Genomic DNA, 243,793 nt, shown 5'->3' with positions numbered 1-243,793 from the left:
TATATTGCTTAGAGGTGAGATGGTCTGGGTGGTAGAGGTGGGCCCCAATTTGTTTTTGTCCAGAAAAAGATATAAGGCCTGGCATTGCTGTGACCGGGGACCTGAGGCCATGGTTGCTTGTACAGTCAGCAGCCCATGTTTTTGAATGGCTCCACAACTTTGTGAGGGGAGAGGAGAAGAGGGCCCACACTATTTGCCATGCCAGAAAAATCCCTTCATGGAAAAGAGAGAAAATGACAAAAGTCTTCTCAGGAAGCCTTGGCAAAGTGGGTGCTTTTATTTTTACTGACATGTCTATATGCAAATACACTCAGTCACAAGAGGGAGTTCCTTAGGCCTGACTATAATTTAAACTCTGAAAGGTGACCGAGGCTGTTAGAGACCCCTGGTAACCTACATCCCATGATACGGGAAGGGTATCTTAGTTCTCCTCCAGCTCCTCGCTTAGGATTAAATGAGAGACTTCAGCTTTGGTGTAAAGCTGTCAGCTGCCCTAAGGAAGGATAATACACAAAAATGAGACTTTAGGAGTAAGGGACAAAATGGAGCAGGATCCAGAAGCAGGTGGGGATATAAGGGCAGGACTGAGCCTGCATCTGCAGAAAATGTCCAAGGGCAGGCCCTAGTTAAGATTACTGCAGGAAGACGTCTTAGGGTGTAGGTAGAGAAACTGGACAAGGAAGGACGGCCTCAGCCTTGGAGAAGTCAGGGGAGGGGATGTCTGCATGCAGTAGACAGCTGAATTAGAAAGAGCAGAAATGTAAACCAGCAGTAACTCCCTATCTTGGGCCTGGCTAGCTTTGAGTGGCTCTCCTGTCACTGGGCAAAAAACTTCCCTAAGGAGACCCAATCATTAATGCAACAAACTCTAATGAGTTCTGAGTTGGAGGTGGTTCGATTTTGAACAGATTACTGGAGAGGAGGAATGAAGGAGTGGAAACCGAGCATCGTAATCAGTCATCTAGCAGCTCTGATCACTTTGGATATTGCTGGGGTATACATAACAGCTCACTATAATGCAACACATAACTTACATCTGTTTGTTCCCCAAGACTAACATGACAATGGGTTTCTGCCATCTTAGCTTACAGAGGCATTATTTAGTCCAGGTTACAACTGGACTTTACAAAAGAGACTTTGACCACATGGATATTTATAAAATTAATGTGGTTAAGAAAAAAGTGCAGGGGCTGGAAGTCAGAAGAGCTACGTTCCCATCCTGGCTCTGCTGCTGTTCAGCTTTGTGAACCTGGAGAAGCCGTTTAACATCTCTGGGTCTCAATTTGCTCATCTGTAGAGCGTGGGTGATCAACTCCTACCCACTCCCTCAGGGTTCATGAATGGATCTCAAGATGGAAACTCACTGTAGGAATTGAAAAGCAAACTGTGGCATTGAAACTGGACAACTGCTTGAAAACTCTGATATAATCATCTGTTGTCATAAAGGGATTAGCTGGCTACTAGTCTAATAAGTATTATCAAAGGACATTTATTTGTAACTTTTGAGAAAAGTAATTTTCAGATGCCAGTTTTGGAATAAACTCAGGGAGTCTCAGATCATTTCCAGTTTGAATGAACAATTATTATTGTTGGATTGGTTGGAGGTGGGGCTGGATGAAAGGTGAGCTGCACCTCCTTCAAGAGTCACAATGAAAAGTCAGCCTTTATGCTAGCAGCGTTTGGTCTGGAACACCTGTTACACAGGTGGCAGCCCTATGCCCTGTCTCACACTTTAAACAATATCACTAATATCTTTACCCAAAACACACTGGAATTATATATATATACTTATTAAATGAGAGAGAAAAAACATTTGCCAACTGTCCTGTATGGGGTAAGCACTTCCTAGGTGTTTTCCATATCATCTGCCATTTAATCCTAAAGGCAACCTTAACAGGTAGGTATTACTGTTCTCATTTTACTGAGACCCAGAATGGTTATATGACTCGCTCAAGGTCACATCATTAGGACATGAAGATCTGAAATAAAGGGTCAGGTCTTCTGACTTCAGTCCATGCTTTTTCTTCTATACCATCATGCTACCTAGAAGAAAAAGAAATGAGGGTGAACGGTCAGCCAGCAAAGTTAGGGAAAAGGATATGCTACTAGTAAAGAGCTCACCCTTCTATGTAATTCTGAAATGTCCAACTTTCAAAGAATCAGAATACAATAGAAATATTCAATATTAAATCACTACTAAACAAAAGCAATCTAATTTTGATGATCCAGAAGGCTCTTCCAGATGCTGCTGTCTTCAAGTTCTCACTAACAGTATCAATTATCAGTGCACTACAGATATACAGAAAAAAAAATGCCAGGTAATAGAAAAGCCAGGTTACCTGCCTCTAAGATGCCAGGCACTGCACGGCTTTTATCAGTTTTTATTACACCAGGTCAAAGAAACAAATGGAATCTATCCACATGATCCTGCCTTACTGGGCATATATTCTAAATGCACATCTATTCTCACATCCAAAGAGAAACAAATCAATTCAAAAGGATCTCACCTGTCACCAAATTCTACCCTTAAAATCCTAAAACAGTCTTATCAGTGTGCACAAATTTTTGGCAGTCACAAGCTCTATCACAAAGCAGAGCTCCAAAACAACTGGAAATGATAACTGGTGCACCCTCGATGGGTGGGTCGGACTGCATGAGGCAGTGTGGCTGTGTGGAGGGAGAGAGGTCCGGATCTGTGGCAAACTACTGCTCCTGTCAGAGAGTTACCAAAGCCAAGGCTCTTGATTCACGGATGTTCCTCAGCTGTCCCAGTGCCTATATCCCTAGCAACAGTAAACAATGAAGTATCTGCAAGCAACCACGTCTGATAAAGAGCTCGATATTTGAATCTCCAAGAAGTGGCCAATTTCAGAAAAGCTTTTCTTGGCACCCTAAAGTAGACTGGGATGAAAGTTGTACCGGAGGCTGGAGAAGAGCCCAATGTGTTTCACGAGGTTGGGCTCTACCACATAGGCCCGCTCTCCCTTGGCCCTCAGCAGTGAGTACAGCGCCATGTCCTTGCCAAAGCCTTTGTGGCAGTACACCTGGGACAGGTAGGTGAGGGTCCGGCGGGCCGCAGGGGCAGGGAAGAGCATGGCCGGGGTGCAACACTCAGAGGCAGGGACTACACTGTACAGGGAAGGACTCAGCCGGCGCAGTTCCAGGAAATAGTGCCGACCCACCAGCTCCACCAGACCCATGCTGTACAGGGCGAAGAAGAGCATGACAGGCCAGCTAAACCCCGGGCGGCTTGCAAACCTCATATATATCCAGGTTAGTAAGGGCCCCAGCAACATGCCCACACCAACCCACTCCAGGATCCGCATGGGCTCTGGGTTGATGTAGTGCTGGAGCCTCTCGGGGTGATAGAGCTTCAGATAAAGGGCATCTCTGAGGTGTGGCTCAGAGAAGCGAGCCCGCAGAAGGTGCTCCAAGACTGGGAAGATCTGCTCTTCTGGAATAGCGTCATCTTCCACCATCAGGACATAGTCTGGGTTGTAGGTCTGCAGGGATGACTCCAGGCAATAGACATAGTCCTGCTTCTCTTTCTCAAACGAGTTGGTCGAAGGGTCATCACCATAATCATCCTCAGTGCCCTCGTAGCGGTTGGCCACGGGGACATACTTGGAGAGCAGCTTGGCATCTAAATGGCTCACACTCCGCTCCACGTTGCACAGGAAGAGTTGGTACCCCTCGCACTGGGGGCCACACTGCTGAAGAAGCCGGTGGAACTGGGACACCACCTGCAAGACATAGTGGAAGCCAGGCTGCCTGTCCACAGTGATGATGGTGATCACCAGCCAGGGCCGGGGTGTGGCCTGCCAGACAATGGGCACTGAGCCGTTGGCAGAGGGCAGCTCCTCAAAGTAGTGGAGTGCAGCCTCACCCTCTTTCAAGCTTTGCTGCAGAAAGTCTTGGCTCATTTGGTTCAGATGCCAATGGCGCAGATAGAAGTAAGAGTGCAGAAGCCGGTGACAGGCCAAGGGGGCCAGTAGACCAAACGTCACCACCGTTAGGATGAAGAGCTGGACGGCAGTGCTGCCCCAGGAGAGTCGTCTCAGCCTCCGGAGGAGCATGGCGGCTGGAGAGGTTGAAGTGATCATGAGGTCAACTTTTGGTCACGTCTGGTCCCAAGAACAAATCATCCTGGAACTCAGGCCAGAATCATTGCAAGTCAAACCTGAAGTGAGAGAGGAAGTAGGGAAAGGTAAAGATAACTTAAAAAAAAAATCCAAGGACTGAACTCAGCACATATCAAACCAGAAATTTTAATTCAAGGTTGTATAGCTACTGGAGACTTTTTCTTGTTTTCTTTTCCTTTTCTTTTTTTTTTTTTTAAGAGGCAGAGTCTAGTTCTGTCATAAGGCTGGAGTACAGTGGCGCAATCATAGCTCACTGCAGCCTCAAACTCCTGGGCTCAACTGATCCCCCTGCCTCAGCCTTCTGAGCAGCTGGGACTACAGATATGTGCCACCATGCCCAGCTAATTTTTAAAAAAAATTTTTTGTAGAACCAGGGTCTCTCTATGTTGACCAGACTGGTCTTGAACTCCTGGCCTCAAGTGATCCTCCTGCCTTGGCCTCCAAAAGATCTGGGATTACAGATGTGAGCCACCATGCCTGGCTGATACTAGAGACATTAAAGTATTTTCTTCAGTAAATTGTTCTTTGGTTGTATCTCTGGGATGCTTTTATTATTTCTATGAGTAACAAGATCTCAGTGAAGCCAACCAAGTCTCCACACCCAAAGATGCTTAGTTAGGTTAACAATGTGCCAGAAAATCACCAGGTAGGCTGTTAAGATCATTATTTCTATTAACCAACCACAAAGATACGGGTTCTTAAAATAGACACAAAAAAGCAAGGCTTGCCACAGAGCAAATACACACATTTAAAGCAAGTTCCAGCATAAGTGCACAGTAAACACTTGATTAACTGTGCACAGTAATTTCTAAAACCTCTGTCTTCTGCACATCCCAAACAAGAAAAAGAAAACTTAAGATTCCCTAAAATGTCTGTTATTTAATGTCATCTTCCATTCATATTTCTCTAATCTCATGCAACCATACTTAAAAAAAATCACTTATTAATTCAATCTTGATTGTTCTGTTTTGTTTTCATAGAACTATCATGGGAACCAAGGAAAGAAAGTATCTCCCATATGCAAGCAAATTCTAGAGCCCCAGACTTTGGGAGGGGAGGAAATAACTGGAGGAAGATCCACAAGTAGCCTTTCAACAAGGGAGAGAAGGGGTAGCCCGAAGTGGAGATAGAAGAGACAGTTGCCCCGAGTCTGGTCCAGAGAGGAATGCTGTATGACGTGGTGACTCAGAGCACAGGCCTGAGGTCAGGCACGTGTTGGTGTGAATCCCAGCCCTGCCTCTCACTTGGTGGGGAGTCACTTCACCTCTCTACATCTTGGATTCCTCAACTCTAAAAAGGAAATAGTAATAATACCTGTTTATAGAGTTACTGTGAATATTAAACATGTTAGGGAGTAAAATAATGCAGTGTAAAAATTCCATTAAAATATATCCATATGTTCAAACTCAAAAATATATTTTAGGAGTAAATAGGTCTAATGTTCTATCAGAAAACAGACTTGTGTCAAAAAACAGAATTAAAACGATAAAGCCAGTATAAAGCTAGTAAGGTCAATGTAAAACTAAATGGTGTCTATAGTACAGAAAGTAAACCTCTTGCCTCAGAAGCATAAGTTTGCACACATTTGGAAGAAAGCTATCTAGCTTGTGAGTTATGATGAAGGAAGGATTGCCCAGGCACCACACAAGGTTGTGGTGGTGCAGAGTCAGCCAGTGCTCTCATACCCATGTTTTCCTCTTGGGTACACAGAAAGATCTCCTTTCCTCGCCTGCCTCCTTCCAGGTGGGGTCATGTGACAGGCTTGTAAGCAAAGTGACAGGTGTAATAGCTGGGCCAAGATGGCTGAGAAGAGAAGTACAGTCTCAACTTTCTCTTTCCCCATCTGCACCACCACCAGATGGCAAGAGCCTGGGTGCCTGAATGACTGCATGGAACGACAGAGGCCCCTCCCACTGCCCACCTCACAGTGCCCTCCCAACCTAGGGTACACTGTGTTGTGAGCAATACTTAAACCACTGTGTCTAGCCACTAAGGACTTTTGGACTTGTGTATTATAGCAATTAGCCTACCCAGCCCTCTACAGCTTTGTAGAATACCAAACATTTATACAATTAATATAACGACCCGGTAATTCGAGGAAGTAGAGAAGTAAGTTTCATTTCAGCAACAGAAGCAGACTGCATTGTGGGACCCCAGAGGTGAGACAGACTGTGCCAGTACTAATAAGAGATCTGGCTGGTACCCAAAGAAGGAACGGGGCAAGCAGAGGTTTGAATAGCATACAACCCTATGCTTGCTGGTTTGTGAACTTCCAGGGTAGGACGGACTGTTTACATCTCCCTCTGATCTGCTAAGTCAATGGAGTTAATAAATCATGTGGTTGCACATCCACATGGCCTTGCCAGCTCCACATCACTAATACTGGAAGCCAAGTACTGGAATTGGGCTGAGCTCACACTCCTGGTGTATTGGTCTTGGGAGAGGAGGCATTCAAGTGGCTTCCTGCTCACATTATTCTCTGTGCCCTTCCTATTCCCCAAGGAAGGGAGATGGACCCACCTACAGAAGAGAACTAAATAGAGTCAACAAGATAAGGCAGGCAGCTTGGAAAATGGCAGGCATATAGTAAGTGCCATCGCTTAGTATGCTACGGCAGGTGGGAAAGAAATGGAAGTACCTGGTATTGACATTAAAAGGGCCTTTACTCCCAGGTCATTTTCCTTCCTGGGGGCAATAAAATCATTCATATCTCACAAAGTCTCTTACTTTAAAAATACGGCTGTGAGATTGCCGTTCTACCAATGATCAGTTCAGAGGACACAAGGCCCTGCCTACATGGATCAGCTCTTGCTGGGGTGATGAAGAGCCCCAAATCTTTATAACTTAGAATAATAACATGCATTTCTTGCATGCAGATCTGTGGATAGCTGTGGCATGGCTGGGTTAAGCTCCAGAATGTAGGCTGAAAGTAGGTCATTCCAGATGCCTCTCCTTGCAGATCAAGGTGCAAAACAAACAGGCACCTGGGTGTGCTCTTATGTTGGATATAAATTGCATAAGAGGCCATGTCAAAACACACAGGCATTTTTACATTCTTCTTTAGGCATGCCACAAATTAAGCGCACTCACCAGTCATTGGCCAAAGCCATAGGGCAGGGAAATTCATTCCTCCCACAGAGCAAGGGAGAAGGAAAGTAAAATTTCAATAGAAAGGATTCAATTGGCAATGGGCCAATTTCTAAATGCTCAAGACAATAGAAAGCATCCAGCAATCTGTTCAGAGAGTATGGAAAATTTCTAGAATGCTTGCAGGGCATTAGACTCAGCCCCACATCCCCATCATTATACACTGTATGAGTCAGGACATGCTTCTAAAATCTCAGTGGTTTATAAGAACTAAGGTTTAGATTCTTGCTTATGTTACTTGTCCACTACAGGTAAATTGTGCCTTTGTTCCACGTTGTCTGTACTCTAGGACCCATGCAGATGGAACTGCGTTTTTTCTTGAACATTGCTTGTTTTGTGGCAGAGAGAAAAAAGAAAGATAGTGAACCACAAGCTAGCTCTCAAAGCTACTGCTCAAAAGTGACACATCATTTCTACCCACATTTCATGGACCAGAGCAAGTCACATAGTAACTCTTGAGTTCAACAGAGCAGAATTATGTAATTTTCCTGCAAGAAGAGAGTAACAAGAGATACATGGTCAAGTCTGAAGTTAATGATTGGGGAAATATCCATCTCTGCAGGGAGGGGCAGAAAATATTTCAAATAATAATGCAATCTACCATACCTACCTTGGGCTACAGGAGTTGGGATCAGATCCTTCATTCAATGATTAGATGACTGGTTTGCCAAATATCTGGCTACACTGAGTTATGTAAACATTCAAAAGTATGTTCTTGTTTGCTTTTTAAAATAATGCCACCTATAATTTATTCCATTTTCCTGATCTGGTTTTAAGACAACTGGCCATAGGGGAACACATGTGAAAACATAGGATTTTCACTGGCCGTTTGGGGGAAGTTTTTTACTCCCAGCTCAGTCATGGGAGTGAGACAGAAGGAGGGCTATGCTTTGGATTTGGCATCTGCTAAAAAAAAAAAAAAAAGGAAAGAAAGAAAAGAAAAGAGAGGAGGAGGAGGAGGAGGAGGAGGAGGAGGACTATGTCTACATTATCCCTCTGGTTGCCTTCTTCCAGAATTCCACAGTCACCTGTGAGGTCACAGGCTCAGGCCCATGCTCCAGCGACATTGTGGACTGACTAGCATGTGAGCTGGCCTAGTGACAACCAAACCTTACAGCCCCAATTCTATGCAACAATGTTTACTGCGTTCTTAGCTATGCCGTGCACACGGACTTGGAAACACAATCATTCTCTAAACTGAATTCTGCCTGTTATCAAGTCTCAGGTGAAGGGCTCAGGGAACACAGTCAAGGGCAAAGACACTGAGAAATGAACATGAATGAGGGCTTGGATGAATACATGGAGTGACAATGACAGTTATATTTTTGTGCGGCTTCTGAAAATTAAACTAAAGGAATTATGGGGTGTGGGAGGCACAGACCAGGCTGAGTGTCAGGAGATAAGAACAGTCAGTCCATGCTTCTCAAGTCGGCCCTCCTATGTGAATGGCACCACCACTTTTCCAGGCACCTGGGTCGAAAAGACAAGTAAGTTCGGACTTCTTATTCCATCCAGGCACTTCCCAATACCACTATTATGCCTCTCTTTTCCCCTCCCCATCCCAATGCCATGCCTCCTTCACTGCCATGCCCTAGTTCCTTCTCCTCACCTCCACCAGGGCAGCTGATTGCCACCGGCCCCTACCTCAGCTTCTAACCTCCAGAATAAGCAACAGAAGCCAAAAGATCTGCGTCCAGTTCTGGTCCCAACACTCACTAATTAATCAATTTGTATAAAGAAATCATTTCTTTCTCTGAGCCAATTTTGTCTCTGCAAAATAGGAAAATAAAATGTATCTCATTTATAGAGACTTTGTGAAGATGAAAAGAGACGGTGGCTATGACAGCCCTTTGTCAGGCATAAAACACTGTGCACATGATGGTCATGTTTTACACGATCAGCATCCACCTGAAACTTGGAAGCATGGGTCACAACACGCGCTCTTTCCTTTAAAACTATTCAACGATTTCTCAATGACTGTAGAATAAAGTCCAAATTCTTTGCCAAGATTCCTCGCAACCCAGTTCCAACTATCTTTCTAACCACATTTCTTCTCCTCAAACAGGCCAACTCAACCGTCAAGTATCAGCTCAAAAGGCACCTCTTCCAAAAGCCAACCCTGATCTCTCTAACCAGAAATAATCTCTTTTTCCCCCCTTCGAGTACTGGGACCCTTTACATGAACTCTTCCTCCAGGACATTCATTTTTCACTTTCTACTTTAGACTGCATCTATTTATAGCTACCACTTATTAAGGCAGTACCCAACATATCCCAGTGTTGTGCTAGACTCTTGAGTCTATTTCTTCTGACCAAAATAGCAACTTTCAAATAGCAATGGAATTAATCCCATTTAGATGAAAAAACAGATGCTACCAAGATGAAAACAGGAAATTCAAACACAGGAAAAATTTCAAAGCCTATATTGTTTCCATGATGCCTGCTGCCTTCCATGCCTTTATTTGTGGCCCTTGACTTGGACCCCAATTGGACTTTTAAATATGCATAGAGGAGTCTCAATGCATAGAAGAGCAAGTGCCCCTTTAAGTCATTTGACCGCTATGGGCCTCAATTCCTCAACTATAAAATTGGGAGTATCAAAGAGCCTGATCACATAATGTGTGGAGACCAATTTATTTGTAGATGCTTGCAGAGCATTTATGTGCCAGGCACTGTTCTAAGCATCTCATTGATCTATCCTCACAAAACGCCTATGAGAAATCCTGCTATTAAGCTCATTTTATCCTTGAAAAAACTATGGCACAATTAAATTGTACCCAAGGTTAACAAAGCTTTTAAGTGGGGTGGCAAAACTTGAACCCAGACAGACTGGTTCCAGACCCATGTCCCCAACCAATACATACTTCTGCCTCTGCACAGATTTGGAGCCCAAGAAAATCAACTGAAAAGCCATTAGAAATGGGAACAGACTTATGGAAAGAACATGGTTGGTAACAGAATATGTAAAAATAATGTACAATATATATAACAAGTAATATATACATATACACATATGCCATATATACATACTATATATATAAAATAAATGCTTTCGTATTATCAATCACCAATTAATTATGGGATAAAAAATCCCAGTCAAAATGGAAAACAATAAACAACCAAAATACCTAGGAATAAATTTAAGAAATATGCAGAATATACACACATACTATAAAATTCTTACTGAAGGACATTTAAAAAGTCATCAATAGGCAGAGAAAAATAACATTTTCCCAGCTGGAAAGACTTAAAATTAATCTCTATATTTAACATAATATCAATTCAATTTATTGCAAGAGGGAGTAGCACAGTTCAACAAATGGGCACTTTCATATAAATTGATGTAATCTTTGGAGGAAAAGTTAGGGCAGTATCTATAAAAATTTTATATGTGCATCCCCTTTAACATAAAAATCCTAGTTCTAAGAATCTACCCTGCAGAAATGCCAACATATGCTACCAAAGATGGATGAGAAATTTGCACTGCAATTTTGTCTGTAATAGAAAGAGAGAGAAAGAGTGAGAAGAATGGAGTGAGGGAGGAAGGGAGGAAGGAGGGACAAACTTCCAGCAAACAAAATGCCTAGCAACGGAGATTTTGAGATAATCAATTGTACAAGGATATACTACGGAGGCATTAAAGAGAGGAAGGTTTAATATACTAACATAAAAAAAGTCTTAGCTAGGTTTTTGCTATGGACTGAATGTTTGTATCCCCCCCAAAATTCATGTCAAAATCCTAATACCCAATGTGCTGGTATTCGGAAGTAATTAGGTGATGAGGGTGTAGCTTCCATGATGGGATTAACATCTTTATAAGAGACAGGAGAGAACCCACTTCCTCTCTCTACTGTCTCCCATGTAAACCAGGAAGAGGATCCTCACCAGAACCCAATCATACTGGCATTCTGATCTTGAACTTCCAGCTTCCAGAACTGAGAAAAATAAATGCTTCTGCTGTTTAAACCACCTAGTCTGTGCTAATCTGTTGTAACTGCTCAAGTAGACTAAAATAGTCTCTAAAAGAAACACGCAAACTATTTTCAATGCAAGTTGTAGAAAAATGAACAGAGCTATGACCATTTTATTTTTAATATGGAATATAATTTGGTGAAGGAGAGATGAAGGATATAGAACATGGAGATTTCCTGTTTTGCTTTCTACACTTCTGCAAAGAGCATGCATCACTTTTATGATCATTATTAAACATTCAATTCAACAAATACTGAGTCTTGTGCCAGGCACTGGGATGGTAAACATGACAGAGCACCTGTTAAGTTCATTTTTTATTCCTGACTTAAACTATTACAGTTATGACATATTAGATTACATATTTGCACCCATTTGTAGATTTTGGCATCTATTTATCTGTGCATTGTGGTGCCAGCGCCATGTTGTTTTAATTATGAAAGCTTTCAATAGGTTTTAATATCCAGTTAGGCAGATTCTCATTACCCAGCATCATAATTTTCTTGGCTTTTTAAAAAATCAACTTTATTGAGGTATAGTTTGCATACAATAAAATGCACCATTTAAATGTATATTTTGCTGAGTTTTATCAAATTTATACGCTCACATAACCACCACCACAATAAAAAATTGACCAAAGTATTCTAAAGATCATTTAGAATTAGAACTAGTAAAAATTGCCAAGAAGTGCTCATTTTGGTGAGACATATGACAAAGAATTACTACTTTAATGTATAATACATAAAAAGTGCTTAAAAAGCAGGAAGAGAAAGATACTGCAATTGAAATATAGGCAAAAGAATTAACAGTCAATTAACCCACATAAATGCAAAAGGCAAATACACAAAGGAAAAGGTGTTAATTCCTACAGGTAATCAAAGACATGCAAATTAAGACAAGATACCATTTTCTGTCCATGTTATTGATTTAAAACTTCAAATGTGTGTATGTAGAGAAAATTTTAAGACATGTAGACAACCTCAACCATGTAGAAGTTGAAGTTCTAAGTCATCTTTATTTTCTCCTTTACATTTTTCTGTTTCCTGAATGTTTTGTAAGAAGCTCATCCTTAAAAAATTCTAATAACTCTACTAATGCTAGGTGTTGGACACACAGTTTTTTCTCTTCTCGCCTTATAAAGTACCTGGTGCAGTGCATTCTAGAAATGCACTCATAAAAAAAGCTATTTCCCCTTAGGAGGACTAGCTTTCTCCGGGAAATACACACACGTGCACACGCGCCCACACACCCGCAGGCTTTTGCTAATGGTCTGCATGGTGAGCTCATCACTGGAGCCGCCCCGTCCCCCGGAGAGAACGTGGGCTGATCAGGAGATGCCGGTCACCACGACCCTGCCAGAGCTCACACCTCAAGACACCGCGGGCGCAGTGCGGCACTGGCGACGCCTGAGCCCCAGGGCCAGAAAGAGGGCGAGACACGCCCAGGTGGACCTAATCCTTCCCTCCTGAAAAGAGAAAGGTGGCGGAAAGAGCAGAGCCCTGGATCTAGTGTCTGCTGCTGACCTTGGGCAGTCCCTGCCGCGCTCGAGCCTCAGTTTCCCCACCTGTACTCTGAGGCCGACCGTCTCCATTGCTGCGCTACTTCCCTTCGGCTGGTCTTTCCAGATGCCGAGAGGGTCGCCTTCCTCTGCCCGGTCGCCCTCCCCTGGCCACCGGGCTGCGAGGTCGCCAGCAGAAACCCAAGGCTGCAGCCGCGTCCTCGGCGCGCCGTTTTGCCCAAGGTGTGGGCGGGCGGCGAGGGTCCGCGGCTTGCGTGCGGCCTAGGCGATGGGCCCTTCGGCGCTTCGGCCCCCGCTCGGCTCGGCGGGGGTCTTACCCCGGCTCTCACACGGCCCCTCGCGTCCTTCCGTCGGCCTCGCGGCGCGGCTGGCGCGGGGAAGACGTGGGGAGGCGGCCCTGCCACGACACTCATTCATCCCCGCGCGGACGCCCCTCGGGGGTCTTCGCAATCCGGCAGGAAGCGGCCGGCCCCAGCGAAGCCCGCCAGCCCAGGGGGACAGGCCCTCTGCCCCGTGCCTCCGCCCCCGCAGCTGCTCTCCCCGTGCCAGCTGCGGCCACCCCTAAACCTCGTCCCCTTGCTCTGGTGTCTCTCCAGGGCTCGGACCACCGCGGCAGAAGGGCTGGGCGGATCGTGCGCAGCGGAAACCTACCCGGTGGGAGAGGTCAGCTCTGTCCCTGGCGCCGCCTCTGGTGTCGCCCAGGCTGGCAGGCCGGCAGATCCCGGTGGAGACGCCATCGCCGGAGCCGGGAGGAGCGGGCGCAGCGCGGTTTGGGCGCGCGCCGAAGCCTCACCTCCTCCCGCCGCGCCGCGCGGGCGCGGGGCTCCCCTCGCTCGGGCAGGCCACGTGACCCGCGGGCTGCCGAGCGACCGCGGCCCCCAAAGCCGGCTTGGGAAAAAGGACGGCAAAAGGCGCCGACTGATGGGCAGCGGGGGAAAAGCAGTGGTCGCCCCCAAGTCGTGCAAACAGGAAGCCTGTTTCTTTTGTGACCGAGAAGCTGGGGTTATATTTCATCAGGTGGGCACAGAGAGATTTAGTCACACCGATGAAACAAACGTTCCCTCTCAGTGCGTGTAAGTGCTTCGTGAGAAAGCTGTTACTTTGGGTCCTGAATGTTTCAGTCTTCCAGAAACCTTCTATTTAAAGTCACATGGTCTTGAGAGAGAGAAAACACTGGAGGTATGAAAAAATAGGCACCTTTATTGAGAACAATCCCTGAAGAGCAAAACGAGAAAAAGATATGGAACGATCCAGGGGAGGAAAACGTGGGCGTCAAAAGAAAAGTAAAATAACAGCTACCACCATTCCACCCTGGCCGTTCCCTTCTTCCCAAGGTTTTCACCACACTGTTTTATCGCTTTTTTATTGCTTCCGATTCCAGGTCAGATTGCTTGTCTAGGCCACAGGTTAGCAACTACAGCTTGCTGCCTAGTTTTGTACAGCCTGCAAGCTAAGAATGGTTTTTACAATATTAAATGGTTAAAAAAATTAAAGAAGAGTATTTCGAGGCATGTGAAAATTGTATGAAATTCAAATTTTGATAATCATAAAGTTTTATTTTAACAGCCATCATTTACATATTGTTTGTCTATGGATGCTATCATGCAAGCACAGTTGATTTGGATAGGTGTGACAGACCTTATGACCCACAAAGCCTAAAATATTTACTGTCTGGTTTCCCAACACCTTCTCTAAAAGGTCTATTCAGGATCAAAAGATAAAGCATTAAAGCCAGCAAATGCTCATATGATTTCTTCTTGTGTATGTTAGTATAGTTGATGCTAGATACTAAGTTCCTTTAGAACTTTACATCCATCCACCTGAGCATCCATTCATCCTCTGTTCTTTCAACCAACATTTATTGAAGAATTGTTCTGACATAGTGCCAACACTATAGATGAGAATAAGCTATGGATCCTACACTCAAGTAATTTGTCATTAGGAATGTTGGAATATATATATATGTATATATGTGTGTGTGTGTATATATATATATACACATATATATATATGTATATGGCTAGATAGCATGAGAGCTGGATTAGCACAGAAAGGGAGCTTGGGAAGGTATTCCCATGTCCTGGAAGAAGGAGTAGCAGTCTGATAACTCTGAAAGCAAAGAATTGTAACAAACCTGAGTCCAGTTCAGGTCGCTGTCACTGGCCAAGTGCTGGATTCTAATCTGTTTACTGGCTATGACAAATTAAACCCTTTGTGCCTACATGTTCTCATCTAAATATTGGGAATAGTGATATTTCCCTCATAGTTTGATTTAGAGGTTTACATGACATAGCTATAAAATGCTTAGCACCCTGCCTGGCAAAATGTCTAGCATTCAATAATGGTGGATAGTTATTCATTTGTTTAACAAAAATTTATTGAGTACCTATTATGATGTGCTGCAATGTCTGTACTTTCCAGTCTAGTGGCCACTAGCCACATGTAGCTATTTAAATTTAAATTAATTAAAATTAAGTAAAATTTAAAAATCAGTCCCTTGGTAACACCAGCCACATTTCAAGTGCTCAATGCCTGCATGTGGTTAGTGACTACTGTATTAGATGGTACAGATATAGAACATTTCCATCATCACAGAAAGTTCTATTGGACAGTACTTTTCTAGACACTAGGGTTTCAGCTGTGAACAAAAGCAATTCTCTGCTTTTAGGGGGGTTACATTTGAATGGACAATAGATAATAAACAAACAAATAAATGCATAAAATGTCAGGTATTGATAAGTATTTTGAATAATAAAATCAAATACTTACCTGGCACTTTCTATGGATAATATTGTTCTAAGGAGTGGGGCTGGGGGATAAATAACTGATATAAAACATAACTTAGAATCCCTGCTTCTGTGGTTGGTAATTACATTTAAGTTGAGAGTCACAGCTTCCTTCTTCCACTATCCATTGCATGTTCCTCTTTCTCTGTCAGCACTTCACTGTGTGAGACTCTTTACAGTGTGATCCCAACCTTTGATTCTACAAGATTTGAGTTCTCAGTGTCCCTCTCTTAGTTTTCCACTGATCAGGACTGTTGGACATGTGAGTACTCATATGGACTTGTCAGTGAATTCCTAGGTTCCAGATATATGGTAATTGACATTTTTAATGGTCTGCTTACCTTATTCTTCTATAAACTCAAAGATTTCCCCAAAATATATGATTTACTTTTGATTTTCCAAATTCACAATATGAGAGTTTTCAAAAAATTAGAATTTTCATTTAGTAAAAGTGGACATATCAAACTTTCACAGCATCACATTGAAAATTTTAGTCTATCAATGAATTTAATGACAAGCAGTATGAACATACTGAAACTTGCATAGCTGTCAATGACTAGGAAGCAAAAGTTACCAAGAATGATAACTAAAACAGGGCAGAGTTTCTGTTAACAAAATTTCAGGTAGACCATGTGGCAAGTAAATAAACCAGTAGTTCTTCACTTAGATTATAATCTCCTGTGGCTCCTAATCTTATATTTCTAGTATTTCTTTCTAGATATAAAATAATAGCTACTCAATACTCATCCAATAAAAAAAAAGCGTATGGTTGAAACCCTCCTCCTTTTTTTTTTTTTTTTTGAAGATTGTCCCAGTGGCCCATAAAATACAATGAAGGAGCAATCTCTAGGGTGCTAGACTCTACAAGGGTAGCAAGTATTGCTGATACTTTTTGTTGAAAATAGGAGAGACTTAAATAATGATAACAATGTTCAGTTGCTCTGAGCCTTCCTTTATAAATTCTCAAAGAGGAATATTATGTTCTCAACTGTGTTCATCTGCTGGGTTCACTTTACTTGCAGAGGCAGGTAAGAAACAATTTACCTTTACAGGCTGACCAGGGTGGGTCTGAAGGAAAAGAGGAGAGGTATACCATCTTGCCAAGCTAGTGGGTGCAGAGCAGATGGAGAGAGGAGCATTACATGAAATTTCAACAGCAGAATGCAAGTATTGGCCAATGTCCTTCTTGTGGGCCTACAAGTCCTTAGTAAAGGCTTGCCAAAACCACAAAAATATTTGTTCTTATCATATTTCTGGTGAAATCATTAGATGATCTGGTTCTATTTGATGTAGACTCAAAACAGCATTGCTCTTGAGAATATCTAAATTACAGCACATATATACCTTTTTATTTTTAATTAACTGCAGACTTCAAGAAAAATTATAAACAAAAAAAGTGTAAAAATTTCCCAAATTCTCCAAATGGTAACACTTTACCCTGTTTTATCTTTACATGTACATATTATTTTTACATGTCAACCTAAATAACAAAGAGAGAGGCTCTCTAAAAGTCTATTTGTGAATAGAACATGGGCATATGCATGCCATGGTAAACCATGTGCTTATGCAGGGAGATACTGGAAGGCAAAGGTTTTTAAAAGAAAAGATGAGGAGGATTACATCATTATTTTGAAATAATTATCCATGGCTACTAAGATCGATAACAAGGATGATGTCAGTCTGAAGTTGGACAGGAAGTTGCTGGGCAGATGTCCTGCAGAAGTATTTTTTCCATATAAGGTGGTGATGGTCTTTGTGCAAGGTTGTGGTTTTTGTAGGGTCTTTTCTTGTTATTACACATACAAGCATGAGAACTCTCTCTTTATTGCCCTCCATGGCTCTATTTGTCAGGGTTTTCTTAACATTAGTGATTCCATTTTGATTCTGACAGCTTTTTACAATTAATATTTAGAGGTGGGGTGGGGGGTGACTACTTGAGAATAAGTTGCAGACGTAACGTCCCTTTATCCCTAACTACTTCCATGTCTGTTTTCTAAACACAAAGATTCTATACAACCCCGATTCAATTCTCAAAATTAGGAAATTAACATTACTACAATACTATTATGTAATTTACAGCCCTTATTTAAACCTCATCAATTGTCTCACTAATGTCCTTTTTAGCAAAAGAAAAAAAAGTCTAGTTCAAGATCAAATTCAGAATCATATTTTGCATTTATTTGTTTTGGCCTCTTTAATCTGGAACTGTTTCTCAGCCTTTCTTTGCATTAGTTTCCTACTTCAGATGTAACAAATTATCACAACTTTAGTGTCTTAAAAACACACAAATTTATTATGTTATCTTATAGTTCTGGAGGTTAGAAATCTCAAATCAGTCTCAATAAGCCAAAGTCAAGGAGCAACAGGGCTAGTTCCCTCTAGAGGCTCTGAGTAGAGAGTCCATTTTTCTGGTCTTTTTTTAGATTCTGGAGCTCAAACACATTCCTTGGATTTTTGACTCTCTTCCTTGAATTACCTTAACCTCTTACTTCTATCTTCACATGTTACTACTAACTCTGACTCTCCTACCTCCCTTTTACAAGGACCTTTGTAATTATTAACATATTAGTCCCACCTGGATGATCCAGGATCATCTCCCATCTCAAGATCCTTAATTTAATCATATTTGCAAATACTCTGTTGATAAGTAGGTAGCATATTAACAGGTTTCTGGGGATTAGGAAATGAACATCTTTGAAGTGGGGAGGGCGTTAGTCAGCCCACCACAGTGTTCATGATGCAGCATGTTTTTGAAAGTCATTCTAAGTCCTTTTGAGAAGAAGGTGGAAGGCAGTGAAGAAAGATACAAAGAAGATAATGAGTGGGAACTTAAAGCTCAGGAGAAGGAGAAGACAGGGAGATACATATATTAGTCTGAATTTCTGGTTTGGCATGATGTAGATCCCCTTCTTGATGGGAGTAAGAAAAATGGAAAGTTTCTTTTTTATGGAGCTACTTTGTAATTGCTTAAATTTAGGGAAAAAGTTTGATGTCTCTAGTAGGGGACCGTCATGAGTAAAAGTGACTTCTGAATCATTAAGTTCTATTCCAATGTATAGATTGTTAATTTCTCTCAAAGAATATACATAGCTATATCCCTGTGGAGTATTTTTTTTCCTGCAAGTAGATAAACCTCACCACTTCCTTCACAACTTGTAAAAAAGGTAGTTGATTTGCCTTATGTGAAGTAAAACTTGGAGCTTTAAAAGAAAAGCAACCCTTTCTCTCTCCTGCATATCCAGCATGAAGCATTATGACCAATTTCCCTGCTTCATATACACACATCTAATGTTCTCCTGGGACCACCAAATGCGATTTGAGTCTTCCTAGGGTTTTCCAATCTGTGCCGTAACTGTTACCATAGTGCTGATGTCGCAGCAATAGAAAAACTTACCCTTACAATTAGCAAAGGTTCAGAACATGAGCTGAGTGGAACATGATGGCTGAACAATGGCAGTACCATGGGAACTGAAATCCATCAACAAGCAGGAATAAAAGCTATATGAAAAGAGGAAGGTGATTTCCCAGATTTCCAGACTCCAGGTTATTGAGCATCAAGATGGATAATAACTTTTAGGGTCACACAGCAAGGCAACCACACAGATAAAATAAGGTTCTCCTTTCTCCATCCTCCCTTATCCTTATCTGTCTAGCTTGGAATTGCCCTCTTAAAATTTATATATATATATATATATATATATATACACACATATATATATATATATATATATGTCTCTCAAATATATCTCAGGGTAAGCCACTTCTTGTGGTCCCTGATCTGGGTAAAAACCCTTGGCTCTTCAGATAAATTCCAAATGGGTTGGTTTTGGAGGCATTCTCCTCTCTAAATCATAGATATTCTGTTCCTACTCTTAATCTAGAATTTTTTTTTGAGGGAGGGAGTGGGATCTGAAATGTCATCCTAGCTTCAACTTTGAATTCTTCTTGTTAAGAAAATACCTTTGTCCTCAGTGAAGTATTCTTTCTGGTTCGACTGTGGTATCCCAGAACCTCCAAATGATGAAAACTGTAAATGGATGAGTTCTAGTGGAAATAATTTCAAAATACTGAAGCAGCTAAAACTGAAGCTATGCCTCTGTGAGTCCCGTATAATACTTGTACCCCCCTCCCCCAGCCAAACACCTCCAATAGCTTGCAAATTAGAGAATGAGATGGCACATTGAGAGTTAAATTACAAAACCAAATGTCACCCCAACAAAGAATCTGATCTTACAGTAGAGCATTAGGAAACCATGAGGAGTTCAAAAGAGTACACTATGTCTCTTTATATTTCCTGTTAGGGTACCCGTCCATCCCCAGAGAGTTAGCTTTCTCTGCCCTCTCTCTGCTATCTTCCAGGGTCCTGGCCACACCTGCAGAGTCCTGCAGATCAGAGACTGGAAGAACATCAACCCTAGCTCTGTCAGGGTCTTCAGAAGAGAACGTCTATAAGAAAGACATTTTTTTTCTTGCTACTATTGATCACCTTTCATTATGATAAGTTTTATCCACTTTGGGCTAATAGTAACTTTCCCTCATGAAGGATAGAGGTGTGTGAGGTAAAAATGAAAATATGGGCTGATAATTTTTTTTTTCAATGTTGTATAGTATTTGTGCATCAAGTATATGCCATAAGACTGCTAGGTGCCAACCCACTAATGAACACTCCTTTCCATCCTTGATAATAGATCCCTGGGCACTGTGCCCAGCTGAAAATCTGCAGTTCTTAGTCACTTTTCCAGGGATGGTGAATGGAATATAAGCTGAACTAGTTGGGTGAGTTTTCCAGGAAAGCTTGTCCTGTTCCCTGGAATGCAGAAGTGAAAGCTGGAACTCCTACAGCCATCTTGGGCCAAAAAGGAATCTTGCAAATGAAAGGCTCAGGTTAAAGATGGCAAAGCAAATGATGGTAGGATCCTGGGTCCTTGATCACCCTGGAGCCACCTTACCAATCCTGGACCTTCTACTTCCAGACTTCTTTTATATGAGAGGGTTAAAAAAATTGTTTATTGTTACTTTGTTTTATTATATGCTATTAAATTTAATCCACTATGGGTTAATTTAATTTTTAATGTTAGGTGGTAATTTCAAGGGTGTTTATTATTATAATTTTATATAATTATTGTTATATGTAAATAATAATATCCACATTCCCTTCCACCATACCCCAAGCTCCCTTTTTTATTCTACACTAGCCTTCCCCTTTCCCCAAAGCATCCCCTAAACACCACTTGTGATAGGGAGGGTCTTTTTTTCCTCATTCCCTTACTTCCTTTTTTAAAAAATTAGACTTTGGAGCTGTTAAATCAAATTTATAGAATTGTTTCAGACTGAGCTCCTGCAATAGTTTCCAACAGACCAAACCAAAATGTAGTCACTCGTGCCAAGTACCACATAATCAAACTAAAACTTTAAAGAAATAAGAATCCCCAAAGAGGCCAGTTTTTCCTAAAAACAGTAGATTCACAGTAACCAACCAGAAAAGGTCCAGTCACGCATGAGCCAGCCTGGTAAGAAAGTCCTTTATGCTTTAACTCTTACAAGGAAAATAACTTGATGTTAACCAATTTACTTTTTTTTTTTTTGTTGTATTATTTGTTTTCTTGTTCCTGCTCAAGCTACCTTACAAAAACCAACTGTTCTATACCCAGTGGAGCTTCTCTGTTTCTAGCCAGGATGCTGCCTGATTCATGAATCTCTAATAAAAATCACTTAGATATTTAAATTAAATTTGTTGACATTTTGCTTTTTAACAATGCTGGCAATGAAAAGGGACCATGAAAAGGGACCCAAAGGAACGACTGCTGGTAACAAGATGCCTTTAGAGACCACTGTCCTCCTGTCTTCCTTACAGGGTCCAGAGGGGGTGAGTAACTCTCGCTGCCTCTCTTTCTCTCTCGGGTCCAAGCTCCACTGTCTTTTACATTTAAGCACCCTAATCTCTTTGGCTCTTTGGTACCAAGGGTTCATTTGTGTCATGGCAGGACATATGACTTTGGGTGTTCACAGTGATTGACAGGTCACTGGCAAGGTCCTTGGTTTTAAAGATAACTGACAGCAGTTGCGATAAATGGCAGTCACTGCAAGAAGGTGACTCCATCTTCTAGAAATTTGCAGGAATTTGGGTTTTCCCTCTTTATTGCTTTTCTTCTGATGGGCTAAGGTTAGGAAAAATCATTGGCTAAATTGGTTAAGGGAATTCAGAGCCAAGCCACAACCTGACTGGTGGGCATAGGTTTGGCACCTAAAAACTATTAGCAGACCCTGCCACCTACAAGTAAGACTCTTGTGTTAGGATAAATTGGTTATGGATGGATTAGATAATACTAGGTTAACTGCCAACCTCAAGAAAATTTTTATGCAATGAGGAACATTGTGAAAGTATCAACCAACCTCACGACATTTCCCCCTTAAGCTTTTATCTCAGTTCCAAGAGACACAAGATTCAATGTAAGCATGGGATCATTAGTATCTAAAGAATTCAGTACTCCACCTTTCAGTGTGCCTACCTTTTGCATGTATAAAAATTATAGCCCCAGAAGCTGCAGATACTTATAAAAGTGGCAGATTTTTACCAAAGATAATTTAGAATTACAATGGCCATATGTGGATCATTCCAGATGGACAAGATTATCCATCTAAGGGGCGCACTAGGAAGCCAAGGCTCCTGAATTAGGTAGACAGAATGGAATGCCGATGTTAATTGAAATGCAGAAGCTTCTGAGACACCACAAGATTCTAAAATAGATTTTTAGAAGATTTATTGCAAAAGGCTAATGAAAAATTGAAAATGCAAGATATCTCCCACACCAAGGATGGTATAATTAATGAGACTCCTACTTCCCCTCTCTGTCCTCCTTTTCCTGAGTATTCACAACCTATTAACCCCCTTCTGTCTGAATTACTCTCCTTCTCTCAAAAAATGGATAAAATCCATAAGTTAAAAACCACCAGAGAATTCAGGAGACCATCCTCAAGTGTCTTATGCTCCTTGGACAAAAACAGAGTTTAGGGCTATAGTTAAAGAATTTCCTCAACCTAGGGAAAACCCCTCAAAAGTTTTCTGAAGAATTCAGGGTCTTAACTGAAACCTATGACCCCAGGCTGATCCCTACCAATTAATATACACATTGGTGGGACCTGGGGAAGCCCCAAAACAGATGCAAAAGGCAAAATAGTGTCGTCCTGAGGAACAATATCCTTGACTCACAAGCCCTTGTTTGGTCCATGTATGAGTAAGAAAAAGCCCAACGCCCCCCCCCCCCCACACAAAAACTTTCTAAAGGCATTCCTAAAATGTTTCCCACCCGCACTGATTGGTCTATCATCATCCTGACCTGAATACAAAAGAAAGATAACTCTTTATTGATTTCAAAGCTCACTTGGAAGCTCTCTTTTTATAGCATTCTAGCTTCCACACAGTTGATGATACAACCCAGCCAATCCTAGCCACACTCTTTGTAAATGGACTCTCCCTTAATATTATCCAGTTCATAAAAAGACGAAAGAAAGGGTGGGAGCCTACCAGTTTAGCTGAGTTAGCGATTGTAGCTGAACATTTTGAAAGGAACTTTGAACAAATAAGAAACAAAAGGCTTCCAAATTAATATCTTTGGAATTATAGCATCTTCATGGCACCAAAAACTTAGATGAATTTTGGACCTACCAGGGTGCTTTCCTAATAAGCTACCCCCAAATAAGCAGTTTCCAAAACATTGTTGCCATTGTGCAAACAACCGGGACATTGGAAAAGGAACTGCCCCCACAAGATTTCAAGATTTCAACTGCCGCCTAAAAGCAGATTGTTTACCCTCCAATAATAATCTCTGTTACCCACCAGGACTGATGGACCACTGTGGAAAACTACAGTAAGCTCCTACCAGTTATTCACTTAAATAGTCTAGAGAAGACAAAGATAAAAATCAATTGGAGGTCTCACCTAATTGTGGTAGACACTTGGGGCACTCCTTCTACTTTCAACCTCCCTCTTGTAGGACAATCTCTCTCTGGAGTTAAAAACAGATTTTAGTTGTGGGGATATCAAATCAAGTTCAAAAAGAATTCATTTCCCAACTTATACAAATGAATCGAGGCCCTTTTGCTGAAAATCATTCCTTTTTGCTGCGTGACACTACCCTGGTCAAGTTACTGGGCAGAGACCTTTTGTCAAAGCTAAAAATCTGGCCTGGTGCAGTGGCTCATGCCTATAGTCCTGGCACTCTGAGAGGCCAAGGTGGGAGGATCGCTTGAGGTCAGGAGTTTGAAACCAGCCTGAGCAAGATCGAAACCCCGTCTCTACCAAAAATAGAAAAATTAGCCAGGCATGGTTTATGTGCCTGTAGTCCCAGATACTTGGGAGGCTGAGGCAGGAGGATCACTTGAGCCTGGGACTTTAAGACTGTAGTGAGCTACCCACTGCACTCTACCTGGGGCAAGAGAGCAAGACCCTGTCTCAGAAACAAAAACAAAAACAAACAAACAAAAACCCAAAAAACAAACAACAACAACAAAAAACAAACTAAAAGCCTGATAAGATTTGCAGAATGGAAGCTTGACTCTGGAGTTTCCTGACCCACCTGAGCCAGATCTCCTGTATACTTTATGATCTGTCTTACATACAGAGGAAGGGGACAGTCCACAAAACACTCTTGACTTAACTGAGGTACTTAATGGCTTATGGGCCATGTGCAGTACTGATATTGGAAGAATAAAAAGTGCAGAGCCTATTAACATTTTTAAAAACTTCACTAACTCTCTTCCCAAATTATCTCAATACCCATGAAAGCTGGAGGCCATACAAGGTCTTGAGCCAATAATAGAAGACCTAATTGCTCACAGATTAATTATCTCATGTACCAATCCTTGTAATTCTGCAAGCTTACCTGTACAAAAACCTAATGGGTGAGGATGGTGATTGGTTCAGGATCTACAAGCCATTAACAGGATAGTTATTCCCTGTTTCCCAGTGATTCCAAACCCTAGTAGTCTTTTGTCACACGTTTCCCTAGATTCTAAGTGGTTTACAGTGTTAGACCTATGGTCAGCCTTCATTAGCATTCCAGGTGACCCCAACAGTTAATACCTATTTGCTCCCACCTGGAATACCTGGAAAGTCATGCCTCAGGGGTTCACTGAAGCCTCCTCCTATTTCTCTCAAATGCTCTAGACTTGAGTTTCCTCCAGTTTCCTAGAAGCTTGACTCTCCTGTGATATGTGGATGACCTCTTACTTTGTTTGCCCATGAAGAGGCATCCCAACAGAATTCCATCTATCTAACAGTAGCAGAGAAAGGACATAAAGTCTCCCAAAACAGATTATAGTTATCATCAGATACTATTCACAATTTCGTATATAATCTAACTAGGTGTGGCAGGTATCCAACTGTCTCCTAATAGAGTTAGGCTTATCCTAGATTTCCCTAGGCCCATAAATAGGAGACAACTTGGCAGGTTTTTAGGTTTAGTTGGATTTTGCCATCCATGAGTCCCTGATTTTTCCCTCTTAGCAACCCCACTTTATGAACTCACTAAAACTCAGTTCCTAAACTCCTTCCTTGGGAAGAAAAACATGAGGCAGCCTTTGTAAATTTAAAAAGGGCATTACAAAACTCCCTTGTTTTAGGATTGCCTAATTATTCAAAACCTTCCAGCCTGTTTGTACATGAAAGGAATAACCAGGCCTTGGAAATGCTCAGCAAGAACATGGTGGTAAGCCTGGGACATTGCTTATTACAGTGCTTAATTAGACTCAGTCATCTGGCTGTACCCAAATTGCCTTAAAGATATAGCTGTGGTGACAAAACTGGTTGTAGCTTTTGCAGGTCTGATTTTACTTAGATAATGCTGTTTATCCCCACTTACCACATACAATACAAAGTCTTCTCAGTTCTGAGCTTATGCAACATCCTTCTGTAAGCAGACTAATCTCTTATGAAATCCTTTTACTCACACTTTCTAATCTCCGTCTGAAACGCTGTAACACTCCCAATCCTACTTTGTCACCCTTATCTGATGAAGGTGAACCACATGATTGTAAAACAGTAACCTCTCAATTAGTCATTGCCCATCTTGATTTGCAGGACATTCCTTTACAAACTCCTGTTTTGATCCTTTTGGTGGATGGATCTTAATGCTAAAGATCTGGCAGAAAATTTTTGTGCTGGATACAGGGTCACCACTCAATATAAGCTCTTTGAAAGTGGCAAACTGCACCACTTCAAGTCTGCTCAACAGGCAGAGCTTTATGCATTTGCCCATGCCTGGATTTTATCTAAAAACCAGTCTGACTGACAGTTACTATTCCTTTGGGGTGGTCCATGACTTTGGAATACTTTGGAAATAAAAAAATTTCCTTACTTATGCAGGTACACCAATAAAAAATGAGCTCCTTATTACTCTACTGCCGCCTAAAGAGACTGCTGTCATTAAAATAGAGGCTCATACAAAGAGAACTAAGCCTGATAATCAGGGAAATACTTTAGTTGACTTTCCTGCCAAAAATGTTACTGAACACTGTGAGTTCTGTTATCTAAATCCTTAGGCTAGAAACAAACACAATAAAGCATGTTCCTGGCTACTTGACTCCGCCTCTTCCACCCAGACACTATTGGCTAATGGATAACAAAATGCCCCTAAGGATGAAAAAAAATATTAGGAATGAGAAGGATGCTATTTTAATTCCCTTTCCAAATTTTGGGAAAACCAAGATGGGTGCTTGGTGCTCCTAGAGTCCCGTAAGGAAGCTTTGTTATGCTCTTTATGTTCCCTTACTCATGATGGTACTGGTAAAATCATAAAGAACAATCAATAAGTATTGGTGGGAAAACTGTTAGAAAGTTGTAAAACTATTTATAATCAATACTGCCAACCTCTTAATCCAGGCAAGTCCCTTTTGGTTGTCCCTGAAATGACCCTATCAAGCCCACTTGAACATCTACAATTAGACTTCATCCAACTGTCACCCAACATGGGTTATCTATCGATAAGTACTTGTTATAGTCTGTATGTTCTCTTGGTAGGTCAGACTCAGAATGGGATAGTCATAACAGTAGTCTCTCTGGTGCACTGTATTCTCTCAAAAATCTTAAATTCCTGCATGCAGCCATCCACCCAATACAAAATGGTCTCTCTCTGGCTGAAATGACAAAAACAAAAAAAACTCCATGATAATGAGGATACTGTAACCTATGAATGATGTGTTGAGACTGGAAACCCAGAATGGTGGTGACTAAAGTGCTGATGCCCTAAGTTTTAGTCACACTCTTAGCCAGGTGAGAACCTGACCAAAAGGGAGTAATTATGAAATAAAATTTTTAGAAGGTCATTGTTTTGGGCTGAGCTCTTGCACTAGGCCCCAGTAGACTTAACCAAAATGGAATCACTCGTGCTAAGTACCACATGATCAGACTGAAACTTTAAGAAGCACAATAACCCCCCAAAGGCCAGTTTTTCCTAAAAACAGAAGATTTCACAGTAACCAAGCAGAAAGGGCCCAGTCAACCTGGGCCAGCATGATAAGAAAGTCTCCTCTGCTTTAACCCTACAAGGAAAGTAACCTGAGGTAATCTGAAGGTAAACAGTTTGCTTTTTTTTTTTTTTTTTGGTATTATTCTGTTTCCTTGTTCCTGCCCAAGCTACCTTACGAGAACCAACTGTTCTGCCATACCCAGCAGAGCTTCCCTCTGTTTCCAGACAAGATGTTCCCTGATTCATGAGTCACTAATAAAAGTCAATGAGATCTTAAAACTAAACTTATTGAAATTTTTTTTAACAGGGTACATAAAGAGATTTTAATCATAATATTTGAGTCATGATATGCACTTATTAAGTGTCTATGTAAGGACTTCTATCTATTAATAATAACAACAACAATATAATAAACACTGTTAAAACCACTACCCAACATGAAACTAGAACACTGACAATAGCTTCCATCTATCTATGTGATTTTTACTCACCCCTTCTCCTTGCATGTGAGGGGGAAATATTTCCATTCTATTCTTTTAGTGGAGCAAAGAAAAGAAAGTAGAAACAGCCCAGTGGATTTTCCATGTTCAAAGAGATTGAGTGTTTTCCAGTTGACTCATCTCCTTGGGAAGCTGACTCTTTGACACTTTGGGAACTGAAATATGTGGTGGCATTAACCACACAAATTCCCTACAAACTTCAGTCTCATTGAACAAATAAATCCTGTTGCTGCATTTGTCATTAGTTATAGGCAGAAACATTTTCTTTTCATAAGTGTAGGACATTTTTAAGCCTAACTGCACGAAAAGTTACTTTACCCAAATATCATAAACATTTCATCAAAGATGTGTACAGACTGTCTACTAAGAAGTGGCTATAACTTGCCTGAACGCCCTTGGTTTTCTTTATTGTCCACAGTAAGAAGTATCTCCAATTGCTCACAAACTTAAAGGTGAGAGGACACTGGAAATATTGTTATGGTCTTCTCTGACCTCTAACCATCACTCAATCTTGTGATTCTTCCAACTTCACAAAAAAAAACAAAAAAAACAAAAAAAACAAAAAAAAACCAAAAACAAACAAAAAGCAGTGATCATTCCGGGTAAGTCTAAAAGTAGACATTCTAATCTATTTTTATTATAGAACAACTTTGATTAGCTGGAACATTCTGAATCTAGAAATAGTCAGCCCCCTCACTCCACTCACCTGAATTTTTGCCAGAACATAAAGAGACAAGGACTCATCTCTCACAGACATGCTAAATGCCCTGTCATGGTCACAATGTCACTATGTTTACTGGGGACTGCTTATGCTTCTTAGCAACAATTTTAGTTGCCTAATTTGAGTTGGTAGCTGTATTAGTCAGGATTCTCCAGAGGGACAGAATCAAAAGGATAGATAGGTAGGTAGATATATAGGTAGGAGATTTACTAGAGGAATTGGCTCATACAATTAAGAAGGCTGAGATGTCCCACAACAAGCCATCTGCAAGCTGGAGATCTTGGAATGTGGGCAGTGTGGTCAGTCCAAGTCCAAAAGCCTTACGACCAGGGAAGCAGATGGTGTCATTTACAGTCAGAAGGTGAAAGCCTGAGAACCTGGGAGGGGGGTAGAACACTGGTGTAAGCCCTGGAGTTGCAAGGCCAGAGAGCCTGGAGCTCTGATGTTCAAGGGTAGGAAGAGGAGAGAGGGGAAATCCTTTTCTCTTCTTTTTGTTCTATCTGAGCCCTCAGCTGATTGGATGGTGCTCCCCCCAACATTTAGTCCACGGACTCACACTCCAGTTACCTCTGGAAGCACCCTCGCAAACATGCCCAAAAGCAATGCTTTGCCAGTTCCCTAGGTATTTCTTAATCCATTCAAGTTGACACCTAACATTAACCATGACAGTAGCTAACTTCCATCACCCTGATTTCATTCAGCCTTTTTCCTGCAGTGATTGCAACCTACATTCCTCTCATGTTTTTGTCCAGCGCTTGGCAAAAACTCCATAGTCATTCTAAAAATAGGTCATAACTGATTAAAATATTTTGTTTAAAGTTTTATTTACTTGTTTTACAAATATTGTGGAATGTCAATGCAGTGTCAGAATTTGCTCCTTGATTTGGACATATTCAAGTGAAAGTATCTTTCTCTCTATATTTTTGAAATCCCTATTACCCTGGCATCCAATTACTTTTAAAGCCCTATTCAATTTCATGCTACAAATGAGTCCATCTTCCAGGCTGGTACATAAATTGTAATTTGATGTTTTATTGATTGTTCAATAAATGAGGCATAGTGACTTATTCCATTATCCCAGGTAAATGTTACCAACCAGAACTATGCTTGGGAGAAAGAATAGGAAAGGGATGTCAGGAAACCCCTGCATTCCCGCTGACCTGTTTCAAATAAGATCATGTGCCTCCTGCTTTATAAATGCCTTCAAGAGGAGATACTACCATTATTCCCTAACAAAGATGAAGCTTCCAATACAAGTGAGCTACCTTGGAGAGGTAACACATCAATTGAATTCACAATATATCAGTATGTGTATATTTCAGTTTTTAAGTTAAGAGTGTTTTCTGAGGTTATGACAGTGAGAAGAGAAAGTTAGCTGAGTTCCAGAAGTTATCACAGGGTTGATGGAGGTGGCAGTCCGGCTGGGAGGGCTTTACAAGAGCTGGGATAATGGAAGTAGTCTTTGCTGATTTCACAGCTCTATGGGTAACTGCACTAGTCATTGAAGTGATCAGCCTTATACCTTCCTCTGAGCAGGGTAAAGGGTGCTGGGGAGGCAAGATTTCAAACACTCATGGGTTCCTGGCCATATGCTACTGTGGTAAGACCTACTTTTTAATTAATTAATTTATTTTTTTATTTCAGCTCTGACTTGGGTGGGGCAAAGGCAATCAATGTAAGACCTACTTTTAACTAGATTTGGCCACATGTCTTCAGGAACCAGAAATTCATATCTGAAGGTATTGGAATGATGTGGATAACTTCTTAAAACATGTAGTTTGCTAGAGTCAATACATGTTTAAATTGATATACTGTGCCAGTTATATTAATATCAAATCTCATTTACTGATCTAAGAATAATTTAAAAGATAGGAAATAAAGAGAGTAGACATAGAAATAATCGTGAACCACACAAGACAGTAGATATACAATTAAGTAATAAATGTTTTAAAACTTAATTAATTTACATATCCCTTTTTAAAGAAAAACAAATTTCTCATGGGTCACCTAGTGTTTAAATTATTATTAATATGTTAAAAATGTGTAAACATAAAATTGGTATAAATGTCTTATCCTTATACAGCTATACAAACCAAAACATATTTATAAATTAAACATAAACAAAGCTACAAAGCCAAATAAGCTTAAAATTAACAATATTTATTTAATGTGACACTTGATGTTGTTTTGCTGAAATTAAGAGCCTATTGCTATGTAGATGCAGCATGGTATAGATTGTCTGGTGTTCAGTGATGCATCTTAATCTCATCACTCTTGACTGCCCACTGGGAAAGATGCGTGATTGCTATCCATGTGGATTCTCTTTGGACTCCTGTAAACTCCAAGGGTAGGTGAGGGTGTGCCTGGAAACCTAATTAGGTGCTGTTGCTGCAAATCTGTATGCAGAGGAGTTTAACTAAACAAGCACAATTACCCAGGGTTGGGATAAGGATTATTGCATTTTTTAATTTTTAAAAATCAAAACGAGAAACTCATCTACCACCTGCAAAAACACAACAGTCCCTTTGCTGTTGCCGCCAGCTGTGGGTCCGTGTCATTCGAAATAAAGACAAACAGACACAAGAATTCTTCAGTTTGTTTTATCACATCATTTTGGAAGACGATCTGGAAGTGAAGAATGGCAGGCAAACCTTGACATATTCCAAGAGGTTCTCTCACCCTCATCCCGTGGAGAGGTGCCTTGTCTTTGAAGATGCTTCCGACCAAGTGTAGAGGAGGCCCTGGCAGCAGGATGCAAGTGGTTATGGTTCCAGAAGGAAACCTGAGCAGGGGCCTGACAGGAAAGGACAAGCTGGTGCTGAATTCCATGCAGGACTTTCCCCTTCCTACAAGTGAGGGGAGGGCCGTGTCATGGCACTGCCCACCCACACGTGATCCACATTGCTGGGGGAAAAGGGGAGGAAACCGATAACGCCAAAATGCAACCTGCAGTCATTCTGGCCTTCTCAGATTTGCCTTTTCACCCTGTGCTGGCTTGGCCCACTCTCTCCAGTGTTGTTAAAACATGACTTGGCAGTTGAGAGAACACTAAGCAGAGACAGCCAGAACAAAGATCAAACTTGAATTACCATCTGAAAAATCAACCTGATGTAGTATATGATAAAGTGAATTGACATGGCATGCATGTATAGACCAGCATGTTAATATGCATGTAGGCATTATATGTAAATATGCATACATATATGTAAAATGTATACTTCTCCAAGACAAAATAAAATTATTTTTGTGTTTGTTTCATTTTTATTTTAGTTTTTCTGAACACTTGACTGGGAAATGTAAACTATGTATACATATATGTATGTATTAATACACACACACACACACACACACACACACACACACACTGCTTCACTCTCCTTGGTGTTACTGTCAACATGCAGTAGCAACTGGCAAAGTGAGATGTAATTCTATCTGGTATGTAACCTGAGCGGGGAAAACCATGTTTTTGATAAGCACTAAGGAATAATTCTCCTTATTAGCTTGCATTAAAATTCTTTTTGTGACCTCAAAATGAGATCATGCATGCTGCCCACAGCCTCTGTAGACCCTTCTATCTCTGCACATTCCTAGAAGCCTTTTCTAAGTGCCTTCTAGAATTCCATATCAGTCAGCAAAAATATTTATACCAAAATTTGAAACAGACAATTTTCTTCCAGTCCCCTTGATGCTGGAAGTATATTTCTACTTAATTTATATGGAGCGGGGTCTCCAGTATGCACCCAACCTTGACAGTCCCTGGGCTTTGTCTCCTGTCCCCCTTGTCCTTCAAGGCCATGAAAATGCTCATAAGCTGAATCTTAGTTTAAGCCCTCAGCTTGTTTTCTGAAAGATGGTCATGCCATGCTGTTGGAAATGAAAATTCCAAATTTCACCTCTGTAATTATGCACCATACCTCCACCCGTTGCCTGATGTAAGTAAGCATTTCAGTGATGCTGTTCTTTCTTTTCCAAGGCCAGATGGATTGCCAATTGCCCAGTAGCAGAAATACGGAAGAGTGGATATGTCCAGTGAGAATTCAAAAAGACAACCTGGCTTCTGCTTTCCAAATTCTCATCTGCTAATGAGGGAGTCATAGCCAGCACAAATGCATAATGAAAATCAAAATGATAAAAGTATTAGAAACACATGAACAAAAAACATAAAAGGCCAATTCTGACTGTAACATAGACACCTCTCAAATTTTTAGGAGAGCATTAAATTAAGCAGGGCCTCTCTGATAATTTGTGACTAACAGTGAGCTTTCATGCTTCCAGAAACCCTGGGAGGACTCCCTGTCTTCACTCTCTGAGGATAGGAGGCCTGGCTTTGGCTCCCTGGGCTAAGACAGATTTCTAGTCTCTAGAAATCACAGAGTAAGAGGGCTCAGCATGGTGTAGCATAGCGGATCAGATACTCTGGGGAGAAAGAGGCAGGAGTATGGAGTTGGAGAAAGGTGTAGCAGTGGTGAATGGCTATATGGCAGGGAGGGCTGAGGACAAGGGGAGGGGCTGGTTTCTGTGGAACACGTTCAGGCAGAGCTGGACATTACCACCGAAACAGTGTTCGTTAAACGTGCCCAGACAGGAAGCATCATTACAAAAGTAAGAACTTGCATTTTCAGAGGGCCTTCCCCTGGAAAATCTGATTCAACAAGTCTAGGGCAGGGGATATGGAATCTGTATGTGTCTATTTAAACAAGTGATGTTATGATAGATAAAATACAACTTGTCTAAAAATATGGATAAATAAGGGACTTCCAGAATTATGTTTAGCACCCAGCCCAATCCAGAGTTACTGGAATATTGGAATACACGGAGATATAACAACAACCTTACAGCAGAACATTTGCAGGGAGCTCTGTCGCCCTGGCTAGAGTGCAGTGGCATCATGTTGGCTCACAGCAACCTCAAACTCCTGGGCTCAAGTGATCCTCCTGCCTCAGCCTCCCAATTAGCTGGGACTACAGGCATGTGCCACTACGCCTGGCTAAATTTTTTTCTCTATTTTTGTTTACCCGGCTAATTTCTATTTTTAGTAGGGATGGGGTCTCGCTCTTGCTCAGGCTGGTCTCGAACTCCTGACCTCAAGTGATCCACCCACCTCGGCCTCCCAGAGTGCTAGGATTACAGGCGTGAGCCACCGTGCCAGGGAAAAATTCAGTATTTTTAAGATACCTGTTGTAGAAGATTAAACAAACAAACAAAAACCCTCTCCAGTGTTAGTGCCTGTCCTAGAAGTAAAGCAAACAAACCCCAATATCTTAATTTTGTTCTTAACAAGAGCATTACGCCCTCCCTGAGTTAAAGACAAGACATGAAGTGAGTAAGCACAGGGCTCTGCAACCAGAGCTTTAGAAGGGGACCTGGGGAAGGAGGCGTGTCGCCTGCTGCCACCTTATGGCAGAATTGTGTGGTTAATGAGGACCGGCTGGAAGACAAATGACTTGGGTCCTTTAACAAATATTAAGTAACTTAAAAAATAACATTTGAAATGTTTCTGACCCTGTTTTCTCCTTTATAAAAAAAGATCATTACTATTCTACTAGATTGTCATGTTGAGACGAGAAATGAAATTTTTAAAAGAAAAGTGAAATCATATATTAAGTATTCTTTTCAGCATTGCTAATGCTGCTCTCCCACTTATGAGTAACAGGAAAACTTATTTTTCTGGGAATATTCCTTTTTCTCTTAAGATGGCGAACGGGATTCCAGAGCCCCCTGTTTGCGGGAAGCGGAGGCGACAGCGCGCAGGGCCGGTGCGCGCACAGGCGGGGGGCGCTGCGACTGCGTCGGGTCTGCCCTGGGGATGGCGCGCTCCCTGCAGCATTTCCTGTACTCGTCCCGCGTGGCTGCACTTGGGCCTTTGGCCTGACCCAGCCAGCACGACCATGGCTTCAGCTTTGGAAGAGCTACGGAAAGATTTAGAAGAGGTAAAGGTGTCGCTGGAAAAAGCCACTAGGAAAAGAGGACATGATACTGAAAAATACAAGATTGGAACAGAAATCAAGAACAAGATGCAACAGAAATCACAGAGAAAAGAACTTCTTGACAACGAAAAGCCAGCCGCTCTGGCTGCTTCCATTGCAATGGGATATATATACAGTGCAATTCACCAATTACAGAGGGATCACAGTCAGGTAAGCTTGTGAAAATCTATATTACCTTAACTGGAGTTTATCAAGTTCCCACCAAAAATGTGGAGGTGCATTTCACAGAGAGGTCATTGGATCTGCTGGTAAAGGATCTGAATGGGAAGAGTTACTTCACGATTGTGAACAATCTCCTGAAACCCATCTCTGTGGAAGGCAGTTCAAAACAAGTAAAGACTGTTGTAGTTCTTTCCTTATGTAGAAAGCAAGCAGAAAACACATGGTGAGAGGACCTGACTGAGGTTGAAAAAGAGAGCAAAGAAAAAAGAAAAGCTCTCCTATGCCCTCTATGAAACAGATCCTAGTGAGGGACTGATAAATGGTTCTAAAGAAAATTTATGAAGATGGAGATGATGATATGAAGCAAATCATTAATAAAGCCTGGGTGGAATCAAAGAGAAAAGCAAGCCAGAGGGGACACAGAATTTTGAGACTTTAAAGTCCTTTTGGGAACTGTGATGTGGAAATACTGATGTTTCCAATAAGGGAATGTTGGTGAGTTGCACATAAATTTGACAGATAACTATTTACACAGCCTTCTTCTAAGTATGGGCAACGAATTCCCCACTTCCTACTGGAGGGTTTATTTAAATAAAATATGCTTATTAAACATCTCCTGTAAAGATGGTTTTATTAGTACCCTGATCATTTTGTTCAAGAAAGTGTTATATTCTCATGTGAAATGTAAAAAGTCTTGCCTAATGAAAATGCTACCTTGTGTGTATTTTGTTCAACTAAGAGGTAGAAAACAAAAGTATTTGTTTGCCTTTTAGTTACTGACATCAGCTCCTACCAATGTAAGGATAAGTAAGAGTAAAACCTGAATTTTTGCATAAAATGCAAGTCTCTACCTGTACTTGAAGGTTGCTATAGAGTGGCTAATCCCTTATTACCAGCTTAAGCAATGCATATGCACTAATAACATAATCACAAATATTTCTATTTAGATTTAAATATATTTGTTTATGAATACAGAATAGAAACTAAATCTAAACAAGCATAGATAAACATCTTTGTATAGTACCAATTAGTAAGTTTTGCCATGGAGCATATGGCTTACAAAAGTAATGACCATAAAGCAAAAAATAATTAATTTGAAAGTCCATCTTATTCCTATGTTCAATAAAGTTAAATTTTTTTGTTAAAAAAGTTGGTGAACAGGTAGTGGCTGGTCAGAAATGGGAAATGTGGTCAATGAGAGAGGTCTCTGCCATCCTCCCCTTCATCTATTCCATTTTCCCAATTCTCTAGGGTGAGGCTACCTTTTGGGTCAGGACAGGCTACTATGAAGATGTCAGATGGCTGATGGGGTTTTCAGAAAATACAGATCTCACCAGTAGGTGGAGAATATAGTTATCTACTCTGATGGTTAATTTTATGTCAACTTGGCTTGACCACAGTCCCCAAATATTTGGTCAAACATTATTCTGGATGATTCTGTGAAGATGTTTTTTGGATGAGGTTAACATTTAAATTGGTAGACTGAAGCAGACTACCCTCTATAATTTGGGTGGGCCTCATCCACTCAGCTGGAAGGCCTTAATAGAACAAAGACCGACCTCCCCTTGAACAAGAAGTAATTCTGCCAGCAGACCAACTGCAAATCTTCCCGGGGTTTCCAGACTGCTAGCCTACCTTGCAGATTTTGGATTCATCAAGCCACCACAATCTGTAAGCCAATTCCTTAAAATAAATCTCTCTCTATCTCTACACACATACACACACACACACACACACACACACACACACACACACACACACACGCATATCCTGTTGGTTTTGCTCTCTAGAGCAGTGGTCCCCAACCTTTTTAGCACCAGGGACCGGTTTCATGGAAGACAATTTTTCCACAGACAGGGGTGGGGGAGGGGGATGGTTTTGGGATGATACAAGCGCATTACATTTATTGTGCAGTCAAACCTCTCTGGTAATGATAATCTGTATTTGCAGCCACTTCCCAGCACTAGCATCACTGCCTCAGCTCCACCTCAGATCATCAGGCATTAGATTCTCATAAGGGCGCACAACCTAGATCGCATGTGCAGTTTACAGTGGTGTTTGTGCTGCTAGGAGAATCTAATGTCCCTGCTGATCTGACAGGAAGCGGAGCTTATGTGGTGATGGGAGTGATAGGGAGCAGCTGCAAATACAGATGAAGCTTCCTCCCCACCGCTCACCTCTTGTTGTGCAGCCCCTTTTCCTAACAGGCCATGGACTAATAGTGGTTCTCTGCCCTGGGTTGGGGTCCACAGCTCTAGAGAGCCCTGACACCTGTGAAGATGTCAGATGACTGACTGGAACTTTCTCACCACTATTTGAAGAATATGGTTATCTACATGATGAGAATTGAATGTTCTAGAAGCATCTGCTGTCTTAATCTCTTGTCTAGCACTCTGAAGCATGGGTTGAAGTTAGGGGTAACCTAACTCAGTCGATCTGGCTTCATTTCCCTGAGATATTATCTTGGTTCTGCCCCCCTGTGTGTTGGCTCCATTCTCAAGAATGGTAGCAAAATACCATTTTTAATTTCAGGCCTCACACAAAAAAACTGGAAGAAAAAACTGCTTCAGTCCTAGTACTCTAAGAAATTCACCCTGATTAAATTGTCCATTGCTGAGAGTAGGACTTTGGCTTGGGAAATGGAACTTCCTATTTATATTAAGATAATCTCTGAGATGGGGGTGAAATCAGCTTCCCCTAACAAATGGAATTAAGGGGGCTAAATGGATACATGAATAAAATCCCAGTTCTGTTCTGTTAAGACAGTGAAGGAGGGGGAATGGATGCTGGGTAGGCAACCAGTAACGTCCACCAGACACTTACCTAGTATCAGCAATTGATTTATCACAACACAACACTCAAGTGATGATACTCAAATGAAAACTAGTGCCAAGGAACTGATAAGGAATAGTGGGATTATGGAAAACAGGAATAACATGACCCATTAATAAAAGAGGAAGCTGCTACTCTGCTCTAGGTAATGTGACCATTCAAGAATATAGAATTGCTAGATCTTCAACATTTTCAAGAGAAGTTGATAATCTGGATTTTTACATAAAATATCTGCATTTTAAATGTTGGCAACTAAGTCAATTTTTGTTCTTGTTTTTAAGCACACAGGACAGCCAATACTGTCCAAAATAAAAGCATATTTCTTGGCCAAATACAGCCTGAACCTCTAGTTTACTTTGGTCTAGAACCATTGCTTGCCATTCAGTGGTTCCATGGCTGCAAAGCTTGTTAAGAGTAGAGCAGCCAAAGGAGAGAGATCAAAGAATAAGTGTCATTGTTTCATACATGCTTTTCAGCAGGTGGATCCCCAAACACGGGTTCACAGGCTTCTGCATCACCAAATGAAATGTGAAGTCCATTTGGAGCCAGTTAATTATTTCCAGGTTAGGAAAGGTGTTCTAGCACCAGGCACCATGAACTCTTGTTTTCCCAGTGTTCACTGTCTTACTTCATTTACAGGTAAGACCCAGCAGGTACAGGGACCAAAGTCATCACACTACTAGAAATCCAATGTGGATTGTTTTTTTTCCCCAAACGTGCATAAATTCCATTTTTAAAAAAGATATAGCAATCATTCTTTTATTTCTGGACCTTTCTGTTACCTGATGCCATTAGGTAGTTTATCACAGCTCTACAAGGCATACAGCTTTTTATTGATAGGTTAGATTGATTACCTTCCTATCGTTAAAACACATTTAGTTTAACTGAACGGAAAATAGCAGTTTGTGATTAAACAAAAACAATGTTTAATTAGCTTAAAATAGACTAGTATTGAAATCAGAGACTAATTGATTTGCATTTCTTATCATTTCCCTGGTCAATTTCTTGTTCCCTAAAAGCACAAAGCACAAGAACGGTGGTTGTTAATCCTGTTTACACATTAGAATCTAGAGGGTGGAGATGGGATGGGATGAGAGGAACATTTTTTTTTTTTAAGCGCCTTTATCCAGGCCCTACTCTAGAGGGACCAAAACTCCCCAAGTGATTATAACGTGTAGACAGAGCTGAATACAGTTCCTAGTAAGAAAATTCTACAAGACCTGAAATCCATCAAATCCTTTAGATTCTCTCCAGAGCTCTTCATCTTAGCACGAAAGGGCTCTAAATAACATCCTCATGAGCTATCTGGGGCTAGTTCTTTCCTGCTGAAAGACTGACGGGACCATCCGCCACACTGCAGTCTGAACGAGTCTCGGCAGATCCAACGACAGGCAGCAGAACAAGGCATTTTGTCTTTGTAGAAAAACCAGATCGCAGTAGCAACGGCCACCAAGTCAACAAAAGTCATTTGCTCTCCAACCGGGAAAAAACAAAGCCCGGAAACTCCCACAGGTTTTAGCCGCGGGAGGTTCCCGCCCCTCCCAAGAGCAGCTAACGAGGCGGTGCTTCCTCCGGCCGCTCGCGCCCTCGCCTTACGTCACTTCCGCCCGGCGGGGTCTCACAGTCCATCCGACAAGGTTGAAGCGACTTCCTCTTTTCTTTCCCTTCTTCCTCTCCCTGGTCCCGCCTCCCGGAAGCTTTGTCCTGTCTTCCCCGCGGGTCAGGGGTGAGAAGTAACACGATTGCGCTGGCCTTGGTGAGCAACTGCCGCGCATTCTGCTTCGCGGCGGCTCGAGTTAAAGGAACCCAGGTTAGATCACTACCTAGGGCGTGACGTGACTGTACGGGCCCTCGGGAATCTCTACCGTCTCCAGTTCTGGTGCCCCCAACCCTCGGGCCTGCAACTAGCCTCGCTGAGGTTGGGGTCCTTGGCTCTTGGCGAGTGGGGTTGCGGCCTTTTCCCCGCTTGTCTCCTCTCTTTCCAAGCGAGGCCCTACTCAGGTTGTTGAGGCCGATACGTCTTTCTGGGAGTTTGAATTGGAAGCAGAGCCGTCTTGTAGTCTCCTTGGTGGCAGGGTCGTGGTCTCGGTAGTGGCAGGGTTGCTTCCTAAAGTTGCCAGAGTGCTTTAGCGTCCGTTCCGCCTCCTTTGAGCTCCGAAACCCTGGGAGGCAGGTAGGGCAGATGAAAAATATATTCGCCTCCATTGTACAGATGAGGACACTGAAGCTTTTGGAGGACTCGTACTCTTTCAAGGCAACAGGCTAGCTAAGAGGTAGAACTGGGGATTCACACCCACATGTAATTTACCTAGGCTTGCACAAAATAGTTGGGAGAGCATTTAGAAATAGGGGAGACACTGCAAATGTTAAAAGGAGAGCTGGTGTTTTGGAATGCTTTATGTCCGGCGTTGTGCTAAGTTTTTTCTATAATTATATCATCCAATCCTGCAATAAGTGTACGAAGTACATACTGTAGTTACTCCTGGTCTAGGTAACTGAGGCTCAGAAATGATAACTGACATGTCCTGTATTAATGGCTTAGTAGACATTTCCCAGATCTCTTTCAGTTTTATGATTCTTCCAACACTGTTGGATGAATATCTCATAATCAAACTCTCCTTTTCTGATTTCAGCATTTTAGGAAGAGAGATTCATGAAAGTTATTCTTGGTTTCTTCACCCTTTGCCCATTGTCTTATTGCTTATCAGCATCCTATTTAGAAATCTATAGTCGTGTGAATTCTGCCTTGATGCTTACTCCACAATTTAGTTTTTTTCTCTCCAAGAAAAATTTGGGGACGGTGGTATTGGTGTAGAATTAATGGATCCAGGTTAAAGGGTTGGCCAGAAAAAAATTGCTAGATTTTACATCATAAATGGTCTCTCTTTATAGTTGTTTTCTTTGCATGTCTTACCTCAGTAAGACATTTTTTTTTTTTTTTGCCTTATTTTCCCTCCAGGAAAACAGCTATCATCTTATGCCAAGATGTCAGGAATTGGAAATAAAAGAGCAGCAGGAGAGCCAGGCACGTCCATGCCTCCGGAGAAGAAGACAGCTGTTGAAGATTCAGGGACCACAGTGGAAACAATTAAGCTAGGGGGTGTCTCTTCAATGGTATGAGGAAACAATGACATGCAAGTGTGCTTTTCTCCTGTCAGTGGCAACTTGAAACTAAAAATTTATCGAAGCCTTCTGGAATGAGGGGAAGCCATTTGAAAAGAAGAGGGAAATAAAACAGGCCAAAAGTAGGTGAAATGTGGCCAGTTCTGGAGGAGAGGTAGATTGATATTTGATCTTTGTTTTCAAGGTGTGCTTATATTCTTTTGAAAGTCTGGTGCCAGATCCAGCATTAACTATAAATATTTAATAGTGGGAGGATGGACATTCATTTTTCATTGATTGAAAAATTCCACTGTCAGATTCTAAGAGGCAGTGTAGCAAAATCATTGAGAGTGTGTGCTGAAGGGTGAGAGTCTGAGACCAGACTGCCTTGGGTTGACTTTCAGCTATACCACTTCCTAGCTGCAAGGCCTTGTGTCTTCCTGTGTCTCTGTTTTCTTATCTGTAAAATATAGTTAAAGTACCCCCCACATTAGGTTTTGTGAGGATGACATGAAACTCCCTGTCAAGGGCTAAAACTTTGCCTTTAACATAGTAATTATTCAAAAAATATGAGCTAGTAATAGTTATTGGGCTAGATAATATAATGGTGAATAAAATAGGTATTATCCTTGTTCTTATGAAGCTGACAGTTTCATTAGGGTATTATACACCAAAAGCTTACAGTAATGTTATATATCCATTAGACGTCAGAAGCTTACAGGTTTTGATCTAGATTAAGATTCTGCTTTTTGGAACTCTGGTTTGGGAATATGATGTTAAAGTTTACATTGATGTAAAACTTTACATTTTAATAGCTTACAAAACCACATCTATTACTTATTTGATTTTGAGGCTAAGGTTTAGGGAGGTTGATTTTTTTTCAGAGTTAGAATAATAGGAAAATTCATAATAAATTGTTGATGAAGTGTCATTTTTGAGGTTGTCTGGGGTTCTAGTACTCTATACTGCTGCCAGGAGGTGGTTTTGACTTAGCACTGTCTCCAATCATGCACTCCAAAGGCATTTATTCACTTAGTAAATACAAACATTTGTTGAACGTATGTTATTTGCTGGCCCCTAGACTTCAGTTTGTAGTGTGGCACTGACAGAGGAATAGACTGTTATAGTAGAGTGGGGTATGTGATGTTCATAGGGATAAGCACATACTCTATGGGAAGCACATAGTACACATCTCAGTTTGGTCTTTATCCAGGTCAGTGAGGAGCCATTGGACTGACTTAAGTAGAGGAGTAACACGTTCTGATTTATGTTTGAAGAATAGGCTATAGAGGAGCAAGGGTTATAAGCAGGAGTCCAGTTAGCAGAATTATTCCTAACTCTTTGTCACCCCCTTTTTCCTCTCAACCTGAACTCTCCAAAGGTAGGGATCTGAGACATGTATCCGCTGATCCCTGCCCCGGTTGTTTGAAGGTTGCCTTTCAAGGCGATAATTCCTGTGCATTTCGAGGTTGCTGTAATGAGTCAACTGAGATTGTGGGACAGAACAACTAAGAGACTCATAAAGTGTGTTTGAAGTTGGAACACTGGCAGTCTGAATGGAGCTGTCCACCACAACTGTGCTGAAATCTGGAAGGCCGACAAGACGTGGCACAAAAGTGTTTGAACAGGAGGCTTTTGTAGTAATCCTAATGAGGGATCATGGTGGCTTGGACCACTGTGGAGGTAACATTGACAAGATTTGCTGATGGACTGAATGAAACGTTTGAGAGATAGCAGAGAGGATTACCCTGGGATTTGGAGTTTTTACTTCCTTAGCTAGGGAGGTATAGTATATGAGAGGAGCAGATTTTTGGGAGCCATGGAGGGTTGATTGTGAGTTTGGTTTGGTTTTGAACATGTAAGTTTGAGATATTAATTAATAATGAGATATCAGTGCTAAAGCTGTCTATATGGGAATCATCATTTCATAAGTGGTATTTAAATCCATAAGACTAGAGACTCTCCCTTAAGGAATAAGTGTAGATAAAGAAGAGGTCTGAGGACAGAAACTTGGTACACTGCAACCTTTTCATGTCGAGATGAGAAGGGCCTAATCAAAGATACAAAAAAAGAGGGATCGATCAGGTAGGACAACAGCAAGAAAGAGTGGGGTCCCAGAAGCCAGATGAAGAAAATGTTTCAAGGAGTTTATCAGGGGCTGCCGATAGGTTGAGTAAAGGGAGGATGAGATGTTATACTTAATGGAGAATTCACTGGAGACTCCAGAAGACCTATGTAGTAGGGATGGAAGCCTGATTGCAGTGAGCTGAAGAGAATATGAGAGGAAAGAAATTAGGGAAAAGAGGGTAGAAACAATGCTTTAGAGGAGTACTGTAAAACAGAACAAAGAAGATGGGGCAGTAGCTAGGGGGAAATGTCGGTTAAGGGAAGGTTTTTGTTTGTTTGCTTTTTAAGGTAGGAGATAAGCAGCATGTCTATCTGTTGATTGAAATGATTTGGTAGATGATAAAATTGATGATATAGCAAAGAGGAGATAGTTACTGTGATGTCTTTGAATAGATGAGAGGGACTGTAAGGTAAATCACAAGTTGCAAAATTGGCCTTAACTAGGAGCAGGGACGGTTTATCTATAACAATAAGAAGGCAGGCAGGGGATATGGGTTCTGATGTAGGTAGGTCAGTAGCTGTGGTTGTGGGAGGTAGGTGTGGGCATTCTCTTATGATTGCTTCTATTTTTTTTCCCAGTGAAATCAGAAGCAAGGCTCACCTGAAAGTGAGGATGGGTGAGGAAGGTTTGGAGGTTTGAAGAGGTTAGAAGAAGGTATGAAGTAGTCATCTAGAAGAGAGAATGGGCTAGAGAGATGTAGGGTTGCTGGGCAGCACTTAGGCCCTACTTGAATTTGTGATCATGAGTTTAAAGTGAAACCAATTAGCATGATGCTGTATTTTTTCTAGTTGCATTTAGCTGCATGGGTCTAGGCTTGGAGTAGGTGGAGAGTTGGATGTTACCAGGATTGGGATTTTTACCAGATAATTATGATGAAGGACCAAGGAAGGAGAAGAAAGCATGTAAAAGGAAGTGATTTTAATGACTGATCATGGCATTTAAGTTCGGTAAAGAAGGAAGTGAGGAGTGAAGGACAGGGAGAGGTATAGGACCAATGGTTTGTAGATCCTGATTTGTAGGTTGAAGAATTCTTGGAGAGAATAAGCTGGAAAAATAGTGGTAGTTGTGGAGAATGAGTTGTTTGAAATTGACCTTATAGAGGACATGTAGGTGTATCTAAAACTAATTATAGGAGTTGGTGACTGAGGGAGGTAGAGGACAAGATCATTGGTGGAGAGGGGATCAATGCCTTGATGATCCAAGATACAGGAAAGATCATCTATGTGTGAATTGATACCATTAAGAATTATGACAGGGGTAAATACTACATTGGAGACAGTGGTAATAAGCTAGGTGCTAAATCTTTGAGAAGTGTGGGGAAAAGACTTGCGCATTTATAGATGAGTTCTGCAAAGCAAGGTGACAGGTGGTGTAGACTAAATGCATGGGCTTCAAAGCTAGGAGGTTTTAGAGAGGAAGAGGGGATGATAGCCTGGAAGTGCAGTGGAAAATAAGGAGGGCACTCATCCACCAGGGGCTTCAAGGGGAATGAGAGGGAAGTAGTGGAGAAGCCTGCAGGGAAACAATGTTCTCATGGAGATTTCAGTTAAAGCAAAAAGGGCAAGACCTGTTCAGAGAAGATTTTGAGGATAATTAATAGTATTAATAAACTGGTACAGTGGGGAAACTATTGACTACCCTGGCATTATCAGGAATGTTTTACCCAAAATGGAAGACAGAAAATAAAAGTGAAACACACAATTGGTGCTCTAATAAACAGTTCTTACTTTAAAATATTTATTTTATTTTATCAATTTCATTAATTCCAGGTAAAGTGAGAACATAAGCCTTTCTACATACTGGTTCATTGTCTGTGATATTCTCCCCTTACCTGGCCCCTCCCCAGCTTGTCCTGGGGAAGGAGCTGTTGAGAGGGGTGTGAAATTACTGATGAAGTGAAGGGTTTGCAGAAACAGAAGAGGACGGGATCCTGAGCACAAGTTGAGGTTTTAAGAACGTGAGCATAGGTTGATGAGTTGTGCGAATGTGTCAAAGAGATGGAGAATTAAGGAGCTTCCTGTCTGATGGCTTCATTTGCTCATTGAAATAGGAAACAAAGCCATCTGCTTAGTGTGATGTAAAAGGGCTCAGGGCTTGGTAGAATTTGATATTGCCTTGATAGAGATTGGGAGATAGCTCACTTGTTCAGGAAACATTTTTGGGCAAATTATAAGATCTGTTCAGGTTAGAAATTCATTTTGTAAAGGCACCAGTTTCCCTGGTTTAATGAACTTATCTAGAAGTCTCAGCATACTGGGGATACAAATGGAATAGTTAGATAATCGGAATTAATTCAGATTGGGGTTTGTTCACAGGGGTGGAAGGAAAGGATTAAGGGCAGAGAAATGAGGAGGCTGATAGGCAGGTGTTTGAAGGAATGTAGTATAGTGTATAGTCAAGATACAGAAGATAGTAGAGACAGAAGGGGACTGCAAGGGACAAAGGAGAGAATTTAAAATTCTAGAAATCAAAATAGGTGAAGGGACTGGTATATTGGGGTAAAGGCATGAGATACCTGGAAAGATGTCGTTTTATTCAGGGAGTGGGAAGTTGGAATTTAAGATTTCATGTGGGGCACAGTTTCAGATAATGACAGGAGTCGAGGATGTGGCTTTTGAAATGCATGGCTGAAGCACAGTGGAGGAGGTAATCATTGGAGTTAAGTAATTCAAAATACCGACAGCCTAGATGCTTGAGGATTAGATGGTTTGTGTACAACAAGTATATTGAAGTGACTGGATATATTGGCAGGAACTGGGATAGAGAAGGACCAAGGTGCCCAAGTCTTGAATGAATAAAGTGCATAGGAGATAGGTGACAGTATTGATTGGAGTACAGGGTGGTCTGACTGCATGGTGGAGCCTCAAAGTAGCATTACTTTGTGGATGTGCATGTGAATAGAGCAACGAGATGGGTGTGGTTGAGGTTCTAGTGTATTTGTTTGGGTCATTCTTTCTTCACATCATCATGCACCCATTCCTTTATCTCTTCTGCTTCTACTTCTTATTTGCTTATTTCTTGTAAGTTTCTTTTTTTGGATGAATAGCTTTATTCATTGAAAATAACTCATGAACTGATGTAACTTTGTTGAATTTAACAGTTCATTTGTCTGATTTCTTTGTGGAGACTAATAAGATTGGTTTCCTGGGGCAGGAGGAGTTAGACATTCGAACACTGCAAACCAAAAATCGCAAGCTGGCAGAAATGCTGGATCAACGGCAGGCCATTGAAGATGAACTCCGTGAGCACATTGAAAAACTGGAACGACGACAGGCCACTGATGATGCCTCACTATTGATTGTCAACCGGTACTGGAGTCAGGTAGCTAACTTGTTTATTTGCTTGGGTTTTTATTTAAGCATTTTAGTTCTCCCTTACTACTCTCTTCATTTCCAAAGTTATATCCTTTTGTTTTTTTCATAATTGCACCTGCCCTTCTCCAGTTTGATGAAAACATCCGTATCATCCTTAAACGTTATGATCTGGAGCAGAGTTTGGGAGACCTACTAACAGAAAGAAAAGCCCTGGTTGTGCCCGAACCAGAACCAGACTCTGATAGCAATCAGGAACGCAAAGATGACCGAGAGAGAGGTGAGTGTTTGTGATGCATTCTATTACTGCATGCTATCTGGGTTTTTGAAGGAGAGCTTTGCTTTGAGGCTCTCCATTTGGGGAGAAATTGGGTTTTTGTTATTTCCAGTTTTGTAATTTTGGAGGGCTTCTTTTTTCCCCCTGTGTCCTCAGGGGAAGGGCAAGAGCCAGCTTTCTCTTTCCTTGCTACTTTGGCCAGCAGTTCCAGTGAAGAGATGGAATCTCAGCTACAGGAGCGTGTGGAGTCCTCCCGCCGAGGCGTATCCCAGATTGTGACTGTCTATGATAAATTGCAAGAAAAAGTGGAGCTGTTATCCCGGAAGTTAAATAGTGGAGGTGAGGCAAGAACCCGAGGGAGTAGTGGGGGAGGAATAAGAATGCACCTTTGCATGCTGATTTATAGTTTGGAAATTTACATATTTATTTTTAGTTAAATTCCTTGGAATCCTAATTTTCAACATTACTGGTAATGTCTTTACTGTGCCATATTAGTAATTTATTAATGCTTCACATTTCAAGCCACATGACACTCCTTTAAGAGGCTAAGGAAAGATTTTATCAGCTCCATTCTGATACACTCTTAATTAGACACTTTTGTAAACAGCAGAATTAATTTTATGATTTAAGACACAGCTCTGATTTCTGGATATTCATATAGTATATATAGGCTATTGATTTGTTAATGATAAATACTTTATTTTAAATGTTAGTAATTATTTTATTTAAAACTTTTTTTGTTAGATACCGAATTTTAACTTCAAAGAATCAATTTTTAATTATGTTCTTTTTCATTTTTCTGTTATTGCTAATGTTTTTAAAAAGAGTTGGTTTAGGTCTTAGAGTTGTTAGATCTCTATGTTTAAAAGGATAAAATAGAAAATAGTCTATGTATGTCAGAATGTCTATTTGAAACAAAATTATTTGGAGTAATTGTGCTATTATTCAGTGTTATTGCAGAAATTTATTATACTAAAATATTTATGTAGCTAGGTTATATCTTTAGTCATTTGTGCCATAAATCTCATGCTCAAATGCAAATAAATGCCTTGATTCATGTTTTCAGTAATATTCATGGTCTAGTTGGAGTATCTTAATTTCCCAGATTATCATTAAGATGTTTATTCATTTCTGAAAAATATAAGTTAGATGTATTAGAGGCTAAACCATTGGGTGAGCTAGAAAGAATTGTTACTATTTTGTAATTTTGTTTTTAAGGGTAATTGGGCTAAACTATCAACAAAATTAAGCAGCAGGCATGCAGAAGGCTTGTGAAAATTTGGTGGACAAGGGTTTCTTTTGCTTTTCCATTAGTGTGTGTGTGTATTTCTGTATTTTATTATTAGGAAAACAGATACTTGTTTTAAAATGTACAAATCAGAAATTCGTAAAAGTAGACTACTACCCCTATCTCACTTCTTAAAGATAGCCATTATAAACAATGTGTTTTGTTTCCTCCCAGACTTTTGTATTCATATATTACATCTACTGGAGTGTTCGCAGCTAAACTGTGCCTCTTGGTGCAGTGCTTTGGCTCACTCTTTGTTTCTTCAGTTTCTGGCATTGCCTCTGGTATCTAATGGATGCTTAGTCAATGGGAAAATGAATGAACAAGCTGTGTTTTATATATACATGTATACTTCTTTCTCTTTTGGGTTTAGTTGAATTGTGAGAGATGTTACATTTTAGTAATGTGGATAATATGCCATTTGCAGGGGCTATGTTAATGTTAAACTTGATTTTATAAATGAATATCAAGTTAAATAATTGCTATATTTAAAAAGGAACTAAAATGAGTAGTATATCAGATAGTACTTTAAAATTATTCTTTTTGATGGCGTGCATTTTAGGGTCGGGTTTAAGTTAAGAAATAAAAACATTTATTACAAATTACAAAGAGCTAAGCTATTATTTGTATCATAAAAGGCAATTGCTGTTGATAAGCTGAGCTTTCTAAGATGTAGATAGGTGAAGTATGAATTGTAGCATCAACTGTAACTTGTTTGGAAGTTCATTTTTTTCCCCCATGTTTGGTCCTTGATTCAAAAGAATTGCACTTACCGGCTTGTTTATTAATTTACTGAGCATTTATTGAGTGTTTATTGTAGTCTAGTCTTTAGTGCTTAGGATATTTTTTTTTATTCTATCACATTATCAAATGTTTAGGTTACATATATTGCCCTTGCTCCACTCGAGTCAGAGCTTCAAGCGTGTCCATCCCCCAGATGGTGCACACCTCACCCATTATGTGTGTACCTACCCATCCCCTTCTCCCCCCTCCCATCTGCCTGACACCCGATGAAATTTATTACTATATATGCACTTAAGTGTTGATCAGTTAATACCAGTTTGATGATGAGTACATGTGGTGCTTGTTTTTCCGTTCTCGGGATACTTCACTTAGTAGAATGGGTTCCAGCTCTATCCAGGATAATACAAGTGGTGCTATATCACCATTGTTTTTGTGGCTGAGTAGAACTCCATGGTATACATATACCACATTTTATTAATCCACTCATGTATTGATGGACACTTGGGTTGTTTCCACATCTTTGCAATTGTGAATTGTGCTGCTATAAACATTAGAGTGCAGATGTCTTTTTTTTATAGAATGTCTTTTGTTCTTTTGGGTAGATGCCCAGTAATGGGATTACTGGATCAAATGGTAGTTCTGCTTATATCTCTTTGAGATATCTCCATATTGCTTTCCACAGTGCTTGGGATATTGAGAGTACTAAAATTCAGAGCCTAGCTTTTAACTCAGGTTATGAATCAGAATCACCTTAGGAGTTTTCTGAGCATACTGTTTGTAGCTCTGCTCATGGAGATTTTTATTCAGTAGGTGTGGGATAGGTCTACTTTAAAAGTTTCTTAAGTGATTCTAATGGACAGTCCTAGATTGAAAACCACAAAAACCATCACATGACCAACTTATTCTTTATTGTTTTTAAAAGTGATCCCAAGAAGTGTCATGAAAGAGCACGCTTTTTCTTCCTGATAACTCTGTGAAGAGTGATATATATCGTGAGAGTATATAGTTTCACTTAATAACATTTGGATTTGAACTATAGTATTTATGACTCTAATTTTAAACATATTTACTTGGTGTAATAAGTTCTTTAGTCTTACCTACCTGCTCTATAAATAGTAGCTTACATTTTGGTTTTTGAGCTTCAGGAGTGCTCCTAGCATAGTGTTTCAAAATACGATAAGAGAGTCTATGCTGTGTATTGTTCATGATTTTATAGATGCTTATTTAAAGATGAAATTCTGCTCCCTGCCCGCCTTCTCTCTCCCAACAGAGAGATGTTTTGTGTTGGTGTTAGTTAGTAGCAGGAATTTGTGATAGCCTTGTGAAATAGAATTATATTGCTATTAGGTCTGACACTGATTAGAGGTACCTCTGTCTTCAATTCTGAAATGGGGGATTGTGTTTGTCTTATATGAGTAAAGTTATAGAACCCCAGTTTCTTTTCTCGTGGCATTTTGGCCACGTAGAAAGGGATGGGAGTTAGGTGTCCTAGGCTTCAGGTTGACTCATTTCCTTAAGCAAGTCACCTGACCTCTGGGTACTGTATCTGTCATGTGAGATGATTAAAACCAGCCTACTACTACTACTTTTTTTTTTAATACAAGTATCCGGTGTATAAAAAACCAGCCTACTTCTTGAAGTTCTGAAGAAAATGAAGTGAGATAGTATGTTAATGATCTGGTGGGACACACTGTTTTAAAATTTAATACTATAGATACTAAATTAAAGTACAGTTCTTCTTCCCCAGATAATCTGATAGTGGAGGAAGCAGTGCAGGAGCTGAATTCCTTCCTCGCGCAAGAGAATATGCGGCTTCAGGAATTGACAGACCTCCTTCAGGAGAAGCATCGCACCATGTCTCAGGAGGTACTTGACCAGAAAGGAGAGATAGCTGTTTCCAGTGGCCTCTGGCAGACATTGACTCAGTATTCTGAGCGCTGTAAAGGTTCCCTTATTCTAGAAGACCTATTTTTATATTGAAGGACATGCAGACCAGGCTAAAGCAGTCAATGCTGAGAAATCAAAATCGAGGAAAGGTTAAGGAAAGAAGAGATTAATTCACTATTTCTCCTTGGCTATACTTCTGTTTAAACAGAATTTTAGAATCTTAGCCTTTAGGAAGAAATGCCATCATGTGGGATTTTGCAAAATGCAACACAATTCCAAACCTCCAAATAATGAGTTACCCAAGGATAAAAGACCATGTATTAATACAATGTTACTGAAGAATGGCTTGGTAAAAATTCAACAGAGAGTGACTCAGTAGGAACTACTGCATTGATGATGGCTTGGGAACCTGAGGAACGTGAATTTTCAGTGTAAACTTGGGCACAAATATTGCCATGATGAAACCATGCCAAGATTTGGACATTTATTTATACAAAATAATCAAGCTAAAGTGATGATAGGTCTTAATAAGACTCTTCTAATACTCCTGATTATCATTTTGGTTTATTTCAAAGGATATTCTACCAAAATTGGACCTCCTATAATTTGGCCATTGACTTTTCATGATTATTAGTAATTTAATAGTTAACCATTTACTTAGTGCTTTACATTTAACACTTTATGAATATTATCTCTATTGGTAAAATAATCCCACTGAACTGCGAAGGAAACAAATTCAAAGAGGTTAGTGATTGGTCTGAGGGCACATTGCTAGAAAGTGATTGAACTGTGTGTGTATGTGTGTGTGTGTGTGTGTGTGTGTGTGTGTGTGTGTGTGTAAGAACCATGAAGAGAGAAATGAACAACTGTGTTTTGAACGTAGATCTATTTAACTTCAAAGCCCATGTTCCTCATATGCCCTTGTTTCCTGAACTCTAGTGTTAAGGTTCATGCTGGGCTGGTTGCATGAGAATTATCTGGGGAGTTTATTAATTCATGTGGATTCTCATGGACCTTCAGAGGACTTGGAATATAGCAGCACTTATGAATAAATTGGATTGCAGTAGAAGGAATAACCTTCTGTCATGTTTTAAAATATAAACTAGGTGCTACCAAGATGGAAAGGTCTTTCTTTTCTAGCCAAATCTCAGATAGCATTGCTAACCTTTGCTCAACTGGGTTGATGTCCAAGGTGATTTTTATGGCTGGCTGTTGGTGCTGCCTGTCTGCTGGGAGCTCACCTTAGTTGTCCTCTGGAATGCCTGCAGTTTGTCTCTCTAGCATGGCAGTCTCAGGGAGTTGGACTTTTTACATGGTGGCTAACTTCTTCCATTGAGAATCCCAAGAACACGAGGCAGAACTTGTATGGCCTTTTTTGACATAGCTTTGAAGTTATGTAGTGCTATTTCTACTGGATCACTAAAGTTGACCCAGTTTCAGGAGGAATGGACAGAGTCTCCACCTCTTGATGTGAGTCCTATCGAAAAATTTTGGGGCCATATTTTAAAACCAATGCAAAGGGTATATGTAGGTTAATGTGAACATGTAACTGTTTTGTAATTAAAATACTAAATAGTGTTAGCTAGTATATAGCTCCTAAATAAACAGCGAACAAAAGTTTTTGTCTTTATATTGTAGTATCTAATTCTAGATTGCTCTCAGGCCAGCTTAAAAAAGAGAATGGATGTTTTCCTTTTGTTCTATCTCAATCATCATTTATGAGAATGTGGGGAGAGAAAGTTGGAGTGTAAAGATAACTTTTTTGAATTTTTATGTTATAAAATATTTGTCTGACAGAATGAAGGATATTATCTTTTCTCTTAAAAAAATACACATTTTTGATGGGTTTGTGGTCTATCTAGGAAATGGTGCTTTTCAGAGGTAGACAACTTATTGGCTATTAAGTGGTCTTTTCCTTGTGTGAAGACTTCTTATAGACTTCAGACTTACAGTTTTCATGACTGTAACTGCCCCAGAACTAAGTCATTCCTGTTCTAACTTGGTCTTTTTTTGCTGTATTTTTCTGAACGCCCTTTTTTTGGGATGTAGTTCTCCAAGTTGCAGAGTAAAGTGGAGACAGCTGAGTCACGAGTATCTGTCCTGGAGTCCATGATTGATGACCTGCAGTGGGATATTGACAAAATTCGAAAGAGGGAACAGCGACTTAACCGACACTTAGCAGAAGTCCTAGAACGGGTCAGTGCTGTTTTATAGTTGGGGGATTGGAATCATTTTAAGGAGTCTTCTCAGAAAGAAGCAACTTGGGGAGTGGTGCTTGGGGAAAAAACTGATCCTTTGAAAGTATGTTGATAATAAAGTCTTAGGGTCTCTCCCTGAAAAATCTTTGTCTTCTCTGTAGGTGAATTCGAAAGGTTATAAGGTGTATGGAGCAGGGAGCAGTCTCTATGGCGGCACAATCACTATCAATGCCCGGAAGGTAAAATCAGTGACTCAGGACACATTTTTTGACTTGGTGTCAGGCTTTCTCCCTAGGTACTTAGGATTGTGTTCACACTTGGCAAAGGGGCTTTGCCGTAAGAGTGGATCAGTAAAGATAGGAAGCTTAGATATGTGGATGATTTAAGAACTCTTTTTCTTAACTCTCATTTTGCTATTTTCCTGCTTCTTTCCAGTTTGAGGAAATGAATGCAGAGCTTGAGGAGAACAAAGAGTTGGCTCAGAATCGTCTCTGTGAGCTAGAGAAACTTCGGCAGGACTTTGAGGAAGTCACTACACAAAATGAAAAGCTGAAGGTAAAAGACACATTTCTGAAGGGCAGTAAAATCAGACCTTTTGCTGATCGACTCACATGCAAATTAGGTGTAGGAAAAATGTGCCTCAGCATAATTAAGGCCATATATGACAAGCCCACACACAGCTAACATTTATTTGGTGGCGGAAAGTTTCCTCTAAGATCTGGAAAAAGACAAGGATATCCACTTTCACTGCTTTAATTCGACATAGTAAGTACTGGAAGTCCCAGCCAGCCAATTAGTCAAGGATAAGAAAAGGCCTCTAAATTGGAATGAAAGAAGTAATGTTGTCTCTGTTTGCAGATGACATGATCTTACATATAGAAAACCTCAAAAACTCCACCAAAAAACTGTTATAACTATAAACAAATTCAGTAAAGTTGTACGATACAAAACCACCATAGAAAAATCAGTTGTATTTCTATACAATAAACTACACAAAAAAAGAATTAAGAAAACTACAACTTACAATAGCATCAAAAAAATAAAATACTTAGGAATAAATTTAACCAAGGGGGTGAAAGAGCTGTATAGTGAATGGATAAATAAAAAGAGAGAGAGTGTGTGTGTGTGTGTGTGTGTGTGTGTGTGTGTGTATGTGTATGTATGTAGTTATGTATATATCTGTGTATCAGTGGAATACCATTCAATCTTAAAAAGTAGGAAGTCCTGTCATTTGCAACAACATGGATGTACCTGGAGGACACACTAAGTAAAATAAGCCAAGCACAGAAAGACAACCACACGATCTCACATGTGCAATCAAAAAAAGTCCAACTCACAGATGCAGAGAGTAGAATAAATAGTAGTTGCCAGGGGACAGGGAAATGGGAGATGTTAGTCAAAGGGCACAAAATTTCAGTTATGAAGAGTGAAGAAATTTTGGAGATGTAATGTACAGTGACTATAGTGAATAATAATGTATCGTGTACTTGAAATATGCTAAGGGAGAAGATCTTAAATGTGCTGGCCACACAAAAAAGGTTACTGAAGTGATAGAAAAATTGATTAGCTGGATTGTGGTAATCATTTCACAGTATATATGTATATTAAAACATCATGTTGTATACCTTAAATATGTACAATTTTTAATTTGTCAATTATACCTTAATAAAGCTGGGGGGCAGAGAAATGTAAGTTTTGTTGATATAGCTACTTATTTACTTATATATTTACTTACTGTCTGTACCCTGGCTTGTTCTAAAAAGAATTTAAAGCAACCTACAAAGAGTAAATCATGGTGCTGTGACTTAGGAGTTGTTGAGAAAAATGAAGAGTAGGGTAAACTTGAGTGAGGATCCAAAATGGATTGAAAAGTGGGGCTTGTATACAAGATGATGCAAGGGGCATTCATATGCTGTGGTAAGGTGGAGCACTCACGTGTCAGTGATTGCCAAAGGGGTCCGCAGATTTGGCTCTGCAGTTTCTTGCTGCCAAAACAGAAAGAGACAGGATGAGTGATCCTGTTTTCAAACCTGTCCAGAAGAATTTTCTCCTCACATCCTTAGGGGAAGCAAGGGGATTCTGGAAGTCTTCCTCACTCCTCTTTCAATCACAGCCATCTGTATTTTATAATTTGATTTGTTACTAGGTAAATAGATAAGAATTAAGATGTTTGAACAGAAAAATTAAAAAGAGAAAAACAAAAGATCCCCTAAGTTGAATCAGTTAAAGTGTTTTGAGTGATTAAAGCAAACAGTTGCTTAGGAGAAGCATAATTAATTTTGATACCCTGCCAAAAAATTTTTTCTCTGTGACTGTTAATGAAGAGAACAAGTTAGTTACTAGGGTTCTCAACTGTATTTTTAAAATTAGCATCTGACAAATTTCATAAGGCTCTTTTAGTGGTGCAGGCTGACATGTAATGTAAAACACATCAAAACAATTCTGGGGAAGAATATAGCATATCCAGGTGCCACCCCTTAGGTGGGCTAATTTAATTTGGGGTAGATTTTATGTAACTAGAGGAATGGGTAGATAGACTTCATAATCTTTATAAAAATAGTTTGAATTGTGTAGGACATCAATTAGTTCAAAATTTTATTTCTTGCCTAGCATCTGGGGCACAGATACTAAATTCTGCTTCTGACTTCCTTAACTGTGGGCCCTCCTAAGGTGGAATTGCGGAGTGCAGTGGAGGAAGTGGTTAAGGAAACTCCAGAATATCGCTGCATGCAATCACAGTTCTCCGTCCTGTACAATGAGAGCCTACAGTTGAAAGCACACTTGGACGAGGCTCGGACTCTGCTTCATGGCACCAGGGGAACCCATCAGCGCCAGGTTGAACTCATTGAGGTAACAGCCTTGTCTTCTGTATATGAGCTTTTCTGCCTCAAATTTTACAGTTTTATTCTCTCAAGTGCAGTTAATCTCATTCATTCAGCAAACATTTATAGAGTGGCTGTGGGTCTTTACTCTGCTAGATGGTGGGTGTGCACAGATGAGACAACAGAATTCCTGCTCTCATGGATCTGGTAGTCTACAGTAGTGGGAGAATAGCATCCATTAGAATGCAGTGTGGTACAGTAGCCGCATATCCAAAAGATGCAGTGATAGAGGAGACAGACCATCTAATTTGTGGAATCTTCCTGACTCCACATGAGAAAGTGAAGTATGAATCTTAAGGGTAAATACAGGTTTACTGGTGGGTAAAAGTAGGAGAAGGGCATTTCCAACAGTGAGAACAGCAAGTGTAAAAATGTAAGAGAGCATGACAAATAGCTTAGCATGGCTGGAGCTTATGTGTATGAGGGAAAATAGTGCATAGAAGCAGCATCCTTACTTACATGCTATTGTAACATATAATGGTACCTGTAGATAGTTTTGTTTAAAGATAGAAACTTTTATTCATATATTTACTTCTGTATCATCCATAGTTCTTAAGGTAATGTTTATAGTAGTTGATGTTTTAATATATGCCTGAGCAATGAATTGGATACTCCTTTACATATATTTATATGCTGTTCTATGGTTTAGTTTTCCAACTAAATTGCAGTGTTTTCGGAGTTGGGACCATTTCCTTTATTTCTTTTGTATCCTGTCAGTTCCCAAATCAGTATATTGTAGGTACCTGGTATTACGTATTGATTGAACTGGAAATTTTCAGAGGAATACATTCTTTTCTTAGGATTTTCTTTTTCTATTTTTAGATCCTTATAGATAAAATTTAGGAGACAGAATAATAAAATGTGATATTTCCACATTAGATAAGAGGTTTTGATTGATTCCTTTTTCTATGTAGCGAGATGAGGTTAGTCTTCATAAGAAGCTGAGGACTGAAGTGATCCAGCTAGAAGATACACTGGCCCAGGTCCGCAAGGAGTATGAGATGCTGAGGATAGAATTTGAGCAGACCCTTGCTGCCAACGAACAAGCAGGTATAATTATTCTCATTCCACACTGCAGTTTATGCCTTCCTTGAAAGACATAACACAGTCCTGTCAGGTTCGTGTTTCCTGGTTCTTGTCTCAGTATTGAAGAATGATTACTGAGACCTAGTTCATGGACTAAATGAGCAGGCCAAACAGATGTAAGCAAGCCAGACAGATTTGTTAACCACAGTGCGTTCCAGAGAGGGGACGGGTCTATCTCCACCAGTGGAGGCAACCCTGAGTTTTTAGTACACATATGCTTTTAGAAAGGAGGCTGCCCCTCCTTTCTTTTAAGTGGAGTTTTCACTTCCTGCTCTTGGGTGATTGACAGGTTCTCTTACATAACTTTTAATCAGTGAGCATGCATCCTCCCAGAATCCTTCATGAAAGCCCATCAGGGGGGTCAAAACTGCTATGCTAATTAGATGGTAATGAACCCCAGGTCAGTTGAAGACACTTGAAACCCCTTAGTGCGTATGCTCTAGTTTACCCTATTTGTGTCCTTGACTGTATCTCCAGTTTGTGGTTTCTCTACCTTTTTCTGGTTGCTCAGTTCTTATATCTTCCTATCGTAGAGAAAACATCTGTTCCTCTCCCTTCCTCCTTATCCCTACCTAACAGTCCCTGGGATTTGTTAATGTTAACTTGAACTCAGAAGTCCTAGGTGCCTTAAATTCTATAAGCCAAACCCTATAATCCATCTTGGTTCACAGCCTGGATGTTTGTGTTTTAACTCAAGTTGACCAGTTTTATTTTCATCTTTTGAGAAGCACTCTTTCTTTTGGTAGTTCTCCCTATTTCTCGTGGTTCCTGATGTGTTCTGCACTTTGTCTCTTTGTGCCTTTGACCTGTCATAGTTCCTTATAACATTGCTATTGCTGTGTTTAAGGCCCTATAAACCGGGAGATGCGTCACCTCATCAGTAGCCTCCAGAATCACAATCACCAGCTGAAAGGGGAGGTCCTCAGGTATAAGCGGAAACTGAGAGAAGCCCAGTCTGACCTGAACAAGGTAACCTGGACGAGTAGAATAAGTATTATTTGCTGTTAAGGTTATAAAGCTGCTTTTGAATGAGGTAAACAATGTGGTTACCATACATGATGTGCATCTTTCTTTTCTTTTTCTTTATTTTTCCAGACACGTCTGCGTAGTGGCAGTGCCCTCCTGCAGTCTCAGTCTAGTACAGAGGACACTAAGGATGAGCCTGCAGAACTAAAACAAGATTCTGAGGACTTATCCACCCAATCCTCAGCATCAAAGGCATCTCAGGAGGATGCCAATGAAATTAAGTCCAAACGGGATGAAGAAGAGCGAGAGCGAGAAAGGAGGGAGAAAGAGAGGGAGCGAGAAAGAGAACGGGAGAAGGAAAAGGAGAGAGAACGAGAGAAGCAGAAACTAAAAGAGTCAGAAAAAGAGAGAGATTCTGCTAAGGATAAAGAGAAAGGCAAACATGATGATGGAAGGAAAAAGGAAGCAGAAATTATCAAACAATTAAAAATTGAACTCAAGTAAGTACAATATTTAGAGTAACTGTTTCTGACTCAGAAGCTAAGGTTGGGTCTATGCATGAAATGTTTGCTTGATGGCATGACTTGTCTGATTATTGTAATATTTTAAATTGCACAATTAATGTGGTCTCAACTCTTGGTGAAGTGTATAGCCAAAATGGCCTGCATGAACATTGTGCAGTTTGGTTCGGTGGTCAGGTGTCAGTAAATCTCATGATTGCAGCCTTATTTTTCATGAATCCAAGTTAAAGGAAGAGATGTCGTGATTAAAGGAATACTCCTGAGAATTATTGGAAATTAACTGCTGATCTTTATCGGATTTGAGCATATTGCTGGCATTAATTATAACTAAAATTATACTAAGTGGAGCACCTATGTATCACTGTAACTTGAACGGTATCTGATCTGTTGCCTGACAGTTAACTAGTTAGTGCCAGATCTTTTTACTAGATTTCTTAGATTTACTCCTACAGGCACTGGAACAGTACGATAGACCTTTAACCCAGTGAAACATTATCTTTATCATAACCTCATATATTGCCCCTTTCCTCCTGCATAACTAATAACTTCTACAATAGAACAGGTTACTTCTTGCTCCTCATTTTTAATAGCTGACCCTTTGTTGTTTGTATTTGATGGACCACTGTGCTCAAAATGCTTGAAGTCCTTTGGTGTATAAAAGTATAGTTAAGAGGTTTAATAATTTAGTAAGAGATGAAGTTTTATTCTTCAGCTGATGGTTAATCATTCAACTATCAAATAAGTGTGGTATCAGAATCATCTAAGTGACTTGTTTAAATACCTTCTTGAACATCATCCCAGACCTGTTGAATCTGAGTTTTTAAGGATGGGGGTCATGGAAATTTGCCTATGCAATAGGCAGATGTCTGTTTTATAATGTTATTAGAGAACTTTGTCTGAAGGGGGAAATGATTCCTTTATACAGCTTACTTTTCTGTACTTTCTAAGTATATCCAAAAGTCTCTTGATAGTCTGCAAAGTTTTGTCTCTTAGGTGTGATATAAAGTGTAAAATAAAACTGTTTTAAAATATCTTACTCAATTCAAAATTACCTTACTCTGATGGCCTGTTTTCTCATTACATTGTTCACCTCCATGTCCTACTCCTGTCATAGGAAAGCACAAGAAAGCCAAAAGGAGATGAAACTGTTGCTAGATATGTACCGCTCTGCCCCAAAGGAACAGAGAGACAAAGTTCAGCTGATGGCAGCTGAGAAGAAGTCTAAGGCAGAGGTAATCTAGTCTGCCATTACCTGTCCTTCTGGTTAAAATCTTCATTTGTGGGATTTTCCTTCATACTTCTCAAGGAGGTAGTTTCTTTTATCTTTAAAGTTAGCGTTTAACTGCAACATTTCCTGCTCTTTCAAAGACCATCTCAAGTAGATATTTTAAGATTCTCCACAAGGTGGTAAGATTACATCAGAATTACTGGAATTAGTAGTAGGCTTAGTGATTGCTATAGTGATTCTATTTTTCTCATTATTTTTGGGAGAAATTTCATGTACTTGTAATATTTGGGGGCCTAGGAAAAAAGGGTGATAACCACTATTCTAAAGAAAAGTACATGCGTACTCCTTAAAAAATGTTGCTAATAGAAGTGTGTAATGTTGGAATAGAGTGATGTTAAAACAGTGTTGTAATGTGACATATATAATTTATCTTGTTCCATAATTCTGTAAAGGTTCTTTTGGTGTTATCGGCCCTCCATCTGTGCACAGTATTAATTGATATTTGAAAATGTATTATAACTTATTATTTGTTTTTGTGTGATCCCTTTCCTCCTGTAGTTGGAAGATCTAAGGCAAAGACTCAAGGATCTAGAGGATAAGGAGAAGAAAGAGAACAAGAAAATGGCCGATGAAGATGCCTTGAGGAAGATCCGAGCAGTAGAGGAGCAGATAGAATACCTGCAGAAGAAGCTGGCCATGGCCAAGCAGGTGGGCACACTTTCTCTATTTAGTGGACTTATTAAGTAAATATTTCTCTGTGAGTAAGTTACTGCCAGTGAAATTTGCTTTTTTGTTCAAGTCTTTTTTGGTTAATATTTTTCCTCTTATGTGTTTTTCGTTTATTTTTACATTGAAGTCTTTCGTCCTTTCGTTATTTTGTTTTATGTATTTGTGAAGCAGGAAATTTATTTCCCAATGGATAGGCAGTTGTTCAAACATTGTTACGTTGTTTATTAAGGATCTGTCCTTTCTCTGCTAACCTGGAATCAAGGGATATAATGAATATAAAATGAAAACAAAGATAGATTATTTTATATACAGTGTGATTGTAAATATATGAAACGAAGAAAACTATGCTTATAAATAAGTATATAATTATATAAATTTATATATATGTATATACTTAGATATTTTGTACTAATATTTATAAAATTTTTATTTTTTATTTTGGTACTAGACAAACTAGTTTTAAAGTACATATGGAAAAGTAAACGAGTGATGAGGAAAATTAAAAAAGAAAAGCAAAGGGGTCTCTTCCAGGTATTAAAACATAAAGTTGCTATAGGTAAAAAAACTTGGGACTACTAAACAGACTATTGGAACTGAATAGAAACTCCAAAAATAGACCAAAGTACACATGGGTATTTAATATATGCTAAAGATGTAGTTTTAAATCAGTGGGGAAAAGGAAGGCTGTTAAATGTGGTGGGATAAAAGTTAAAAAGTGATATTAGAAAAAATTGGATACATACTTAAACACTCTACACTAGGATGATTTCCAGATGGATCATAGATATGGTATTTAAAAATGACTCCATCAAAAAGCTAGAAAACAAGTAAATTCCTTTATAAATTTGGAGTAGGGAAAATCTTCTTAATTATTAATAAAAGGCTACAAAACATGAAAGTAAGATTGGTAATGTTGAGTTATTAAAAAAAAGATATAAAAATTCTGCATGGCAAAAAAAAAAAAAACAACTAAAAAAAAAAAACACAACAAAAAACACTGTTAGCAAAGCCAAAAGATTAAATGACAAAAAGGAAAAAAATATTTTTCATTCTTCTCACAAAGGGGCTTATCTTTCTAATACAAAAATCTCTAAAATATGATAGGGAAAAAACCCAACAACCCAGTAGAAGAATAGACAAAAGATATGAGTAGTTCACAGAAAAGAATAGAAATGGCTTTTAAATATATGAAAAGATGCTCCGTCTCACTTATAGGATAGGTGTAAATTAAAGCTATGTTAGATACCATCCATCACCTATCAGATTGTTACGACACTTTGGATTTTTGCAAGTGCTGGGAAATCTGTAGATTAAATTTAGTATTTTAATTGTGGAAAAGTAAGAGAAAATGTGAGGTGTTATGATAAAAGTTCTCTTAATCAGCTGCTGCTTGATTGGTTTGCCTAGATTAAGGTATGTACAATGTCTGCTTTAACTGTCTTTGAGTACAGATCCACCAATGAGTATCAAATCAACAATTGGTGCCAGGGACCTCAGCTAATAGGGCTTCTTCTGTATACCTAGGACTAACCTAGTGACAAAACTAAGCTTCTTAAAACTAAGTCTCTATTGTCACTAAGTTAATTTATATCTAAATGAACAGAGAGAAAGTTTAGTTTCCTGTGCTCATTCTTTGGAGTTAGAAGATTGCTTTAAAATGAAGTCTCTCCCTGTTTATTTTAGGAGGAAGAAGCACTTCTATCTGAGATGGATGTCACAGGCCAGGCCTTTGAAGACATGCAGGAGCAAAATATTCGTTTGATGCAGCAGTTGCGGGAGAAGGATGATGCAAATTTCAAGCTCATGTCAGAGCGGATCAAGTCCAATCAGATCCATAAGTTGCTTAAAGAAGAGAAGGAGGAGTTAGCAGACCAGGTTTTGACTCTGAAGACTCAGGTAATTAGGATGAATAGAACTTTCTATTCTGTTGAAGTAGGTGCTTTCTCCATGTAAAAGAATGATTATTGTGGCATTTTTTGTGGTAGGAAAAAAACCTGATGACTAAATGTCCATCATTAAGGTACTGGTAAATAAATTATACACACCTACAACTGTATATCCCTAAAAGAGTACAGTGTAGCTGTTAAAACAAATATGGATCTGCTAATATTTGAAAATGTCTAAAAATAGAGATTTGTTCTATTATCCCTTTTGTGTTAAAATGTGTGTGTGTGCATGTGTTGTATATTTTAAAAATTTCTGGAATGCTGCATGATAAACTTTAAGAATGGTTACCTCTAAATATTGGGATCAGTTTGTGGGTGAGGGGTTAGGAAGTGGGTATGTGTGATTTTACTTTTTACCCTTTGATGCTGTTTGATTCTACTTTATGCACTACTTTCAAGAAAAAGACTGCTTTAGAACCTTTAGCCATTCTGAAAGAAATACATTTGGACTTTTGTTTGAGCCATAATTTATATGTTCTAGTATAAATTGCCAGGTTTTAAGCATTGGTATGGCCAGAAAAGATAAATATGTTATTGTCATTTCCCCTATTTTTGGCAGTTTGGAGAAGAATCTTTTCAGTGATTTCTCAGTCTTATTTGAATCTTCAGCAATATTTTACATTAAAAATGAAGCTTTCAACTTGTATAGTCTTGATGTACTTTAGGGGTTCATAGGTAAAATCAGTAATAGTTTGAGATTCCTAATAGTGTATTTTGTGGGCCACAGATTAACAGAGAATAGTGAAGTGTTTTGTTTCGTTTTGTTTTTTGTCTTTCTGTTTTTGTTTAAAAAAAATCTGATTTTCTTCTTCAAAGGTCGATGCCCAGTTACAGGTAGTAAGGAAACTGGAAGAGAAGGAGCATCTGTTACAGAGCAACATTGGCACAGGGGAGAAGGAGTTGGGTCTTAGGACCCAAGCCTTAGAGATGAATAAACGCAAGGTATGATTGATTACTCTGTAATCTAAAGTGATGGTTAGTCTCAGAGGAACAAAGAACTGTAACACTGATGAAATTATAGGTTTGCTTTATTCCTTGAACTTGGGTTAATACTTTGCCTCACTGGAAATAAGGGTAATAAGATGATGTTATTTGTATATCCCACATAGGCAATGGAGGCAGCCCAGCTTGCAGATGACCTCAAAACACAGTTGGAATTGGCCCAGAAGAAGCTACATGATTTTCAAGATGAGATCGTGGAGAACAGTGTCACCAAAGAAAAGGATATGTTCAATTTCAAACGAGCCCAGGTAAGAGCAGTGTCTTTTCTTTATATTTCATCTTTAGATGTAGACCCTCTGAGGTCTGAAGTGACCTATATGATGAATGAGTCATTGGTCTAATGTATATTGTTTCTTACTTTCCTTTTTGTGATAAGAAAAAAACCTGAAAACTAAATGTCCATCGTTAGGGTACCGGTAAATAAATTATACATACCTACCAAGGAGTACGTGTAGCTGTTAAAACAAATATGGATCTGCTAATATGTAAAAATTCCTTGAAGGAAGAGATCAAGTCTGCTTTCTTCACTGCCTTATTCCTAAAGCCTATTCTGGTGATTAGCGCCTAGTAGGCATGAAATAAATATTTATTTAATGAATGAGTTAGTGAATTTTTAAAGAAGTAGCAATGTAGCAACATTAGAGGATTTTAAAATCCTTACTTATAAATCTGTAAATTATTTTAAACCGATTTACCTTCAGCCTAAAGTAGTTGCCATAAAATAAAATGGCCTAGCCTCTAAACTCTTAGACTATGTTTTCGCAGGCCTGAATTGGCAATACTTACATTCAGCTCTAATTTGGGGATATGCTTATAGTTGCCTGTTCTGAAACAAAATATCTTGCCATTTGTAATTCTCTACATTTCTAAAATACAACTGGACTTGAAAGGACAGAAAGTCCTTTCTTTCCACAACAGAAAGTTCAAATTGGAGCAATTATTTTTCTCCCAAATGACAGGTTTGGGGAAGTGTGTCTAACAGGTATGCTATCCTACCACAGGAGGACATCTCTAGACTTCGAAGGAAGCTGGAGACCACTAAGAAACCAGACAATGTACCCAAATGTGATGAGATTCTGATGGAGGAGATTAAGGATTACAAGGTTAGAAAAATGGCCTCAGTGCTTTGTGTTTTTTGTCAATGCCTGAAGTGGCCTACCAATGGACTGGAGAATAAATACTGCACCTCTTTACATGACAGTAACCAGAGAATGGTTTATTTTGGAGGTGGTAGAAAGCGGTACTCTTGTCTTAGTGCCTTGTGGGTTTTCTTGTTGTTTGTTTACTTATATATGAGAGCCATTTGGATCGTGAACCTTTATGGTTGCTGAGACTCTCTGACTTCTTTTCTTTTTAGGCACGCCTGACCTGTCCATGCTGTAACATGCGTAAAAAGGATGCTGTACTTACCAAGTGTTTTCATGTTTTCTGCTTTGAGTGTGTGAAGACACGCTATGACACCCGCCAGCGCAAATGTCCCAAGTGTAATGCTGCTTTTGGTGCCAATGATTTTCATCGCATCTACATTGGTTGACCCAAGTCAAGAGAAGAAGAGGGGCTGGCTAGACAGGCACTTATTCATTAACCACCAAGCCTCTACCTCTTCTCTCCTTGACAGTCACCTCCAAGACAGTTTTCCTGTCAACTACCTTTCCTCCACAGACTTCACGTCGAGGCTCTCCTCTCCACTAGGTGGATGACGTTAGCAAAAGGACTGGTAAATAAATGCAAATCTTGGGTTTTAGAATGAATTGGAAACAAACAACTCTTATTTGTTTTCCCTACCAGGTTTGTTTATTTCCTGCTTTTCGACTTTTCAACATTTCCTTTTTCTGGCCCACTCTACCCATTCCTCCTGAGAAGTCAGATGGATGGTATTTGTGACAATAGAGAAGGAAACAAAGAGTGGAAACATGACTATTTTGAGGGATTGATCTTTTAGAAATAAGCTAGCCATGAACACAGACTTTTCTTGATTTGGGTAGTAAACTTTTTATAAATTTGGATTATAAAATGGAATAATTGTGCCATTCTTTCCTGGATGGATTGAAGCCCTAATGAAATTATGTCCAGGATGATTGAATCCATTTCCCATTTACTAGCAAAGTAACTTGTTAAGGTCAGCTGGTTTTCTTGTTAAAGTTATTTAAGTTTTGAATGTTCTGCTTAAAGTCTTTAAATTTGTTGATTCCAGAATAATTGCAAATAATGTAGCCCCTTTTGTCTGCTAATGAAATCAAGATTGGAGAGGGTGGGGAACAGGCCTGAGATGGTAAAGAGGTCTTGTGGGTACTCTGGGAACTTGATACAGAGATGCCTTGGTGAGCTATGAATTACTCGTATCCTTCCTTCCACAGGGGTTTTTGTGATCCCTGTTTCCAGAAGATTTTCTGTAATATTTCTGTAGGACTTTATATTCCACAAGCTTCAATTAAAGCAGGATTCAGTTTACTTTTGTATTTGTGGTTTCTCTTTGAAACTTTTGTCTTTGTAATTAACTAATGGATTTTATACCTGCTGTTCTGGAATCAAATTCTCATGAGCAGAAACAATTAGCTTAGATTAAGAGATGGCTGTGTTTAAAGTGTTTAGTTCTTTGATTAATTGAAGCACTTTTCTCCCAGTTGTTTTACTGAGTATTTTCTGAGGAGGAATTATGCCTAAGAGATGATGACTTAGAACTTGGGGATAGGTAGTCAAAAAAAAAAAAAAAAAAGATGATTTATTTGACTCCTTAATTGTTTTCCATTATTCATTATGGTGGGTGGGGGTAAGAGATTGTGATTTGTTTTTCAGGGAGTATAATGCTGCCTGGTGCTTTAGTTTGAGAGTTCTTGCATTATGTTTATAGTAACCAGCAAACCAGAGGTTTTCCGTATCTCTGGTAAGGGTTGTGTAAAGTGGATCTTTTTTTTTTTTTTCCTTTTTACAACCCAGTCTAGTCTTAGCAAATAGATCTTTCTTAATCACCACCTGTCCTAGAAGATGAGTAAGGGCAAATTCCATGTCCTTTTGTGGTCACCAGCTATAATCAGTAGGATTTGTGATGAATTCCACAGAGTTTGTGGTGTGGGTTAAGAAATGAGTCTAACTGGAGAACCTTACAAGGACATCAAGAGAGGTCATGGATCGCCCGATCCTGCTGTCCAGTATGCACACACGGCCATGATGGGGTTAGGCCCTGCTCCTGGACACATAGTTAATTTGCATTTAGTACAGGACACTTTCTCTTTGCTACTTACTTTTCTTATAGGGTAAGCTTGAACATAATTTTGTTGGCTTGGGGGTAAATAGACTACTTGGGCAGCAGGTGGTTTGGGTATATGACAGTTGGCTGGGGAAGCCAGTCTCCCACCACCAGGGGACCGTGGGGCCCAGGGAATGTTGTGGAAAGAAACCATTAGATCTGTGGGAAGCTGGGTTTAGAGGAAGTTCCTCTAGTTGAGAAGAGCAGGGAGGAACTTCAATCCCAATTAGCTTGAGGTCCAGGAAATACAAGGTGAGCTCTCAAAGTTATTTTTCAGATAAAAACCAAAAACGGTGTTGAGTAGCTTTTTGGCAGTGAGCTTCTGTCACTACAGAAGAGGTCAATGAATGGACTTCAGGAATACCCCCAAATAGCATACCAAATGTTGTTTGTGTTGTTTGTACATTACTAGTAGCTTGTATCATATACTTAAAGGAATTTTGAAGCCTTACAGATCTTGATCCATCTTTAAAGGGTCGTTTCTTTAAAGTAATGCAAGGGCATCCAAATAGGGGAAGAAGAGGTCAAACTATTGCTCTTTGCTGACAATATGATCTTATATCTAGAAAATCCTGAAGATTCTGCCATGGGACTACTGGAATTGATAAACAAATTCATCAAAGTCTCAGGTTACAAAATCAATATACACAAATCAGTAGCATTCACATAGGCCAACAACAGTCAAACTGAGAACCAAATCAAAAACAACATACCCTTCACAATAGCAACAAAGAAAGTAAAATACCTAGGAATATATTTAACTAAGGAGGTGAAAGACCTTTACAGGGAGAATTATGAAACACTGAGGAAGGAAATAGCAGAGGACATAAACATGTGGAAAACCATACCATGCTTGTGGGTCGGCAGAATCAACATTGTTAAAATGCCTATACTACCCAAAGTCATCTACAGATTCAGTGCAATCCCTATTAAAATACCAACATCATTTTTCACAGATCTAGAAAAATAATTCTATGCTTCGTATGGAACCAGAGAAGACCCCATATAGCAAAGGCAATCTTAAGCAAAAGGAACAAATTGGGAAGCATCAATTTACCAGACTTCAAGCTATACTACAGGGGTATAGTAACTAAAAACAGCATGATACTGGCACGAGAACAGAGACATAGACCAACAGAACAGAACTGAGAACCCAGATATAAAACCATTCTCATATAGCCATCTGATCTTTGACAAAGCAGACAAAAACATACATTGGGGAAAGGGATCCTTATTCAATAAATGATGCTGGGAAAATTGAATAGCCACATGTAGAAGATGGAAACAGGATCCACACCTCTTATCTCTCACAAAAATCAACTCACAATGGATAACAGACTTAACCCTAAGGCATGAAACTATGAGAGTTCTAGAAGAAAACGTTGGAAAAACTCTTATAGACATCAGCCTAGGCAAAGAATTTATGAAGAAGACTCCAAAGGCAATCACAGCAACAACAAAAATAAGTAAATGGGATCTGATCATCCAAAGAAACTATCATGAGAGCAAATAGACAACCTACAGAATGGGAGAAAATATTTGCATGCTACACATCCAATAAAGGGCTGTTGACTAGAATCTGTATAGAACTCAGGGAAATCAACAAGAAAACATCAAACAACCCCACTAAAAAGTGGGCAAAAGACATGAACAGAAACTTTTCAAAAGAAGACAGACTAATGGCCAAGAAACGTGAAAAAATGCTCAACGTCTCTAATCATCAGGGAAATGCAAATCAAAACCACAATGAGATATCACTGAACTCCAGTGAAAATGGCTTTTATCAAAAAGTCCCAAAACAACAAATGTTGGTATAGATGTAGAGAGATAGGAACACTCATACACTGTTGGTGGGACTGCAAACTAGTGCCACCTCTATGGAAAGTAATATGGAAATACTTCAAAGAGCTTAGAGTAGAACTACCATTTGATCTTGCAGTCCCATTACTGGATATCTATTCAAAGGAAAAAAAGACATTATATAAAAAAGACGTCTGCACTCTAATGTTTATAGCAGCACAATTCACAATTGCAAAGATGTGGAAACAACTCAAGTGCCCATCAATACATGAGTGGATTAATATAATGTGGTATATGTATACCATGGAGTACTAGTCAACTATAAAAAACAATGGTGAACTAGCACTTCTTGTATTATCCTGGATGGAGCTGGAGCCCATTCTACTAAGTGAAGTATCACAAGAATGGAAAAACAAGCACCACATGTACTCACCATCAAATTGGTACTAATTGATGAACACTTATGTGCACATACGGTAGTAGCATTCACTGGGTGTCAGGCAGGTCGAGGGGGGGAAAGGGGAATAGGTAGATTCACCTCTAATGGGTGTGGTGTGCAGTGTCTGGGGGATGAGCATACTTGTAGCTCTGACTCTGGTGGGGCAAAGACAATATATGTAACCTAAACATTTGTACCCTCGTGATATTCTGAAATAAAAAAAATATACATATGTTAAGAAGTAATACCTATAAATGCCAATTTCAAAGATTATTGTAGAAGTACTAGAGACTTCCCATTTTTAAAAAAAACTTCAGATCTTGTAGAGATCCTCCCCCTGCTGCTCCCTCCCCCCTCAGCCTTTTGTTTTCTTTTGTTGTTACCCTGGAAATGTCTTAGCAATTTTGACCAAAATCAGGTGTGCTCTGAGGCACATGTCTTAACTATATGGCTTGGTTCTTACTTTCTATCTTACTATAGGGATCTTTTTCAAAGGTATTGATCTATTTTTGCTAGCTATTGCGTCCTTACATGAATTTCCATTGTGATTCCTTGCTTTTGCTTGTTCTTGTCAATATCCGCAGGCATCCTTGTTCTTCAAGGGTAGGAGTTCTGTGCATATAGTAAAATGTGTATGCTGCTCGAGTGATGAGTGTGATGTGATATTGTGAAGATTCTGGACAGTAAATGGTCATCTGTCTTTTAGATGGTGATACTTATTCTTGCAAGAAGCATATACTGCTCTCACCTTTACTGCCATTGTTATTTGCTGTTGTGGAATACCTTTAAATATTGTTGCTTAAGGTTTTTTTCCGAAGACTGTCAGTTGATTGATAAACCCAAGTCCTAATGGGTCTGCAGAAAAGTTGATTAGTTCTTATCACAAAAGTCTATTTGACTGACTTGTAAGACAGCGGTAAAACAGCTACACTGAGATTAAGTAGAAAACTGGTGGGTTTTGTGCATGTTGGATTGGGTTTACACAATAGCAAATCTCTGTCATGGAAATTCTCAACAAATTTCCTAGATCTTAAAGTTTGGAAATACTAAAGAATTATCCCATCGCAAAGAAAAATTAAGCTTTACTTCTGGGGATTTCTGCCCAAGTTTGGTCTCTTCCTACCGTTAACTATTAAGGTCTTATTTATAGCATACTTCACAGTTACTAGAATTAGGACATGGAAAGGACAGTGTTTTAATAGTTTAATCCCCAATATCTAGCAGAGGCAGAGAACTCAGTAAAGGTTTCCATGAGTAAGTTAATTCAGCCCCATGCGTCTGCTGCCAAATCTTCAGAAGTCTGCTTTATCAGGCCAGTGTGTGAATTCAAACCTTATTACTCTTTTTTTTTCATTCCCTAAGTGGAAACAACCTTTCTTCAATATACTGAGGTAACTCTTCAAATTTGGATTATGCTAAAATATATGGCTGCATTTTAAATTTCTTTCGTGGTGGTAAAGAATTATTATGAATTCTGAAACTAACAAACACCTCTATAGAGGCAGCCCATGACAGCTGAGGCTTATCTTATTGTAGATTAACCTTTTTTTGAGGGAAGGTATATTTACATTAACATAATGATATACTCTAAGGATTTCAAGTTATAGAAATTAATGAAATGGAATGATTTGAAAGGTAGGATGTGAGAGCTCAAAGGGACCTCAAACTTTGTCCTTATTTTACAGATGAGGCTCCAGGGTCACTCAGTTTAGCCACAGAGTTGAAATGTGACTATCTAGACCTTCACTGTTCCTTCTTTTATCCTGAGTGGAGACCTGTACCAATAGAGTACTTGTCACCAGGTAGATAATAAGCAAAACTACTTTGAGTCATTTTGAAGTCTTTCTGAAGATGTGTAAACCTAGTATATGTATCCTTGGTAGTTCTAATCTAGGTTCTCTTTGCCAGCCCCTGGATTAGGACTGCATTTTATTCCTGAATTCATTAAGAGGTCATTTAGCACCTTGTTGTGGAGTAGAATTGAACCCAAGGGATCTTAGATTTCTCCCTGCTCTCTCAATCTTATTATGCATTTGTTGAGTGCTTATTGTGACTTCAGGCACTGTGTTAAGTATATTTCTTAAGAAGTCAGATTTGTGTGGGTATGGCTCTGCCATGTATTAGCAAATCACTTCACTTCTCTGTTTCTGTTTCTTCATCTATAAAATAATAACTAAGTCATAGGGTTGTACTGAGAATAAAATGAATCGATATATATGAGACATTCAGCATAGTGCCTGGCACCTAGTAAATGCTCAGTAAAATACTATTAGTGTTGCAAATAAATTGATAGGTCAAATTTTGTTTCCCACCTACATTTTCTTCCTATTTCTAGGAAAAAATAAGACTGACATCCTTCCTGAAATCTATGCCACATGTGTTTATCCATGTCTATCTCTAGTTTGCCTGTCCTGGTTAAATGATGCCATGGCCAACTCATTCCATAACATGAAAAGGTTACCTTTATCTATCGGCTCACTCTCCTGCAAATGAACAAAATGTGTGTGAGTGACAGCCAGCTCCACCTAGTGGTGTGGACCCTGGTCTTTTTAATCTCTCTCTCTCTTCAGTTTAAAATCCTTTAATGGTTCTCATAGTCTACAGAACACAAATCCAATTTAGCACAGTGATCTTGCCTCTGCTTTTATTTCCAGTTTTTATAGCTGGTCACCTACCTTGAGCTTTATATTTCTGTCATAATGAACTATTTGAAGTTCCTAGTTTCTTGATTGCCATGGTTTCCCAAATCTGGAATTTTGCACGTGCTGTTTCTTTTATATGGGATGTCTGTTACCACCTAGTCTCTTCACCTCATATATGTGTGCACACACGGTGTCTTCTTTGCTCCCATAGCACCCGGTGTGTGTGTTTTATCAGAGCACACACCTCACTGGGTTGCCAGTTTTGCTGAGTTTTCTCAGCATGTCTTGTGTTACTTCTTTGGACTATACCAAGGAAACAAACTTAAGCCATAGTATTAATGGGTCTCCTGTTAAAAAGGAGCTGGTACCATGTTCACATTTGAATCCCCAAAGACAATGCCAGCAGTACATCCAAAGTAAAGTTTCTTTCTGAACATTTATTCCACAGTCATAGAAACTAAAGATGGAAAAGACCTGAGGACATCTAGTCCATCCACGTGGTTGTACAAGAAAAGTGGCTGGAGCAAAACAGCCTGTTCACTTCATGCTCACAAGACAGCATTTCCGTTCTTCCTGGAGCGGAGCGATTGCAAACACATTAAAATGAAGACACAATGCAAATACTCTTCACAAACCTTAAGAAAATACTTATAAGTACATTATTTTCATAAAATGATTAGTAACTAAACTAAAAAAAAAAAAGTGAGGGAATCCTGCATTAGATGAATGGTTTAGGCAGGTAAGGAAAGGAATAACTAAACAGTGCAGATAGTGAAGTGGTATTAGTGACTAGAAAGCAATTTCTGAAGACTGGTTGGATTTTCTGGTTTGCCTGTCAAAAATAGGAGTTGGGAGGAAAAGAGGCTCTGAAGTAGTTTCTTTCCCCTGTATTTATCCACACCAAGGAAATGCTTCACTTGCTCCAAGGCTCTAATAGACTCAGCACTAACACTGAGAAGTCTATTACCCAGATGCTGCAGTCTGTTCTGCTTGGCACTTGCTCCACTCACCACTCCTCTGGTTGGAAGGGAAGCAGTGGCTCCTATATAGGGCTGTGCAATAGCTAGATTCGTGAATAATGGAGAGTTATCTCCAGGCACATTAAAGACCTCAACTGCTTACGTCCCTGTGACTGCCTCACTTGGCTGTCCTGGTCATTCTTCCAACTTGTTTTCAATTGTTGGGGGAATCCTTTTTCTCCTTTCCCTTGAGGCATACACTCGCTGGGGCTCTTACTATTCTTATTTACATGAACCAAATAGCTATATCTGTTCCAACTCACCCAGTCATGCTTTACTGTGTGCTGCTTGTGCCAGGAATTCCCCCTTGGAAAACAGGGTTTAGGGTGTGTGACACAGTTTGTCATATTCCAAGTTTCCCAGCACCAGAGCTTGGGAGAGAATGGGGGCCTTCTGATCTCATGAAATGAGAGCCCAGGAGAGGAGGCAAGGTAGCATCCCTTCTCTCTTTTCCTTTATCAAAATACCACCCTCCGCCTGAAGGCTTCTGATCATTGTGGGTTTTTTTGAGCCTGAGGGGAGTTGAAAGAACAGAGGTGGAGCAGAACAGAAAGGTTTTCAAGGACCCACCATTTCGTGACATCTTTTTACAAAACACAACACACTATTTCACAAATTGCAAAACACTGTTCAATTATTACTGATAAAAATAACCATTGCTACTTAACATGAAGATTGCTTCATTTCACCACAAGCAATTATGGTTTTTCTTTATTCAGAACGTGGAGGCATTTCAAGCAATGTTGATGGCAGTAAGCCTGCCTTAAGCCCCTGCTGCTTCTTGCTGCATCCTGGCTGCCGTTTTGGGCAGGTAGTTCCTCAGAAGATACTTGAGGAGCATGCACTGGTCGTCCACTGTGTGGATAGGCAGCTCGTTCTGGCATGTGATCTCCACTGCTCAGAATGCCTCAGTAGAGAAGCTTAAGGTAAACCCGATATACAAAAACCCAAACTTACAAAACAGATACATTAAGGGATAATTAATTGCATTACAAAAGGATTCTTTACTGTACAAAAGAATTCACCTCTGGGTTCCCTTAAATAGCCAGCTTCTCAAATACAGTCAGGATATGAGTTATAAAAATGTCCATGTACAACATTAGGAGCATGGCTGTAATGTGAATTGAGGTACACCTGTACATCAAACTTCTAGGCTGTGCAGAGGTTTGGGAGTGTGCAGACTACAATGGCAGAATCTACGGCATCCTTGTCTGTTGCAGATGGATGGGGATGGCTAAGGGGTATATTCTTCCAAAGGCAGCTGCTTACCTACTTCTGGGACTGGGGTGAGAATGTAGGGGTATAGGGCATTTCAAGGCAGAATTATCCTTTTCTGTTTTCAGGGCTCACCTGTTACCTCATTGTTGAACTGTTTGATCTGTGGGGTTGATGAAGTCTAACTTTAGAGCCCTCCCATGTGTCCCTTATCAGAAACTCTGAGCCTGCCTTCACTCGAGGGTTTTTTCAGCCAATTAACTATTGCTAAGGTTTTATCTAATTACAGCTTAAGGTGTTATCTTTCCCTGGGGGACTAGGTAGCTCTTGGTGGAAATGCAGATGTTTTACCCAAAAGTAAGGGGAGAAATGTTGTGATTGAGACACCTTTCCAATTACCTGCAGCTGTTAAAGATAGTGCTTGGCACTGGGAGTGGACTCATTGTAGGTATTCAAATTGACTAAGTACTAAGTAGATAAAGCAAGTAATTGATAAACAAATCTTGTCCTAAATGGTACCAGGAGTGGTGGGAGTGGGGATGTGGAAGGAGAATCAGATTTGTGCTGAAGTTAAAAAACAACAACAACAAAACTCTCAAAAAGTCTCTCTCTTCATGATTCCCCCAAACTTCCAGAACAGTGTTTCTGGAAGGGCAATTTTTGGATCACCTGTGTTAGTCACCTGGGGATGTTGGTTAGCAGTAGGTTTCTGAGCCTACTGCCAGACTCCCACCCCACAATCTACGGGGAAGGGTTCTGGCAATCAGCATTCTGATGGGTTCCCTAGATCCGTGGTCCCTAACCCCTGGGCTGTAGCCCGGCATCCTGTCCATGGCCTGTTAGGAAATGGGCTGTGCATCACTGCCTGAGCTCTCCCCCCACCCCCCAGACCGTGGAAAAATTGCATTCCATGAAACCAGTCCCTGGTGCCAAAAAGGTTGGGGACTGTTGCCCTAGATGATTCTTACCTACACTAACATTTTGGAACTGAAGTTCTAGAATTCCCATTTTCCTTTTCCTTTCTGCATGCCTAAGCAGTTGTGGTCTGGGAAAGGATTGCCTAGGCAGAGAGGCGGCTGGGTTATTAGTCTTTGGGGGAATTATATGGTACCTGGAGGATAATTAGATGAACCCAAACCTGTTCGTAGCTCCTCAGACATGAGTGAGTGTGAGGATGGGAAATTGACTCGGTGATTATCTATAAAGATACGCAAAGCACAGGGCAGATTCCTGAAGGTTGAAGCTTGTGATGTTCACAGGCTTGATGTTCACTTTTGGGATTTCTATGCCAAGAGATGGGTGACTACGGATCTGAAAATGCCCTAGTATATGGTGTGCAGAACGTTTCACTTAACCTGCAGTGCCAGCCCACTTATCGTGTCATAGGCAATAAGCAGGCATATCCCAGGTCCATCTTAAAGCCATGACCTTCTTTGCTTTTTTCTCTCTCTTTTCCTTTATAAAAGGCACACATTATAGTGGAGATGCTTAGTTAGATTAGAAGTATAGTCTTATTCATTCCTTAGCTGGATTGCTATCTTGGCCTAGAGCTTTTGTTCTAAAAGCATGCTGTGCATTTTTAATACCTCTTCTGCCCATCTTCTGTCCTCACTTACCATATCCCTGTCCCCTTTCCTAGTGGCATGTAGCATGTTCCTACTAAATGTTAAGACGGAGTCAGAGATCCAGAACCTCAAAAACATGGCTCTTGCCTGATCCAGTCAGTCCTTGGCCTGCCGTGATACTGATGAGTGCGGTGCCCCTCCCAAAAGGGGGGTACTCTGCTCTTACCCTCCTCCCCATTCAGAATGTGGGAACAAGTCTAGACTGGGGAGTTGTATCAAAACCTACAACCCTGGATAATCCTGTTCTATATTAAGATTAAAACCAATAAACCAGTAAGACATAGGTATGAGTAACAATTTTATCTCTTGTTGATAGTGCAGAGAAAGGGCTAAAAACCAGAAATATTACTGTGGCACCTGGTGAAGAGGTTGACAGGAGCTGGGGTTGTCTGGTTATTCACAGATCCCTTACGTGGAGCTTACTCCTGATTCATTTAAGATTCTTGCTATGAAAAAGCCTCCTATCCTGGAGACCTAGGGAGTGAGCTTGGGAGAGCCGCTGCCGCCTGTTAGGCTAGGGAGAACAGACTTGACCTCCAAGAAGACCTAGCCCTCAGCCTACCCACATCTGTGTCAGTAGTTACAAAAGAGCATTACAAAGTGTCTCAAGGGCTCAGAGGAATGCCAGGAACTGAGAAAGGGGAGCAGTGTGATCGCCTAGGACTCACACGTCCGATTTGTCCTTTGATACTCTTCCAGCTCCGTTTTCCTGCTCACAGCCAGCTGTAGCTCCTGGCGGATCACCTGAATCTGCTTCTCGAGCTCTGAGAGCTCCTGCATCACTGAGTTCCGAGATACATTTAGGGAGTCTGCTTTCCCGTTGGTGGCCAGCAAGGCAGGGAGCTCTCTTCTCCTTGGAGGGAGAGGGATGTCCTGGTGGGTCTGGATGCCCAGCTGGTTTTGTCCTTCCTCATCACTAAAGATGTATTTTCGTTGGTTGTCATGACTCAGATTGGAAGTATTCCACACGGTGAGCTGACGGGGTCCCATATTGGACCTAGGAAACAGAGACATTTTAGATTTACTTTCCATTCTGCAGCTCTCCAAGTGCTGTTCGCTATCTGTTAGCCATTTCCTAGGTGAATAAAATGCATTTAGGGATGAAGTAACAAAGCCATGGACAGACTGCCTGCTAGAGTGTCATGGGGCAACAGGAGCCATGAACTTTGTTTTGAGGTTTTTTTGTTTTTTTTTTTTTGAGACAGAATCTTGCTCTGTTGCCCGGCTAGAGTGAGTGCTGTGGCGTCAGCCTAGCTCACAGCAACCTCAAACTCCTGGGCTTAAGCGATCCTCCTGCCTCAGCCTCCCCAGTAGCTGGGACTACAGGCATGCGCCACCATGCCCGGCTAATTTTTTCTATATATACTTTTAGTTGTCCAGATAATTTTTATTTCTATTTTTAGTAGAGACGGGGTCATGCTCAGGCTGGTCTTGAACTCCTGACCTCGAGCGATCCACCCGCCTCGGCCTCCCAGAGGGCTAGGATTACAGGCGTGAGCCACCGCGGCTGGCCAATGAACTTTGAACTGAAGTTCAAGGTCTTATCAAGGCTTATGCTGCTCTGAAACTGGAATGGGGAATCATTTGGAAGGCTGATGGCATGGGGTGTGGTACATTCTTCTGTGCCTTTGTATTCATCTCCTGTGGGTGAAACTCAGAGACCAGCTCTGCCTTGAAACATTCTGTGTGCTATAAAGGTGGTACCTTAGTAAAAGTGAAAATCTGTTATTCAGATGTTGGACTCTAAGCATCAGCCCATTGATAGATCTTATAATCAGCCCATCCTTAGTCCCACAGGACCACTCCAATGTTTACTACTTGATTTTAGGGAGAATAAAAGCATATAAGCCACAGGTTTCAGCAAAGTGTTACTCACTGTAGGGATGACTTTATGTGGATTGAGAATGACAGATCAGTTCTGATGCTTAAAAAAAAAAAGAAGCTCTCAGGTTCCCGCTGGGATGATGAAAATCAAATAGAAACTGATTTGCAATTCCGTTTTAGGCTTGCATTGTACCTCCTATCACCATTGTGGAGAGATGACACTAGACAGCAAGAGAGTGCTGATAGAGAGTCATAGGAGGATGTGAACTGGTTTCTGAAATACATTTTGACACTTAGATGCAACAAGGAGTTCCTGGCTACAAGAACAGATTAAAGCCCCAAGCAGCACAGCTTCTGATTTCTTCTACCCTATGAGGAGGAGGAAGAGGAGGAGGAGGGAGGAGGGGGAGAGGGAGGGGGAGGGGGAGGCTTCTATACAATGGCCCACATTTTCTCAAATGTTTCCTCAAGCTCTTATATTAGCAATTCATTATTTTATTCATTCAATAAATATGGAGCATAGGGGAGAGATGTCAAGTAGGGCATTTACAAGAATGAGAGGGAAAGGGTGTTCTTAGGCCAGTAAACCCAACTCTCTAGTACCATAGAATGATTCATAGCAGGGAAATCCTGGGAGTTGAGCAGCTATACATTTTCTTGGACTGTTCAGGCAACCACAGGGATCAGGTAAGTAGAGATAGCCGATCTGGTTATCTCCAGAGCTTTATGTATCTATCTGGTAATATAGAAGAATAAACAGAAGCTGGACTCCATGGCAAACTCTAGTTGTGTGCACCACCAGTGCTCTGCTAATTGTTGTGTGGCTCTGGGCTACCTATGAGTGTCAGGTGACAGATGCTGAATATAAGGTTTAGTGTCTAATTGCAAAGAATGAGGGGGCTATACTCTTGGCCTCAATAACGTTTAGGTTGTGTTTTGTATTAAGCCTTCCTAGAGTGTAATGTGACCAGCGAATGAACTGTTTTTTAACATTATAAATGAGCAAAATAGGCTTCCATGAAGCAATTATATAACATAGAGGTTCAATGCTCCACTGGACCATTCAAAAGAGACATGAAAGCTGTAGGACCCCAAACACTCACTGTGTTTAAAAGGTTGTAAATGTTGGGCTGTAGAGAGGTGGGCACAGGAAATGTGGGCCCAAGATAAAGCAAGAGAACGAGTTCTGCCTTAGCTCCTTCTCAAAATAGGGGGTTCAGGAAGGAAATCTGCCAAAAAAGTGGGTAAGTTGAGTGAAGAGGCACATTAGGTTCTTGATTTAAGTGAGAAAGATGTGGATATGAATCACATCACAGTTGGAGATGGGATCACTGGGCTCCCTGTTTCTATAGCTGGAACACAAATGTTTTGCCATTGTAAGACAGTATCTTTGTTGCTGTCTTCTTGTGTTCTTCTGGTTAGAAATTTATGTTAGAAATAATTATAGAAAAAAATATATGTAACATGACTTGGAACAGCTGTGACCTGATTAGTCCACAGCTTGTCAGGAACAGACTTGCAATATTATGCAGGAAAACCACAGACTGAGAGGGGTTTGGGGAGTGCTCACGGACTGGAAAGAGAGGCTATAAGAAATAATGGAAATGATTCTGACAGGGTAGATGCAAAAACTGCAGAGAAGAGGACTGCAGCAGTCCCAGAGGAGATAAAAACAATGAAAAAAAAATCAGGTTTTCCATCCCTTTTTCTTTTGTTATGATGAGAGGGGTGAGTGTCAGCTTTCAAAACTATCCAGAAAGCCGAGCTTTGAGCTGAGGATATGCCATAGATGACAAGAGTTGCTTGGGGCTGATGCCCTTGTCTGAAGCCTCTGAGAGTGTGAAAGAACCAGGAGGGCTGCCCTAGGCAGCAGGCAACAGAGGCCAGCCAGGAACCAGACCCGAAAGCTTCTGACGTCTTTAGTCACCGTGAATAAGGCACCCGTCATCCACAGGCTGGCTGTGGTGAAGGTGCGTGGTTTCAATGTTCAAGTATCACTGATGCCTTTAATGCTTGTTAATTCCTATTAATGAGATGCTTTCTCCTAGAGAATTTGTAGAAGAATGCCAGGAAATGGATTAGGCAGGACATCATGTCTGTTGTATATTTCAAATACTATTAATATATTCCTAGGAGTGCTGGAAAGGCATGGGGATTGTACAGATGCCAAAAAGATATCGCATGAAATTAATTGTTTTAACCGCTCATGAATTAAGTCTTTTGTGTATAATAATAGCTAATATTTATGAGGCATCTGCTTTGTTTTCAGGGCTTTACATGTATTATCTCATATAATCTTTGTATCAGCTCTAGGAAGTAGGTACTGTTTTTATCTCAATTTCACAAACGAGGAACCTGAGACACAGGGAGTTTAAATAAATAAGTTGTCAAAGTAACACGTATCATAAGTGTCGAGACAGGATTTGGATCCAGATGGTTGACTCTAGAGTCCAGGCCTACACCCTAACCATTACGGTGTATTATTGCCTGTACTGCATTTCAATGTCCATATATACTGTTTACTTTATCTCTTTTATTTATCAGAAACCACATGTATTTATACTTATTTTATTTATCAACAATTTGTCCTGATTTGATCTGAATAATTATACAGTTAAATCTCTAAACTTTTATTTTAGCAAACGTAAAGACAGCTGGCATTGGCCTCTACTTACCTCTTTTCCAAACGTTTGCTCTTGAAACGCTGCTGCTTTTCCTCTACAAATGGTGTGTTTAGTGCTCTGTGTAATCTCTGGCGGAGAGAACAGATTCACAGGTAGAGATCATTAGAAACACATAGGTCATGAGACAAAACACTACTTGAGACTTAATGATATATGTAGTCACTACAAACCTTGGCCTCTTTAAACAAATTTCCAGGAATGCCTAAAAACAGATCAACATTTAGCCCCAAATCTCAAGAGCACAAGAATTCTAATTATAGGTTATTATTCTTCCTGGAGAAAAAAAGAAAATGATCTGATAGAAAGCTTAGAAATGCCCTGGATTGTAAAATGGTATGTGATACAAAGTGGCTCAGTCATAACTAATGTGTAGCAAAAGGTCTTGTACAATTGCTAAAGATAAATCAAAAACTTAAGTCTGAACTTCTTGGCAACGAGAACAAAGAAGGGAAGGACTTAAGAATTAAACTAATCCTATTAGCATGTAATAGAGAAGACCTATCTAGAGAAAAAAAGTATTGTGTTAACAAAGTGAGGGGGTCAGCATGAGAATGCATGAATGGGGCAGAACTGGCAGCCCCCCTGCTGGGAAGTGAGCCTTTGGTGCACTGGGAGGCAGGAGGGAGCCCACCATGGGGGAGGCCAGGGTGGCTCATCCCCGTGGTCAGGTGAAACTGCCCCGTTGGTTAGAGTTCATCTGTCATTAAGAAGCCTTTTGACTATATTTGGGCTCTCCACGCCAACTTCCTTCAGGGAGAGTCGTGCAAACGAGTGTGCTCGAATTGTTGGTCCACTCAACAGTTTCAGTTCTCCCTATAAATCAGCGTGTTGGTGTCTGGATTTTATGAAAGAACTGCGGCCCTGTGAGGCTTGACCCGGGCACCCGGGGGCCTCAAACCTCAGACCAGGAAAAAAGCAGAGAGAACAGAGGCAAGTGGGGTCACTTAAAGAGGAACAGGGACTTCGTACTCATTTAGGGGTTTCAATTTTGGCAAGAAAAGAATATAGGAAACAAATCTTTCACACCATTTTTTTTCAGATCGTCACTGTTAAGTGAAGCCTGGTTGAAAACAGTTCTATTGCTTCTATTATAGGTGGCAATGGAGGGTTATAAGAAAGGCAGGGGATAGCTTAATGTAAGGGAAAAGTGAATTAATGGGATAGAGGGAACCCCATCTTCTATTAATACAGAGTGCCTATACCACCCTTGTGATCATGGTGATTTATCATTTGTCGGTCTGACATAGGGCTCTGGATCCTCCCGTCGCTGAGAGTTCTACAGTTGCAGAATATTGGAGAAAGACACCTGTGCCACTCACCTGGCTGGTGTGGAGCCAGTATTGCAGCTTGGATTTGTTTTTGATTCGTGGTAGCAGCAGCCTGTACACTATGTGCTCACCAATGGTTGTCAAGATGGATAGAGCAAATCCGATGCACAGCAGCACGAAGAGTCCAGAGAAGTGTTTGATGCCCATTTGCAAAGTCTGTGATAGAACAAGAAAGAAAATGCCACGAATGCCATGACCCACCTGGCCCAATGCTTGTTCACTCTTTTTTCTTTTTAGACTCAGATTCCTTTTTTTCTGGACCTAAGGAAAGCTGGGGACTATTCCTCCCAGCGTGTTCTGTGAACTTCACTATACTGCGCTGTGAAAGGAATGGAATTCCAGCGCTGGACTGAGGGCTGCTGAGGAGCACAAGCCTGGGGTCCTGTTCACATGCTGATCCCACTGTGGGAACGGTCCCTGGGGCTGGGCCAGGGTCCTGGATCTGCGCCACCCTCCAGTCTCTTAGAGAGAGAGAGAGTTAGGGAATTGAAACAATTTAATATACTAAAATATTCTATCAAGGAAAGAATATTCCTCAGGGACAGAGAGTGAGTAGATTTAAGGGGAAAAGATGATGAATTCAGTAATTATGGACTTTGAATCTGTCATGGAACATGGAAATCATCTAGTTCAATGTCCTCGTTTTACAAATAAGGAAACTGAGACCAGAGAGGTGTAGTAGATCGAGCCAGGCCACAAGTTAGGCAGCCATGAGGAGAAAGAGAAGGAAACTAATATTTATTGGTTGCTTACTTTTTGCCAGATGTTTTGTATTGAGATGGTTATTACAATCCCCATCTTCTACAAGACAGAGATGGTCTGTAAGTCCATCTCTATTAAGCTTCAAATCATGGGCTCTTTCTGCTGTACAACAAAACAACAGCAGTTACAATAACTATATGTGGCTGGCGCGTTGCTAAGAGATCTACATATTGTAAAAGTTAATTATACAAATTGAGTCATTCTTATCCGTACCCAACTAAATCAGAGTCAGGTGGCCAGGGGACAAAAGCACTCTTGGCACACAGCATCTGCTCCAAGAGTTAAATTTTCCAAAAGCCCAGCTGCTTAAACTGCCTTTTATAACCTGAAACCAGTTTTATCTAATGGCTACTAAACAATCTGCTGTGATTGTAAGACGCGTTGTACCCACCGCCGTCACTTACCCATCAGGGCTTGCCAGCTCCCCAAAACTTTACTAGTGCCAATGAACTTTCTTTCAAAACAATATATAGCATTTCTTCTTTTTATAAAACCACCACCTTTTCTTTATTCTTCAGACATGCCAAAGACTATCTACTCTGTGTGTACGCCCTGAATTGCAATTCTTGCTTCCCAAATAGTGTTTTAAATTTAGAGATTCATCTCTATATTTTATTTGACTTCAACAAAATGCTATCTGAGAAAACCTCACGTGTACTCTGCAATAGGTATTATTCAGTCGCTGACATCAATGGCAAGAGTCATTGCTGCAGAAGGAAAAACATTTAATGTATTGAGATCTACTATGTACCAGGTGTATGCATCTCCTCTGTGTACTATGGGATGGAGATAGAAGGACGTTCTATTTCCCTGTAAGCAGCTTTAGTCTAGGGAGAAAGCAAACATGTAGGCCACCATGATACGCTTGATCCATGTTGCCTGCGTTTTGTGGATAAGCTGGCTGATGAGATAAGATTTGAATAAGAGAGGCAGAATGGGGAGGTGAGGTGGAGAAAGTGAACACGCTAAGCTGAGGGTAGCATAAACAAAGGAGAAAAGCCATGAATTTCCCAGACAGTGGTGTAGGAGGTTGAGAAATAGACTGCTGCAGTTTAGGGGAGGGTGTGTGAGGCATGTATAGTGCTGTGGTTTGAATGTATGTGTTCTTCCAAAATTTATACATGGAGACTTGAACCCCAAGGTGGTGATATTAAGAGGTTGGGCCTTTGCCCTCAGGAAGGGAGCAGAGCCCCTTGGGAACTGGCTAGTTTCTTATGTCTCCCTTCTACCCTTCCATCACATGAGGAAATAGCAACAAAGAGCCAACCTGGAAGCAGAGACTGGGTCCGCAGCAAGACATCAAACCTGCTGGCACCTTGATCTTGAATTACAGCCTCCAGAACTGAGAAATAAATTTCTGTTCTTTATAAATTATCCAATCTCAGATATTTTGTTATAGCAGAACAAATGGACTAAGATATTTAGTAGGGAGAAACAGGGCCACACCAAGGCAAGTCCTTGGATGCTATTCTAAGAAGTGTAGGTGTTATCCCTTTGCTGAAGGCTTTTGGTCATCATTATCATTGATAATTATTTAGCACTTAATACCTGTAAGGCACAGTTCTTAGCATTTTATCTATGTAGCAACTTGTCCAATCTTCATAACGACCTGTGTGGTAAATACTGTTGTGATCTCCATTTTATGGGTGAGTGAAGAAACTTAGCAACAAAGAAGTTCAGTAACTTGTCCAAAGTCGCACGGCTAGTGAGGATTAGAACTGGGATTCAAACTCACGTAATCTGTCTCCAGAGCCCACACTTTTCACTGCCTCATTTGTCTGATGTGAGTGGATCCTCCTATCCTCTTTAAGGGGGTTTTCTTCTTTCATTCTCCCCTCCTCTACCCACCCAAATCCTGGAGAAAGGTTCAGGCATGGGGGACATAGGGAAGCCTATCTGGGGGTCAGGACTCAGAGGTAAAGCTCAGAGATTTAGGCTTTGATGGACCCTGGATCATGGAATCTCTTCTCCTCCATGACAGTATTTCAGGCAGTGGCTATGGCTCAAAACCAGTGTTAGGATCCCTGGAGAAGAAAAGACTAGTGCTGAGGTGGAGCTCAGAGCATGTACCAGCTCTAGGACACAGAGACACAAGGCAGGAAAACTGGGCAGACGACCCGGGAATGCTGGCTGAAGCCCAGCCATAGGGAACAGAGAAAGCAGGTCTAGGAAAGGGTTCAGTGGGGAGGTTCATTGGGCCCTGAGGGCGGCAGAGGTTCTAGAGATTTTCCTGGAACATTTCTGTACAAGCAGTGAGCAGCTGCATAAACCCTAACCTCCAGAAAGTACATAGAAATGTGTTTGAAATTAGTCTTTGGTCTGGACCTATTGTAATGTGTACAGGATATGGCTATTATAGAAGGATTCAATGAGTTATTGGTATAGATTAAGAACAAACTGGGAAAATTGACTTTGGACTTTAACATCATCAAACATTCAGTGAAACTCTAAGCATACAGGCACCGCTTTCTTATAAGATACTGCCAAGATAAGGAAGAAAAATGTAACTTACAGTAAATCATCTTGCCTGTATGCCCATGGCTTCTCTGTTTCCTTGTGTATAACAATAATTAGTCACATCTCCTCTAATTACCTCAATAAGAAATAGGCCATATTCAGTTTACATTATACATTTCTTTCTTTAAATTTCTGTTGTTTACACCCATATGCTAATAGACTGGTAGAAGTAGTTATTGCTTTTTTTTTTAATTGGTCATTTAATGTGTGCCAGACACCATATATTCATGTTATGCTCTTGCAATAACTCTGTAAGTTAAATATAATTATCCCCATTTCACACTTGAGAAAACAGAGGTTCAAAGAGATTAATTTCCTTACCCAAGATCATGCAAACTAATAAGTGGGGAGCTAGGCTGCGGATCCAGGACTGCCTAATGCCAAAGCCTACACTTCTTCTCGAGCAAATACTATTTACAGGTATCCTTCGCTGTCTGAATTCTCACTGTCTATTCACTATAATAACTACCAAAAATATCTATTCAAAACTCATGACTGGAATTGAAAATCCACTATAATCTGCCTGTGACCACCAGTGAAATTGCTTCTGAGTCTGAGTGATAAAATGTAGGGCTGCAGTTGAATTCAGCTGTCTTCCTCTAGGATCCTGTTGTTTAAATGTGCTATGCACTAGATATGGGCATCTTCCCACATTACCAAGTGAAAACTTTTTAATCCAGTGGAACTTGCTCAACTTGACACTCATCATTGGTCAGAGGAAGAAGAAGGGGAGGAATAATGAATATTTAATGTCAAATCTTTAAAATAAATTTAGGCGATACAGATGAAATGACGATTGCAGTTGCGAGTGATGTGAGTGGAAGCACATTCAGAAATGCAATCACAAACCCAGTTTCATACTGTGAAAAACTGTGTAAATGAAAGCAAAAAGAATGCAAACAAACATAAGTTTTGAGGGTTTTTTTCCATCCTGTTGCTTCATCTGAAGCTTCATTTGATAGCTCACAGCCACACACTTCCAGAGACTCAAGTGCCAAAGGGAGAAGACCGTGCTGGGATTTAGCCAGGGACAAATCTCAGGCATTTATGGCTTCACTTGGTCCTCCACAAGTTACTCCAGCACACCCCATCTCATTTAGGCAACTCTTTAATTAGTAACATTCAAAAAATTATCTCGTTAATTTCATTGTTCTATATGCTATTTATACTCAAGTTTCTTTAGCATTTTATTTTATTGTTAATTTACATTGGGATATATTTATTACACTGTGGAGGGGAAACAATTTGTATCTGATACTGTACTCTTCACATTGCATCCAGGAATATCCACTAATTAAGCATTAAATAATTGGTTTTTTAAATGCTTTATATTATGTAGAAATTCTTGGTGGATTGTCATATATCCATATATTCCGCACTAGGATATTAGGCACCTATAGGTATCTAAGAGTGTTGTAATAATATTTAGGGAAACTGGTTGGGGTTTTGGATTTTTGGATGAGGTAGGATGTGTTATTATTTTTCCCACTTAAACTAATGGAAAGGGATTCTACCATCTGGAAATTCACTAGGCAACACATTCCTAGGAAGAGACTAGATTGAAATAAAAGATGTCTGTACTGTCATAAGCGTGGTCTTGTACCAGGTCATCAGTACTTCCAGTAACATGCAGAGGTCAAGACTACCAATTTTATTGTTCCCCAACCCTGATTTGCATTTTGTTTAGATGTAGACACTTGAAACATCTTACAACTGGCTAGATAAGTGACTAGTTGTCAAGCCTCCTGCAAGAAATGCAGTTAAAGTATTTCACTCATCATTTGCCTTAGATGTTACTGATTAAATCCTATGCAGCTAATTCTCCCTTGTGCCCAATCCACACCTCTCAACATACAGCAACCACCCAATTTCTCTGGTTCTCAAGAGAGTTGTTTATACTCACAGTTTCAAATTTCTCTCTTCCCACTCTCTCTTGGACCCACTCCAATCAGACTTTTGTTCCCTCTCATCACCTGTCAAACAGCTCCTGTTGAAGTCATCAGTGACCTCCACATTGCCAACCCAATGGTCAATTTTTACCTTATTCATGTATTGGCAGCTTGTACACTGTTGATTACTCCATCCTCTTTAACATAATGTCTTCGCTTTGTTTTGGGGATACCTCTCTTTGTTCTACCTTAGTCTCCTTTGCTGTTCTTCCCCATTTTTCTGACTGTAAACATCGGCATGCCTTTAATTTTTTAGCTACACTCACATTCTCATCCAGACTCATGGCTTTAACCACCTATATGCCAATGACTCCACCTATATGCCCACTAATTGGGGACTTTTCTTCCCTAACTCTCTACTCAACCTCTCTACTCAGATATCTAGTAGACATCTCAAACTTAATACATCAAAAGCAAATTCCTAATTTTGTCTCTGAAACCTGCTCCTTGTACAGTCTTTCTAATCTCAACAAATCTCTATCCTTGTGGCACAGGCCAAAAGCTTAGCCACCTTTGCCTCCTTCCTTTTTCTAGCATCCCATAGCCTACTGTGTCTGAAAATATGGTGGACTCGACCTTCAAAACATATCTAGAATCCAATGACTTCCCACTGCTGTGCTGAATGCCCAGTGATTGTTTTCCATCTCATGCAGAGTAAATATTAGAGCCCTTACAATGGGTTGCAAGACGTTGACAGATCTATTCCCACACATCCTAACTTCACAGCCTTCTTCTCACTTGTTCACTCTGCTCAGCCACTTGGGCTTCCTTATTGTTCCTCGCATCTATCAAGAAGTTGCTGCTGGAGGGTCTTTTCACTTTCTGTTCTCTGCCTGTAACCTCTTCTGCCAGTAATCAATATTCCTCTTTCCCTCATTTCCTTCAGGCCTCTGCTCAAATGTCACCTATCAGTGAAGTCTACCCTAACCACTGTGGTTAAAAAGGCAAATTCCTCCCCGCCCACCCCCGCCCCCTCAGACACAATCTCCCTCTCCCTGCTTTATTTCTCTCCTGACATATGTATTTGTTTATTGCCCATTTCCCTAGCTGAGTAGAATGTAAGCTCCAGGAGGCCAGAGCTTTTGTCCACTTTGTGTATACCCTGATTGCCTAGAACAGTGCCTAGCACATACTAGGCATTCAATACATACTCTTTACATGAATGAATGAAAACATATGAAAGCTAGAATCTTTTATGTATAATAAAAATTTGTGTATTTCCCCCCTAAATACTCATATATCTCAGAGGCTTCTTAGGATAGCTCTGTGAGGGAGAAGGGTAGAGATGGATATTCTCAATCGATAGGTGAGAAAATTGAGGCCCAGAGGGCTTGAAGAAGTTGCCAACTTGACCTGATAATGCTAGTATTCATTGATCTGGGGATCTGATGTTGGAAAGGAGACAACAATATATTTAAAATTAACAAAGTAATGCATTGGAGATTGAATGCAATAATTCTAGCTGGTTGTGATAGAATGTACTGATTTTATTTTCTTAGGATCCTTTCCTTGGGGAACTGCCCTCCTCCTACTTTGTGTGGTCTTGGTGTGTCTATCAATCACGGACTCCCCACTCCCTGGTCATGGGGCCACATCTGTGACCCAAGGTAGGCCAATTTGGATCTGAAGCAGAGACATTGTGCATCAAAAGTGGTTGCAGGCTGTGTACAGTAGCTCATGCCTGTAATTCCAACACTTTGGGTGGCTGAGGCAGGAGGATCACTTGAGGCCAGGAGTTCAAGATCAGCCTGGGCAACAAAGTGAGACCCTGTCTCTACAAAAACCAACGAACAAACAAAAACAAACCAAAAAAATCATTAAAAAAAAAGTTGTTGGGGCTGAGTCATTTCCAATGTCAGTGCCCCAAAGACACGGTCCTCTAGTTTCTGCCTGCCACTAATATCCCTGTGTCCTGTGGTTCCTGAGGCCTAATCTGCTTGTAGCCAAAGAATCTGACTTGATAGATGTACTGTTTAGAGGATTAAGATCCTTTAGCTCTGAGGTGTGAACATAACCTCTTTTGAGGTAGACTTTTTTTCTGATGCAGAACACTGAAATGAATGGGTGTAGCCTGTTCTATTAAAACTTCCCTGACAGAGTGAGGCTGTGCCTTTCTTTACTTGTCTCCAGAAGCCTGGTGTACAGTAGGTGCCCAATAAATGCTTGTTGAATGAGGCATATATCAGAAAAAGAACTTAGTTACAAGTACTCTAAAGAGTTCCTATTAAATACTTTTCCCCAGAGCAAAATGACTACAAGAACCTGGGGAAATCCTTTTATTTTTCAGTGATCTAGTGCATTAAACTCTGCATGATCTCTTCCAAGTGTGTAAACACAAATCCTGATGTTCAAAAACACATTTTTTTTTCTTCAAGAAGAGAACTAGGAGTGGGGGAGGAGTAATGATTTTAGTGAGAGGTAAAGAAAAGAAAGGCTATGGTGCTTCTGAAATATTGATGACTCATACATACTTGGAAGCAGGAAAAGGAAGCAAATGCTGTTTCTAATTTTGAAGACCTGAGATCTGTTTTACTTTTTTGACTCCTGATTATTTTGCCCAGAAGAGCAGTAGCTTAAAAAAATTTGTCAAATTCCTTGTTGTGTCTATACATATGGCCCTTGGGGAGGGGGAGGAGATGGATACTTGCAGGAAGTGTGGGCTCTAGAAGTACCAAGGACAGAGTTTCCAGGGAGGAGATTTAGTTTGTCTGGAGAGGATGGGGTAAGATTGTGTGGTATAATTATTTGAGGTTTCTAAAACAAAACAAACAAACAAAATAACCATTTAACAATAATCATGAAGAAGAAGAAAGAAGAGGTTCGCTCAGAGAATCATGAATTTTCTCATCAACCAAGACAGAGTGAAAGGTCCCTTAACAAAAGAAACACAAGAGGAGACGATTTACCAACTCCAGGGAGACACTGCATGAACCTAAGTTAGCAGTGCTCACTCCAAAGGATTTTGACAGCACTCGGGGTCTGTTAGAACTTCCCATCACTTCCCCAGAGCCCGGGGATGACGTCTACCTTCTGTAATCTGGAAACTGTTTAGTGGCTCATCAACGCGGCCCTGACCATGTTGCTGAGGAGATGCCTGTAAGGTTTTTGGATGGTCGGTGCCAGAGAAAGAAAGACAAGCAGAGTAGAAAGGGGTAAGCAACGAGGCTTTATTTGAGCGCTCCTGGGCGAGGGTAATGGTCCCGAGAGAGGGGCCTGAGAAGTCGCACCACCCAGAAGTTTTGTGTGGGCTTATATATGTTTTAGAGCTGGGGGGATGGGGGGTTTTTGGTTCCCTTATGGTTTTAGGGTGGGTATTGAGAACTAGGAGGGGTTGGTGGTATGGATGGATTCCAGGAACTGAGACCCTTAACAGGGTAACTGTCCAGGTGTGGCTATTCTTTAATTTAGCTGGGCCCTGCAGGCATTGTTTTTTGCAGATCTCCAGGGCTTCTTGTTTTTTTCATTAGGGAGGGGAGGGGTGCCCTCTTTCTCCCTGTTTCTTGGGCTCCCTTGGGAGTCCCCGTCCTTTCTCAGCTTGGGCAGCCGTCTTTTACACTTGGAACTGGTACTTAATTAGCTATATTAGCTCTGTTGTGCAGTCTTTTGAAAATTTTAATTTATTTTTAAAACAACTCAGAAAAATATTTTTAAAAACTAAATGTGACATTACCTGTAATCGTTTTAGTATAAAAACAATTTCAATTTTCTGTTTTCTCTTCTGAACTATGACTATATGCATATATATTTTCCAGAGGTATAAAATAGAATATAACCATGCTGTACTATGCTTTATGAAAACATTTGATATTATTTTCTAAAATATTAATAATAAAATATTTTCTTAATATTAATTTCTAATGGTTCAGATTTAGCCTATGAGCTCTCAGATACTGTCCTCTGCTCTACACAGCTTTATTGCTACTGCAGTGTCCCTTTGGTGTTATTGTTTTTCATTTTGAGTCAGCTAATTCTTTTAAAAGTGACATGATGCAGAATTTATAATTCGCAGTCACTGGCCACTGGGATAGGCATGGCAGCCAACTCAGCAGGAGTCCAGTCTGATCCTCAGTCCAGTGGCCTTGCTCCTGTACCATGGCTTCACTGTATCTTAACATCTGGGCCTCTCCCTTTTCAAAGCATGCAAAAGAGATAAAACACCATAGTCACTCTAACTACCTACTCTGCATCCTAACAGAGAGAATCAGTAGCAAAAAGTGAAGAATGGAATTCGTAATTTTAAAAAAAAAATTTCTGGAAGGTTTTTCCTTGAGAATGTTTCTAAAGCACGATACACTTAGAATATATAAACCAACTCCACTGAGGTCGTGTTTTGTTCTCTGTTTCAGAAAGAGTGTCTAGTGGCCTAGGGATTGCAACACGTGGTAGAGAGCAGACGCAGTCCATTAATATAAGATTCATGACAGCATATTGTTGCTCATCTCTATAGCCTCAGAGCATATTGGTTGCTGTTCTCAGTTTAAATACTGTCCCCTGTTTCTCAAGATGAGTTGAAGATGGAAGATGATTTAAAGCTGTCTTGCCTAATATATCTGTTTCTTTGCAATGCGTAGGATGAAAAAGGGGAGCGCTGCTTGACAAGCAATTCACCTGTTCGGACCTCAGTTTCCTGTCATGAAATTGAAGCTTGATTTGATTACATTAATAAGACTATCAGAAATAATTTGAGACAGTTAAATATAGGACCCACAAAAATAGGAGGAATGCAGTGAGGTAGAAACAAAAGCTCAGGGTTTTGAGTCAGAAAGCCAGGTTCAAATCCTTGCTTTGCCACTTACCACCTGGGTGACTTTGGAGGGAGAAGATTCTAGATCTATGGCATCATCTATAATGTTGAAATGACGGCACCAACCTCACAGTGATGTTGTGAAGATTAAATGATATAATAAAGGTTATATCAAAAGTTATGGGACAATTGCTCAATAAATGTTAACTCTTATTATTACCCCAAAGAATTGCATAGAACTAGATTTGTTGGCAACTGGCAATTGACTTAGAGAAAAAACAAAGCATTCTAACTCGGGAGTAAATACAATTCTTTCCCCCCCAATATCCATGCTCAGATCTTTCCAGTGCTAAAGCCAGAAATAGACTCTTAGTTCGAGATCATTGCCACAAAGCCGTGGGTGGCTATATTAGATTGACTGAAAATTAGCTTTTTAATTCCAGTCACTCTAGAAGCTGAAATATTTTTCCCCTCTTTGTTAAATTTGAACATGTAATCCAACACGTTTCAAACACTCGGTCATAATTTTAAAATTTTCATATTTTAATGTGTACATTTCAGGGTATATAAATAATGTCTCTTTTTAAGAGCGCCTCTTGGCTAACATGACATGTGCTCACTTTCCTCATGTAAAATTTTCCTCCACAAGGTGAAATATGTTGGGCTAGAAATGAGAGAGTCTCTCTGTTTTGAACTTTCTCTAGTTCTCCAGTCAAGATAGTCTATGGTCCCCTCTGCAAGCGAAGGGGCATGGAGGACCTTGACGTGGTTCCCACTGTTTTCTTTCTGGGCTAGGATTGCACAAATGTCCAGTGAAGTTTAGAATGAGTATGGCTAAGAACTAAGTAAGGGTACAAAAGGAGCCAGTAGACCTCATGTGTCCTTTAAATTTTGATGTTGTGGAAAGGGAGGAAAAGAGAAGGGAAGGAAATTAACAGAATGAATGGAGTATTTGAGGTACTTTGCATGACATATCTTTTTGAATCTTCAAAATAATCCTGGGATGTATCCTTTTTTTAATTAGGTGGAAAGACATAGAGAGGCTAAGTCAGTTGCTCATGCTCACACAGCTAAAAAGAAGTGGCTGTGATAACAACCCAGTTGTAACTACTGAATCCAAACCTGTGTGTGTTTGAGTCTTTGAACTATGTTACCCTGCAATGGCGTTATGATTCACATCACTACATCTCTGCAGGTTGGCAGTGTTTACTGATTGTTAATAGATTTTTTAGGACTGCAAAGAAATTAAAGGGATAGGGATTCCTATTATTTGTGGTTCCTAAGTAATCTATTATTTAAAAAAGTGTGGCAGGGTGCCTTGGTAGATGAGTGTCCTGCCAGTGAATAAATTTGTGGACTCATTTTTCCTTTTTTTTGGTCAAGACTGGTTGCCAGATTCTTCAAAATATAGCAATACTAAAACTCTTTGAAACAGATCCTGTCCTGAGAAAAATCACCTGAGAGGTATCGCTTGTTTAACTAAGGGTAGGGAGAGTATGTCTTGTTGTCCTGGTGTTTTGAGAGCCTTAAGCACCTTGTATGGGAAGTAGTCCTCTGTGTAAAGTGGCAGACGCTGGGACCAATCCTGGCCCTGCTCTTCTGAGGACAGTCAATGCTCTGAGAACTGACAGCAGTGTGTAGGGCCTCAGAGAGCTGGCAACGTTTGGAGTGCAGGCAGTTATATACTCACTGGTAAACTAATTTTCTAAAACAAACAAAACAAAACAAATATATATATATATTTTGTTTTCTCACCATGGCCAGCCTAAAGCTCCTAACCTGACATAAATGAGTGGAGAGGGACATGTCCATGTTGGATCTGGCCCAGAGCCAACAGGATCCAGCACACCCCTGGACAGGCATCTACCAAAGTGTGAAGGACTCCGGGCTGAATGTCACATTAGGGAATGAGAGAGCTCCCAGCTTCCCCGCTAGACCCCAGATCTGATTTTCAAAACCAAGCTTAGCTAGCGTAGCCAGTGTTCACCTCTGCTGTAGAGACCTGCTTGTCGGTCTCTGCATCTCTGAGCACCGGGAGCATCACCACTTCAGCATCCTGGGGAGAGCCCACTGCAGCCTCAATCTTAACTACCTCTGCGCCATGGGAAGACTGACTCTGAATCTGTCCCATTCCGTCCTACTGGGTGGGGCTCAGCGCTGGAGGTGAGAGCACTTTCTGGGATGATCCCTGCCCTATTTGACTGGAAATCCCCTTGCTGAACTTAATACTGGAATGAGCCACCAGTTCTGAAAACCCACTGCCACTGAGGTTGGTAGTTGGGCTGGGCACTTAGTCCAGACTTAGCATTTCTCACAAGTGCCCTGAAGCTTGATTCTGTTGGGAGCTGGAGCAATGAGACAGGAGGAGCCCGACTGGACTCCTAGCCCTCAAACGTGCTCAGGGATTTCTGGATGCCTCAGGGAGAATGGGGCTGCAGGCTGCTAAAGGGAAAGATGGACTTCTGTTCCCGGGGAGAGGTGATTGAAAGCTGCTCAGCAAAGAGAAATGTATTTGTCCCTATTGCTACAATCTGTTGTAGAAGGTTGGCAATCTGTCAAAAGATACCTAACCACTGCAAGTAAATGAAAACAGTTCACCTAACACCCATGAAAATTGTGAATTTTCTCCCATATACAAAATAATGAGAAATAAAGGCAAAGATGTATATTTTCTTATTTTTGAACTTTTAAAGTTTTTCCAGTTTGGTCTTTGAATTAAAACAAAGAAAAATATGTTTATAAAAGCTATTTCCTTTTCTTTTCCCACCAATGCTCCTTTGTCTTGCTCTTCCCCACTTCAGGGTGTTATCCCAAATCACTGGGAGAAGAAGAATTAATAACACTGAATGGGTGATGACACGTGTTAGAAAATGTGGCTTCACGAAGAGAAATACTTCCAGGTGAGTCAGAGAGAGAGCATTGCTGGACGTCTTGAGCAAATCTTGAAAGAGATTAGAAAGCAAAAGTTGTTGTCGGGTGGCGTTCTCAAGAAAAAGGCTCACACAATTACTACCAACTTCTTGTGGATCTCCAGTTTTCTGACCACAGCGCTGAACTCCTCAAAGGATATTTTCCCGTCGCCATCCCTGTCCAGGATGATGATGGTTTTGTCGACGAGCTGCTGTAGCTCCCAGTCCCTCACGTTGTTTCCCACCATCATCTTCAGCACCTGGAAGAGCTCCCCGTTGGAGATGTAGCCATCTTTATCGATGTCGTAGACGCTGAAAGCAAACCTCAACTTCTGCTCCTCGTCTCCTTTGACGCTGAACTGGGAGGTCCCCCGGATGAATTCCTGCAAGTCCACCTCTCCGTTGCCGTCGGTGTCGAAGATGTCGACCACTCGCTGCACCAGCGGGTTCTGCTTCAGCTCGGGCAGGGACAGGAACTCCTCCACGCTCAGGGTGCCGGATTTGTCCAAGTCCAGCTTCTTAAAGCTCTTGCTCAGCCTCCTAAGTTCGTCAGTGTCGAAGTGGGAGCACATCTCCACCGGGTAACTGGCCTCGTTTCCCATCGTGGGCCCCGGACGAGGCTGGCAGGTGGGAGAAGCGAGCAGGGGCGGCTGCGGAGGCCTGGCGGGGACGGTTGCGCCCCGGTGGGCGGGGGGCTCGTGGGACACCCCTCCCCAGGAGACAGTGGGCGGGGGAGGCAGGAGGGGCTGGGTGAGGGAAGGGGGAGGGGAGAGGGAGGGGGGTGGGGGGAGGGAAGGGGAAGGGGAGGGAAGGGGGAGGAAGGGGGAGGGGAGAGGAAAGGAGGGGAGGGGAGGGGAAAGGAGGGGGGAGGGGAGAGGAAGAGGGAGGGAAGGGGGAGGGGAGGGAAGAGGGAGGGAAGGGGGAGGGGAGGGGAGGGGAGGAGAGGAGGGAGGGAAGGGGAGGGGAGGGGAGAGGAGGAGGGAGGGGAGGGGAGGAGGGAGGGAAGGGGGAGGGGAGGGGAGGGAAGGGGGAGGGGAGGAGAGGGGAGGGGAGGGGTGGGGAGGGGTGGGGAGGGGAGGAGGGAGGGAAGGGGGAAGGGTAGCGGAGCCAGGGCGTGCCCAGGTCAGGCAGAGGCAGAGAGCTGGGCTACCTAACCCTCCTCTCTTCCTTCTCTCAACCCCCTTGTAGCTTTCCATTATAACCCCTGTTTGCCTCGCAATTATTTTATCTTATCATTTACTCACTTTTTTTTTCTCTTGAGGAAGTAAACCCCAAGGGGGCAGGGGGACACACCTGTGTTATTCACTGCAGTATCCTGGCAGCACAGTGCCTGACATACAGGATGAGCCTAATAAATGTATGTCAGATGACTGAACTGCAACCAAGGACTCCTTATGCTTGCTGTACAGGCCCAGTGTAAGGACTAAACGGGATGACAGTCAAAGCATTGAAAGTATATATATTCCTCGTAATTCTCTGGGAGGGGAAGCCAGGGCTGACATCCTTCTGTACCTTTATCAGGACATGGGGTTCAGAGTCTTGGTAAGAGACCACCCAGACATCACACAGAATTTCTTACGTGGATCACCTACAGGTGCTAACGTATTCCTGAATTTGGAACATTTTTTAAGAGGACACAGGTCCCAAGTACATAGCCTCTATTACTCTATTGCTTCGAATCCATCATCTCATGCCCAATCCTCATCTTTGTGGTTTGGTGCCTGGCAGCTGTCCTGCAGAACACTTCAGGGAATGGCTGCAAGGTGCCCAGAGAAGCCTTTTGTGTGTGCTGAGAGTGACAGTAGCCTCTAGACTGTTCCCCCTTTGTTTCAACTAGATTGGTTCTTCTTGTTGAAGATTAATCTCATGTGCTCTCTCATACTCCTTCCTTTAGGAGCACATCAATTACTGCAAATGCATAAGAAATAAATTTGGTTCAAGAGCAATACAGTTTAAAGGGACTTGGGGGGGAACCCCGGGCCACTAAATCAAACACTCCTTCACTTTTAAAAATGTTAGCAAGTTCTGTGTTCTGTAGTTCAGCCAAAAGATCAGTCTAAAGATAACCATGCAGCAACTGGCACAAGCAGCCACTGATACCTTTAGCACTAGGTATGGTCATTTTGTTTTCCTCTGCAAACAAATGATAATCCATGGATATTTTTTAAAGCTGATCATGAGTATTACATAAATAAAAACCCTTTACCCAACTAGACTGTGATATTATACTTGGATAATGTTTTGTCTGATTTTGTCTTACTTGTTTGCTTGCTTTCCAGTTACTCAGAGGAACAGGGTGCAAATTCAAATCTATTGAATTTTTAATGTTAAGATCACCTTGAATTGTATTACAAGATGCCTGAAATCAGTGCTGGTTTCCAAATGCTACCAACCACTCTGGTCTATGTCTTTTCTAGAGCACAAAGATCTTTCTAGACTCTGGAGGGAGATGCACAGGCCCTGGAAGTGCTATTCTGAATGGTCAGAACACTCATGGGCAGGGACAGAACTCTATTCTCTGGGCACACCAAGGTAGCTTGAAGTCTCTGGAATTGCATTATTGGCCTGATCTTATGTCTTTGACCACAGTGTAGTACATATTCTTGGCTGCAAGTAAGAGAACCCACCTCTAAGAAGCTTAGCAAAAAAGGGAATTTGTTGGAAGGTTCTCACATAATGGAAAGAAGAGCTGAAAACCCAGTCTTAGGAAGGGTAAGGATCACATATGGTTTAAGGAACAATTGGAACCAAGGTCTCAGGACCAGTTACATAATTTTCAGAGTCCAGTGTAAAATGAAAATGCAGGCCTCTTGTTTGAAAATTATTAAGAATTTCAAGACGGTCACAGCAGAGCATTAAGCTAAGTATGGGACCCTGTGTGACTGCATGGTAAGGACTTGGGCCTATTGACCTCTCTGGATCTCTCACCTTGCTTCTCTTTCCTTCACTCTCTCCTGTGATAAAGCAATTCTTCTGCATGGCAGAGGACATGACCACTGATTCTAAGTTGAGACTTTGGGGTTTCATCATTAGAAAAGATTGACTTTCCCCTGTTCTAGTTATATGTCCACAAATGCCAGGTACAGGCTCTGATTGTTCTCACTTGGGTTGGGTTCCCATCCCTGAGCCATTGGACATGGCCTATAACATGTGTTGGGAGGGGGCACTGGCAGGAAGAGCAGGTACCAAAAGAAGCACTTGCTCTTCCTCATTAGAAGGGTTGATGCTGAGCAGACAGAACAGTAGATGGACATTAGATATGTCCATTAGGGCTGACTCCATAGGAGGGAGGAAGCATTTAGTCTGATGAGCTCCCTTCAATTCTGCCAACTGAACAAGCCACAGAACTTGCTCTAGCTACCTGCCTCCTCTAGCTCATTCATTTCTGTTAGGTTCATCTTTTTATTTATTTAAATATCCATTCACCTCTGTGTAGAAAGAATCAGTATCTCATTTGCAGGCACTCTACTGACTTTTACAAACCATAGGTTGCTACATATTAGTGGCTAGCGAAGTTAGTTTAGTGGGTCATAAGCAACATTAACAAAATAGAATAGCAGATCATCGAACAGAAAATATCATTAGTAAGGGGAATTACTATTACTTCATGATGTTATTTTAGTTATATTAATATATAACTATATAAAACTAAATGTAGTACATATGTGATAAAGGAATAGTGGGTTGTTCTGGGTTTTCAATATGATGTATTTTCTTGCTATGGATTATGGTAGAAAATAAAAACAGTCTGACAGATATCATGGAACTCAGTGTCTGGACATCTTGTGTTCATGCCATGAGAATAATTCAAAGGCAAAAACATTTTCATCCTAGTTAATTTTTTCTGAGATCAGTATGTGAGGATAAAGTCAGTGCATCTTGAAATAATAATCTAAAGCAGTACTGTCCAATAAAAAAATTGTATTAATTATATTTGTAATTTGGCCAGGTTCAGTGGCTCATGCCTGTAATCCTAGCATGCTGAGAGGCTGAGGCAGGAGGATCGCTTGAGGTCAGGAGTTCAAGACCAGCCTGAGCAAGAGTGAGGCCCCATCTCTACTAAAATTAGAAAAATTAGCCAGGTGTGTTGGTGCACACCTGTTGTCTCAGCTATTCAGGGGGCTGAGGCAGGAGGATCGCTTGAGCCCAGGAGTTTGCGGTTGCTGTGAGCTAGGCTGACGCCATGGCACTCTAGCCTGGGCAACAGAGTGAGACTCTGTCACAGAAAAGAAACAAAACTATATATATAATTTAAAAATTTTTAGCACCAACATTAAAAAAGCAAAAAAATAAAATTAATTTTAATCATATATTTAATTTAACCAAATATACCCAGTGTTATCATTTCAACATGTAGTAAACATTAGACTTTATTAATGAGTTAATTTTACTTTTTTTGTGCTAAATATGTATTTTATACTTACAGCACATCTCAAATAGGACCCAGCATTTTGAGTGCTCAATAGCTATATGTGACTATCATACTGGACAGCACAGATTTTGACAGTTAAATGGACAAGGAAAGGTTAAATAATAACCTTCCTGGAGGGTAAAATATTTAATGATTGAATTATTATCACAACTGATTGAATTAATGAGATTTGAAAGAAGCATGATGGGGTGAAAAGAATTTAGAATAGGGCAACCCAGCATCAAATCTTAACTGTTATCATTATTGCTGTTACTAATTTTATTATTATTTACCCTGCTAGTAGAGATGAAGTCTTAAAGAAAGACTACCTCCCCACCCTGGACACTTAAGTGTATGTATGTCCGTTTAACAAACACTCCTCACGTATTGGTGACAGTATGCCACATACTGCTCTAAGTACCTTACCAGCATTAACTTTGGCTACCCCAGCTCATAGATCTTTGAGGACTGATGGCAGACTTTCCATTGCAGGCTTGAAAAAAGTAGCAACTGATTTCAATGGCCCACGAGGTTATTTGTATGGATTCCTCGCTGACCTTCTCCTGAGTAATTCCCTGATGGTCGTTATTTAGAAAGGAGTCACCAGCATGGACACTCTCAGTAAGCTGTATTCCTTTATGTGACTGTGTTATTAGGAGGCAGTGAGGGGTAGTGGAGAAAGCATGGGAGTTAAATAGACCTGGTTCCAGTCTCAGCTCTTCCCTTATTACCTGTGAGCCCTTAGAGAAGCCTCAGTGTCCTCATCTCTAAAATAGTGACAATTTATCTACTGCATGTGGCTATTGTGAAAGTCAGATGAGGAAATGTACATAGAAATGTTACATAAGAGGAGAAATCTTGTCATAAGAGTTAACTAACTGAATGGTTGAACAGACAATACCAGGAAGATGGTACCACTTCGTTGAAATAATTCAAGTTTGCGGGCAGAATCGCTTTACTCCTGCATCGTGGAGGATGTAACATTACGCTGGATCTGGAGTAAATGTGAAGCTGAGTTCCTGTTGTTCTACATTTCATAAACTTTGTCGTTCAGCATTAGTATAGGACTCAATGCCATTGTTTCAATTTTCTCTGGCCATTATTCTTAGTCATTTCCATGGAAAACACTATTTGTTACCTTTTCTGTTTATCACTGTGGATTGATGTGGACTGTAGGACGTTCATTGCAGTAAGTAAATTAAAAGTGTTGACTGTTTTGGAAGAAACTGGGAGCCTGACAGCACTTCTATTTCAGCAAGCCATTTCTTTTTTCCTCAAAGGTTTTCAGATAAAGAACTCTGAGATGGTCACGTGCAAAAAAATAACTGACATGGGAAAATAAAACTGTCAGAAATGGAAGTGATGAAATCTGAGGCTCATATAAAGCTTCATCTTTGAAGCCAGTCAGAAGACCGGGTTCCTGAACGAGGTCACACAGACATTCTAGAAGCTGTGCAAGTAGTCCTCGACCTTTGGCTGGAAGCTCTCACCTTTCTGTAGTGTTGCTGGTCACCATATTTAACATCTAACTCTATTGATGTTAGCCATAGTATAGACTGTGGAACCACATAGTCTTGAGTTCAACCCACTTCTGAGCATTAGGTTTCTCCACTACAAAGCAGGAATAATATAATAGTATCTTATAACTTTGACTCAAACTGTACAAAAGTAATTCACATAACTAAAATGTTGTACTCCTGTAATATGCTGAAATAAGAAAAAATATAAAAGTGTTATAGCATTATTGTAGGTATACATGTGGTAATATCTAAAATGAAAAATATTAAAAATGCATCTAAAATAGCACCAGCACACAGTAAGTGGTCAATATGTTTTGTACCCTCCTTTCTTTTTCTTTTACCCCTCCTGTCTTTATTTGCTTTCTCTGAGACAGAAATTTGACTCTGACTATATGTGTTTTATCTTTTTTGGATGTGACAAACCTTATTTCAAGTTTAAATCCATTTAGCAAATATATTAGTATATTGAGCATATACTGTGTGCCAGGCTCTTTGGCAGGTGATGGGGTTTTCTGTGGTGAGTAAGGAACAGTTCCTTGAGAAATATAGTTGTGCCATTGAGAAACCACAGTTTAATAAGCAGTATGGCTTTAAGGATGCAACCCTATCTGGTCAGTCTTTTATGTTTATCATGTATATTCAAAAGGATTAGGAATAATATACTTAGTTTTCTTTCGTTGTACTGGATTGATATTTAATGTGAATTTTGGAGTGTGTGGTTTCAAATCAAAGTTTTGCTGTTTAAAAATCTGTAGCCTTGGTCTGAATTACTTGTCTGAGTTACTGTTCATTCATCTGTAAAACAAGGACAACGATTGCTAACTCACAGCCTCATTTTCAGGATTAAACGAAGAACTAGGCTCAATGCCTAGCACACAGTAAGTACAAAAATGGTAGCGGTTATAATTATTGCCTACTGTAGGCTTGCCTGAAAAATTCCAGTAGACTGTTCACATCTTTACACATGCAGATATTCTTAACTATTCATTTGTTTTCTCAATAAATATTTATCAAGCATGCACTATGTGAGAGGGATACAATATGACCTAAAGTGGATACTTTCCTGCTGTCCCTGTCCTCATGGAGCTTGCAGTTTTGTAGGGAAGATAGACATTACCAAAGTATCATGTTCATAGATATAAAGGAACACCTGCCTTGAGTGTTACAGGTGAGGGGTCTATGGTGCCAGGAGAGTTTGCACAAGAGGAAACCTTTATTGGGGAAGTGATGATTGATCTGTAATATGAAGGAGTAAAAGAAGTTAGGTAGATGTTCTGGGAAGGGATGAGTGTTCCAGAACTCTATGTGCAAAGGCACTGGGGCAGGAGGAACAAAACAAGTAGGAGGAACTGAAAGAAGGCCAGTGCGACTGAAGAAGGAAGGTCAAGGAAGTGCATGGTATTAGATTAAGTGGAAAGATAGTTGGACCATTCTCCAGACACTGAAGAAAGGACAACATTTACTCAGTTATTCCTTAGAGAGCATCATTTATTCAGTCATGTTTCAACATGTAAAGCATTGAGGGCATTCAGACATGGTCCCTCCCCAGAAAGCTTATGACTGCTGAGCAAATTGAGGCATTCAAGGATTGTAATTAATAACAAAGGATGGAAAACAAAAGATGTGCTCAGAGCGGTAAGGGCAAAGAGCTGCAAGAACTCAGAGAACTGAGAAATTACTTCTTTCTGGGAACAAATAGAGAAAGATATATATATTTTTTCTTTTTGTGCAAGAAGTGTTTGATCCTGAGGGCAGCATGGAAAGGAAGTCCCATAATCACAGATGTGGGAAGAGGGGAGGTGTGGGTATCAGCAAGTTGTTGATTGTGACTGAAGTACTTGAGCAAAGTAGCAGAAGATGAGCTGGAAGGAACCAGATCAAGGAGGATTTCAAATGTTTGGCTAAAAAATTTGGTTTCTATTTGGTAGAGAAAGCACAGGCTTTAATCAGAAGAGTGACCTAATCAGAGTCAGATTCTGGAGAGACTAATCTGGCATTGTGCAGGGTAGATTGAACACGGCAAGGCACCAGCAGCTGGGAGAGCAGCTAGGGAATGCTGACAACTACACACGCTTGTCTGGAAAACAAGGGCCTGAGCTAGGACGAAAGAGGCACTAGAAATGAAAGGCTGGGTGTATTAGTTTTCTAGGGCTGTTGTAACAAAGCACCAGACATTTATTGTCTCCTAGTTTGGGGGGCTAGAAGTCGGAAATCAAGGAGTTGGCAGTGTCAAGCTCCCTCTAAAACCTTTCTTGCCTCTTCCTAGCTCCTTGTGGTTTGCTGGCAATCTTTGTCATTCCATGGCTTGCAGCTGCATAAATCCAATCTCTGTATTTATCATCACATGATGTTCTCCCGGGCGGTATGTCTGTCTTGGCATAGTAGTGGTCTTTTTTTTTTCCTTGATGGGGTCTCGCTATGCTGCCCAGGCTGGTTTCAAACTCCTGGGCTCAAATAATCCTCCAGTAAAGATGACAGTTACTGTTACGACTCCTGCCATAGCTTCTCAAGTAGTTGGGAGTACAGGTGTGCCGCACTGTGCTTGGCTAGTAGTTTTCTTACAAGGACGCCAGTCAGAATGGATTCAGGGCTCACCCTACTGCAGTATGACTGCATCTCAACCTAACCAGTCATGTCTAACCCTGTTTCCAAACTACATCACATTCTGAGGTGCTGGGGGTTAGGACATCAGGACCTCAACATCTTTTTGGGAGGACATAATTCAACTCCTAACACTAGGCCTGAAGTCTTATTGGATGGAAGGATATAGAGAGGGGACCAACGAGAGGCTCCAAATGTGCACGCACTGGCTTCCCCGGCTGGCCAGCCCTATGTGTCCATGTTGCCGGAAGCCGCCAGTGCTGTGTGAAGAGAGGGGCTCCCCTGTAAGGGTCCCAGGGTTCCCTTCCGATGCTGCCTTCTCATCCAACACGTCCTGGAAGTCTACCAACTCCCACAGCTGCACGAGGAAGAACTGTCCTCAAATACATTGGAGGAAATGCTGAGGCAGTTTCTCACAGTTTTAGACGTGGTGCATGCTGTTTGTGAGAAACAGACAAAAGATTGCTTTCCCAGTGCTTTGTCACACCGCACAGGAGAGCCACTAGATGGCAATCTTCACATGTTTCCGTGCTTCCTCTGTTTTCTGAAGCCAGAATCTTCAGTCTGGAGGCAACTACTCTGCACAGGGAACAGAGATGAGGGAGGAGTCCCATTTCATGTGATCCCCCATGGATTTCAGTGCATGGAAGTCTAAAAAAATGGAAGGAAGACTGTCTCTTACCATAGTCCTAATCAGTTTGGCACCGTTTGTACATTTTAGTGTCATAGTAAGTAGCATTTCATAAATATTCATGAGTTCATTGAATTTAACCAGGGGAAAGGCAAGAACTATTAACAGTATGTGGTCTTGGGTGTAATTTATGCCCAGGTGTCTCTGGTATATAAAAGAGGAGTCCCTTATCCCATGAGATCTGTTTACTTGGACACTTGCTGACATTAGTTTTCCCTGTATCAGAATTCAAACTTTTGTCATTTATAGTAGTCAGAGAGCAACAGAAAAGCAGCCCTAACTTTGTGATGATGTGGGCTGACAGAAAACAAAACTACAGAATTGTAGGTCCCAGGCCTGCCCACCCAGCAGCCTGACTTTGAAATACCATTGACCACATTTAACACATTACTGTGTGAGTTGTATTTAACTCACACAAGTTTTGAGCCTGGGGCCTTGTGAAGCATAAGAAGACTCAATTCTCTGAAACAAATTCAATAAGTATGTCATGAATCACATCTAACTCAATTGGCATGCAGTGTAAAAACTGATTCTAGCGCCTTGTGAGTTACATATAACTCATGCACAGAAAACAATAAAAAATAACGAATTTTTCATTAGATTAGAAAGGATTATTTTGTCAAAGTTTTTATTCTATTTTCATAATAAAACACTGTGGCCCCAGGGAAAATTTTTTTTTTCTAGTGTGGCAGTCAATGTGCTAAAGATGATAGTTACTGTTGTTTCTGTAAAGATCTGTTTTAGGTGCAACCTGATGGTTTGTAATAATTCTCTTCATGTTTTCCCACTCATATCTAGATGTTGAGTTAGAAGAAAGAAAAAAAAATGCAATATTATAAAAGCTAGCTAACCTAGCACTTTGCAAAGTAGAAAATTCTAGTTCTTCATTTCTCAAGTTCTCCAATTAAAAAGTCTTCAGTTCTGTAACATATGTAAACATTAAATAAAAGAATGTTTTTAATGTTGGAGTTATAAGATGCTTGTAATGATAAGATGCTCCTGCTTTTTAGGAGATGGGTCGGAGATGGGTCCAAGTTGGTGCACCAGCTGTAATTTCTTGTGTGTGCTTATTATTCACCAAATATTTTTTTCTTCTGTGTGCATAGTTCTATACTCAGGGAAGGAGGAAGGAGCATTTGTTAAGCCAGGTATTCTTTATAAACTATCTTATTATATATATTTCACACTTTCAAGCAGGCCCTATTATTATCCCCAGTTTTGGGGAAGATCTGAAGTTTTAGAAGTTGCATGGATGACATAGACACACAATGGTGGAGCTGGAGTTAAACCTTGGTATGTCACTTTCAGAGCTGAAATTTTTGACCTCAAGGTAATACAGAAGCTACAAGGCTGAATGCAGGAAAAGTTAAAAGCTTTTAATTTACTTGTGAGTCTAACTGTGGCTGCATAACAAGTGGGCCAAGGAAAGTGGCCACCTGTAATTTTAGAACTCCTCGGGGAGGGGGGACCCATAATAGGTGCATATAAATAGGGCATCAAATTCTGTCCATTCAGCATGATCAGATGCAGTGTCTTTGGAGGGCAAGGACAAATTGTATCAATTATAATTTCATGTCTCAGTGTCTTGCTCATGCGTTACCTGGAGGTTTCTTCCCCTATGGGGTTTACCCCTCCTAGGAAGTCTGCTCTGGTTCCTTCTAGCTCTTCCATGAATGAATCAGGACCTTGTTTGTGTCACTGCTCTACCTTGTATCTTCTCTTGCTGCCCCTGTGGCAGTGTAGAATAGGGGGTTTGTTGACAAGTCTGTCTCTCCCTACCTGTGAGCTCTGTATTTATCTCTGCATGGGCTGCACATGGCAGGGGCCTGGCACATGGGAATTCAATACATGTTTGCTGACGGATGGATGAATGAATGAATGAATGAATGAATTTGTTTTGGTGGCAGGGTAGAGGAAGGTGAGGCCTTTCTGAGATTGGCTTCCCGTTCTTCATGCCCAATCCTACTTCATGTCATAAAAAGGACATACGTACAGCTTTGTGCTTCTTCAGGTTTTCAGGAAGCGCTACCTGGATGGGTTCCATCTGACCTTATGCTTGGCTTAAATATTAAACTTAATTACTTAGGCTATTCCAAGGGAAGCACTCAGCTGTCAAGGTGGCTCCTGACATACATGAGTTTTCAATTTAAAGCAATCCACAGTCATTAACTCTCCTTGCCTCACCATAACTTTCCTCAGGTTGAATAGCAGACAGTGACATTTTAAATTGAAAAGGAAAGGGGTAGGAATGAGAGAGGGGCAGTAGGGTGTTGAAATGTGGCCTCATTGTCAAGAGCAGAAAAGACTGCATTAAAACTCAGCCCTCCCCCATTGCCCTAACCATTCCCTTTGGGTTTTTAATATGAATTAAAGATAAACTGGGCAGAAAACTGACCGGAATTGAAACTTCTTGATGTGACTTGTGTGATCCCTTTGGCTTTCAATATATAAATGACTAATCCTTCCTTTCTCCCCACAAAAATTAATGGATAAGAATGGATTTGCTACAAGCGATCTCTGTTTTCCTCATTAAATAAATATTAATAGGTGAACACATATCAACATATCAGGTGTACATTTTGATGGTCCTTGGGAACCAAGGCTGGGAGATGGACAGCCCAGGCTGGAGGCCAGTTGGGTCGTTGTCCACTGTGTCCCAGCATCTGTATCTTCAGCTGGGTGGGCCAGGACTCGACTCTAAACACACCTACTTGAAAATCACAGCTTTGCTGGCCATGGCATATGGCCCTTTATTTTAAGGCAAGGAAACAAGTTTAAAGAAGGGAAGTGATTTTTCAAAGGTCATGCAATTTGTTTTGGCAAAGTCAGGACAAGTATGATTGCTATCATTTATTCAGCACCTACTATGTGTCAGGAAATTTTATGTACATTACCTCTATTCCTTATACTGAGCCAGAAACACAAGATATCACCTCCATTATGCAGAGGAGAAAACTCAGAGAGGCTAAGTAATTTGTGTTCATGACATTTTGATGTGCCTTTTTGATGGGGATGTTTTGATACCATGGTTATTTTTACTTTTGCACCTATACAGTGCTCCCCAAAACCAAACCATTTAAACATCCACTTTTAAAATGACCTCATAATGAGCTGAACAGACAACTTCACTCCATCTCTTAGGGGGCCCCCATCCCTTAGTTGGGGGAGGCCGAGGATAGGAAGGGTCAGGAATGGACTGGCCGTCAGGAATTGGGTGAGGTGAGGGATGGGGTAAGTCCAAGAATGGGGCAACGTTTCCTGTTGTGCACTTTCCTTGATAATAAAATCACTGAAGAGTTTAATGATTTACTTTCAGGTTGTTTCGAAATATGCTTCTCCTTTTTCCTGCCCCATGCAATTGAGGCCTCTGGATTCCAGAGATAGAACTCCTTTCACTCCAATGCTCAGTCTCTTGCTTAGTACACATTGGTTTCCCTCAGTACTTAACAACAGCAGGAGGAGACTCCTGCATTCAGTCAGAAAACCTTGCAATAATGCAGTAAAATATGCAGTAAACTGAGGCTCAGAGAGGCTAAGTGTTATAATTTTCTCAAGGACATAGAGCTGCCTCGTCATGGTAGAGCCAGGGTGGTCTGACTCCCAAGACCAGGGTCATTCCAGTGGACTTGGATGACCTCCCTCCTTCCTGACCAGGGCAAGGCATGATCTGTCTCCCCCAGGCTGGACCCCTGTCTGGAGGTGCAGAGTGCTCTCATCCTCAGCTGGTCAGACTGCGGATGCTGTTCTGTAGCTGGCCCAGTCCCCTTTCATCTGCCACAAGGGGCAGTACTGGATGTCCTTTTGTCCTTGCAGATCCACTCTCCACCTTCTTCATCCTGCTTTGCGCTCTGGGAAGCTGACTTCCCTGGACCACGTGGACAGGCTTCCTTGACCTAAGGCAGTGGTGGAAGATGCGAGGGTGGGAGGAGCCTGAGGTCGGGCTCTCATTCCCTGGCTGTCTTCTGTCTGGGGCACTGTGGGATGGCTGTACCACTTAACCAAATGGCCACGGCTCTTAGAAACTCCTCTCCCATGCCCCCTAGGTTCGGGAAAGGGCTGTCTTCATTTCTTCCTTTGAACCTAGATGCAGTAATGGCACCCTCACTTTACCTGCCCTGGGAGGCTGCACTGTCTCTGTTGGTTTCCTTAAACCATACTTTTGCAAATAATTTCTTTAAAATTCTCCTCTGACCACTGGAGTGTGATATCTGTTCCCTGCCAAGGTCACTATTTCCTTTTCCTTCTTGACTAGTCCCATTTGGTTAAAAGGTACTTTATTCAAACCATTATTTAAAGGAGATTTGCAAAATGAGGTATCATCATAAATCTTAATAATTCCTGGAAGAATTTTGGAGCTTGCTAAACTGTGGTCTGCTGCCTTGCTTTCCTGGTTTGTGAATAACAGATTTCATAAAACTGTTGCCTTGGAGCTCTTAAATTCACTCAGGGACTTGAAAAAAATTACATTTTTTTGTGTGTTGTTGCTGAGTCAAAGGAAAATGAAGGAAATTTACACCCTGCCATACGTTTTCCCCAGTGGAATTGTTTGACAATGAGTCCACTGTGGGCAGAGGCACAGGTGCACTGGAGGATTGTGGGGAAACATCTGAAGTCAATTTAAAATTTCTCTTCCAAAATTGCCAGGTCTGATCTGCAGAATTGGACCTGCAATTTCCTGGGTGACCCTGGGGAGCAGATAAAGCCCTGGAATTTTTTTAAAAAGAGTTTCTCTTCTAGGGAAACTGTAGCTCGACAGCTCTGGGGTTGCAAAGAGATGGGAGGTGAATAGGTCAAGGTTCTCACACAGGGCCAAGTATTAATGTCCAACTGCCAGAAACACGGGGGAAAAAAAGCATCTTTCATGTTTTATTACTCAGCAATCATATAATTCATTATCCAGACTACAATATTTTTTCAGAGTGAAAGAAGGTGTTTAATTCCTCTGTGGTGATAGACATAGACTGAGACTGTAACTGGCAAAATGGAAAGTAAGGTCAGAAATAACCTAAAGAATGGCTTCCTTAAAGGCCAAGAACACCTGTGGGAGAGGAGCCATCCAGAGCATGCCTGCGTCTGTTGCTCCGTGCCCCACACCCCTGCCTTGGGCAGAGGGGGAGGAGGAGGGCCATGTTTATTGAACTGCCAATTTACTTCTCATAGGAGCCACTGAAGAGATGAAGAAACTGAGGCCGAGCTGGATTAAATGACTTGTCAAAGGTAAGCTGGTGGTAGAGGGAGGCTTCCGAGATGGCTTGTCTGATTTCAAAGCCAATCCTGGTTCCTCCACATACACTAACACAGCCCAGCAGTGTATGGCATTTGAGGCAAAAGGAATGGCAAGCAAGGCACTAACATTCTGCTTTCTTTTTCTGACCTTGTCTGGGAGAAAGTTAAAAAAAAAAAAAAAAGCAGGTGGAGACTCAGTGTATTGAGCCGTGGGAAATGCAGCAGGCAAAGGGCCTCTGCGCAGGAGACCAAGCTCAGCCAATGAGCTGAAGCTTGTTTCCATTTAATTATGTTCTATCTTTAGGTTCTGATGATCCTGAAATTCTGTCTTAGGTTGGTCAGAACAAATATGTCAGTGCACCATGATATGTATTGCTGCTTCAATGCACACAGGTGAGCAACCTTATAGAACAGTGTGTTGCTGCACAGACCAGGATATGCCATAGTACAGACTTCCATCCCCAAGAGGGAATAACTCTATGTGTATTCATAGTATTCCCTGATGATAGGGGTGGCCTTCCTATCTCTATACACATATAGATGTTACTAGCACCCTCTTTTATTTCTGTCTCTGGAGTTCCAATTAAGGACACACCTCTCCTCCATTCTCCTGATTCCTACTTCGCTCTCCCTTTCTAATTCAGCTGACCTGGGATGTGGGCCCAAGGTTGTCCTAACAAGTACCACTTGATCCTGATATCACCCTCTTATCCAATGCTTCCAGCTGACTACATCTACAATTTCCCAACTGCTAGTTCCCTAAGTCCCCATTTTCCTCTATGCCTCCCTCAAATCTTTGATCAATGATCATCTTCTCAATGAGGCCTTCCACGACTTCTGTCACCACCCCTATTCTCCTTCTCACCTTGTAACACACTATTAATAATTTACTTATATGTGTTATGTCCACTCTATGTTTGTCTCCTCCTGCTAGAATGCAAACTCCCTGAAGGTAGGGATCTTTGTCTCTTTTTTCAATGGTATATACAACATATCTAGAACAACGTCTAGCACATAGTGGGTATTCAATAAATATTTTTGGATGAGCAAGTCCATTTTTTCAGGTAGCCTAAGTTTTCAGAAACAGGTTGAGTGGGTCATAAAGAAACAGATGGTATGAATTGCATGTTTACTGCCCCTCAAGAGGCTTTCATTGAGTCACATCTAACATCATGCTGTCACCTTCTGTGAAGCATCAATATAAGAATTAGAGAAGCAATATTTTTGCATTGTGTAAATATCGTCAACTCTGTGATTCGGTGTCATTTTTTTTTAAAAAAAGAATTATTTTAGAATTCAGAATTAAAGATAGGTTCACTTCCACTTCTTTTTTGATTAAAAAACTTTCCAACTCATCTTACAATCTTTTTTGTCATGGCTTCCAAGAAGATCAGAGGTACACTTAATTGCCAACAGCATTGACCAGCTTGCCTCAGCTTCTAGTTGGAGTTATTTGCTCTTGTTTTGGTTGTTTATCTATCCATCTGTCTACCTATTATCTATATTCATCATTGTCTATCTGTCTGTCTGTATTAATTTCTAGGGATGCTGTAACAAATTACTGCAAACTAGATGGCTTAGAACAACAGAAATTGATTCTCTAAGAGTTTAGGAGGCCAAAAGTCTGAAATCAAGGTGTCAGCAGGGTTGGTTCCTTCTGGAGGCTCTGAGGGAGAATCTTATTTTATGCTTCTCTCATAGTTTCTGATAGTTTCTGGCAATTCTTAGCATTCCTTGGCTTGTAGCTACTTACCCCAATCACAGGGCCTTCTTCTCTTCTCTTCACATGGCTTCCTTATAAGGACAACAGTCATGGGACTCAGGGCCCACCCAAATACAGCATGGCCTCATCTTTACTTAATTAACTACCTTTTCGAAGATGCTGTTTCCAAATAAGGTCACTTTCTGAAGTTCTGAGTAGACACGAAGTTTGGAGGGGGGCACTCTTCATGTCAGTACGCTACTAATGTCACTTCTGATTTATGCTTCTACCTTCTGCTCCCCATCTTCTTCTCAGGTATGTTGTTCAGTTTCTCTTATTCATTTATTCCATAATTACTTATAGAGGGCCTACTATACACGAGGCATTGAGAACACAATTGTAAACAAAGCCTCTGCCCACTCCCCCAGAGCTCTTAATATATAATGAAGAAGAGATACACTAAAAAATAATAATCTGATTAAATGTGTGTTTAAAAATAGTGAAATTTATAAATTATGACAAGTGCTATGAAATAATGTGAGGTATAATATGAGATTATAAAGGGACATATGATTCCTATTGGTCAAGGATTATCAGGCTTTGAAGAAGGGGGGTTTTATTTTTATTATTTTGTTTTATTAAAAACATTTTTATTCTTAATTATTATGGGTACATAATAGTTGCATATACTTATAGGGTACATGTGATGTTTTGATACAGGCATACAATGTGAATGAATCAACTCAGGCTAATTGCAGTGTGTATCACCTCAAGAATTTATCATTTCTTTGTTTTAGAAACATTCCAATTCCACTCTTTCAGTTATTTTAAAGTATACCCTCTAACTTATTTTGACTATAGTCGCCTTTTTGTGCTATCAAATATTGTTCATTCTATCTATCTATATTTTTGCATCCATTATCCATCCCCACTTTTCCTCTTTTCCCCACTACCTTTCCCAGCCTCTGGTAACCATTATTCTACTCTCTGTCTCCATGAGATCAATTGTTTTTAATATTTAGCTCCCACTTATGAGTGAGAACAGGAGAGATTTATCTTTCTGTGCTTGGCTTATCTCACTTAACATAATGTTCTCCAGTTCCATCCAGATTTCATTCTTTTTTATGGATATATAATATTCCATTGCGTATATGTACCACAATTTCTTTATCCATTCATCCAAATCTTGGCTATTGTGAATAGTGCTGTACTAAACATGAGAGTGTAGATATCTTTTTGAACAAGGGATATTTTAGCTGGAAGTTTATAATGTGAAGGCTTTAGCTGAACAAATGTCAGAGGGAAGAGTATTTGAGGAAGAGGAGGCAACAGCATGTGCAGGGGCCCCAAGGTAGGAAGCCACTCATGTATCTCCATCTGAAATGCCCGTTGGGGTGTGGCTGTAATAATCCAGGAGGAAAGTAGCATTAGATGAGGCTGAGAGGTAGGCAAGGGCAAGTCCCACACGGCACTGTAGGCCATGCTAGCATTTCAGATTTTGTCCTAATTAACATGGGCAGCCATTGCAGGCTTCTAAGCAGAAGAATGGTCTGCCATGTGGAAAACAAATTGGAGGAAGGCAGAACTGAAAACAGAGAGGCTAGTTAGGAGACTTTTGTAGTGGTCCAGGTGAGGGATGATGACTTATACTAGAGTGATGACAGTGGAGATGACAATAAATGGACATATTTGAGGCATGTTTTATAGAAGGAAAAGATATGGCTTGCTGATGGATGCAGAAGGTGAAATGTGGGAGGCATTAAGACTCCCTGCCATTTTCTGGAATGAGTAACTAGATGGCCAGAGGTGCCATTACCAAGATGTGAAGCATAGGAGGAAAAGCAGATTTAGGAGGGAAGATCAAGAGTTCAGCTTTTGACAAGTTAAATTTGAGATGCCTATAGGTTATTCAAGTGGAGATGTCAAATAGGAAGGCAGATATACAGTCTGGAGCTCAGAAGAAGGGGCTGTGTTGCTGTGTTGAAATACAAATTTGTGAGTTCTTAGCAAATAGAGTCTATTTGAAGCCATTATTTTTGGCTTTGGGTTTTTTTTTTTTTTTTTTTTAATGTTAGGCTGACCTTGTATAAGTTTAATTGGCTTCTCTTTTTAAACATCTGAGCTTATGTTTCTGATTATACCTTTCAGTCTCCTATTTTAATCATTCAATTTCTGCCTTTTTATAGATTTATTTCTAATTATAGTGTAAAGGCAGAATATATCAATCAAAAGAAGCATATTCTGACTATTTGTGTGCCTTGGGCATATCACTCAGTGCCTGTGTGTACTAGGTTCCCAACTGTTAAAGAAGGGAATTTGTTGTTTTCAGTATATAAAAACAATCTGATTCTGTAATCTAAGAAGCACTAGTTAAAGTATGTCTGTTTTTCTAAATCCATGAAGGATTTATCCCTAGATAGTCACCAGTGGGAATTTAGCAAAGCATTGGTTAGATTTTGAAGGATACCTTGAAGTACATATCATGACCAACAATTAATGATTAAACCAAACACCGTTATTGTCAATGTCAGACACTATTGCTGTAATTCAGAAAAGCATTTCTTCTGCACTTGTGAATATAGGTTATGGGGAAAAGTAGGAATTTAGACATTTACTCTTCAAAATAGCATTGCATTTAAATCAAAGATAAACTCACTGCAAATTCCTATAGGAATGAGTACTTTTCAAGTGAAGTGAAAAGTAATTCAAGTATCATGGAGAGTCTTAGTATTAATAAATGCAATAGTCTGGCATATGAGGCACAGGTATCAGCATTTCCTTATATTCTTTAAGGTAGAGCTGTACAAAGTGTCAACATTATCAGCGGCATTTCCATACCTCAGTGACAGCGAAACTTCTCTTGCCACAGGGAACCACCTTGTACCACTTGTCATGCAGCACATCCATAAACCCGTGTGACTTGTATTGACTGATTAGCTCGGATATGTTGGAGGTCAGTGGAGAGTTGGGTGGGAGACCAATGCCGTATCCTAGGAGAAAATACAATCTCAGATGAATTTCTTACACTGTTCCTGAGAGGTTGTCACCATATTTTGTATGTGGGTGATATTGCCATCAGATCTGACAACAAGGGCATGGTGAGTTTTCACCATCTTTCCTTAAAAGGACTCAAAGATGTTCTTAGATATGATTACCCTTAGATTGGCTCATCTCTGAGTAGATGAGATGAGTCTGAAAAGGAGAGGAATGGGCTGGGTACAGTGCACTATTGGAATATTTTATTTCAAGATCTTCTGTCCTTCCCTTCAAAGCATTTCTTAGAAGCATTCTTTGAGGTCTTTACTAGGGCTAGGATTCCCTATCCACGACTCTCAGAACCCCTCCTCTGGACCTTAAGTACACAGAATTGGATTAATCATAATCTTTGATTTATGAGATTATCTTATCACTATTAACGCATGATCTTCTTTTACATTTTTTGGTTTATTTTTGAATAATAAGACAATGTGAACATAGAATACAGCATGAGAACTAAAACATCAACAAGAACTTATAAGAACTAACTTCAATTGTCCAAAAGAAACCTTCCCCCCAAAACCCAAAGAAATCTGGTAATACCAATTGTTGGAGAAGATGTGGATCACTAAGACCATTTATATATTGCTTATTGGAATGCAAATTGATATAACCACTTTGGAAAACAGTTTGATATTATTTCATATAGTTGAAAATTTACACACTTTAAGACCAACAATTCTGCTCCTAAGGACATTCCCCAAGAACTCCTCCACAAGCACAGCAGGAGACATGTACAAGAATGTTCTTAGAGGTACTGTTCATAAAAGCAAAAATTGGCAACAACCCAAATTTTCTTTGGCAAGGGAATGGGTAAATAAATTGTGGAATATCTATACAGTTGGAATATTATATAATGAAAAACATATGAACTGGAACTAGATGTAATGATATGGATGACTCTTAGCAATATGCTATTGAGTAAAAAAAGGTCAGTCCCAGAGGATTACTTGCAGCACGAGTTCATTGTGTAAGTATTAACATATGCAAAACAATATATTTTTAGGAATACATATATATGTGATAATACTATTTTTAGAAAAAACAAGGATATGATAAGTGAAAGATCTAGGATAGTGGTTACACAGGGCAAGGGAGGCAGGGGAAGGAATAGAAGAAGAGCACAAAGATGAAATGAATTTGTTATCAGAGTTTTTTTCTTTTTTCTTTTTTTGAGACAGAATCTTGCTCACTGCAGCCTCAAACTCCAGGGCTCAAGCGATCCTCCTGCCTCAGCCTCCCAAGTAGTGGGGACTATAGACATGCACCACCACACCCTGCTTATTTTTCTATTTTTTTGTAAAAATGGGGTCTTGCTCTTACTCAGGCTGCTCTCAAACTCCTGAGCTCAAGCAATCCATTTGCCTGGGCCGCCCAGAGTGCGAGGATTATAGGCATGAGCCACCGTGCCCAGCCTGTTGTCAGAGTTTTAATAGACAGCTTAGACTTTCTCTGTCCTCACACTGTGTGGCTTTACTTGCTTTCCAAAATGTTACTACACTGTTAATCTCTTTGATGAGCCACATGAAAGAGGCTAATTAACTACATTTTGTTTTTAGCTGTCGGATAGCATAGTGAAAAAAAAGATTTTTTGCCTTCAACATGATTGAGGAAGAAAAATTAAAAATATGGTTAGTTCCTTTTTCACAGACAAAGATTAAAAGACTGTCAAGGTTCCAAAGATACTTAATGGGAACAAATAACTCCTATAATTATTCTATCTTCTAACTCAATTCCAAGAACATTGGTTTTTGATCCTTTTTTAATGCAGATACATAAATCTTTTTTTAGAAAAATAACAAAGTTTGAGATGTGTGTATAACCAATAAAAGAGAAGAAATAAATAATGTGGAAAAATTTTGAGTATTTATGAGTTGTATGTTTTTTCTTTCCTGATGATTTTGTTTGTTCCTTAACAATGGGGAGTCAAGGAAATGATGACAATGTTAAAAGCATGATTAGAATTTTCCATTCAATGAGCTATTTTGAGTGCCTGTTTTGTGCCTAGTAGTTTTGGTTTGAAAGGCAAGACAACTGAAAATAAAAGACTTTGGATGGGCAGCTTTTTCTTCCTCTGATGTTATCTTTAAATAACATTCTTTAAAGAATGGGTATCTTATTATAAGGAAGCAACCAGTTTTCTTTAGAAATTTATAATAAATGCTGTTGACTATTCAATTGCACATACGTTTATTTAGTCCTTATTTATGTGTCAGGCACAGTACTGGGCACAAGTATAGTAATAATATTTACCAAGTCACTGACTCACACATTCACTCACTCACTCATTTATTCATCCAACAAATATATTCTAAGTTGACTAGGCACCATGTTAAGTGGTCAGGATTTAGCAGTGACCAGGGCAGGTATGGTCTCTGCTGTCATGCAGTGTACACTCTACTGGGAAGACAGATACTAAACAATGCACAGCATAATGATTATTTCATTACAGTTGAGATAGGCACCACGAGAAAGAAGAACTGTTGCATATAAGAACAAAATGTAGGAGGATTTGGGACTATCTGGTTGGAGAGAGTTGATGGTCAGAATAATTAACCAGGTTTGCTGAATATTAATGTGTTTTTCTTCCTTAGGGCAGTAGTTTTCAACAACAAGAACTTCTAATATTTATTGAGGGATTATGATACACTAAGTACTGCTCTATAAGAAACCTTTTACATACCTTACCCCATTTTATAGATTATTCACTAGAACAAGATTGTGGCACATAGTTCAGTTAAATCATTCTGGGATTCTAATAATAAAAACTAGGACATACTGAGCTCTACTATGTGCCAGGCACTATTCCACATGTATCCCTACATGAACCTGTGCCAGAGTATGTATTACTTAGAGACAAAGATTGAATAAGTAAAGTGCCAAGATCACACAGCTGGTAGTTGGCAAAGCCAGCATTTGAAAGTAGGTCTGTTTGGTTTTAAATCTAATTCTGTCTCCACCGTGTTCATTACAACATGCATCCAAGTCAAGGGAATATTTGCCTTGTTTCCTCCCCTTCAATACGGGCCCCATTACTGTAGGCATATTGATGTAATCCCCAAACTAGGTAATTCATTAAAAAAAACCCACAATCATCTAAACTGGTAGTTTGTTTTCAGCAGAAACAAACATGTATTATTCACAGCTATATTTTATTTATAAACTTTTCAGTAGGTTGTATAGATACAGTGTGAAACTTGTATATGATTCTATAGGTGAGGAAATTCATTAACAAGGACCCTCACGAATCATTTGTTTCTTCTAAAAAATTCTCTTAAATCTAATAATTCCAACCCATATTAGCATAATAATGGCAGACTTGTTTTCATTTGATAAACATTTATTGCTACCCATTCATCTATCCATTAATTCCGCAGACATGTGTTGAATGCTTATTCTGTGCCAGGCACTCTGCCAAGTGTGATGGAGGTTACCAAGCCAAATTAGACACAGCACAGAATCCATCCATAAGAAGCTTATGGTGGCATGGGGGAGATGAGGTATACACAGACTATATAACAAGGGAGGAAGTTACATGATTTTTCTTGGAGAAAAAGATGAGTGAGGCATAAATTCAACCAAGGAAAAATACAATGACTAGGACACAATGAGGAGAACAGATAAAACTCTGTGGAAGTTCAGAGGACTGAGAAATTGCTACTGGATGAGAGGATCAGGGAAGGCATCTGGAGTTGATTTTTGATAGTGGTATTTTTGGTAGAAAAGATAAAACTAAATGAAAAGAAAGTTTTTTAAATTTTGAACTTCATACTTATGATAAGTCTACTTATTCTAAGAATAGAATTTTGGTACTATAGCAAATCTATTAAAATTCCCTTAAGAAAAAAAGCTATGTTGAAGCTGTACAGACATTTATAAAAAATTGCTACATAGGAAATAATAAATATTAAATCATTCCACTCCATCATGTCTAGGTTAATTTGTAATCGACTGCCAAAAATAGATTACTACCCTTTTAAATGTTATATTTTAATACATATATCAAATATTGATATTTTAATGATTTATAGCATTAATAATAACTACTATTAACTAATTAAAACAATCTGCACATACAGAATGAGGGGAAAAGTAGGAAAAAATCATGTGGTGATGATAAGACTTATTGTTAAAAGATATAAAAATCCATTTTATTCAGAAACATAAAATAGTAAAACCTTGAGGGTTTTATTTCTGTCCTTCTCTTTATCAGTCGCTTTTCAGATTTGCTCGTGTTCATTGGTCAAATAATTCTTATTTTTAAAATGCTGACTCAACTTAGCAGCCTGAGTTGCTTTCATTATCATTAGAAATGTGGCTTTGTAATAAAGACAGGGTTGACTATTTTGTGATTGATGGATGAAGAAAAATGGAATCCTTCAACCCTAAAGATGAAGGCATCAGGCACCCTGGAAATTGGATACAGCTTAATAGCCCAAGAGAACAATTTTCAAAATAGAATCCTGATCTCTTCCCCATGGATAGATCAGCTTTACTCAACTAAAAGTGGTGGAAATATATTGGGGCTAGCAAATGTATAGTTAGAAATTAATAGACTGAAAGAATCTTCCTCAACTGTGGTTGGAGAATAGATGTTTTGAAAATAAGATCTCAGATAGGGTTAAAAAAGCTTTAGGAAGAAAGATTTATTCAGTTTTGCAGTCTGTCCTTGGAGTACCATATTTAGCTGCTCTGAGACAATGGTTGAGAACATATTGTAATGGTTCCAACTATAAAGCAGACTTTAAAAATGTGTTTCCCTGATCCCCACACATCAAAGTAGAAAGAGAAATGTGTGGGAGAAGCTGAGATCTATGGAGACTATTCTGGGAGAATTTTATAGTGAATTGGTCTCAATTTATTGATTCAATACACTGAATAATAATAGATTTTTGAGCACTTCCCATGTGCCAGGCATGTTCCTATGGTATATGTTTTACATTGATTATTTTACTTAATCCTACAACCTATCATCAATGTACTATTTATCTCCCTATTATGCAGAAGAGGAACCTGAAGAGCAGATTAAGTAACTTGCCAGTTAGTGACAGCGATTCTATTCAAACCCAAGCACTCAGACTCCTGAACTACCATTCCAAGCGCTGAATTAAATAATTATTGGAAAGCATGTAAAAGAACAAACTTAAAAATAGGCAAAGGTCTTGGCAGAAAGGTCAAAAGTCATTATCGTGCATTTACATTACTCTTTCTCCTTGTTTGATCTTTATTGTCAGCTAACTCCGATGCATAAATTTGGGACATGTATTCATTCATCTCAACACTTTCTTCCCCCACCCCCCAGCATTATGTATTTGTGCCTTGGTGTATGGTATTTAATTTGGCCAAAAATTTTCCACATGCTTTTGAATTCCTAATAGTTTTGGTTTGTTCTGCCACATACTCTTTAGCATCAATGAATACTCAAGAAAGAGTTTCAAGCTCAGTGTGGAGCCACTCTCTCTCATTTGCCTTTCTTTTACTTTTTAAGTCTAATAAATGCAGAATGGTGAAATTAGAAGGGGTATTTAGCAGCTATCTGAGTATGTTCAGGTTTCTGTAACAAAGTACCATAGACTGGGTGTCTTATGAACAACAGAAATTTATTTTTTATGGTTCTGGAAGCTGAGAGGTCCAAGATCAAGGTGCTGGAAGATATGATGTCTGGTGAAGGCCAAGGCCGGATTTCTGGTTCATAGATGGCACCTTTTTGCTGTGTCCTCATGTGCTGGAAAGAATGAATGAGCTCCTTGGACCTATTTTATAAGGGCATTAATTCCATTTTATAAGAGCAAAGTGTTCATGACCTAATCACCTCCTGAAAGGTCCCACCTCCTAATTCCATCACATTAGGGAGTAGATTTCAACATGTGATTTTTGGGAGGACACAAACATTCAGACCATAGCAGTTGTCAAACTGAGTAGGTATACTATCAATGCTTTATACAGTGAAGTTACATTCAGCATGAAGGAATCATTGCACTGTTTCCTCTCCTGTCTAAATTGCTGAAATCATTTAAACCCTTGGGAAAGTATGTGCAAACTATGAGAATGCTGTTGATTAACTATATTAGTAAATAAATTAGGTACTTATTTCAAATCTGACCTAAAGAGTTATTTAATAGATAATACATCATTTATTATATAATTGTCATATGCCTAGCATTGTACTAGGCCCTGTGAAGGGGTACCAGTAGTCATATAAAACATTCCTGTAAGCTAAATGGGAAAGTGTTGTTCATGAACTGTTTTGATGATTTTGTTTTATACAGTCTAACTTAATAAAGCTCACATTTTAATAAATTCAAAAAACCTAAATGTTGTTAAAGGAAAGCATATAGTATTTTTAAAATTTTCATTGAGAGAAATATTTCCCTAAAAGTCCATGAGCTTAACATTTTTTTAAAAAGCAGCAATCAAGACTTTTACTAGCATCTCTATCACATTGTTGTGTATAACTTACAAGTATCCTCCCTTTGTGGTTTACCAACTTATGTTTTTAGGTTGTGAACTTGTTGGCAGGGGCAGTAGCAAATTAAATTTCCTGATTTGTACCCCATCGTTTTGAGAATAAACCAACAATTATATAACTCTCCCCATTAAAATCTGCAGTCTTTCTGCTTTCTTGCAGGGAGAGCTCTTTTGTGCGCCATTTTGTGCTTATCCCCTTTGAAAACAATGTGGTGTGTCTAGAGATGATGGGAACCGCAAGACACTAAGTCTCAGGAGCACAGATGGAAATGTAAACAGGAAACCAGTGGGGAGTTAATTGTGTGGCATCTGGCACTGGGGTCTAGCAGAGGCAAACAAGCCATCTTACCACTGTCTTTTGACAAGATAGGGTTGCCCCCTGAAGACAAAGGTGGAATACGGAGCCCCTCATTTTTCTGCCCTCTGCAAATGATTCATTGTTAGTAGCTACCAATAGCAGAAGGGACCTCAATTACCCAGTGCATCTAGGACAGAAATAAAATGTAACATCCCCAGATGCCACAAAAGTTGGGAATTTTTCCATTGTTACATAAAAATGGGGTTATATCCTGAATGTCATTTGGTTTTCTAGCTTTCTCTTTTTCTTTTTCTGCCTTTGCTATACCAGACTGTAGTCTTAATAGAAGACCACTACCACGAACTATCTCTTGTCCTAAGTTCCATCCTTGGTTCAGGTGAGGGGTCACTTTGCCTGGAGAGGAGACTAATTTCTCCCAGGAGAAGGCTCAGAGAAACAGCATCAGCTGTTACAGTCTCATTTATCACAAAAACAAAGACTAAAGTAGAAAAATCTGCTGATGTGTTTACGGGAGACAGAGACCAACTGTGGTTGGGAAATTGGAATCAGATTAGCCTTGATATCCTCGTTAACATACAGGAAAGTACAGATTTCTGGAAATAGGACTTGGGCACCCCCATGGGATTGTTTTAAGCCAAAGTGTTTTCCGACAAGTGAGCATGGCTGTCTTGAGAGCCCGCATGTACTCTGAGGGAAGGAAAGCTGGGAATTGGGAGATGTGAAATTTGCTGGTTCAAACTATCAGCTCCATATATCAACCTTCATTCAAAATGAAAGAAGCTACTGACAAAGCAATCTTTCTTTGGCCCTAAAGTTTGATTGATTGGTTGATCAAGTTGGAAGTAAAAATTTGCTGCCAGTGAGGAAAAAGGCAAACCTGAGGTCCCAGAGGACCCTAAAAGGTACTAAACTACAGAACAACATTTTTTTCTACTTATTTTCCAACTAGTAGAAGAATACTTATTTAAGAACCATGAGATTTAGATTTTTAATCCCAGTATTATTGTCTAATCATATGATTAAGAAAATGTGATATAATCTTCCTGGGCTTATTAGATTAGATCAATTTTGAGATCTTTCCAGCTGTAAAATGTAATCATTCTAGGTTTTGCATCAGATTCACTACAGTACTTTGCTGTTAAAAAATACAGATTAGATTAATCTGGTGTAATAAATGGGAAGTCCATTTATTACACTGTGTAAATAAATGGACTTCCCATTTATTACACTGTGCCATTTATTACACTTCCCATTTATTACACTGTGCCACTACTCCCAGATATCTGAAGCAATATCATCTGGGTAACAATGATTTTTTTCCCCTAACAACTGGGTAAATAAATGTTTGTTGAGTAGGTGAAAAATAATTCCTAACTTCAGCAACTTAATAGCTAAGTGCTTATGAATTGAAAATGAAAACAAGGGAAGATGAATAGCTCTTTGCCTCTGACTTTGGCATTTGTGACTTGCTAGGCTGGAAAACTGAGCACATCCTGAGTAAAAGTGAATCAAGAGTGACTGATTAATACCTTCTATGGCAAATGGCTTCCCCACAGTTAGAAGTTTGCAGTCAGCATCTATTGACACTTCATAATCCAAAAGGGCTTTGTCCATGATGAAGGCGTCTAGTTTCTCTGGATCATTCCTATATTTAAGACCAAGAGAAGAAAAGTGAAAATGATTCATTAATGGACAGGGAGTGCTAAGGCTGACAGCTGGCTTTTGTTTAGGGGACAGAAAGCTGGACACTAAGGGCAGGACAAGTTAGCTAGCTGCTAACTCAGCTTTGTTGGCATCTCACTGACCTCTAGAGTTCAGACCAGGGGAAACTGACACCCTTATAAGAGACCATGCTGTCTTTCCAATGGGTTTATCTACCAGTCCCTTTCATTACTTCTAAATCCAACAACAAAGCCAGAGCAACTCTGAATTGAATAGGAAGGTGCACAGAGAAGGTTCATTTCTCTTACGTTGTCAGAGCAGCTTCTTTGTGTTAGGCATTGTATTTATTGTTCTCTATATGTTTTATCACTCATAATGGCTATGACATAAGAGATAAGGAAATTGAGGCTCAGAGAGTTGAAGTAACTTGACCTAGGTTACGTAGCTAGTAAGTGTTAGAGCCAAGTAGTCTCATTCATCAGTATTGAAAATTTTATTTCTTTCTGTCATGATCACTATCATATTCTTCAGAAATCAAATATTACTTTATATTTAGGAGTAGATATTAAGGCAATACATATAAGAGATATAGCACTTTTGGGGAAAAGGAAGTTATGATTTCTTTAAAGTCTATAGGTTAGCATTCTCTAAATGGAAGGGGAAGCTTATGTAATATATCTTAGTGACCTGATTTATTAATATATCCCCAGAGATTCATGTTTCATTCCCATCCCAGTAGGAAGTTCAGACAGGCAAGAATAATTTAAGGTAGGTGTCCCTGGGTCGTATTAATGAATTGGCAATGGGCTGGACTCAAGCTGCCCATCAGATGCCTTGGGCATCATTCATGAAACTCTTCCCATATTTTGAACATAGGTACAGAAACAGTCCAGATGAAGGCTATGTCTCAGCACAGGCTGAGCTCCCACCTATAAAGAGGGCAAAGAAGGAGGAATTTTAAAGGGGACTGTCTAAGATATATGCAATGACTTCTTTGTTTTCAGCCACTTTAAATCCTTTTTGGGATGGTATAGGACATACATCCATTTAAGGAAGGCTTTTCTACTCTCATAGTTGTCCAAACAGCTATGCAAAGAGAGCAATTCTCCATTCTATCTGAGCTCAGTCCTTCCTCTGTTAGAGCCAGGAATGAGGCTGCTGGAATTCAACACAGAGGAGTGTCCTGTAAACTCAGAGGAGAGTATGGCTAGGGTGCATCAAAAATTTAAACGAGAAAGACATCCCTAGACACTTGAAAGATTTATCACTAGGCAGGATACACATCTTTACATGGATGGCTATGCCTGGGCCACATACGGACACAAAGTAAGTAGATCAATTTCCCTTTTTGATGCCAATGACCATTGCTTCCTTTTCCTACTCTTCCAGGAAGTGAAATAGCCAATTTAAAATTCATCCCTGTTTCCAGGAGGTATTGGATTTGAGTTACAAGGAGGCCTATGTTTAACTTGAAGAAAAGTGAAAGCACTTCCCAGCTCCACAGCAGTGGGAAGCTTCAGAAAGGGTTGGGGAATGTGAATTGTCTCCTGGGAGTTGATGATGAGGAAACTTAATGGAATCCAATCCTGGCAATAAAACTAAAATTGAGCTGAAAAATGTTCCTCCAATCAAAGTTTTATTGCCACAATAGCAGAATGTACCTTGGGAGTTACACAGCAACAAGTTACTATTTGGTAATATTCCACAAATATTTGTGATAGCAATATGATCATAGAAAAAAATTGAGGTTCAATTTATTGTTTTGAACCAATAATTTCTGAAGTCTAGTGTTACTGGTATCCTTAAATAACTACTCCTGATTTGGGGCTCCAAAGTGCAGTTAGCTATGATAGGTTTCTGTTGTATAAGAAGGCAAGAAGCAATCAGCTTACAGACTCCCAAGGGACCCTGAGTCACTGGTGAGGAAGTGGCCAGGTGTGATCCAGGTATAAGTAGCTTTTAGACTGGCTGAATCACCATTGCACTTGGCAGGGCCTCCAGTTGTTTCTTCTATTACAGAGTCATTATCTGTCTTTTTTTGAGCATTCATTTACAAATACATATCACATACCACAAAAATAACTAGTCACATATTAACATACTAAAATAAATGAGTATTTTAATATGGATTAATTTATCGAAAAACTGTCATCTGAGAAAGTAGGACTTTGAAAGGGTAACACTAAGCTCAGAGAAATTTTCACGGGAGAGGGGAAGGACAAGTTCTGCACATAGGAATCTGTCTTGTACAGGCAACTCCACAGGTTGTGCCTCGTAGATCAGAGCTCTGGGATGCCAGAGGGGTGACATGAAGACTGAGATTACTTGGAGTGGTGGCTAAGCGCATAGGAAGTGACTAGGCCAAAAGTGGAGAGAGAAGGCCCAGAGAAAAGAAGTGAGAGGGTATTCATGATAAGCTCTGCCTATATTCCAATTTCAATCAGTGAACCACCTGGGGAGCTTGTGAAATTGCAGATTCTGCTACAGTAGGTTTGAAATGGGACCTGAGATGCTACATTTCTAATTAGCTCCCAGATACTAACTGGAATGTGGATGCTGCTGGAACATGGACTATTCTTTGAACATCAAGGATCTACTGTCTTCTATCATGGTTCAGCCTAGACTAGCCCGAAGCAGTGGTTGGTTGCCAGAGACCTGGTTCTAGTTCTGACTCTATCACTGACTAGCTGCATTACCATGGAAAATTTACTTCTTTGGGGCCTTCATCACCTGTGCCTGCTTTCCTAATGATTGCTTTCTGCAGGCCATGGTGGGGCCACTGCTGGGAATGGGAGCCTTCTCAGGTGGGCTCTGGAATGCATGAATACCCTGAGTGGAGTGGAGCTCCTGGGGACTGCAGCAGTGGCTCACCTCATCCTTTTTACCCTGCCAGTGTTTCACCATGCCAGCAGTTTGTCAGCCATTCCTATCAAACTGGGAGCCATTGCTGTCTCCCTGAAGCCTTGTTCTCTCCCTCAGCCATGAATTTGCCTGAAGAAGAGGATACAGAAGAGGATCTGGGAGGCAAAGGAGCTCCACACTCCAAGTCAGAGAGGGACTGTAATGTTTTGATGTTCTGGCAAAATTAAGAGTGGCATTTCATAGTGCTTAAACATCATACATAACTTTGCAAATGGGAGAGAACAAGGCTTTCTCTCTAAGCTGTAGTTAAAAGTCCATAAAATTGTTTAAGTGGCCTACTACTAAAGCTCCTGAGAAAGACAGAGCTCTTATGTGCCATGACATTATTTATTTATTTTCTCTTTTTCTTAAAAAATAATTTGAGGTGGCAGGTCCTTTTGTCCATTGGGGAGATTATCACAGCTGACCATGGAGAACCCAGTTTCTTGATACTGTACAATTCTAGGAATTGGAGGATTGGACGTCTGTTATTGTCCTGATGCCATTGGGCAGGAAGGAGAGGACTGCTCACCCTCATGCATCAGTGCTTACAGGAGCCATTTGTCCCCTTGTCCCAGGCACACTACCGGAGCAGACCCATACCTGCACCATCCGCCTTTGTATTCAGCCTCACTGAATTACAAGCTCTGATAATCTGCCATGGCAATGTGATTTCTCTTGATTGCTTCTCATAAATTCTGATGAGAAGGATGCAGGCATGGGAAACATTGCCTTCTATCTTATTTCCTTTCTACAGGAAATCTCTAAGATAAATCCCATTTCCTTGTAGCAAGAAGAGGCATTCCATGGGCTCAGAGATTCACTGTGAAGGAAAGGGTTGCCTTGGGACACTTTATCCTCTGGCTACATTCCCTGTGTGTTTGATCATTTCAGCACCATTGTTTTCTCAAGCAATGTCAAGCCGACATTTTCTTCCCCCACCATCTGCTACAATAATGGTCCCACTGGCTCTTTGAACAAAGCTACTGCCAACTTGAGACTATGCAGGTAACTAGTAATCTAGGTCACATAATTAAATGCATGCTATTCCATACTGCCTCCTGGATCTCACACAGTGTGAGGTATTGCTGAACCCACAGTGGATATATTTATCTGTCATTTTCAAAATCTAATAAACACTACATTGGTACTAAATGACTTCTCTTCAGTGAGAACTTTTTGGATGCAAGATGTTGACACTCACTTCAGATACTGCACTCCATCAGGGGTGGCTGGAACATTGTACCTTCTCATATATTCGTGCATCTCCGGGAAGCTTTGTCTCACATAATCTTCAGCACTGCTTTCTCGGACAGTTCCAAAGCGGAAGCCTTGGGAAGGATGATGCAACTATGAGGGAGAAAAACAAATGGCTTTAGTATAAATTATTCTTAGAACTGCTTTCAAAATTTTTCCTTTCAATCACTGTTTGAAACCTAATAATAATTTAGAACTTTGCTAACACCCACAGACATAAACATGCACATAGAAATGAGCTGACATAGGTATATGCCCTTTCATATCCCAGATTTTACATCAGAATTTGTTCTATCTTCAGAAGCAAACAGATGGGAACAACAAATCAAAAATACAAAACAAGTATTTTGTTTTTTATTGAGAACCTATTAGAATTCTTTAGAAGCTGTACAAATTAGCATGTAGAATCAGCCTCAGACAAAGTATACAATTCAGATAATATGGATATGATCCTCCTTGGTTAGAAGTATACAAAGGCCAAGTTAAACCTCGAGTCCTGAGATTGCTGTGAATACATCATTTCTGTGTTGATCCGTCTTTATGCTATATTACATTTTAAGTTTGTTGAATTTATTTTTGTTGTTATTATACAATGCTCTCTTTCCTTTAAGTAACTGTATTATCCAATGCTGAGTCATGATGTATATTTGCTCAAATGGAATGGTATGTAAGATAATTAGGAGTGACAGAGGGAAGGGTGGCAGGAGTAGACCCAATAATGTCATAGGTTTCCAGGATGCAAGACCTCACAGTGAGAAAAGACTGTGCATTGGGAGTCCTGCAGAGACTTTCTGTCACTAAGGGCAATAAAGATATATCACATGACACATTATTATTCAATGAAAGTTATAGAGAAGCATTAATGTGGAATCTGAAACATGGACTATTTAAAGCACCAACTGGGATTGGGCCACATTACTGTAGTCAGCAATATTTTAGAGCAATATTTTAGTCTCTGCAATTAATACAGTGAAGTCTTTGCACTGTTTTGGTCTGCTTCCTATTAATATATTTTATATTATTGGTTCTGACCTGAAGCTCTGGGGACAAGAATCTATGGATGGGCTTCATGGAGTTTATTAACTCTCTGAAATGGGATGCAATATTTTATGTAAATATGTATTTGTGATTTTCTTCTATGGAGGGAGATTATACAGAGGGTTTTTTTTAAATAGGGTTTTTTTTTTTTTTTTGAGATGGAGTCTCACGGTGTTGCCTAGGCTAGAGTGAGTGACGTGGCGTCAGCCTAGCTCACAGCAACCTCAAACTCCTGGGCTTAAGCGATCCTACTGCCTCAGCCTCCTCAGTAGCTGGGACTACAGGCATGCGCCACCATGCCCGGCTAATTTTTTCTATATATATATATTTTAGTTGGCCAGATAATTTCCTTCTATTTTTAGTAGAGACGGGGTCTCGCTCTTGCTGAGTCTGGTCTCGAACTCCTGACCTCGAGCAATCCACCTGCCTCGGCCTCCCAGAGTGCTAGGATTACAGGCATGAGCCACTGCACTTGGCCTAAGTAGGTTTTAAATTAGGTTTTCAAGTTGTATACAACCCCAAAAGAACTCACTGAATATGGCAACAAATAACATATAGTTGAAGATGAATTGGTTTTGGCATACACTAAAGGTTTAGCAATATGGAAATAGTTAAATAAACCATGTGGTACATCATTATAGAATGTCATGCAATGTAAGTCATGTTTGTGAAGTATACTTAATAAAACAAGGCAAATGCTCATATGACCAGTGGAAAAAAGCTTTTTATGGAATGGTCAAATTAAATATATTTATATTTATTTAAATATTATCATTTCCTACTTATATTTTACACAAACACACACACACACACATGTGCTCACACACCTTGGAAGAAAATTCATTGGTGGTGAAATTACTGAATTTTTATTTGTGGATTGTCTATAGAAACATGTATCATATTTATAAGTAGAAAAATCTTTATTTTAAAATCAGCAAAATAAATCACTCATTCATTTTTCAACATTTATTGAGGGCCTACTCTGTACAGCTCTCAAAGTTACTGGGGCCACAAAGATAAATATCTGCAGTCACTGCCATATAGGAACTCTTGCCACCTGGTTGTTCCTGGTATTTCTTTGGATACCTCACTGTTGAGTAGGTGAGACAGCATACCCTTGTGTTTAATGTCATTGCTTCATGCACTGAACAAATTCTAATGTTTTATGGCAGTATAACCTTAATGCAACATCAATAATGACAATAGCTCACATTTCTTAAATACTTATTATGTGCCAGACTTGGTACTTAGCACTTTACCTGGATTATTTTATTTAATTCTCATAATAGCTTCATGAGGAGGGCACTGTTGTTACTTCCTGTTAAAGATTAGTAAACTGAAGCTCAGAGAAGTGAAGTAACGGGGCTCAGATCACACAGCTGTAAGTAGTAGGGACTGGATTAGAACCCATGTCTATCTGATTTCAAATTCCATGCTGTTACCTACCACATCATCCTGCCTTCCAGCAACAGTTGGAATGAAGATGTTTTTTAGAAGGAACTCATCACCCTTTTAAAAATATTCTCCTTGAACCTTTAATCCCCCAGCAATTCTCATAACAGCAAACTGCAGTCCTACGGCTTGAGCAAGTCAAATCGATCAGCATTCTGTCTGTCCAACACTTTATTCATTTTTCGAGAGTTAGATCAAGATTTTCTATGTGAAGTCTTTGGTCTTATCTAGGTTCACCCTCCTACCCAGAACAATAACAACAAAAATAATCAACTGCTTATTTATCTGTGCTAATACAGCCCCTTGTACATACAAAATATGTAGCCAAAATGTTTAATCAACTTTTCATCTTTCCATGCCTTTTCTTCTTCCATCCTACCTGTGGGGGCTGGGCCTAGAAGAAAGGAGGGCTGGATGGAAAGAACATGAGCAGGTGAATGAAGGCTCAGCTGAAAACACCTGTGCGAAGCTGTGTGTTTGCTGCGTGCAAAGGTCAGCTGAAAACAACTGACCTGTATGGAAGTTGTTAAAGAAATTAGCAAAGGGCCCTGACCCTCTGCACATGTCCTTGGAAATAAATAGGGGGAAGACGTTAGCTGAGGAGGCTATTTTCTCCTTCGGACTTCGGCTGCTTCTCTTCTTTCTAAACACTATGTGTTTCAAGTAATTATTCCTTAGTGATGGAGCTCAGGAGCAAGAAGCAGCCACTACACCTACCAAGAAACTTGAGGTAGATATTTCTATTATTTTCTTTTTGCATGAAAAAACTGAAGATTAAAAAGTCTGTTATTTGCCCAAGGTCACGGAGCTAGTAATTCTTGGCCCTGGGATTCAAGCTCAGTCTGATCAAAAACATTCAGCTTTTTTTTTCAAAATATTAAGGGGATATTCAGCTTTTGACCACTGCAGAACACTGCTTCTGATACTACATTATACTGATTCCCTAAGTCTGATCATTATAACACTTGCTACTTATGTGCCAGGCAGTGAGCTAAGGGCTCTTTAAATCCTCCCCATAATCCTGAAAGGTAGATATTATTTTCTTATTTTGCGGATTAAAACACTGAGGTTTGGGTAAAGTTAACACCGATTCTCACAGCTAGCAATTAGCAGGATTCAGCCCATGCTATTTTTCCTAACTTGGAGACCAAGTTTCATTCATTTTTGTACCACAGTTACCTCTCATGACCCTTGGCACCTGACACATAGTCTATATCTGTTTGTCAAGTTAATTCATTTTATCATGATTCTTCCATCCTTTAACTTACATTCATTCTTCTACTCTCAGTTCAGTCAACACTTCCCTAACTTATTGTCTAGGCCTGATTCTCTTGTTGTAAGTTCTTAGAGTACACATATCTTTCTTTTGAAGAACTTATCACAGTGGCAGTTTTAAATTTAATTGTATAGTCACATAATTACACATGTATATCTTGACTCTCAGCTTCACTGAACTAGAAGCTCTGTGTAAATAAGGATCAGGTCAATTTTAATTCATCACTGTATTTCTAATGGCTTTCATCATGTATTTGCTCAATGAAATGCTTGATGATTGATTAATTGATAACTATTCTTTGAACCCAGAGGGAGATGAGAGCTTTGTCATCCCACTTAGCACAAAAGCTGCCAACAGTATAGTTTACAACTCAAGCTTTCTAAGTAAACCCTCTCTCTAAGGTAAAAGGGCTGCAGGATCATTAATTAAAATACTTTTGTCTCCTATATGATAAGAATTTCTTCCATAAGTCCATTTTGTCATATTATGTCGTGACAATACTTTTATGGCCTATGACCTGTTTTTAGAGACACCCTGCCTTTCTGGTTCTCCTTTGCCCTGCCGAGTGCATCAGTACATCATTTTTTCCCCAAAGTATTGAAAGGAGTCAGGAACCAACAGACCCAGGCTCAGAATTCCGGTGGAGGACTTCCCCTTCATGTTCTTTCCTTTCTATGACTTTATGGTGCATTTGCCCATCAGTTCCCACATCTGCCTCACTGGCTCTGTGAAGGCAAGGGCATTGAGGTTTTGAGAATGGGAACTTCCTTCAAGAGTTAATAAATAATCTGACTTCAGGAGAAAAAGTATTTTGTTGGCCTGACAGAGACCCCACTCTACCTTGGAGCTGTTTTACAAACACTGCCACCTCTCTAGTTAAAACCACCATCATCTCTGCCCTCTATACATTTCCTTTCTTCCCCTCTAATCTACTCAGAATAATCTTAGAACTCAAATCTGGTAAATGTTACTCCCTTGCTTAACACCCATCAATGGCTCCCCATTACTCTTGGAATAAATCCAAACTCCTCATATGGCCTCTAACTACAGTCTGTAAAGATTTGGCACCTACCTCCTTCTCCCAGCCTCTTATTCCCACCCTCCATATGGCCCTGCGAGCTTTAGCTAGTTCTCTCAGTTCTTCCCACATACACCTTTTGCTTGATTAGAGCTCTTGCATATAGTCTTCACTCTGCCTGGGATGCTCATTTTCCTCATCTCTACTGTTTTTTATTTTTTGTCTAGCTAACTCTTAAATGTCACTTCCTCAGGGAAGCCTTCATTGACTCCTAGAGTAGGTCAGGCCACCTGTAACACCCTCCCATTATACTTCCAGTTTCGCATAGCACTGACAACACTTGGAATTATTTGTTCAGTCTGCCTTTCCTGCTAGATTATAGGTGGGACTCATGTCTATCTTATTCACGTGGTGATAAATCTCGAACAAATGTTAGCTGCTATTATTATTATTCAAGAAACACAGTGCTTAGACAAAGTAGATGTTTGATAAATATTGGTATAATGAAATCATTAACATGAAATTCTCTTAGGTTAGATATATTACAGATTTGTCATACCTCATGTTGTCTTTCCCCCTTAAAATTATTTTTTTCCTTTAGTTGTTACCTTAATTATTTCAAAACAGTATATTCTTTTTTATTTCTGTGTGAGATTCTAATAGAAAATAACAATGCTACTCAGCAATCATAGAATAATAGAATCAGAAAAGGGATCTAAGAAGCTATTGATGCAACCCAGTGGGCCAGCATAGTTCACATTGTGTGTAATTCAGACAGCCAGGGATGTCAGAAAGCCTGCATCAAGGAGAGGGGATAAAAGTATCCAGAAAGCTAAAGTATTTGAGCTATTACAACCAACACCAGGAAGTCCCAGGGAGAGAAGCATTTCTTTAAAGTTTCAGCTAAATACTTTACCAGCTCTTCCAATTCTATTTATATTTGCATCAACCTCTTTAGACCTTGGGGAAATATCTAAGGTTAAACTATCTATTTGTATGTGAATTGTTCAGTATTAATGGAATACTGAACTCTACCTAGAGCACCTACATGAAAAATAATCAAACAACAGTTCCCAGAAATCAGAGAAGTGGCTCAGAACAAATGGAGGTAAACTCAGGAAATCAAACTACATGCAAGATGCTTTGGATTAAAAAACAATCTCAATTTTGAGTGTGTTCATTTAAGGTCTACATCTGTACCTATCTGAGATTGGTACTTAAATATTTAGTGGAATATAGTCATTTGACTTGGTATAATGTTCTTTGGAACTGGGTGGGAAGGGTCATTCTTAACTTTCCCAGTGGAATGGGATACAATAGGTATTGAGGCCATAACTCCTCTCCATGGCATTATTTTATCCACTTTAAACCTATGGGCTCTAAAATATCAGGTAGTCTTAGGGTTCAGAAGGGCTTTGCAAGTCTAATCATCCATTAATGTCTGAATTCTTATAGCAAGGCTAAATGTACCAGCTGGGGTTTATTAAAAATGTATTCTGATTCATTAGGTCTAGGTTGGAGCTTGAGATTCTGCGTCAACAAGCTCCTAATTGATGCTGACGCCATGGTTCATGGACCAGACTTTGAATAGCAAGGCTTTATTTATGATATCACTATTAAGTTCCTGTTAAGTCTCTGCTTGAATGTTTCCAATGACAAGGAAATCACTCCTCTTGAGACACATCTTGTGTATATGAAGGGTGACTTTATGTCCCTGCCCAACTAATCTATTCCATCTCAATATGTAATAATAATGAAATAACAGCTAACATTTTTGAATATTTACTAATGTTAATACATTTAAATCTGGGATTGCTACTTTTATTATTTGTTAATATATAGGAGGAGTTGAGATTCAGGGAGATTAAATGCATTATCTAAGACCAGCTGAAAGTGATGAAGTTAGATTTGAAACCAAGTCTGTCTGACTTGAAGCCCTTAATGTACCTTTACCTAGCACCATATTCTAACATTACAGACTTGTATTACTGTACAAGTCTTGGCGAAACTTTAGATCACATATACCTATTTGTGCCACAGTTTCAAAAGCATTATGGTTATTATAGTTTTGGTCATAAAATTTATAGTGCAAACTACGACACTTCTTTAAAAGAGGGCACTGTTGATAATTACATAGGGAGGATGGTCACATTAGGATGGTCCTGTGTGTTTACCTTAGTTATTTCTCATGCTCTAAAACATTAGAATACAGGAAAACGGGGTGAAGATAATGTTACTGAGCCCTACCCGATATTTTTCTAATGTGAATTACTGAGTACATCTTATGCTGTAATTCTTTTTCATGTTATTCTGATTTGCTTCTACAGAAGCTACTTCTTCCATTTAAATTTAAGCAGTTTACTGCCTTTTTCTTCATTTTCAGTCTGAAGCCCTTGACGTTAGGTCAGCTAATCTCTAATCAACATTCTTCAACATCATGTTTGATTTGTAGGAGCTTTAGCCCAGGTTCTTCTGACAATGTGACAATGAGTCATTACATCAAGTCAAGTCCTTTGTACAGACTAGGGGTTAGCAAGTTTTGGTCCCTGGGCTAAATTGAGCCTGTTACCTGCTTTAGTTGATCAAGTTCATTGGAACACAGTCATGCCCGTTCATTTACATATTGTCTATGGCTACTTTTGCACTATAGCAGTAGAGGTGAGTAGGTACAAAAGAGACGATAAGGCCCACAAAGCCTAAAATATTTACTGTCTGACCCAAACAGAAAATGTTTGTCAGCTTCTGGTATAGACCATATGAATCTAATTAGCTTCTTGACTCTTATATATCAAATTATCCTTTCTATTCTAAAATCTCAATGGCCACTTAGGAAGAGCCACCTTTGCAGGTGAATGCACAGGGGTAGATTTGATAAATGCCAACAAACTTCCTGGCACTGCTCAGATTTAGGCTTTACTATGATGACATACCTTATTTCTAGCTGCACTGGGGTATCAGTCTCCCAGCTGGAGGTCTTGACGACTACACTGTTTTGTTTCTTTCTTGGACTAGTACTATGAAGGGTCTGGTCATGGAATTTCAAATTGAAACTATCATATGATGCTTGGACTAATTTAGAATTCTTTCCCAGGGGCAGGTGCTTTTGAAGCAGCCTCCATAGGCTTGAGGTTATGAAAACTGGCCATGGCACACCTACTCCTTTAGCTGAGTGATTTGTTCATTCTTTCTTCTTCTTTGGCAGTTTTCTCCATTTCTCATCCTTTTGATTCAGACTTTCTGTATCTGCCATCTCATCAAAGCTAGAGTTTATTAATATTATTTCTATATTTTATCTTCTATTATCTTAATAATGATAATAGCTAACCTTTACTGGGTATCTCCTTCAGTCCAGGCACTGTGCCAAGATCTTAAATTCGTGACCTTATTTAATCCTCACAGCATCTCAATGGTAATATAGTCATTATCCCCATTTGATGAGGGGGACTGAAACTTGGAGTGATTAAGCAACTTGCTCAAAGATATATAACCAGACAATGGCAGATCAAGGAAATGAATTCAGAAACCTAGGAACGCGTACTATTAATCTTTAGTTTACTTGGTTTATATTATATAATTGGTGGTATATTATTTATTATTTTTCTCTAGTATATTACTGCCTTCAGGAAAGGTTTCTCTTCTTTCAGGAGCTATAGATAAGACAGGCATTCTTCAAACCTATGATCAATTTAATCCAAACAACTAGTGCCAGTTTATAGAAATAAGACAAACAGCCCATATTCTTTGAGTTTTTAAACAAGATGTTTGTCACAGTTATAGCAGCAGCAGCAATAATAGCAACATTTGAACTGTGCTGTTTACAAAACTCACCCATGCATATTATTCCATTCACAAGGCACAAGCAGTCTGACGGTTTCTGTGTTCTATTCATTCATAAAAGGTGAAAAAAACAAGCTAGATGGATCAGCTAAGTTTCCTAAAACAAAACATTCACCTTGTGTCCTATGGGTTCAAATATTTGTATTCAACATCCAGCGATCTGAGTGGTGGCTATAGGAGGACTGAGCCCTGCTTCTTCCTTCCTTGCACACACACACTTTCACACACATTTCTGCTTTACATGGGCCATTTTATCACTTGAGTAGACCACTCTACATGGTTTACAGGTGAGGGCTAGGGAATGATCTAGAAATGAGATAAAATCAGGAGGCTGTTAAAATATGGAGCTCAGGATAGAGGAAACATGAGTAGCTGGAGGAGATGTTAGAGATCTTTTAGTCCATTTATTTATTTTTAAAGATAACAATACAAGTAGTTTCCATTTATTAAGTACTTTCCATGTGTCAAGCATTGTTCTAACACCTTAACATGGGTTATATAATTTAAACCACACAGTATTTATTATCATATCCAATTTTCCCACCAAAAAAACGAGGCTTGAGTTTGAATAACTTGCCCCAGTAACTCAGCCAATAAGTGTAAAGGAGTGTTCTGAACTTAGTCTGACTCCAGAGCGTTTGTATCTAGACATTATACTATTTCCTGATCTATACAAAAAGATATTTAGGCCTGTAATGAGAAAGGTGAAGAAGAGAATTGCTCCAGGTCACATAAATAATGCAAAAGTGAACTTGTAAAACCTCAATTCAGTCCCAAATACAATGTGTCACCTCCCCACATGACGATGGCTGATAAAAATAATTGTTCTTTATATCTTCTCTTTAGTATCCTATCTTCAGCAGTACTTCCCAATCTACTATTTATGAAATCATAAGTTTCCAGTATTTATTTTCTTCTCTAAGGGGTAATTTTCTGAATTAAATTTGCTCAGCAACATCTAAATAATAGCACTGCAGTACTCATTTACCAAGCCTCTGTAAGTCCTCGGTATTTTTCGGTCTCATTTATAGTAATAAAAGAGTAGGGCCTGTTGTCATGGTCTTCAAGTGAAATATCTGCCTTTAGATACTGCAGAGACCGACTGAAACCAAAGAATTAGAGAATTTCTACAAAGGAATCATTCCTATTCTACTACAAATGTTCTATCTACCTCTTTGCTTCCTGTTCTTCCTTTTCTTTCATGCAAATCATTTTGTTTTTCTTCTTTTCTGAACCTGGCCTCAATGTCGTCTTATTTTATTCATCGGAAGCAGTTTCTGCTTTTCAGTTCTCTGAGTCCCTTCCAATTGTCTTACTGAAAATCCCCTTCAAATTCCATTTTATGTGGAGTAATCTTGTGGAGCTAAGTCCATTTCTCCCTTACATGTTGGACTAATTATTTCACTATTGGTGTTTCCACACAAAGAAGTATGGAAAAATAATCACAATGGTGATGATGATGATGATGATGATGATGAAGTTCAACATGTGCTAGACACTATTTAAATGCTTTATTAATATGAACTTCTAAAACCCTTAGAGCAGCTAACTAACTTGTCCAAGCTTATGGCACCAGTAAATGGCAAGCTGGGCAGAGATGGGCAGCTGGCTCCGTAGCTTACGTTCTGGAGCACTATAGTGCACTGTACAGAAGTTTCTGGCTTTACCAGCTATTCCCTTAACTTCTGTAAGTCTCAGTTCCATTAACTGCAAAATGGCTAATTTAAAGAGTTCAGCCATTGTACATGTAGCCAACAGCCCACCGTGGAAGCTTAATTAGCCCGTAACAATCTGGTACTACTAGTAGCTATCACTTACTGTGCTGATTATGTGCTTGGCCCTCCACATTCAGCATCTCGTTTTGGCCTTTGCTATACCCCTATGAGGTAGGTTTTGTTAATAACTCCAGTTCCTGCACGGAGGAAATGAAGCTCAGAGACGTGAAATAGTTTTCCCCAGGTTCTTCAGCCCATATTCTTGGAGTCAGTTGTTATACATACTTATGAACTGACTTTAAAACCCAAATACCATGTAAGATATTGTCTTACATGGGGCTTTCAAAGGTAATTGTGGTCATAACACAATTACTTTAGACCCATAATTTCTTTTACGATGTGATTCCATTGTAAGTGGCAGAAATGGGGCTGGAACTAGGTCAGCTGAGGCCAGAACTGATGCTATACAGCCTCTTACAGAAAAAAAAGGAAGCTTTCTTTAGGCCCATGGCATCAGAATAACCCCGGCTTTTTATTTATTTAATTGACTTGCTATACAGCCAAACTTCAAGGTGAAAAATGACCTGTGGACTGTGGAACTCAAACTTCTCACTTGAATCATTGCCCATCACCAGCAGTGTACTGTACCCTGCAGACTGAGCAGGGAGTAAGGTCCTTGCTGAACCTAGAGTCAGCAATTCTGGGCTGATTAAATGCAAATGAGTGAAAACAGCTATAAATTTACCCCTAGTCCAGTGATGTAAGACTTTTGGCATAGCTACCCAAATCCTCATGGCATAGGAACCTTTTAAATGCCAGTTCTTATTTAATTATATAACTCAGAAGAATTAAATATTAAAGCATGTCCAATTTGGCCTTCATTCAAGATGGTTTTGGGTGCAAAAGTATCAGTAGGAGATTGAACCTAAAGGTCAGCAATTCCACAGCATAACCTCAGGAAACCAGCCTATTAGGCTGCTAAAGCAAAACATCGGACAAATAGAAAAACTACTGAATACCAGTAAGACAAGAATTCCTTTCCTCTTTACTTTTCTCTTAGGCTAGTCCTTGGAGGTGACTTGGTTGTAAGTCATAATTCTGTTTGCCATGGCGGAATAGTTAATCTGCCTTTGCTCTGGAATGCTCAGAGAATTAGTGGTATTATGATGGGTGGCCCTCAAAGATTCAGGCATCTATTCTAGATAAGTGCATTCAGGAGGAGAGGATGCCTCCCTTCTGCTCCTCTTCCTCAGGGCAGCCTGCCTGTAGCATCCCTCCCAGCTTTTCCACTTGAGACCGTCTCCCGGTTTATAGCTAAGCTGATATTTGCTTATCTTTCTTTTCTGTTCAGCACATTTGCTCCTGCTAAATGAATCACAAGAGCAGCACAACTAAAGTAGCATTTTGCTTTGTGAGCCAAGCATCAGAGGGCAGCAGTCAGCTGAGTAAAGAAGGCATTTTCTTTCTCCTTCTTTTGCGAATTTGAGAAAATTTTCATGCAGCAATAAAAAAGCATGCAATGATTCATAAAGTTTGCAGTTGAGAAAAAGGAGGATCAGCAAGATTAAGCAATTTGGCTGAGATTAGACAGCTAAGTGGAGCTATGTCATACACACATTTAACATATTACACTTGTGTGCTGCCTCTGGAACTTAACCTGATAGGCAGTTCTGTTTTGCCTGTTTTAGGTAATCCTCACAGTAAACAAACTAGGAGCATAAAACTAGGAGTTTATAATTCATGTGCAGAAACAGGCTAGGTAAAAACCGGAAGAGCAGATCAGCTCTATGAACTATCTCTCTGGTGACTAGACAGTAGCAGCAGATTCTTACTAAGTGTTGGTTGAATGAATATGCCCAAAGTACAGAGAAAGAAAAAACGAAAAGTTGACTCAGAACCTAAAAATATATGGTGTTAATTAATTTACATAATTACATTAAGTTATGTATATATCTCATTGGATTAAAAGTAATTGTGAGTGGTAGTTATTTGTTTTCTAGTCATCTGATACATCAATATTCATTTAATTAGAAAATTTAATCTATTTACCTTCAAGGTTATTAATAATAGGTAAGAGTTGACTACTGCTAAGTCATTACTTGTTTTCTGGTTGTTTTGTAAATTCTTTCTTCCTTTTCTCCTCTCCTACTATTTTACTTTGTGGCTAAGTGATTTTCTCTGGTAGTTTATGTTGATTCTGTGCTATTTATTTTTAGTGTGTATCTGTTACAGGTTTTCACTTTGGGTTTACCACAAGGCTTGCAAAACAATTTTATAATTATTACAGGTTATTTGACTTAACTTTGATTGCAAAGAAAAGTATCAAAAACAAACTCTATACTTTAACACCTTCCCCCCTCACACATTTTGCCTTTTTGATGTTTCTATTTACATCTTTTAATATTGCCATCTCTTAACTAATTATTGTAGTTATTATTTTTAATAGTTTTGTCTTTTAGTCTTAATACGCAAGATATAAGTGGTTTATTTACCACAATTACGATTTTAGAGTATTTTGAATTTGTCTGTTTTCTTTCTTTACTACTGAGTTTTATACCTTCAGATGTTTTCATGTTACACATTAGCATCCATTTCTTTGAGATTGAGGAACTCTTTTTAGAATTTCTTGTAATTTAGATATGGTGTTGATAAATTCCATCAGCTTTTGTTTGTTGGGAAAGTATTATCTTGCCTTCATGCTTAAAGGATACCCTGTCTGGGTACAGTACTCTTAGCCACAAGTTTTTTTCCTTTCAGTACTTTTGACATACCATCCTATGCTTTCTTAGCCTGCTGGATTTCTTCTGAGAAATCCACTGAAAGCTGTATTGGGGCTTCATTAAATATGATATGTTTCTTTTCTCTTGCCACTTTTAATATTTTTTCTTTGTCTTGATTTTTTTTTTTTTTTTTTGCTGATTTGATTATGATGTGCTTTGAAGAATTTCCCTCTGGGTTGAATTTGACTGGTAACTTCTGAGCTTCCTGTATCTGAATGCTGTCTGTCATCTTTATCTAGATTTGGGATGTTCTCAGACATTATTTTCTTAAATGTGCTTTCTAGACATTTTTTTCTCTCTCATTTCCTTTAGGAATTTCATTTATGTGGAGGTTAGTAAACTTGATGTTGTCCCATAATTCTCATAGGCCTTCTTCACTCTTTTTTATTCATTTTTTTCTTTTTGTTTCTTTAATTGGGTAATTTCATATGTTCTGTTTTCTAGCTCACTAATTCTTTCCTGTGTTTAATCGAGTCTGCTGTTTAAGATTTCTAATGAGTTTTTAATTCAGTTATTGTAGTCTTCTAGAATTTCTATTTGTATTTTATTTTAATTGTTTCTATTTCTTTGTCAAATTTCTAATTTTGTTCCTGGATTGTTTTCTAAATTTCATTTAGTTTTATATTTGTATTTTCTTGCGATTTCCTGGACTTCTTTAAGAGGCTTATTCTAAACTCTCTGTCAGACATTTTGTAGATCTTTAACTCTTCTGGGTCCATTGTTGGGTTTTTGTTGGTTTCTATTAGTGATGTCATATGTCCCTGAGTTTTCACAATCCTTGTACCTTTACATTGATGCCTTGTGCATTTGAAGATACAGCCATCTTCTCCAATTTTTTGAAGTATTCTTTGGTGGTTAGACCTCTACTTCTTAGTATCAGAACTTAGATGCTAGGCTATTGAGGACTTGTCCTGATCACTGGAACTAAAACACTGTACTGGATCTAACTCATTGCACTGCCACTGTTTCCCCATCTGGGGAATACTTGTAGTGAACACCAGAACTTAAAATATTGCTCCTGAACTAAATTGCTGTCCTGACATTTTTCCCCCCCATTCTGAGGAAGACTTATCTTAAGCACTTGAGTTTAAATGCTGCTCTGGAACTAGATTGCTATCCTGCCATTGTTTTCTAGTCTGGGAAGGACTTAAATGAGCACTAGAACTTAATCCTGACCTTTTAGTTGTTTCTGGGCCAGGGGAAGGCTCCACACAAGCATCTAGGGTTTGTGGAAAACCTGGTTAGAGATTCAGGCCATCCTGCACATTGTGTTCCCTGAAGCACTATGGAGCCAGTCTCTTCAACATGGTGTCCTTGCTGATTGGAGTGCTGAACAGCCACCAATATCTGTGCATCAGTCACTGTGAGCAGTGCTCCACTCTTAGTTCCCAATTAATCCCAGGTGGTTCAGCTCTCCTGGCACCATGGGATGGGAACAGAATGGGCTTTTCATGAAGATTCCTAGACTGATGGGAATATGGAACATCCACCTCCAATTTCCTTATCTCACCTTGGCAACCACGAGCCGAGGGAAATTCTCTGTGAGTGGTGTTGTGCTGGTTTAATGGAAGGGGTGGCCCAGTCTGAAGTAACTATTTCTCATCCTAGTTGTGACTTCTTTAAATTCTGTTGGACCAGGGGATTTCTTTGTTTCTGCTCTGAGTTATGGTATATTTGGGATGGTATTCTTATCTTCAAATAGTTTCTTATATTTTTATGGGGCAAGTGATGCTGGGTAATTTTCTATTCTCTCATCTTGCTGACATCACTGAAGCATACCTGAGGTCAACCTAGATGTTCCTTTTTGATTGCAGTCTGGAAAATGTACTAGCATTGTTTGAGACTGTTGTTTTTTCTCAAGAACATGAAATGGAAGTTAAAGTTTAAATGTGTGACTAGCTGATGTGCAAACCATGAACAAAGTGACACCAATCTTTCAGATTTCCATGATAACTTTTGTGGCTATTTATTTTCTGCTAAAAGCCTGCAAGAAATCTTCCATATATTTCCTTCTACCCAGCTTGGGATGTCAGGAGAGAGGAATTTTTGTGTTCTCCAGTTATAGAAAAGAAAACCAAACTTTAGAGAGATTAAGTGGGTGCAGTCGACTGAGAATATTAATGACTCCAATTTTTCTCTCCTTTTTGATTCACACCCCTTAAAATGTCACTATGAATGCTCTTGCTTCTAACTCTGGTCCCAGCCATGTGACTTGGTTTGGTCACTGGAGTGTTAGCATACATGAGGTACACAGAGTCTTGAAAAAGTGCTTGTATCTTTGTGTGCTATAGCCATCTGCTATCATCATGACAAGGACATGCTTGGATTAGCATGTTGGAAGATGAGACATATGGTGCAGAATCACATCACCCCAGCAAATTATTGAAGCCACCGTGTGTCATCCAACAGCCAGCTGACCCCCAAATAGGTAAGTGAGTCTGGACTAGATCAGCTAAACCTGGCAAACCTGTGAGATATATAAATGCTTTTGGGGGTATACCACTGATATTTTGTCGTTGTTTGTTATGGGATATTATTGTAGAAGTAGGTAATTTCTGCTTCTGATACAGTGTTAACTGTACGGTGTTAACAACTGTAAGTGAAGATCCAGAAACTGAGATCTTCAGTCACTAAGCCTAGTGCTTGTATCATTTAGTCTAGTCTTGCCTTTTAGCATTTGCACATGCTGTTATTTCTGTCTGGAATTGCCATTTCTGGTTCTTGGGTAAACTCTTATTTTTCCTTTAAAACCCTGTTAGGTATAATCCCCTTGTAGAAACTTTCCCTGATCTTCCCATTGAAGAGTTAACCATCCTGTGGGTATCACATCTCTCTTTTACATAATTTTATTATTTCACCAATCACAATATAGTATAATTATTTACTTGTATGTATTTCTCAAGGAAATATGTTTCTCTGAAGTCTTTTAGAACCCATCATAGTGCCTCATTGATATTTTGGGAATTATAATAATTAGTAGAAAGAAGAACATGGAAGAAAAAATTAATGATTTGTTGATGAAATGTTTCAAGCATATTTTAGATTTGGTCTTACCTGCCATGTTAATTAGAGACCCTGGATCAGGTGATAGGTTCAAGAACAAAGAATCCATTAATATATAATCTGTATCAGTTAATAATTCCTATGAATAATACAGAAAATGTCTCTACCCCTATGGAGAAAAACAAATAACACAAGGCAAACCAGATAATTACAGATAGTGAAAAATTAAAGAAAGGAACAGAACAAATGGTATGATGTGAGGAAAATCAGATAGGGAGGCTACTTTTGATAGGGTGGTCAGGGATACTGACAAACATATTGAATACTCTGTGGTGAACACACTTCTTTTCCTAGTTTTCCAACAGTATTTTAATTTTGACTTGATTGTACATTTTCTAAGGACAAGGATTGTTTGTGTTATTCTTTGTATCTTCCACAGACTATGTGCAGAGAATAGCTTGCTGGTTGATTTATTAATCTGATAATGAGGCGCACAATAAATTCATTGTGTGTGTGTGTGTGTGTGTGTGTGTGTGTAGTGTCTTTCAGATGTTAAAATTTATTACTTGCTTGGAGGGTTATTATAAGTCTGTAAATTCTACAAATAAATTTCATATTCCTTCATAATACTTCTGGGCTTGAGATTTCCCATTTATACATGGTCACAGGCTTTATTTTAAAGATGCATGTCAAAGCATAAATCCTGAGTGCTATGAATGTTGGTTGTAATTTTTCCTGGAGAAGTCAAGGATGCATTTGGTCTTGGCCTGTTAGAGGTGTGACAAAGAAAACTAGAGTGGGTCCTCAACCCTTGTATTTGACATAATTTGTCTTTGTCATGCATCTGGTCACTTAACAACTCTGTAATTGGAGGCAAGTGGAGAATTTAGATTTAACAAATAATTACAAAGCATTGATACAGGTCAGGCAATGTGCTCAGAGATTTTATGTACATTATCTCATAATTGCCTAAAGATAGTGCTATGAGTAGGTGTTATTTTGATTTCCATTTCTTAGGTGAGGAATATAAGGCCCACAGTTTAAGTAATTTGCCCAGGGTCACAAAGTCCAGTTATGCAGTGCAGACAAGATTCAAACCCATGATTTCTGACTTGAAATAGGATTTAGAGATCTTCCATTTTTTCAGCAAATGTCCATCAAGTGCCAGGCTATATACCAGATTCTGGAAATAGAAAGATGGTCAAAAGGGCTTGGGGTGGGTCTCATGAGGTGCTTTCCATGATATCTCATAAATCTCAGAAGATGAGAAAATGAAATAAGACTATATTTGAGGTACTCTGTGTAGCAGCTTTTCTACTGAAAAGAGCAACTTTGGCATTAAACTCTTGGGAGAGCCAGTAGTAGTTCCCAACATCCCCCTCCAATCAAAGGTGCTATCCTCTAGTGGGGGAGTTGACCACAATGTATTGACCAGGGATCCCAGGCTGTAGGCCCTGTGTAATGCCCTGTAGCTGTCACTCTTATGCTTTTCCAAACTTCCTTAGACTAGGGACACCTTGGACTGGGACAGCTTAGTTTTCACACTTTCCTTCAGGGAAAACTAGTCAAGTAAATGTGTCTTTTATGAGGCTTGATTTTCCTATCAGCAGTTAGTTTTTATGTATTCAAACTTTCCCCTAATATGCATAATTGCTGAAAGAAAAAGGCTGTAGAGCAGCTATGAATTATGGCTTTTAGGGGAATGAACATTGCAGTTAATGTTGCAAGACAGCTTCCATTATAATCCTGTTTTCACATCTTTGTGATTTTTTTTTTAGAGGGGGATGGGAAGCAGGAAGAATTTTTGTTTGAGCTAAAATTTTCCATGGTTTGACTCAGACCAAGGTGATTTGCAAAAATGAAACGTTTGCACAAATGTCTTCACTTATTTTTGGGATATTTGGAAAATGCTGTTCATTTTTACTCCAAGTATTATTAATGCATAAAAATTCCAAGTATGAATGGCTATTAAAACTTCAGTCATCACATGTCACTTGTCTCAGAAATGATATCCAAGTGAGATTTTAAAAGAATTATAATTCCTAAGGGCTAGATTTTTTCTTTTTATAACTATATTAAAGCATTTAGTATAAAAATAGCTAAAATATTTCTTTATTTTTATAGTTTCATTGTAATGCTCACTTAGCACACAGATTTTCAGAGAGGGAATAAATATTTAGGTTACTTTTACTATTTTTGAATGAACTCTAAAATACATTTAAAGAAAATTTCTGTACTTTTTAACTATGTTAATCAGGCTTTTAATTTTTTAGCTTAGGGTCTGTGTTAAGTGTGTCTCTTATAAATTGCACCTTGTTGAGTCATTTTCTAATAATGTTGCTTTCTTAGAGAAACCAACTTTTGGGGAGCAGAATTATTTAACAATTACCATAAAACTGAAACTAATTCTTCCTATATCTAAGGATCTATATTTAGAACTTGGGGCACATATTTAAGTCAGTGTTTTGTTTTATTGGTTTGTGTCTCTAATTATTTTTTTCTTTCTACCTATTATTGATACAGTTTGATATTCTGAAATAGAATCTTGTGTCTATTTTTTATTTTGTATGTATGACTTTAGATGATTTATTTATGTTTAACTATACTAAAACTCTACTGTAAGTATACCTAGCACCTAAGCTGAGAAAATACATGATACTGCAAATGTAATACAAATGAAAATTGTATTATCACTAAAACTAATAATATAATTTAATTTTTTGAAATGATATTTAAATATTATTGAGAGATAACTTGTGTGGTCAGTGACTCTTTCTGAGCTTCTCCATTTGGTGGTGATGTTTGTATTCTCCTCCAAAATGAATGACATCTTCCCTAGGTAAATGTTTCACATTAAATAACCTCTTGGTCTCTTTTAGAATCCTATATCTACTATTTTATTCAATACACACTGTCTTATGATCTTATCTGATTTTGCATCCTAATTAGTTACTCTTTGAATATTATCGCTGTAGTCTTTGAATCTTAAATTATTCTTTTTTCTTGTGACTGAAGATGCAGCATTTTATAGAAAATGGCTTGGTGTTTTACCATTGCAAATTCTGCTATGGCGCACACACATGCACGTGTGTATATCCATACACATGTATAAAAATATACATATGTACTATATTACATGTACTTTATATTTCTCATTATATACACATAATTTACACATATATACTTATACTATATACAATATATTATACACATGACATATGTAATATATGCATATAATATATGTATATATTGTATATGTGTGTACATGAGAAATTTATAGACATATCATTGATATCCAGGCTAGATTATTTTATACATTATTTTCTAATTTTTTCCAACTTTTTCCTCTAGCCTACCCACATAGCTCTTCCTATCATTTGGAGGGAGGTTGGATCTCTGTCCTCGCCTTTCAGGGTCTTTTTTTTCCCTCTCATTTTCTTTATCTGCTTTCCTCTCCTCTTTTCCTTTATAATTCTGATTCATCATTCAGAGTTCCTGTTTTTTTCCTCAAGGAGGCTTCTCTGATTGTTCTCCCCTCTACTCACCCCAGTTGATCAGGTTCCTATCAATACATTTGGCACAGCATTCTGTTCATCACCATTACACGCATCTCATGATTCTGGTCATTTAATGTCAAATTCCCCTGTTGAAATGCAAGTTCTTTGAGGATGGGGTTAGGAATCTGACTTGTCCACTGTTGTAATCCTAGCCTTTATCTTAGTGGTAAACATATGGTGACTTACACATATTTATGGAATGGAGGGATGAATGAATTTCCTGCCTGCCATTCTCATTAAAAAAAAAAATTGTATATTTAAAGTCATTAGTCAACATGACTAAGCATTTAATATAGTTTTTCCTATAATTGCCATAGAGGACAGGTTAATTATGGTACTCACTGGCTGAAAGCATTTCAACAACTTTTGCCTGTGGGGAGCTATAATTTTACCGTATGATATCATAAACCACTCAAGGATTTCATGTAGTTACCAGAACCTTGGGCTGAAGTTATAACCCTGAAAGCCCTTGCTGCCTATTAGTCATTTGGTACATGACACAAAGCAAAATATATTCTGCATTCTTGGAATTCATTTGGTGCTCAGTATCATGACTGCTTGATTTCGTATTTGATCTGCAAAATATTCATCTCCCTGAAAGTTAAACCATCTAAAATCTTATGGTAATTCACAGGTACTAGATGTGCATTGAGCAGTAATTAAATGAACACATTATGAATTTCCTATTTGTTCTGATAATTACTTTTTTCTCAAACTACACTCTTGATATGCTGTGCAAAGCTTTGGGAGTCATGAGCATTCCTACCATTGTATGCCTAATATGTGTTTGAATATAGTTTAATATGAGGCAGCACATCGTACTGAAAATTGTGATGAATCTGAAATTAGAAAACTTGGGTTTAAGTAGCAGCTTGAACCTTGGAAAAATTACTTAACTCCTCTGAGCCTCTGCTCCAGTATTAAATGCGTTTTCTGCCTCACAAAGATGCAGGGAATCAATTGAGGGGCTGAAGTGAAAGTGGGAGGCAATGGAGGGCTTTATAAATGGTGTGTGTCATTATTAATAATTTGTCATATTAGTAAAGCAAAATAGCCATTTTCTAAGAGCATGTAAAAATGAAAAGAAAGTCACTGGATCAGGATAAAAGCCTGTATTTCCAGTATGTAACACTTTTTCCTCTTTCAGCATTCAGTTGTAGATGAAAGCCCCATGTAAAAGCATGCCAATGGTAAAATTATGTGAATACAAGGGCAGCACTTTTCATCTCTCCAGAGAAGCTGGAAACAGTGATTTGTCAACTGATGTACAAGATGTGAAGAGCCTGGTGAGAAATGGGTTAATAAAGGTTCAACAAAGAAGCTGATAAAGCTGCTTACTACCTCCCCAGAGGAAAGTACAAGAATAAAAAGGCTTAAAAAGGGAATCATTTCTGAAATTCTTTAGAGGATGGACTGGAGCTTGTTGGTTTGGCACAGAGATGGTATAGATCAGTTTAGCAGTAGGGTGAGAGAATTATGGGTGGACAGTGAAAAAGAGAATGGTATATAGGTTCATTATCCAAGATGTCAACCAGCTGGGCTAAAATTGTAGCTGACAAGTTAGGACTCTGGGTCAAAGCATCTGCCAGATGCTAAGAGAGGGTTAGAGCTAAGCAGGATCACAGAAATGGAAATCACTGGAACATGGAGCTTGTAAACAGGGCACAGAGCCAATTATGAGATGTAAGGTAAAGTTTAGTCCTGGAACATGACACAGATTCAAGGGTAAAAGAAAAGAGCGGGGTCTGCCGCAAGAGTGCGCCAATGTTGGGTCATGTGAGAACTGACCTATAACAGTGCTTCTCTGATTGTATTGTACAAAAGGAAATACCTAGGGATCTTTTAAAGTGCAAATTCTGGTTCGGTGATCTAGGGTGGGGTCTGAGATTGAACCTGAGATTCTGCATTTCTAACAAGCTCCTGGAGATGCCTAAACTTTTGGTTCTTGGACCACACTTCTGAGGAGAAGAGGATCCAGATAGAGCATCTTAAATTCTCCCCGAAAGAATAAGATTAGTTCTTGAGCCTGGTTGAGGGAAAGGTGAGGAAGAGGGCAGTGTTTGAACATGAGGGAAAGTGGCCTTGGCCATGAGAAGCAGAGCAATAGCGAGGTGAATCTCAGCAGGAAGCCGCGATGGCTGCCTTCTTGTGTGGTCTCTTCTATAAATCCTAAGGTTGGTGTCATCTCCCTGAAATTTATCAAAATGTCCAGTGGTACATATTCTATTTGTTTTCTATGTAAGCAGAACCATCTAGTCTAAATTAATAACCCTTATAGGAAACTAACAGAAGTCTCACATCTTTAGGGAGCATTTGTCATACCTTGAAATATAAGCAGTATATGTAGGGGACTTCTGGAGGAAAATTTCTTAATACAAAGAAATGGCTATTAGAGGAATTTCCAGATCTGTGGCAGCAAGAGAGAGTTGAAGTTCTTCTGGCATCTTTATATTCTAGTGGTGAGCAACGCTTTTACATGTGTGCCAATTCAGTTAAACTAAAAATGTCAGTAGAATGTTTTTACATGCCATATTATTTTATATTCATATCTTGTATAATCTACTTTTTTATTTGACCCATACACATCTAGCTCAGTTTTTTTTTGTCTTAGCATCAATACTATATTCCAATGAAGGAATGTAATATATTTTACTTAACCAATCTTCTCTTGTTGACTATAGATGACCTCTAGCCTTTCAATAGTATAAATAAACTCTTGATGACTTAATGCTTTGAGTGAAATTTAGTTGAGTGTTAGCAGTGCTGAAGATGGAGTGAAGTAACAATAGAGGGATTTAACAGTTGGGAGATTAGTTGGCACCAGAGTCCACACTCAGACACTGCAGCTTCATTTGGAGATGTCTAACTTAGGGGAAAAGGAGAAGGAAGGGAAGCTGCCATTTCATAGGGGGTGGTGGCAGGGGAGTGGGGCAGCATCTGAGACTGACAACATGGTGGTGGATGGAAGACCCTGTGCCAATAAATAACTTCTTAGTTTATGAAGTATCCAGAAGATATGTTCTTGCTGCAATACTTTCCTGGGCAGTGTAGTGGTGATGATGATGGTGGTGTGGGGTGGGAGTTATTTCTTCCTGCATCTGTGTCTCTCCCCCTGCTTTATCCCATACTAAATCCTATACTGCATGTGCACAGATTCAAATGGCACAGCCTCAGCAGCAGTCTCTGCCCTTGAATCGTCTTTGTGATATGAACAGCTTTCCCAGCCTAAGTCCCAGGGGTGGGGAAAGGACTGGTTGGAATAAATCAGGTTGGGGAGAACATTCTTACTGCATGTGTAAATGACATACTGAGTAGAAATAATTCAGTCAGATTTTATTGGATATGAATCCTGCCTCTATCATATATGAGCTATATGGCCTTGGGCAAGATCCCTAATTTCTTTTAGCCAAGTTTCCTCATCTGTATGTATACAGTAAAGTTTAAATGAAGAAAATCCATTTAAAGCATATAGCATAGTTCCTAGAATATAGCAGGTATCCCAACAAATGTTATTATTTGTTGACATTGATATTTTTAGTTTCTGTTCTTGAAATTGTATCTATGGTCTTATTATGAAGCAAAGTCAGTCATTCATAACCTTTACCATGACAATTAATCATCATTTTAAACACATAAACCACAGGAGATGTGTGTGTGTGTGTGTGTGTGTATGTGTGTATGTATGTATGTATGTGTATACACCTATACTGACTTACATTTTTATTTGCCAATAGAGTCACCTCTGTTAATTCCGTTTTCAGATCATGCATAGGAAAAAAATCTACTTGAAATATAATTTAAGGAAACCTTGATAGGTTCTGTTTTGGTTGACACTGTTAAAATTTTCTGTCATTTGGCATTTTTTATGAAGTAGCTTTCTGACAAAATGTCATGGTAAGTGCACTTCTTGAGTTTGAAAAAATATTATAGACTCTGGAAAAATGTCTTTCTGAACTGAAGCTATGAATAACATCACATATATGATATGTATGTATTTGTGCAGTTGGCCGAAGCAGGGTTGTATCTAGTTACAATTGAGAAAATTGAATCCTAACTGCCCAAATTTCCCAGATTGAGTTCACCATGATCCTGAACTCAGTTAAGATTCCTGACTTGCCACTGGAAACACCAGTGGTTGGATCACGCTAGATCCTGATTCAGGATCAAAACATCAAGTCGAAGCTAAATTCAGCATTCAACTTAATTTACACTGTGGTAGAGCTAAAATAGATATATTTCAGACACAAAAGGAGCCCCTTTGGGAGACTGCCTGCAATTTCTTCACACACAGATAAATATTTATGGAATATTAAAATAAGATTCTTCACAGGGAAAACCATCATTACTTAGTTCTTCCTATTCCAAATGTGTTTCCATTTAACCTGCATTAACTTTTTATGTAATATAAATGTATCTTTGTGAACACAGAGTCAATAAACATGTATACTGGTAATTGTTTATAATTATATAAGATATATGTGAATATTTATAAACACCCTATTATATATTCATTGGTATAGAAAAGTATCTATGTATAGAGAATGCTTGCTGAGAAGGTTAATAAGGTTATAAGCCAATTTTCCCCTATTTTAAAGAAGGGTTTGCAAAAATTTGACACGTTCTCTGTTTGTGTTCAAATGAAAGGAATGATCTTAGACATTCATTAAAGCAAACTCAGCAGGGTATCTAATTGAAAAAACTTTGCTGCAGTTAATATGAATTACTGTATCTATTTGAGAGTAATAAAACTGCAGTTATTTAAAAAATTCTGTAAAGATGCCATCTCAAAATTATTTTAGAAGTAGGCGAGGAAATAATAGCTCACATGCTCACTTGTTCAGTTTTCCACTTATCGACCTGAATTAGCAAAGTCTTGGTTTTTCTAAAGTTCCTTCAACTGGAGAACATTCAAGAAGGAAAGAGAAATACCAATTTTGTCAACTCCCTATTAATTGTCACTTACTGTGTATCTGACCTAGTCTGGGCCACTAAATGATTCTTACTCAACTCTATTATCTACTGCCGGGGACCCAGAACCACCCAGGCTGGGGCAGCATTATCTGTCTCATGTTCCTTCAGAGTGCCTTCCCACTCAAGGGTCCTACGTCTCTGAGCCTTGCTCCACTATGGGCATTATGGTCTTAGGTTTTCTTTGCTTTGGTGGTCTGGTTATATACAATCTCCTGGTCCAAACTCTCTAGGTCAGCCTTGCACATAATTCCAACTTCAAAGGAGAGATGCTCTACCTCTATCCTCCTAGTCTCATGTTGGCCACCTCTGCTTGGCCTTGAAATCAAGTCCATTTATTTATCCAACACTTACCTCAACAAGTGGTTGCCATATGCTAAGACCCTACGGATACAGGTGCATAAGACAGATTTAGTCTTTACTCTTACAGAGTTTATAATTTAGCAGTGGATAGAATCAGAACTTCAGCTGAATATGTTGCATCATTATCTCCTTTAATTTTCACAGGAAACAGGCCATGAGAGGCTAAGTAACTTTCAGAACTTCACAAACTAACATGTAATGGAATCAGGCATTGAACAAAATCCATCCTACACCAGAACTTTGTCCTTTGTATCATACTACATTGCCGCCTACCTGAGCTTTCCTTCTATTTATTCCATAGTGTCTAGTATGAGAATGATTTTGAAAGGTCATATCAAAAGCATTGATTTCAAAGTAATGGCCGCACAACACTATACCCTTATTCCAACGATGCTGCCATTTTTCATGCATTCATGAATTGAATAACATTTACTAAATATTTGCTGCTCACGCAACACTGTGCTAGGTTCTGAGGATATAGGAGTAAGCAAGACGAAGTGCAACAATTAACAAACAAATAGGTAACATGACAATTACAGATTAAGTCCTGTGAAGGGAATAAACCGGGTGAGAATAGGAATTTACTTCTGACAGTCTCTGTGGAAAGTATAAGTATCTTTGAAATGTAAACATTTTACTATGGGAGTGTTACTCATTGGGGAACTCATCTTACCTGGACGTGAAAGGCTACAGACAGCAGCAGTACAGGTGGAGCAATATTGTCATTGTGACTATTGCTGTTGTAACAATTATTGTCTCATGTCTAAGTTATTCTCATTCTTACTTGGTTTATTAAGCACTTTCACATTACATAAGTAATACATAAATAAACACTGTAGAATATATGGGGTAGAAATAATGCAGTAAATATTTCCTTTAACTATACTGCCTAGATATCAATGCCGTGATATTTTATACCTTTCTTCTAGTCACTTTTCTTTATAGCATGTACGTGTGTATATTACAAATTAGAAATGTAGTATATGGTTTTGTAACCTGAATTTTCACCTAACATTACATTTTGATTTTTTGACATCTTAAAAGGCTCTTCAAAATCATTTCTACTAACTGCATTTTTATAGCATATAGGAATATAATTTATTAATTGTGCTATATATTGGACACATACAGTTTCCAAGTTTTTGCTATTTTGAGTAAGGTTGCAGTGAATCTTTGCAATAAATTTTTGTCCACATATTAAGTTATTTCCTTTGGACAGATTCCTAGAAGTGAAAGTCAAGGGTGAAAGGGCATGAACCCTTTTAAGCCTTTGGACACAAATGACCAAAATGGTTTATGATTTATTGTAAATTTACCTTCCCAACAGCAGTCTCAATGCACTTCCACCAAGACTGAGAACCATCAATAAAAAGTTCCTAATTCGATTGGTAAAAATATCATCTCATTACTGTTTTAATTAGCATTTCTTTAAATACAAGTAAGATTTAACATTTTTTATATTTATTTGTCAATTTTATTTCTTTCCTGAATTGCTGTTAATATTATTTATTTATTTGATATATTACTTATGTATACCTTGCTTTCTTGAAAAGATTTCAGGCAGCTTAAAGTCACAGAAAATACAAGATAGCATAAATTAAAATAGGGTGAACTAATAAAAAAGAAACAATATTGTTTCCACAGTGACAATAAATCTGCCACTAGTGGGCGAGCAATTTGTCTCCAAACTACTCTCTAGAAGTTACCTTAATAAAGAATCTTGACATTTACCCAGTTCACCTGGACAATGAGAGGGAGAGAGAAATTATTCAAGGTAAATATAATTTTTACTGGTATTAACATCTGACAAGACTTTAACTATCGTTATTATTATTTTGTGCTCCCTAGGTATCAGATACTATGCAAGGTGATTTAGTTGGATTATTTTATGTAACCTCCATAACTACTTAATGGGGGGGGGAAGTACTATAGTAACTTCATTTACTGTTGTGTCTGGTATATGGGGAGTGGTACATGAATATTAAGTATTTCAATATAACAAATACCTTGAGTCTTTACATAATATTAACATTAACATATATTTTTAAAAGATTCAGCAATCAAACAAACAAAAAAGCCTTTTGGGATTTTGACTGGAATTGCTTTAAACCTATCCTACTAATAAAGGAAATTTTGATATCTTTAAATATTCAGTCTTCCAATTTGGTCATAAGGTAGTTTATGCTATCCAAACCATCTTTTATTACTTTAAACATTTTTTTTAAAAACAGTTGTTATAGAGGGCACTTCCATGGTCTATCATGAATTTTTGTTGCTAGAGTGAATGGGATATTTCTCCTGTTAGGTTTTTCCACCTGGAATTACATGGAGCCCTTAGGAAGTATTTCCAGACCATGGCATTTCTTGGACTTCTCTTCTTTTGAGAAATTTTCCCTCTGTAATGTCTGGTGAACAAAATCCTCTACTTTGTTACTTGTCTGATTCTCTTTGTTCTCCTTTTCCTGCTTTCCAATCTCATAGTTCATGATGGAGTGGTCAGAATCACCTTTTCCTCCTTCCAGCCTCAGGGCTTCTGCAAATGCTGCCCTGTCAACCCACAATGCTCTTCTGTGACACCCCCGCCAAGTCCCCTTTATCTCATTTACCTTCTTCAGATCTCAGCCAGACCTTCTTTCCCCACAGGGGCCTTCTTTGACTCTCCATTCAGATCAGATCTCCTGCAAAGCTCCCAGATTACACTGTATTTTCCTTCACAGCAGTTTAGTATGGCTTTAATCATTCGCTGACTTACATGCTCTCTTGATTAATGTCTTTCTCACTAAATTCCATGTTGCAAGGACAGTGTCTACTTTGCTTACTCCTAAATTCCTAGCCACCTAGCATGGTGCCTAGAACAGAAGGTGCTGTTACTGGAGGAAGTAAAGAAAGAATGAGTGGTTTGATGATGTTGTTAAGTTTTCTTTCCTCTCACCTCAAATCCCATTTTCAGTGTTTTGTTTGCCTTGGAGTTATGGCATCCCCCCTTCTTCATGGTCAGCTTTTATTATATGAATTCATATGTTTTATTGGGCAGCCACATGCTTGTTATATGAAGATCAATAAAGGTGGCTTTTATTATTTTGGGAAATGCCTCTCATTTCATACTAGGGCTATGCCAGTGTCCTTGCATTAATATTTCTGGTGAAAGTTTGCTCTTGCCTTCACAGCATGTCTATTTAATTTTTAATGTTTACTTGAATGTTCACCAGGGCTGTTTTCCTAAAGCAGTACTGTCATTTTCCTGTACAACAATGGCATTAGCCTCTTATTCCCTCTAAGAAGCTGACTTTTTCTTTTTCTTTCTTTCTTTTTTATATAAAATACTCAGGGCTAAAGGTGGAGAAGCTGGAAAAGAAGTACTAGAAAGTCCATTAAAATCAGCAAATAGCTCATTTGAGTGCTCGTGTATCCTTTCACCCAGGCAAATTCAGCTCTATGAGGGGAGATGGAGCTTTATTTTTCAGTGAACTTTATTTTGTGAAATGATTTTTTTCATCTTGTCTCATATCCCAGCAGAGCAGGTGCCAATGGCTGGAAGGTTCTAAGAATGCCCGGATCTATTACTCAGACCATAGCCCCAAAAGGAGACCTTGCTGGACAAAAATGATACTGCAGTTTCTATCCATCTGTCAACCATCCCAAAATGCTTAAAGGAAATGACTTTGAATGATGAGGCAATGGGTGCTTGCTTCCATCTGTCTACTTTAATTTCAGCATCACCTATAATGAGTAGTGCTAGTTTTATGTTGGGGAAATACTCAAATAAGCTCTATTAAATATGTCACTCATAAATTCTTGCTTTCATGGTCTCATGCTTCAAGAGCCCACCCACTTTGAAGCATGGAGCTTGCCTCCCAGATGAGTTGGTGGGAGGCTGTGAGAAGATATACATATTACTTTTAGTGTAAAATAAATTATTCTGGCAAAAATAGTTAAGTGAGAATAGAACCATCCTCTTGAATCTTATTTGCACAGCAGGCCAGTTCCTCTCCCTTGGGGTTATCTGCAGGAGCAGCTAGCAACAAGATTATTTCTTTCCTCTGACCCCCTATCAGGGAAAAAAGATTTCAACCTCCCTTGGCTGCTGCAACATGTAGTGAATCATAAATTCGTCTGTCTTGCACAGGCTTTTGCTTTTAATTTTATTTCTGGTTGAAGCCAATGAATCTCAGCCCTGAAATGGTGATAAAATATTCACCCTTTTAATTCTTAACAGTTTTATTAATTGTGTTAAATGTATAGCCAGCATGCTAAACAATTATGATCAAGAAGAAAAATGGCGCTATTACATTCATTGTAAGTTATCTGATATCAGGATTACAGACACTTACGCGGCCAGGACTCAATTTGTAGACAGACCATGTATAAATACAGATCATCACAGATCTTACTTTTTAAGTCAATAGGTTTTCATCCAAACATATCTTCCCAGAGAAATATAAGTGGTATTTAGATTCCAAGATTAATATTTAAAAAATAGCCAAAATTTAGGGCTAGAAATAGAAGCTATTTACACAAAAATAAGGAAACACTGTTATTATAATTTAAAATATTAAATGCAAAAGAAAAGTCATTTTAAGGAAAGAGTAGATGAAACTTTTGGAGGGTCTCTTTTTCAGATTTTGGGTGCCTAGATGGCCTCTAAGAGCTAATGGCATCAATTCCTTGGACCACATTTCTTACTAAAATGCTTCTAAGGAAGTTTGGGAGTTGTCATTCTCAAAGTTTTAGGGTACACAATTATAACAGAAAGACTTGGGGAGATTATCCCAAGGTAACCAAAGAAGAATTAAAGGAGAAGGACAGAAGAAAGATGGTTAACACATTGCCACACTAGAAAAAAAAAAATTTTCCCGGGGGCCATGGTGTTTTATTAAAACAATCCTTTCTAAGTTGTTACTTTTTATTGTTTTCTATGTGTAAGTTATATGCAATGCAATTCAAGATTTTAGAATTAAATTGTCAATATTAATTGAAACAATAAGAACATCAACAAGTAAGATTTTCATGAACCAACTGCAGGGTTTTGCTTCATGGGGCCCCAGGGTTAAAACTAGCCTGAGTTAAATACAACGCACATGGCAGCCAATGTATTAAGAGCATTAATGGGGAGGCACAGGACAACTCATGTGAGATGAATTAACTGAGGAGAGCTGTGAGTAGTGGAAATGGGGTGAAAAAGGCAAACCATCCTAATATCCAGTAGATGAGGGGGATGACAGGATATGAAGAGAAATGAGACAATGGGTTAAAGGCGGAAGAGTCTTCAGAGTGTGACCAATATTCTGTATAAAATGTCACCTCTCATTCAGATTTGGGGGATTTTTCAGCTTATGGCAAAAGGCTCCACAAATGTCCCCAAAGAACCACAGAGATCTGTAACTCTGTGTAAACAATAAGTTCTCCCTCATCAGAACTAAAATGTTGTCAATGTGAATTTGAAAAATAAAAATGGAATTTTGAAAAATACTGGAAAAAAGTAAAATCACATAAACCTAGTTTCACCAGACATTAAAACACACACAGCCACACACACACATTAATTCTCATGGTCTTAGGCCTTGATCCACCTCTATCCTTTCTGATAACCACCAGCAAGAAGCTAGGCATAGTAGGTAGGATGATACTAATTTTCTCCTCAAAAAATCAAAATTCAGTCTATAGAGTGGCTTTCATGGACCTGTATGACTGCAACAGGACACCTTTTTCTCTTTATGTTTCACCTCATCTATCTGCAAATTCCCTTTTCCAATACCCCGGGACTCCTTATTCATCGTACTTTTCTTCAGACAGCTATTTTCTCCCCATCACATTTTCCCTTGGAATCTCATACCCCACCTAGGGCTTTAATACACAACATTGCCTTCCCAACCAGGCTTCCCACTGGCTTCAGTCTCACTCCTGTTTCCAAATGTCTGCTGGATTTTACCTGGATGTTCAAAACAGATTTTAAAATGCCATGCATGAAACAGAGCTGATCACTGTCTTTTCTGCTTCCTTGAATGGGACCATCATCTTCTCAGACACTCAGGGCTGTAGCTTTGCAGGTATGGCTCTTTGTTGTCTCTTCCATCCAGTTAATTGCCAGGTCCTACTCATTTGTGCAATATTTCTTGCATCCTTCTTCTTTCTATTAGTGACCATAGCTGTAACTTCAACTCTGTTCATTTCCTTTCTCTTTCAGTCTTGTCTGCCTCTGCTGCTGAAGCAGTCATTTTAAATGGACACCACTATGCTGTGCTGTTCCATTGTTCAAAAATGGCAATGGATTTTTGTTGAAGTTCACTTTTCTTAGCCTGACATCAAAGATTCTCTGGTGCCTCAATTAAACTTAATTTTTTCTGATTTAGACCTTACCTCCTTTCCTTCCTGTAATGTATGTTGTGTCTAAATTGAATACTTAGTGGTATCTTAATTGTGCTTTATACTTTCTACCTCCAACTAGTTCATTCTGCTCCTCCACTGGAATGTTCATTTCTCCTTCCCTGTTACACATGTTCAAATTCTGACTATTCAATAATAAGCATGAATTTTATCTTGTTAATTAAGCTTTCCCTTGATGTACTGAGTTGAAGGTGATCATCTTTTCCTTGAACTTTGACAGTACTTCTGTTTCTAAGCTTTGGCATATTTATAACTTTTTAAGTCATTTCTTCTTTTGTTTATGTTTCTTCTTCCCTACTTGATGAAAGTCAAATTTACCTCTGAATTTCTATATATCACTTAGTATATGAAAAAGTTAAAAAAAAAGAAAAAAGAAAAGAAAAGAAAAGAAAAAGATATAGTCCTCCTCTAGGAATTTAGCATTGGTAAGAGAGAAAAATACTCATGCAAGTAACTACAATATATTTAAGAATAGATACTGAGTGACTGTAGAGAGTATGGAAATCATTTTTATTTTATGTCTCTGTGGAAGAGTGAGGATATTACGTAGTCTACATAATACCACCTATGTGGATGAAAATTAAAAAATTCTATCACTAACATTATTCTCCAAAAGTCCAGGTATTACTTAGCCAAATAATCTAGGTGTCTTTATGGAAAAAAACCTCTAAGTGAGAGATTTTAAGATAGAAACAACATTAGTACACATATATACATTTTGGGGAACCTTAGTGAAAATTCATTAATCATCTCACATTGAAAATGGTTTAGATTTAAGCTTGTCCAACTTCATTAAGAGCTGACTTACTTAATGCAATGTTGACTTTGTCCATTTCTGCTGACTTTGTCTTCAGGGCTGGGTTAGATTTCTAGAAATTTCACCTCTTTCTTTATTCTGGTGGAGTTGGGGATGGAATGATTATTTCTTTTTGCTTAAAAATAATTTTACTGCTGTGTATAGTTTGTCTTTACAATTTTCTTTTTAATTCTTTAAAATAATCACTGTTTCAGGTTTTTCATGCACAGCATCCATGACTTACTAATAATTTTGGCAGTCCTTGGTTCTGATAAATGAAACTCTAGTCAGTATTTTGTTCAGTTTTTTTCCTAAGATAATGGTCTGAAATCTGCACAATAGGCATATATTAGATTTTTTTTGTACCAGATTGGACTGAATACTTTTCATTTTGAGTTTATAATTTAGGAGTCACATTGGCAAGATTCTTGCAAAAAAAATCTTTATAATTCTCTAGCGAGACTGTGAGTCTTCAGGAGATTTACAGGACTATTGGGGCAAAGAATAAACAGAGGCTGCTAATGCTGGTACAGAATGTGAATGGTGAAGCATTACCAACATCTCTCTTTAGGATGATGCATTTATTTATGCTAATGAATTTATTTGTGTTCGCTGAATTCCAGCTCATAACATAAAGCCCTGAGTATTCATTAAGAAGCAATAAAAATCCTTGCTTAGTCAGTGAGGCATTGTTAGCTGAAACCTCTCATGAGGTTCATGTCACTTCTCAGGAAGTTTGTAGTATATGGGTCAAATTTCTTATGTTCTTTTAGTTGCAAACAGAACTTAAATCCTAATCGAAACCATCTATGAGAATTCTCTAAAGCTGCCACCAGGTCTGTGGGCTACTCCATCGTTTGCTAAAGATAGTTACAAATGTCCTATTTGTTGATGTTCTATGAAATTAATTTTATGTGTTTATAGAAATTTATAGTAAATGGTTCAATACATTGAGACTTGGTGTGACAAAGAGCATTTAGAAGGCATGGTAAGTGTTTTACAATTTGAAATGGTCTGCTTAGTTGCTTTAAACGTGATATGACCTCAGTATTTCCATTGAATTGAAGCTTTCTCTAGTCTCTACTAGGTATGTCTTACACAGTGGAATGTACTTCTGCTTGAGATGTGCATCCTGTTACCCATCAGTCCTGCAGTACTTCCTTGAGTTTCCTTCCAATTGCCTTGGACCTTGACATCCCCCTCCTCTCTGATCCCACTGCATTGGACTAGGTTATCTATACCCCTAGTCACTGAGAGGGGCCCTGGTTTAATCCAGAGAGAACATAGACATGGATGTACTTACCTGAGCATTACCACTGCTTTACCTGTTTACCTGCACTCCACACTCCCTTTCCTTTCCACCCTCAGGGTCAGATATCTAGGATATCAAAGGCAGCCTAGATAGACATAGTTTCCTAAACATTTTTGGACTGCTGGCACTCTCCCTTCAACCCCAGGTGGCCAGCTGTACAGCCACTCCTGCTATCTCAGTTTGTTCAGTACTGCTTGTTCTACACCCATTGAGTTCCCTAGAAGTTGACTTTGGGTGCTTATAATAAAATGTTAATTCTTTCCATTTTATCATGTTTTTTAATGGTAAAATTATTTACTTCTTAAAATATAGACCCCCCTATTTATTTCCATTAATTCATTAGTTTTTAAGGTCTGCTTTGGGTGAAAATACCTTATAAGACTATTCCCTGATAGCCATTCTATCAGATGTTCAAATAATACAAGGAAAAGTTGCACTAATACATATAATATTTCCACTAGAACTACATTCTCTAGAAAAAAACACTTTTGAAACTCCTTACTCTTTTGTTTCATTTAATAAAACCATGAAGCACTTAGTTCGACCAGGACACAGACTTTTAGAGTAGTCTTTACAGTTGGCTGAAAGAATATTCTTGCATTAGATAGAAGAATATGGACATACTACAGCATAAGACACAAAAAGTGGAGTTATAATGGGCAATAAAGAAAGCTAGAGTAAAAGGAAGTATTACCTTAGGGTCATGTATTCCAGAAAGCTCTTCATAGATCTTCTCACCTACCATGACGGCAGCTAAGTTTGCAGTGTATGTAGAAAGGCAAAACATACAGAAAATGGCCCAAAGGTTCATTAGAAACCTTCCAGTCCAGCATTTTGGGGGTTTGATGGCTACCGTTCTACCAAACAAGAGGGCATAACAGACATTCAAGGCTGAAGAAAAGGAGAAGACTTTGCTTCTATTCCGCCCCTTGGGAGTCATTCCAAAGGGGCTCTTCCATTCATACAGAGTGAGAAAAATGGCAGTGATGTGCAGAGCCACGAAAATCCCCAGCCACATTGTCCAGTGGAGTGGCCACATGAAGGCTCCAATGGGAGCTGCTGTGTCTCGGGTCCTCACTAAGATGCCCAAGCTGGTGGAGAAAAAAGGGCTGGTGAAATCTATCACCTGGCTCCGTGCAGTATTGATGCTGAAGGAAGTGACTGCCATGTGGGCAGTCCCACTCAGGAGATCACCCACCAGCCCAGTCCAGTGCCCATTTTTCCAGGCTCCATACTTTCCGTCCCCAACAATATAGAGGTCAAAGTCAAAGTTCATGTCTTCTGCTAGCTTTTCCAGCAGATCGATGCAATATCCATAGCAGCACTTCTTGAATTTAATGGGCACTGTATCATTACCACTGTGGAGGCTGCTAAAAAGGCTGTCCAATATGGAAGAGTCATTAGTCATGGGGTCTAGACAGAGCTGGCCAGCAGGGCACAAGCCTTCGTCATCTACCTCCCTTGTGAAGACAAACGGATGCTCAATCAAGGTAACCACTCTCAAGTGTAGCTTACTTGGGTGTTGGAAGTGGGTTTTGTGTCTCTGGGCTGGCTCTGGCCATACTCCATAGTCTATGACAATCTTGCCCCCTTGCCAGCTGCCTAAGCGGGTCCACATTGGCTTTCCCATGGGGTCATGTTGCAGATTCCAGATGAAAAAATTGTTTTCTGAGCTGATGATGGTGGAACCTTTTACTTTGATGGAACCACTGAGGCCTCTGAAAGTGGTGTTGGCTAGAAACCTGGCAAGGAGGAGCAAAGGCAAAAAGTAAGGAAGAGAGGTGAGGCCAAAGACAGGAAGCAGTGTTCTTTGTTGCCTCTCGGTTTTAATAAGCTCTAATTATTGTTAAAAATGACATTGCCTATAATTTCTTTAGGAATTAATAAACTGAACTTTTTCTAGGAGTATAGTTCTATTTCATTGAGCTAATAAGATCCAACCCTTAGGTTGTAACACTTTGACTCTTGATCTTACTCCAAACATTTTAATTACTAGTTAAGAGATGTGTTAACTGTTTCCTGTTGTAAACTGTTAATTATATATTCTCACAACTTTTCAAGTTATGGAGGTTCTCAGCATCTTTAGCATGTCCCATTTCTACGGTTGACTACATTTGATTGCCACTATATTTGCTCAATAAATACATATTTTTTTGGTGCGAGGAATGAATTTTAATAAGTATGCACATACTTTTATAATTGCTTAAAAAGTGCATTCATAGCATTGAAAAATAGCCAAATCTTTTTACCAGTGTTTTTTCTTATAGAGTGGAAACAATTAACATATCTGTCCCTATGAGGCCAGTGGAAACTGCATGTTGGGTATCAACCGTGGAACAAAGAGAAAGATAATAAATCAACTTGTAATTCTCAGGATAGCTTCAGGCTACTCTTCCTCTAAGTCATCAGAGAAAAACAATTGGCCCTGGCTCTAGAGAGAGCTTTTGCCAGAAGTCAAATAAAGGAAAATTACTAACTGATTTCTAACCCTGTGAACTAGGGCACTTTCAATGTGTGTTCTGATATGGACTAGACAGGAAAACTGGACTGATTTGGCTTGGTTGTAGCCTCTGTCTTTCTTGAGTCTGGGAAGATAAGACAATAAGAGGTAACATATGAGCATGTGATATCTTAATGAGGGCCTGTGTCAGAGTAAAAGCCCAGGGCAGGCTTTGACATCAGACACACCCACATTTGAATATTGGCCTAGCCGCCTGCAAACATTGACCTTGGACAATTTACTTAAATCTATGCTTCAGTTTTGTCATCAGCAAATGGAGAAAATAATACTTCCTTCATTATAAGAGTCGGAAATAATTGATGTAAGGAACATACCACACCCTCTGACATGGAACATATATTCCAGATATGGTAGCTATTATTTAATGTCATTTGAGTTTTTTTTAAATCAAAGCTGTTTCCAGTTCACTTTTCCAAGACTTTTATTATAATTTCTCTAGCTGCAGACACAAAGTACTGCATCATGGTAAACCCATAGCATTTACTCAAGACACATTTCAAATTAAAAGGAATTAAATTGAAATGTAGAATGTAACATAGGTATTTTGAAGAACCAAATGATAGAAGTCTGGGCTCTCAGTAAAACACGTTCACCCATTGCCTGTCATAAATATTATTCCCTAATTTACAAATGCATATAGAAGTTATGTTGCCACAAAACGGACATAAAAAAATAAAAAAAGCGTGAAGTATATACTAATTTTCATTAGAGATATAAATGTAAATCATATTCGAAGATGCTACTATCACTAAATGCAACGAAACTATTCATTTTGGTAGATTGCATGTAATGGTAATTATTCATATTGGCAATCACCAGTGGGATGCTAGCACTTAAATTCTATTTTGCAATAAGTAATGAAGTCTCAGCTATCTTAGACTTTAGAAGTTTTCTGCTGCTTTAGAGAAGGAGCCAAATCATTAAAATATACAGATTAATCAATTGATAATTACCTAAGTAATATAAGGGAAGGGTGGCTATAATTGTTTCTGATAAGAAATCTACTTTTAGATTTGTTAAAACAACCACAGATACACATTTACTGACATAACCTACGGAATAAAATGGTAACTAGTAAATAGGTTAGTTTGTTTTGGTCAATTTAATGATCAGGAAGGTAAGGTGAAAGTTTTGGAATGAGGAGCTCTTCATTATTTTAAGAATATTTGGGGCTTAATAATATATTTTAACTGGATAGGCCCTTGAGAGATTACCTCTGACTAAATATATACTTAAACTATCTCAGAAAAAGGCATTAGAAATCTTCCAAAATCCTTCAGAGATTATACAGCTCTCTCATTCCAGTAAAACCTATTCCTGATTATTGGTTTTAAATAACATTAAATAATATTTAAGAGAGCATGACAGAAGGACAGTGCTTAGTTGTCTTTGAGACAGTTATTTGTCAAAGAAAGCAAATGAGGATCTGAATATCTCCAATTTTCTTAGCAGAGAAAACCCAGTACTTGTTTCACTGTGCAATTGACACCAAAAAATTGGGTCCCGGGGAATCACCATTTATGACAGATTATTTGTGCCTGTTTTATTTTTAGTCTTATGATGAGGATAAGTTAGAATAATCTCAGTGACAGCTTTTACTTATAGACACCTTTACTAATGGGATGACAATGCATAGCAAAATTTAAGTGCTGTTTACCTTAGTTACAAGATTAGAAGAATGAAATCCTGCTTTTGCTTAAATTGAATTCTATCACATTCCTTTTTATCTTGCCCAGGACTCTTCTTGAATAAACACACACACAAAAAATCAGGAATAATTTTATCAGCAATATAAACTGATACAAAGACCGGGCACTGTTTTCAGCACTAGGGTTGCAGAGATGAAAGACAAGCTCATTGTTCTTGAGGAGCTCAAAGCCGAAGTTTGGGGAAGAAAGAAAGTGGGAAGACAATTCAAACCATAATAATGAGCAGCATGATAGAGGTAAACCTGGTACCACTGGAACAGAAGAGCAAGGGAACCTGCGTATTCTCCTCTAGGGGTGCCAAGGAAGGCTCATTAGAGGAGGAGGTGCCAAAGCTGAGTCTTGAAAAAGGAATTCCAGTAAGCTGGGAAGAGAAGCTGGGAAATGAGGCTGTCAAACCAGAGAGATATGTGTACTAAGGCCAGAGGCAGAGAGCGCTGTGTGATGATGAGAAATGAAAAGCAGGCTGGAGAGGAAGATGGGAAATGAATTGCATCAGAACTGAGGCCACAGTGAAGATAATGGGGAGCCATTGAGGGGATTTTTTTCTGGGGAAGGACATGATCATTACATTTGATTTTAGAATGAATTTTTTCTTTGCTAGCTCTGTAGGAAATAGTTTGGGAGGAGGAGGGGGCTTAACATGATTCCACATGTGAGGAATAAAGGTCCTTCCTTCTCTCTCTGTTTCATAAGGGGCTTAGGGTTGCCAGGGCTAAGGTAGGAGCAGAAGTGGAGAGGAGATGATATACCCAGGAGATATTCAGTCTTCAAAAAGAAAGGCAGTGATACAGAGAGCCAAATGTACAGGGTTGTGTTGAGTCCACAAGCCTTACTAAGCATGTGTGAGACTCAGCTTGACAAAAGGTCATATAAATAAGGCCTGTAGTGTTTAGTTTAATATAAACTCAATGTAAGCCCATAGAGCTACAAGGGTATGAAAAAGGAGAAAAGTAATCTTAATTTACTTTAATAAACATTTAGAGCCTGGATCAGAGGGAACAATAATACCACCATTCTCTGTGCTGATCAGATAACTGCTTCAGCCTGGATATAAACTCTAAACAAATCTTCCAGAGTCAGGAATGTATGAAGAAAGGTAAGAAGGAGGGAAATGTAAGAGGGAGTGGTTAGCACAACAGCCTGATTGGAGAGCAGGGTAGAAAAATATTAGAAAATAATACAGGAAAAGCAGGTTGCAATTAGACTATGAGATTGGATTTTATTTTAGTAGCAAAAGGGGAGACATGAAGATTTCTGAGCAACATAATGATGTAACTAGAGGTCTGCATTAGTAGGATTGATCTGGAAGTAAGTGAAATGCATATATAGAGAAGAAGAGATGGTGACCAGGAGACCACGTAGAAGAATATTACAATACCTTTGTCATGGTATGACAAAAGCCTGGATCTCACTTTGAGTGAGAAACTAGTTTAGCACTGTGCTTTGCACCTAGTGAGTGTTTAACAAAGCAGTTTAGGTATTCAGCTTTTTTATAAGCAAACCTCCCAAGATACCACTCTGCTTAAAAGAATGAGGCTCATTAGTTAATATTAAAAGCTCCCAATTATGTCACTAAGAATATGTGCTGATTTGGATAACAACTGAGATAAAATCTGTACTTTGTAAATTATTTACAATGTTTTTGAGACATTTACAAATGTTTTTGAGACAGTTTACAGTGTAAGCAAGATCAGTATTTAATATATTCATGATTTAGAAGCCATATTTGCACACAAAATCTTGACTTGCTAACTAAAGAATTTATGTACTTATCCATCAAAAAATGAACAGCACATCATCCACTCAATCATTTATTCATTCCACAACACTCACTATGTGCCAGGCACTGTTCTAGGAGCTAGGGCTATAGTAGTGAATGAAGAAGTGAATGAAGACAATAGTCTACAGCTTATGTTGAAGGAGACATAATAAATATGATAAATTGGTAATATATGTGGGATATTATTTAGCACTAAGTGCAAAGGAAGAAAAATAAAGCAGGGAAGGCCAGGAATAGCCTCTCTGAGAGGTGATATTTCAGTAGAGAGCTGAAGAAAGGAAAGGAGCTAGCCATCTGGGTAAAGAACATTCCATGTATAGCGAATAACAAGTCCAACATCCTTGAAGTGAGATTGTGTCTGACATGTCTGAAGAGGGGATGAGGGGCAAGAGAGTTGGAGATGAGGTCAGAGAAAATTTACAGGGGAGTGAGATTTGGGGAAAATAGGATTTTGTAGGTCATTGTAAGGAATTTGTTTCTTTATGTGAAATGGAAAGTCATTGGTAGGTTTTGAGCAGAGAAGTGATATGATATAACTATGTTTTAATAGGAATGAAGCAGAAAAGACCAGTTAGGAATCTGTTTCAAACACCCAGACCAAAGGGGATGGTGGTTTGAATGGAGGCAGTAGCAGTAGTGGGGGGAAAAATTAGTTGGATTTTGATATGTTTTGAAGCTGGAGCTAACGAGATTTGCTGATAGCTCAGATACGGTTGCTAGGAGAGTCAGGGATGCCACTGTGGTTTTCGCCCTGAGCAACTGGAAGAATGGAGCGGCCATTAGTTGAGATTAAGAAAACTGTAACAAAACCAAGTTTGAGGTGAGGGAGAGCTATTAGGAGTTCAATATTTTGTTAATGTTAAGTGTGAGATAATTTATAACATTCAAATGCACATGTCAGATTGGTAGTTGGATTATCTGGAGTTCAGAAATGAGGTCTATACCAGAGATACAAGTTTGGGAACCATGAGCCTATACATGGTATCTAAGGAGACCAAATGAGATCACCATGTGAGCAATTATAGATGAGAAGAAGTCCAAGGAATAAGTCCTGGAGCACTCCAGCATTTGGAGGCAGCACAGGCACGGAAGAACTAGCTAAAGAAACAGAAGAAATAACCAGAGACAAAGGAGAACGAACTGTGATGTGATCTAGAAGCCAAGTAAATAAGAAAGATACTTCAAGAAGGGCACAGTGATCAAGTGTGCGTAATGCTTCTAACAGATCAAGTAAAATTAAGACTGAAAATTGATCATTGGCTTTAGAAATGTGTGGGTCACTAGTGACTTCTGTAGGGTCATTTCTCTGATGTGTTGGGGCCAAGTGCCTCAGTGGAGCAGATTCAAGGGAGAATGGGAAGACAGAAACTGAAGGTAACTCTTTAGAGGATTATGCTATAAAAAGAGGGAGAAAATTGGGGTATTGATGGAAGGGAAAAATCAGTAAACATCTATATGAATATGTATGTATACACATTATACACACATATATCTATATTTACACAGATACAGATATATATATATATCTTTTGAATTTAGATGGGGAAAAAAGAAACAGGCTTTATGCTGATGGAATGATCATATAAAAATAGAAAAATTGTTGCTGCAGGAGAGATAGGGGAGAATTCCCGGGACAAAGCCCGTGAGGAGGCAAAAGAAGTTGTGCTCTAAGGTGCAAGTAGAAGTTATGCTCTTTGCTATGACAGAAAAGCACAGACAAGAGGGAAGACAAGGGAGAATGTCAGACCCAGGGGTGAGTAGGTGGGTGGATGTGACAAGGGAATTTGTGGAAGGTCTCTTCTGATTCAATTCATTTAGGGTATTTTAAAAGTAAATAGATCTGATCATACTCTTCTCCTATAAATTCATTGGAGAGAGGTTTTATTGTATTTTCAAAATGAGACAAAAATATATTCTTAAAAGCATAGAAAGCAAAGGACTTTCATAAGAAATTTTTTAAATCCATTTCAGTTGAAATGATTAGTCTTTTGTTTTCCCATTTGAATTTGCAGGAGACAGTCATAAATCTATCTGGGCCTGGCACTTTTTAAAAAATTGTAATTCTTTAATCACTTTTCCAACATCTTCTATTCAGCTTTCAGATTTTCTGGGTCAATTTTGGCAAATGATTTTTTTTTCTCCAAATTTCTCACTATACAGCTGCATATAATATCATTTATGCTAATTTAAGGATTTTTTTCTCAATAGATTTTAATTTTTTTGTGTGTTCTTTCCTTCTAGATCTCCCCCCACCTCTTTCACTTCTAGTTTTTTGGATGAGGACATATTTGTGTTCACAATTTTTTCTTCAATAATAGAGGTATTTAAAACTATATATACAAATCTGGCATGGTGGCTCATGCCTGCAATCCCAGCATTTGGGAGGCTGAGGTGGGAGGATCACTTGAGGCCAGGAGTTTCAGAACAACGTAGGCAACATAGTGATACCCCATCTCTACAAAAAAATATATATATATATATAATATATAATATAGTATATAATGTAATATATACATAAATAAAATAAGGCTATAAATACAGTCATACATCACTTAACAGCGGGGATACATTCTGAGAAATGTGTCATTAGGCAATTTTATCTTTGTGTGACTATAATAGAGTGTACTTACTCAAACCTAGATGGTGTAGCCTACTACACACCTAGATATATGGTATAGCCTATTGCTTTAGGCTACAAACCCATACAGCATGTTACTGTAGTGAATACTCTAGGTCATTGGAACCCAATGGTATTTGTGCATCTAAATATATCTAAACATAGAAAAGATGCAGTAAAAATACAGTAATATAATCTTATGGGACCACCATCCTACATGCAGTGTGTCATTGACCAGAACATTGTTATGTGGTGCATGACTGTGTACTATTGAATATAGGCTAAACTATTTTTTAGTATTAAGGTTTCATTTTAAAGTTATTTTTAGGTAGTTTATAATTTCAGTTTGTTTTCCTTTTTGATCTTGGAGTTATTTTTAAGTGATTAGGAATTATTATCTTTTTTTGTTATTCTAATTCTATTAGAGGAAGTAGATTATAAAATGTTTACTTTTTATTTTAAAAAAAATGTACTTTGGTTTCCTTTGTGGCCAAATGCTTAATTGATTTTTGTGAATGTTCAATTGACAAAAGAAAAGAATTTATTCTAGTTGTACATATTAGATAAAGCTTGTTGACTGTGTTTCTTAGATCTTCTGTGTTCTTGGTGTTTTTTCTTAGTAGATCTGATAAATGGCATATACAAATCTCTCATTTTGTATGTGTGTGTGTGTTAAAATTATCTTCTCTTTTTTTTTTAATATCTTAGCTGTTGTATTGCGTGGTATACACATATTTAGTGTAGATAGTCTTTAGCAAGTTAAGAAATATTATTCTATTTGTCCTTTTTAGACGTGTTTTAATATAAATACATTAGATTTCTAGCTTCAGAAATGCCTTCTTTTTTTGTTTTTTTAGATCAAAATTTGTAACAGTGGACTACAGTTTTGCAACATATATTTTTATGACCTATGACAATATTTTTAATAATCTTCTAAGATAATGTTTAAAAATTGATGGATGAAAAAACTAGAATTTTTTGAAAAAAAAATTAAAAATACACAGAACAACTGTTAGCCATGGGACTATATTCCTCAAAGACAGCAATTTGTTGGAGCCGAGGAGTGGCTGCCTCTTTGGGTGGGGCATGACTTTGTACCGTCCTCACACAAGGGGTGCACATGCACCTGTGCTAAGTACCACCCTGCTCATTAATATTACATGTCTAGCATTAGAATCTGTGACCACTATTTTAGATTGTCATAATATTTAAATTAATTGTGATAGTGTACAAAAATTTCTTGGCATGGTTTTTAGGACAAATCATCTAATACATAGTAACAGAAGTTATTTTTTAAATAGCTAACCTTGAATTATGAAATAAACACTGTTTGGCATAGAATCAGGTCACTTATTATCTTTTTCTTTTTATCAGAGTAGGATATATATTTCTGGAACTGTTTCTTAAATATTCAAAATATTATATCAATGAATCATTCAGTTCAGGCATTTTTTTAAACGATAATCTCTGTTGTGTGTGGTGGTAGGCAATTTGGTATCTGTTACCTTTTTGGTCTACTCAAATTTTCTACTTGTCAATTTTAGTATTTTGAATTTTAGTAGAAAATTATCAGCTTTATTGATATTTCCAAATTTATTTTAATTATATAATTTTATTATAATAGAAAAGTCTGTTTTCATATGTTATGCTCACTTTCTTATCAGCATTTTATTTTTTATTTTTAGTTGAGATTTTAAGAGATTTGTCTATTTTAATTACTTCTTTGAAAGAAGTGACCCTTGGATTTATTGATTACATTGTTTTGATTTCTTATCATATTTCTTATATCTTATGTGTTAATCATAAAATTTGTTTCTTCCTATTTCCCATGATTATTTTCTTTTTCACTGATTGATTCATTTTCTCTTTTTAGAATTTGATCACTAAAATCTGTTAATTTAACTGTAATTATTGCTTTGGTCACATGTACATGATTTTGATATGTTAGGCTCTTGTTTTCTAAATAGTTAATAATTGTATTACTGATTTAGATCTGTCCCAGTGTTGATACAGGAGGTTGTTTTGTAATAATTTTAAATGGTTTGATCTTTGGTTTATTGTACTTTCACATATATAAATCTGCTCCTTAAGTTTATAGCCTATTTTGGATGCTTGAATATTGTCATTTTGGGTAAATAGTCCATGTACTAATCGAAATGAGTGTACATTCTCTGTGAAATGTTAACTGCAATGTTTGTCTTAATTTATCTGATTAATTACATTATTCATGTCCTATTTTTACTTTTTGTTAACTTGCTCTAAAATTTGCTACAGTTAAATAAGAATCTCCTACTACAAATAATGTTGCCTTAAAGATTTTAGGAACCGTTGTCCCTTGATTTTTCTTCTGTCTTACTCAGCATATAGTTTTATAAATATTCTGTTTTTATGTTTATTAGAAATCTATATTTTTTCTGGCTTTTGAAGTAGTGCTATAATAATCACCTTGTTTCCAGTCTTCATTTTGGCAACATATCAATCTACTTTTGTGTTGTTAAATGCATCATCATCTTCATGTGTCTTCTTCCATGCCATAATTGTTGATGGGTCATATATTTATTTCTACTTTGATATTTTTTCACTCATCAACTTCTGTTTTTGTATATCTACTTCTCTCATTTGTGTTTTTTTTGTTTGTTTCTTTTAAATTGCCCTATTATCTTTGCTTCTCTATTGTTGCCTTCCATTAATCATATCTGTACATGGGAATATCTATTTTGTTTTGTAAAGCCTTAAAATTTATTTTTCCCCTTGGGAACTTTCTTGGTATCATTTAAAAACATCTATATCCTCACCCTCTTATAGCTTGAAAAATGAGCTGAATTTCTGTTTCCATGATCATCTCATCATATTTAATATTTTCTCCCTGAGGAATGAGAGATTTGTTCATCTTCCATAAAGTTCTATCAGTTTTCTTTTTGCCTGTGAGAACTTGATTTTGATTTTTTTGCCTTTGTCTGATTAGGAATGTTTAACAACATTACTACAGTGAAATTTTCTCAAACTTCCCTCCCACTAGCACCACCTAATTCTTGTTAGGTTTACTGGGTTCAGTTGTCAGGATTACTTGCTCTTATGCATTGAATCTAGATATTTGTTTCTTGGTCACTTTTAATTAGGCTCCAGATCTACCAACTGTTGATATGTATCCCCCCCACCAAAAAAAAAAAAAAAACCCAAAAAAACCCCCCAAACCAAAAAACAAACAAACAAAAATCTTCTCAAATAAAGTTCTTCTCCTGTGAGACAAAGGAACATTAAAGTTTCCCTTCTTCTTTTTCTGGGAGAGGCAGGAAGTTGGGAAGAGATCCATAAATGTTCAGTAATCCCATCTTTTCTTCATGTGATTCATATCTACATGGCTCTTCCAATCAAAAACTCACATCCTCCAAAGTTCTACACTTTATCATTTGTCACAAGCTCACACTTATATAGTTTTTTTTCCTGCTTTTTTCATTGAAGAGCCCCAAAAAATTCTCTCTTGGGATAGTACTTTAGAAATCTTACACCTAATTCTGAGATTTCACAACCTCCACAGACCTCCAGATGTCTGAATTATTATTTATATTTCCTCTTGGTATTTTAATTCATATATGTGAGATTTCTTAATGTTTCAGGGTTTTTCCCTAAACTTCCTTATTTCTTAAGTTATTCTCATTTTATATCTCTTCCTCTGGCTCTAGATTATTTCCCCTCCCTCCAGTATTCTTAGCATTTTCTGGTGTGTGGGTTAATGTACAGTTAACTCATTATTCCTTTAATATTCTTGCTCTTATTTTATTTTTCTGAATTTTCTCTTCTCCCTTATCCCCCCTCCCTGTCCTTTTTTTTCTATTGGTGGACTTTGTGTAAAGGAAATGTCAGTATTCTGTCTTGTTAGTAAGAAGTCTTTTCTTAAATAGGCTCTTGATCATCTTCACTTAATTTAACTATTTTTTTTTATTGCCTCTCCAGCTCCCCTCCCTCTGCCCTCTGAAATCCATCTATTTACTTCCCTTTGGGTTTTTTTGTTTGTTTGTTTGATATCTCTTTTAGCATCTCCCCCTTTTCTTACAGCCCTGGAGGACCTTTCTTTACTCATATGGCCAGTTATTACCGGCTCAGCTTCACTTTGTGGCTTGTTTCACAGAAGCAGAGCCCTGTAGTATCTGCCTTCCTTTTGTGATAACATGGATCTGGCCATTTTAGCCACAGAGCTTACTTATGGTCCAATTCTGTCTGACTTTGTTCCCTATACATGGGGCAGCCCTCCAAATTAAACATGACATGTAGATGATTTCTTGAGCTGTATGTAAAATGACTCCTTGGCTGTCCTCTCTAATCCTCCTTAGTACACTGAAGTGTATTTGGCAGTTGATTAACCTCATCTTTGACTTTTTAGACTATAAGATACTCAAAGGCATGGATTTTTGATAAACTCTACATTTGGACAGCAGTATGTTCCACAGAGTTGCTGCTAGGAATGAACAAATCCTCCTTCCCCACTGCTCTGCTTCATAACACTGCAGGCTGTCAAGCTGAAAGAGACTTCAGTGTTCATCTAATCACCTATCACGCTGAGTCATCTTTGAATCTTAGGCACAACACAGTGCCTGGGCAGAGTAACTGCTCAGTAATATTTGTGGGCTAAATGCAATTAAACATATGTCTTCTGCTCAAATCAGACATGTATCTCTTAAGGAGCTCTTCATCACTTTGCCAGAAGAATGAGGCTCAATAAGCCAGGAAGCATTTGGATTTGCAATTTGCAGATTGTTTGAAGCATTAAAGTTCCAATACGTTTTTCCCTGAATAATGTATAGTATCAAAAATAGAAATTGTTATTATTATCATTGTAGAGACATGATTTCCCTGTGTCACCCAGGCTGGTTTTGAACTCCTGGCTTCAAGCGATCCTCCCACCTGGGCTTCCAGAAGTACTGGGATTATAGGTGTGAGCCACTGTGCCTAGCCAAAAATATAATAGAAGTGAGTTCAGTGGGAAACATTTCTGATGATAAGGAATTTAATAGGAATTGGAAATTGCTAAATTTTCATTCTCAGAGAAGAAGGCCCCACACACTGTAATCACTGATTATGTCATTTTTAAAACAACATACAAGGCTCATCTTTGAAAATAGATTTTTATCAGTTAATGCGCAACAGCAATTTAATAATATATTAAATATTTACACCTACATGTATATGAATCATTGGGGTCTATGTTTTGCCAATACCTGCAAAATTTAGTTACTTACAAGTAAAACTGTAGGATGGAAGGAAAACTCGTACCCTTCTTAACTTTCTTCTCAAGAGAAAAAAAATACTAATCTATGTGATTGGGTCATAATTTAATACACATTTGGTCTGCATTACTATTAGTGTGTGTGAGGGGGTCACTACATAAAGACAGGCACATGGACATACTACTCTTTTTTCCTGCTTCCATGTGTTGTGACTGGCAAGCTGGCACATTTTTCTCTGTTTTCTTCTCCCATGTGTTACACAACAGTCTTATCTGTTCCGTATGCCTATGTCCTTGTCCTTATCTTTTGCTCTTTGGTATGAACCTTGACTCTTCTCCACAGTTATGGTCTGTGCCCACCCCCTGAACTGCTCCTAGTCACTCTGCATAATATCACGACTTAATTCATCCTGATCTTTGGATCTGGCCCCGGCGCTAGCCAAGGTGCTGATGTCCCTTCCAATATTGCCTTGGCATCACCCTAGCCATTGGACATTACGCAGTATTTACCAGTCAAGCATCTACCTGAAAGGTTGCAGGGTATGGAGATTGCAGTGGTCCTGAGAGATAGATCTAGAATTCAGAGTAGAGCTGCAGTATTACCCTCTATAGCTTTATACCTTTTTGGCATATTTTAAAAATTAACAGTAGATGCATACAAAGTGAAAAAAGTGAACAAAGGATACAATTTCCTCTAAGGCAAATAAAAGCTTAGAAGCTCACCTAATTTGGAAAAATTCCACAGTTTGAAACCTGCTGGATCTTAGATTAAGTAAATTCAAGCCACATTCACCAAAATAGGGTCTTGAGGGAATACACATTTTCCAGGGAGCCTTCATGACTTAGTGAAAATTTCAGAGTCAACCTTGCATGACTTAGGTGGCCTGGAGGGATGGGTAAGTTCAAAGAATTTTGGCCAAATTAGTCTAGTGACAAGGGTTACTACTGGAAACATCTGGAGACACATATCTTAAATGTTGATCCCTGAGATGCATGACACCAAGGCATGTGTTTTCTAGAAGTATCAACTCCTCAGTAGTTCTAGCAGAGAAAATTAACCCAGGAGTAATAGCTGGGCATACTGGGCCACCCACAAGCAATGTGTTCTCCTTGGGACTCTAGGGAACCAGCATTAAGTAGCATCCAACCTCTTGCTTCCATGTTCAATGCAACTGCACTTCGTTTAAATACATGTTAAAACATACAGACTAACCAGTTTGGCTTGGTAGAGTTTCTTAGGGTAAGAATGCTTATATATGGGTAATCATGCCTGCTGATTTATATAACTTTTGTTTGAAAGAATAATAAATTACAAAGTAACAGGATCCCAATTAAGGAAGGTTTACATTAATTCCAAAAGAGCCCAGAATATGGATTTAGATGAACTGACTTAAATCTTCCCCCACAAGGTACTAGATGAATGATCTTAAAGCACACTACTTTGGCATACTAATTTTTTGAGAATAGATATCCTTATAGTTAAGGAAATTAAAGTTTATAGAGTTTAAATAATTTTGCTTTGGTCACAGTGCCACTAAATTATGGTGATGGTAGACAGGAATATCCAAAATTAGAATTATAGCATGCTGGCTCAAGTTTTTCTGGAACTCTTCTAATGTCCAGGGATGAACTGGGGACCATAATTAATTTATACCTTGGGTTGTTTGAATGGACATTTACTTTAATCTTTTTTCCTGAAGATTTCCTAGTGCCTCATGATACCTGGCACATTATAAGTTCTTAATGATATGTGCAGGATCAATAATTAAAACATTTATTAAATATTATTAATAAAAGGCCAGTGATTATTGGTATTGTTTGACCATGTAAGCATAAAGATGAACACAGCTTGGAGGAGGAGAAAGTCTCTAGCAGAGACTTCTGGGTCAACTGAGGGGAGCGCCTAAAAATGCCAGCAAGTGCCAGAGGATAATCACTGGTAGAATGGGTGTTGTCCCAATGAAGAATAATAGCCAAACAGCCAAGTCAAGAAAAACGGATAAAACTATGAATAATTAGATGGGTCTATCCTCTTCTGGTAGAAGAACAGAAGAAAGGGGGTTATAAGCTTCCTGAAAGCAAGGCTTCCTTGTCTTCTATTTTTTGTGTCTCCAGCCAAAAGCTTAACCTAATATTAGTAAACTTCAACACATATTTGTGAATGTATATATAAATTAATCACTGTCTACTTGATATAATTCTCCTGGGATACAGAAGAAAACTGCAGAAACTATTCAAAGAAAAAAGGCGGTATAATTCTACAGCCCACTTAGTAGCTAAAATAAACTATCAGGACTATGGTTAATTAGCCAAAAGATCAGGGACTTTTCAGAGCAAGAACAAGGTGTCTATCTGTGTCTAGACTCTTGGAATTCTTAAAATAAGGATAAATGCCCTTGACCAGACTATGACTAACTCAACCAGGGAGCTCTTTCTCTAGGAACAATGAATTCATTAGCATTTAGGGCCTTCAGACAAGCATGTGCAAATCCTAATCCTAGGAACAGCAGGTAGATCCTCAAAGTCCTATTCACTTTCACCAGATTTCGGTGTTTGGAATGCAGCAAGGGAGTAAATGTAGGCCAGGCTAAAATCAATTTTGAGAAATAAAAACAACTTATATTCTAATGGCTTTTAAAAATTACTTGCAAGGTTTTTATACTGTATTACTTTATTTGGTTAATTTGTTACAGGATTATGATTTTATAAATATGTCATGGCCAATGTTCTGCCATTCAGCTGACATCCTCTATGCATATAAAATGCAAACTCCTTAGCTTGGCATAAAAGCCTTGTATGGTATATTATCAACTTAATGACTTTTCCAGAATCATCTCAAATCCTCTTCATATGCATTTAGTGCTCCAACCGTGCTAAATTTCTCTTTCAGATCTTGATGAATTTGCATATACGATTTCCACTGCCTGTGAATTTGTTCCATACCTGAGAACCCCTATTCATTTATTGAGAGCCAACTCATGTTTTTCCTTCATTACCAAATTTCAAGAGTTAATTATTTCCTTCTCTCTGTATCTGAATATATCTATTCTTAAAAATCACATATCCCATTGTTTTATAACTATTTACTTACTTTTGACCTCATAAACTGGACTGTCAGCACCAAATGGGAGAATTCAAGTCTTCATTTTGTCTACCTCACCCTGGTTCAACACATGGTCATTGGCTGGATAAAATCACCCATGCATATGTACTTAGGGAGGTGTTACCAAAATAATATACCATCTATAATTGCTCAAACAATTAACATTTAATAAAACAACTTGTAAACAAATTGCTTACACTATAAACTTGGTCCCCAAATGATTTTTTTCTACATTTAGTTATGATGGACATTTACTCTGGCATGTGGGGACCTAGCAAGAATAAAAGCTCTTATCCCTGTAATTATATCCATGTAGTCTGCCATGAGAAATGATTTTTGTAGTCTAAAAGCCGAGCTGAAAATGCCATGTTTTTGGTGATTTCATTAACATTTTAAGATGTTAACAATTCTGTCTGCACAAACTGAAAATGACTGTGTGAGGAATGAAAGCTTGCATAACTCTGACACCCCACTATTCATGGCTCATTATCTTACTGACTTTCATTATGCAGTGAGGAAGTGGGGTCAGCCTTACAAAATTTAGGAACAATTAAGGAAATTACTGTATGCAGATGTGACTTATGGACTGAGAATAACTAACTTTCTAAAAGACTGCATTAAACAAAATAAATAAAGATGATGAAAAATCCACAGATGTTTTATGGCTTAAGGCAGCTTTTCAGTTATTCATTATAAAGACTCCTTCCAGGGCTTTGCCTACTTCCCTTGACCCTTTCCTGAACACTTTCAAACTCCCTCTTTGCCTGTATCCCTCAGGAGTTTCAGAAGTCCTAGGCATATTTGCTGGGTATAGTGGCTCATGCCTGTAATTCTAGCACTTTGGGAGGTCAAGGCAGGAGGATAGCTTGAGTCCAGGAGTTTGAGATCAGCATAGGAAACATAGGGAGACATTGTCTCTATAAAAAAATAAGAAATATTAGCCAGGTATTGTGTTACACAGCTGTAGTCCCAGCTATTAGGGAGGCTGATGCAGGAGGAGCACTTGAGCCCAGAAGTTCGAGGCTGCAGTGAGCTATAATCCTGCCACTGTACTCCAATCTGGTAGACAGAGCAAGACCCTGACAATAACAATAATAATAAGTCCTAGGCATATTTTCTGAAGTTCTTTGAGTTCATTTCAAATGTAGCCATAGGGGCGAAAATATTGTCATTGACCCTTATTGTGAATTACTGCTGGGCTCCAAACCTCACACTCTTCTTTTACAACCTTCCAAGTTTATGGAATAAACAGCCATGAGGGCAGAGGTTATCTACCTTTTTAATATCCCACCAAAAAAAAAAAAAAAAAAAGGAGGAGATAGAGGTGGAGGAAGGAAAGGAAGATAAGATAAAAACCAGCCAGTAAGTATCTAGGTAAGTTTAAGTTTAAAAAAATAGCATGTTTTTAATTTAGATAATATTTATCTACCAACCACCCATTTTCTTCTATAGCAACAGATGATGGAGGATGTAAATATAATACAAAGTTGCTTTTCCTTCTTTCTATGTCAATTTCAATAAATATCTAATAAGTGTTTGCTATATGATAGGCATTGGACTAGGCTGAATAATAGTGTTTCCACTTAATAGAATTTATATTCTAGCTTAAAAGTCAGACAAATTGGCAAATAATGATGATGGAATGGGCTAAGCACCACCATATAATTTTATGTACAAAATGTCATGGGACCCTTGTGGAAGGAGGCACATAATTTTAATATAAATTACATTTTCAGGAGCCAGAAAGATCAGTTTGATCTTGATAAAATGAGACCCTAAAGTACATACAACCGAAGTCAACAAATATTCCTCTCTGTAGTTTCTAAACATTTTTAGGATCCAAACAGAATCATTTTTCTTGTGCCCTCCATTTTACATGAGACAGAAAGATGCTAAATAACTCAATGTAGTTTTCATAAGTGGTTTTTCCTGTCTGCTGTTTATGACTGTCCTTCCAAAATAATGACTATTTGAAATTATAAATCAAAGCTTTGCTTAAATGTTTGTTGTGAAGGAGACTGTTTCCTATCTGAGATAAAACCCTGAGCCTCAGTTGCATGGTAGCACACAAACAGTGGATTAAATCTGGCTAGTGGCTGTGAAATAAAATATGTCTAGACTTTAATCTTGTGAAAATTCAGATACAATATGGGAAAAATGGAAAGTTCAAATGATTATAGAACATCTCATTTTATTCTTAATAGATTTCTAATAAAGAAATTTGATTATTAACAACATTCTTTAAGGAATTTATAGATTGCTCTTGGTCTTTAACTCTGTCCACGTGTATGGCATTTAGCATGTTGCCTTTTACATAGTAGGTGTTTGATCCATATATGTAGAATTAAATGTTAAATGTAAAATTCTTAGGATCTCCTAAATTTTTATCAAATATCCATGTCTTTGTTTTTAAAGGTAAGACACTATGAGGTTGCCTTGTCTTCCTCAATATAGTCAGACATCATTGTTCCAAGAGGACTAAAAATGGGGCCTAGTCTACAGGTAAAGCTTCATCTTTGTAATAGCAATAATCCTCTAACTTGGCCTCTCTGACCTAAGGTGGGCCTTTTTCAGGAGAAAATTTAAGCCCCTATAAAATATCCTTTAAGGGTATTTCTTTTTTTCCAAGGATCATGAAAACCATTTCCATATGATGGGTTATTCTTTATTTTAAATGGGCATTTTCATACTAGCTTCTGAATCAGACTGAAGTACTGGAGCAGAAAGGTATTTAATTTAAAATATACATACATAATTATATAGAAAATAAAACATAATGTGTAAATATAATAACAAGCTTGTGAAACTCTTAGTTCTACTCACCTATTGTATCTGTCCATCCATTGGTCCATCTATCTATTATCTGTCTGTCTATAATGATTCAATGGGTAATAGGATCTACTCTTATACCCATTTTACACATAGGAAACTAAGGCTCAGAGAAGTTAAGTAACTTGATTAAGTTGCATGAGTAGTAAGTGGCAGAGCTGAACACCAAGCTCAGAGAGTCTTGCTCCAGAGTCTATGCCTTTAACCACTACTCTTTTAGCTTCAAGGTCTGGGAGGAGAAAGAAAAGTTCATTTCTTGCTTGACTATTTTTTCTCTATAGATTGAGAGAGATTTGTTCAAGTCTGTTGATACGGAAAGCAGTAGGCCAGGAAAGAAATATTTTTGTGCATCTATTATGAGCCAAACATGGTATTAGATACTTTTTGTGTATAATTTCATGGTATCTTTATTATACTACATAAAGGTATTTAATATTACCCTATTTTACTGATTAGAAAATGGAGCTTAGAGCTTTTAAATAACTTTCCAGGCACACAGCAGGTAGTGAGGGGCTAAGTCAAGCTTTAAAAGCATAATTGAGTGCTCTGCCTATACCATGCACTTAAAAGTCTATAGATCAAATTACAGATAACAGACCATGAGACACTAGCCTTGTATAACCAGAAATCCTTTAAGAAATAATATTAGAGGTTAAAGCTACTCAGAGTTAAGATTTCTGCAAAGGGAATAGATACATAAAGTTTACTTCCTGTCACAGCCCTATGAATGGGGATATAACCCAAGCTTTGTATCCTACCTTGATAAATATTGTCCTGAAGTGAGATTTGTAGTTTCCACCTCCATGCAATTCATCGTGCTGGGAATGAGAGCAAGTTCTGGCTGGATCATGGTGGCTGTGGCTACAGCTCTTGCAACCAGCTCCATAGCATCTTGTACGTAGTATTCAAAGATAGACTGTGTTGTTTTTCCATGAGCAATGAGCCCTAAGGGCAGACCTTCTGTCCTTAGTTCCTCCACATTCTGGGAATCTCCCAGCACCCAACGAAGTTCAGAGGGTGTTACCCCAAACTGGGTAGTAATTTTGAAAATCCGCCGGATACTTTCCATGTCGCAGCCAAACATCACCATTGTGGGTGTGCTGTTTTTCAAACTCTCAAGCTGGACCTGCAGGAAGCTCAAGAGGTCCTCAGTGGAGGAGAGGTTAGCAGTGATGTTGATGATAGACCCAAGGTGGAATTTGGAATTGTTCTGGGTAAGGAGGAGGAAGTCAGTGATGTTCCAGTCTTCCTGGCACAGCAATAAGCTAAAATTGTACCAGTTGTTCATGGTCAGGATTGAGACAGTGACATCAGCATCAGAACTTAATGAATTCTCTAAACTCAGTTGTAGGTGAAGGGGATTCTGTATTTAAAGATATGAAAAAGAAGAATTAGAAAGCATTGGCCAAAGACAATATATAACGTAGGATACATACTTCCTTTCTTATAAGGCTTAACTCTTTATTTTTCTTTGTGATATCCAAATACCTCTGGGATAAAATTTCTATACTTTGGAAAACTATGCTTCCTGTCTAATGGAGCTATTGATTCCCTACAGTTGATTTCCTAATAATTTTTGCTAAGAGTATGAGAAGACACATGGTTCTTGGTGTAAGTATCAGGGGTGACACAGTCATACATTTGATCAGGTTTGTCTACTTCCTGATAGACAGTTTCCTTTATGCATCCCATTTCTTAGTATCGCTTTTAACAACTCATTTGTTAAACTTTCCTCTCAGGTGAAATAATTAAAAGAAATTCCTTTTGCTTTCTTTAAAAATTAACAGCAGAGAAATCTTAACACAGTGCAGGTGCTTGTATGAGGGTGGTATGGAAGATGGCTGCATCACAGTTTCCTAAACTTCTGACCCCTTGAAAGGCACTGTTAATATATATAGAATAATTAGCAATCTAAATATCAAAATTAAGTGTAAAGTCCAATGTTAAAGGCTTGATTACATTCTGTATCTGCTGAGCCTGGATTCTTGCTGTGGAAAGTGAAATGTGTGCCACTTAACACTTATGTAACTTCCATCACAATTTCATCTACTTATGGAACTCACCAACTCAACAGAGGAAGAGTTTCTTATTTGAAAAGTTGCAAATTGTTAATAATATAGTTGAAGTGGAAATACTCTTCCAATGAATAAATTTTTTAATTGTTGCTCCCAAGGGGAGACATTTGGCATATTTATCATTTAATGCTGGTATCTTGAGAATGTTTATAGCACAATGCCTCATATGTGTTAGGTACACAATAAATATTGGTCGAATTGAACTCAATATATTTTTATTGGGAACTATGGGGCTATTTTTGAGAGCTTGCCAACATTCAAATCAATAATATGCATTGAGAAATGAAGAGGGCTTTCTTGGTAAAATTTTAAGCCCTTGTATTATTAAATGAAAAAAGTGTGGACTGTCCTTACCCATCAAAAAAATTTGTAACAAGAAATAGGATTTGAGCTGAATTTTGAACTCTTTGAAGGATTTAAAGGACTTTAATATGTGTAGAATTAAAAAATGAGGATTCCAAGGAGGTTTCCAGGAGGAAAACTATGACTGCAGGTTGGAAATGAGAGCACTCTGGGTGGTAGGCAGGTTGGAGTCTTAAAATTTATTCTGAGAATTTGTCTTTTGTTCTTCCAAATTCTGCTTTTGAGCAAAGCTTGTAATGATAAAAACAGAGCTTTGGAAGGCTCATTTATGGGAAGCATTCAACAGGGAGGGGGAGAAAAGCCCTCCAGGTTCATGATTAGATGCTCAGTGTTTGAACTGGAAGCCAGTGTTGGTAATAGTAGGGAGGATGATGAGAAAAGTTCTTGTAAAATTAAAAAGAATTTAGTGACAATATAAGATGTGAGAAGCAAAAGAGAGAAAGATGTCAAAACCCAGGAGATAGTCTTCTGTAGTAGCTTCTGGTTTCTAGGCTTCAGATACCAGGCAGGACCTTGAGGTGAGAGGAATGGAAGCTTCACTTCCTCACTCCTCCTTTTGATTTATATAAATTGCTCCAGAGAGTTCTTTCTGTCTTTCTCTTTCAGCTTTCTTCTTTTCTTTCTTTCTTTTTTTTTAAATTTCCTCCCCTGTCTTAACCCTCTTCCAGAAGCAAAGAGCTATGGAAGGCAAGCTCTATATTTAGCTGGCAGGAACAAATTATTCCCAACTGTTTTCTTGGCTTCAGCTCCCTATTCTGTTGCCAGTTTTCTTTCTAAAACACAAATATAACAATATTATTCTCCTGCACCATAACCTCTAAATCACCCATAGGACAAATTTCAAAATCAATAGTATGGCTTAGGAGGCAGGGATGAGATTGTTCTCCCCTTGCTTAATAAGAAGTTAAATTAGTTAATCATAGTGAGCATTTAGCACCAGACAGAGAAACAAATGCATTTGGCGTGAGAGAGACAGGAGAGTGAAGTGAAGACCCCTCACCCCAATCAATGGGCAATGATTAATTCATATAATTACATTCATCCCTACAAACAAGCCTGCTGAGAAATTCCAGATGTTGAAGTTAATCTTTTCACAGACTTAAGAGATACAATTCTTCAAACAAATATTTATTAAGTAATAGTTTAGAAGCATCTAATGACATATTATTTATCTAGTGGCCTTAGATGCAGTGTCTTCCAGTTTCTCCCTTTATAATGACAAAGGCATACTCACAAATACATAAAGACTTCTAACACTAAAATTCAAGCCTGATGGTACAATTTTTCTTAAAATCTGAGGCAAAAATTAGACTTATTGAGCCAAATTGAGAATCAAAATATGTGTCTTACATATGATTTGCTGTTTGCAAAAGAGCAGACCCATGGCCTAAAAGAAGGTATAAAGATTTAAAAAATAATTTCCACATTGTCTCCTAAATCAGAGATCTAGTGACAGAAAACTCAAGAAGCAGGAAGCCTCTGTCTCCCATGCAGATAGAGTGAGAATTTGTCTTTTGTTCTTCCAAATTCAGCTTTTGAACAAGGCTTGTAATGATAAAAACAGAACTTTGGAAGGGTCACTTGCGGGAAGCATTCAGCAGGGAAGGGGAGAAAAGCCCTTCAGGGTCATGGTTAGATGCTAGTGTTTGAACTGGAAGCTAGTATTGGTAATAGTAGGGAGGGTGATGAGAAGAGATTTTTTTAAATTAAAAAGAATTTAGGGATAAGATAAGATGTGAGAGGCAAAAGAGAGAAAGATGTCAAAACCCAGGAGATAATATCCTGTAGGTAGCTTCTGGCTTCTCTTAAGTACACTCAGTTTATATATTTTAAAATCAACAGGTTCAGAAGAGGAAGGTGGAGGGAGAGAAAATATAAATTTAAGTATACTGACAATTATCATTCCTCTAAATGAGTGTATTGTTATATTAACATATGGTGTATTATATATGTTATGTACTATAATATGTACATATTACACATATTGCATACACAAAATGATATATGTTAAATCAAATAGGTAATTTAGAAGATTTTCAAATGTAATTTTCCTACACTTTGAATTGAATCTTCATTTCTGTTGAAGATGACATTCTACTCCACTATATTGATTTTTTGGGTTTTATTTCATCACAATTTGCTTCTACATTACTTTAGAGGCTGAAATTCCCAAAAGTAGAGGGCATGAAGTCTGGATGGGGGATGTCTATGCTGCCTTGCACTCATGGAGTGAAATCCTGAGTCAAGTGCAGAGCTGGAGAGGGAGATCAATCACCAGGAATTTGGTTCAAAGTGTCAGAGGATCATTCAGTGGTGTGGGGGAAGATTGGTTAACCTGCTATGGGTCAGAGTGTATTTATAACTAGTAAAATATTAAAGTTCCACATAAAGAAAAATCAGGCAAGAATGGTAAAAAAAATTGGAAAAAGAAAAGTGCTAGGCTTTGCTTTAGAGAATATTAGATCACATTGAAAATGTAATTTTTATAAAGCAATAATAATTAAAATAGGGAAGTACTAACAAGCTAAATAAATAAATAGAACAAAAGTATTAATATACATTAAAAATCAGAAAGAAATATGGAAGAAAATATGAGATTAGGATTTGAGAAGATAACAGCTAAATTCCTAATTATATCATGTATTAAGAATAAATTCCAGACCATTTTAGAATTAAAAATGTGGTATTAAATCATTGAAAGATAGAACAAATACAATGATAAAAAGAAATTACAATGATGAAAAGATTAAGCTAAATATCACAACACACCTTATTTCTAGCTTTGAATACCTATCATAAATAAAAAAATAAAGGAACATGAAAAACAGCATATGTGCTGTTTGGCAGGCAAAGGGTTAATGTTCCCAAAATATAAAGAATATCTACTAGTCAATAAGGAAATAGAATTCTTCACTGAACACTCTCATTCAATCTAGAAAAATAATTTTAATCTCCTACTGTGAGCCATGTCTTCTGCAAGTTATTTCCACTGGACAAATAAACACTTCATATAACTATAAATTATAAAAATTACTGTAAATGAAACCAATAAGGTGTGGGAAGACTAGGAGAGGGAGGAGAGCATCCTAGGAAATATTCATTTGGTAATTATGATTAGTAGGAGTAGGCAAATGCAAGTATTTGTACTGTACAAGCACTCTCTGATTGGGGCTTTAGGAAAAAATGAGATGTATTTGAAAACAATTGATCACTACATAGGTAAACAGATGTAATGATTCATAAAAACATACACATTTAACTAAAAATGTGGTCTCATTTGACCATTCTTCTTTTATCAGGTATTACTATCTTTCCAGTTGCAGATGAATGGTTGGAGCCACCACCTACCTGCTTCTGTATCCCCTCTATTTGATTCTGCATTGTCCTTTTCAGTAGTGTCTACAATGCTTTTACTTAAGCCCCAGGCTGTGCTTGCTGAGGGGTTCTGTCTTCTTCAGTAAGCTGAAGCAGTATAGTGGTTAGGACTTAGCAGTCAGGGCAACATATGCTTAAAGTCTGGTTCCATCATTTATGAGCTGTATGGCCTTCTACAAGTCATTCAGTATCTCTGAGTCATACATTCCTCGTCTCCAAAATGAGGACAATGCCACCTCCTACTTTATAGATTCATTATGAGAATTAAATGTAAGAATGTGATAATGCATGGGAAGTGCCTGGCACACAGTGAGGGCCCAGTACGTGGCAGCTGTTACAATTTGCTTATAGAGTTTAGTCATTGTGTTAGAAGTGTTTGCTAAAGTGATCGCAATACAGTTTTCTTTGCTGAGGTTCTTTTTCCTTTTTCTTGTCTATTTTCATACAACAGTCTCAGCAATAGGTATATTTTAAAAATAACAATTACACCAACTTCTTAGCAGGAAAACAGAAATTCCATCTCATGTCAGGAGAGGCTATTTATTTGGGAGCTACTATTAAATATTCACAGTAGAGTCCCCCCTACTCCCATCCCACAGACCGTTTCTTTGGCAACAAGTTCCAGTGCCACTTTACAAATTAGGGGATTTTTGGTGACAACTTCTAGAGATTCCTCATCAATCTTTGTTCTCCTAGACAGCACAGATTGAGCTATTTTCTAGATCAGCAAAGGTTTCAAAAACAGGATTGACCACAGTAAAGAGCTTGCCAGAGGGCTTTGAGATATTCCGTGACAGAAGAAAACAGGTGACCGGGCTGAGGTTACTTTAAGAGCAGAGAAAAAAATAAAATTCTCTGAGGTCATTCCTGGGCAATCAGACCCAAATGAGCTAGGCTGCAGCTTGGAAAGCTCAAGTAAGCATAATATTTCTACTGCTTTTAATGGGGATGAAATTCCCTTCCTTTCATCAGTCTGCTGATCACTAAACACAGTGGAGGGGCTCAGAACAGGCTTTCTACGCTGCTATCACTTCTCTTAGCCAAAGAGGCTGCAGGAGGTTTTCTGTTTCTCGTTAGCTCACACCTCATTTGACCTACATTATACAGAAGTCTTTTATTCTGAAAATTAAAGCTTATTCCTTTAGAAGCCCAGGCTTTTAAATAAATTAATTGTTTTTATGGTTGCATTAAGGATACAGGCAAACATAAGGCATAATCCCTGCCCAGAAATTGTAATTTAATAATAATTATACAAGTGAAAAGCTAATACCTACTGGTGTCCCTAGTCCATTAGGCATATTGTCTTATTTCATCCTCACAACAACCGCATGGAGGTGACTATAATGATCAGTCTCCTCTAACAGGTGACGAGACTGAGCCTCAGAAAGAGTGAGTAATTTTCCCAAGGTGGCACAGCTACTAAGAAATAGAGCCTGAACTCAAAACCCAATTTGTCGGACTTGAAAGGCTGTGCTTTTCACCGCTACTCTAAACTGCTCCCTCTAATTGATAATAACAACCTGTGAAGTAGACCCTTGACATTTTTAGATTTAATAATTACAGTCTCAGTTATTTGCAAGTAATCCTAAAGGCCTGTGAAATGAAATTACTTTTAAGATGTTTCAAGGCATGGGTTAGAATGGCGGTCCCCAACCCTCTGGCTGTGGACCCGCACCTGTCGTCCTTGGCTGGCAAGGAACTGGGGCCGCACAGCAGGGGGTGAGCAGTGTGAAGACCCACCTGGACCCACAGCTGCTCCCCATAGCTGCCATCACTGCCAGAGCCCCGCCCCTCCATCAGAGCCGTGGTGGCATCAGACTCTCATAGGAGGCCGAACCCCACTGCAAACTGTGCATCCAATGCCTGATGATCTGAGCTGGAGCTGAGGTGGCGAACCACCCCCTCCTTCTGTGGAAAAACCTGGTTTCCACAAAACTGGTCCCTGTTGTCGAAAGGTTGGGGACCGCTGGGTCCAACATTTTTGGGGAGCCAACATGGGCACATAGCTTCTGAGCTATTGTCTTCCCTCATCCTCCTATATGTAGCAGCTTTTGTGAAATGATAAAACTTGTATCTATTCATTAACAATAATTTAAAAAAGAAAGATAGTTGCATAATTAATGACATCAGTTTTGTGTTTGGTAGAATAAGAAAGTTTGGAAAAGCTCACATTTTTCATTTAGATTCTACTGAATTTCATGGTTGAAACTATAATCTATAATGGTGTTCAACCATTATGTATGGGCATGTCAACAAAGATCTTAGGACACATCCCTCAGGATTTTTGAGTGTCTGATATATAGTACAACACATAACAGAGTAGTACAATACAATGAATGCTTCAGAAGGCAGGACTATTGATGCATGGTGCAGTTGGCATAATATTGCTGGTCATGCTGGCTGTGGTCACTTTCACTGCAGCAGTGTGGGAAGTCTGAGAGGTGGGTGGATCTAGAATGGGGCCCACCTCTTGGAATAGAGCAGACACTGGTAGACTGGCCCAGTCCTAGTAAGGAAAAAGTTTTGGCATGCACAACTCTACTGTATTCAAAGAAAACTGGCTGATTTAGTCATACAACAAAACATGTGTTGAAGGTCCATCATATACCAGGCCATGGATCCAGAGATGCATATTTTCAGGCAGAAGAAATAGCAGGAGCTTGCATACTGTACCCTTTGAGTCAACTCAAACCATCTGAGCCCCAGGCAAATTTATAGAAAGAAATGTTAGGGCATAATAGGTTGGTTTGTGGCAATCACTCAAGCTTCCTGCACTGGGATCTTGATCATGGATTTTTTTCCATTCTAATTCCACCTAATTATTGATACTCCACTCATTCTATATTCTACCCTACCTCTGCCTTTTGTTCTAGATGGTTACACTTTGTTTCTCCCACCTGTCCCTTGGTAATCCTGAAAGCCTTTGACCCTTGGTAGTCCTGAAAGCCTTTGACTGTTAGTCTCTGGGTCCTATTCTTTCAGCCCACTCATATAAATTATACCCCACCCAAATGCAACCTGTGGGGTCTAACAGCTGCCACCAGTATACTTGGGGATGGGAGGGCTTTGATCAAGAGGGTGTGGCTCCAGAAGATATTTAGTCATTTGGTAACTGGGGAGAGTAGGCAGTTTAGGAATAATATCTCAACACAGGAAAGGGTGATACAGGGATAGGTAGTCATTGGAAATGTGGGCACATCAGGAAAGACTCTTAATAAATAACAAAGTCTAAAGTCTTGGTCTGGGGTTCAGAAGGTCACTTCAATTTCCAGGAAAGTCTAGAAGAGAGAACAGGGTGGCTTTATTTGGAGTCACTCAGATTTTCCTTTGAATTGTTGCTCTACCATTTATCAGTTGTGTATGTGCGACTTTGTGAAAATCCATTAGCCTCACAGAGATTCATTTTCCACTTCTGTGCAATGAAAATGATACTACCTACCTTACAGAGTTTGTGAGGATTAAACACTGTAATGTATCCAAAGCATCAGCACATAGTACCTGCCCAGCAAGTAGAAGTTTACAATGATGGTGACTGTGCTGGTGAGATTAGGAAGGTTACACACAAGGGCTAGAGTGGTGCTGCATTCAGGTTTTTAATCAACACTTTAGCACCTATTTTGTGCCAGGCACTGGGTACTGATTGCTGAGGCTACAGTGGTGAAAATGATCAATATATCTTTTTCTTCAGGATTTTAAAACGTAGAGGGTAGTATTATCAGCATGATGACACAGCTTGAGCAAGAGATTAGGAATAAGGGAGTAGTAGAAGAGAAATAGGGCCCAAAGCCACAGTTAGGCTAAAAGGAATGGTGATTTGGATTTTGAATTTTAGATTATGAGGCAAATATCTTCATGGATCTCCTGGCTCCTGCCTGGACTAGCCCTGGTTCCTGGGGCAAGACCAAGTCTGTACATGGAGGTCAAGGACTATAGATGAGTGGGAAGAGAGGAGGAGGCTGGAAGAAGGTAGTAGAGTCTGACAATCAGGGAAGCTCCCTACGTACCTGAAATACAGTAAGTGCTTGGGATATATTAGCCTTATTATAACTATTGTTAATAATAATTAGCATACTTCCTTGTGCTGGCATAATTGATCTTTTCCCGATGACTCACAGTATTCTGATGTCAACACCAGTCATTGTGCCTGGTTGTCAACACCACAATGTGCTCAGGAGTTACAGACACGGCTGGTGTCTGTGTTGGGTGCAAAAGTGGAGCTGAGCTTGTGGCAATGCTGGAGCTTTTGAGCCTCTTTAGAAAATGAATTTTCTCTCTTTCGTGCCAGTGTTAGGTATCTACTATCCCTTTTTGCTATGTCAGCGTGCTTACCTTCATTAATCCTTTGTAGTCCCTTTTAATATGTTTTGAGCTAAAGAGAGAACATAACTAGCATGTTACAGTTTTGTCTCAATTAAGAGTAAAATACATCAAGGACCATCCTATAGACAAAATGGATCAGCTTTAGCAGCATTGCGGAGGGCAAAGACTGGTTTTGAGATCAGGACTCTTCTGGGGAACTTACGATTTCCATTTTTTCAACTATGACAGAAGAATAAAATGGTCAACCAACTACTTCAGGGCAATGTGGGGACCACATGATATTATGTATGTGGAAGTGCTTGATGAAGTGGAGAGCACTATGAAAGCAGAAGGCATAATACATTTACATATCTATTTCCTGGACTGTAGGGATGGTGGAATCAGTAACCTAGTTAGGGGTAAGAGAGGGGTAAAAGAGGCATTTCTGCTATGGGATATAATTTTCAAATTCTATGCTAACCTTTTCATGTTTATATTACAAACAGCAAGATTATTTAGTAAATTTTAACAACTTTTGGAATAAAGATGTTGCTTTAGGATTGATTTTAGTTCCTATTCTAACACCTAGGTTTTGGTTAAATTCAGTAACATTTGAAAGAACATCAGGCGGATAATTTACAAGATAATTAAAATTTATCAAATATTCAGACTATTGTTATAGACATCTTTGGTGACAAACTTGAGCATATTTTCTTATAATGGGAACTATTGAAATATGCACCAGATAATTAAACTGTCTAGCATGCACGTTAAATTTCCTACAGAAATTTGGTTACTTTATGTCAATACAGCCTGAAACCATTATAAAGAGATGGCTTATGTCACATGCTAATTTGCTTTAGTGCATTAAGAATGAAAACTGAGCTAAATGCTGATTATTTCTATTTTAAAGATCCTCTAGAACTGATACCACAGTTGACATAAACTTTTTCTCTTAAGCCATTTTTTAAATTGATATAAGGACATGCTTTGTATGTTTAAACCATGGTTAAACTAATTTTGATGTAATATACCTTTTATATATATTGATTTATCGTTCTAGATTAATTTCATAATTATTAAATCTGCTTAATTGTATAAGGGCTTCTTATTTCATTTGAGAATTCAAAATTTTTTCTTGATTTACATTCATTGCTTGCTACCTGACATTGACCGGTTCAACACTAGAAATAGTATTAGTATGCCATTAAGCAGTATCTCAGTGCATTTCCATTTTAACATCTTATTTCAAAACTGTGATCTACTAATGATGATTAAACTTTGCTGCAATGACATTTTATTTCACTTGCATTGCGAGCAATGTATTAGTATAATTAATTCTTTGTACCTTTCAAATCCTGGTTGAAAGTAAGAAGGCATCGGAAATGTTGAATTTACTTTTTAAGGTCTTTGGTCACAGAGGCAGTATTTTCTTATGAATTAGTGATCAAACTCAAAGGCTCTTAAAGCAGCTCTGGTGACCTCAGGCCCAGGGCAATGAATCCTGAATAAACAGGTCTGTGTTCTTTCAGGAAGGTCTGTGTGAGCATTGTCATGAAATATGAAATGAATAAAAGCCGGGATGGCTAGTTTTCAAATTTAAGGTTTGAGTTGCATCTGGCCCTGTAGTGAACTCACTTGTCAAATCATTCCCATATCCACTCAAGCCTAATATAATCAGATAGGGTAGACATGTTAAGTTTGAACAATCCACCAGAAGCCAATTAGTGCCTTAAGATTTTGTCATTTGGTTTGGAAGGGAACTTAAAACTCACTTATTTCAAACTCCTGTACAGTTTATTGAATATCATAAATTAAGGTGTAGAAGTGAATTAGAGGCATTTCTTTTTCTTTTGCAAAGGTTAATAATTTAATTGAAATGGTCTGTCTTCAATATAATCTTTAGAAAATATGACTAAATTTTAATATGTATAAGTATATACTTATGTTTAATTTTATCTCCTAAATTTTATTTTATTTATTTATTTATTTTTTTTGAGACAGAGTCTCACTCTGTTGCCTGGGCTAGAGTGCTGTGGCAACAGCCTAGCTCACAGTAACCTCAAACTCCTGGGCTCAAGCAATCCTCCTGCCTCAGCCACCCGAGTAGCTGGGACTACAGGCATGTGCCACCATGCATGGCTAATTTTTTATATATATATTTTTAGTTGTCCAGCTAATTTCTTTCTATTTTTTTAGTAGAGACAGGGTCTTGCTCTTGCTCAGGCTGGTCTTGAACTCCTGAGCTCAAACAATCTGCCTGCCTCGGCCTCCCAGAGTGCTAGGATTACAGGTGTGAGCCACTGGGCCCGGCCTTGTCTCCTAAATTTTAAAGCAAAGATTCAGGCTCAGCTAAAACTTGCACACTCTAACATCTCTCTGTAGTGCTTAAGCCACAGATAGCTGCCCTTTATAAGAGAGATAGGAAGAGCACTACTGATTTATGAATTTACTAGCTTTTCTTCTCTATTATGGCAAGCATATACAATCACGTCATGTCTTGTGAGCATAGAAATATTAATTAGTAATATATTTAATGCAAAACAGAACCAAATCAATAAAACGAATTTTCTGGATTTACATGTGATTTACTTTATGGACCCTGGAAATTATTTTCTGTCCAATATATTCGTTTTGTAAGCATTATTTAGCGTCCATTTGCATTATTTTCTTTGAGACTCTTGCATATTACACTAAAAGGTTTTGGGCTTTACAATGGGAAGAATCTCCAAAGACCATTATTTTGTTTCCTAAGTCAGTCCAGGGGGCTTAGAACCACAAAGAAAGCAGAAACCTTGAGAGGTCCTTACTATAGTCATGCATCTCCTAACAATGGGGATACCTTCTAAGAAATGCTTTGATAGGTGATTTCATCATTGTGCCAACATCAGAGAGTATATTTTCACAAACCTAGAGGGTAGAACCTGCTACATACCTAGGTTATATGGTATAGTTTATTGCTCCTAGGCTATAAACCTGTATAGCATGTTACTGTATTGAATACTGTAGGCAATTGTAACACAATGGTAAGTACTTGTGTATTTAATCATATTTGAATATAGAAAAGGTACAGTAATAATATGGTAAAAAGGATAAAAAAATGGCACACCTGTATAGGGCACTTACTGTGATGGAGCTTGCAGGACTGGAAGTGGCTGTGGGTGAGTCGGTGAGTGAGTGGTGAGTGAGTGTGAAGGCCTAGGACATTACTGTACACTACTGTAGGCTTCATAAACACTGTACACAGTGTTTCTCCTTTAACAATAAATTAACCTTGGCTTACTGTGACTTTATTACTTTATAAACTTAATTTTTATTAACATTTTTACTCTTTTGAAAGAACATTTAGTGTAAAACACACATTGTACAGCTATACAAAATATTTTCTTTCTTTATATCCTTATTCTATAAGCTTTCTTCTATTATTTATTTGTTTACTTTTTAAACAATTTTGTTAAAAACTAAGACACAAACACACACATTGGCCTAGGTCTACACAAGGTCAGGATCATCCATATCAATGTCTTCCACCTTGAGGAAGAAAAGAAACATTTTTATCTGAGGAATGTGAGCCTCCTCTAAATTATCAGACCCAGAGATGCATAGATATGAGACAGCAGTCATCCTACCTCCCCTCTTGAGCTGAGCTTGCTACCTAGACTCTAGAATGACTGCCACCACAAGTAGCTATAAATTAACCTAACAATGCCACATGCTGGACATCATAACTCATACCCTATAATTAGACAATATATTGCCAATAACTAATCAATGCTATTTCTGTAAACCAATGAGAATTCTTGACAAACAACTTTGTATCAGCCAATTCCTTGACCCCTTTTTTGCCTTTAACAACCTGTGTGTTACAAAGCTCACGTCCAAGTTTACTTGTTTCTGAATCTTCCAGGCGGCTATCCTCATCCTGGTTCAAGTAAACTCTTTAAAATTGAATTTTATGCCCCAGTTTCTTCCTTTTGGTTGACAACTTCCACATCTTATCCCACTGGAAGGTCTTCAGAGGCAATAGCACACATGGAGCTGCCCTCTCTGATGGTAACCGTGCCTCCTTCTGGAATGCCCCTGAAGGCCTTGTCTGAAGCTATTTTGTATTTAATGTTTTTTTTTCTATAAATAGAAGGATTGTACTCTCAAATAACAATAAAAAGTATAGTATAGTAAATACTAGGCGGCAGGAATGTTTTAGCCCTGGTCTTATGGAGCCATTGCCATGTATGTAGTTCATCAATGCTGTTACGCAATGCATGAGACTGTATTTCCAGATAAAGAGAGAATTGCTGACCAGCATCTCAAAATGCTAAATTCACAATGTTGATGATTTTATTTTATGTCTTTCTTATTTGAGTTATGGATAATCTCAGAGACTCAGGATCTCTTGACTCCCTTCCCAGATTATGCAAGATCCATCAGAGCAGACTATTATATCTCTATGCATGCTAACCCTGTATATATCTCCTTTGAAGCACAACAGTGATGTTGTCTTGTCCTGTTTATTCAATTGTCTAAACATATCTCAGCTTCTGATTACCTTGTAAGCCCTTCTGAAACCTTGGAATTCCCTAAGTGCTCCAAGCTCTCTTGCTTCTACATCCATGGGTAGCTCATTTTCTTTACTCAGAACACTCTTTGCCTCGCTTCTTGCCTTGCTAACTCCCAGTCATCTTTCAAGGCTGTGTTCCAACTTCCCATCTGCAGTTACACATCCCTGACCTGCCTCAGTCCCAAGTTGCATTGCCTGCCTCTCTTTTATCTCCTGCTCCACCACGCTCTGTACATCCCATAATCACTTATTACATGGCATAGTCATTATTAGTCTACTCATTTCTCTCCTTTCCTGGACTGTTTCAGGGCCAGAAATGCTTTTTTTTTTTTTAATAGCAGAATTCCTAGTAACAGTGCCCAGAAAATAGCAGACTCACAGAGGAGCTTTGTTGGTTGAATGAATAAATGAATAAGTGGTGATGTGCAGTTTAAATTTAGACAGAGAAGGCTGACTTTTGGCTGAAGAGTGCGTCTATTTTTTATAAGGCATCTTCCTTCTGAGTTAACTAATGTGGTTTCTCTCTAGAGGCAAGAGTAATTATTATCTGCTTTCCCATAAAATTGTATCTTTTCAGATGACACAGATCTCTGCTGTCAATCAGAAAAGTGGCACCTGAACTCTGACAGGAGTGACAGAATTGCTCCAGTGCACATGTGCCCTGAGGCCCTGCTTAGAAATACAAGTGAATCATCACATGCACAAACTCAACGTGTGTCCCTCATTTTCTTTACGCTAAAGATGCTTGTGGGGAAAATATTTATTTTGCTTTATAAATTATTCATAATTGAATTTGTTTAAACGCTCATCACTGATGTATATTTAAAACATGATTCAATATAGGAAGGTATCATTATGTTGTCAACCGCTCAGTTATTATCTGTTCTCTTCAGTGAGATGCCATGATAGAACTGGAGACACGACTTTGAAATCTCAGTGACCGACACAGAACGGTATCCCAGTGAAGTAAAAATGGAAATAACAGTAAATAAAGAAGATGATGTTAAGGGAAGGAAGAGGACAGATAATGGAAGATGTCAGAAGTTTTATCTAGATTTTAAAAGTTAAAATAACACATCTATTATCATTATGCATCACACAAAGTACCTTAGTATTTTACATAAGGAAGCAAGCAAGCAGGCTTCTTTTCTTGAATTTAGAGACACAACTCTACAGGGCATGGAGACTAGGGAAGGGGGAAACATGACCAACTATACTATAAATTCTCCTGTCTCCTTACCCTGGATTACTCTGGTTTGCCACTGGGTGTATATGTTGGAAAGGTGAAAATGTTTGTTCTTTAACAAGGAAATAAAGTTCAGATTGCCGTGAACTGAGATGAGGTTCATTCCTGAAGTACATGGCAACTTTCAATTATACAAATGACGGGGAGTTTTTCTTATTCCTCTCTCTTACCTCCCCAGTGACCTTGTTCTGGAATCCACATTAGCAGTTTCTCTCTCTACCCTGAGACCTCCCATCAGCTAGCAGATAGACTTAATATGATCCACTTCCCTCCTCCAGCTTCTATTCTAAATTTTACTCCTTTTTCTTCTTTTAGTACAAGTCTGAGATTTAGCTATACTTAAAATTTCTACTTCCTCCTTTATGTTTTCTTAGCCAACCGGGCCCTCACATTCACCATCCACAGAAACAACTTTTATTAAGGCAATCGATAGCCAAATCTTGCTGAAAAGGTTGATTTTCAGTTTCCAGGTGACTCATCTTTAAATACCTTTGGCACAGTTGTTTGCTCCCTCTTGAATCACTTCATCCTCTAGGCTTCTCCATCTTATGGGCCTTGTTTTCTTTTTATCTCACTAGTTGATTTCTTCTCAGTCTATCAATTCTGTAAATGTGATGTGCCCAGGGCTCTGTCCATGCCTCTCTTTCAGCTACACTCCCACCTACCAAATGTAGGTACCACCTGTACCCTTCATCCTCCCACCCGGACCTTGGATATTCCCCTGCCTTCTTGATACTTCCTTTAGGATTTCCGTTAGGCACCTGAAACCTAACAAGTATAAAGAGATGTGTTACTTTCTTTCCACTTGAGCTACCCCTGCCAAATCCACTTCCCTCCAAGCTCCCCCAAGTCACCATGATGGCACCACCACCCACACCAATTGCTCAGGCCAAAAACTAAGAAGTTGGTTTTTAATCCCTTTTTTTCTTCATGTCACACCTTAATCCACTAATAAGTCTCATTCACTCCAAAATATATCTCGAATCCAATCACTTTCATCATTGCACTGCTTCTAAAGTAAGCCTCCACGTTTGTTACTTGGACTACAGTGACAGACTGATGTGACAGACACACTAATGTGCCTGCCTCCACTACTACCTGCCCAGCAATCAGTTTGATGCGCAGACAGCAGGCAGAGTCATCTTAAAAAAAAAAAACAAAAACCTAAATTCACATTATTCCTTGGCTTAAAACACTTCACTAATTTCCCATTGCAACTAAAGCAAAATGCAAGGTCTTTACCCTTTGCCCTGAATGATCTGGCCCTGCCTACTGTTCTAGCCTCACTCAATCCACTTACATGGTCTCAAAGCCATGATGCTCAAGCTCACTCCTGTCTCAGTGCCTTGTAGTTGCTGCTCCTTCTGATTGGAGCTCTTCCCCCAGCTCTCTGCACAGCTGAGTCTTTCTCCACATTCAGATCTCAGCTCTCGTTTCAGAGCTGCCCACCCTGACGTTAGCAGCCTCCCACTGCATCCCCACCATCAAATCCATCATTTGCTTATATGACATTATTTTATCTTCTTCAGAGCACTGGTCAATAGCTGAAGTTATCTTAGTTCTTTATGAGTTTGTTGAATAATTTCTCACTACTAAACTGTAAATCCTTAGAGGGTGCAGACACCTGTTCCTCACTGTACCCCCAGGGCCTAGAATGATTTCAATGGTGTTTGGTGGCTGACTGACTCGCTGATACAGGATGTCTCTGCATCATGAATTAAAATGTATCTTTCTACTGAAAGCTCATGTTTTAATTGACAACACATTTCTTAGAAATTGTCCCAGTGGAATTATTTTGGGGTTTCTTACTTATTATTATTACTTTGGGGTTTATTATTAATTATTGTGGGCTGACCTGTAGAAATCTGTTTTTCTTTGCTACCTCTGTCTCCATCCATCCCAGTCTACTCCTTCCTCTTTCACTGCTACTGCCTTTTTCTCGATCTCTGTCAACATTTCCATCTTGATCTTGATCTGTATCTCGGTCTCTAATAAATTTATCACTTACCTCCTTTGTGGCTCTATTTCTATCTTTCTCTTTTGTTTAAGCACAAGCCAAAGGGCTTCCTTTAAAAGGAACATAATAATGGCAAGCCACTGTATTTACTAAGCATTAGAAACCATTACCATCATATTCAAACAGCTTGCTGCTTGGCTAAGGTCTTAAACAGATGAGATATTTTAGCTATTATTTAAAAAAAAAGCTCATTATGGGATAGCTCTATAGTGCAAGATTGGATATCCTGTGGATCAAATCATGTTTCCTAAAATATTCTCATGGAAGATGTCCTGGTAGAATAGGTCTAGTCCATTCCATATCTTAGTGTAATGTCATACAGAGGCCCAACTTAATCCTTTGAGGTCATATTCACTTCCAGAGTAACTCATGTTTCTAGGCATTATATTTTAGATTTATTGATTTATTCTGAAAATATCTGTTGAATTCCTACTGTGTGCCAGGCACTGTGACATATACAGATGGTCTCCGACTTAGGATGATTCAACTTATGGCTTCTTGACTTTACAGTGTTGCACAAGCAATACATGTTCAGTAGAAACCATACTTTGTATTTTTAATTTTGATTTTTTTCCCAGGCTAGAGATATACAGTATGATTCTCTCTGGATACTGGGCAGTGGCAGGGAGTCGAAGCTCCCAGTCAGCTGCAGGATCGCTAGGGTAAGCAATCGATACTCTACATTGTATAATACTGTGTTGCCAGATGCTTTTGCCCAACTCTAGGCTAATGAAGGTGCTCTGAGCATGTTTAAGGTAGGCTAGGCTAAATGATAATGCTTGGTAGCGTAGGTATATTAAATGTATTTTTGATTTAGGATATTTTCAATTTATGGGTTTATTGGGATGCAACCTCATTGTAAGTCGAGAAGCATCTGTATTGGGAATGCAATAGGAATGGGTAAAGTAGACATGGTCTCTGCCTCCAAGGAGTTTTAAGGGGGTGACAGATATTAGTAAAATAATACATTTAATATAAGCTAACATTTATTTTATATTGAATGAATATTTACTGTGTGCCAGGTACTGTTCTAAGTGCTTTATAATTATTTACTCATTTAATCCTCATAACAACTCTATGATACAGAAACTACTAATAACCTCATTGTGCAGAGGAAAAAACTAATGCCACACAACTGGTAAGAAACCAAAATGGGATTCAAAAATCAGACTCTAGAACCATATATATATATATATATATATATATTTTTTTTTTTTTTTTTTTTTTTTTTTTGAGATGGGGTCTTCCTGTCTTGTCCAGGTTGGAGTGCAGTGGTGTGATCATAGCTCACCGAGACCTCTAACTCATGGGCTCAAGCAATCCTCCTGCCTCAGCCTCCTGAAGTGCTGAGATTACAGGTGTGAGTCACAGTGCCTAGCCTCCGAGTCCATTTTATCAATTGCTACATTTTACTGCCTGATGATACTGTTAAAAAAAATGAGAGGCAAGAATCATTTCAAGTAAATTCATAATTATAATAATAAGTTCGATGACCCTAAAGTAAGGAATATAAGAAGTGACCTGGTCTGAGGAATTGGAAGATTGTCTTAGATGTTAGCACTGAGATAGGGATAATTTAATTATTTTATATTTTATTCCCTCTAGCTCCATTCTGCCCTACCTAATATTACTTGAACCTCCTTTTCAAAGGAATACGGATAAAGACTCCTCATTGACAATTTGGGAGTTAATTCATTCTTCTGACCTTTCCACTTCCTGCAATGTAATCAGTCTCTGCTGTTGCTGAACATACTGCCAAACCAGAACAAATGAATGTGGGTCAGATGCACTTAAATGAACTCTGTGAGTGGCTGTGGTCTGTCTTCAGGAGGAATGTGAATTTCTGAGACCTTCAACAGTAACCTTAAGAAGTGAATAGTATTAGTTCTGATTCTTTTGTGACCCATTCTAGCCACTTACAGATAAAGCCATTGTTGGTGAGAGATTAGAGTTATTTGAGAACATCATCATCAAATTATACAATCAGGACACTGAAAAGACTGACATTATTGAATTTAATTTATGACACTTATATAGTAAACAATGTCAGGGAAATAGTGCCTCTCCTTTTAAAGCTAGTCATTAGGAAAAACTTCCTCACTGTCCACGTGGAAGAGCACTAGAGTGTGCTGCCAGAGCAGGTCATTGTAGGTTCTTTCTAAGCTACAGCTCATTTAATTCCCAGATAGGCCAGGAAACTTCAATTTGTTCCTTGGACACAGATTTCGTTCTTCACTCCAGCACTTATCTAAAAATGTGGAATGTTGCACACAAGGGAGACCAAGGGAAAGAACGAGAATGAATGTATTGCCAAATGACCGAGTTTTATAGTCTCTCAAGTCTAGGTAGATTGATCTCCTTTTTTTTTCCTGTCTCACTTGTAGATGAGACTCACAGATTTCAGAAAAGAAATCACAGATTTCTAATGAGGTGGTAAGACTAAATCAGCACATGAGAAACAGGAAACATCCCCAAAGCAATTATTCAACCATGGCTAAAATTTGCAAAAGATGCCAGTACCTGTGCAAGTTACTCCCAGGAGAGTAAACAATCATGATGTTGAAATGTCAGCTGTGGAAATAGCAGTTTAAAAATTCAGTGCAAAATTTCCCAGCAGTCTATTTTGTCTTATAGAGTATAGCATTATGCACAATAGTCCGTAAGTAGCCCCAGGGTTGTAGCAACATCAGCAGAAATGTTTTTACTTCTGTCCGTGGTAATTGTGTAATGAACTGAACTGGGGAAACATACTAGCTAGCTTAATTTATTATCACTAATTGTTGTTTATATCAAATAGGCTTAAGCAAAGGAATTCAAACCCAACTTCTAAATACACCCATTTGACTGCTCTTCCTTATGGCTAGTTTATTGTTTGAGTCTATATGTATTTGGCACAATCACGAAAGGCCTCCCTTTTGGTTGCCCTGGTGATGCCTTCTTCATATGTCTTCTAACATATTCCAGATTGGAAGCTACTGAGAAATAAGAAATGGATATACATAAATGTCATATTATTGAAAAAATAATCCAATTTTAATATGTTTATCTCTATAGTTTAATAAACTCTGATTTTGTTTTGTTTTAGCTTTGTGCAATTGCTCCCAATAATAACAGAGACATTTTTAACATTATATATGTGCCCCAAATTTTAAGACAGTATCAAGATAATTGGTTTTACCCTTAACTTTGGCAAACAACACACCCTAAGGGTTTGGGATTAGTGAATAGTGAACATTTGTTTCCTTCTTGAAATACCCCCTTTTGGGAGCTTCCTGGAAAAGGGTATGTCCTACAATTGTTTATGCTTAATGTTTCTGCTGGAGAGGAGAGTGGAAAGAAGCATGAAGTCAGAAGTTGCTCACTTCTCTTTTGATAGTTTTCTGGCAAGGTTTTCCTCTTAATGTTGACTCATTGCACCGTGTCAATTATCAAGCGAGGGGAAAAGGGAGTTTCTCAGTGCAGAAGGTCCAGAGACAGTCTTTGGAGATACTAAATATGCAATAGACTTGGATAAAAGGAGAAAGAGAACAATGACACAATTTGGATGAAGAGTATAAAATGAGTTAGTTGATGAAAGTAACATATTTTTCATTCTAAAGGGTCCTCAGGCCATGTCAGTGAATGGCTGCTAATAGTAGTCATTGGATCACTAAGCAACTAATGTGATCTGATTTTAAGATTTGAATAACAAAGTAGATCTTACAATTTTCAGGGATTTAACATTATTTATTCTGGGCAATGCGTTATTTGGTGTTGAGTAGACTGGTATCATATGTCTTTTAAATATTATTTTTCAACAAGATAATGTGGTTTTGTGATGGCTTTATAGACAGAGCCAATTAAAGCATAGTTTCTTCCATTGGCTCTGGGGGGGGACTATCTGGTAGTATTGTTAAACCATTGTAGGTGTAGAAAGCTTTATACAAAAGGAGAGATGAGGTCTTGTGGTTTAGCCCCTCAAATGAGCTCAAGGTGATATTAGATATTAGATATTAATGTGGCCTAGTAAATATCCATATCATACCTACTATGATAGGGTTCTGTTTATATTATTGTTATAATACAAGTATAATAATGAGTCATTTTGGCTTAGAGATCCAGAGTTAAATTTATCATCTCTGTTCAAGGCATAAATATTCAGAAATAATGGAGTAATTATTTGTCTTATGCATTTCTATGGCTAGCCTGACATTTTTATGCTAGATGAGTGAGCATCTACCTCTCACATTATAAAGTCTACACTACCATCTCCCAGATGTTTATTAAAAGTCCTCAAAGTAACTTTGCAGACTCTCACATAAAATTTTGCAGTAAATCTCCAACATATGAATATGTTATAGGACTTATTTTATGAATCCCACATAATAGTAGAAAGCTCAAGATTAAGTTTTTAACTGTTATAAATGTTTTCAGATACCTTTGAAAAGCATTTAAAATGATTATAACACACAGGCAATTTCAAAATGCTCCTATGACCCTTGGCAATGGACTCACTCTTTTAACAGCGTGCTCACATATTCCCAGCCATAACCTGTATTCCAATTCTTTAAGTACTTTTTTTCTCTTTTGTAGCTAGGAAGATGGGTTGCTTAACACTTCTAGAGGCTGAACATGAACAAAGGAAGCTAATGGTAAATATGTTAATATATATTTAAGGTCAACTAGATCTCAGAACATTCAATTCAAATAAAATCTTTTCTGGTCAAAAACAAGTTTCATTATTTATCCACCTCAGCAGCTTCAGATGATAATAAATAAAATTTTAAGGTACCAAGGCAGCTTTAAAGAATATACTATTTATTGAGGCAGAGTATAACTTTTTGCTTATGGGACCTTTGATAGAATATCCCTGGTTTTGTTGAGGCAGCAGAGCCTGGGTGATTACAGTCTCAGGAGAGAAGTCAGGACCTTTTAATTCTGAAGTTGGTGTCATAGCAGCTCACATACTTGCCATCTAACCTTTCAGAAGAAGAATCTCAGGATCTTCAGAGATTTAGGAGAGAGGACTGGACTTAAAATCAAAAAAATTTTTTTTAATACTTACTTGGTAAAATAAACCACCTGAGGCTCAGTTTCTTCATTTGTAATTTGGGGGAATAATACCTTCCTTCTGGAGTTGTAGGTTGTTATCTATATGTGAGGTTATGTGACTGAGATTGTTTTGTAAGTTGTAAAATTTTTATGAGTGATAGTTTTTATTATGCAAGTACAAGAAAGGCTCATCCCCTGTACCCAAGGCCCCAAGGGAATGAAATGCTATACCCTAACTCCCTAACTCCACACTACGCTTATTCTTCTTGCAATTATGAAAGACTCTGTTAGAGAAAGATGTATGGCATTTTTATGATGAACCAATAAGATGGTATAAAAGGCCTTTCAAAAAGTACTGTTTGGATGCTCCAAACTTAAACCTATTCTGCATATAATATGTGACTTTTACTATTATCCTTCTTCTCATTTTTCATGGAAATCCTCTGTTTTAGAGAACTGTGGGTAGATCCCAGTGATTTGGGGGTCTGGAAGAAGGAAATAGAAAGATATTAGATTTGAAGTATAGGCAGTATCAGTCCAGTCTTTAAAAACTGGAGAGGTATTTGTAGATAAATGGTAATTAGGTAGAGTGGAGGTGGGTGAGTGGAAATTAGGGAGCTAAGATAATTAAGGCTCTAAGTCTCAACTATCAAAAAATCTCAAATGACAGAGAGTAGCTATTTTATATTCCAAAAAATCTATCTCAGAGAATTCTTATTATTTTTTAATCTCAAACATAAATACAAATTAAGATAAAAATTCATTTATTATATGAAGAATGCCAAGTATTTGTAAATATTGGTAATTTTTTGTAGATATCAGTGGCATCAGTGGATACATTAGGATTTGTCAGGTGATTGATGCTCCAAGTCTATAGTCAAGAGCAATAATTTATCCTCTAAACAGAGATCTCTACTAGTGAGAGCTGCAGTAGGTTGGTAGTTTCCCATAACCACCCTGTTCCACAGATCCATACAGTAACTCAAAGATTTCTATTTATGGCAAAATTATATAATCAGTTTACTCAAGTTGCTCTCCTAAGGGAGGGGCTACCTAGGAGAGTCAACTGCTGGTGATGAGGTACCCAAGGGGGACATGTCGGCAAACAATTAGAGTGACATTATGTGGCATAAAGTCAACTGGCAACCAGGCATTGTTCCAGACAATCTGAAAGACAAAGTAGATGGCCAAAGCAAATAATTTACATTAGAATATTTCTTCTGAAGTTTGAATTATCTGATTTGACTGCCTGTTTAGTTCAGATAAATTGGAAAATTTCCCAGTCTCCACAGCTCTGGGCAGTTATGCTACATTTTTTCCATACATATGTACCTATGATAAAGTTTAACTTATAAATTAGGCACAGTAATAGATTACCAACAATGACTCATAATAAAATAGAACAATTATAACAATATACTACAATGAAGTTATGTGAATATGGTCTCTCCCTCTCTCTCTCAAATTATCATATTGTACTATACTCACCCTTGTTCTTGTGATGATGTGAGATGATAAAATGCCTACGTGATGAGATGAAGTGAGGTGAATGACGTGGACATGGTAATCTAGCGTTAGGCTACTACTGACCTTCTGATAATACATCAGAAGGAGGATCATGAAGCCATAATGATGTTAAGAGTTGGAGGTCAAAAGCAAGTGGTGTGGATGAGTAACAGGTAGGTAACTTATACAGCCTAGATTCCTTGGACAAAGGGATGATTCACATTCTGGGTGTGTCGGAGTGGGAGGGCACGGATTTCATCACCATACTCAGAATGGCATATAATATAAAACTTATGAATTGTTTATTTCTGGAGTTTTCCATTTAATATTTTTGGACCTCAGTTGACTATGGGTAACTGAAACCTTGGACAGCAAAACCTCAGAGAAGGAGGGACTACCGTATTCTACAAATCACATTTCTGCTTTGCCAGGTCGGTCCTAGTAGGCTCTGCCATTAGAGGCCACGTGGGGAGACTGCAAGGCTTGAAGAAGAAAGGTGCTTGCTTCTTCCCGTTTTCCATTTTCTTCCAGTGGGTTTTCTGTCTGATTGCAGTTCCTGTAAGCATCATCCCAGCAATGCTTCTTGATCCCTTCAGTGGTTCTTTTCCAGGGCAGCAGCTGAATCCAGTGCAGATTTTCCAACACTTGCTGAACCACTTTATCCTGTGTCCTCAGAAATGCCAACACCAGCCAGCTGGTTAAAGATCTGGACCCAAAGCCTCTCAAAGGTCCTATTTAAGCTCTGAATGTTTATTTAATCCTATGGACAGCCCATGAAGATCTTGGTTTTGAGAAAAATTTCTCTCTTAGTGACTGTCACCTGCAGGGTTCTTCTGAACCACAGAGAACAATTTTCCTCCTGGACTCCACTAGCTTATTTAGTATTGGCATGTGTTAAACCAGGTTATACATTTCACCACACTTCAGGGCTGCTCCAAAGTCCCAGAAGCAAGTAGAAGAACAAACAAGATAGACAAGGCAGGGAGTAGGAAATGGCATGAAAGCATGGATAGACATGAAATGATTGACTTCTTGTCCAAAATTACAGCAATGAATTACCATTCTAGAACTTATCCATAAAATTCCAATAAAATGCAGGATCTGATCTGTCGCAGAATCTCTCAACTTTCCACTAAAATATCAACTTAGACACAAAAATATGAAAGCTCACCATGCTGGAAACTTCTACTTACAATCAACTTATTGCTAGAATGGAAGGACATTGCACAAACTACAAACAGGTAGAATCAGAATTTTAAAAATATGAAATTGATATTGTATCCAATAATGATATTAGATAATATTTCTTGAACACTAATTATGGGCCAGGCAATCCTTAACACTTTCTATAAATTATTTCATTTAATATTCCTTAAACCTCAATGACATAGGTCCTATTATTCTATCTTATCGATGAGGAAACTAAGGCATACAGAGGTTAAATGACTTACCCAGTTGCATTTAGCTAGTAATTGGCAGAGATGGGATTCAACCCATGTAATCTGGGTCCTCTGGTTCTTAATTCTTTTAAAGACTGTCATCCCTTTCCTTCTATCACTTAGTTCAATTGGAAGAGTCACCACAGCTTCTCTATTGCATGGGCTCTGTTTTTTGAGGCAGTCAGAATGTTATTTGATGACTTCTATCCTCTGATGAGCATTTTTATTCATAAATATGGATAGCAATTACATCTCCAAGAAGAGTGTGTTTAGGAGAGGTTTCATTCCCACAAGAAAAGCACTACAGGAGGTAGCAGAATCAGAAATCACCTCAATAGACAAGGAAACTGAAAGCTGTCATTTTTAAAAAATGCACTTAATTGGTTCAGATCAGTGATTCCCAACCAAGAGGGCACATCAGAAATATCTGGGAAATTCTTACATATGCAAGCTTATATCTCCTAAGATTTTGATTCAGGAAGTCTAGGATAGAGCCTGGGTGTGTATTTTGAAAAAGCTGACTAGTTTGAGGGACTGATTAAGGACCACTGGTTCAGATGATCAGAAAGCAATGCCTCAGAGAATAAGCCATTGCCAGCTTGGTGTAGCAGAGTCACCTCATGTGCCTGATGACTGCCAAAGACTGGGGTTTGATTTTGGTAATATGTACAGTAACCTAGAGTCCACATGTATTTATTAGAAGGAGATTCAGCCAGCTCATAAGTGAATCCTAAGTGAGACAATTTGCAGTCTAATCAGCCTGTTTGTTGGTAAATGGAGGGCATGGATAGATTTCTTATTGTTCTAGAATAAAAACTCTCCCCCTTACTCAGTAAAAAAACAAAAACAAACCAACACAGGCCCTTTACAAATGCTGCAGGACAAGGCAAAGGAAAGAAAAGACATATTACAAAAACAATTTAATTTAGAAGCCAAAAGAAAATTGGAAAAGAAAAATTCCTGGCATTCATACAATAAGCAGGCAGGATAATTTGACTTTTATGAAACATGAAAAATTTATAAGAAGAGAACATGTTGATATAGACAATAATAGGATGGAATGAAAAGGAGTAGTGTTATATGGAAAGAAACAGGGAAAGTAAAAATCTAATAATAGATTTCAAATTATGCTTTGGAAACATAATAAGCATGCTAAATATTGCAAAACATTGAATTAGTGAAATGAAGACAAAATCAAGAATATCTTCCAGGATACAGAACAAAATGATCAAGACCTATAAATAACAAGAGAAAGGAGGAGCAGGGTGGCTGTCTTGGTTAGTATTCAGTTCCTGTTTTATGCCTATGGTCCCACACAAATATTATCAGCTCCCCCATTTCACTTTCAAAATTTTCTTGGTTTTTGTCACCTAGATATGGTGGATAAACAAGAGAGTACCAACTGAAGAATTATAGTGTCCCATAGTAAGAAACCATGATAACTGAAACAGAAGTACCTATCAAAGACAAATCTGAAGAAAAATTTTCTGAAGTTAAAGTCTCAATTTGATGAGATGACCCAAATCCCCCTTGACAACCAAAGTGTTTTAGTTTAAAAAAAATTGTCAAGCACTAAGGATAAAAACAATTAAAAAGGTAACCTTCAAAGAGATAAATATAAATATCATGAGCTTCTCATTTCTGCTACATTAAATGGCCAATGACAGTGAAGTGATATCTAGCTGAGTTTGTTTGGGAAAGAATTTTATGCTCTGTTGGTTTGTGTTTTATTTGTAAGAAAAATAACAAAGACATGCTGGGATACATAAGGATGTAGAAAATATGCCATTCATATATCCCCTATGAAAAGGATCCTTGGAAATACTTTAATTAACTAGTATTTATTTTCCTGTTTCAGGAATCTATGCTAAAGAAATAATTTACAAAGTGGACAATGAGTCTGTGAACAAAGACCTTTATTGTGGAACATTTTGTGACAAAAATTGTAAAAATCTTAAATGTCAACATTCTAGGCATATACAATAGCCTGGAATAATATGCAATTAACAAAATAATGGTGACAGTGGGCTCTCTATTACATGGGAGAATACTAGCAGTGTTGTATTAAACGAAAGAATCTGAATAGAAATTTTCCATGTTTAAAGAAAAAGTTTAATATAACAAATACAAGGAGAAAATGTCACAAGTTAAGAGTGACTGTCTCTGGATAGTGGGTTTAAAAACTTTTTTCTAAGCTTTCACCTTTTTTTGATTTTATAATCAGAAAAAAAATCAGCAAAATAGGTAGAGAAATATAATTCATTTGAAAATCTGTGGAGAGTTATAAAAGTTTCATGACACAGTAGCAGTGAGCTAAGCAGAATACAAAGTTGATTGTATATTATAGTTTCAGAAGTTCATTCATTCAGTCCTTAAATATTTGAGTAACTGTGCACGGCACTGTAATAGGCCTTTGGATTATAACGGCAAATAAAACAGAAAACAGCGATCTCACAGACATAAAAACATGTATGAAGGAAAAGAAAAATTGGAAGGAAATGTATGTTAAAGTGGTGAAATTATTAGTCTTTTAAATTGTAAATACATTGTTTAATATAACTATTACACTGTTTTTATATAAAAGTTATTTTTTTAAAAAGTCAATATATAACAGAATGCAATAAAGTAAAGGCCATCTTCCTAGGCCACTCTGGTCCAGATGTTTATTGGCTTTTTCCCAATGACACACAAGAGCTCCAGAGACCACTTAGTTAACAACTTCCTTTGCACAGCATTTGGAAACACCGGACAGTATAGGGAAGAAACTCAGTGATGAAAGGAAAAAAACATTTCCTATTCTGAAATGATGTTTCTTACCAGGGGCTTGAATTACTTCGTTATTACTATCTTGTTAATTATCTCAGCCTAGATATGTTATCAGTTGTTATCAGTTACTGTTTTACAAAAAAACACACACATGAAAATCAAAGGAGTTTGTTGCCTTTTTTGCATGAGCTTGTTTTTCTTTAGTGCCTGTTGAATTTTTGAAAACAGAGGTCTAAGGAAAGGAAGAATAAGGAAACTAGTATTTTCAATAATTGAATACATACTATATGTCAGATGCTGTCATTAATCCACTTGATGTAAACTATTCTATTTAATTGGTACCTCAAACACTATGAGTAGTTTCCATTATCTCATTAGCTCAATTTTATGAGTAAGGTTTTCAAGATTCATTCATTATGAATGGAATGAATTACATTTGCTCATAATGGTTACAGGCTTAGTCATCTCCTGTTACTTAGCTAGGCATTGAGGCATTTCTGGTTAATGCTTGTCTGCTACAAACACCTTGACATTTTCTGTTCCAGAAGGTGGTGAACTGGTGACCTTCCAGCACTTGCAGGCATGAGGTTTGTTTTTTAAACAGTGAATGAGTTGTCAACATTTAAGGAGATTTTTACATTTTTTAAAAAAATTCAGTCTAGCTTCCTTTGAAAAGTCAGAATGTCTGGCAGTGTTCCCTGTGAGTAACGGCTGGTTGCAGCTGAGTTGTGGCTGGCTGGCTGCTTTAGAAAGGTCAGGCCCTCTTAGGTGACACACAGTTTTGCTACTCCGTACCGTACCATTTGGGATGGCTTTTTCACATTTCCATTACCTTCCTGACCCCTAAAAGGCATCTGAGTTTGAGACCTCTGCTCCAGGTCATTGGTTTTCAAACTGTACTGTGCATATATGAATCACCTGAAGGAGTTTCTTTAAAAAAAAATACAACTATGAGGCATACAATTATATGCACTAAAATAGCATGTAATTTGGTGGGATTCAGGGAGGCCAAATATCTACACTTCAAATTTACCAGATGTGATATTTTTTTTTCAGGTGGGTCCTAGTCACATTTTGAAAACCACATTAGATGAGACTCTTAGGACGATGTGGTTCCCCAAAAATGACACCAGAATCACCTGTGGAAACAATCACCTGTGAAGTTGTTTTTTTTTTTTAAAAAAGACAGATTTCTATGCTCCAACCCTGGATTTGATAAATCTGGGAATCTGTATTTTGATGTTATCTGGGTGCTGTCAACCTACAGATGGCCACCACTTTTGGTGGCTGAAACCTAAAGAATTATACATAATGTTTTTCTTTTTGTTATTTTTTAAATATATTTTATTACATATATAAAAAAAGAATTACACATAATGACAGGCAAGCAGTGAGTACAATGGGAAGCTAGGAATAGAGTTGGCTAATCTTAGGCAAATCTGAACTCTTGTTTGATTTCCCGATATTTTGTTTGACAGGAGATGACAAGATAAAATACAATTCCAGCCTTTTTTCTTTTTCACTGATGATTATTTCCAGTAACTTTACTTTTCATCAACTTTGACATTCTCTAATTTTAAATGTCAAGAATCTTTGGCTACACAATATAGTGAAATTGGCTGAAGGGGGATTGAGGGTTTGGGAAAGCAATGGCTCAAAGACATGAGAACAATGTCATTTTCTGTCACTTATGGTCTATAGAAAATTGAAAAATGATTTGGGGACAATGAAAGAAGTATGAAGAATTTAATAGGGCAGTAGAAACAGGTTTTCTATTTCCTTTGAAATCAATTTCCCCAAGGACTTACTCTTCCATCTTTGTTCTACATCTTATAACATACTAAATTCGGGGTGGTCATGAACTCTAACCACCACAGTGAAGGAGGACCCTTTTTCATTAGGTGGTACACTCTTTTGGGTTCACATCGCCTCACTTTGACAGATGGTGAGTTTTCCTCAGGTGTTACTTAGCTCTGTTATGCTAGATGGGATGGAAATGGACCATTAATTCAGTTTAATCAATAGTCATGGAGCATCTATTATGAGCCAGACACCGTGCGAGGAGCTTACAGGTCAGTCTCGTGAAGAAGAGAGAGACATACATGTTAACAAATAGTTACACTACTCTGTGATAGAGCGAGAATAGACGAATGTACAAGGTAGAAAATTCACCCAGAAGTGAAAGTGATTAATTGTGTTAAGGGGAGGGTGGGCAGTGTACCATGCACAGAAGAGGTGATGTTTAAGCAACGGTTCGAAGGTTGAATAGGATTTCAGGCAGACCCAAAAGGAAAGGGTATGCCAAGCAGTGAGAACAGGTTGCACCAAGTCTTGGAACAGTAAGCACATTTAGGCTTTGCTGGAGCACCAAGTGCAAAGGGTGAGGGTTAGTATCAAGAATAAATGAGAAGAGGTAAGCAAGGATCAGATAATGAAGGGTCTTGAATGCCACACTAAAATGCTTAGAATTCATCTTTTAAGTTAGTGTTTGGCAGAGTGTAGGTAGTTCATGAGATGATGTTATGTTTTTTAGGGACTTGACATTAATAGCACTGAATTACATAGTGAGAAACTTAATCCTTTCTCAATTAGCATTTAATCTGTCTGTTTAGTCAAGGAGAAAGCCTCAGTTTGGTGTCAGTATGTTTTTTGGAGATTTCTTTTCTTAAAAACGGACTCAGGTTCAGACCTGTGGCAGGCAACGGTACCTAGCTAGAATTGTTTTGTTTTCGTTGTGCACTTATTTTTACAGTTAACTTCTATTTATGACAAGTGGTACTGGTTTTTCATTAACATTGTGATGAAAATATTTTTAAAAATAAATTTATTTAAGTAACACAGCAAATTAATTTTAAAAATTAATAGCAATAGATGATGCAGAGATATGGCAAAAATTATGAAGGCAATGCGTGCATGCCTGAAGTTTGGGATGTACTGCTGTCGTTTGTGGGGAGTAGTGAAGGGTTTAAGTAGGCTCGTGAACTGGGTCTCTTGCTGACAGCAGCTTGGGGAATAAAATAGAAGGGGCCAAGAATGGAGGCAGGGAGTCAGTTAGGAGACCGCTGAAGTACTGTAGGCAGAGATGGTGTAGCCGTGGTTAAGCTGTTGATTTATTACTGATCTTTCCTAGTGTTACTTCCCTTTCTCGTTCTGCAAGGAGATCCTAATGATTCCCCCGGACTGGGCTTGGGGCTAAATCCTGAAGCAGTTCTGAGAGCTGGAGATGCAAAGGCTTTAGGTGGCTGCTGCCATGCAAGTGTTAAAGGTGGACTTGGAATGAAGGTTAGAACTGATCAACAGTTAAGTGCACATATAGTACTAACATTCATCAGGTGTTGGACAGATGGGAGGGGGGAGGAGGGGATGGGTGTATACACACACCTAATGGGTGCAGTGTGCACCAACTGGGGGATGGACACACTTGAAGCTCTGACTTGGGTGGGGCAAGGGCAATATATGTAACCTAAACATTTGTACCTCTGTAATATGCTAAAATAAAAAAAAGAATAGGATATGATCATTTCCACTATCCCAACTCATTATTGAGCTTGATTTAGAGATTGCTGCAATCTTAAATCTTAACCAATGCACTTTTATGCATACAAACTGGAAATCCTAGTATTAATAATTGATTTCCCAAACATTTCTCATTCTAACACCTGTGTTTTGGCTGTAGTCCCCCTATCCTGTCAGCTTCCCAAATTCCCTTTCTCCTCTTTAGGCCTAAGGTGAGCTGCTGAGTTCGCTGGGTTCTCCTAACATGGGAGCATCTAAGATAAACATATTTTTAAGTCCCTGTTTGGGAAGTGTGGCACTCTGCTCTCATTCCCTCCATGTCCAACTGCTGCTGACCATTTAGAAGTCACAGTTTGACCACCCTGGTCCTTTGCAGTAGAGTCGAACAAGGGTGGGCTGTTCTATTGCCAAATTAGTCGTGAGGAAGATGTATCCTGGCTTTCCAAAACTGAAAGTAGGAATGAGTTTTCCTGAAGAAAAAGATGTTTCAATAACAATGCCTCTTACCTATTTTTAAAATTTGAATTTACAAAGTATTTTTGTGTACATTAACTCACTGACACCTTACCGATTCTTTAAAATAGCATGGTAGGCATTCAATAAATATCTGTTGAATGAGTGACTGTTTATAATTTATAAAGAAGGAAACTGCAGCTCAGAGAGGTTTTTCAAGGCTCTACTGATGATTTGGGAACTGTAACTTGAAGCCAGTTTTCTAGTTCTCCTTGCTACTCCACATCGCCTTGGTCTCAAACAGAAAGATTTGTTACAGATGGTGTTTAGTAACTATAAAACGATTAATATCTGAGTTCTGCTATATAATGGGACAAACAGGCTTTGGTGGCCTGGCCTGAGGTCTTAAAAAGCACAGATAACATTGTTTCAGTGGAAAAATCAATTCTGAATTAGAACATAATTCATCTGCAAATCATGACAACTGGGTGTATATCTGTCTTTCCGTATAGATATGCTTTTTAATGTAGTGATTTACATTTATTGATTTTAAAAAATTATACACACATTTCAACTTCTAGAAATTTTGTGCTTTCTTTGTACCTATATCTCAACAGAATGTCATAAGTTGGCAAGAGTCAGCTGCATATATTTGTGAAGGCCTTGAGGACCAGGTTCTGTAGATTTGCTGATAATTATTGACCTATTTAATATATTTCTCTGGCTACAGGGCAGGCATGTCAGAGTCTTGGCATGTCAGTGAGGGATGGAATGTTTTTTTGAACTATATTCACAAAACCTGGAGAATCTGATACATTCTCTTAAGGGTGGTGTACCCCACTTCATTTCTGTGAATTATTATTGTGGCATAAGTGGCTGTAGAATGTTAGGGAAGTGTTAAGGAAGATGAGCCTGGTAAAGTCCCATTAGTTAGCAGTGTTATTTATTTTTTTAGTGGGAAAAAACCCTGATTTTAAACAACTGGGGCTAGGTAAACAAATCATGAAACAACCCATTCAAAGGCAAGCTATCTTAAAAATAATGGAGAAACGTATTAATGATATGGAAAGATGTCTAATTGTATGGATAAGTTAAAAAGAAAATTCATCAAATAGCATGATTCAATTTTATAGTACACACATATGTGTAGATCTTTGAGTTGAATATTTATGGGTGTTTTTAATTTTATTCTTTGGCATTTTGTTGACTTTCAGAATTATTGCCAAGGAACATACATTTTTTGTAATTAGTAATAAAGGAATAAATGATGTGCTTAACACAATAAAATGACTGCATCTTTTCACAGTACATTACGAACAAAAGTGATAGTAAATACGGCTACTAAAAAATTAACTATTCCACATTTCTAAAGTTGGTAAGAGTCTTTCACATTTTTCTCCCAACCCCTCTGGACACACACTTGCAGATACCTTACATTATGGTTTATAACTATAGATATGTTGGCAGTACAACAGAGGTTGTTGAATCTTCTTAGAAGGCAGAAGAAGGTCTTCTCTATGATGGATTAACCTAGATTTCCCACAGGCAAAAGACAAGGAAGGAACTAATAGCTGCTTTGAATCCCTTCCTGTGTTGTGAGGTTGAATTTTTAGGAGGCTTCATCTTAAAACTATATTTTGGGGACCACTAGATGGCTCTCTGTGCCTGTGACCAGGTGAAGGCACACTGGATTAATTCAAATATGGATTTATCATTCACTTTCAAGTACATATTGAAGTATTTCTTTATATGTATAACATAATGTGTGATAAGACTCAAACTTAACTCCTCTTATAGCACCAAGACGATATCTCTCTGTGTGTGAACCTGTACATATACCTGCTCCTATTACATTCACAATATATAGAAGCAAATTGTTTAATGGAATCTTCATTTAAGAATCTCTGGTTGGAACTGAACAAATAGCATTTCACAACAGAGCCAGATTGTGATTCTGTTAGATAAAGACATGCTGAGCATTTAACTTTGCTTCTAAAAATAAAAACTTTCTTTTTTATCTGAAGAATATTAACCCAATTTTTGTTTGGCTTCTAGTTGAGGCCTTCAGTACAAAAAACACCAATAGATGGCATGCAGATTGTGCAGCCATACACGTGCTTAGTACTGTACCACTAATGTTCAGTAAATTTAGTTAACGATCACCTCTGAGAGGAAAGTAGTGGTGTCTCATCTCTAAGTCATTCCTAAGAATGTTACTGAAAGATGCAGGCTGAGCTATTGTTTGGAACTGTGCAGATTTAGCTACTTGCAGAGTGATGAAAATATAGACCACAAACACAAAAGAAAATCTCACTCTTTGACACAGAAATACCAGAATGCTCAAGTTTCAAAAGCCATGTCAAATTTGAGTGTTCAGATTTTTTTTTAAAATAAGACTTTTCTAACTAACACCACATGTACTCACCAGTAAATCAGTACTAATTGATCGACACTCACGTACACATATGGAAGTAACATTCATCGGGGGTGGAGGGGGCAGGAAGGGATGGGTAAATTTACAACTAATGGATGTGGTGCTCGCTGTCTGGGGGATGGGCACTCTTGTAGCTCAGGCTTCCGCTGTGCAAAGGCAATTTATGTACCCAAAGCACTTGTACCCTCATAATATTCTAAAATAAAAAAATGACAATAATAAAAATATAAGACTTTCTTTATTTCTCTTGTTCTTTGATGCCAATGCCTGATTAGAGTGGCAATAGGGATTTCCTTAATTGTACTCTTACTGTTGCTAAAATTTTAAACCATTAGCCTTGAGAGAATAAAATACATCAAAATGTGATTCAGGGTTATCCATGGACATGCATGGATAGTAGTGCATGTGTTTTACTTTTATGATCAGAAAAGCAATATTCATTTAAAAAGTCCCTCAGAGTTGTGTGCAAGTTTGCCAGGATAAAGAGGGCCAGATCACCTTCTATCTCTTTTCCACCTTCTCGCATCAGTCTGTATGGGCAAGTGCATTAGTTTCCTATTGTTGAGGTAACCAATTACCAACAACTTAGTCATTTAAAACAACACAAATTTCTTCTCTTGTTACTTATGACTGGAGGTCATAGTCTGGATCAGTTTCACTGGGCTAAAGTCAAGGTGTTGGCAGGGCTGCATTCTTCCTGGAGCCTCTGAGGGGAGAATCCATTTCCTTGCCTTTTCAGTTTCTAGACACTGTCTGTATTCCTTGGTTTATGGTCCCTTCCTCCATCTCCAAAGTGCATCACTCCAATCTCTGCTTCCTTCATCACATCATCACTTTACCTTCTCTTCTGACTCTGACTCCTGCATTATTCTCATAAGGACCCTTGTGATTATATTGTGCTCACCTGGATAATCCAGGGTACCTTCCCCATCTCAATACACTAAACATAATCACATCTTCAATCCCTTTTGCCATAGAAGATAACATATTCGCATATTCTGAGGATTCAGGCCTGAAAATCTTTGGGGGGCCAATATTCAGCCTACCACAGCAAAATAAGCCAATTTCTGTACCACAGACTCTTGTCCTCTATCTCTTCTGCCACTTCTTTCTTTTATTTGCCCAGACGGAAGGTGGTCGATGTCGAAATTTAGAACTAGGAAATTCCACAGAAACTTGAGGCCCAAGATGTATATTCCAACCCAATCTTTTTATAAAGAGCTATGAAACAGGGCATTAATGCATTTATTAATAAAGTGAAAACACCATTTCCATTCTATCATTTTTTGAGTTTAGTTCCTCAGAACCCCCCTATGAGAAGTTAAGGTAGTAGATGAGGAAAAATTTGTGAGTTCCTTATTAATACTGTCTAATAGACCACAACGCCATTCTTAACCTCTAACGTAACCGCTGTAAAAATTCAACCATCCTGAACCCATATAAAGAAGTGACTTTCTAAAACCAGACTTCAAAGTTCACTTCATCGTGGACCAACCTTACATACACTTAACTTTCAGGTGCACTTCAGTGAACCAGAACTCTAAGTGGGGTTTCAAAACAGAATATTTTAGCTGGGTAGCAGTCCTAGCTGCTTGGAAGGCTGAGGAAGGAGGATGACTTGAGCCCAAAAGTTGGCCAGCCTGAGTAACACAGCAAGAACCCTTTCTCAAAAGGAAAAAAATTAAAAACAGCATATTTCTTCACTTTTCTCTGCGTTGTTTGCTGGAACTTGATGTCTTAAGCCTGAATATTATACATATATTGAAAATGCATATAGAAGTTCCCTGGAAAACAAAGATACTTGCATTCATATTCTGATTATTTTTATATTAATTTTGCCATATCAATACTTTGTGCTAAAAGAATAATCATCATCATCAGAACATGCTGTGCTCTAGATACTGTGTTAATTATATTGCATATATGATATAGTCCTCACCATAAACATAGGAGATATTAAAATTTTGTGATTCAAGAAATTGAAACATGGAGACATCAAGCTTGTTTCCCAAGGTAGGATGTCTAGAAAGTTGTACAGCTCAGATTATAACATAGCTCTGAGCTCCTCAAAAATATAGTCTCTTAATTCCCACCTTATCTTTCCTTCATCTATATATGTTATTGCCTCGTTTTTTCTCATTTACATTATGAAGGTAATAATATTTGTCCTGCTCATGTCACAAAGTAATTGTGAGGATAAAATGATAAAATGGATGAGAAAGGACTTTGATAAATTTAAATATATTCAACAATTTATTTTTCTTGAAATATATAGTTTTCTTTTTTTTAAATTTTTTTTATTTCAGCATATTACAGGGGTAAAAATGTTTAGGTTACATATATTGCCTTTGCCCCAACTGAGTCAGAGCTTCAAGCATGTCTATCCCCCTCACGGTGTGCACCGTACCCATTAGGTGTGTATATGCCCATCCCTTTCTGCCCCCTCCCATCTGCCTGACACCCGATGAATGTTAGTACTATATGTGCACTTAAGTGTTGATCAGTTAATATCAATGTGATGGTGAGTACATGTGGTACTTGTTTTTCCATTCTTGGGATACTTCACTTAGTCAAATGGGTTCCAGCTTTTTCCAGGATAATACAAGAAGTGCTAGATCACTATTGCTTTTTGTGGCTGAGTAGAACTCTATGGTATACATATTATCTTTTTTTCTCATTATTTTTTGATTGTATAGGTAATACATAATTATTTTTAGGAATATAGAAGCATGAATAAGGAAAAATTTGGACTTCTACCATCTAGTTATAATCACTAGTAACATTTTAATAAAGTTCCAGACTTCATATTTTACCAAAATGAAGTCACACTTTACATATATTTTTGTAAATACATTTTACCTCGCTGTATCAATAAATAATATATCCTTATTTTGGATGAGTACGCAGTATTCCATTGTAAAGATATATCATGATTCCATTAATTAAATTCCCATTGTTTTAACATTTAGTGTACAGTATGCTTTTAGCAATCAAACCCGGAAATAGATATATCTTTCTTTTATCCTTTCCTCTGGGCTATTCTAAAGGCAGTCGTGGATCCAGTCTGTACTTTGGTTGTAGGCTGACAAATATACTAAATTCAGAAGGAACCATTAGTCTTTTTTCTTCTTGGTGACTGCTCACTTCCTACAATGCATAGCTCTTTTTACTTCCCTGTACTTTGTCTATACATTGACATCTACCTTACAGGGCTGTTAGGAGGAAGCCTTGAAAAACATAAATGCTACAAAAATACATATGATTAAAATTTTTCCTAATTCTATGCTTCAAATGAATAATGATGAAACATAATTCAGACCAACTAAAAAAGGAGTCATCCTGCCTAATTCTTTACTACTTGAACCCTTGCAGGCTCATCTCAATCACTAGACCAGCCCTGGCCTATCAGATACCAGCGTTTCAGTGTCAGGGTTTTCTCCCGCTGAGGTAATACTATCCCACGCCAGGGACCAACCTGCTCCCTCAATACCAAAGCTCAAACACAGGGGAGAGTGTCCCCTAAAAGTGCATAAATCTTACACATTTAAGAAAAAGATCTGAGAATTTGGCTGAGGTCAGGTTGAGGGAAGGGGGAGGGAGGGAGAGAGAGTTGGCTCACTCTTAGCTCACCTTTTCCCTAATGGCTCTTTTTTTCTCCCGTAATCCCATAAAGAAAATATCAGAGAAAGACAACTGAATGGCTTAAAGATTTCTATTAGTTTGTCATTCACTCATAAAACAATGTGGCAGGTGTTAAGAGATGTTCTTTCTTTTCATCTAGTTTTATAGATTTGGCATCACATTTCTAGGGCTGTATAGTTCCTTCACTCTCTGTGCATGTGGCAGCAGCTAGAGCAGGCAGGAGAAAAGACAATGAGATTTCTCATCTCTACATTTAGCGGTGCCACTAAAGTGAGCAATACCTTTCTATAAGCCCAGCAGAGTTGTCTAGGGCAATGGTACACAAAGTAGCTGGTTTGCAAATTGTTATCTGTTCATGATGAGCTAAGGAGCTTGTGACAGTATGAACCAACACACTACCTTCTTTATCAAGGAAGACTTTCTGTAAAAAAAAAATTTTGAATGAGCCAATGTGTGCTTAGTGGTAGAGTTGGTGAAAAGCGGGTAGGGAGGAGGTAGACTCTGTGTGGCCATAGTCTTATGAATGATGAGTTTGCCTGTAGAAAAACTTAAGACCAATGTGAAGGACCAACATTTCTCAAAAACCTTGGGAATCTTATTGAATTTCCTATGGCAGAACCTAAGGCTATAGAAGCTGTGTTGGATGTGTCATAGGTAAACAGTTGCCATTGGTACAGAAATAGTACTATGACATGTCTTCTTTTCCTAGGCAAGTGTGCAACCTACTTAGGAACCTAGGGTTTTTTGTGTGGCTAAACCCACTTAATTATTTTTAAGAGAAAAAAATGAAGGGGAAGGTAAGGAAGAAGGTGGGGGATGGAGACATGTTTTGTGTAAATCACATCCCATTTTGATGAGTAATTATTGATGGAGAATTAGTGGAGAATTAGGACTTAATTGATTATTATCAGATCGTGACGAACACCTCCCCACTCATTATTTGGTTAACACTATAAATTTTTCCAGAGTACTTCCACTTTCTCATTTGATTCACAAAACAACTCTGTCAACATGGTAAAGTACCTTCTTTTGACTGGTAAGCAGAGATGCTCAGAGATAGAGTCACTTGCCCAAGATTACATGGCTAGTAAGATGTAGAGGCAGACTGGTAATCTTTCGATCATGATTTCATATACTTTCTATTACATTTTGTTCTTTTAACTAACGTGCTTTGAATTTGACTGGAGATATTCACGAAATAAAATCTAATGCTACAAAATCCATTGTGCCTTCTGCAATACCAGAAGATAAAGCACTAAGGAATTAGACACTGAAATTGGTCTTTAGATAGCTCAGCTGATTCAGTCATAAATTAACTCTAAGATATAATGGTAAAGTAAGATCAAAAGCAAATATATTCTTTATAGATTAAATGATGCTCCTGTGGTAAGCACAAAGAAAAGTGGGAGAGACAGACTAATTGCCCAATACATGGTGTCTGCTAGTCTCTTCTGCTCTATGTATCTAGAAAAATAAATAAATATTGTAAATAAATTACCAAATTAAAAAAGACTTCCAAATTAATCCCATGTCTCTGTTCTTCAAGAAGAATCTGTAAAAAGATCACTACTAGGAAAAGTTTTGCATCACTTGACATTTAATTTGAAATCGTTTATCTTCAAGTGAGCAACAATTAGGTGCTATTATCAGCCATTCATCATAAATTGTAGAAGAACACATTTCCCCCAGAGGAGAGAGAGCTGTGCTTTGCACAGAGCAAGTCAAGGAAAACTAACACAGTTGAGAGCAGATATTAAAAAATAAATGTCCTTTCCTGATCCCCTCATGAGGCACCCAGGTTATGCAGTGATACCATTGTTCTGTCCCTGTACTGTGCAAAAGTAGTGTTGTGTTAGCCAAATTCTAGTAAACAGGCTTCAGTACTCAGCCCTGTGTTGTCAGAGAAAATGGACCATCTAAAACACGTATATTTCCACTGCAAAAAAATCATATATTAATTTGTTAGTACATATGACTAATGAAACAGGCAAAATTGTGGTAGAGACATTCAACAACAGTTGAAAATAGGAGTGCAGTCACTTTTGAATTGCATTGCTTTGGATCTAAGCCAATTATTACTTCATTAACTTTGCCTAATGGAACTGAAATGGAATTAACATGAGATATATATTTTAGAAAAAATGTGTATTTGTCACTACCTCAGCAGGTAAATTTTAAGGATTTAACTTTGAAGAAACTACACAAACCCTCTAAAACCTCTAGAAGAAAAAGTAGTATGGAAAGGGAAGAGAAAGAAAGTATAACTGTAGGAACTTAATGTAACTTTAAATGGAACTAGGTACATATGCAACATCATTATTTGAAGGTCGTAGGAATAGAATTTAGTACTAAGAAGTAATTATTTTAATAAAGTGGGTTAGCCTCAAGTGGGGGTTTGAGTGTGGTAGTGAAGTCAGAATTTTTTTGATGGAAACGTGCTTTGACTCCATCCTATGTGTAATGCTGTAGTAAGCTTTTACAATGTAGTGGCAATATAGATACGTTTTCAAAAAATGAGTAGTTAACTAGCTTACTTTTAATGAATTTCCCTGCTTGAAGAAAGTTGGTCCCCTCCAAACTGATGGTCCTATGTGTTTATGTTTTGAATAAATAGTATATTTAAATGAAACTATTATGCTTTTCTTAGGGGTTTGATCATCTTGGTGGTATCTCCTTCCATTCAAGGGTTGTGGCAGGATGTTACCAACATGATTACTTATTAATTGAAACTGTCATATGAAAGAAATCATCAGCCCAAAAGAAAGTGAGAGAAAACAGCTGTTGCTGTTCCTGCTCTAAAAGCAATTTTTATTTGTTTGAATAAGAGACACAATTTTATTTTATTTAGTTGTGTGAATAAGTCCACTTTCTTCTAGAATCCTTTATTCAGGCATTGACACAATCAACAAGTTAAGTCACAGGGCAGTAGGCTTCGAGGACAGTGGCTAAATCGTCAATTTTATTTACTGTGTGGAATGACTTTGACATCCTTTTATATTTAGAAAGTTTTCTTTTTAAATCACATCAGTGTATTAATGAAAGGAGAAGCAAGGGAAAAATCAGTTACTATTTTTGTTGAAAGCAGATTATGGTCATATCCTAAAATTACATGTTACAGTGACTTGGCATTGAGCAAGACATTCTTAATATTAAATATTATAGAATGCCATTTAAATGATATACTAAAAGTAAAACAAGTTAGATATGTTTGAATTTAAAATACAAAAGGAGATGAAAGAAAGTGTCCTCACTGGACAAATTAGATCTGAATTAATATAATAATCTTTCCATTTCAATATGTGTACCATGAAAGTAACAGTGACAACAGTGATTTAAAATGTTTCTGAATTGAAATACAGAAGTAAACGCGCTAGGCAGAGATTTATTTTATTGTCAGTTTGTCTCTGGTAGACTTTATTCTCCCAGTCATCTTAAAGCTTTGAAATTTACTGATTCTAGATTCTGCTTCATGGTTTTCCTGATCTCCTTGTTGAAATGTGCTATATACTGCACACATCCATTATGGAACACAATTTCCCTTCTAACTAAGAAACACTAATTTTTTGGGGGGAAAAGTCTTGTTATTTAAGACTCTTGCCAAACAATCTGCAAATGGAAAGGAGTCTGGAGACTGTGACCACTATTGGCAACTTATGAAGTATTCGGTAATAAGGAAGCAATGATGAGAAGCTAGTGATGCTGACTCCTGCATTTTGTTAGATCTGATTCTGCATGGATATTAATAATGATGCACCCTATGGATGTAATTTCATGTTTATAACACTTTGGCCATTGGCAGTATTGTGCACCTGTGTTTTCCATGCCTTCCCATCTGCTGCCTACAGTCATTCAGATTCAGGTGACAGAAATATTTTAGATAAAAGTTAATTAGCCTGCACTCTGCAGATCAAATCTCTATAGTTCAGCATTAAATAGGCATCTTCTGGGCAACTGCTTAAAGTAGTTTGTATTCACCCTTCCTGAGATTAAGAATGTAAGATTTATTTTTCTAGAAAAAGGAATCTTTAGTACTCCCTTGATATTTTATGCATAGATTCTACCAAACTTTTGACTTGTATATTGCCCTTATTCATTTTAATTCTTTTCTCTGCATATATATATCAAAAGTAGAAGAAGATAGATTAGAAATATATATATTTTTGAGCTAAAGGAATAGAGTGAAAATGATGTAGAGTTAGAAATTCTCCAAGGTCTGGACGCTTTTACTAGCACACTGGCCAATGTTGATCAAGCTCCAGAACTTTCCTTAGTTTCTCAATCCTCAAAATGGGGCTGATGCCAGTTACCTATTTGCTTCGTAAATACTTTGTGCAAGGCTTAATACAGCTGGTTATTATGATAAAAGTAATGTATAAAATGTAGAAAACTCCTTTTGCTATAAGGACCCTATCCTGTCCTTAAATATTTATCTCCTCATTATTACTTGTCAACAGTTAAGTTCATAAATATCTTCTTTTATTAAAACGACATTTAGTTTTTTTAGCAGATAAAAAACTATATCATTAGATTCACTTTCCTATATTCTTAGATAATGGGAGCAGGAATGAGCTCAACACAGCAATTGCATACCAGCCTCCAAGTCCATGTCAGGCACAAAGAAACAATCCTCAAATGAATCTACCCATCCATTTTTATACTATTATGTATTTCTAGTGCTTTCCAGTACCCCAAACTAATTAACCACTTTTCTTTACCTATTGCTTCTTCTGTGCTAGTTGCAGATTTTCTGTTTACTCAAAGGAATTCAGAGGGATGTGTCTCCTTCCTTACCCCAATGCCTAAGGCTCAGGCACACCTTCTGAAGTCAAAGAGAGCAGATGCTGCTTTTTCCGCCACATGCTGTCAGAGTTCCTCTAGGGAGTGTAGGACTCCAGCAGAGAGACGGGAACACCCCACCCCCAGTCCCTGCTCTTGTCTTCAGAACCTTGACCGCTCTCCACGGTCCTGAATCTCGACTTCTGCTTCTGTCGGGCATCTAGAAGATTTTTCCCAGTAGGTCAAAACGTGATTTTTTTTTTCCGTCCGCGTATTCTCCCCACTTCCTTCCATCTGCGACCCCCACCTCGCATTTTATTTTCATCCACTCTTAAAGTGTTTTATTCTACTTCTACTGAGGTCCCTCTACCTATCACCTATGCATATGGTCCCATCCTTAAACAGTATCAAAGTTATAAAACACCAAGTCCCTCCGGACGTCACCGGGCCCTTTTTTTTCCTCTGCCCACGCTACAGCCCCTGCCCCCTGCTGCGCCCGTCTCCACTGCACGCGCCAGACTCCTCTCACCTGACTCTCCCGCGGAAACTCGCGGCGCACGATGCTGATCACTGGAATGTGCAGGACTGAGCTGACTAAGTCGAGCTCCATCATCTCGCCCAGGCCCTGGGGGAAGGCAAGCAGCGCCGATACCCCTTGCACCACCACGGTGTGGCACACACTTTGCAGAAAGGAGAAAGGGTCACTGCTCCACGGCGAGCTAGGGGAGGAGAAGGGCAAAAGCGGCAGATCGCCCAGGCCTGCCTCGATGGCCATCACTACTTCCAAAGACAGGTTGTAGGGCAGCAGCCCTTCCACGCGGTTCAGGTTGTCCACTGCGAATAGGAGGGCGTCCCGCGGCCACAAGGTCTCTGCCCCGGTTCCCTCCCCGGGCTTCCGGGCGCCAGGCGGCCCCCGGCCGTGCAGGGTGCTCCCCAACCAGCGTGCGCCCGGCGAGGGCGCCGGGGGCCGCCAAGTCCCTGGCTCTGGCTCATCCCTCTGGGCGCTTGCCCGGCTGCCGTCCGGAGCGCGGCTGGCCGCGCGGGGGGCCGTGGTCCAGGGCTGCAAGTGTACCGCGCCCACCCTCACCGCGTGCCCGATGCGCTTGAGGATCTGGCAGGGCTGCGGGTGCGAGGAGGAGCCGGGCACCCCGGCTAGCACCAGTGCGCAGGGCGGTGGCAGCAGCAGACAGACCCTGCTCAGCAGCCACCACAAACTCAGTCTCCTCATTACTGAGACCCGCAGGGAGAAAGCGCGCCCCCTCCTGCGCCCGGCTCGCCCCTCTGCAGCTGCCGCCTGAGGTCTCCGCCTCCAGGTCCCGCGCGCAGCTTCACTCCAATCGGTGAAGCGGTCCCCGCAGCTGGAGCGGTCTCCGGGCCATCCAAGTTGAAGCCTAGCGCGCCCTCGGCAGTCTCAGATCCCGCTCCAGGGTCCCTCCGCCTGGCATCCTCTGCCCGCCCGGTCACTGCGCGGAGCGGGGCAGGCGGGCGGGCGGACGCCTGTCACCCGCGGCTGGGGCGCCCGTCCCCTGCCCGCCCCATCTGCAGGGCGCCTCGGGCTCTGCGTCCGGCCCCGCGAGGCGGCTGGGCTGAGAAGCAGCCGGAGTTCCAAGGGGGCAGGGGTGACAGAGGAGCAACGCTCTCACTTGGATTCTTTTCCTTTTCCACCCGGGAGAGACCCACTTATTTCCTGGGGTCGCGTTGGAGAGGGCGTTCACGCCCGGGGTGCGGAAAAGAAGCCAAATCCGCCTTTCTCCACTGTCGGCCACACTCTTGCAGGCTCCCCCAGCGCTGGCTTCATTTTTCTTTCTTCCCTCGCTACTTCCTCTCTTCCTTCCTTTCGTTATTTCTCTGCCCAGTAGCCACCGCCGTTTGCTTCCTCGGAGGAAGGAGCAACACGACTGGCCAGCAAAGCGTGGTTCTGCTCGGAGCGCCCAAGTTCTCCCCGCCTCGGCCGGCGCCTCCCTGTTGCTGCGCCCTGGCGCCAGCCTGTCGCTTGGCTGCGCTAAACGCCCACTGTTGGTGAGATTCCCGGGTGGCACATCTCGTGCCCCAGGAAAGTCCTCTCCCCTCCAAGGCCGGGAGCCGTAGTTTGCAAAATTCCCCGAGACCTCAGAGGAAAAAGACTCTGAGCCGCAGAGAATTCTGAATTCGGAGTCGTGCCCCAGGGATCTGAAATCCAGTGGTTCACTGAAATAGGTTCAAAAAGGCTGTGACTTTAACGAGCTTCTCGATGTGTCGCTTTAAAGGTTTTTCTAGCTAAGGGTATTAAAGCAAGAATTATTTACGCATTTAATCTCCCCAGCTGCCATCTCTCTGGTATGTGAGCCTTTGCGTTTTTTAAGGATCCTTTATGGTTTTAGGTTCTCAGAATTAAAACAAAGTGAGTTCAAAGCAATTATTTGTTCAATAAATGAAAGAGATTCCAAATACTTTTAGCATTTCAAATAAAGTCAACAGCAGCTCCCAGTTTAGACCAAGAGTTCCCAGATCACTGTTTCTCCTAAAGTTATTTCATTTGTATGGTAATACGGTCAATAGGTCATGATCTAATCGTTTTCTTCCATGATCTAAATAATCTGGAACTGGAAGGAAAGAGTTAGGGGCAGGCCTGTGGTTTACACACATACAGTAGATTAATTTTATTTTATGCCACAGTATCATTTAGGAGGGTGGCAGAGAGAGATCCATGGGGCGGAGCAAGCACTGGGGGCTCAGCAATTGTGAATGTAATACCACTTCAAGAGAAGCATGACCTTAGCAATTTATTTCGCCCGACCTTGCCCTGCAGTTTGGATCTGCTAAATTGTTATGCAAATACAGTTAGCTTTTAGCTCTGGAGAGTTGTTTTGATTCATGAGCTAAAGTTTTCATCATGCTTTAAATCCTGGGATGAAGAGGCTCTAGCTAAATAAAAATCCCAAGAAGGCTGCAAAGTGAACACTGTTGTCCTCAGAATGGACCTTTGAAGACATCTCAGAGCAAAATTGACCAGACATTCAAAATAGTTTTTGCAAGACTGGGTTGCTAGCAAAGAAAAGACTCCCATGAGGGAAAAGTGAAAATCATAGTAGGGGCTGAACCCAGGAGGGAAAGGGGACTTCTTGGAGCCTCAGAGAGCATCCCGTGAATGGAGATATGCTGCCTCTAGCCTACTGGAAATTCCCTCATGTTCCAGAGGATTCCACTGATTGAGATCTGAAAAGTGTAGAATTCTCTGGTCCTTGCATTGTAGGAAGATTGGGGATCTACTAATTGTGTAGTAAGGAAGTGTATTTGTTTGAATTTGAGTATGTGTGCATTAAAAGAGTAGCATTCCAGGTTAGGATCATGCCTCAGTGTGGTCATTTTAGTACTTGGCATTACACATAAGTTCAGATCGGGTTCCCTGAAAATATATGATGATAGAGAATAGTTTGATCTCATTATTAATGGCATCCTAGAATCACTGTGTGTGCCTTAGGCCTCTCACAAGTTCATGACTACCTTGAGGGCATGAATGGTCATTCATAGAAGAGATTCCCAAATTTCTGAGGATAATACTGTCCCAGGTCATAATAAAGCTGTAGTTAAATATTGTGAATACTGATCGGACAATGAAGAACCACCCTTCTTTCTTGTCTTCCTTTTGCTTATTTCCTGGTCTTTTCAATTCCACTGGTTTCCTTTCTGTTTTCCTTTTGCTGCTTGGTTCTCTTTTTCCATGTCACTGTGGTCTAAGCATCTCTGACATGATTCTACTCTCTCCTTTCTCCACATGTTCTCTTTCTTTTTCTTTTTCTCCTTCTCCTCCTTTTTCATATGTCAAGGGTAATAATTTTCAAAGCTCTTTTAGATTCAGTCATCAATTCAACTACCACATGTTAAGCTCTTGATATGTGTTAGACACTGTTGTAGGACCATCATGGAAATGGATGAATAAACTCTAGTTGAAAGAAGTTGAGTTTTCCCCTCTCCACAAAGTCACATAATCAATGAGTGTCTAAAATGCTAGCATAGAGTTTATATTCTCGTGGGAGACACAGATAGTAAAACATACAAATAAGTCAATGGAGGGTAAGTTAGGTTGTGCTAAGGGGTAAAATAAAGCAGTAAAGAGGAAATTTTAGAGGGGTAGCTTGTAATTTTAGATTGGAAAGCCAGGGAAAACCTCTCTGAGAAGATAACTTTTGAATAAAGACCTAAAGGGAAATGAGAGATTGATTCATGTGAATACTCAAGGCGAGAATTTTGCAAGCAGAGAAAACAGCAAATGCAAAGGCCCCGAGGCAGAAGTATTTCTGGAGCATCTGAAAAATAGTGAGGGGTCCATAGTGGCTGCAGCAAAATGATCCAGGCTGAGAGTGGTGGCAGGTCAGAGAGGCAATGACGAAGTGGCGGCAATGTAAGCTAATGGGAATTTTGGCTTGTACTCTGAATGGGATAAGATGGCGTGAGGGCAGGAGGATTGAACAGAAGAGTGGTATAGTAATGTTTTAACAGGACTACTCTAACTGTTCTATGGATAATAGATGAAAGGTGGATAAGAGCAAAAGCCAGAAAAGGAAATATGAGGCTATTGCAATAATCCACATGAGAGTTAACATTACTGTCAAATCATAAAAAACAACTTTATTAGGTTAGTGTGATTACTCCCATTCTAAAAGAGAGGAAATTTTATTTGAGAAAAGTTGAGTTATTTGTACAAAGTCATCACATAGTGAGGGATACTGTGGCTTCAAATTTTAAGTTCATCCCAGCTGCATTGTTGTAGCAAAAATTAGTCAAATTTCAAAATTGGCTCACCCAGAGAAGATGAAACTCTTTTATTACCTGCATCAAAATGAGAACTACTGATATATAAACTCATGTTGGAGAGTCAAACAAACAAAAACAAATCCAAGTGCTCACAATTTAAAATGTACTTTTGTGCACATCTGTGCTTTCTGGTACCAGCAGTGGGTGGACTAAAAGCTAAGATATATTAGAAATAGCTCAGGAAAGGCTACAGTAAAAGAAGCTGTTGGAATTAGGAGCTTGGATTCTCTTCTCAGCACTGTTTCTCTGTGGGTATGACATTTAATCTTTCAAAGCTGGAGCTTCTTCTTTCATACAGTGGTTGTGGTGACAGCTCTTGGCAATCGTCTTTATAGACATGGCAGCATGCAGACTCCTATGAACATTTTAAGTTCCATGGGAATGGGAGGCTTCTTGTGAGGTTACCAGTTCAGGCACATATTTATAGTGATATGGAAAACTATTCTTTTTCTTCCCTATAACTTGACATTTTACAAGTTGTATCCACATCTAGCTTTGTTTTTGTAAATGACAATAATATTCAGTGACATGTCTCCAATTCTGGGTCAGCCTTTTTTACAATAGTAACTATGGAGGTTTGTATCAATATTCACATGAAAAATGTGCTCACCCCTAGTTAATACATACCCATATGCTCAAATTATGCACTCTTCTACATAAACTTTGTATCTATTACCAAAGACCTGGTTGTTATGGGAATCTTTCTGGATACTAACAAACAAACAAAAAGTATGTGGAGCTTTTAGAGTATCTATGGTAGCTGAATTTTAGGAGAGAATGAAACTAGAAAAAATCAGGTCAGTTTAGAGGAGCAGATCCTGAGGACTCATCTATCACCAGCCTAATTATTTTTTTTCTCATTCTCCCAATTAAAAAAAAAAGCCAGTGTTGACTTGATACTTGTAACACTGTCCTACAGTCTACTAATTAGGCATTAAGATTTGGCAATAATCCTCCTTTTTAAAAAATGCAAATAACTCTTATGATTATGGAACTGTCAGTTAATCACACATTAGTACAAATTATTTCACTCTGATTGTTGAAAAATTACCATCCTGTTGAAGTTTTAGGTTGAGAGAGAGGAAAGAAGAAGTTTATTTTGCATTATAACGGATTTGGGGGATGTAGGAGACTTTAAGGAAGACTTTCAGAAGATGTGCAAGAATTATGAAATCTTCATTACTCTAACATTTTATCTTGAGGGATTTCTATGTGCCAGGCATATTGCATACACTATCCAGGTGGAATCTCACTGAAAGATTTTTGGGCAGCCTGAGGGACTGGAAACAGGAGAAAAGGAGCATTAGAAACTAAGGAAATGGGGTGAAAAAAGGGAAGAAAAAATTTACCTTGCCTAATTCAAAATATTGCCTAGGCTTTGCCCCGATACTGGAAAACATAAAGGAAAAATGTCTTTTCTTTTACATCAGATGATCACCTAAACCCAAGATAGCCCATAGATAGGGCTATCACCTATGTATAAACTAGGAGCTGCCAATAGTTGTTTACCGTTCAGCTATGAAAAAGAACATTGTGGTGTCCTCATTCTAGTTATTATCAGGGGAGTCAGTTATCAGTTGTGACAAGTGCTTGGCCTTTTCAACATCCACCAGGATTATTAGCTGAGTGTTTGGATTTCCCGACTCCTTCCCTAAACCATACACTAAAGGGAATTCAAATAGGGCTTGGAGAGGCTAATATGGCAGTCTCCCTCATCTCTCTCTTTCTTTTATATGTGACAGTTATTCCAATTTAGTGTTTATCCAAATGAGTTATGGAATAAAATGTGGCCCACCACAGACTGGGACATTTTTAAAGGATTTTTTTTTCTTTTGCCCAGTTTGTAGCACTAGTTTTATAACTGCAGCCAAGAGAATTTGGAAATTTTCTAAAAGCTTATTTGCCTTCGTGGATCTCATGCCTCACATCTATCTAAGCATTTTGTTTAAGAAAAATAATTTTTATTTCTTTAGAAAGAGACTTGAAGGAAGACTTTAAGAAGAGGTTCAAGAATTATGAAATCTTCATTATTCTAGAGCTTTTATATTGAGTGATTTCTACATGCCAGGTCCTTGGCATATGTGATCTCCTAATTTCATGAATAGATTGTTATCCTTATTTTGTAGATGATGAAACTGAGGGCTAGAGAGGTTGTCATTTGCTGAGAACTGGGAAGCAAACCCAGATTTGATCTTCCTTCTCCAAAGTTCATGCCCTTTTCATCTCCACTTCCAGCATGAATGGAAGCATTATGACCAGGTCTGGATGACTCTAGAACCATTATCTGACTAGTGCACAGGGATGAACATAATTACAGAGTTATTTGATTATTTATTACTTATCTGAGTATATAAATGAAAACTCAAAGTTTTAATATTTAAGATGATCTTAGGAAATTATTTCCTTACTATTTAATACTACAAATAAATAGGCACAAATCATTATCATTTTTTATTTTTTTATTGGGCCACAAAACATACAGCCAGATGTCATCTATTTATTTCAAATGTGAAATGACTCCTATCTTGGCTACAGTTTTAAATGTCATTGGGAATATTCTTTTATAATTCATCATCTCTCTTTAGGTCTCTGTGCAGCAGACACGTACTCAGGATGTCAAGGAATATTTTAATATATGAAAATCTACATGGTTTAGAATGATGATTCTAGAATGTTCTCCCTGTAAAAAGTTCAATTCTAGGCAGCCCTTACTCTTTATAAGGAGAGTGGAGGCTCTCTTTCAAATACTCAAACAAGACTTTAATCTTGATCAAAGGATTGAAGAGTTTGTGTGGTATTAGATAGCTCACTGAAAAGGGAACACTTATACACTATTGGTAAGAATGTAAATTAGTACAACCTCTATGGAAAACAGTATGGAGATTTCTGAAAGAACTAAAAATAGAACTACCATTCGATCCAACAACCACACTACTGGGTATCTACCCAAAGGAAAGAAATTATATCGAAAAGACTCCTGCAATTATATGTTATTACAGAACAATTCATAATAGTTAAGTCAAGAAATCAACCTAAGCATCCATTGATGGATGATTTGATAAAGAAAATGTGGTATATATACATACGCCCTGGAATACTACACAGGCATGAAAAAGAATGAAATCATGACTTTTGCAGTAACATGGATGGAAATGGAGGCCATTATCCTAAGTGAAATAACTCAGGAACAGAAAGTCAAATACTGCATGTTCACACTTATACGTAGGAGATAAACAGTGGGCCCGCATGGACATATAGAGTGTGATAATAGATATTGGAAACTCCAAAAGTTGGGAGGGTGGGAGGGGGCTGAAGGATGAAAAGTTACCTATCAGGTACATTGTACACTATTTGGGTAATGGGTACACTAGAAGTGCAGACTTCATCACTAGGTAATATATCCCAGTAAGAAAACTCCACAGGTTCCCCTTAAATCTATTTTTTCAAAAAGCTATCTCACTCAAAAATGAGTTTGGATATGATTCATATCATTATGTATGAGCTTTTGCTAAACAATATTGTCCTCCATGCCATTTCTAGGTGCTACTATTGGTATAGGCAGAAATGAAATCTCAGTATGCTGAATCTTCTAGGAACCAAATCACTCGGAAATGAGGGCTAGTCATCTAGATATTGTTATTGAAGGAGAAATGACCTCCTTTTGAATCTGAAATCACTTCAAAAAAACACTATATCTTTTTCTTTAGGTACAGAGCCATCATTAGGTTAAAAATGCCCACAATCCTCCCCAACAGTATATCATTTCGGTACACACAATAGAGAGTAGACTGGGCAAGACTGAAACAATAGCAGCAGTGATTAACTTATGATCACATGGAACTCTACCAAGAACTCAATGGGAAAACATTTTCATCCATTAAAAATGCTGGTGTAATAAGACTGATTTGGATGAGGCAGGATGTAAATAATAATGATTACTGCATTGTGAAATGAGATGACACTTCTCTTTTTGAGTAGCTTAATGCATTTTTGCAGAATTTTTTTCTTTCTCTTTAAGGTAGGAAGAGGGTAGACATATTAATATATTTAATTAATATATTTAAAATCAATTATACATAGCTGATGCCTGAGGCAGAGTCCATAAATGGATAGCCCAAGATTCTATAGCTTTAGGCAGATGCAGAACTAAAATCTCATTTGTTTTATAATAGTCAAAACTTAGAGACAACATTTTCTACTACTACCTCTACAGATGGAGGAGTGGGTGTTGTGTAGGTTGATGTTTCTTCTTTGATTTGCTCACAGGGAAGATCCCAATTTGGTTTTGACATTTAATGCCATTAAGCTGAGGGTTGAGCTTTTCTGGTAATCAAAGCATTCAACTGTCCATTTGTTTATAATGGCCATACATGCCTTAATCTTCATTCACATTTTCTAACTGGGAAATTTGCAATTTCCTCCTATCTTGGTGTGGTTTCTTCCTCGAGTCCTTCACCCGTTTGGTGAGACAGTAATGTTTTTGCGGAGTTTCAAAAATGGTCCTTGGCAAGAGCAATCTTCCTTTTCTACTGTACCAGCTACTCAATCTTTTTGCTTAAGTCTCTCTACTAGCTCCTTACTGCCTTCTAAATCAAGCCTTGATTTTCCTAGTTTATTGGCCTCTTCATCCTGGGGTTTAAATTTGTTGTTACAAATTCTTTTCTTAACTGGTATCCTCTCCAGTGCCAAAATGCATCACCTTCACTCTAAAAGTGGGTAGCCAGAAATAGGTATAAAGCAGCATCCACAGTTACATCCACAATTAGTGGTGAAGGCATGTTTCCTATAGCTTTTTTTGCTTTTGCTTCCACAGTTTTCAAGTGACTAACAATGTGTATAGGTTCTCTATACATCATTGCATTCTGGTTATGCTAATGCTAACAAGACTTATTTGTCTACATAGACAGTCAGGGGATATGGTTTAAAGAAAACAAACCAGCCAATATAACCTTTGGCTATATTTTTCACAAGATCAGAAATTACGATGATAATGAGAGGATTACACAGAATCCTATGAGTATATTAGAAAAGGCTTTAACAATGTATACATGTTTGGTATAATGAAAAATATAACATATAATAAAAATATAATTTACTAAAATGTATATGTTGAGTTATTAGTCTCAATTCTTCATTTCTCTGTAGTAATAACATGACTTTATGCTAGGTGTAGTGTATTCTAGGTGTAGGTTTTGAATTGGAGGTTGGTCAACCCATTGCTTTGACCAGTGAGATTTTAGTGGACATGATGCAAAGGCTTGAAATGTGCTTGCACAATTGGGCTTCCTTACTTGAGCTCCTGCCTTTCATTCAAAGAACATTGTTTGGATAGCTGCTAGTCCAAAGACCGTGAGAGGCATGTAAACAGACCTGAACACACTGTGGCTTGAAGCCAAATCCACCTGATCTTAGTGAACAATAAACTAGTGAGTGAAAAATAAATGCTGTTTTATGCTGATTTTGTAGTTACCTGTTATGCAGTAAAATGACTGATATACATGTCTAAATCTACAGGGAAAAACTTTAATTAGACATATCCTGTTCACTTTTGGGAGAAATATTCCAAAGATAGATCAGAAATTTATGGGTTTAATAAAAAATTCTCAAACCTCTCCATAGTATATTCTGGAGAACCCACATTGAGGCCAGGCACTGCCACCTCACACAGTGAAGATTCATACTCTTTGCATAATCCAACACAATCTTGAACATACTCAGCATGTTGTATTTATTAAAAATAATTCCATACACTCATATACTGTTGAGAATAAGTGCTATTTACCTTAAGATGAACACATCCAGAATCTTGAAATAGCAAATATTAATATTTTATTTGGATTTTTTAAATAGCACAAAGAAATATATACATCCCAGTAATATTTAAATTTTTTGGTGATTTCTCCCATCCATTTTCTTTATTCATTGCAACTGCTTTCACATTTTTTAAAGTTCTAAACTATACCTAAAATATCTCAATCTTTCTCTGTTTGAAGATTTCCCCAGCCATAGCCTGTAGCCTCCTAGTCTTTCTTGGTCTATAGTTTTCTTCCTGATTCTGCATAACAAACCACAAGAGAATGGGTTCAATTCAGTTGACAGGACACTGAGGACTTCAACCAGAATCTTCTTTAATGGCCAGAGTTAGGATAAAGGCTGAGAACACTCACAATTTAATAACTGTTGACACATAACTTGAGGAGACTAAATCAGCTCTGAGTTAAGAAGATGATAGATGTTTGGTATAGAATGAAGAAATAAATAAGAAGGTCTCTGCTTTGAGATCTCACTAGTATTGGAGAATTTCGTCATTTGAACAAAGCACTAAAAAGACATAAGGAATAAAGTTTGAAATAGAAGAAACTTCCTTAATTGCAGTTGGGTTCTTTGTATGGATATCAAACATAAAAGAATCAATGAAAAAAACATGTTAGATAATAGAAAAATACAGTATATGCAAGAAATCATAAAATGGAATAAAAGAATAAAATAGAGCCAAAATAGACTATTAAGAACTATATATACACATAAATTTATATTTTCTACCTGTCTTAGTAAATATAGTGGTTTCTAAACTATATGGTCCCCAAGTGGGTGGCATTTTGGTTTGCAAAAATGCTACTTTACTTCTCTATCACTAAAATTTAATTGAGCTTTCAAATTGCCATTTCTACTGATGGTAGAAAACTTAAATAGGTCAATTCAAAGAAATTTAGTTTATTTGGATTAAGCACAGTTCCTTAGGGTTCTTCTTTTCCCATTTTCCTTCTTTTTTCTAGGGCAGAAGTGGGCTTATGAATTGACCTCATGTTAGAGGAAGGGAGTTAGCTTGGGGAATAATTCTCTGCTCTGGTGACTCCTGGTGTGGGCCTGCATCTTCTGCTGAAGCATTAAGGACCACATCCTCCATGTTCTAACTCTAGGATTCTTTGGGCTATTGGCTCTTTCAGCCACTCTGTACCTCTCCTAGGGAGCTATGAGCATTTCCAGAGACTCATTCATGCAACACTAGGCAGTGTGGAATTTGAGGAGGGTGCCCTCAGATCTCTAGGCACTTTCCTTAGCCACTGTTCTCATACCTTAGGGGCCTCAATCTGATAGGCTATGTTCCAATGTATATTTCTCTTAACCTAATTGGGCATTTATATAATCTATCTGTTTCCCCCTCAAAGATTCCAACCCTGTATTAGTTTTCTATTGATGGCAGTAAAAAATTACTGCAAATTCAGCAGCTTAAATCAACACATGTATATTACCTCACACTTTCCATGGTTCAGGAGTTGAGGAACAGTTTACCTGGATTCTCTTCTAAGGTATCACCAATCAATCTGTTGACCAGGCTGTATTCTCATCTGGAGGCTTGACTGGGGAAGAATCTACTTCCAATCTCATTAAGGTTGCTGGCAGAATGAAGTTCTTTGGCGTTATAGAATTAAGGCCCTGACTGTTTGTTGGCTGTTGGTTGTTGGCTGCCTTCAGGTCCTGGAGACCACAAGTAGTTCCTAGAAGCCACCTGCAGTTCCTTTCCATGTAGGCTTCTTATTCCATAAATCCCCCAAGAAGAATCTCTACTAAGATAGTCTTACATAAGTAAGAGTGGTATCCCATCAGCTTTGCCATAAAATGTAACCTAATCATGGGAGTGACATTCTGTTAACTTGCCAATTTTGTTGGTTAGAGTCAAGTAACAGGTCCTTCTCCTCTGAAGGAGAGGGATTATTCAAGGGCATGGACATGAGGAGGGGGGATTAATGAAGCCACCCTGAAGTTTGTTGACTACAAACCCCAAAATGAGGCAAAGAGCTGGGCACAGTGAGATGTCTGCTGCAGAAAAGTTGTAGTCACACTCCCTCTAATTCTTTTTCCTGTCAACTGGCAACATTTTTATTCTCCCTGCTAACTCTTACATCATCATGTCTGCTTTTTCCAATCCATCTATGGATAAAATTTACAACCTTTTCAAGGATTGGGCTCTAAATCTTTCAAAGTTTTTAGAATTCCAAAACAAAAACAGAAACAAAAATTTTCCCTCTCAAGCCTGGCTCTTGAAAATATAATCTTCAAGAATGATCATTTCTGCTGCCATTTTGTAAAAGTCTACCCAGGAGCTGAAAAGCCAAGAATAGGATTCTAACTTCTCTATTTTCCCTTAAATTAAATAATAAACCTTATTCTGTCTGTCTAATTTTAACTGTGGGATGGTTGTATAACTAAAAACAAATTAGTTATCAAGAGGGAAAATATAACAGGTGATATTTCAAAATATAATTCTTATCTATATGCATAAAAACAGTGGAGAATGCTATTATCATTTAATGACTGCTTCTTGGAAGCTTGCATATCAACATTGATATGCACTTTTTACCTAATATGCTTTAGTTAGAGCAAAGAGTGAAATATAATCACATAAGAACTCTTAAATATATAGACCAGAGTATATAAGTACCTAATGTAACCTAAGTTAACATTGTTGATGCTTTGAAGAAATAAGAATACTCCCATGTTGATAATAAAATCAAGATATCACCCATGTAGAGGGCCACACAACTATTGATCCTTTTTGATAAAATGATCCAATCCATGGTAATTAATACCAAAAAACAAAGAAGAAGAAAAAGAAATAAGAAAAGAAAGAAAGACAAACTAAGAAGTGTAAAATAAAAATATTTATAGCAGTAAAACTCAAATGTTGTAGAAAACTGGAAATCAATATAAATATTTAACAATAGGGGAATGATTATTCATGGCATATTAGTTATACGTAATTACATTCAGTCAGTTAAAATAATGAACACTGAAATTTTATCTTGGTAAATCACCTATGGAAAAACATCAAGCATAGATTGCATACATTTTGATTACAATTCTGTATGTAAAAATCTTCATTTAACATTGATAGAAACTGGAGATAAGAAAAATATTAATATGAAATAGTTATTTGAAAAAAATAGTAGTTTCATATTTACACATTATAAAGTGAAACAATGATACACACATTAAAGTACAGCTAATCTAGCAAGTAGTTACTCAGCTGCCTCTTACATTTGAGACATATTTAGGAACCAAAAAATAAGCAAATACATATCTAAGGAGCCAAAACCTCTGACCTTCTCGCATTTTATTATAGAGGAACACTTCCATCTTTCACTCAGAGCGTTCTAACAAAACTGAATGCTATATTGTAGCAGATTAGAAGAGATAATGAGAAAAGAGGAACAAACCCCCCAAAAGTAGTAATAATAACAAGATCCATGTGCTATCTTATGCTATTAAAGTGCATTCACACTCATTATTTCATTTGATTCATACAAAAACTTTTGAGTTTTTTTATTGTGTCCAACTTATAGACAAATACGTGTGGTTAAGTATTTTTGCCCAGGATCAAACTCAGATATGTTAAATTCCTGTTTTCTTCACCTTCACCGCATCCTCCACCTTGCAAACTGAACGAACAGTTTGTTGCATATTCACTTTGGCATTTGACATTATTTTAAGGTAAAATGGCTGTAATGGTCATACATTTGTGTAGAAGTTGGTTTCTCTCTTTTAGAGCACCCTGGACACTCTGCATCTTCACAGCTCTCTCAGTCTCTGTGGTTCTCATTCCAATCATGGAATAAAAATGTTAGCAAAACTGGGCTTTATCATATAAAAGTTCCAATTTTCATTCCAGAACACCTTAGTGAATGGAAACATCTAGAATTTTTCTCAATGCTGCTCTATATCATGGATTTTAGAAAGAAGACTAGGCCCTGCAAAAATGGACATCAAATGCCTCCATCATGAGAAAAGACTTCCATGACCTATACTAACCTGGTCAGACGGTACATTTTTGAAATGAGCTTGAGGCATAACATTTTTTTTTCTCATGCTGTGTTTTGGCTTCATGAGGTACTTATTATTTTCTAAGATCCTTTTGGCAGGATTAATTGGTATTTTCTATGTTATCTGGAACCCACAAAAGGACTGCCCAGGGAAATAATTTAGGGGCTGGTAAAGTTTTCAATATACATACAAGCACACACAGGCACACACACCACACATCCTTGGAATTTACTATCTTGAATGAATTGTCTTGAATTTCAGATATGTGTTTGTTTTAATAAGTGAAGCCAAGAAAATAGATCTGGTTCTGTACATAAAGAGATAATGGGACCCACTATTCCTTGCATGATAAGTAAAGCTGAACTCTTTGGCACCAGAATTCTGAACTTGCTTATACCAAATAGATGTACAATAACTAGTGGCAAATTAGAACTTTCCTACTTCCAGCAGACTAGGTAATAGCTGAATGAACCATATTTTCGTTCTTTTGTAGCAATTAGAAGAATAGATATATTACGCATATGGACTGTTGAATGAGTAAGTGGCAGGTGCCACTAGGGGTTCCAGCTCTGGCCTTCCCTCCCACCTGCCCCCGCCAATCTGTAAGAATTTAAAAGTGATTCATAACAAAAACAACAACAAAAAACACCATCACCACCACCAACAAAAGCCCCCAGCCACAAACAAATAAATAAGACAAGAAGCACCTGGTAAAAGGTGCTGGGGTCAGGGCCCACTGATGTAGATAGACAGTCTCTCCAAAATGACAATCACTGTCTTCCCTTTTGTGATACAATGAGCTTATGACTGTGGCCAACTCGACAACTAAGACTCAGCTGGGACCCAATCTGAGGTTTAAGTGTTCTAACATGTATTTCTGTGTTAGGCAACAAGTGATCGGGAATGTTACTGGTGCTTTTGGCAAATTCAGAAAGAGAAAGTTCAACCCTGTGGTGTGTGGAGGAGAAAGAATGGCTCAAATATCAATATTAGGACCTCCATCTAAGAGAAGCCTCAAATTTTTGAATGGAGAAACCTTCTGAACACCTGAATTGTTAAATTGGCACTTAGCATGCACTGCATTAATATTAGCTATTATTATTACTGACCGAAAACAGAAACTCTATATACCATAAAAACCAAAATGAACTCTGAAAAGCACAGGGCTTCAGTATATAGGCAAACTGTATTACATAACTCGAAAGTCTTTTGGGAGCACCACTGCATTTCAACAGAGTGTGATAAAGGGCAAAGATCAGTTAACTCTTCCCTTCAATTAGATTCAATCACCACAAGCCTGCAAACTTGGATTGCGTTAGTTCATTCTCTTGAAGAATTGCACATAATAAAGCATGGTTAATATTATATACTTGTCTTTTATTTTAATTGCTGCAACATAATTTGCTAAAGGGTTTGCTGGAAATGAGTTTGAAGATTTTTCTCTACTACTTAACTTAGCCATGCTTATATGAAATTTTCTATAAGCAATTCTTTTAGAAATAATATATCACAAATCCTGGTTTCAATTTAAGAAATACGGTACTCCCTCTTTCTGGAAATGAAAAATATACTTAGTTCTAATTACCCCTTTCACTGTCTTTAGCAGGAAGCTCAGTGCCAACTTAGAAATTCAGGTAAACCCAGTGTGTTGACATTATTTTTTTCTTTTGCCTCTTTTGTATTAGTTTCTTGATTTTGTGTTTTACATGCATATGTATTCTGCTACTACATTTTGTGCTTTTTTTTTTTTTAACTGCCAGCTGCCTCAAGTCCTTTGTGGAAAATAGTAAATATAAAAATGCAAACAAACAATAAATCAATTCCACCCTGTCCCATGTATTCTGTTTAAATTAAGACAGAAATATGCAAATGATGCATTATGCATTTATCTCAATTTATTAAATTTGATGAGAGAAATACTCACCCAGAATGCAAACAACTTCTAGATGTTAGACTGCTAGGATTGAAAGGACTTCCCAGGTCACCTAGTTACACATTTAATCTGGCTCTCAGTGTTTGCATTCTCATTGACATCATATTTTCCAAAGGTTTTATATGGCTTAGTGTATAATTATTCTGTTTTTATGTCTTGTGATAAGTAAACATATTAAAAGAAGGCTCATTTAAATTAAGGTAGGAATACTCAATAATCATAATATGTATCATAGCATATTAAATAATTTTAATTAAAAGATTTAGATCCCTTTTATTTTCTCATAATTTATACATTCATAAATATCTTGTTTTATTTAAACTATTTATTTCAGAATAATTTTTATTCATCTAAATGGTGATATATAAGAGTTATTTTCTATCTAAAAATAACATCTAATTTGTGCCTTCATAAACTTTTCTAAGATCACCAGCTCTGAAAAAAATGTAAAGTAATTTATTTCATTATTACTTAAATTTGGGCCTGAACTCAAAATGTAGCAAGTTTAAAAAAATTTAGAAACTTGATAAACAGTTAATCCCAAACACAAGGACCTGTATACCCACAGCAAAAGTGCACGGTGGTTTGTCAGTTACTTGTTATACATCCCACCTCCCCTGCTACACAGTCAAGTTGCAGACAGTATAGAAAGGTTGCTTAACAGTGCTGGAAAACCTAACTGAGGAACCGAGGACATCTGAATCATAAACGTGGCTGCCAGTGAAAATAAAACTGCTAGTTATGGTTGGTTCTGTGTGGGAACGGGCAGTCATCACAGCTGGGTTTGCTGGACTGTGCTGAGACAGTTGCTGTTGTAGAATTCTGCCCTTGAAATCATCCAAATCCTGATTCAGTGAGCCTCTTTAGAGGAATTGCCTTGTGAGAATAGTTCATTCTTTTTATTCATTCATTTAATTTCAGTAGATTTAGGGGGTACAAATTTTTTTTTGTTACATGGATGAATTGGATAGTGGTGAAGTCTGGGCTTTTACACCTTGAGTCACATGTTAATGGTTGTGACATCCCTTTTTCCTGGTAAGGAAATGCAGAAAGCCTTCACTTTATTTTGGTAGGTTTAAATTACTCCTTCACAGAGCTTCTGTGGGTGCTTAGAGAAGAGACCTTTAGATGTGAGAACCGTATGCAAAATGTTCCTTGTGTCTCCCAATTTAAATTTATATCAGTACCAAAAATAGGCTGAGGGATATCTCCAAATGGAAGACCAAGGTCTTTTCTTCATGGGCAAACGCCTGCTGCATTCCTCTGAGGACTGCATCTTGAGATGACAGCTTGTGTTTGCTCTTTTCTGTCTCTTATGTTTGTGCTTTGTTAGTATCACTTCAGCACATCACATGTTCAGTTAGCCAATTAGTGTAAAATTACTTCATTGTCGTATGTGGAAGTGTTTGAATCTAGGAAAAAAAATACACAGATTTTTTTAAAATTTCATTTCAGAGTATTACAAGGGTACAAACCCTTTGGTTACATAAATTGCCTTTGCACCACTTGAGTCAGAGCTACAAGCGTGACCATCCCCCAGACAGCACACACTGCATTCATTAGGTGTGAATTTACCCATCCCCTCCTACCTCGTCTCACCTGCCTGACACCCTATGAATGTTACTTCCCATATGTGCACATTAGTGTTGATCGATTAGTACCAATTTAATGCTGAGTACATGTGGTGGTTGTTTTTCTATTCTTGTGATACTTCGCTTAGAAGAATGGGCTCCAGCTCCAGCCAGGACAAGAGCTAGTTAACCAATTTTTTTTTATGACTGAGTAGTACTCCATGGTGTATATATACCACATTTTATTAATCCACTCATGTATTGATGGGCACTTGGATCATTTCCACATTTTGCAATTGTGAATTGTGCTGCTATAAACATTGGAGTGCAGATGTCTTTTTTATAGAATGTATTTTTTTCCTTTGGATAGAACCCAATAGTGGGATTGCTGGGTCAAATGGTAGTTCTACTTTTAGCTCTTTGAGGTATCTCCATATTACTTTCCATGGAGGTTGTACTAGTTTGCAGTCCCACCAGCAGTGTGTGAGTGTTCCTATCTCTCCCCATCCACGCCAACATTTTTTGTTTTGAGACTTTTTGATAAAAGCCATTCTCGTCGGAGTTAAGTGATATCTCATTGTGGTATTTGTATATATACACATTTTTTTATTTTCAGAAGGATATTAATACAAGGTCACTCAAAAATTAATATTCAAGTCAGACCTGATCAATTGTCAAGTGAGACAATATCACTTGTCAGAGCGTGGGTTGACCCATGAAAATCTTCAGCCATAATTAAGAGTAGATCATTTTGTTTTTATACTTAGGCATTGACGAATGATTTTTCCCCCTTTCTTTTCCATTAATTCCATTAACCTATACATAACTCTTCGTATAACCTACGGAGGTTGTAGACTGCTGGGCACAGGTCACAGAAGCTCAATTCAACCAACCCAGAGTATGTAAAATTACAGCCTTACTTGGGTTCCATCAAAGACAGGTCTGAGATGGAGATTCTGCTTATAATATAATTCAGGGAAGTTGCATGTTTTAACAGCTTTTTGTTAAAAACACAAAGTTGAGTTTTTCAGTTACAAATGTGGGAGCTGATATTTGTGTATAAGTAAAATCAAGATTACTTTGAAAATGATGCTCCAATTTGGGTACCAAATTAAAAAAATATATAAGGACATTTAAAATTTCCTCAGAAACCCTAATTTTGGCATGCTTTAATATCTGTATTTATTTTCATTATAGTACATGAATTGAGGCTATACTTTTGAAGTAATTTTGTATACTTTTAATATCAGCTTTTTAATGAAAAACTTTATAACAGAATCAATACATAAATAGGAGGATAGCACAACAGACAGGGAACAATGATGTTAGAAACGGAGTAGGCCCATCATGGGAGAGTCCAACTCTCTGTGGTCTGTGAGAGATCTGGGATACAATCCTCTGTGAGAAACCAAGCATTCGTGGTGTTCTTGTGTCTTCAGGAAGCTGTGAGGCACTGTGTAGTCTTCTGTTACAGTTTCAGCTCAGGTTCTCCAGAAATAGATTCTGACATGAAGATTTGCATGCAGGGAGTTTACTGGGGAATGTATTCATGGATAGCACTTGTTGGAGGCGAGGGAAGCAGGATTGGGCAGAGGGAGAAGGTGGTGCAGGTGCGACAGAGGACTCAGCAGATCTCACAGGGAGCTTTGAAATAGGACTGGCCTGTAAGGTTGCCTCAAATTGAGGCAAAGGGACAGGCCCTTTGCTCCTTCTCTCCCAACATTCATTATCAACCAGACATTGGAAGAGGGCTGCCTCAAGAGAGGGGGTGTGAACTTGGGCAAGTTTGCTCCCTTTATCAGAGGGTATTTGTCAGAATGTGACTGGGTCATAAGTTATCAGCCATCAACATTCCTGGTAGCTGGGTGTGATGGTTACTTTTATGTGTCCACTTGACTTGATCATTGGGTGCCTAGATATGTGGCCAGACATTATTTCTAGGTGTGTCTGTGAGGGTGTTTCTGAATGAGATTAGCACTTACATCTGCGGGCTGAGTAAGGCAGATTGACCTCTCCAATATGGGTGGGCATCGTCCAATCTGTTGAGGGCCTAAATAGAACAGAAAGGGAGAGGAAGGGAGAACTCACTCTCTTTTCATCCACTGAGCTTCTCCCGTTCTCAGAATGGGGCCTTTGTGGTACTTAAGACTTCAAACCCAGACTGAAGCACATCTTTGTCTTTCCTGGGTCTCCAGTTTGCAGATGGTAAACTGTGGGACTACTCAGTCTCCATAATCATGTATTTTCCAATTCCTTGTTATAAATATCTTTATTATAGATGCTTCTTGACTTATGATGGGGTTGTATCCTAGTAAATTCATCATAAGTTTAACATATTATAAGTTGAAAATGCACTTTAATACACCAACCTACTGAGCAGCATAGCTCAGCCTAGCCTACCTTAAATGTGCTGAGAACACTTACATTAGCCTGCAGCTGGGCAAAATTATCTAACACAAAGCCCATTTTACACAAAAGTGTTGAATATCTAATTTATTGAATACTGTATGGATATTAAAAAACAGAATTCTCATATGAATACAGTGCGGTTTCTATTGAATGCATATCACTTTTGCACCATTGTAAAGTTCAAAAATCATAAGCTGAACCATTCTAAGTTGGGGACCGTCTAAAAATCCTATTGGTTTTGTTTCTTTGGAGAACTCTATCTAGGACACAGGGATCATGAGATCTCTGTTTTGAAGGAGGGTTAGGGTGGCCTGATCATGGTATTTTCTGCAGTTACCATGTCCTGTGGAATACAGAGCACACAATTATTATATTATCATTGTTATTATTAATGATCAGAGCTAGCATGTATTGAGACCTATTGATGCATTTTATTGAGACCTCTTTAGGCATTGAACACTGTGCCTAATGTTTTATGAGGCTGGTCACTTTAAGTGTGATCACCCTGTGAGGCAATATAAAGAACTGGTTACAAACACAGGCTTTGGAGTCAAAGTACCTACGTAAAATGCCAGCACAGCTTCCTGAGTCTTAGGTATGCAAGCCTAAAGAAGATCCTTATAGACACTATCTCATCAGGTGTCTGGGAATATTAAATGAGCTTAATAGTAAAAAGTATTTAGGATGCAGTAACACACAAAGTCATTATACTTAGAAATGTTAGTTACAATTATTGTCTTACTCATTTAACAGATGAGAAAACTGAGGCTTGTGGAGGTTAAAGTGCCAAGGCATATGAACTCAGGCAATTTGACTATTGATTCCATCTCTTAGTTTTATCAAACATTTTCTATAATAAAGTGCTAAGTGTATATGATATGGAGAGGTCCAGGAAATCAAATAGATTGTATTCTCCAGGACTTCTGGATGAGAGGTTTAAACTGAATGAGGATTAACTCCATAAAATATTATATATTTTTTTCTGACATTGTAGCAAGAGTCTAACTTTAAAGAGAACATAATTATTTATTTGCTTATTCATTCATTAGTCAACACAAATTTTTATCAGTTGGGCTATTGTGTTCTGGCTATTCTGTTGGGCTCTGAGATAAAGTGATTAGCAGGACAGCCATTGTTCCTGAACTTTTGGACTTATGCTCAAATAAGAAAAGTTCATTATATTTTATAAAACAGAAATATGAGCCAAGTGTGTATAAGAGGAAGAGTGAGCTTCAGATTTACTTAATAGTTAAGTACCTATTAGATTTATGGCAAAAAGTTCCACCTCAGGACTCATAACCTATGTGAATCATTAATGGTGACTCTACTTTGTCCTAACCCTTGATGTGGCCTCATCACATACCATAGAAGCACATTCTATGTGCTCAAAAGAAAAAATAAAATGTAAAAATTTAGTAATATCGGTGAGCTATTTTACGTGATGGCTTTATGCCCTGGAGAGAA

General features: G+C 38.7%; 4 protein-coding genes and 1 pseudogene across 9 annotated transcripts; 2 read left to right on the top strand and 3 right to left on the bottom strand.

The window, feature by feature from the left end:
- Positions 1-245: 245 nt before the first annotated feature.
- On the bottom strand, positions 246-27,558 carry PGAP4 (post-GPI attachment to proteins GalNAc transferase 4). 5 transcript variants are annotated; one of them, XR_006737775.1, is made up of 3 exons: positions 13,428-13,606; positions 2,508-4,180; positions 246-2,043 (listed from the first exon to the last, which is right to left on the bottom strand). XR_006737775.1 is itself a non-coding variant. In XM_045562670.1 (2 exons), exon 2 carries the CDS (start codon positions 4,101-4,103, stop codon positions 2,892-2,894), a length of 1,212 nt encoding a protein of 403 aa, XP_045418626.1. In that variant the 5' UTR covers positions 4,104-4,180; positions 27,519-27,558; the 3' UTR covers positions 246-2,891. The 5 variants fall into 5 exon arrangements, 4 of the variants coding, with proteins under 4 accessions (XP_045418626.1, XP_045418624.1, XP_045418625.1 ...); XM_045562670.1 differs by lacking the exon at positions 13,428-13,606 and adding an exon at positions 27,519-27,558 and having other exon boundaries at positions 246-4,180; XM_045562668.1 differs by having other exon boundaries at positions 246-4,180; positions 13,428-13,692.
- Positions 27,559-34,136: 6,578 nt separating this feature from the next.
- LOC123646002 lies at positions 34,137-34,955 on the top strand (annotated as a pseudogene).
- Positions 34,956-38,926: 3,971 nt separating this feature from the next.
- RNF20 (ring finger protein 20) lies at positions 38,927-64,975 on the top strand. Of its 2 annotated transcripts, none has more exons than XM_045562172.1 (20): positions 38,927-39,039; positions 40,189-40,343; positions 45,613-45,780; positions 45,903-46,050; positions 46,204-46,386; positions 49,827-49,945; positions 52,016-52,162; positions 52,326-52,403; positions 52,600-52,719; positions 54,835-55,014; positions 55,961-56,096; positions 56,980-57,101; positions 57,228-57,598; positions 58,734-58,851; positions 59,406-59,555; positions 61,260-61,472; positions 62,339-62,464; positions 62,632-62,772; positions 63,526-63,627; positions 63,882-64,975. In XM_045562172.1, the coding sequence occupies exons 2-20, from the start codon at positions 40,215-40,217 to the stop codon at positions 64,056-64,058; spliced, it is 2,928 nt and encodes a 975-aa protein (XP_045418128.1). In that variant the 5' UTR covers positions 38,927-39,039; positions 40,189-40,214; the 3' UTR covers positions 64,059-64,975. The 2 variants fall into 2 exon arrangements, with proteins under 2 accessions (XP_045418128.1, XP_045418127.1); XM_045562171.1 differs by having other exon boundaries at positions 63,484-63,627.
- Positions 64,976-75,147: 10,172 nt separating this feature from the next.
- On the bottom strand, positions 75,148-223,091 carry GRIN3A (glutamate ionotropic receptor NMDA type subunit 3A). Its single transcript, XM_045562169.1, has 9 exons — positions 222,330-223,091; positions 179,063-179,667; positions 159,216-160,263; positions 124,970-125,115; positions 120,732-120,847; positions 112,218-112,369; positions 80,339-80,503; positions 79,011-79,087; positions 75,148-75,508 (listed from the first exon to the last, which is right to left on the bottom strand). The coding sequence occupies exons 1-9, from the start codon at positions 223,026-223,028 to the stop codon at positions 75,169-75,171; spliced, it is 3,348 nt and encodes a 1,115-aa protein (XP_045418125.1). The 5' UTR covers positions 223,029-223,091; the 3' UTR covers positions 75,148-75,168.
- On the bottom strand, positions 92,989-93,877 carry PPP3R2 (protein phosphatase 3 regulatory subunit B, beta). The gene has a single exon (XM_045562170.1). It carries the CDS (start codon positions 93,828-93,830, stop codon positions 93,318-93,320), a length of 513 nt encoding a protein of 170 aa, XP_045418126.1. The 5' UTR covers positions 93,831-93,877; the 3' UTR covers positions 92,989-93,317.
- Positions 223,092-243,793: the final 20,702 nt, after the last annotated feature.

This window comes from Lemur catta, chromosome 10 (assembly GCF_020740605.2).
Source record: "Lemur catta isolate mLemCat1 chromosome 10, mLemCat1.pri, whole genome shotgun sequence".
Lineage (NCBI taxonomy): Eukaryota > Metazoa > Chordata > Mammalia > Primates > Lemuridae > Lemur > Lemur catta.
This window is presented reverse-complemented; position numbering and strand designations above follow the sequence as displayed.

Bases quoted from the DNA above. Each gene is read 5' to 3' on its own strand.
- RNF20 (XM_045562171.1), top strand. From the start codon at position 40,215: ATGTCAGGAATTGGAAATAAAAGAGCAGCAGGAGAGCCAGGCACGTCC. The intron at 40,344-45,612 runs GTATGAGGAAAC...TTCCTGGGGCAG, and splicing joins TAGGGGGTGTCTCTTCAATG to GAGGAGTTAGACATTCGAAC. The intron at 62,465-62,631 runs GTATGATTGATT...TATCCCACATAG, and splicing joins TAGAGATGAATAAACGCAAG to GCAATGGAGGCAGCCCAGCT.
- PPP3R2 (XM_045562170.1), bottom strand. From the start codon at position 93,830: ATGGGAAACGAGGCCAGTTACCCGGTGGAGATGTGCTCCCACTTCGAC.
- PGAP4 (XM_045562670.1), bottom strand. From the start codon at position 4,103: ATGATCACTTCAACCTCTCCAGCCGCCATGCTCCTCCGGAGGCTGAGA.
- GRIN3A (XM_045562169.1), bottom strand. From the start codon at position 223,028: ATGAGGAGACTGAGTTTGTGGTGGCTGCTGAGCAGGGTCTGTCTGCTG. The intron at 79,088-80,338 runs GTGAGTGGCACA...TCTCTCCGCCAG, and splicing joins ACTGGCTCCACACCAGCCAG to AGATTACACAGAGCACTAAA. The intron at 75,509-79,010 runs GTAAGTAGAGGC...TCTGTTTCCTAG, and splicing joins AGCAAACGTTTGGAAAAGAG to GTCCAATATGGGACCCCGTC.